This window comes from Pimephales promelas, chromosome 16 (assembly GCF_988280905.1).
Source record: "Pimephales promelas chromosome 16, fPimPro1.hap1.1, whole genome shotgun sequence".
In the NCBI taxonomy this organism is placed as follows: domain Eukaryota; kingdom Metazoa; phylum Chordata; class Actinopteri; order Cypriniformes; family Leuciscidae; genus Pimephales; species Pimephales promelas.
The window spans coordinates 29,078,909-29,337,143 of record NC_142784.1 but is presented as its reverse complement, the minus strand read 5'-3'; the positions used below and the strand labels follow the sequence as shown (position 1 = coordinate 29,337,143).

Here is a 258,235-nt window from a genome sequence, read left to right as displayed (position 1 = left end):
CCAATGCAAAGAAACATAAATACACAAAATATCACATCATTACAGAGCATCAGATTCCCATCATGCATGCAGACACTGCACGCTTTTAGCTAACATAGTAGACGTGCATTTACACTATACTGGCTATACAAGAGCATCCTTATCCTCCTAAACATTATACACACTTAGAGGGTCAATCTCAGGAAAAAATTTGATCATTTGACAAGATACTGAATTTATTCACATTATTTGTTAGGTTTAGTCTAATTCAAACATGTTTATAATTAATCAATTCTATAGTGAAGTGATTTTAATTCAGACAATTTGAACGTTCCCATTCAACACCATTAGTTTTTATAGAAAAAAACAAAACAAATTTAAGCTATTTTAAAACGCTTTCACTATATGTACTGTAGTTTTGCTAAATTATTTGCATTTTCTGAGAATAATTTCTGATTTGTCTTTCTTCCTGTTCAACCCTGTTACGCTGCAATATATCCCTTTAAAAAACCCAAGTGATTATAGTTGAACTGTTCCTGGATGAAAATATGACTCTTGGCATAAAGCATTGCAAATAATGTGCTGTTGTACAATGATATTTGCTTGCTAAGCTAAGGCTATTATTACACATTTTAACTATGTACCAGGGCTGAAACAAAATAATAACCATGGGTTATTATATTTTTCTTCAGTGTAATGTATAATTTATTTAAAGCCACCACAAATCTGCGGTATATTGCCAGAATATGGAATAGTAATTTTTGAAATTATATTAAAAAAAAATTACACTTTTTAACAGGGTTGAAAAAGTAGCACTTTAGGGTAAGGCTAAGGGCAAGTAATTATAAATAATATAAGTTATCCCACTTAACCCTAAAACCATATTCTGGACAAATGTGGGCAAAATAGCTTTGATTTATTTAAAAAAAAAAATACTTCCATTGATCTGAGCGGTACAAGACTTGGCTACTTTTCCTAAGTTTGCCTCCTGAACACACACACATTTTTTTTTACTCAATTCTACATCTTAATCTTGTATTTGGCTCAAAAATGGGCACCCATAGAAATGAATGGGAAAAACTGTAATTTAGAGCCTTCTAAAAATAAGCCAAAATAAGACACCAGGTGACAGCAAAGTCACTTCATCTTTAGGTTTTAGCTCTAAGAACTTATTGGAATGACATTTAATGTAGTTAAAGAAAAAAAAATGTAAAAATAAGCATAATTTACATAGAAAATATGGTACTTTTTGAAGTAAATAAATTCAAAAATACCCCCAAATAAAATAAAAAACACCATAAATGGATAGACAAAACTTTATCGAAGACAGTGATATAACATTTATAATAAATAAAAATTAGGATCACACCTGAGTCCTCTGTGCTCACATTTGTCCACAATTACAGGATTAAGGGCTATAAAGTGAATATGGTTTGAGGGCTACATTGGCCCCCAATATCTATTAGGGTTACTACCTGAAGGCCTTGAGGTGGTAGAGTTCTGCAGTAACCTCAAATATTTCCTGACAGTGACCCTGTAAAGCATATAATGAAACTTCTGTCTAGCCCAATATCAAGTCTTTAACTGCAGATTACTTCAAACACAGTCTATAAATGCTTCTTTACAATGACCAATATGTATGGTATTAAGTATTATAAATGTATTTTTAAGACAGACATCCATGTTTTTGAATGAAACATTTAAGGTGATATCAGTAGCTTCGAGAAAGCAGACATGCATTGTGTAATTGTTTGAACTTTCCACATACATGTATATGTTCAAATGTATTTGCACTACACAGGAAGCCTTTCCTCTAACACCTTGTACTATCTAGACGATGTGCTAAAGCGAAGAGATCAAATCTCTTCCACGTAAAGTTGGTTTTACCCAACCCTGATCGATTGGTTTCAGTTTTGGCAGCCGTACACGGTGCATTCTCGCCTGGTCAGGACGCAGCTCAAATGGCTTTCATTTTTTTATTATTTACATTAAAGGAGTAGTTCACTTTTAAAAAGACTTTTGCTGATAATTTACTGACCCCCATGTCATCCAAGATGTCCATGTCTTTCTTTCTTCAGTTGAAAAGAAATTAAGGTTTTTGATGAAAACATTCCAGGATTTTTCTCCATATAATGCACTTTACTGGGACCCAAACGGTTCAAGGTCCAAAAGACAGTTTCAGTGCATCTTCAAAGGGCTTTAAACGACACCAGACGATGAATAAGGGTCTTATCAAGCGAAACGATGGCTCATTAAAAAAAAAAAAAAAAACAAAGTTTAAGTTTTATAAGCTCAAATGGTCACCTTGCTCTGTTCTGTGATGCGCGTTTGTGACTCTCCTGTTCAAACTCGTTCATCAAAACGAACGAATCTTTTTCCGAGTTAATTTGTTCATTTCATTCGTTGAATCAACCAAATGACACAAAAAAGATTTGTTCATTTTGATGAACGAGTTCGAATAAGAGAGTCACGAACGCGCATCACAGAACAGAGTAAGGCGAGCATTTGAGCTTATAAAACGTAAACTTTGTTATTATTATTTTTTTTTTAAATGAGCGATCGTTTCGCTTGATAAGACCCTTATTCATTGTCTTGAATCGTTTAAAGCCCTTTGAACAGTTTGCATTTTGCACTGAAACTGTCTTTTGGACCTTGAACCGTTTGGTTCCCATTGAAGTCCATTATATAGAGAAAAATCCTGGAATGTTTTCATCAAAAACCTTCATTTCTTTTCGACTGAAGAAAGAAAGACATGGACATCTTGGATGACATGGGGGTGAGTAAATTATCAGCAAAAGTTTTTTTTAAAAAGTGAACTACTAGGCTACTTTAAGTTATTATTACAGTTAAATTAAACTATCTATTCTCATGTACCACCATGAAAGTGAAATGTAATTTTTAATTTTTTCACAAAAATGCACATTTCTACAACACATCAATCACTAAAAATCTAGGTATTATAACTTTAACTATGAGTTCGTACCAAATGGTCTTCTCAAAACCAAAATTGTTAACCTGTTATGTGACCCTTCCTGGTTAGGGTTCTGACATTTTTGAAAGTGTACATTTCTAAACCATCGGCGAATGAGCTCATCTGAATAAAAATAAATTAATAATAAAGAATAAAGTGTTTAATAACTTCTGTGGAAATAGTTTTACGACTTTAGTTAATGGGTTTGCTTTAACTGATCACCTCAGATTCTGAATTCAAGCGAAGGAAACTGTACAAACATGTAACTGTACAAAGCGCATTCATATTTAATGAGACAAACTCTTGTTAGTTTATGACTGGTTATCTGCTGCTAAACAACTTCCTGTAACATTCTAGTCACACTGTACATCTTTAACACTGCAGTTTCCGTGTGTCGATTTCAAAAGGTTAAAATGTTCCATGGTTGGTGATAATTGGTAAACGAAAGCATAAGTGAACTGTCTGTTTTCTACATGAGTTTTGTGGTAAGTGCCAGTTCCCCAAATGAACACTGGTTATTTGTGCCTTCTCATTCTGTTCATTTGTCAACATCTCTGTCACCCAAATTCTGTGGTCCACCACATGAACGGAAGAGCCTGTTTAGCGATGGCCATTAGTCCACATATTAACAAAATTCTTCCTTCCATCATAAAACTTCATCCATATTGACAGGTCCTCTGATGTCAAAGCTTATACATATGGTTCTAGTACCGGTCAGACTTTCCAGGCTTCCAAGTCTCATGGTCATGATATATCTCAGTGCACAGTCATATACACAGTGTCGTTCATCAAGACCTCACTGAGGGAGAGTGCAGTAGATCTGGCTCTTGATGCTGGAGCTTTTTTTGACGTTTCCAGCCTCCAGGGGGAAGGACAGAGAGCTTTGAGCTGTGGTCTTCACCACATCCCTGGGGAAGCAGCAGTGCAAGAATTCCCGGATGTGGTTAAAGACCGCCTTACGGAAGATGATGAAGATCCAGGGATCCAAGATGGGGTTAAATGCAGAGAAACGGAAAGCCATTAGATTCTGTTGATCGTTCCCAACCGGACTAATAGCGTTCACAAAGCCACAGATCTGAGTAGGGGTGAGAGAGAGAGATGGAGGGAGGGAGATTAGAACAGTAGGGGATAAACAAAACACTCGCAAGACCTCCTTTCTAGGGTTGCCAACAGTCACATATTATACAAGAACATAATTGCATCCAGTATTACATCCAATCGTGCCTTGCACCCAAACAGCTGAGAACACTTTAGCATTTAATTGAAACCCCAATGTCAAAGATTAAAATGACAGATCAGAATGGAAAACAAATTGTGATTGCTGGATTTATAAAATGAGTGCCAAGTCTAATTTTTAGATATAATGAACGCTCTAAAAAATGCTGGGTTGTTTTAATCCAATTTTGGGTCAAATATGGACAAACCCAATTGTTGGATAAAAAAAAAATGCAATTTATAAATTTAACCCAACAGCTGGGTTTGTCCATATTTGACCAAAAATTGGGTTAAAATAACCCAGCATTTTTTTAGAGTGAAGTGTCAAATCTGTTAGGAATCAAATCGCTTTTAAATGTGCCATAGAAATAAGTCATGTCACAGGACAATTCATTACAATATACGTATTGACTTGATTCTTAATACGTTTAAAAAAGACTTCTCTCCATTATGTTGTTTTTGTAATCTTGGCTCTGAAACTCTATTACATTTATTTTGTAATTGTAAATATTCTGAAGACTTCTGGAAGCAAGTTTCTATGATGTTTTTTGATACATTCTACAAAATAATCAGAATAGATGAGGCAATGATCATCTTCTTAGATTGTAATACTGGCTCAGACATAATTGATGACACTTTAAAGTTAATAATTCTTCTTGGGAAATTTCAAATTCATAAAGCCAAAGTAATGTCTATAAAACCCTCTTTTAATTTATTTTGCAAAGATGTTAAAATATTCCATGACTCTTTGAATTCAACTACTAGAAATAAGAAGTGCATAAAAACATCTCAAATTTTGGAAAAAATAGTTTGTAAAATGTAATGTTTTACTCTGTACAATGTAATATCTGTTATGTGTTTTACCCATTATGTGTTTGTCTTATTTTTGTTGTAAAATGTCATTATAAGCTTTTGTAAAACTTGAAAAAACAAAAAAAACAAAAAACGTATTGACTTGATTTACAGTCACAATTCTCTAGTATTATATAATTTGCCTATTAATGAAAGCCAAATTGATGTGTGCATACACTATAAAAATGCTGGGTTATTTCAACCCAAAGTTGGGTCAAATATGGACAAACACAAATGTTGGGTTAAATATGTAATAAAAAAATGTTCAGTTGAAAGTAAAAGTTGAAGTTGGGTTAAAATTGTAAATTACATTTTTAACCCAACATTTGGGTTTGTCCATATTTTACCCAATTTTGGGTTAAAACAACCCAGCATTGTTTAGAGTGTAATGGTGTTTGACAAAATTCACCAAATGAAGTTGTGCCAATTCGGTAACACTTTACTTGAAGGGGTGTGCATAAGACTGACATGACCCCTTCATAACCATGAAATGACATAAGTCTTGAATATGAAGTGGGTTTATCCATACTCTAAACAATGCTGGGTTGTTTGAAACCAAATTTGGGTAAAATATGGACAAACCAAAATGTTGGGTTAAAAATGCAATTGAAAAATTTACAGTTGAAAGTTGAAGTTAAAAATTTGAAATTACATTTTTAACCCAACATTTGGGTTTGACCATATTTGACCCAAATTTGGGTTCAAACAACCCAGCATTGTTTAGAGTGCATGTTTATGACAACTGTCATTAAGTGTCTTTCACTCAATAATGACATTTTGAATGCAAATATGACATTGTTTAAGATGTCTTTGTTATGACTTTTAACAAATTTTAATATTATTTTATTAAATATTTTATTTTATTTGTTAAATTCTCATGTGGTTGGTTTTGACATTGGCTGTCATGAGGCCATTATAACTGTGTCATGAATATTTTTCGTGACCTGACAGTTTAATGTAATCTTAACCAATAAAGCTAGGTGGTTTCTTAAGTTTGATAACTTGATAATTAAATTGATAACTATGTCATGTTTATGACAGGTTGTGTTGTCTTAGTAATGTCAAGTTGTCATGATAAAGACACTGACATGTTATGATGTATTGGTTTATGTCAAGGTGTCATAACAAAGACATCTCAAACAATGTCATGTTTGCATTAAAAATGTCATAATTGAGGGAAAGACACTTACTGTAAACATGCATAAAACCTCCTTCAGATTGATAACATATGTCATGTCATGATTATGAAGGTGTCATGTTAGTCTTATGCACACCCCTTCAAGTAAAGTGTTACCCATCTTTATTTTTGTGTGGTCAATCGTCACCTGTCGCCAGTCATTTCTTTCCATTTCAAATGGTTTATGTGATATGGGGAAATGGAGTGTCCCTTATTTTCCCCAGCTTAAGTTGGCAAAAGTCTCAGACTATTGGTAGTCTACAAATTATTTTGTATTAAAAAAACACACACACAATAACAGCACTCTGTATAATAATAACCATATGATTTCAGGGAGATGTTGAAAACAAGACAAAGGAAAGTTTTTTTCTAGCGTAGTTTCTGCAGTCTGGAACTGTCAAAAGGACATGATTTCAAGACAAAACAAGTTTTCATTGAAGCCGCAACATCCCTGCATAATGTCCTTCTCTGAATGACTGTGTTATTCTCAGTTCCATATTTCCCGCAATAAATATTTAACAATTTTTCTGGAAATACACGACTGCCGGCATGTTTGTTTCTGTGTTGCAAGCGTTTGGAATAAGTAAATCTCAATCTGACACTATGGCTGTAGATGAGAGGAAAACACAGCAGATGGAGAGCGTCCCATCCCACTGTTCTCAAGAGAGCTCCGATTCCCACAATCTTACCAGATATTCATTTAATTGCCGCGTAGGATGTAAAAAAAAAAAGAAAAACGTCAGTCAGATGCTAAATGGTAGTCGTTTACCTTTTTGGCACAGAACTTGTTTTTTTTTACATCCAAAGCTTGTGAAAGTGATCCATTTCCTGTTTTTCATTAAAAAAAGGAAGATCACAGCACGTTTCGGATTCTGACATCTTGTTCTTTAATCAAATTTGTTCTTTTACAAATCTCAAATTTACATATAAAAGTCCAACTCTTCTAATAAAGACAACATCTCTGCAAGCACAACATTCATGATGCTGGAAATAGAAAAGAAAGTTACTGTTAATTCAGATTACCCCAGACTACCATTCATTATGAAAATATCAAGATTTAAATTCATATGGCTAAATAAACTTATCTCCTGAAACTAATACTGAAAGAATATTAATTACACTGTTAACTGCAATATATGGGTAACACTTTACAATAAGGTTTCATGCTTTAGTTAACAAGAGTGAACAATATTTTGTATTTCTCAGCCAATGCACTGTGAATTAACATGAACAAAATTACTGTATTTTTATTAACAAAGGTTAATCAATACTGTGACAAATGTATTGCTCATTGTAAGTTCATATCAGTTAATACTTTAATGTTAACAAATGAGACCTTATTGTAACTCAATTAGCCTACTTCAATATTAAATTAAAGATCTATTGATTTATGGAAAATAAAAGTGCTAATTAGTCTAGTATTGCTTTATTCACTTTCTGTGTATAATTTATTTCGAATTTTTCAACTCTGCCTTAGGAGTTTATTAACATTTGTCCAGTGAATGTTGTTCATTAGAACTAGACCTATAGACATTTTCATCAGCTTAAAGGTTGTGAACATTAGTGGGCGCTATGTGGGTGGTCGTTTTTATTTTTTTCTGTCATTTGGCCAAAATCTCACATTAAAATGAACCGCTACACACAGGCTATTTTTGTTGTTACGACGCAAGATCTGTAAAAAATAACCGTGATTTTAACGGTAAAAATGGTACAGTGCAAAACTGTTAACTGGTTAAAAGAAAGTTTACGCACTATATACGGTAAATAACTGTGATAGATCTCATTTGTACGTTTGTAATTTTACTGTAAAATACCGTTAAATTTACAGTTTTTGAAAGTGAAAAAAAAAAACTTTTTACAGTGAAAAAACGTAAATTGACATTCCCACAATTCCCTGTGTGACACTTAACATTTTATGTATTTTTGTTGAAATAACTTGGTTCCTCATAGTTTTCTTGTTTTTTTTTTCAATCAGTTATGTACATTAGGGTTTTATGTGACATTTTATTAATTTTTTTTATTTCATGTGTATTACCATGATGGTGTTTAATGTTTGTGTGAATGACACCGTGTAGCTTCTATAAGAGTACTTGTGAATCATGTGACTTTCATTTCTGCTGTGATGATTGTTGGTTGTCAGTGTATTACTATAGTACAAAACGGATATCAATTCTTCAGTCCGTTGGTAAATTAACAATATATCAAATTAAAATACAGTTTATTACTGTAAATTTTAAGTTAAGTCTGTAAAAACAATAACGTTGCTACCGTATTTTTGACAGTAAAGTTCTGGCAACCACAGCTGACGTTTTTTTACCGTAAAAATGAAAGTTTTATTTTTTACAGGATAGCCTAAATAATAATAATAATAATACATTTTATTTCAGGGCGCCTTTCAAGACACCCAAGGACGCCTTACAGAGAAAAGTTAAAACAGAACATTAAAACTAGCCAAAAATAATATCAATATAAAATCAAGTTGGTACAATCAAAAAATAAAATAAAGTCTCAATGAAAATCTAAGTAGAATAAGCTAGTCTGAACAGATGAGTTTTAAGTTGAGATTTGAATTGAGGAAGAGAGTCTATTTGACGGATGTGAAATGGGAGAGAATTCCACAGACGTGGTGCAGAACGGCTAAAGGCTCTAGCCCCCATGGTGCTCATTCTGAATGTTGGAACAGATAAAATACCAGCAGTGGAGGAGCGAAGTGTTCGAGGAGGATTGTATGGAAGAAGCAGATCAGAGAGGTATGAAGGGGCCAGATCATGGAGAGCTTTGAAGGTTAACAGAAGAACTTTGTAATTGATCCTATAAAGTGTGGCGGGTTTGACGGACATTTTGAGGAGGCAATGGAGTTACAAAACTTAATCACAAGCACTTTCTAATACTTCTCATTGGTTAAAGGGTTAGTTCACCCCAAAATTACTCACCCTCATGTTGTTCCAACCCCGCAAGACTTTCATTCATCTTCCGAACACAAATTAACTTAGGCACTTCACCACACAGGCCCTAACCATCAATAGCCGCGTTTCCACTGCCGGGCTAGGGCTGGGCCAGAGCTAACAGCGAGCCGGGCCGAGCTAGTGGCCTCGGGCCTCAAGCACCGGGCTTGCGTTTCCACTGCCGGGCCAGTAGCCCCACAGCGCTGCCCCAGACCCCACCCCTAACACGCCTTTCTGGATCAAACGTCATAAAACCCAACCCATTTCAGCGGGTATTATGAATTAATTTATTTTTTAAATTAGGAAGATAGCATGTATATTAACTCAACTGCCGTAGTGGCTGCAATAGTGTCCCGAGACCAGTACAGGCGATTCTCCATTTCAAGCAGCGATTTTTTGCGCGATATAACAAGTAGGGCTGCGGGCACGTTTTCAAGTTATTCATTAATCGTTAACCGAGGCCCATCGGTTAATACTCGGTGCATAGTGTGCGCGCCGCAACCTCGAGATACAGAGTAAATTTTTAACACCTTTAATAACTGATTGGACCCCATTTGAAACGAAATTAATTTATAGAAATAAAACGCAGCAAGTACGGAGCAGTTAAAGCCCCATTTCCATCACCCTTCAAACTGAAATTGCCAATTGAAAATAAGCAAAACGTCCATTTCACAAAAACTCCGTGTCTGCAAATAATAATAATAATAATAACCATCATCATCATAATTGTAACATTTTATTAGGCTGCATATGTAGAAGACGCCTTTATCCAAAAAAGGAACAGAGCACAAATAAACACAATATTTTTGACAAATATCAGCGCATATCCAGTGTGTGTGGAGCACGCACTGATGGCTGCGAGACGCCCATGTGAACAGTTTCATTGCATTTCTTTCAGTGGAAACAACTTAAAATACTCTTTAATTTCTGGTCATACAGAAAATAATAATACATTATTCGCAAATAAATTTATTTATAACAAGAAAACGTTGTGCTTTAACAATTAATCAAGGCGCGCTTCATGATCTCCGTGAACTGAAGCGCGAGACCTGAAACAGCCACCGCATTCGAATTTGTTCGTTTTAAATTGGACATTTAAAGCTTTAGTCTACAGGGTTTATATCCTTTGTAGATTAAAGCTTTAAATGTCCAATTTAAAACGAACAAATTCGAATCGAAAGCCAATATCTTCTATGTTTATGTAGCTTAATTTCTCTCTAAATGTGCATCCGGAGATGGAGATATGTTTTTAGCCGAAAATCATTTAGAAAACAATATGTTATTAATAAACAATTAATGCCTCGTTATTTTATATTATTTTATTATCAGACACATTTATTATAGCCTATAAATCACCCATAAATCCCCTTATAGGCTGTGGTTACGGTTCTTCTCATTCAGCACTGCGGGGAAAATATCATTTCCAGGTTCTAATTTGGCCTCAGAAAACCAGTAAAATATATATTTTTTTCATATTAATTTGTCAAATATTTTAAATGTTTAAGGGGCAAAAAATCAAACAAATATCTGAAAATTCGTCGATATGTAGCTATATATAGCCTAACAATGCGCAGCATTTGGCATAGGCCTACAGTTCAAATTAAAATGTTATGCAATTTTAAACGGTTAATCGGTTAAACATGGACACCCCTATGTGCATCTTGCTTCAGATCATAACGTTCCATAACGCCTCTAGCCCGAGCTGGCCCCCTCTGGCCCAAGGTATTCGACGGGCCAGAAATCCTGGCCGTTGGCCCTGAGGAAGCCCCGATCAAGCCCCGGAAGTGACAGTGGAAACGCGACTGGCCCTGGCACGCACTAGCACGGCCCGGCCCTGGCCCGGCAGTGGAAACGCGGCTAGTGTCAGAAAAATCATGTTTAGACGACGATCTAAATGATAGAGGCCTTCTGAACACGTGCAAACGTTGACCTTTTCTTTTCTTGCCAAAGAAGAAAAGATTGTTTTTAAGATAAAATCTTGGCAATTAATTTAATTTCCCCATATGTGGCTTTGGTGCTGATGAAAAAAACAAGATTAGAGACACTAAAGTATAAGTCCTTCCTCTTAGCGCGACAACATCTTGCTTCAGGGTTTCATTATATTCAGCCAGATCTCCTAAAGGTGCCAGCAGTCTGTGTAAATTACTACTGGATGCATTTTGTCAGGACAAATTTGCACTTATTGGATAAGCGCTTCAGGCAACACCTGTGACTACTCATACATGCTTAACCCTGAGTTACGACCTTTAATTACCCTGAGTTAAGGCCCCTTTTAACTCAAGGCTATATGCAAAGCTTCACACTTATAAACTTTAAAAGCGGATGACATTTAACTAGAACTGCACTAATATATACACACACAATATACTGTATATACTACAATATAAATCGTTTCTAACAATAACGTTTTATTAATTTAACACATCCTTGATAAATAAAAGTATTCATTTCTTTCAAAAACTAAAGTAAAAAATGACTGACCCTAAACTTTTGAATGGTAGTGTACTGTATTGTTGCAAAATAATTATATTTTAAATAAATGGCTGTTCTTTCATCAAAAAAATCCTGAAAACATTATCATGTTATGAAAATATATTAAGCAGAAAAAAGGTTTCCGACATTGATAATAAATCAGCATATTATGATTTCTGAAGGATCATGTGTCACTGTAGACTGGAGAAATTATGCTGAAAATTCAGCTTTGCATCATAAAAATATATTATATTTTAATGTATATTAATGTATATTCAAATAGGAAAACATGATTTTAAATTGTAATATTTCACAATATTATTGTTCTTTTTTCCCTTTATTTTTGATTAAATAAATGCAGGCTTCTTTCAAAAACGTTGAAAATAGAAATGTTTCCAAACTTTTGACCAGTACTCTCTCTATATATATATATATTATATATATTAAAGATTAAGACTTATTTTAAAGATTTAAAGATCTTAAAAGGGAGTATTCACAATTATATATTTATGATTTATAATTATAATGTGTACATATTGTGTGTGTATATATATATATATATATATATATATATATATAAAACCAATATATACACAATATAATTATAAATCATAAATACATAATTGTGAATACTCCCTTTTAAGATCTTTAAATCTTTAAAATAAGTCTTAATCTTTAACCATTGTTATTGATGTTAATAATAAATTAACACTGCAATGTAATCTAATAATGTTTATAATTTTAAATGACTGATTATTTAAAAAAAATCATTATTATAATTATATTTATTATTATATTTTTAATATTTATTTAATATTTTTCCCCCCAGCCATAACATAATCAAAAATAAAATAATCATCGTCTTGAATCCGTATCTGCCATAATTTTACTATCAGTGCATCCCTACTTTTAAATAAATGACACTATACAATTTTGAGTGTGAAAAGCTCTAAACTCTTTACAAACGTCACATCTGATCCCAGTGCACAAAACCAGTAGATCTGAGAACAAGACCCTGCATAGTTTCTATTACTGGCAAGAACTGCTACTGTTCAGTGTTTACGGGAAATCTTCGTCACGTTCCAGTCCACAGCTGCAGCGCTGCGATGATGTCATCGCTTATATTCCATCATCACAGACAGGTTGAGACTCAACAACACTGACACCTGATACGCTGAAGAACAAAGTGTCCTGGATGCTGAAGGAGCCAAAAATCAACTGCAAAAAGCGATTTGTGCGTGATAGATCAGCACATTGGCGGCAGACTGTGGCCTTTCATCCGCCGATTATGGTATAAACCATTAGTAAGCCATGAATGATACTAATGACCCTGTCACTGATGTGTCAAACAATTCACGGTAGGTTTTCACATCTTCGAGCACATAAATTGCCGCCCAGTACCGCCAGCTCTGGATGTCATCACTCGTCAGCGATCACTCGTTGTCAAAACACCTCTGCAAACACACCCCATCACATTCCCATACATGTCCGTCCCTAAGACCTCATATGGTCCTCCAGCATTGTAGGCCACAAATCACACAGACTGATGTCTGAGAGAAGAAGCCAGTTGGACTGTGATGTTGAAGTGGCTTTTGGATTAACCACCCAAACGTTTCAAACACAAAACGACATTTGTGTTTGTGCGAATGTGAGCTGCTCTCCAAAGACAGTTCATTACAGTAGTGGTTAATTTTGTCCACAAGAAGAAAAATGAAACTAAACAAACTACTATAATGTTGTTTTACTTACAGTGGAGTCCCTTCGGCTGCAGTATTGCCAAATGACGAAAGAAATGTTATCAGTAAAACATTTTTTTTTTGTCTCTTACAACCCACTGCTACTAAAAACCAATGATGGAAATAAGCACAATTGGAAAAGAAAAATATGTATTTTAAATAGAAATGTTTTGTATTGTAACATGATATAATCTGCTATATAACTTGTGCTCAATCGAAGAAAGAAAATCATACATAACATTGGAGTGAGTAAATGATGACAGAATTTCCATATTTAGTCGAACTATTAATATAAAAACCTGAGCACAAAGATCACTTACATGAGAGGATCAAATGAGAAGAAATAAAGCCCTCTCTCAAGACCCATGAGGTTAACAGCTGCAACACTTTTATCCTCTACAGCATTTTGTTACCATATTTATTTATTTATTTATTTATTCGCTACTTGAGTTTCAGGTATTTGGTGTGTAAATTTCGAAAGGGCAGAATGGGGCGACATGAGATCTCTTCATCAGTGTGTAATACAATGGTGAAGTGCACAGACTGTTAAGGAAATCACATAAGCAGTGTGCTGAAAGGAGTTGTAAAACTGTTTTTGAGAGTACCACATTCATATATTTAAATATATATAAATGAATCATCTTGTTTATTGGGTTATTGGGTTTGTGGGTTTGAATCAACCCACAAAAAAATGTTATTTATGTTTAAAGTAACCTACTTTAAACATCTTCACCAGAGGAAATGAGCTGCTCTGAAAGTGTAGGCATTGTTAGACATAATTGATTAATTAACTATGAAAGAAAGAGAGACTGGATATGAACATGCATCTTTCATGAAAAAAACACACAATGATTGATCTCCAAAAACAGATTACCTGGAGCCAAAAAACAAACCTCAACCATGAACGTGGTCGTCATTAGCATGTACCTGAACACACATTTCCAGTTGATTTCTTTGTTCTTGAGTCTTGAGAGGACTTTAAATGAAGACTATGTCATGTACACTGTCAGAAAAAAAGGTACGAAAGCTGTCACTGGGGCGGTACCTTTTCAAAAAGGTACACTTTTGTACCAAAAGGGTGCATATACCAATATGCACCCTTTAGGTACAAAAGTGTACCATGAAGGTACCAATGTGCACCCTTTAGGTACAAAAGTGTACCTTTTGAAAAGCTACCGCCCCAGTGACAGCTTTCGTACCTTTTTTTCTGACAGCTGCAAGAGTTCAGAGATCTTTAGAAACATCAGTGGTTTTGACAAGACAACAACTACAAAGATAATAAGAAACTAGAAAAAAAAGCAGGTCATTATGGGAGCTCATTTTACCACAGAGTAAAAAATAAATAAAAAAAGGTGAAGTTTACAATACAGTCACACTGTGAGATATACATCTGTGAGATATAAACTCACAATTCTGAAAACAATTTATTCATAACTACCGGAAATAAAGCCGAAATTACAAGAAATAAGTCCAAGACATTGTCACACAGCAAAATTTAAAGAAACACTAAGACACATAGGCCCGGTTTCACATACAGGGTTTAGATTAAGTCCTTAGTTCAATTAGGATATTTAAAAATACTAATAGCACTGATATATTTTAATATGTTAGTGGAAGTTGCTTTCAGTTAAAACAGCTCAAACATGCATTTTAGTCTAGAACTAAAAACTGGAAATTTCAATGTTCGCATGCTTATTTGACATTACCCCAAAATGCCTGGTAAAAGTCAATACTTCTTAAACCACATGTTTCTGTCTAAGTCTCAAAACCTTTACTGCCTGGAAGTGGATCATGTACACACACACGCATAACTTCTCATAGCTCACTAGACTTTAAGGGTTCGATACAAGATGACACCTAACCCACTGTGTGCATTTCACAGTTCCCTAAATAGCAGCAGGTCAGTAACACATCAAGCTTTTCTGTCGGATAATTAGATTGTGTTTCACTAAAAGGAATTAAATGAGTCGAAAGAGCTGAGTGAGGATGCAGATATATACCATCACAGATGAAGGTGGATGAATGGTCACGTACAAACCAAACTCAATAACTGCCATCAGCACAACAGGAACTCGTATCCTCCCGGGCCTGTTTGACCACTTAAAACTAAAGAAAGAAATGACCAATCATTTTACAATCCTCCCTGTCTGTGACTCTTTGCACAATTTTTCTTCCTTCTCCTTTGTTTCTTCTCTATTTAGCCTTTCCTGGCACCATTAAAAAAGTGGAACATATTTATATTTTTGTGTAGATTCACTTCAGCCAATCAGAGTTCTCTCTCTCACCGACAGTCTGAATAAGCCCAAAAAAATCTGACGGCGTATGACTGGTGCCAATGTGCGGAACACACCGGAAAAACTACGTCGACCTAAGCTCAAAAATGGCCAGACATTGCCCAATGGCCGATCGTCAGTTTGGTGCATGTCTGGCTTTACACAAATAGACAAAGTGACAGTCGACAAATATTTAAAAATTGGAGAATTGAAATCAGGAAGCAAAAGCAGCACTTCTGAAATACTGCTGCAAGCAGATCAAACTGTATGTGCTCATTTGTAAATCTCTTTTTCTTCATGAGTCAGTCTTCATGAGATCGTTGTGAAATATGAGAAACATGCATCTTTCACAAGAAAACCACACAGTGAATGACCTCCAAAAAGCAGATTAGCTGGAGCCGAAAAACAAACCTTAACCATGAAAGTGGTCGTCATTAGCATGTACCTGAACACATTTCCAGTTTGTTTCTTTGTTATTGAGTCTTGAGAGGACTTTAAATGAAGACTATGTCATGCAATGTAACTGCAAGAGTTCACAGATCTTTAGAAGACATCAGTGGTTTTGACAGGACAACAACTACAAAGATAAGAAGAAACTAGAAAAAAAACAGGTCATTATGGGAGCTCATTTTTACCACAGAGTAAAAAGTAAATAAAAAAAGTGAAGTTTAAAATACAGTCACACTGTGAGATATAAATGTAGCTGTGAGATATAAACTCTTTAATATAAACAATTCTGATTTTTTTTATAACTACAGGAAATAAAGTTTCAATTACAAGAAATAAGTCCTATTTCAAGATATTATCGTCACACTGCAATATTTAAAGAAACACTAAGACACATAGGCCTGGTTTCACAGATAGGTTTTAGATTAAGCCAGAATTAGGCCTTCAATTAGGATATTTAAGTAGCGTTTTTAAAAACGCCCTTAGAAAAAAAAAAAACATTACCGGTGTGCATCTTGAGGCAAAATAATAGCACTGATAAATTTTAATATGTTAGTGGAAGAGTTAAAACAGCTCAAACACGCATTTTAGTCTGGAGTCTTGTCTGTGAAACCGGGGGATAAAGTAGCAATTGATAATAAATAAATTTGTATTTCAAAATCTAGTCTGGGGTGTGTGCTTTTAATTATTTTAACTCGTTATTTATCCATAACTAATTAATTCAAATAAAGTGTTAATTCGACGGCCCTATTTACAATGTGGCTTTATATCTTGCAATCCAACTTTATTTCTTGTAATAGTAATTTGTATTTCAAAATCAAGTCACATTTTAAATAAAATTATAATTACAAGAAATAAAGTTGAATTGCAAGATATAATTGCAATTTTTACCGCTATCGTCCCATTTAAATATTTTCCCATATTTTTTAGCTTTCTATATTTAAAAAAAAAACAAAAATAACAATAAAATCCCACTGGGCGCAACCAGTTAGTCCCGCCCTTCAGCTAATTTCATTGGTTACGGTTACGGTTCAGGGATCAGTGTTTGGTGTAGTAGACAATCAGTACTGTGATTCACACGACCAATAAAATCTTTGGAATCGTCTGCCAGGCGGGATTTCCACTGAAGTAGTTTGTTTGATCGTGCGAAGAAAAACAGAAGCATCCCGAGGATGGATGGAGAGATGGCATTGGAGACTATGTATGTAAATGTAGGCTATTACGTAATACAGAGATTATGTATTTATTTTTATTTAGCCTGCCTCTGCCTCTCGAGATTATGAGAAATAAAATCAAAATGACAATAAATTGTCATATTGCTAGATACTGTGATAAATAAAATCACATTGTGAGATATAAAGCCATATTGTAAGAAATGAAAGTAACAAATTAACACTTAATTGTTGCAATTACCTTTTTTTTCTCTGTGGCGGAAACGGGCTTCTGTAGTTTGTGACCTTCTGACATGTTTTAAGTGATGTAAAAATAGAACAACTTCTTATCTTGATGCAAATAAATTGTACAGTATGCTGTATGACTGTTATTATCACTGTAATATCTGACATATGTAGGCAAGTGTAGACGTTGATTTTCTGACACGGTACACAAAGTTCAGGCAGGAAATGACTAAAGCAGTTTTACCCACACAATCCTTTTTCAGCAAAAGAAAGAAGGCAAGCGGTGAGGTTTAATGTAACCTAAATTCTCAACCGACACACTTGAGTGAGAAGCTTTCTCACCAAACAGGCTCAAACCTTACCCTGCGCGATAGCATCAAAACATATCCGCATATCAAGATGACTCGCCAGCTGCAAAAGTAACAAACTTGAGAAAAACAACACGACAATTATGGTGAACATTTTCGAAATTGAAGATTCAACAAAAACATTCAAAAAAAAGTTCAACAATGAACTGACTTGCATCAAAACGCGTCATTTTCCTGTTATCACTGCACTGTTATCCTGTAATCATCTGCATATATAAAGCCATATATAAATAAAGGTGACTTGACTCACATGTATCTTTTCTAGACATTCAGAAGAAATCTCAACAGATTTGCCAAAATATCTAGAATCAAAAGTGTCAAAAATCTCAATATGAACTCCAACATTTCTTATTTAGGAGTAACTTTTATTTTGACAGTACTAAAGCGTAAAAATACCATAATACATTTGCCGATGTTTACCAAACATGCTAAGTTTTCTGAAATATACTTATTTCTCCGAAAAAAAACAACAATGCAATAGAGCCAGTTATACTTTGAAATGTGCATTCTGTGTCTGAATGTATATTTTTGTTTTGGTTTGTGTCATCCAGCCCACTCCACTGCCACTACACCCAATAGTATTTCGACACCCGGGTTGCCATTTGGCGGGAAACACCGTGTATTGTAGCCACAGAAGCCAACAAACGAACTGGGTAATGAGAGATGGCAGATTCTACCAGACCTAAAAAACCTCAGCATCCATTTAAAATGCGTGTAATGTCAATTGTGCTCGTTCCAGTTGCGTGTCCTCGTACTGGCAACCAACATGAGCATCAAGTTTGAAGAGGGGAGTCAATTCTCTCCAATATATGAATTTGAACAACAGTAGGCCTACCTATTTCAACCACTATCTGTAAATTTTACAAAGTGCACCTTTAAACAAAGTTGATGCTTAAATGAGACATATATCAATGATTCCTTTTTCAAGTCAAAAAGTTGAATTCACTACAAACCCTGAAAGCATGGGAATATTCACGCAGCCGACTGACCTTTCTGGAGCACTTCACATGGTATTCTGTTGTCTCAACAAAAACATATTTTAAAAACCCCCTACAACTGAAAGAAAGTCCCAAAGGTTGTAGGTGAAATAGTGTATTTTGGAAAACTCTGAATTCCCAAGAATCTTTCGTCACTTCCAAGGAAACAAAGGCAGTACTTTCTTATAATATGCTTTGAGGATGAACTTTTCCTCTCAGATGTACAGTAAATACAAGTTTTTCAAACTTCCACAGAAAGAATACCACAGGCCCCAAATGTCTAGGGATGCACTGACGCGCACTGTGCTCTTTATACAGTTGAAACAATTCAACAGATCAGTAAAGTCGTTTTACATACTGACCACATGCCAAATAAATCAAAAAACATTCTTTTCATATTATTTTACATACCCCCAATATTTCAAAAAAGAAAAGGTTCCCATAAGAAATTAAAATAACAGCATCTCTCAACTGTTTCTCCTTGATAGCAATGCACTTGTGTCTAGAGTTATAGAAGATATCTCAATAGATCTTGGAATAATTGCATAAAACATTTGCAAATAAAGCACTGTTTCCAGAATGACCCAGGCAACATTTGAGATGCTGTGCAATGCAGTCGTTTCACTGGTTAGTCTAGTTATCCAATCACATCCTCTGCTGAGGCAAAAAAGGGATTTATTCAATAAACGTGTTTCCATCGTTGAATATGCGCACGTCTTTTTATTCACCTCAATTGAGCGCATACTTTTTTTAATGCGCATTTTCAGAATGTATGTGCATCTTGGTGTTTGCATTCGGCTTTATTTATGCGATCACCCAAAATTTGCATAGAAAATAGCGGATGGAAACATAGCTAATGTCTCAAACTTGTCAAGACGTCAAACAAGAAGATTTCAATCTAAACATGCGCTTCCACTCAAAAAAGTGAACTAAGAAGGTTGTGCACTTTACATAATATATTTATATTCGGCTTACTTATAATAATTGTGTTTTTTGACTTGAAATGTTTTTTTCTATTAAGGTCTATGTAATTGTCTCAACTTAACATTACAAAATCCTTATGCGTTGTCTAAACACAAACCATTATGTTAAGTAAAACATTTCATACATCCAGAGGGTGGCAGTATAGTGCGAGCCAACTGACATTTTGCCCGAACTTAATTTGATTGTGTTCAATCTGCTTAAATATATGTACAATTTAAGTGTACTTAATCCGTTTGTGTTTGCTTACATGATTGATTTGTGTTGCATTAACTGAAACTGGGCGGTGCTTGTTAGTTCCCAGCATGCTCTACATATGGTTGAATTAAGAGAGAATGAATGTTAAAATTAAGTGTTATTTTATCTTTTTTTTGAGAAATTTAGAAAAGGCGAAGACTTGATAGTGCGTAATTGTGTTTAATGTAAAATTACACTGGAATTATTAGAACCATCTAAATTACAGTGGGTTACCATTGTGGAGAAGAGTGGAGCATTTTGTTTGGTTGTCGGAGCATGTAAAACTTTCGTTTGGTTGAAGGAGCATGTAAAACTCAGTTTAATTATGTATAACTAAAATTAATGAAATATTATTGGATTCATGAATATAAAAAAAATACCTGAATCATGTCAGTAAGCCTTTAAAAAAAATCACGTTGAGACTACTTAAATTGGGTCGGTTAAAATTACTTAATTTCATGATGTTGAAGTTACATGAACAAATTATGTTTGTTTAACGTAATCCAGTTATGTGGAACCTATTGACGAAATAAAATTAATTAAAGCCAACATATAATTTTTTTTGAGTGTACCAAATAAACTAATATATACTGCATCACACATACAAACCTTTAATGCTTTTCTAAACATTCAGACAAGCCAACATTCAAAGTTTGTTTAAATGATGATCTTTCCTTTTAATTTATTGTTATCATTGTCCCTGAAGTATGAAGGTCTTAAATGGTGAACACTAAAGGTGGTTTTATCAAAGCAAGTACGCAGCCAAAGTTACAGGATTTATGTGTGTTTGTAGCTGTTGACCTGAAACTAGCTCTCAATTCCATGCGTTCTCGTCTTCTAAAATGTGTCAGAATGTGATTTATAATGCAAAGCAAGAATGCTTTGAGTTCCCAGTGTTGCCACAGGGGGGGCTATAGTGGACATTGGCATTTTAATTGATGGTCAATTTCTAAGGTCACATTCTCTGTCAGGCAGTTATAATAATGGTCAAAACAGATGGAAGCTCTGCCAACAGAAACTGTTTTTTTTTTTTTTTTTGAAAGAGAGACTGCAATGCAAAGTGAAACCACGTGTGAGGGAGTTAAATGTTAAAAATATAAAACTATAAGTTTTATACGAAAAATCGACTTTCATTTTAAAGTAAAAAAAAATAAGTTTAACGAACATTTGCACACAAGTGCACGTATAAACATTTAAAGGAATCTATTGTAGGACTTATCTTGGTATAACAGAAAAACTTCAAATCTTGTAACTAAAGGGAATTCCCCAAATGTTTTCACCCAAGTCAGGTGATGCAACATGAAAATCAAATGTTATCTATACAATGTGGAAACAGACGTTATCACTATAGGGTTATCACGTGAAAAGGAAATATTCAGGTGTTCAAAAAAGTTCACAGCCTCTTTCAATATTATTTCCCATGTCTATTTTTGTGAGAATGTCATTCTGAGAAAATAAAATAACGTCCTGATAAAGATCAGGGAGTATTGAGTATTTTGAGCTTTGGGTAATATTTCAGTCAGAGATCAATGTGGGGCTGAACATCACAAACCTTTAAAATATAGCATTAATGTTTATGTTTTAAATCATAAAACATCATTCGTGAAAACAGGAAAAGCAAAACAAATGTTTGAAACTCCCAGGAGGAGGCAAAAACCAATTTGTTAACTGTATAAACAGTCAATTGCCTTGTAGTTTCATGAGATATTTTCAAGGGTCAAGCATAGTACCACACAAAGAGTAGCCCAAACAAAAAAATGTTCACATTGATTTTAAAAATAAATGAATTAATACCCCTTACAGAATCCAACACAAATATCAAACGTGAGATTCATCAAGCACACATTAGACAGCAAGCACACATTATTCTCTTTTATTTGTTGTGGTTTGTAACCACAGCTGGTGTAGTTCAACGAAAGACCAAACATTTGTGAAAAGTTTGTTGTTTAGATGTACAAGGCTGCTTGCTATTCACTCTGGTTTTTAATTCAGTAAGTCAGCTCTCGATCTTTGTCCAAGACAAGGCCCACAGACCCGCTTTTCCCTGTGTACTGGGAAACTTGTGCACAGAAATGCATGTTGAACTCGGATAACTTCAGAGAATCTACCCCTGCGTCAGTTACGTCACTTCACTACCATTCATAAATCCTCTCCTGTGGCCTCAAGGAAAAGTAAAGTGTCCTTCATATGCACACTTCAGTTCAGAGTAGGTCATCCGGGTACTTTTTGCCAACTCTCTGTTATGAGTACTGTGAATTCGGACATAATTCTTTTGTCATATACTGTTTTATGCCTACCGTATACTAGGGAAGTGTGCGATTTAGGATGCAGTCATTGACTTTACATTTTCACACCCCTAAACATGATGCACACAGCCACGTCCAAGTGATCTGAAGGCGCGCTTTCTCACACAAACCGCTCATTTCGTGTCTTAGGCCATCAATGTGTACTTACATTTACGAGTCATAAAATCATGTTTAATTTGGACTTCTCTCATGCTCTTTAAGGTGGACCCCATATACCTCCATATGACTGAGACAAGAACGGTTTGACCTAAAAATATCAAAATTGAAAGGACTGCAGAAACAAAGACACGAGGTAAGCTAAACATACCAAAAATTAATTTCAAAAATGAACTATCCCTTTAAGCAGACAGTCTACTAATACTCTAATGATTGACATGTAGTTTTATTGTTACTTATAGTCAGGAAAATGTCTGTTGGGGAGCATTAAAATAAAGTTTTGGCAAGATATTAATCAGACAGTCTTATAATACTATGACAGTAAAAAAATAGAATGGAAAATGTAATTTGTTTATGTTGCTAACTTCATACTCGCAGGTTTCTGGCGTTTTGAAGAAGTTCAGCTCAACAAACACAATGTACCTCATAAAAATATGTAGACTCAAGTGCAATGTAGTTGGTCATTAGTTTGGTTGGCTCAGGGTTTGGCAATAATTTTATGAATCCTTTGAGATTCATTAACATTAATAAAATGTAATTTTTTTATGTTGCTAACTTCATACTCGCAGGTTTCTGGCGTTTTGAAGAAGTTCAGCTCAACAAACACAATGTACCTCATAAAAATATATGTAGACTCAAGTGCAATGTAGTTGGTCATTAGTTTGGTTGGCTCTGGGTTTGGCAATAATTTTATGAATCCTTTGAGATTCATTAACATTAATAAAATGTAATTTTTTTATGTTGCTAACTTCATACCCGCAGGTTTCTGCCGTTTTGAAGAAGTTCAGCTCCACAAACACAATGTACCTCATAAAAATATTTGTAGACTCAAGTGCAATGTAGTTGGTCATTAGTTTGGTTGGCTCAGGGTTTGGCAATAATTTTATGAATCCTTTGAGATTCATTAACAAATGCCACAACACCACAAGCCACTATTTGAAAATGCCATTCAATCAGAATACAATACAATAATGTTCACTTTGTGATTCTTTCAGCTTGGTAGGACAGGTCACAGGAAACATCTGTATACAGACAATATGACCATTAACCACAGTGCTTCGGCATGAGATGGTGTTTAAAAAAAACTTCTGTCATACTATGAGGATTCTTTTCATTAAATAAATGCACAAAAAAGACAAATATTTGATTCTCTTTTTTTTTATTTCCTTACAGGATGTTCAAAGTCAAACCACTCACAAAGTTCAGGAACACAGCAGGTGAGCTGCTTTTGTTTGAGTTCAAACAAGCCAACATTGAAAAATAGTTTTCTAATAGGTTTAGTTTACTTCCCCTCTCCCAGCATGCAATGGGGAATGAATGAATTAGTTGCAGAGTTAGGATATTTGACAGTTTCCTCTCAGACATGTACATTATATTTCTTTTAGGACACAGGGGATAAACACACCTCAGTTTTTATATTGTGATCTGAATATCCTCTTGTTTTTTGACTATGCAAGACTGTAATTACAGTTTATCGCTAGAAAAAAAGACCACACTCTAAAAAATACTAGGTTGTTTTAAAACAATTTTGGGTCAAATATGGACAAACCCAAACATTGGATTAAAAATGCAATTTAAAAATGTAACCCAACGGCTGGGTTTGTCCATATTTGACCCAAAATTGGGTTCAACCAGAAGGAGCCAGATGAGCTCATGGTAACTAATACCAGTGGCATTTTAATGATTGATTATTAAGAAAATGGCTGGTTTCCAGGCCTGAAGAGATAGATAGCCCAGACCAATTCAGCCATGTAGCATCATTAATTTCCCAATGGCTATCTGCATATTATGGCTTGTGTGCAACCACTGAAAAGCAGTGACGCATGAGTCCTTGGTAACAGCATCTTTGGCCTGAGCAGGACGGCTGTTCATCAAAATCTCTCCATTAGTTAGCTTCCTGTGGAAAATGGGCACTCCTAAATAACACTTTATGTTGAAGGGGGCTGCTTACAAAGTAATCCAAGTTGGTTTGGCTATTAAATCTAGACATTTTCCCAAAGGAGATCTGAGCATTTTCTTTGGGTCACTTTTCCCACAAAGGCTTCGATCAATTTCGGTTCGGTGTGTGTAATACAGTATATCGATGGGAACCGTGTTCAATGGTTCCATCTCAGACCTGGTTGAATATCTAGGTTTCATTTAATGCTGTTTGGTGTGCTTGAGCATGCTGATATTATTTGATTTCGATTTCTCAATTAGTTTGAAAGGTCACTGCAGCAAGTCTCAGGTATCATCGTGTTCTTTACCGAGTCCAGGCCAGCATCTCTGGGGACTCGGTAATGTCTAGCTAGCTTACCTCACTATTGATCACACTATTGATCAGTGCTTTCATGGTGGCCGTTGCTTTCCTTTAGCTCAGATAATTAAAAAAACAAAAAGACATCAAAGATGGAAAGTTCAGTAATTAGCAAAAGTGGGACATCCAGTGATTAATTCAATCACTTGAAAGGCTTCAACAACATGTGCAAGAACAACAAACAGCCCAGTATTGCAAACCACAGCAAAATTAATTTTCCAGGGTCCATACAAGTTATACTCAATCGTCAGCATTTGTGGCATAATGTTGATTACCACTAATAAATATATATATACACACACACACGGTATATATTTTGGCTCAGTCATTCCTCATTTCCCCTTTTCTTATAGCAAAACTTCTTTTACAATGGAAGTGAATAGGGCCAATTTTAAGAGGCAGAATTGTAAAGCATATTATTTTAATAAATATATTTAATATTCAGTGGTATATGTTCTCATCATTTTTACACTCACCATAGGGTTTTATGCAACAGCACCTAAACCCTTTAAAAATATTGGGAATACACAAGTCATATTTTGTTAAGGTCAACATGACAGTTTGATGTTATGTTGACCTTAAAGGAGTATTCCTGGTTCAATAAGTTCAGCTTTATCGACAGCACTTGAGGCATAATGTTGATGACTAATCTCTCTCTCTCACACACACACACACACAAATTCCACTTGTCCCTAATTTCTTTGAAACCGGCCTACAATAGCTGTTTCCATCCACATATTTTTATGCAATTTTTTTTGGGTATCGCATAAAAAAAAACTGGATAAAAACACCAAAATGTGCATAAAAAGAAAGTGCTTAATTGAGGCACAATGGAGACACATTTACTGATAAATTCTTTGATGTGCAACAAAACAACTCACATGTATCTACAGAGGATAACTACCAGTAGTGCTCGGACATTTATCCAAAAATCTGTATCACATTTTTTTTTTTTTTTTTTTTTTTTTTCTAGGTTTCAAGGTAAATCACGTTTTTTTTCTCTGGACATTTATCATGGCTTTATTTTACTGTCAGGAGTACAGGGATATATATATATATATATATATATATATATATATATAAACATTGTAGGACAAATACAAATTAATAAAAAAAAAATCAAATTAGTTAAATCAGCTAACAATTTAGTTTAAAATGTAATCCAATTTCATTTTAATTTAATTATCACTTTAATAATCAGAAACCATTTTAGCATTTAGTAATTTTGAAGGAGTCATTAGAAAAATATTATCTTTAATAATTTAATAATAAAATGTATTACATATTTAATACTTTAATTTAATTTAATACTTTAATTTAATAATAAAATAAAATTAATTTAAAAGAAAGTTTTAATGTTTAAACCTTTCACCCGTTTCACATACACTCTTGGACAGACATTGTTAGTGGATCAATTAAACTGAGGGTGTGAAGAGTGTGTTTTCAGGGAGTTGCACAGGGCTGAAAGATCCTATAAAGGAAACACCCCAGGGTGCCTGTAATATAAGAGCTTTAAGAATAACCTAGTCATGGCACTGCATTTGCCAAAGTCACCACAGAGCAGGAAATGACACGCTGCCCTTGATCACTCTGTCATCTGAATTTAATTTATTGCACGACTGCTGTCAGACATAAGTGTTTGCTCAATAAAGAAACAGTAGAGACATTAACCTTGAATTGCATTTGCTGGCCATATTTCAACACTATAATTCAGTGTAACTGTAATCTGTCACCTGTTTACATGTTTTTTCCTATTGCAGACAGTCATCAGTCTTATTGCGTTTCTCAGTCTTATTGTGTGTAGAAATGTCACACAGTTAAACAGTCTGAGCTTGTTTGTATTCTGTGTTTGACCTTCATCCAATAAGTTTTAACCCCCCCGGCAGAGGCCTGAAACTGGCTGAAATAAAATGTACTGGGACATTTTACTGAGTTATTTTAATTTTCCCTTCCTTTTATGATAAAATAATAAACTTTGATTTTTATTAAATAAGGCCATGTGCTTAATATGTCTTTCTTACACTGTGTACAGACCAAGAATGTGTCTGCAAAAGCATATGGTTAGGACTGTTTTTGGGTATGACAAAAGTTGGCTTGTCAATAAACGTACGTGTTTCATATAAAGCAATGCCAAAAAAAGTTCATGTTTTTTTTTCCTTCTTTGAACCAGCAAGACTAGAAAATAGTGTTAAAGGGATCGTTCACCCCAAAATAAAAATGTACTCACCCTCAAGTTGAACACAAAAGAAGATTTTAAGAAAGCAAATCAAGCTTGATGTCATGACATGTTGACCTTAAAGGAATATTCCTGGTTCAATGCCATCTAAGCTCTCAATCGACAGCACTTGAGGCATAATGTTGATCACCACAAAAATTCATTTCCACAGATCCCTCTTCTGGGTTATAGTTAGTGACACACTTCAATGATGCGCGGCTTGATCCGAAATGAGCGGGTGCCTGCGGTCACCCGCGGTTACTCGCAGTTACGGGGCATCCAAAAATGTTTTTAATGATATTCGGGTCGCGGGCGGTCGGGTCGTTTGAAAAAAGATGCCAATTAAACATTTGTATTAGTACTAGACACAATTTTTGATGAAATATACAGCCCTAGACATTATTGGCTGAATAACTGGTACGAAGATAACACACAAGCTCAGTCTAAACAGTTCTCGGTTCTATTCGAGAATCGCTGTCCCTGTGCGTTCGGTAGTACGCAGTATCTATGCGCAGTATCAGCTGCTCGTGCTCATCACTTCTCTCAACAGTGGCACCAACATGTCTCGGTTCAGGGAACTGTTGGAGTTACTGGAGTAAAATAGAATTCAGGATATTGATTTATTTCGATTCGGAGGCGACTGTCAGGCATGTCTGAAAGTAAGTAACTAACTTGTGGATCAGCACTGACACAAGACGCGAACTGTTTCGAACGATTCAGTTCGATTTAGTGTAGGTTCGACCGGTTCACTAAAAAGAACCGGTTCAAAAGAACGATTCGTTCACGAACCGGCCATGTCTATGATCACTACAGTCTGCAGAGATGGAGGCGGCAAGAGAAAAGGTGAAGACTGGGGAGTGGAAGCTCCGCAAATACACAAATAGAAAGAGTAAAAGTGTGGGAGACATTTGCTGAAATAATGAAATATGATGACCAAAGCCATCGCTTTGCCTTTGTTATGTGTAGGCCAGGCCTACGTCTTCTTGCGATGCTGTGTTGTTACACGTCTATGGCCCAATAACGCTCCGATGAGCATTTACTACTTTTAAAAAATGCGGTCAGGAAGCGGGTCGGGTACAATATTTTTTTACTTTTTTTGCGGTCCGAGTTGCGGGCGGGTAGTTGAAAACGTCGGTCGGTTGCGGTTTGTTTATACATTGACCCGCGCATCACTGACACACTTATAATGACCATATTCACTTCCATTGTAAGTGTCTCACTAGCTATGTTTCTTTCACAAAAACAACCACCACAACCACAAAAAAAAAAAAAAACAGATTAAAACAGAGTCTCCAAAGTTGCTCGATCGAAAAGCAGAAAAGTCACCGTGGCTCTTTTTTTCCCGACAATGCATTTCACAAACACTGTCATGTTATCTTGCGATGTAAGCTTGGCGTTTGGGAACGCAATTATGTGACGCCCTTCTGGGAGGTCATTATACCAAATCATTTTTAATGACATACTTTGGCTCAGGGATTTCAGCCATAAAGGTGTGTAGCTGAAAAAACAGCTGCTGTATCTATATTCAATGACCATGAAGAGCGCTTTGTAGTGTCTATTGAGAGCGACCCTCTCTGCATATACCCTTCTTATACTAATGCTAATAACTTTATACCACAATATATACTCACAAAACTAAATTTCTTTAATACTGCAAATAAGTTAACTTGTACGGCCATTTGATTTCGGCAATGCAGAAAACACGGATGGAATCGCCACAGAATTTGGCCATATGAATAAATCAAAAGTAGGTCCAAAAGTAGGTCTGTACAATGAATCAGATCATGATACAGACTACACTCTAAACAATGCTGGGTTGTTTGAACCGTAATTTTAAAAACGTAAATTTATGGGTTAAAAACGTAATTTCACATTTTAACCCAACTTCAACTTTCACTTTCAACTGTACATTTTTTAATTGCATTTTTAAGCCAACATTTGGGCTCATTCATATTTTACCAAAATTTGGGTTGAAACAACCCAGCATGGTTTAGAGTGTGTGTCTGTGAATATTAAAGCTCAAATATTGAAATCTGAAGTCTGCCATGTAATAATAATAATTATTATAATAAAACAGTTTAATAAAACACACACAAACTCAAAGGTCTTCATTACAACCCGGCAAAATAGAAAGTTCGTTCTACCTTGAATTTATTACATTACCATACTTTTAGAATTTTGAAATCTATATTTGAAATATTTTTACATTTCTAAAAAAAAAAACCTATGAAATCTTTACATAAAAAAAGATAAAGGCATGTTAAAAATAATCAAGAGTGAAAAAAGTTTACATACAATCAACCCCTGAAATCTGCAGCTGAGAAGCACCTACATATGCAGTTTTACACATTCTGATATATAATAATCCTAAAAATATGATCATATAAAAATAGGCCCTCAAAACATGAACCATCTTTTCCAATATTGTGACATAGTTCCTTCCTCCTTTACTTCCTTCTGCATACAGCCTCTCTAAAAGTCCATCTGTACCCTGTGCCTGTTCTGAATGGAGGCGTGCCTTACCGTTTAATATTACAAAGGTAAAATATGACATTTGGGTGGGGGCAAAATGCACATTATTCTGAGTCTGTGTATGGAAAGAATATCACAATGGTTTGGTTATGCAAACTATTTGCTTTGGATAAAGTATCTTGTGTTTATTTCCAGGCGACAAACAGAGCATCTCATGAGACAAAGGGAATACCATTAGTGTCATCTTTCAATATATTGCAGAGACAGCATGCTGAAGTGTACAAAACGGCTGAGAGGTCAGGGTAAAAAAAACGGGAGGAGAAAAAGAGAGCAAGGGCGAGAGACAAGAGAGAAGAGCTTGATGCATTAGTGTGATTAATTATCAAAACACAATAAAAACACATTTAATCATATATAGCCTACCCTAACCCAAAATCTTTCATTGATTGATCGCCTTAGTTATAACTTTTGGTACCTTTTTCAAAACTTTAACCAAAGTTTGAGCAATTATAATATGTTCAAAAACAGAAAGAAAGAACTGATTTTCAAACTGAACTGATCTACTAAGAAACCAAACTATTTTAAAATGGTAGAGGAAACACAGGGCTCACCTAATCCAGTCTTCCAGGGTTGTCAAGTTTGTAACCTGCTTCTAAATTAAAAGCTAACACAGACAATGTGATAAAATAACACATCAACTGGCATTTGGGATTACAAAGCAAAAATAATAGCCTTTGTTATATAATACATGTCACAGCTCCCCCGCAGCACATACACGCCCAGTGAACTCAAAGAACTACAACTAAACCTCACCTACAGCTCACTGAATGGGTTGAAGAAGGTAAATATGAGCTGCTTTTCACCGAGGCTGGCAGACTTATAAAATACAGACTTGATGTTAAGTCAATCACGTAAATAATCCCCTAAGTATGTTAGCAGGAGGCAATTTAAAGGCAAAAGGTTTTGTTTTGAACTGATCTTAGACTAAACAACTGTGAATAATTTGCCACCAAATTGTAAAGACCTCCATGCCCTTTAAAAGCAGAATCATTTGTTTTAAGAGCAATTACAGTTCATGCAGGGCTATTTCCAGTATATCGGATCTGTTTAAAAGGACGACAGGATTGGGAAAGAGCCCTTGCTGAAATATACAACATTAACCAACAGGAATTACATGTTGGTCTAGGCTGGGTTTTGCTGTTTTTCTGGATTTTTCAAAGACACCAGACGTATTTTTTAACGAGTGTCTGATTTTCAGCGTGACATAGACTGTGGGTGATGCAACAAAGTCAATCAAAGCTCAATTTTATGTACATTTTATGCAAATTAGTAGCAACATACACTGACTGACAACCAATGCGATCCCCCGTCTGGTCAAGTTAAACACAGCGGCAGGATAGCAACGCCAACAGCAAAATGACTCACTGAAAGGTCACTGAAAATGTTTTTTGAAAATAAAACAAAAACGATTGTATTTGAAAATGCATTACATTTTCCGTGGTATGTATTAGAATAGGGTTACATCATGAACAAGGTCTGTGCATGGTAACAGTTGTTTATAGATATCGGGGGTATGCATTGGATTTTTACAGACAGAAATGTTTTTTCTACATCAAATGGGTTCAACTATTCCTTGCAATCTGTCAACATAAATGAGTATGCACCTCTGTTTTGTAGTGAAGTGCGCTCATGCTTCATGAAGCTTTGAGACATTTACAAATCTTGTTTTTAATCAGTGATTTGGAGTTTGTTTCAAAATCACCAAGTCACATGATTTCAGCTTTGGACTGGTTCAAAAATTGATTTTTGAGGGCCACATCCTGGAGAATTTAGGCTATGTTTGCACGGCAACGATCTGAAGAGAAAACACAAAAGTGGCGTTGTGTTATCACTTTTTATTCTGCGTTTAGACGAACGTTATGGGTAGGAAATCCACGTGCATGAAAAAGTGCGCAAAAGTGTGTGAAATTCGATGTAGTGTGCACTCCAGGTGGCTAGGTGGCGATGTGGAACATAGCAGACTTTTGCGTTTTTACCCTTTAGGCGGGAACGCGACGGTGCAGCGTTTTATCCACTCTGGAGGGTGGTTTCACTTTTTTGCGTTTTTAAGCTCCCAAAACGCCATCACCGTGTAAACGAAAGGCACAGCTGATAAAATATTTTTACGTTTTCACCCGTGAGCGTTTTTGTGTAAACGGGGCCTTAGTTCTACCCCTAATCAAACACACCTGCCTGTAATTTTCAAGCAATCCTGAAGACTTTAGGTTAGAAATTTCAGGTGTGTTTGATTAGGGATGGAGCTCCCTGTGGACCCCCAGGAGCGAAGTTGATATCCCTGATTCAAAGTTTTTAAACGCTCAGTTTCTCTCATGTTTTGTATCACCATCGTTGTTTGACATCAGGACAAAATGAACTTCAAAAAGCAAAAATGCCCAAAATGTTCTTCTGCAGTTTTTGACAAAAAAAGCTTTATGGCACAATACCACCAACTACTGTTCTGGCATACCTATATGAGAGCAGTAAAGCCTCACAGGACACAGAGGTTTCCTAAAACACTGACCGCTCACAAACTCTTGTCTGGATAGTTATACAAAAGATCAAGGCTCTTGGAACCACTTGGTACTCAACCACGGGACCAGAACTAACTGTTGTAAAATCTCATCAACAACCTCATCTTAAGGCGAGACATTGCAGGTGAATAGGATAAAAATTTTAACTTACAGATGTCACCATGAAACTTTACCAGTTGATTACTCGCATAAATAGGAGTTAAAAATGTATTGCAAGTTTTCTGTAATTATCTGTTTAAATATGCTAATCAGACTATATCTAATTAAATATGCCCTAATTTGCATATATTTTAAAGTGACGAATCTGACCATTGAAAAAAACAAGGTTCAAAATTATGTTTGCATTCTGTTGATATGTGCAATGAAAAGACATTTTCAGAGGGGATTATGAATATCTCCTTTTGTTACCCTGTAAATCAGAAAATAATGCCAATAGCCTTAAAAAAATTGATTTCCGCCCTATTTTTAGGCATAAAATGTCATATAAATCAGGCCAAGAATGATATATCAACAATTCCTTGAGAACAAACCTTCACAATATAGTTAGGAATACGGCTGTAAAGTTTGGTGTATGTTGGTGCTACAGAAGTGGAAGATCGTCACTAGAAGTGTGAGAAAAAACTCATTTTGAGAAAACTGCCGTTAAAGATTTAAATGGCCCATTTTACTTTTAATGATTGGTTGCTGATAAACAGGAAATGACCATATTTGGATCCGACAGCATTGAAGAGGGGAGAGAGCTTTCTAGCGGTGTGTGCGATGACGGTGCGGATCATGATCACGGAGCAGCGGGATGAATGCCAACTTTTGAGGAATTTAGGCAAAATATACACACACAAACCGACAAAGTGTAGTAAAACAAAAGACCTAAATCTGTATTTTGGACTTTTTTTCAGCACAAGTCTGAAAGACGACATGCTATTGAATACAAATATCCCCAAATCTCAAAATTTAACGTTTTTGCCTCGCCTTCAGTAAACAAGAACACTTCGGAGTGACATGAAACAATAGAAAATGTACGCTACTCACAGTTAGTGGCAAGGAGCAAATGACGAAGATGAAGGTCATGCAGGCCAGCAGCAGTAAATGGTCCATTTCCTCCTCTCCCTGTCCAAACCAGGTGCTCAGCCTCTTCTTGCGCCCAGCCGACACCACCGAACCCCGACGTGTCAGCTGGCTCCGGTGCATGCGGCAGAGGCTGACGATGACCGAACCGTTGCACAAGAACACTATGGCGATGAGCAGCGCCATGAGCACGGCGTAGGACAGCGAGAAGGCCAGCGTTCTCCTCTTCTCATCCTCACTCTCTCCTTCTGCCTCCATCTTGATGAAACACCACGTGCCCGGGCAATACTGCTTGTGCCGCCCGTATCCAAAGAAAGGCAGCAAGCAGAAAATGAAGGTAAAGAGATAGATGAGGAAGAGGACGATCTTAGCGAAGCTGCGGCGTACGTGTTTGGAGTAGAAATACGGGTGACTGATGGCGAGACACCGCTCCACTGCCATAGCACAGAGTATGAGCATAGAGGCCAGGCCGAAGAACGTCATGGCGAAGGCGAAGAGTCCGCACAGCCACCGATCTCCAGTCAGACCCACCAGAGATCTGCTCTGGGAATAGCAAACGAAAACCGGTGGACTGAGTAAACAGGTTCCCAGCAGATCTGTCAGAGCCAGGCCTGTCACGAGAATGCAGAAAACCGAGGACTTGGTTCGACGCTCTTTCTGGTGGAAACCCAGGATAGCTAGAGCCATGAGGTTGCCAACCACCCCGGCGATAAACATCACAGTGCTCATCACCGGGTTCCCATTCACATCGATTCTGGTGATGTTCTCGCATGACTTGTTTGAAATCATGTTCAGACGGACCTGCCCTTTAACCCAGAGCCCAGACACAGGGATCGGGCAATGGCAATTTCGTCTATCGTGAAAGACTTGCAGTTCCTTCTCTTGGAGGATCTGTTAAAAATAGAAAAATAGAAAGTAGTGCTTCAGAATCAATACGTCAATATGTTAGACCCCACCCATAGTTCTTAACAGCCCCATGAAATAGGCTGATGAGCACTGTTTTTCAACTTCTTGTTGGAACAGGACATTGTGGCAGGATACTGTATGGTTTGTTGCTTTTAAATAGCCAGTAGGCTTTTATATCACACAACCATGAATCATAGTTAACAGTTTGCAATTGTTAGTGGTAAGTGGATTTACACAGAGTGGTTTTCACATTTTAGAGAGCGCTATTAGACACAAATTTGCATATTCAAATATTTCATATGACTGAATAAACCTCATTATTTTAACAAACATCTCAGGTATAACTAGATCCTCACGGTAGCAACTGCACAATTTTAGAAGGCCTATTGTATGCAGTGATTATTATGTAAATTATGGAGAGATAAACATCACAGTGCAGATCCTTCACTTAGAGGATTTGTTAAAAAATAGAAAGTAGTTCTTCAGAATATATACGTCTTATGTTAATACGTCACCCATAGGTCTTAAAAACCCAATGAAATAGGCTGAGATACAAATTGAGATGCAAATAAAATTGATTTTAAAGATTTTTTTTTTAACCTGGAGGTTAACAAATGATATTGATTTGTACTATTTCTATGTTATTAATAAAAATGAGTACCGTTAAATCTGTGATATTCTCAAAGACGGCATTTGTTTCAACTGTAGCATTAGATGCTGTTTGGATCATTCTCATTCAGATCATGCTGGAGAACATGACAATCAGGTTTTGTGCAAACATGTCAAGTTGAAGAAAGAGGGACAAAACAGATTCTGAAATCATGTAAATTTTTCAATGCAACTTGTCACTCCAGGTCCAACCGCTCTGCTTTTTCACAAGTGATTTCAGACTTTTGAAGCCCAATGCACAAGCGTATGTCTTACAGACTCAAATGAGTGCATTTGTATGATTTTAATTTGATTTTAAAAAGCGTTTGTCATGTTTTAAGTAACACGGTTCCTTTGCTGAACAACTGTTTCTCACCCCAATAATTTCACAACAACGAAGTAATCATGGCAAAAAAAAGCATTTTAAATCATCAGTCAGTACGCACCTGTCCGCGGAGTGTCCATCACTGCTGCGCGCGGCCATTCCTCCCAACCACATCACTCTCTGAACAACATAAATGTATTTCTGACTCTCCAAACATAATATTTCAAAGCGACGTCGATGCGGTATATCTTCGAGCTTCCGTTTCTTCAGTCGTTTGTTCTCTTTTAATTCATAATAAACTGTAGTTTAGTTAGTCTATCCAGTTCTGGCCAACCACTGAATTTAGCGCGCAAACTAATTTCAGACTAGTTCGTTACGCCTGAAACCAAACAAAGCAGTAATAAAAGCGTTTGCCTATCTTCATTCCTCACGCTCGTTGTTGTGAAGGTGGATTAGTAGCCTAAGAGTAAGACTTCTTATAAGACTTCCCTACTGAGGTTGAAAAAGTAGCCGTGAGAAAAAAATAGGAGGAGCATCTGACAGCTTTCACTGCTTCTCACTTATTCAGCGTGTGTGGTGTGGGTGACGTAACGTACGCTGTTAACTGACTTACAGCCCAAACGCTTAGATGTGTAAGGGCATTTAGCCTACTAAAATAGTATCTATCTATCTATCTATCTATCTATCTATCTATCTATCTATCTATCTATCTATCTATCTATCTATCTATCTATCTATCTATCTCTCTCTCTCTCTCTCTCTCTCTCTCTCTCTCTCTATCTATCTATCTATCTATCTATCTATCTATCTATCTATCTCTCTCTCTCTCTCTCTCTCTCTCTCTCTCTCTCTCTCTCTCTCTATCTATCTATCTATCTATCTATCTATCTATCTATCTATCTATCTCTCTCTCTATCTATCTATCTATCTATCTATCTCTCTATCTATCTATCTATCTATCTATCTATCTATCTATCTATCTATCTATCTATCTATCTATCTATCTATCTATCTATCTATCTATCTATAGGTGATTTTGTTTGGCTGTTATCAGGCTGTGAAATCCTTATAGTTTTGAATGCAACTGTTATATTTAAGAATATAGAAGGAAAAAAATCACAGTGTTTTCCTTAACTTTACCAAGATTTGCTCTTAAAGGAGTAGTTAACTTTTAAAAAAAAACTTTTGCTGATAATTTACTCACCCCCGTGTCATCTAAGATGTCCATGTCATTCTTTCTTCATTCGAAAAGAAATTAAGGTTTTTGATGAAAACTTTCCAGGATTTTTCTCTATATAATGGACTTCAATGGGAACCAAACGGTTCAAGGACCAAAAGACAGTTTCAGTGCAAACTGCAAACTGTTCAAAGGGCTTTACGCGATTCAAGACGATGAATAAGGGTCTTATCAAGCGAAACGATCGCTAATTTAAAAAAAAAAAAAAGTTTAAGTTCTTTAAGCTCAAATGGTCGCCTTGCTCTGTTCTGTGCGCGTTAGTGACTCTCCTGTTCGAACTCGTTTGTCTAAATGAACAAATCTTTTCGCTTGATAAGACCCTTATTAATCTTCTGGAATAACTTAAAGCCCTTTGAATAGTTTGCAGTTTGCACTGAAACTGTCTTTTGGACCTTGAACCGTTTGGTTCCCATTGAAGTCCATTATATGGAGAAAAATCCTGGAAAGTTTTCATCAAAAACCGTAATTTCTTTTAAGCTGATTCAATGGGCCTGGCTCTGTTCTACAAAATGAAATTCCACTGTGGCTTAGCAGTGTGTGTGTGTCTTTTCTAAATTGCTTTCAACATATTTTGATTTGGGTTTTTTTTTTATTTTGTTTTTAGTTCATAGGTTTTTTATTTGTATTGTTCATTACTTTGCTTTTCTCTTTTCTGTTTCATATCTTATTGTTTATTTCCTTAGTACTTTGGTCAACACCAGTTGTTTTTAAACGTGCACAAATAAAATTGCATTGTATTGAATTTGGTGTGTGCGTGCGTGTGTGCGTGTATACACTGTTTGCTTTGCCTGGGATGTTGATATCCATCAGCATGCATTATGAATATTTGAAAAGTATCCTGAAGCCATGAAAAAAATAACCACACAGCACTTTTGGACAGGAATGATGATAGAAATCTTTCCCTTTAGATTTAATGGCATGCGTTATCACTCCATCCCAAACACTTCCATGTGTCTCTGTTTACAGTTTCCCTGATCAAATTGGTATGGTATTCTCTTGTCCTCAAAACTGACCATGTTGATGTCGCCTTCAGATGCAAAGTAGGATATTATCTCAGACAAAAATCTGAAAAAAAAAAACCTTTGTGTGCTAAAGTGTATTCTTGTATTATCAGGAAAATTAAGTATTGTCAAAATCCCATGTGAAAAAGAAGTGTGCTTTGTATTAAAGCCAAGGTAATCACAGAAATTAATTACAGCTTTAAGTGGGGCCATGAATAAATCTGCTTAAATCTTATCTTGTTACCTATTAAAATAAAATAAATAATGAGGACTTCTCCACAGTCACAGTAACAACATCTGTTCCAACACATCTGTTATGATCAAGCATGTGTCTAACAGTCTGAATCACTTTCAGGTCCTGATTCACATTGCTTTTCCTGCATGCATCGCTATTTTGTCTGTTTAAACCCGACAGACATGCGGCTGGAATTTCGTCTCGTCATGCTCAAAAACAGTTCAGATGACTATATTGGTGCCAGACTGCTCTTAGCAAAGCATATACTTTAAAGTGGTTATGATTGATCCCTGAAGAATTTGCTTTGAGTAGGCCTACACAGTATCAGACACATTTTATTGGGAAAGCAAAGTTTTCAGGTGCAAAAAAGAACGATGATTAATTCAGACAGATTGCATCATTGTCTTCTTTTTTTAAAGGTGCATTCAGAATCCACTTAGGTCACTTTACCAGAACATGCTTCACAAGCTAAAACAGAATCCTGGGTAACATTAAATATTACAGTATATAACCCATTCATTCTTAAGAAGTCGCATACAAAAATACGATGAGTCACTGAATCATTCATTTGAAAAAAATTTGAATACAGATCCTTTTAAAAACAAAACACCAAGTGTTGCTCAGAAAACAAATATAGCGGTTTATCACGCAGTGACTTATTATTTTCATTGGTGGAGCAAAAACAGACCAGATATTTTTGTGAACATGGAAGGCATGGCTCATGGCTGGTTATTACAGACCAATTAATTGAATGAAATTAATTGCCAAGATTTTATCTTAAAAACAATCTTTTCTTTCTTTCGTTGGCAAATCAACGCTTGATGCATGACGTGACTGAAAATGAGAGTTGTGTGGAAAAGAACAGCAATCGGATGACGTTGAAACTCAGACCATTTCACAAGATGTAAACAGCACTGGCCCAGAAGCACTTCCTGTTTCAGTTTGTAACAGTTTTCTTTATTTCACATGTAAAGAAAACATCTTAAAGATGTTTGTTTTAACTTTTTGATTCAGTTTTAAATGTTCTGTTGGTTGTATTTTATCCCAGCTTTTATTGTTAAAAAACTGAAACAGGAAGCTTCTGGTCCAGTGTTGTTTACATCTTGTGAAATGGTCTATAGTTTAATTAAGAGATTGATTAATTAAACAAAAATTAAACAAAGATTAATTAAACAAAAATTTGTTTATTTGTTGAATTAATTAAGTGTGTCGGCACTTTCCGTCATGACATTTCAGGTAGCCAAGCATATTTTATTTATTTATTAAATGCAGTGTTATCACATATTTTTTGTCACCTCTTCTCTCAAGGGATTGAAGAGTCTGACTGCACTGCAGAAATGAAAGGTAAATATTTTTGAGGTGACAGTTCCTTGGCTCAATATCCCATTTCACAATAATCCAAACAATCTCTAACTAAAGATTGATTTCTTTAAACAGCATTGGAATGCTTGGAGTAAATTGTGCATAAGAGATCTCATTATTTGTACTGGAATGTTTCACTTTTAAAAAACTTACTTCCCTCAACAGCTCCTCATCCTTGAGCTTCTGCTTAAGGACAAACCAGATTCCAGTTCGCTTGGTAACCATACCAGCACAAAACAGAATATCTGGAACCTTGCAATTAACCCTAATGCACAAGCATATGACTTGATCTTATATCGGAGCGGTCCTAGGATTAGGCTGTCAGTCTCGTCATGGCCTCACTTTAATGCCTCTATGGATATGCCTTTCTGTGGACAGAATAGTAAGCTCAAAATTGATTTGGCATATGTGAAGCGGATATATGAATGAGAAAGTCTCAGTGTGGAAAATTTATTACACCCTAGTAACACACTGAAGGCAAAAAATCTCCCAGAGTGTCATAGAAACTCTTGGCTTTGTTCAGACAGGCCTCATCTGCTTCTGTGTTTCGTTTAGGTCATGAGTGTGCAGATTAATGAAAAAAATGTAAAAATGTACTTATATATATTGCCTTTGGCTCTGAGTATTACATTTGCTGAGCCAGGTGTCTTTTTTCCCCCTAAAAAAATGTATTGTCATCTGAAACAAAAAAAAAAGCGAATTAAAATTTCACTGTGAACAGTGTGATTTATTGCTCTGTTTCGGCTGAAATGAACTTTCCTGAACATGTGCATTCTCTCATTCACTAAGCTGTTAACTCTCTTCAATTCAGTAATTGAAAACAGTTTTAGTATGTGAATCATAGATCAGTCTCATTGCTTGGAAACATGTAGAGACAGCCAACAATAATCATCACGGTCAATGACAAAACAATCCAGATTGCTCATTTTCTCATTCTTTTGTATGCGTCCAACTTGAACGGAAAGATTATAACAGGCATGAAAGTGTAAGTCATTTTTCTTCCTTCCCAATAGCATGTCAAGCTGTTTGGCTCCATTTCGAAAGCTGAATGTGTTTAGATAAAAAAACTAGAAACAAAATGTTTAGATGAAAATGTTAAACTTTGTCCATAATGTCCATAGCAAATCATTATTATTATTTTTTTTAGCAAACTGGGTAGTTATGCTGTTTAAAGGGGAGTGTGTCCTTTATGGTGTTGATTTTGTTTTGGAGGCTTTAATGTTTGCATGGCTCCCTGCAATACGCAATACTGATTCTTCAATCGTGCCATCTAGTTATTCCACGACAACAACAACTACAACTGATAACAGACAGCTCAAGGGGGTACCCTGCTGTGAATCAACATTAGGTGATAAATTTGTCAAAATTTGTGTTTAATTGTTTATTAATTTGGCAAAATGCTGCATAAAAAAAGGGATAATTTCGCCCTGTAGAGGTTTCATTTTTATAACAATCAGAGATAATTGTACACTGTTTCTTAGCCTTGGAAACTGTAATCATCTGCTGATGATTGTTTCACAGTGGAATTGCTTCCAGCCACAATATTTGATTTATGAACATTTGATTTGATTATTTCTGAGCATGAACAACTTGTCAAGGGGAACAGTTTCTGAGAAACCCCGAATAAAAGCGCTGCCCTCTGTCTTTTAAATAAAAGCAGAACGTTCTGTTCCGTTCTGAAAGCTCAGATCATTCTAATCTGCATTACGGCATGTAATGTATAGAGGTAAGAGGGTCTGTTTGATCCCTGAAAGGTTATTGAACCAAGATGGTTATAATTTGCTCTCCAAAAGTCTGTTTTTGATGTAAAAGGGGAATGAGTGTTCATCTATAGTACAGCCTACTAATTGAGCCCATCCTTAACAATGCCCTAGTTAATGTTAGTGAACTGTATCTGAAGAGTTCAGATGCAAAAGCCTCTAAGTGCCATTTGAAATTTTCATTTTTATCAAGCTTGTATATTTAAGTTCAGTGATTTCACTTAAATGGCAATGATAATTACCTATTAATTGTTTTTTAAGTGAAATTACTAAACTTAAATATACAAGTTTGATAAAAATCATCATTAAAGAAGAAAATTTCAAATGGCATTTAGAGGCTTTTGCATCTGAACTCATCTGTTCTCCATAAACAATTAACCACCATTATAGTTAGATAATGCACAGTAGACGTGCATGCATTGCAGTTTCTGCCAAGAAATATGCAAGACAACTTTTTTTTTGTTATGCAACCAATTACCAATTACCAATTCCCATATTACCAATATTACCGTAAAAATGAACATAGTTGGCTGTTTGCACATAAATAATATGCGAGACCATGAAAACACGTCTAGAGTTACAAAATGTCAAGGGACGAACCAGTTGATAGAATAAGATGTTGATGTAAGAGCAACGGAGAACCAGGGGCCGAGGTTTCATTTTGATTTTAGATAACAAACTTGTGATTGCTCTCCTACAAATCAACTGTTTCTTGTTTTTCACTGACATGCCTCGTAGGTAAACATTTCACACAATAAATATTGAAGCTGATTATGGAAATTTCACTCTTTGTTTAGTTTTACAAATGTAATGATCTACTCTTACATATGAAAGTAACGATATTAAAGGAGTAGTTCACTTTTAAAAACAACTTTTGCTGATAATTTACTCACCCCCATGTTATCCAAGATGTCCAAGTCTTTCTTTCTTCAGTCGAAAAGAAATTAAGGTTTTTGATGAAAACATTCCAGAATTTTCTCCATATAATGGACTTCAATGGGAACCAAACGGTTCAAGGTCCAAAAGACACTTTCAGTGCAGCTTGAAAGGGCTTTAAACGACACCAGACGACGAATAAGGGTCTTATCTAGCGAAACAATCGGTCATTTAAAAAAAAAAAAATTTATAAGTACAAATGCTCGCCTTGCTCTGTTCTGTGATGAGTGTTCGTGACTCTCCTGTTCTTACTCGTTCATCAAAATGAACAATTTTTTTTTCGAGTCATGACCCTTATTCATTGTCTGGTGTTGTTTAAAGCCCTTTGAAGCTGCACTGAAACTCTTATTTGGACCTTGAACCGTTTGGTTCCCATTGAAGTCCATTATATGGAGAAAATCCTGGAATGTTTTCATCAAAAACCTTAATTTCTTTTCAACTGAAGAAAGAAAGACATAGACATCCTGGATGACATGGGGGTGAGTAAATTATCAGCAAAAGTTTTTTTTTAAAAGTGAACTACTCACTTTAGAAAGTAGCAAAAATTTGGCAAGACGTTTCCCATTTCATACATACTGTATAAAAATAAACAAATCTATTTTTAATAAGAATCCATCTCTAGGAGATAAAAGTGTCCATTATTTGGGGGACAAAAACAACCTAATTTAAATTTTCATTGGTTTCTCTTTATCAGATTATTTGCAACCAAACAAAGTGCACTCCAGTCCCACTGCAAATACTTATTAATAAAAAAAAACAAAAATAGTTTTAGTAAATACTTGCTTTACTTTATTTAACATTTTTAGATCTTAGTTCCAATAATAAGCTAACACAAGCTTTTAATCTTAGGAAGATTTGTCAGATTCAAACAGTTTTATGACAATGGCCTCATGTGGCTGCATTTTTATTGACCGTAGAGACACGGGGCCGAATCGGTCAAGACCTGTGCTGATAACAAACAGCCCACCTTCAGGTAGGCTGGGTGCCCAGTCTGGGTCCAGAGTGTGAGGTTCAGATCCCAAATTAAACAAGACCAGAAAGTGAACGCAGCCCCATGAGCGCAGGAAAGCTAAAGGAGGCGGGACTGTAGAATTGAGGCCAGAGGATGACATGCTGTCATTGAAGGGAAGGAAGGTGAATCCGCCAAAGTGGAGAGCCTCTTCACGGGCACGCGACTGAATCAGAGACTGGAAAAGGGCTGGCGGTTGATTCAGCTGCTCCTGTATTTTTGAACAGATTAATAGAAATGTCCCGTCACAAAAAAAACCCAAACATATTTATCATACTGTTTTCAAAGAAATTTCACACTGTGAACATCTCACCTGAATCGGACTGACCTCATCTCCATATTTGATGACGGGTGTCCCAGGTAAAGTCATGATGAGGACTAGAATGGCTCTCTGTAGCTCCCGCTGGACTCGTCCACCCACCTGTGAATGGTGCAAACACTCGTGACATTGCATACATGGCATACAGGATTCTCAGAAACTTAAATAAGACTTTCTTATTTTGATTTTCAATGTCAAAATGAGCTTTCAATAAAACATAGGCTGCCTTTGAAGTAGAAAGGCGTTTTTTTTGTTGTTTTTTTTAAACCCATAATGCACTGGGCATGTTGCTGTTCCGAGACCAGTCACACCAGTCTGCATTGGATACGCTTGACCAGAGTCAAATACTACTTTGCTTTAGTTGGAAATACTACTTATCAAACGTTAGATACAATTAAAGGTGCAACGATACCCTCATGTCATGATATTGAACTCACAATACGATATTATAGCGATACTCCAAGACATAGTTTGGTAAATATTGTGGATTTTGCCATTGATAAACTGTTAAAATCCACTCACGGTCCAGCTCGGCCAGTGTTCCTGTGGCATCTGCAGACTGGCCTCCACGGCCTCGGCCACCTCAGCAGGAGACAACGGATGGTGTGATGGGGGGATCACGGACTTAGTATCCAGCTCCACCAGTGAAGCATTAACAGTAATGTTGGACTCCTTTAGCGCTGGAAGTGTGTTTGTGTGCCTCACCATCAATATTCTACAAGAATGAGATTACAAGATCTGATTTATGTCACCAAGCTTGTTAATGGTCACTGTCCCAGCACACTGTTTTCATTGCCCTTTTCCCCCATATCACATATTTTAGTAATCATCATACATTAGGTGTAATTGTGGGCAATGTTTGAAATTTTACAGCTCTATTTTATAATCAAATCTTTTTGTAATATTGACAAAACGCATATCATTGGAAAAGGATTCAAGGTTCCGTATTTGGTTGCTGTTTTGTGATAGAAGTGATATTGTGACAGAAATGTATACATTTTTTACTGGAGAGCACATTAAAATTAATTAATGGAACCCATATACCGTATTTTTGGTATATACTGTAGCTACCTTAATTTTGTGATATCAACTTCAAATTTGTAACTCAATTTGGTTTGACATTTGGCTTTGATTTTCTAGCAGACTGAAAATTATTTTGTAAAATATATATATTCATATAAAATAAGATGTTCAGTACAGTACAAACTTGAACTTTCCAAAGTTCATTTCATTTTCAATGTGTATTTTGAAGGCGGGGGTGTGGGGAGAGTGGCAGTTAACAGGTTAATAGACATTTGTCAAGTTCAATGCACAGGCTCACATTGAAAATAGAGTTAGGCCCTGTTCCAAATGGCACACTTTATATGCACTTTTGACTTAAAATGGCTGCCGCGTACACATGTCTGTTAAGTTCATGAGACCGTCGGGTGTCCTGTTTGTGATTTGAGGTTTTAGAAGGGTGCTCATGAGCACCGCCTTTGCGGTCGAAATCACTTTTTCCCGGCAGTCAAAGTGGCATTACGTCACGAAAGTGCTGACTCAGAGGAAGACTGCGAGTGTTTAGGGTGCCATTTGGTACAGGGCCTTAAAGTCAACATGAAAGGTGTTCGCAACCCATTTTACTTCTTTTTTTTTTTTTTTTACCAAGGCTTGATAAAAAGTTTGTCCTTCAGGAATTGACTTTGAAAAACTTTTTTCATCATTTCAACTTCTTTCAAAAATACCTTTCATCATCTTGTGAACTGAACTTGTGCATCAGCACGTTCCACTCCATTAGGGTCTGTGAATTATAAATGCACATTGATTTTTATGGAGGCACTGGGCATGGCCTCCAACCACCTGCACTAAATCATCAGTTTCCAGACAGTTTTACCTTTGCTGAGAAGGCTGCGTCTGTATCACAGATCCCAAACCCTGACACACCGTACTCCAGCCAATACCTTAATGAGTACTGGAGAGGGAAATACCATAATATCACATGAGCAATGATAAACAAGAGGTAGGCAGAAATATTGACATAAAACAGTAATCCTCACCACATTAATCTTTTGTTCATCTAGTCTACAGTTAGATATGCCACAATATAATAATTTTCCACTCCGGTATGGTACGCAAGTTCAAAATATACTGGTATTAGTGCTAGCTAATTTTCGCTCCGCAATTGCTTACACATAACAATAACGTAAAAATGATAAATAATGAAAATAATTTATTTACACAGTTCAACCAAAATGAAGGACACATGAGCAGTGGTGTCAGAGTCAGACTGTGATCATCAATCTCTCGATCATTTTTCCATACTTTGGAAAGTCATGAAAACAACATCATGGATTTTTTCTTATGATATTGGAGCAAATAGGAATACAAAAATGACATTTACAATGCTGGGTGGGTAGTAACTGATTATATGTAATCAGATTCCAAATATTATAGGCCTATATACTTATAATTAGATTATATTATGTTTTATAATACTCATATCAGACCAGTTACATTTTTATTGATTACTTAATATTCACAAAATGATTCATAATTCACTGATTAGCGCAAATTCTTATATTTTTTATAGTTTAAATTGTCCTTCTTTAACAGCCTATTGCTTATGTATCGGTTATTTCATTCAACATATTTTTTCCCCTCTTTGTATTTTTATATCATTATAGTACAATATTATCCTAATCTACGTGAAAAAAAAGTTAAGGCTAAAAGTAAGGTCAAAAGTAACCTAAAAGCAGTGGCGTAGGTTTGATTTTAAAATTGGTGGGGACGGGGACATCAATCTGTAAATATATTTTAAGTTTTGATCAAAATTATTGCTAGGGATATATCATTGTCACTGGATATTGGTAAGGACACGTCCCTAGCGTCCCTACTAAATTCTACGCCCCTGCCTAAAAGTAATCAAGTGTGATCTAATAGATTACGTTACTAACTACAGTTTTTATCATGTATCTATATATATTCCATAATGGACAACAATTTCTAATTAATCTACCCAGCAGCACTGCATATTTGCTGTGGAATGATTGAGGAACTGCGCATTTGTCATTTAGCCTACCTGATTCCTTCAGAGAAACGAATCAGTATGCATGATTGCATGACGAGTAATATAGAAGAAAAAAAACTTAATTGCAAAAATATTTCTGTGGCGATATTTCTGTTATGCTTCTTCTTGAACTGTTTTGAGACACTTTTAAAGCAAAATCCTGTTCAGTTTTAACCAAAACAAATGACCATGCATCGGGCACTATTTTATTTGGGCACTAAAAGGTCAATGCTCCATCACGGTTGAAAACAACGTGCCTATCTAACCCTACCCTAAACTGAACAGATTGTTTTAACAAAGCCAAACGTCCCAGACAGCAACAGAGTGTCGGTCCAGATCCGGCCCACATCCGGGTACAGTGCTGGTGCATTTGGAGTTTCTCAAAAATGTAGGTAGAGGCACGCTTTTCCAATGATGGAGAAAAAAAAATTAAATAAAATACACGCTGTAGCTGATATCGTCCCCCACACTGAGAATAAGATCCATTACCTGAATGTTCTCTGATGCATCAGACCAAACTTTAGTGTCATTACCCGACTCCTGCTCAAACAGGTTCAGCTCACAAAGATCCAGCATCACTCTCACACCTGAAACATATGGAAAATCCTTTGGATTAGTCAAATTTTTGCACACAAAAATTTGACTTCAATTTGTTTCCACACTACCACTGTTTCACAAGTATTTGCAGTATTTGCATGACTGTCGTTGCATTAGATAACAAAATGGTAAACCAAGCTGACATTTTAAGTACAAAACGTGTCACAAAAGACATTTAATAGGTTTTAAATTATAAAACAAAATAAATAGTGTTCAACATCAAGATAAAAAAAACATGTGGACATGGAACATGTCCATAGTTTAACTGATGAATATCTTTGATATCTTTAAATGCAATGATTTTCAGACATGGCTTAAAGGGATAGTTCACTTCAAAATGAAAATTCTGTCATCATTTACTCACCCACAAGTTGTTTCAAACCTGTATGAATTTATACATTTTACACAAAAGAAGATATTTTGAAGAATGTCAGTAACCAGACAGTTGATGTACCCCATTGACTTCCATAGTAGGAAAAATGAATACAGTGGAAGTCAATGGGGTTAGTTAACTCTTTGGTTACTGGCATTCTTCAAAATATCTTCCTTTGCGTTCAGCATAAGAAATACATTCATACAGGTTTGAAACAACTTGAGGGTGAGTAAATTACAACAGAACGTTCATTTTGAAGTGAAGTCTAATGCAATATGGTTAAACAGCACCATCTATTGAATACAAAAGTTAGTACAGTCCCGATTCAACCACATGCAAAGACAATATTAAATGAAAATTTGTCATTTTTACAAACACTTGTTTAATAATAAAAATCCACCTGCCTGCTTTCCGGCTTTCATTGATAAGCTGTGTGAATTGTGGAAGTGTGCCCAGACTTTGGTCAATCTCTGTCAGGTTGGCTAGGGAGCTGTCATTCCGGAAGAATCCCTCCAGGATCACTGTCCCAACCCCCAGTGACCTCAGATAAGGCAGCCGCTGGGACAGCCCTGAATGTGGGACATACACCATCATACTTTAACATTATTGAAAGAATATTTTCCCACCTCACTCTACCACTCTACTTTCCCCTTAATATAAGGATAAGCGGTCAACAAATGTCTTTTTCAATGGCTGATTATTAAACTAGCCATTCATTTGTGGTCAGAGCCTTACAAAGTACCAGTTATGTATTGTTTCTATAAGCCTAAAAATAAAAAGCACATAATATGCCACACAAATTGTACATTTACCTTGTATTTATTGTCTGATTTACTGTCTACTAGACATTGCCACAACATGTGGTAAATGTCCTGTGATGTGGTTTGTGGAGATACTTCATTAACACAACACTGACTTAGACTTTGACATGTGGGTGTAATTTTAGACTCATGGATAGATGGTGGATAAGCAGGTTTACTGTTCTGAGATGCAATCTACCATTATTGTTACTGCTGTAAAGGATGTTTTTATTAACTTACTGCCGATAGGGCTGAGCTTGTCACTGTCTGCAACCATGAAGAGTGCTGGTTGCAGATGGTAAAACACATCCTTCTGCCACCAGAATAGTGAAGGAGACACCGCCCGTGGGCTCTGAATGATTATTGCGATAGCGGTCCCAAGCATTATCAGCCAAACAATCCAGAAGCAAAGTACCAGACGAGAACGAAACTTCCTCCATTCCGGTCCCCCTGCGCACTTCTCCAGTTCCTCTTTGCTCAGGGGTTTCCAGATGTACTGCTGGGGCGGATCTTCTGGGATAAGGAGAGGTACAGTCTCTGACCCATCCATATCTGTGAATGGAGCTCTAGCAGATGTACTGCCATAGCCTGGATCACCTTCGACCTTCAGTGTCATCTGGTCTCACTGGGTAATGTTAGGAGCCATTGAAATGAAAAACAATTTGAACAAAACTAAGTTAAGCATGTGATACATCAACAGAAACAACCAGCACCACATCTTATCTTATTATGATGTATATAGAGGAGGCCAGGATTGGTATACTTTTCATTCTTTGTTGAATAGGCCTATCCCTGGTGTAAAAAATGCTAAGTGCAAACAAACAAAGAAGTTCTTATCTAGGTCTAGAACTTTTTTTTGTTGTTGTCAAAATTAACAACAGTCCTTCTTGAAAAAGATTATCTTACCCGCTGTTCAAAATGGAAATCCTGTTAAGGCGGGCGTACACGGTGCGATTTTTTGCTGTTTTACGAGCTCGCAGATGATTTTTTTCACTCGGGGGAAATCGCATGTAAATCGGTTATGCTCGCATGTCGCGGCTCGTATCGTGTGCGAGGAAGATACGAGCCGAGCCGAGCACCTCTCGACCTCCCGATAATTTTTAAGCATGTCGAAAAAGTTCGGGAGCTGTTGGATTGCATTCGTGAGGTGTATGCGGTTGAATGAGCCGATTTGTCGATCTATCTGAATTTGACCAATCGGGAGCTGAGGAAATCCACAGAAGAAATACGAAAATGGTGTGGACTACTAGAAACTGCTTCAATTAATGTTTTTATGATGACTTTGTGAAAGGTTAACTAAACAGCATCTGCCGTGTTCCTACTGGCCAGTATTTGGCATATTTCATTCTGAAACAACTGTAGGCTATGCTATTGTTTTTGATAGTGTTATACATTTCTTACAGATTCTTACACATCACGATGATCATTAGGCTATGTTTGTATCCTCCTAAAAGCAATAACAGTTTGTCTACAGCCTAAGCTTTTTTTTATTAATGCCGACAGAACAATGTTGCCAGATATTGCTACGAAAAACAAGCAAAAACTAACAAAAACAAAGAAATTATATAAAAATCCAAAATAAGTTCAAAGCTTGTGTTTTGAAAATAAGATAAATATATTACGAACCACTTTAATAACTTCCTAAAGCGTGACATTAATCCAAAAAACAAGTCCAGATACTGGCACCTTTCCATTATGTGGATCTTGCAACACGGGATCTGGCACCCGCGCCCTCACTCTCACAACGCGCTCAAGCTCACTCAAGTTCACGGCGATAGCTTCTCGGAGCAAAATGAATTGCAAACGCTCACATGAGGTGGTTTAAACGGCTAATTAATCATTCAGAGAGCTTGAAATTTATTTTTGAATGTGTAGCCTACCGTAACTATGTCCGTCCGGACGTCCGTTTCGCGGTGCTGAAAACGAGCCTATAGCAAAATAACCACGGCTTGTATCAATGTTTTATATGCAGTTATGAGAGTTTTTAGTGCGGAACTTTGTGCGATTTCTTCGGAATTCAGCAGGTCGTAAAATCGTGTCGTATATCACTGCCTCCATACGATTTTTGTATAAACGCACTCGTAAAGTGTGCCTGGGCATACGATCTTCCGACCGTCAGAATTCGTACCGTGTACGCCCGCCTTTAGAGTGGGCAGGATTGTTTTCGCGAGAAATTGCTTATACGTCACTCTCCGTGCATTTCTCGTCATATAGAAAATGTGATCCGGCTACTTTGACGCACGTGTGAGTGACAGAGGTTAGTGTTGTCACAACGATCTTAACTCACCCGTTTAGGAAAGTCTCCTGGCAAAAAGAGAGTCGACAGAGCTCAATAAGACAAGAATCAGCACTGGCCTGGCCTCAGTGGCATATGGCACTTCAGAGATGGACAGAACTTTTCGATTTGAAATATTGTAAAAACGAGGCGGAAATGGCGTCTTTATTACTCAGCAGGTAAGTAGGTATTTTACCGAACAGAATTGTCATTTAGCTCTCTGATATAAATGGTCATTTAGCTCTCTGATAGATTGTATAGTATTATGTATTTTCATAGTATATTTATAATCATATTTGCAAGTATTATCATTGTTGTTGTAGTTATGCTAAAAAAAATATTTTCAATTAAGTAGCCTACCGTGTCTATTTGTAGGTAACGTTAAAGCTTCATGTCTTTAGCTTGTCAGCTTGAGATCCTTTTCATCCCTGGTTATACCCATAGACTGTTAAAAAAGTTATACCTCAGCATAGTGAATGTTTTATGAGCAGTAGGATAGGATTCATCCGCACACTCCGAGCCGAAGCACAACCAAAACAACATTCTTCCGCAAAAATAATTTTTTTTCTGGTAGAGGTGTTCCTCATTAGTTAAATGATTACTAAATTTGTGTTTATTATATTTACACGGACAAATATAATTTTATGTAATATAGGCCTAACATAATATGAATATTAGCAGGCCTAATAGTACTGTATGAGGAATATGTATTAATAATGACTACATTCATACATTTTCATAATCGTACGAATATACTACTGATTGACTGGTTCCCATTACTATAAGTTAACTAAAACTAAAAGAAAAAAAGTTATTACTTGTATAACTGCTAAATTACCAACACAACAACAAAAAAAGCTAAACTAAAATAAAAACCTAAAACTTAATAAAAAACTATATTGAAATTTTTAAAAATGACAGAAATGCAACAAAAATGGCTAAACCTTGGCTAACTTATATCCATATGAATACAGGAAACAAGAAAAATAATAGCATTCAAATATTTTCAATAACTATTTCCAAATTATTTTAATACCATTTTTAAACTGCTATTTTTTACATTGACAGAAGCTTTGAGACAGTTAAAGTTTGCAACAGATTCATGACACATTAGCACTAATAGTTAATGCATGTTATTTTATGTTATGCATGTTATTTATCTTTGTCCACATGTCAGTAAATTTAACAAGTTTTTTCTAGTGTTAAAAAAGTTACGTATTTTTCACACAATTATTTATTAGCATATCTTGTTAATGACACTGTAAGATGAACACTGTACAATCTGTAAACTCTAGTCACACAGGCAAAATATTTGGCTGTTGAACTTACCTGTTCGGGAACGTCTGGCAGAGTGCAAATTCTCTCAGGCTCTGGTGGTTCTTTCAGTTTTCAGTTTATTGATATGGTAAACACACCGTTAGTATTGCCCATGTTGTTGCAACTTGCATTGAAAAACAGGTTAAACTTCAGTGCGCTTGAGCGTGACCTTGTTTTTAACTGTCTTTGAACATTAAATTATGACAATAACACCAAAGATGAGGTTTAAGTAATTAGTATAGAGGTGTCATGGTCCATGACACTTCAGTAACACATTCTGCTGATGGATTTTCAAAGTTCCCTTCGGACGCAAAGTACAGTATATGATGGCCTATAACCCCCCACACGTGTCACACAAACAAACAATATCTAATTTACACTTAAGTGTTCTTTCCTAGCTGTTTATGTTCACTTAAAGGTTCTAACTTTTTTTTATAAAATGAATCCTTTTTTTATTGCCTGTATTTGAAGGGGTTGTAATCACACATTGCAATGATCCACTTTTCGGGTTTTGCTATTATCTCTGAAGGCCAATATTCATATTTATATGTGAGGTCTCCGGGTCGGATTCCCTGCGAAATCCTTCGGATGTGACGTGCATGCGCGCTCCCGAGCCTCTCTATCCTACAGTCTATGCGACCCATAGACAGTAAAAGAAATGGACACAGTAACCCCATAGTTTAACTGAATAATATCTTTGATATCTTTAAATGCAATGATTTTCAGACATGGCTTAAAGGGATAGTTCACTTCAAAATGAAAATTCTGTCATCATTTACTCACCCACAAGTTGTTTCAAACCTGTATGAATTTATAAATTTTACACAAAAGAAGATATTTTGAAGAATGTCAGTAACCAGACAGTTGATGTACCCCATTGACTTCCATAGTAGGAAAAATGAATACAGTGGAAGTCAATGGGGTTAGTTAACTCTTTGGTTGCTGACTTTGTTCAAAATATCTTCCTTTGTGTTCAGCATAAGAAATACATTCATACAGTTTTGAACCAACTTGAGGGTGAGTAAATGACAACAGAACGTTCATTTTGAAGTGAAGTCTAATGCAATATGGTTAAACAGCACCATCTATTGAATACAAAAGTTAGCACAGTCCCGATTCAACTACATGCAAAGACAATATTAAATGAAAATTTTTCATTTTTACAATTGGGTGAATGCCAAAATAAAATGAAGAACACTTGTTTAATAGACCATTTCACAAGATGTAAACAACACTGGTCCAGAAGCACTTCCTGTTTCAGTTTTTTAACACTAAATAAAATCTGGGATAAAATACAACCAAAAGAACATTTAAAACTGAATCAAAAAGTTAAACAAACATCTTTAAGATGTTTTCTTTACATGTGAAATAAAGAAAACAGTTACAAACTGAAACAGGAAGTGTTTCTGGACCAGTGTTGTTTACATCTTGTGAAATGGTCTATAATAAAAATCCACCTGCCTGCTTTCCGGCTTTCACTGATAAGCTGTGTGAATTGTGGAAGTGTGCCCAGACTTTGGTCAATCTCTGTCAGGTTGGCTAGGGAGCTGTATGCCATATATGCTGTATGCCATTTCCGAGAATCGTTGTTGAACACTGTTTTTTTTTTTTAAATCAACACTACCAAATACACCCCTTCCTTCATTTCTCTGCCAAAATGCACAAACATGCTATGCAAGTGTGGACATCTCTTTATATCATAGCTGAAGCGAAGCAAAATAATGCTTTGAGAAGAATAAAGCGAAGATAAGGAAGCACAAAAAAATTAACTTACAGCACACAGGAGTACAAGAAAGAGTTGGTTGTTAGTCGTGAGCAGCTTTAGACAAACAATGATCCTCAAAACTGCCCTGTTAGTATAGATACTATTATAACAACAGCATCTTGTTTCTGTGAAACTGCAAAACCAATGTTACTCATGTATGGAGAAGAAACTCCAACCTCTGTGTCTATTTTCAGGCCTTAGCCTACCGCTTCGGCCTCTATTTTCATAAATTAACGCATGTCCTAAAGCTCTTGCCTGATCATAACTCTTCTTTTCCCACTGATTTTCCTCAGAGCTTTTCTCTTTTGTAATGTCTCTCTGCCATCTCTCTTTCTACAGTCTTTCTTCAAATCTCCCTCTCGCTCACGCCCCCTACTGCTAATTGGCTACACGTGTGTTGCGATCCACTTTCTCAGAAATCACTTATTGCACCTTTAACTATCAATGAGCAATACATTTGTTACAGTATTTACTGATCTTCGGTAACATTAATTTAAATGCAACTGTTCATTTTCATACAGCTTTTGATTTTTATAATGTAATAGTAAATATTGAGTGGATACGCCCCCTAATGCTGATTGGCTACAAAAGTGCTTTAAAGGTGCACTAAGCGATTTTTGAAAAAGTGGATCGGACCGAGAACCGATTTCAGTTCCGGCAAAATGTTATCATTTTATGATTCATTAATCTGTACAGATACACTATAATCTGGCATGTTTTGTCCTGCCCATTATGACTAATATAAATTGTGTGCTCAAAGTCCAGACTTCTCAAATCTAGACATAGCACATGGAAATCCAGACATTTTGAAGAAACATTCTCATAAAATGACAGAGGTATACTTTAATAAAAAATAAAATGAGACAATTGAATTTAAAGTTCAAGTACCTTTTATAAAGTTTTACAGATGTTAGTTTCACTGCTGTGTACAAGTTCGGTTATGCAAGTCTATGTTCTCTGCAGAGCTTAACATCAATAAACAAATACAAGAAAAATTATAATACAATTATACATTAAAGTATCTTACATATGTTTGTAAATATTATGTGAATTGTGAAGTTAATCGTGAAACAACCCACAACTGCAATGTTACATCACATTATTTATATGTAGATTTAAAAAAGTAACATTATATTTATTAAAAGGTGTTGTATTTTTAATGGTAATGATTTCTCTTATCCCAGCTACAAGTGGGATATTTATTTTTATATCTACAATTTATTTTATTTCTGTGGCATTTTTAAAGCCACATTATGGAATACTTAAGTGTTTATTATTTAATGATCTACATATTTTTCACAAGAACCTTTCCATGGTGTCAATGTTAAGTGCTTTTTCTTTATGGGCTTTTGCACTGGGTAGTTTTGACTCCCTCTGATATAAACTAGTCACCAGGGTCCCCCGATAACTAAATTTTGCCCTAGGGTAATTTTCCGGCAATAGTTCTGAAAACGTCCCTCTGGTGCGAAAGCCGCTTTTATGAAAGCATTTAATAAATACATCTCTTCTTCCTGTTTCTGTTTCAGTGTGTACAACATACAACATTGATTTACAAAAGGAACAGTTTGGCTAAACGATTTGACCTCTGTAAAGCAAGTGGCACACAAATATAGTCCTCACATGAATTATTACATCTACAGAGATTGAAGGCTTGATTCCATCTTCAGGGTAACGGCCACTAGGTGGAGTCATCAGAACCACCGATATCCTTAAATGATGAAAGAGTATTTGAGAATATCAGCATTTTTATTGATGTTTGTAAAATGAAAATTAACCCTTTATATTTAGACAACTAAAAACATATCAAATAAAATGTTGGAGAATTAAAGGGTTAGTTCAGCCAAAAATGAAAATTAAGTCAGTAATTACTCACCCTCATACTGTACCAACCCCGTAAGACCTTCGTTCATCTTCGGAGCACAAATTAAGATATTTCGTATTAAATTTGAGAGCCGAATCACTACCACATAGGCTCCTAAGGGAATGACACTTGACGGCCCAGAAAGTCAATGAAGAAAATGTTTAAATATTCCATGTGACTAGTGGCTCAACTATAAGTTTATCAAGCGACGAGAATACTTTTTGTGCGAAAAAACAAACAAAAATAACGACTTCATTCAACTATTCCTTTTCTTCCTTGTTGGCCTGAAACGAGACTTCAAGAGATTTCCACGACGCATCTCCTTCAACTACTTCAGTTCAGTTCTCGCGCATGCGTCGTGGAAATCTCTTGAAGTCTCGTTTCAGGCCAACAAGGAAGAAAAGGAATAGTCGAATAAAGTCGTTATTTTTGTTTGTTTTTTCGCACAAAAAGTATTCTCGTCGCTTGATAAACTTATAGTTGAGCCACTGTAGTCACATGGAATATTTAAACATTTTCTTCATTGACTTTCTGGGCCGTCAAGTGTCATTCCCTTAGGAGCCAATGTGGTAGTGATTCGGCTCTTAAATTTAATAAAAAATATCTTCATTTGTGCTCCGAAGATGAACGAAGGCCTTACGGGGTTGGTACAGCATGGGGGTGAGTAATTAATGACATAATTTTCATTTTTGGGTGAACTAACCCTTTAATGGTTTATTTAGTACAGCTAAAACATATATGCACACATTTCAAAAACATACCATTGGGTCAAGAGGTCTAAAGGCTGCTGCATATTTCTGATATGCGGCAATTATGCAATCTCTCCTGCAATATAGAAAAAAGGCACAAAAAACAGAGATTGAGAAACACGCACACACACACACACATATTTTCTTGCTTAGAATTTTGTACTTGTTTTCTATTAAAATATCTAAACATTCTTTAATCAACACATTTAACTAAGAAGCAAAATGACTCAAACAGCCCTATTTTAACAATCAAAGCGCATGGTCTAGAGCGCACGGCGACTCTAGAGCGCCCACGACTTTTGCTGGAAAAATTGTTTAAAAGGGTTGCCCCTGTTCTCTTAATGAGTAATGGGTGTGTTAATGTGCAATAAACCAATCAGTGTCTCATCTCCCATTTCCTTTAAAAGCTAGTTGCGCTCTCGCCATGGCGGAATTTGCAGAACGCTGCTCCAGAGAGGAAACAGATCTGCTCGTGCGCGATTCCACCATATCTTTATGTACACAATAATAATCTTTTACATTGTAATCCTTTTATTTTTAATATTTGACATGTTTGTGTGCTGCTGCATTTACATGTGTGTGTAATGAACAGAGTGTACGTGCGTTGTGGACCCACCTATTGGTGCACATTCCTAACACGCACTTTAAACAATCAGACTGATCTCATGAAATGGCATGTGTATGACACGCCAATTCGTATTTCCATTTTTGGCGTGCTATCAACACGCATAATCGCTTTTCAGCGTGTTTATGAACGTCGTTGACTTATTACTGTATATATGAATCTATGACCTACCTCAACCCCGTCCCTAAACCTACCCGTCACTGGGGTTAATACCATTTATGAGTCTTCCCCTACAATCCTAGGAAAAAAAATATCGCTCCCCAGATGTAGATCTACATTTTGCTTCGTTTCGCTCGGACATCACATTTAACGGCGTGTACACACACGCGGAATCACTCGGACATTTAACGGCTTAGACATACACGCAATACACAAGTGGCGTGCCTGTTTACGCAAAAGTCGTGATGTCATGTTGCAACAATAAAAAAAAAATTGCACCTCAAAATAGCAACGTGCCAATAAAGCACCTGAACACACTTCATTTTCAGACCAACACGCCTATGGGCGCACAAATAGGCTCAAAAGCATTTGCTATTTAAACGTAACACAGGACGTAAAAAAAAAAGATAACTGTGTCAGGCTGAAACTACAGTAGCAAAAAACACTTGCGGTGCCAGCCCCCGCCGGGTGTATGATGAGCCCAAAAGGTTAAACTTACTTAAAATGAAAATTCTGTCATTAAAAGACAACTCGGGCGCAAAACGAACCTTTGGTTTAATAACACATTGGTACCTAGTCAACCGTTCTCTGAGATTTGTTTTCATGATAATCGAATGTATAGAGTTCTGAAAATAGAGCTTGAAATAAAAGCCTTACATATCCTTAAAATGCCTCATCCTGCCTTAATCTAAACCCTGTTTGTGAAACCAGGCCATCATGTCTCGTTTTTGAAGTGTATAGTAGGCCTAATTTTATATATTGCTGTCCAGTAATACTCACTTGCATGAGATTCCTCCACCTGGTGGGAGGCCGGGAATACCTTCAGATGCCAGGAATTTCATCACATGTAGCAGGTCAGGTTCCTCATCTTTAGATCTGATCACATTAATGATCTCTAGGAAATTTGAGAGAAAATAGACTTTTTTGTTAAGATGGCTATTTCATCTAATCTAATATGTATAATTGCCTCAAATTTATATAGTGTAAAACCTTTTAAATCGAATGAATTGGTCAAATTACCTGCCACTTTTTGCTCGATGAGCTGCTCTAACTCTGCCTCGTGTTGCAGTGCCTCTGGTGTCACCTTGGGGGCGCCATCGAAGCAGATGATGATAATGCTCATGTTGTCTAAACTTCCCTGTAAGATGCGAAGACATTTAAGAATTTAAAACCCTTATAATATAATGTAAAAATGATATTAGAGTAGATCAATAATACTAAAACACACTTATACACATAAATGCACGCAATGCAATATGCATTATGTTAGTTCTAAACCAAACGACCTCTTGGCCTGATTGAGCCGCTGGTTTGCTGTAACCTGAAGGCTGAGTCACTCATAATCCTCTCTCGCTCTCTTCTTGTCTTCCTTATAATCATTCTATTTAAAGAACAGTGTCTTCATAGAACAGGTCAAGCTGAAACTGTATTACTCACATCAGCATGCGACATCTCATTATTGTATATTACATAACCCAAGTGCCAGTAATCATTTTAAATAACAAAGCTGTCCTAAACGAGTTAAACGTTTTACAAGGTGACAGTATTTCTGGCAATTTAACACTGACTTGACATTGACGTACTCGTCAGAGTTATTGACGTCATGGGTTAATGACTAGCATAAAATAAAAGCATATTGATGGAGTGGTTCTCATAATGTGAGATATATTTTGGTGCTTATTTTTATGTTCTATATCTGACCAGACATTTGACTATTGACAAAGTCCAGTTTACTTTAATGATAACCATGTATACATTATTTTCACCCAGAATCACCCACTCGAGAAACATTAAAAGCGACCAATTACAATCTGTGTTGTTTTTAGGGTACATTTAGGGGCAGATAAATCTGAAATCAGTGAACACTGATTAAAAAAAATACAGTTTTTATTTGTGAGAAAAACTGAACATTACTCTTACGAATAAAGTTTCAAAAATACGTTTTTAGAAGACCCGCTTTTGGTTTGCCAAAGAACCTTTCGGTGAACAGTTCTTAAAAATGTGAAGAACATTTAAAGGGATAGTTCACCCAAAAATCCAGTCATCATTTACTCACCCTCAAGTTGTTCCCAACCTGTTTGAATTTCTTTCTTCTGCTAGAAAGTTAAGATATTTTGAAATATCTTAGAAATATTATAGAAATATTAAGATATTTTGAAGAATATGGGTATCCCAACAGTTGACATTGACTTTGAAAACCATTGAAAAATACTATGGAAGTCAATGGTGCTCATTAACTGTTTGGTTACCAATATTCTTCAAAAAAAATCTTTTGTGTTCAGCAGAAGAAAGAAATTCATACCAACTTGGACCAAATTAATATTTGGGCGAACCATCCCTTTAAAAACTCCTAAAGAACCTTTATATTCACTTTAAAGAACCTTTTGAGTAATAGAAAGTTCTTAATGAAACAATGCCAAAAAACAACCTTTGATTTTAAAGGAATACTCCACTTTTTTTGGAAATAGGCTCATTTTACAACTTAAAGAGTTGGGTTTTACCGTTTTCGAATCCATTCAGTTGATTTTATGATATTTCAACATGACATCATGACTTTTGCGTAAACATATACTCCACTTTCGAGTCAGGTGGCGTGTTATCTCTACGCATTTTGAGCTATCCGCGTGTATCCGCGTGTATGCGTATATGTCTACGCCATTAACGTCCGCGTCATTCCGCGTGTCCGTACACGCCATCAAATCTCCAGTCATAAATGCCATTAACCCCAGTGACGGTTAAGTTTAGGAATGGGGTTGAGGTAAGTCATATATTTATATAACGTTAAGTCAACGGCGTTCATAAACACGCTGAAAGGCGATTATGCGTCTTGATAGCACGGCAAAAATGGAAATACGAATTGGCGTGTCATACACACGCTACTTCATGAGATCAGTCTGGATATTTAGAAGAATATCGGTAAGCAGGCAGTTTCAGAAAATCAACTGAATGGATTCGAAAATGGTAAAACCCAACTGTTTAACTCTGGGGGAGTTGTAAAATGAGCCTATTTCCAAAAAAAGTGGAGTATCCCTTTAAGAGTGTATTTTCAGTGCAGTCTAATTTGGTCAACAATGAAGCATACTATTATTTGAAATGTTTTTCCTATCCAATTGCAAACTTCCTCAGAACATTTGTTAGTATGCTGGTACCTTGCTAAAAATAAAAACCTGTGCACGGGCATCAGGCAACTCGAACTCGAAATTTGGCCTTTAGGTAACCCTGTCACTGCAGATACCAACCTTATAGAGGCAGAGGTCAATGACCTGAGAGCAGATCTCCCTCAGATCATCGCAGACCTGCAGGCGGTTGCGCACAAACGCACACAGCTCCTCATTACTGATGGCGTCCCAGACACCATCACATGCCACTACCAGGAACTCATCTTCTGGCATTCGCTCCAGCTCGTACACCTCTGGTTCAGGCGACACCAGCTGTTCGGTCTGAGTCCTCCATTCCACCTCCTTAAAGTCAAAGTCTCCAAGTGCGCGGGACACGGCCAGTGAACCGTTGATGCGCTGCAGGGTGACGGAGCCCCCGGCGTTCTGGATGCGCTCTTTCTCGCGCGGGTTGAAGGGTTTGTGGTCCTCCGTGTAGAAGACCACCTGGCTGTTACGGCAAAGGAAGGTCCGGGAATCGCCGCAGTTGATGAAGTAGATGTTTCGTGGAGACACCATGACAGCCGTTGCTGTAGATCCGCTGTTGTCCCAGTTCTCATTGCGGACCTGGGCGTGCATGTGGCGGTCGATGCCGAGGAAGGCATTTCTGATGCCATCTTTGACATGTTCGACATCCTCATCCACCGTCACACAACCTGATTATACAATCATAGAACAGGGTCAAGCACGGGAATAATTAAACAAGGTCTTTCTATTTGCCCAGTGCCTTTCACCCTACTTGAGCAAAGATTTTGTCAATCGGAAATTTTTTTTACTCTTCATTTCCAGTAAATAAAAAAATGTTTTATTTTTTTTCATTGTATGGACCATTTTCCAAAAATGTAATGGCTAATACATATATATATATATATATATATATATATATATATATATATATTTAATACACCAAAACTTTGTAAAACTTTGTCTAAAAACTAAGTTGACTATTTTTGTCATTCAAAATAATCTAATTATTTGTTATGTAAGCACATAATTCTTAGAAAACGGAATGAAACTGTAAAAAATAACCTCTTATTATATTTAGATACTATTTCACAATCTTTCTTTGAACTTTTCTCTCTGAGCTCTGCTTGTAAAACCTTACATTAGTTTGTGTGATCTAATATATATTGGACTGGCCTATTAATTGGCCCAAATTTTCCATGGTAATATGATATGCACTGTTTTAACACCTTTAAATCGATTTTAAAAAAAATCTTTAGAACCTTTAATGTTTAAAAAAAAAAAACGTTTTGGATTATTGTTGGAAAAACCAGCAAAACTAGCTTTAGAAGACAACTAAGCCTCTTCAAGAGGTACTATTTTGTATTTTTGTATATCTGTCAAAAAAATTATATTCACCCAGTATTGACAAACTGAAAATTTGAGTTTTCTTGTTTAAATGTTTTATTAATATCATAATAACATTTATCTGAAAATACAAAAATGGCTATTCAATTAGCTAAGCATCACTGTTAAGATTGCTCATACAAGATATTAAGGTTTGTTTTCACAAAAAGAATCTGTGTATCAGTCTTACTGCACTTTTTTCTGATTTTTCATGTTTTACGTATAATAAAAATAATATTGGTTGCTCTTTATTTAGTCTTTGTTACCATGTAAATATACAAATAAGTAATGAATATTAATCAACTTATAAATGCCCTTTACTTTAGGGTAAACCCTCAAGAGGACAATATATATGGCGAAGCAAATCAACAGCTGGAAAGTCATGAGGCAAATTTCTATATTGTGGTGGCATTTTCATCTTTAAATAAAAGCACATCAGCACAACTCTTTGGATGTTCAACTTTAATCCCTTATCTTCCAGACAGTAATACTTAAATCGGTGAGTACCTGTGTCGAGAATAAAATCCAGCAGGTTTTTGGAGCAGTACTGAGCCACCATTCTCCCCGCATGTCCATCGAACACGGCAAAATAGCTCCAGTCTGGCAAGGCCTCGGTCATCTCTGGCATGCAGGTGTGGGAGTCCTCCATCTGGGCACGCCAGCCCTGCATATTGGCCATGGCGTAGTTAATGCCCCATTTCGAACCCCCTTCTTCTATGTCTTTCCCCAAATTGGGCCTTTCTAGGTAGGGTCTACCTATGTCCTCTTCATTTTCAAAGTAGTCATCATCAGCTCCCGACTCCCGTCGCCCACCCTTGAAGAAGAAGGTTACCATCTTCTCGGTTTCCTTCACTAGCTGGCGCAGGAACGAGGGCACCTCCATGGCGCTGGCCCGCCTGGCGGTTCTCATGGTGGCCCGAATCCTCCGCTTTAGTCTCCTACTGTTCCTCAAACTACTCTTCCTGGTCTTCCGAAGCCAAGCCAGCGCCTCTCGTTGAGTTGGAGCCAAAAGAGGATGGACAATTGCTGGACAACCAGAGTGTTAGTTTGGTGCCCTAAATATGTTCTCATTTGTGTAAAAGCTCTTTACTCTCTGTTGTTCCCAATGCAAAACATCCAATCTGTTGGACTGCACTAATGGCATAAGGTCTGATGAATTCTGGGTGTGTTTATCACTTTTGCCAAGCTGTGTTCCTTCTCCAGCCCAGTTCTGATTGGCTAATCTATTTATGTTCACTCATCCTCAGACCACACAGTGTTCCCTCTTTCCCTTCATCTGCCGTCTGTATGCTGTCATGTAATCCGTACTGCGTAATGTGCCTGGATTAGTTTGCGTCCATAGATGAACTGCAGTGTTTCATAATGAGCATCCAAACAGGATGAGTTTGATTTTCACATACAATATTGGAAATTAGCATTACTGGCTCATGCTCAGTTTATTGAATGCTTTTTTAAATAGTTTGTATGTGGAATATGTTGCAAAATGCATTCATACAAAGTATGACGGTGTTGCCCTCTTACATAATGTAATCTCTTAGTCGTTCAACTTTTCGCACCTCTTTGTAAACCATGAGTTTATCCTGGTGTAAAATACTTTAGATATCATTTTGATGTGCTAATTGCTTAACTGCCAATGACAACCACATGTTGTCACAAACACTCCTAATCCACTGTAAGTAAAATCTGCTATGAATTGTTTGAAATAATAAAATGGCTGTCTGAATGATGGTTAGTAAGGTAATTCTCGGTAGGAACTGGCCTCCTTTGGAAAGCCTATTCTTAGAAGGCTTACAGATTACCTGTATTTAAGAAGCGTAGGTGTGTGACATTTGGGCTTGAGCCATTCATTCACAATGAGGGATAAAAGTGACCAAGGGCATTGCATGACCCTGACATTAAAACCTCCATAACTACAATTAGTAAACAAATTCCCCATGCAATATCACTCAAGTAAGAGTGTGATATGGCTCTATGGTTGTGATTCGGTCATAGGCACGAAAATCATTATTGTATGATGTATAGTTCTGAGTATATCGGCTAAGCAAGTGTATTACCTGCATTTGATATTCTTCAGGTCAATCTTATATTCATAGTAATAAAACAAAACACTTTAAATATCTGCAGAGGTAAGTGATATAGAGAGCCTAAGTCCCTCCCCTTCGCTTCCGGCTCTATATACAAAAATATGTATATAGATTTTTCGATACATATCGATAATGACATATCTGAAACACTTCCGATACTAATTTTCAACACGATACCAGCTGCGCTTTCACGCTCTCTTAATTTCTCCAACAGCGAGTTACACATAAACCCGCCTCCCTTCACTCACTCGTTTCATTTTCTCCTGGTGAATATTGTTGGTGTTACAGAGCTTGAATTTCAACGTGGGATTGCTCGTATTGTGCATAATTTTACTCATTCCCTCAGATTTTGTGCTCACACCCAAGTTACGGTTTTAGTGAACGTAAATAGTTGTAAAAGAAAAAGCATCTGTAACAGTATAATGGTTCTGTGCATCAGGTCTTAAAGTGACAGCAGCCTAATATACCTGCTGCCAAATTATGAGATAATATTAAAAATATCTACGGTATATGGCAGTTTTTCCCCATATCGATGTCAAAATTAAGGCCAGTGAAATGCTGAGTGAAACAACCACTAGCGAAAGAACACTATAACTTTAAGATTTAATCATCATTGCATTATACACTCACCTAAAGGATTATTAGGAACACCATGTACTGAGTTTGACCCCCTTTCGCCTTCTTAACTGCCTTAATTCTACGTGGCATTGACTCAACAAGGTGCTGAAAGCTTTCTTTAGAAAAGTTGGCCCTTATTGATAGGATAGCATCTTGCAGTTGATGGAGATTTGTGAGGTGTACATCCAGTTCCTGTTCCACCACATCCCAAAGATGCTCTATTGGGTTGAGATCTGGTGACTGTGGGGGATATTTTAGTACAGTGAGTGAACTCATTGTCATGTTCAAGAAACCAGTTTGAAATGATTTGAGCTTTGTGACATGGTGCATTATCCTGCTGGAAGTAGCCATCAGAGGATGGGTACATGGTGGCCACAAAGGCTCAGAAACAATGCTCAGGTGGGCCGTGGCATTTAAATGATGCCCAATTGGCACTAAGGGGCCGAAAGTGTGCCAAGAAAACATCCCCACACCATTACACCACCACCACCAGCCTGCACAGTGGTAACAAGGCATGATGGATCCATGTTCTCATTCTGTTTACGCCAAATCCTGACTCTTCCATCTTGAATGTCTCAACAGAAATCGAGACTCATCAGACCAGGCAACATTTTTCCAGTCTTCAACTGTCCAATTTTGGTGAGCTCTTGCAAATTGTAGCCTCTTTTTCCTATTTGTAGTGGAGATGAGTGGTACCCGGTGGGGTCTTCTGCTGTTGTAGCCCATCCGCCTCAAGGTTGTGTGTGTTGTGGCTTCACAAATGCTTTGCTGCATACCTCGGTTGTAACGAGTGGTTATTTCATTCAAAGTTGCTCTTCTATCAGCTTGAATCTTTTCTCTTCTGCACTTCTAGCATCAACAAGGCATTTTCGCCCACAGGACTGCCGATTTTGGTTGACTGAGCAGATTGTGAAATACTCAGACCGGCGCGGCTGGCACCAACAATCATGCCATGCTCAAAAATTGCTCAAATCACATTTCTTTCCCATTCTGATATTCAGTTTGGAGTTCAGGAGATTGTGAATCCACACCCCTAAATGTAGGGTTGGGTATCGAGAATCGAGTATCGATTGGAACCGAGACTAACTTTTCGTTTTTCCCGGAATCGTTCAAAAGTAAAAATTTCGATTCCTAGTTTCGATATTCACAGTCCGCCGAGCGGAAGAAGAAACCGCTGAACAACACCAACGAAGAAGCGTCTACCAGAAGTGTTGGCATAACCACGCGAGTCGAACATGAGTAGCTTACGTCGACGATCCAAAGTGTGGCTTCACTTTTCTAAAAATAACGAAATCTCGGCAAAATGCAAAATTTGTGACAAAAGGAGTATTTTTACCGAAGGAGTATTTCCTTCAGAAAGGATTATTTCCTTCAGAAAGGCCGTTGGTTAGCAAGGTTAGCTAAACTTTTTTGACCCTGCCTCTTAAAAGAATCGGAATCGAGAATCGTTAGGAACCGGAATCGAAACAAGGAATCGGAATCGGAATCGGAATCAGAATCGTTCAAATTCAAACGATACCCAACCCTACCTAAATGCCTTGAAGCAACTGCCATGTGATTGGTTGATTAGATAATTGCATTAATGAGAAATATAGGTGTTCCTAATAATCGCTTAGGTGTATTTGTAAAGTTGATTTCTGATCCATCGCACCAACCTGCAAACATTAAGGTGTGAGAAGGGTGTTTATTTTATTGATTACTAATAGTAGCTGATTTATTTTAAATTAAAATATTTAAAATAAAAATAATTCAAATGTATTATTTATTTAATATAATTTAATGAATGAATGTTATTTATTTCAAATGTATTCATTCATTAAATCTCTTAAGTAATTCATCTTAAAAGGCGCCAATTAAAAATGAAATAAAAATCATGGGGTTATTTTAAGTGTGCAACATGTTCATCCTTGTTAAATTCAAGCGGATGGAGATAAAGAGGATGTTGATCTGAGATGACAGTGATGAGCTATACACACATGGATGCACTCATACTGACAACACACACACTCATAGTGGTATTCTGAGACCGGTCTCTTCATCTACCCTCTATTGGCTGCAGCAGAGAATGAGAGAGTGAGTGAACCTGGGAGGGGCCGTGTGATGAAGGGAAGGGAGGCTGAGAGAAAGGAAACAGCAGTGCATTAAGGCAGGGAGGGGTGCATGAGGAACACCGAGCAAGAGAGGAGCGATTCAGCCGAGGAGAGAGGGGACTCCAGACTGGATGGGCCCAGCGGTGCCTTGATGGAGCATGGGTCAGGTTTTAGGGTTCTCCCACTGCAGTAAGTCCTTCTTTTATTCCCTTTGTCTGTGTATTTCTCTCCGTACGGTATAGCTGTTGCTTTGTGTCTGATGCATCATCTTGGTTGTGTGTTTGCTTTAGCACTCATTCACCTGTGTGTGTTTTGCTGGATTCTGCTGATGTTGCAGTGTGCACTAGCTCTGTGCATGTGTACGCAGCATCTGCATGACACTTGTGCTGTTTACAAATGCTTTTTGAGGGATGAACTATGGGGGGATATGGAATATTGTTGTTGTTGGTAATAATCTGGCGCAATTTGGTGTTTTGTCTAATTTGCATTCAGTTTTTGTTGTTTACACGAACATACTGTGTGATTACAGCAAATTATATTGTAGCTACACTGATTTTTTTATATATATATATCTGGATTATCATATATATTGGATATGTGAAGGGAATTGGTGAATTTTCTAAAATTTGTGAAACAAAAATACAATATTATGGTTAAATATAATCAAAGCTAAGAAGATAAATGTAAACTAATCACAAATTGAATTTTTTTTAAATATACTTTGACTCAATAAATGGCTCTGCAATATAAGCATCACAATAAAGTATGTACATATATTTAATGTGACACTAGTTTTTTTTATAGACCAGGCATCCAATGCAACTTATTTTTGTAAAGAAGAGAGCTGACAAAGGAAACCTCTCACTTTGTGATCTGAACAAAGCCAAGTTGCTTGGTTTGTTTCATTCATCCCAATATGAAATGAAAGCTCAGAGGCTTTTATCCCAGGTCTCTTTTATGGATGGCCATAATATTCAAATAGACATGAGCTGACTTAGCCTGTTTAACTTTGCAATATATTGTCTGCACAGTTAAAGGAAAGGTCTGTCTGACCAACATGAAAAGCCAACATACTTTGCTTTGGCCTTACAATAAATCTATTTAACAGCACAATTCAAGTAAGAAACAATACAGAAACTCAATAATGTAAAAAATATCTAGCAAATAATAAGCAAAATAGCTTGAGCACGGTTCAGCATGAGAAGAAAGATTACAAACCGTTCCCGGCTCGTATTAGTGACGTGGATGTTTAGTGATGTGATGATGGTTTTCTATCAATACTATGGGACAGTATTTTTTACGTTCCTTTGTTGTCTTTGAAGTACTTTGCGCTAGCTAATTAAAGCTATTTAGTCTGGGAACTTTTACCTTTATATTTGATGTAATCATCTTATATCCACCTTGTTTTTCACTGTGGAAGTAATCTATTTCCTAAATGTGCGAGACTTCCAATTAATTCGCCACAATAGGTGAATAACTAGAAGAATATGGTTATTTCCACTAACAAATATGCTAACAAATTCCAGTTAGCAATATCAAGCAGCATAACAAGCTGTTTTTGTACAGATAAAATAAATGGCACCAGAAGCCTTGCATAAGGTAAAAACGGTTACATCTGTAATTTAATTAAAATATTTTTTAAAGTTTCAGATATCAGAGAATAGCATATCACATGGTGGGATACGTCAAGGTATAAGCTATTTTAATACACTTTCATTTATATCAATACTTATATATATATATATATATATATATATATTACAGCAATTCAACATAAATAAGTAGCTTAGGCTATATGTGATAGTAGCTCTACGTGAACTTTACTATTTTAATTAATAGTATGATGTGCAATTTTTACATACTGTAGCACATTCATGGGACCATGATCAGCCATATTTTTTAAGCCCTTTTTTATTGTTTCTGTATTTAGCGGAAATGCTTACTTCAAAATGCTACAAACTTTTCCGCGTTCTTTGCTGTCCAGCAAAATTATGCATATGTATATGTTATCTTTATAAGGAAAAAAATTGACAAGTGGTTGCCTTAATGTGGAATACAGAAAACCTTATTTTTAGCGACACCAGTGGTCGTTAAGTGAACTGCAGCCAGCAACTTATCACTCGCCCAGACAGCTGGGTTTTTTTTTTCGTTCTTTGTTTAGAAGTATAAAGACTTTGACAATACCTTCCATGTCAATAACAAAAAATAAACACTCACATAAAAATGACAGCGGTGAGATAATATCAGATATTAAAGCAATTAAGTGATGTTGATATGTTTGCAACAGCTCTGCAGTTCGACTGATCACGTCGACTGATGATGAGGGTACACTGTTTTTATAGTTTGATTAGGGCTATATTTGAGACTGTATAGTCTATAGATCTGGCTATGTGAGACTATATTTCAAATGAATGCCTTTTCTTTGCATAATACATTGAAATTACAGCACAGAATAGCTCGTTTGGCATTACCCTGGACAATGTAAGCATTCATAGAACGGAAGAAATGCTTTCGAGAGCATGCGTAAACTTAACATTTTGATTTTCCAGGCAAAAACGTCACAAATACTTCACAAAAAGTTTGTCTACTGGCTTTCACAGACAACCTAGGTCTCTGACTTTAAGTTTTGTTACAAGTTGTTCACACATTGGCAATAAAAAAAAAGTGATTAATACATGAAAAATACATATAGCCCCTTTAAATTGAGCATCATACATTGCTCTCTCGTTTCAGAGGAATTCGGAACAGTGAACTCAACACCTGACTCCACTCCTTCCTGCTCAGATGGTAATATTTTCATATACAGTATATATTTAAATATATGAGTGCTTTAGTTATCTTTGCATGTGTTCCTGATATCCACATAGCCCCTGATAACCCTTGAGGCTATTGTATACTATCATAAACACACACCATTTTTGCTCAGGTGGAAATGAGGAGTCTGACTTCCCAGAACTGCAGACAGCCAGGGAATGGTCAGACGACGAAGAAGGACTCGAGGATGATGACGCATGTCTCAGCAGCTCATCCATATGGGGAACGCCGCGTCAGAACTCCTTTGAGCTCACCTTCTCCTACATTGCCTTCTCCGAGAGCGATGGCTCATCGCGGAGAGACTCGGGGCGCCGCAGGACTGGGGGGAGGGGCAGCCGTGGTTCACTGCACCGCACGGATACTCTGGAGACCCAGGTACTTCCAGACTCCCCTGCTGTGGAGTGGGACCCTCATGACTACTTGACTGAGGGAGATGTGGAGGAGGAGGGCCTGACGTGGACACTAGAGCCTCGGAGTCACAGGGTGGAGGAGTTTCAGGATAAAGACACAGGGACATGGGAACCAACGGAGGAGATCTCAGGCATCCAAACACACAATGAAACATGCAGTCATCAAAATGAGCAAATGACAGGTGCTCATAAAAATTACCATTGTGTGCAAATAACAACAAACGTGTGTCTGCATGTGAATGTAACGGATGTAGGCCAGTAAGAGCTGTGCATGTAAACCTCACTCCCCTGGCCTCAAGATGTGCTAGCGGCTGATGCTAATAGCTAATAGCTAATTTTTGTCAGCGTGCCCACCTACCATGTTGGAGACTACTGTTCGAATCCTGCTCGGAGCGGCTCGAGTAGAACCGCTTATATTTGGTGCCGTGACCCGGATGGGAGTGAGGTTTGGAAATTGAGTGTAACGTAGACCAGTATTAGCTGTGCATGTATTAACTCACTCCCCTGACCTCAAAACGGTGCGAGCGACTGACCCTGGCAGCTGCTGTCTTTAGCGTCCTTGTTTGCGTACCTGCCTGCCACGCCGGTTCGTGTCCCACTCGGAGTGGCTCGAGTAGGACCGGTGGGCTCTTTTGTCTTTGGCCAGTAAGAAAACACTCAGAAAACCCTAGTAATCATATAGCAATATGGTAAACCCCCCTCAAAATGCTTTAGAAACAGCATAGCAATGACCTAGCAACTTCTGCCAATATCCTAGAATCATGGTGGTGTTTTGCATGGTTATATGCCACTAAAATGAAACAATTAATGTAAAGTAGACTTTATGTCTGTCAGCTGATTTTTGGCACATAAGTAATTGTTATATTAATATATATTGTTATTGTTATATTAATATATATATATATATATATATTGATATAATAATAGGGGATTATCACGCTTCCGGTTTTCATGGGCGGGATTTGTCAACTTTGTGCAAGTCCACTTCTGACGCAGTGGCTGAGACGAAGGCTATATATGTCACTGCTCTGTTCCACTTTGTAAATCTAACCAACAACGCCAACCCTACGTAAGTTTTCATGGATTCCCGACTGAATTGAGTATAAGGAAGAACTGGATTAAACCTTTAAAATAAAACAAGGTAGCACGTTTGTTTTCAGCCGGCACTTTAGTGAATCAGACTAATTTACCAGGGATGCCATATAAATAAACTTAGTGTAGTCCGTCATCAGTTCGCCAGCGAGATCGGTGATTCAACGGAAGTGGCAGTGCACAAAGATCACTGAATCCGGAAGTCCTACGTATCAGCGTGATAATCCCCTATTGTTATATATATATATATATATACAGTATATATAGTCAAATAATAATAATAATAATAATAATAATAATAATAACTAAAAATATTTATATATTACAAATTATTCACAATGGTAAAAGCATAAAACAGTATATATATATATATATATATATAGTCTTTTTTTGTTTAATATTAACCTTTTGCTATGAATCAGTGTGTCACACATATAATCTCATGGTGATTCATTGTGGATTATTTCGGCAGTACCACAACTTCATGGGTCAGACCCTTCTGTTGCCACGGAAACCACAGCCGCCCTACAGATGGTGGACCCATCACATACAACGCCTCCTGCCATTGGACATAACACTCAGGAAGAACAGATCTGTAAGCAGTGGTGCTCTGCTCTCAACTTATCGGAGGGGCCAACAATACGCATCCAGATAGCAGGTTAGACATCTCTATAATCAAATATCTGCTATCCAAGACTGCTTTAACTGTCGTATTCTTTAGAGCCTGGTAGTTTTCTGACAGCACTTCATTAGTTAATATGTAAAACAGATTAGGTATATGGTTTCTCTTGTTCACAAGCACAGGCTTCCCACATATGAATACAAATGCTCATGATTTATTGGAGAATACTGTTTCCATCTCTATGGTAACACACTCCAGGGGCTGCTGCTATAATGGGCTGATGCTACTGAGTGGATTCCTGGCTAGTCCATCTTCATTATTCCACACAGAAAAAGCAGAGTCATGCTGTTTGTATGTGCTATACCGCTCAGAACCATTATGGTTGGCATGTGCTTTCCGCGTGGCGTTTATAAGGGTGGTGGCAAAATGGATTCTCGTGTGCTGTTCAGTAAATAAATATATTGACTATATAAAGAGACATTTGTGTCATTTCATGAAAATTCATGAAATTGACATCATGTACAACAGATCTTTATGTTCACAATGTCAAGTTACAGTGTAATGCGTAAGCATGCGCTGAGCTCTAAGAAGAGTAGATGCACATTAAAAACATATAAACTGCACAATAGATATATTTATCGAAACAATGAATCTCAAATTAACTACATATGTTTGACTGCAAAAAAAAAAAAAAAAAACATACTGTACAACAGAGAGAATAGTCCAGGCATGCTGAAAACGCATGGTTCTCTGAAGAGCGCATGTACAAAGAAAATATTAATACAAAATTACTGAAAAATAAATCATAAAAAGAAAATGGGAGCTTATAAAAGAGTACAGCTTATAAAACAGCACATACTTATTTACTAGGGGTATAACGGTTCACAAAATACAAAGAATCATATTACATATTATATATAGACGGGGTCTAATATCCATAATTGTCTATTTTAATGGAAAAAAAATAAAAGTGGTTATAGGATGCATTAAGTCTAGTAATGTTAGTTGTTGAGTGTATGTTATAGATTTACATTGGTACATTGTTAATTAGTAAACTTATCTCAGGTAGATGTACAGTATGTACAAAGTATTTGTGAGTATAGTGTATGTGTATCCTCCCACTATGTCAGTTTAACTGCCTCTGTCTTCTTTAATGGGGCGGGCACAATTGTGCAGGTTTATTTTTGGGCCGTTGGGCCAGTGGGGTTGCTGACAGCGCAGGCCCATCCAAAAACAGCTTGAGGGGCTTTCAGAGAAGATCAGGGACATAGACACAGGCCAGAGAGGGATCGGCCCATGAAGACTCCAAAATGACCAGTAAAGGTGAGGGACCAGGAAATATACACACAACTGGTGCTTTCAGAATATGACTGTCAACTTAGAGAATCATTTAAGCTGAGTGCACAGAGACAGGGATGAACTTTTATTCCTGTCTGAACCACATAGCGAAGAGTTAGAAGTTAATCGTGTGCTGTCATTTCAGTCGAGTTTGTTTTTAGGGTTTTTGATTATGTGACCGAGAGATAAGTGTGGTATTTCATCATGATTTTAAAAGTTTGTGAACAAGATGGAGAATGAATGAAAATGGAGTACTCTTGAAGTTTAACAGCCAAGGTTGTGTGTGGATGTGTGTTTTATGTATGCACAGTATGTATTTGATGGGCATGATGGGGTTAATCTATGATAGGTGGGTTGTTATCAGTTTTTATTTACTAACCCTATCCCTATACTTGATTCTGATTAGCTAATTGCAGCTTTCACCTGTCAAATATTTTGTACAACTGCTAAACCTTAACCGTTGAAAGCAAATGATTTTCCTACATAACTGCTGCTTTCTTCAGCTAAAATCAATATATTTATACCACATCTTATGTATTTGTTAAGTAGCTGTGTAATAAGTGGAATAAGTCAGATAGTCATTACAAAAAAAAAAAAAAAAAAAAAAAAAAACTTGTCTGAGTTGCGATTTAGCAATGACCAGCGTTTTTAAACATGCTTTTGTTGATAAAGTTAGTGAGATTTTGAAAATATATATTTAATTCAGTCTAAAAGTACACAGTGTGCTCCTTTTTAGAAAGTAGTTTAGAATGTTATTAGTTTTGCTTTGTTTACAGCCAGCCAGCCTGAGCTGACAAACTTGCTAAAGCTAACCACGTCAAATAAGTCAGTTAGGCCACCTGTCATAACAATAGACAGTTGTCTCTAAAGCTAGGGGCTTCTTACACATTATGTTGATGTTATAAATAGTCCATCCACCTGCTGCTAGGTCCACCATTCAGAGTCGTACAACAGACATGAATGGTATTAGCACTGATGTAATTCTGAATGGGTTAGCCACAGTATTAGCCTGTGAGCTGTTGCTTATAGCTTATATGAGTCTCTTAAGACCAGTATATAGAGAGTTTTCCCAGTGTATAAAACTGACTTTATACGATTGATTAAAAAGTAAAACGTTTACTTTGTGCAGTTCTTGAAGTCCTGAGACGATTTGTGTTGAGTGTTGTCAGCAGGTGCTTTAAGAGACTACTTTAAATTCTTACTTTCTCTTCCTTCCTACACTGACTAAAAATAGCCAAGGTCAGCCCAAAAGACTCCTTGCAGTTTGTCTCCCTGTCATCAATAACTAAAACCTACCCACCCACTTATTTAGCCTTGGCATTTCTATCGTTTCTTACATGAAGTTTTGATTCACATGTATCTACATTGCATCCTTACAGTGCTTTCAAAGCATAACTGTATTGATATTCATCTTTGTAACATTCTGTTTCGGCATTTGTTTAGAAAGTAGAGTTCTAAACAAAGGTTTGGGGGGAGCTACTGTAGTTAATCTAATCTAGCAAATCATTACGCAAGAATTTAGTCTATAAAAAGCTGCTTAACTCACTACTGTGTCACTCCATGTCCTGGCTTATATCTGTCCATTTATTACTAACTTTATTTATTAAGTTATTTAAAACAAAATCTGTATACTTGAAAATATAAGATTCTGTTATGCAAAGGTTTGTCTCCATCCAAAAGTTTCAAATCTCTTATAGAGTGCAACAATCCCATTCATTTTCTCCATTTTTTTTAACTTATAAAACATTAAAGACAGACCTACTATGAGCCACAATGTTAATCAGTGGTATACTATGTACTTGTGTTAAAGTAACCAACCCACATTATTTCAATACATTTTTAAATAATCATGTATAATCAACATTTTAAATTTCTGGTGAAAAACGACATTATCCATACTTTTGCAAAATTATTGAGATGGTCCTCATTGTAGAATACGAAATCCGTTCGTGTCCATTTGGAATCCGAAATCCATTCCGAATTGGTAATCCAATTCATTACATATACCTAAATCTACCTATCTCCGCCCCCTGATCCCTAAACCCACCACTAATCCTACCCATCTCCGCCCCCTGATCCCTAACCCCACCCCTAATCCTACCCATCTCCGCCCCCTGATCCCTAACCCCACCCCTAATCCTACCCATCTCCTCCCCCTGATCCCTAACCCCACCCCTAAACCTACCCATCTCCGCCCCCTGATCCCTGACCCCACCCCTAACACTACCCATCTCCGCCCCCTGATCCTTAACCCCACCCCTAATCCTACCCATCTCCGCCCCCTGATCCCTAACCCCACCCCTAATCCTACCCATCTCCTCCCCCTGATCCCTAACCCCACCCCTAACACTACCCATCTCTGCCCTCTGATCCTTAACCCCACCCCTAACACTACCCATCTCCGCCCCCTGATCCTTAACCCCACCCCTAACACTACCCATCTCCGCCCCCTGATCCCTAACCCCACCCCTAACACTACCCATCTCCGCCCCCTGATCCTTAACCCCACCCCTAATCCTACCCATCTCCACCCCCTGATCCCTAACCCCACCCCTAACACTACCCATCTCCGCCCCCTGATCTCTAACCCCACCCCCAACCCTACCCATCTCCGCCCCCTGATCCTTAACCCCACCCCTAATCCTACCCATCTCTACCCCTTAGATCTGGATCCAACTCCGCCCCCTGTATCTGTGTACTTCAATGAGGTGCTACTGAAATTATTGCCTAATCCCACCAAAACAACACTTTAACACTCCACTCCCATATGCACTCAATATGCATACGTTTTTTTAAAATTAATTGTTATAGTTATATAGTTATATATATCCCTTGGTTTTTTTATTTGGTTGTCATTCGCAATGCTTCATGGGATTGTAGTCCGTTCCCTCTGTTTATTACACAGTCATTGTCTTTTTGTCCAATTTCCACCAATTTTTTTTTTCTACAAACCAATGTTTGTAATTTTGTAATGCACATTGTAGCTGGTAGATTTGGTTCATGGATTATTACTCTTTAAGGAACACTTGAACCATGCGAAGAAGTGGATGAGCACATAAAACCGAGCACATAATTTGCCAAACTAAGACTTGCTTCTGGGACAACATCCTTTGGTCTCTATCATCCGATCAAGGCCCTTTCCCTAAACTAGCCCTAAATGACAGGTTGATAAGAGCGTTGAGCATTAAGCCTAACCTTAAATGGTGGAAATGTTTCAGGGCCAACAAGGATGTTAATCCAAAAGCATGTTCTACTTGGCTAAATCACATTAAGCTTCCCATGGATTTTATTAGAGGTGCTCACAAAACCCCAATCCTTAGTATTTATCTTTGACACGTCCCACATTGTTTGTGATCCAGACGTGAATGTTACCTCTAATCATGTGGCTTGTTGAGGAGAGGCATGCTATTATGTTTCTAAGTGACATTGAAGGCGTACATTGGAGTATTTTGGGATCACCGGAGGAGTAAAATGTCAGAGACGTACAACCACCCACGGCACCCTGGCATCCACTCAGATCTAGTTTAATCTGCTTTTGTTTGTCAACCACAGACTTCAGGAAACCATTAGACTTGTAGTTTTAAACCCTAAACCTTTTTCTACCTCCATGTAGTAATGGACCTGATCTACTGGAAGGATATGGAGCGGACAGGGATGATATTCACAGGGCTGGTGGTGGGACTGCTGGCTCTGTTCCAGCTGAGCATCATCACTGTGGTGTCCACTCTCTCCCTGGCCATCATCTGCTTCACCATCTCAGTCAGAATCTACTACAAACTGCTGCATGTGCTCCAGCTGGGAGATGGAGCACACCCCTTCCAGTGAGTCTCTTCTCTCTCCTCTTCAGTCTTCAGTTTTTAATTGACTTGATTCAAGATATTTTTGGAACCTGTGTAAATGGACCATGAACAGCGCATTTGGTTGAAGTACAGTATCATGTGGGGGGTCATCTATACCAGTGCCCAAGATGATTTTCTTTATTTAAACATTATATCAAGCAAGGACTCGTCAAGCGATGTGCATTCTCAAGCTAAAACAATATCGTGTAATATGATGGGGTTTAACGGTGCCTTTTGAAAAGTTACAAGGTTGACAGTCTAGTTTAATTTGACATTACAAGCCGTTAGTGTTGGGGGTAAACACATTACAAGTAACGCGAGTTACGTAATCGGATTACTTTTTTCAAATAACTAGTAAAGGAATGCAATACTTTTACAACAAAATATCTGAGGTTATTTTTCAAACGAATAATGCAAGCTGCTTTGTTTTCCCATGTATTGACTGACATCTCTCCTGTCCCATATTGAGGAGAGTATTAGTAAGAGTTAGAGGCGTATGAGTATTCTATAATCTATGAGTAATATATAATATACGAGTAATAATCAGGAGTAAGAGGCAGAGGCGTCCTAAACATAAAGGTTAGTGTAGTTCTAGACTAAATGTGAGCATGTTATTACTCGTCTAATCAAATTCAGTTTTCCTCAAAATTAGGGCTGCACTATTAATCGCAATTTCCATGTAATCGCGAGTAGTTCACTTGTAAAAAACTTTTGCTGATAATTTACTCACCCCCATGTCATTCAAAATGTCCACGTCTTTCATTCTTCAGTCGAAAAGAAATTAAGGTTTTTGATGAAAACATTCCAGGATTTTCTCCATATAATGGACTTCAATGGGAACCAAACGGTTCAAGGTCCAAATGAGAGTTTCGGTGCAGCTTCAAAGGGCTTTAAACGACACCAGACGATGAATAAGGGTCTTATCTAGGACCCTTCGAGTCATGACTCGAAAAAAGATTTGTTCATTTTGATGAACCAGTTTGAACAGGAGAGTCACAAACGCTCATCTCAGAACAGAGTAAGGCGAGCATTTGTGCTTATAAAACGTAAAGTTGTTTTATTTATTTTATAAGTAAGCGATCGTTTCGCTTGATAAGACCCTTATTCATCATCTGGTGTCATTTAAAGACATTTGAAGCTGCACTGAAACTTTTATTTGGACCTTGAACCATTTGGTTCCCATTGAAGTCCATTATATGGAGAAAATCCTGGAATGTTTTCATCAAAAACCTTAATTTCTTTTCAACCGAAGAAAGAAAGACGTGGACATCTTGGATGACATGGGGGTGAGTAAATTATCAGCAAAAGTTTTTTTAAAAGTGAACTACTCCTTTAAACCGATTAGGCTTATCGCGATTTTGAAATCGTAAATGCGGTGATTAAAATCAAAATCACTTAATAACGACAGTTGAGAGCATCCTTCTGAGATGATGTAGCTTCTTACACAGAATAAGGCAGTCGTGTGTTTATTAGTCATTAGTCACGCATCACAGAAGAATACTGTAATTATTTTTTGAAACTCAAAAATATGTCCACCACAGTGCAATTTCCATCACCTTTCATATACGAAGAGTTCAGACGCAAAAGCCTCTAAGTGCCATTTGAAATTTTTATCAAGCTTGTATATTTAAGTTCAGTGATTTCACTTAATTATCATTGCCATTTAAGTGAAATCACTGAACTTAAATATACAAGTTTGATAAAAATCATCATTAAAGAAGAAAATTTCAAATGGCATTTAGAGGCTTTTGCATCTGAACTCTTCATACATATTACATATTACTGATAAATTAAATGAATGAACTAATAATGAGAGTGTGAAATGATAATTTTCATTGGGACAAAATAGCAACTTTTGATTTTGAAGAAGAAACTATGGGCTCTACTTTGGACAAATGCATCATTTAATAACTACATCTGTGTGTGCTGCAGGTCATATCTAGACTTGGACATCGGTTTAAGTGGGGAAGAAGCTCAACATTACGTGCAGAGGGCCATTGTGCTGTCCTGCTCGGCCGTGGACACACTGAGGAACCTTATCTTTGTGGGAAACCTGTTCAACTCACTCAAGGTACGGCCTGGGAATTGATGGTCTTGTATAAAAGTCTTCTGTCTATATCCTGAATCTGTGTGATGCAACAATGATATTCCACATTCTTGACAAAAAGTCATCGCTCTCTTAGAAATTTTCTCTCTGTGACAGAACATCCCTCTTTCAGAAAGATTCACGTTTCTAGTTGTGTGCTCTGTAGTGCCTGTCATAAGAGATTCTTTTCATATCTTCAATTGTCCGCTTGCATTTATTTAATTTTCATTTCATCTTTTTTTGGTCTCATCTTATATTCAGTACCTGAAGGTGACTTAATTTTTTTTCATCCTCCTGAGAAAACCCTTAGAAACACATTTCAATGAGAAATGCCATTTTTTATTTTATCATATTTCATAGGAATGTGTGTGGGGTTACTTTTTACATTATTGACCTGTAGAGATGTTTTTTTCCCCAATAGGAATAAACCCCCCCCCCCCAAAAAAAAAAGAAATTTATATGAAAAGTAAAAAACTAATTATACATCAAATACTAATTATGATTACAAAATAGCATTCTTTTTCCATGAAGTTCATAAATTTAAATATGTTGTCATGACAACTGTCACAATTAAAAAGGTCGTCTACAGAGGACAGAAATGAACGTTCATTATGTCAGGCCTCTCAGCTGTGCACTGTCACTCTAAATACACTCAAGACTTACACATGAAAATCTTCTGACAGTGTTTGGGGTGTATTTCAGGCGCGTGTGGCCTTTATCTTGACATGAAGTGTCTCCTGGACATTATGGCACAGAATACATGATAATATTCTGCATTTTGAGAGAAAATTATGGATTATAAATTGCTTTGAGTTTTACGCCTGAAGACTATTTTGCTACAGCAAAGCGAAGCATTAAACATGAAATAAAGTAAATCTGTTGAGTTCTGTACAGTAACCCTGATGTGGATATCATATCTCTTATATTAAAGTGTTGGAAGAATTTGATGAGTAATGTTTGAGATCTTTGACATTTGAATGCAGACTTTAATATTTCGCCAATATGGGCGCAGTTTGAGACAATGTTGAGATCTCTTCTGATTCTAGCAGAGACACATATGAGATTATGTGGGTCTTTTGCTCAGGTGAAAACTAAAATAAAAGCTGGATGTCCACATTTAAAGGGTTACTTCACTTTGAAATTAATTTTTGATATGTTTTAGCTTACCTCAAGGGTATCCAAGATGTAGGCGTCTTTGTTTCCGCAGTATTTTGATATTTTTAGGTCAAACCGTTGTTGTCTGTCAGTCATATAATGGAGGTATATGGGGTCCACCTCAAAGAGCATGCACAGGGAAGTCCAAATTAAACATGATTTAATGACTCGTAAATGTAAGTACACATTGATGGCCTAAGACACTAAACAGTATTTTTTAAGTCTGATTTTCATGTTATTTTCTTATTTTCTATTACAATTTAATCATAAATCATTGATTTAGTTTATATTGGAGGACCAGTCCTGTAAAAGTGACCTAACTTTGTCTTATAAACACGTCTAAACTGATAAATTAGACAGCTTAGGACTGCAGAGTCTTCAGCTGAAACTCTTTAACAGTCCTCAAGTTTCGGGGTGTCACAGGATGACCTGTTCGGTATGTGACATGGGACACGTGTGGTCTTATGTAGAGTGAGACGAGAGGATGCAAGAGGGTCTTGTCCTGAGTGCGGTTTCCAGTTTCAGACTTGGTGACTAGTACTCCTGACTGAGAGATATAAGAGGAAACCTTTTCTCTAGGGGCCAGAAGCGTAGTGTTGGATAACAGTTTCACAATCATCATCACATCTTGCAGTGGATGCATGTTTTGAATGCTGAGGTGGCTTGTAGAATCAGATTTGTACACACAAACATTTAGGAATTGAGTAATAAAATGTTTGTTGTTATCCCCAGTTCTTGTTGCTGATGTATCTGGTCACGTTCCTGGGAAGCCTCTGCAATGGCCTTACCTTGCTCATCATCGGTATGATGTCCATGTTTTTAACTTGTTTCCAACTTTACTTGACAACTTTTATAGTAGTTATGCTGTGTAGCTTGCAGTCAGCAGACTCAAAAACATTTGAACACTTTTGTATTACATTACATAAAGTATGAAGTATGAACCTTCCACTAAAGTGGAAAAATGACTGTCCATGCCTTTTCATTGCTAATTTTTCCTCTGTCTTTAGTAAGTCCTGAGTAGTTTTTTAATGCCAAAAGAGGGTCTGTATATCCTTTTTTAAAACATGTACAAACATTGAAATATTAGCGCTCAAAAGGCACTGAAATTTTTTGTGGCTGACCCTTTCAGATGCAAAATGTATGGGAGGAGAGAATTTAAATGACTCATGTGAGGTGATTTACTAAGCTTTGATCTAGTCAATTGTATTTGTGCCATTAGTTCCTATCCCAGACGTTAATTTCTTGGTAGATTGTGTTGGTCATTCACTCACAGAACTTTCCACACCCATTTTTTGCCATGTTTAGCAAATCTGGACCGAAATATGTTTTGAGGTCACACTGTCTTGTAATTTGGAATATAGTTGGGCATATACAGTATTAGTGGTGCTTTATGAGAAGTTAATGGTAAATGCTTTTCTAACTAGTTCTCTTGTCATCATGTGGTGTCCAGGTGTGATTGCTGTCTTCTCTGTCCCTCTGTTTTACACAAGGCACCAGGTAACACAATCTCTGTGTTCTGTATCTCTGTATCTACAACAACAGTGGCATCTCATGCATATTCATGTGTTCTCTATATACTTCTTATTCTAATAAGCCCGTATATAATTCTGTATATCCACCTTTTACCTGAGCAAGAAACTTTTTGAAAATTATTAAAAATTCGAATGAGCGCACAAGCTCATTTGTGCACTGTTGTTGACTGCCACAACACAACAATAAACTGAAGAATTATAAGGAATGATGGTTTATGTGCAAAGATATGGAAATAAAAAAAATATATATTGACTTCTAAAGACACTTTTTGCAACGTTTATTAATATAGTGGATAGGCCTTTCACAATCATGAATTTGTGTTGAAGATTACCAGTAATTGTCATACAAGTAATTTGTGAATAATAGTTTTATTCTGGTTTGTTCATGTGACCTAAAGTTTTTTGTTTTAAATTTACTTTAATGCTGTGAATACATATATATATAAAATAATATAATATAATATGATATAATATAATAAAATTTAATAAAATATATAATTTAATAATATAATATAATATAATATAATATAATATTATATTATATTATATAATATAATATGGATTTTATGTTTTTTAAATAATTTCATTCTGGTTTGTTCATGTTACCTAAAGTTTTTTGTTTTAAATGTACTTTAATGCTGTGAAAATGTATATAAAACAATATAATAAAAGTTGATATAATATAATAAAAGTTGATATAATAAAGTTTAATATAATATAATATAATATAATAAGGATTTAATGTGTTTTTAAATTATTTCATTCTGGTTTGTTACCTAAGTTTTTTTTTTTTTTTTTTTTTTTTTTACTTGAAATTGTATATAATATAAAAATACAAAATAAGATAGGCCCACATAATTTACTTTAATCCTGGGAAAATGTATGTAATATAATGAAATGATCTTTTTATAATTGATTGACAGTCCTAGTGTTAACACATCTATTGCATCTCATGTCAATCTCTTCTTTTTCAGGACAAAGTGGACAGCTGCATTGTAGCAGTATTAGCCCGTGTTGACAACATAAAGGACTTGTGAGTATAGCGCCATCTACTGTGAACAGTAATAAACGTATTACTTTAAAATCAGTGCTTCAATGAGTCTCATGATATTTGCACTCTAAAAAATGCTGGGTCGGTTTAACCCAATTTTGGCTCAAATATGGACAAACCCAAACGTGTGGTTAAAATGTCATTTAAAAATTTAACCCAAAGGCTGGGTTTGTCCATATTTGACCCAAATTTGAGTTAAAACAACCCACCATTTTAAGAGTGTGTGTAGTTTATTGGTTTATTTCCATAAACCATTGAATAAACAAACACTGGTTCTCTAAAATCTTTGATAGAGCACAAATGAGACTATACAGTTGTATTTTTGTCTGTTGAACAGCCTTCATCGCCTGGCCCAGGGTGGCGGACCACCCCTGGATCCCACCCCTGGTGGAGCTAAACCCAAAGCCCATTGAGACATCTCACTGAGGAGGAGGAACTGCACGCCGTCACTCAAAAATGTCTTAATTAGCAATTTGTGCTCAGAGTCCCGCCTCTGCAGCAGTGGGGGAGGGGCTAATGACACCGGCCTTATACGCTTTAAGGAGGGAGGACCATGCAAAGAACAATCTTGGATGAAAATGGAATCAAAGGCTTTGGAATTTTAAGAAGTTAAAGACATGTTTTCATTTCCACATTTCAGTTTGAGTGTGAGTGTATGAATGAAAGAAACACAGATCGCTAAGATACTTGAGCCACCCATTCAATAACAGAAAGTTATCTGAACAAACATGGATGACTTCAGTGAAGTAACAGCAGTGAAAATGTCAATCAGAGATTTTCGAATGCAGATTGGCTGCAGTTCGCCTAGCGGGAACATAACGCAGGACCAGTTTCCAGATGGGGTTTTTACTTCTTACAGTCTCAAAATCGCTTTGTGTGTGTATGTGTGGGCAGCTTAACCCTGTTAAAGTACCCAAGAGCTATTAAAACCATAATGTTCTTTTCTTTTCCAATGTTTTGTTTGCTTGGTGTTATTTGAGTGTAAGTTTGATTCCATGTCAAATCACTCTTTCCACTGTCACAGGGTTTGCTGTATTAAAGATACAAAGATGGTGAAACGATATTTAAAGCTACACTGTGTAACTCTTTTAGTTTATTCTCAGCTAAAAACACTTAGTTCTTTCAAAAAATATATGTGCTCATTAATGTACATTTACTTCGTTCAAGTAATAAGTTATTCTCGTGAGTGTAAGGGGTTCTAATGTCGGTCGCCATGTTGCCCCCCATCTTGAAAGTAAATTAGCCAAAGAGGGACATACCCGTTAATTCAAGCTTCGCCTTTCGCGTTTACATTCGAGTTAACACTCATGGACAAGGTCGAACTGGAAGCCATGTTAATCTTGGACTACATTGGCCACCGTAGAAGTTAGAAACTAATATTAACTGGATGGTCATATAGACCATTTCAAAAGATGTAAACAACACTGGTCCAGAAGCACTTCCTGTTTCAGTTTTTTAACACTACAAAAAAGCTGGGATAAAATACAACCAACAGAACATTTAAAACTGAATCAAAAAGTTAAACAAACATCTTTAAGATGTTTTCTTTACATGTGAAATAAAGAAAACAGTTACAAACTGAAACAGGAAGTGTTTCTGGACCAGTGTTGTTTACATCTTTTGAAATGGTCTATACAGTACCTTTTAATCACACAGTGTAGCTTTTAATAAACCCAAAGTGCAAAATTACACAATCCACATAACGTTATCACAAGATAAAGGACTGAGGTATGACCGGTACATATTACCAGACGAAAGATGACCGATCGTGACAGCGTCAGAAATTTAGCATGATCATCTCACAGCGTGTTTAACGACCTACGTCGACTAGCCAATAAAAATGCGTCATGAAATGTCGTATTGATTGATGCGACTTGGCGCTAAAACTTGAAAACGTGAAAACCTCGAGCTTTATTTACAAAATTGGCCTCTTTTCCCTAGCAATAATATTCTCTTTCACTTCCTCTTTTTTTTTCAGATGTAACCTTAGTTCCCTGAAGAGGACGTCATCCACCAGGAAACTATAAAGCACATCCAAACCAAACACATAATCATATGTGTAGGTGCGTTCGGAGTTTTGCAAAAATGTAGGAAGAGGCACGCTTTTTCAATGATGGAAAAAAATGTAGCCTACACTCTGTTGCTGATATCGTCCCTACTGAAAATAAGATTCATTACCTGAGTGTTATCTGATGCTCCAGCCCAAACTTTAGTGTCATTACCCGAACAATAGAATGATCTAGGGAGCCAGCTTGTATAAGGGGAGCGACCGCAGACCCCCCTGATGTTAGAGACCAACGATGTGTTGTCGGATCGAACAAGCACATGATGGCCTCTCAGGTCAGGTTTCAGGGCCTTAAACACGGCCAGCATTTTTTGCACGAAAACTTTGTACGGACTAACCTCTAAAAGCTGGAAGAGTGGATCCCTTGAATTTATTATTGTTGGATAAAGTCATAATAAAAGAATAAACGGTGGAAACTGCTAATGGCCTTCTAGTACAATGGAAAATTTTACAATGATGGTCAGCAAGACTATCTACACAATGCCCTCCCTTCCCTAAATAACATCAGGAAGCCTTTAAAGGTCAGTTACATGCCTGAGTGGATGCTGATAGTAGGCCTTACTTAGTTTTTATGTGTTGTAGTTTCACTTTCCACCAATTATTTATTTATTTTGCAATATTGAGAACTTTCTTAAAGGAGTAGTTCACTTTTTTTTAAAAAAAAAAAAAACATTTGCTCATAATTTACTCACCCCCATGTCATCCAAGATCCATATCATCAAAATGACACGAAAAAAGATTTATTAATTTTGATGAACGAGTTCGAACATGGAGTCACAAATGCTCATCACAGAACAGAGGAAGGCAAGCATTTGAGCTTATAAAACTTAAACTTTGTTTTTTTATTTTTTTTTAAATGAGCGATCGTTTCGCTTGATAAGACCCTTATTCATCGTCTGGAATCGTTTAAAGCCCTTTGAACAGTTTGCATTTTGCTCTGAAACTGTCTTTTGGACTTTGAACTGTTTGGTTCCCATTGAAGTCCATTATATGGAGAAAAATCCTGGAATGTTTTCATCAAAAACCTTAATTTCTTTTCGACTGAAGAAAGAATGACATGGACATCTTGGATGACGTGGGGGTGAGTAAATTATCAGCAATATTAGCTTGTTGCAAGAACACATGGTCCTAAAATGACCTTTTGTGGTAATGTAATGTTCTTTTGTCATCAGACAGACCAGTTATAAGGTGTGATTTCAGACACATGATTCATTTAGCATTTAGCATTGATTTACAGGCAGAATCTTCTTCTGAATAAATGGTGCTCTGATTTGATAACAGTTTTTCTTCATAGCTTAACCCAAACAAGTTATAATAGAGTCAGAGTAGAACATCATAATCACTTATGGAGTTTGTTCAGATATGAAGGTTCACTGTGCTTGAAGACCCCTCCCTTTCATTTGGCCATAAAAGCCTTTTTAAAGCTTTAATAATAGGCTATATAATAGGCCATGTATACTGTAGATGCATGAAGCCTTAACTGAAAAAAAAATCTATTTCCATCTCCAAGTTTAATGATGTAATTACATTGCTATTTAGTTTTATTTTAGTAAAGCATAAATTAAATTGCATAATGTCATGAAACTGGATGTACTAAAAGACATACAGTAATAATAAAAATGACTTAATGATATTGTTTGTCAGTTATTTGGCATCAGGCTATGTATTTCTCAAAGTAAAATAGCTCATGTTGACCACTAGCTGGCAGAAAAGATCAGTTTAAACCAGAGACAAGTTTAAACCAAAAGGAGAGTAATGGGATCAGTCAAATACAGGAATATTATTATGTAACTCTGCAACTAAATTTTAATACTATTATCATTCAATTGTGGTGTAAATGTTAATTGCACATTTTACATTTATGTTTTTAGGATTTTTTTTATTGTGTTAGCCATTTATACAAAGTCATAAATAATCATAAATGGGTTTACTGACCCTCTTCATTGCACGTGCAAAAAAAATGTACTTTTCCACTGAATTTATATAACGAAGAAAATTCGCTAAACAAATATTAAATATTACATTCTACCAAAAATACAAGGCTATGAAACTAACTTTCAGTTAAATGTCTAAGGTTGCTTGCTTGTTTAAGCCGATTCAAATTGCACTGGCATTGTAGCAAAATTGAGAAAGTGAATGTCATATAGGCTAACACATACAGTAGCCTATGTCTGTTACACGTTACATGTACACTGTAAAAACTAAAGGTGCTTCAAATATCCTGTCGGATACTCAAGGAACCTAAAAACACAATTTAAGTGCCTCAAAGCTCTTTCTCATAGAGTTGGGGTTACTGGAGGAGCATTGACAATCTTAGCGGTTCTTGCTGGAACTTATGGGATCCTTGAAGCACTTTGTATTAAATTTCAGAGGTTCTGGAGGTACCTTTTCACTACCATGAGACCTCGAAGTGCTTTGGGGGAAATTAGAGGAACTTGAATGCTATAAAAGGGTTATTGTAAGATCTTTTAACATTTAAATGGTTCCTGGAAGATCTCTTATGTTAAAGTCAGCATCTGGAGGAACCTAATGGTTCTGTGAGTCCAGAATACAATTATTATCCTATTATAATACTATTATATAATACTATTATTAAAATAATTAAATAATACTATTATTATCCTATTATTGTTATACTTAAGTATTGTTATTGTTACGATGCTAGTGCTGTTGCAAGAAGGATAAGGCTGTGGATCCATGTGCAGCACACGCTTTATTTACAAACTCGACAACATTCTGGACTCAGGAGCATGAACAACCAACACCGCCGTTAACAGATCACATAAGACAAGAACTCACAAAGACAGGGTAGAAACACAGGGCTTAAATAATGAGGGACAAACAAGCTAAACCAGATAACGAGGGGGGCGTGAGAAATAATGAACACCTGGGATAATTAATAGACAGGGGACAACTGATAACAAAATAACAAGACACACAACCAACATTATCACATAGCCCCTCCCCTATGGGCGGCTCCTGACGCCCCTAAAAACAAAAAAAAGTTCAGGTGGGCGGTGAAGCGGAGGCGGTCCGGGGGAGGGACGGAGGGCCAGGCCCGTGCAGGGGAACCGGGCAAGGATAAAGCCCAGGCGGGCCTGGATCGCAGAGCGTGGTCGGAGCAGGACGAAGCGACGGCCAGGGCGGAGCAGGACCAGGCGACGGCCAGGGCGGAGCAGGATCAGGCGACGGCCAGGGCGGAGCAGGACCAGGCGACGGCCAGGGCGGAGCAAGACGAGCTGAAGTCCAAGGCGGAGCAGGACCAGGCGACGGCCAGGGCGGAGCAAGACGAGCTGAAGTCCAAGGCGGAGCAGGATCAGGCGACGGCCAGGGCGGAGCAGGACCAGGCGACGGCCAGGGCGGAGCAAGACGAGCTGAAGTCCAAGGCGGAGCAGGACGAGCTGAAGTCCAAGGCGGAGCAGGACGAGGTGAAGTCCAAGGCGGAGCAGGACGAAGCGACGGCCAGGGCGGAGCAGGACCAGGCGACGGCCAGGGCGGAGCAGGATCAGGCGACGGCCAGGGCGGAGCAGGACCAGGCGACGGCCAGGGCGGAGCAAGACGAGCTGAAGTCCAAGGCGGAGCAGGACCAGGCGACGGCCAGGGCGGAGCAAGACGAGCTGAAGTCCAAGGCGGAGCAGGACGAGCTGAAGTCCAAGGCGGAGCAGGACCAGGCGACGGCCAGGGCGGAGCAAGACGAGCTGAAGTCCAAGGCGGAGCAGGACGAGCTGAAGTCCAAGGCCACATTGCCTCCATGACCCTCACAGGATACCTACTGCCCCCTCCCAAAAAATACTTGGGAAAATCCACAGATAAAGCCTCCCGGAGCTTGAAGGCCGCAGGCAAGGCGAGGCGCAGAGACGGGACAGGCAGGGCGAGGCGCAGAGGTGGGGCCGGCAAGGCGAGGCGCAGAGGCGGGGCCGGCAAGGCGAGGCGCAGAGGCGGGGCCGGCAAGGCGAGGCTCAGAGGCGGGGCCGGCAGGGCGAGGCGCAGAGGCGGGGCCGGCAGGGCGAGGCGCAGAGGCGGGGCCGGCAGGGCGAGGAGTCCTGGTACACTCACCAGAGCCTGGCGAGCCGAACGAGTCCTCCTTCTCCTTCTGCGGCGGCGCGTCACAGGGCTAGACACACTCACTGGACTCAATGGTTCGCTCACTGGACTCAATGGTTCGCTCACTGGACTCAATGGTTCGCTCACTGGACTCAATGGTTCGCTCACTGGACTCAATGGTTCGCTCACTGGACTCAATGGTTCACTCACTGGACTCAATGGTTCGCTCACTGGACTCAATGGTTCGCTCACTGGACTCAATGGTTCACTCACTGGGCTGACGTGAATCGTGTGCTCGGCTGGGCTGACGTGAAGCGCAGACCCTTGAAGCTTGCTCTCCTCCACGCACACAGTAAACGCAGAGCCGCTCTTCAACAGCGCCAGGTCGATGTAACATTCTAAAGACCCGTGCGGATCTGGATCGGGCATCAAAGACAGGAGTGGTTCTTCTAATCCCCCACGGAAGAATATCTTCAAACATTGGGTGTTCATGTGCGCGAGATGAGCCAGTTCAATAAACTCTGCTACATACTGTTCAATAGTCCGACTCTCCTGATGAAGACGGAGAATCTGGATATCTGGACTCCGGGAAAGCATGGCTGCTGGATCACGATATGGTGAGTTCTTCTGTTACGATGCTAGTGCTGTTGCAAGAAGGATAAGGCTGTGGATCCATGTGCAGCACACGCTTTATTTACAAACTCGACAACATTCTGGACTCAGGAGCATGAACAACCAACACCGCCGTTAACAGATCACATAAGACAAGAACTCACAAAGACAGGGTAGAAACACAGGGCTTAAATAATGAGGGACAAACAAGCTAAACCAGATAACGAGGGGGGCGTGAGAAATAATGAACACCTGGGATAATTAATAGACAGGGGACAACTGATAACAAAATAACAAGACACACAACCAACATTATCACAGTTATACCTAATATATATATTAGGTATAACAATAAATACTATTTTTTGTCGTTGTTTAAGTTTTAAATGAATCAATAAAATAGGCCAATACTAATTAAATGTAAGTATACTAGCTGCATCAGAAATATCATTTTCGAAATTCGAAAGAAGAAGAAGAAGAAGCAGCAGGAAGAGAACAGTTTTATTCTGTAACGAAACTGCTGCTATTCATCTGCTGTTATCGCTTCAGTGAACCTCGCGCTGCTCGCGCGTCGCGCGCAACACAGATCAGCTGATCGTCGTCGGATTTGAAAGTAACGGCTCCTCTCATCAAAGCTTCAGCTGTTTGTTCGGCTCTCCGTTACAAGGTTTGTAAACTCGCCAAAGAAATATAAATACTGAGTCTATTCACTATATATTCAAACACATGTATATATAAACTAAAACACGCGTTCTTACAGAGTTTACCACTTGTTTATTGCACATAGGCTACCTGGTATGAAGGTTTGAGCCGCGACGCTAACTAATCTAACGTTAAAGAATTAATGAAAATCATTGACTTATTGTCTTAGATTGTTTTAGTCATTCACTTAAATGTATTCTGTAAAACTGTGTCTTCAAATTGCTGATATAACGTATTAATAGCTAATTCCTGCTGTCGACTGTCGTCATTTGCGTTATGAATAACAATAGGCGTTAGTTTGGTCTGTTTTTGTTTATTTAACGTTAGCTGCTAGCCTACTACAGGTGCCCTGATTCTTTCAAAAACCATTTTAAAGCCTTTTACTGGCCAATAATTATTATGTTGTGAATGGATATAATCAACTTTGTTCTTTTGTTTCCTCAGAAGAACCACTGCATTTCTAAAATCATCTGAACATTTAAGAGGCTACATTGAATTACAGGAGGAAGTTACCGGCACCACACTACAAGTACTTTATTACTATGAACTTTTCTGTGTGAATTTGTTTTGTTTGACTGTGTACTTGTGTTTTTTAATCAGTTATTCTATGAAAATATTCCTTCAGGCTCTTAAATCTCATTCATGTCACTCAGAAAAATTACATCACCGATTTGGCTCCAATAATTCTATATACATTTTTTCTTATACAGTTCCTTAAAGGGGAAATGAAGCAGTGAATCAAGTTTACATGATTTACAAGATGGATTTCCAATATAATCAACAATTATATAAGAAACATTACAAATGTAAACATTTAGAAGAAAAAAAGAAAAAACTTTGCATCTTTCGCCGCCAGGGCGCCGCCATTGTGCAGTTGACGTCACGGGGTTGGTTGGCTCAAGTTTAACAGGCTCTGGGCATTGAAAATCGCAACATCAAACTGTGTTTACACCAATGTTTTGACCGCGAACGACTAATGTTAGGTACAGTCATTAGACAAAAAGACGACGTCTAATGTTATATGTTGACAAACTGCACATATCTGCCGTCATATTCCCGTCTCGTCATCACCATGTAACGTTAAGTTACGTTGCTATGTAGAACAGCCGGTGGTTTGGGGCGAAGAGCGGGTTTGCAACGCTAACTTACCAGGTGTCAGTGTGGCTGTTGTAGCGTTACTTCGATGCCCTCCGTGTCAGAGTCCATCTGTTGTCAAGAGGTTGATCTTGAGCATGTATTTGCATCACCGGCGCGCACGTTTACCATGCTGTGCCGGGAGGTAGACGTGTGGAAGCGGCGATGCTTTCCCTGAAGGATGTCAGAGCGGAGACACTTTTTCCTAGTATGTAGGCTGTAGCTACTAGCACTACCACTGCAAAAATATGGACGTTACATGCTAACTTACATGTTGACGAGACGGGAATATGTGACGGCAAACATCGCAAACAATGTTTCTATGTGCAGTTTGTCAACATATAACATGAGAAGTCGTCTTTTTGTCTAATGACTGTACCTAACATTAGTCGTTCGCGGTCAAAACACTGGTGTAAACACAGTTTGATGTCGCGATTTTCAGTGCCCAGAGCCTGTTAAACTTGAGCCAACCAACCCCGTGACGTCAACTGCACAATGGCGGCGCCCTGGCGGCGAAAGATACAACGTTTTTTCCTTTTTTTTCCCTAAATGTTTACATTTGTAATGTTTCTTATATAATTGTTGATTATATTGGAAATCCATCTTGTAAATCATGTAAACTTGATTCACTGCTTCATTTCCCCTTTAATCATTTGCATTTGAATATAAAAAAATTCGAACTGTAGTCTTTTTAGACAAAAAACAAAGGCTATTTTATGGCTTCAGAAGACTTGCAACACAACTCATAACACATGAGTTGTGGACCAATTTTTCAATTTAATTTTTCATATTTTTATGATCTTTTCTGTGACATTTTTGGAGATTAACACAATATTTAACCATTTTTACATACATTGTTGCATTGAATTGAACTAAACAAGTGTACATAAGAATGGTTTCATGAATGATTTACACAGTTTTGTTCTGCTTGTCTCCTGCAGTGTAACTGAATGATGACTGGGGTTGCATTACGCCTGAGATCTGCTTTTGGGTTCCACAGACAGAAAGTCAAACAGGTTCGGAATGTCACAAGGAAATTATTTTCAGTTCACAACTATCACTTTAATAACACTGCTGACAGTAATTTTGGTTCTTTGCAGGCACCTTGGTAAGCTGAAATACAAGTTTGAACAAGAAAAATAATCCTCCTGTAGACCTGAAAATCATTGAAGTGCCTGGACCATCCACCAGTAAAGAGGAAAAACAAACGGAAAATTGTACTGTTCTAACTCGTTAACCTCACATGTCCCTTGTTAAGATTTTATTAATGATTGCATTTTATGTTTCAGCAAGTAAAGGTGCGGTCAAATTTGTGAAATTACACAGGCAAAAAAAGTCCATTGACACAACTTAACTTAATTGTTTTTTTTTATTATTAATGTGATGTGTTTCCATGCATTTTGTTGAGATGTATACCCTTTTCTTGTATACCCTATTGTATATACTGTACATTGTTGATTATTCATGTTGCTTACAGTATGTATTATACTATTTGTTTGTGTATTCTATTCAGTGATATTAATCTATTACTAGCTTCTTTTCCCGAGTGCATGGAAGTGTATGTATTAAAATGGATCTAAAATTTAATAAACAATTCTTACCTTGTATTTGGTTCAGTTTGTTTTTAATAATAGAAGTTAATGCTAACCATAGTAACAACATGAAATAATAATAATAAATAAATAAAAAATGGTTCCTGGAAGCACCTAAAGCAGTTCCATGCAGTGCCTAATATAAGAGTTCCTCAGGAAACCTGGGTGGTTCCTCAGAGAACTGTCCCTTTTTTAAAGGGTTCCTAGAGGATCTACAGACGGTTCCGCCGGCGTGGCAAAGTGAAGAACCCCAAAAGGTTCCTCCAGGCACCTTTTCTTTTTACAGTGTAGTTACTATAGTAGGCTAATTATGGTAGGCTACTATATATTATGACCCAAAGTTGGTGTAAAACAACTCAGCATTTTTAGAGTGTATCTAATAACTATAGTGACTATAGTAAAAACTATGCATAATTACATGCAACTAAACCAAACTTAACCTTATGGTATTACTCCGTTCTTAAATACTTTATCACTACAGTGTAACAAAGACACCTTAAAACAAAATAAAGTGTAACCAAAACAGGAAATGTTCTCAGAAAATTAAGAACCAATAGCCTATTTCTGTCTTTTTAACGCACAGCACACTTGCCATTGTTTCTAGTGAGAGAAGCGTCATGAATAGCCTGTGCTCAAGCAGCCATGTGAAGAGGGAGGAGCTAGTCAAACAAAATCTGACTATAAAAGCTTCTTCTCTCACTCCTTGCTCAGCTGTTGAAGTGTGAGACGTCCGTGTTTTTTCGTGGAGATACTGAGTTATTTGGACTTATGAAACTGACTGTTTATGTGCGCAGTAGCGGATCAAGCGCATTTTTACGCAGTGCTCATAGCGCCCGCTTGTTGATAAAGTGCCCTTATTGATGTGTTTTTTCTCGGGTCACTCCATCAGGAGTGTGCGATACACCTGCGGTCCGGTCGAGCAGCGCGTTTGAACGCACATGGATTACAGTCACCTGATGGCGCCTCCGGTGCCCCCACACAAACCAAGATCCCCCCGGCCCGCGCACTGCCAGGGGCGGCTGTTGAAGTGCGTGTTTCTCGGGGACGGAGCTGTGGGGAAAACCAGCCTGATTGTCAGCTACACAACCAATGGATATCCAACAAAATACGTCCCGACAGCGTTTGACGATTTCTCAGGTGAGTCTTTGAATGCGCAATTGGGCTATTGCGATTATAGTGACGTTAGGCTATGTGGATCAATGAAGTCAACTCTCCTCAAGTTCTCCTCAAATTCAAACAGGTGTTTTAGCTTAGTAATCACAAATGCATTCATCACATTTACTGTGAATGAACATGGTTCATGTGACTTGAAAATAAAAATGAATTTTTAACTTAATTTTGTATATTATTTTGCTGTCGAATCGATTAATCGCATCTAACAAAAGTTTTTCATCGATTCATCGATTTATATATATATATATATATATATATATATATATATATATATATACATGTATACATTGTATACATAACATATATAACGTTAATACAATATATACACACATATACAGTATAATCAAAAACTTTTATTTTAGACGCGATTAATCGATTTGACAGCACTACTCACAACACGCTTTTTGTAGTTTTGTGAAACGTTTTACTCGACAAGTAAATTGTATAATTAAATTATATAGTTTATTTAATATTTTGATTTTTTTTTCCCCACACCATCCCTCCATATGGGTCAACAACAGCCTGGTTAAAAAGTAAAATATTAATAAAAAACGACAAAACAATGAATGAATTGAGACTTTTTTAGGATTGTTTAAAACTGATTCTATCCACAGTCTGAAAATCAATGATAACGTAAAAATCATCTGAGCATGTGTGATGTTAAACGCTTATAATATGGAAACAAGAAATATATGACCATTTGAACATCAAATTCAAGGACGTTGCTGACTCACTTTATTATTTTTAATAAATATCTGACGGTGTTGACAAAGTAGAAGGGGGGGGGGGGGGTCTTAAATTTCAGCAAAGCTTGGAAATTAATGCAATGCTTTCAAGACTGTGTTTTATTAAAAAAAATGTCAGTCAAAGAGTAGGCTACTTTACATATGTTTCATAATTTTTCTATTGACCTGAAACAACAGCATGTCACTGTTCAGTACTCACAAGCATGCCTTTGTTATTATAAAGCCCTTGCGCAATAGTAATGACTGGAAAATCTGGCCCCTAAAATCCATGGGGTCCGGTCGACTAGTTTCAATCTCTGAGCAGATATTGTGTTGCTGCCCCAGTGGTGATGTCACCCTCAAACTCCTGAACCCAGATCAGAAATCTGTGCACTGATTTGAGAACAGTTACGCAATTCAACAGGTGGTACTCTGAGTCTGAGGGGGAACAGGCTGAATTAAAGGCAGATCATATGACGGGGATTTGGAGACAATTACACAATGGGTGCTTGAAGCAGAACACTTTGAAGTGACAAATCATCACCGGGACCCTCAGTGTTACTGTGTTTCATGAGATCACTTTACCGTGACATGATGGAATAAACATTATTATAGATTTGAAACAGCATGTCCTGTCCTACAAACAAGTAAAGTTGACAAGTGAAATGATGAGCGCTTTATGAGCTGCAGGAACCCAAATTATATCTGGGCTGTTGATCTATGCCATGTTCATGAGGGTGAATAATAATAAATAACAATAATTACAATGTATTATTAATATTATAAGAGACCTTGTAATATTACGATTTTTTACAGACTTACATTTGAAAATATCAAGATAATTTTTTTACAGACCAAATGAAAATAATAATAATTATTATTATTTTTTATAGAGCCTCTGTTATGTTAAGAATATTTTATTATGAATTTGAAAATATTAATAAGATTACATGTTTAATAACATTAAATAGACTTTGTTAAATTAGCAAATTAATTGATAATTAATTGATTCATTGCTTTATATTATAGAGTTGAATAAAGGGATTTTATAAAGAGTTTATATATATATATATATATATATATATATATATATATATATATGCACGAATGAAAATATATATAAATTTCAAAATATTTTGAATATGAATGTTTTTATTTGTGCGTGTGCACATATAATATATGTATGAGTGTATCCTAGCTCTGTAATGAAACTAAAATAACATATTAAATTGTAATTGAAGTCCATAAAGTCAATTGACGTTTTTGTTTGCAGTGTCGGATGAGTCAGGTGCGTGTGTGTCGGTGGTAAAATGACTAATTTTTTCCCCCTTTTTTCCTCCAGCGGTCGTACAGGTGGATGGTCAACCAGTGAGATTGCAGCTTTGTGACACTGCTGGACAGGTAAGACCCAGTATGTCCCAGTCTAACTGCACGACTGTCCGATGCTCATTACATCATGATGCTTTCCATTCATTTCGAAGCTAACCCAAAGACAAAAATCAACTAACTTGATCTTTTTGTTTGCGGTGGATTTCTCTCACTCTCTGAAAGCAGGATTTAGAAATTGGATGAGAAAGCAATTGCGCAACAAAATCTTAGCAATTAGAAAAGATCGGGAGGGTTGCCATACTGTGAGGAAATCATAAAGGGAGTGAAAAAAACAATCCTCAAGCTATCGGCACGTTAGTTATTGGATCTCCCTCTCTCTTTCTGAGCCACACAGGCTTGGATGGGGCACCGTGTGTGTTTTAGATGCCAAACTTTTTTTCAGTGTTGATTGTTGTGTAACTACCTTCACATATCACTAATTTGAAAAGGCCGCTGGCTCTACGTTCATTCTGATTTCCACATTGGAACATTAGATTGCTTTGTTGAAAGATTTTGAACCTCGGAAACTGACACTCCTTTGTCATGCGTAACATGGGTTAACAAATAAATGACTCTGCCCTCTTAGTACACAACATATAAATCCCTTTTCAGAACCATGCAGAGGCAAGCTGAGGCAAACACGAGAAGATCAGAATTCACTTCTCCAGTTATAGAACGGCTGGCTTTCAGATAGTTTTTAAAGAGAAAGAACAAATGCACTTTGCTCAAAGTCCAGAAACAAAGGCTAGTATCACAAAAGTCTATTGCTCAGTCTGTTTAGATGTACTTCCATTATGTTGTACAGCAGGTGTCCACGTCAACAAAAGAAAACAGTGAGGGACTGTAAGTGTAGGGCTTGGTGATATGACAGTATAAACTGTACAAAATGACATTAGAGATTCATCTGTGTATATCTCTGTACTGTACATCTTTTTTTAAATCTATAAATCCAACACCAAGAATACATTATTTTTAGGGTTATTATTATATTGTTGCCACAGTGTAAAAAAAAAAATCATGATTTGTTACAACATTTTTTCTTCTGTCAAATCAACTTATGTGGTTCAAATAACATAATATTTTGAGTTTCTGATGATTAAATCAATCTCCTTCATTGTATTAACTCAATTTTTCAATTTCAATGAACTTAAAGTTTTCAGGCAACCAGGTTACTTCATTTTTTTTTAAGGTAAATCAACAATTTTTTACAGTGCAGCTAGTAGAGAAATCTACTGCAATGGCTATTTACAGTTATTTATAGATTACTATAATTACAGTAAATTGTACAGTACCAAGCTGTACAACAGTAAATTGATTACTATAAATAGGGCATTTTTTTAATTAATTAATTCAATTGAATTTAATTGAACAATATTTTGAATATGAAAATTGTGTGTGTGTGTGTGTGTACACATATACACACGCATGCATAATATATTTTATATCACTTTCATATAAAGTTCTTTCAATGTATAAGGAAAAGTGTGTATCTTAGCTCTGTAATTAAATTAAAATCACGCCTAAAATTGTAACTTACTGTAAGTCCATAAAGTCTATTGAAGTTGTTTGTTAAATGGAAACAGGTGTGTGTGTGTGTATTTCATCTAAATCTTTCGATTTCGTAAACAAAAACTAGATGCAGCAAAGGCATTGAAAAGGTTTGGCACTCATATCTGTCAAGCTTAATTGCTGTTCTCAATGATTTTCGAGGCCCTTCTCTCCAAATGCTCTACAGATTTATACTTTCAATTTATTTGTACTGCATAAACAGGACAGGGTGTGCCAGAGTTGAAAACTTTGGCCAAGTTTTAAAGATTAAAGCGTGCACTGCGTGTTCCACATCCAATGTTCTTTGCGAGCGCCAACCTATAATTTCACTTAATTGCTTCAGGGAATTATAAAACACCCCGAGAGCTAGTTAAAGGACTTTTATTATTTGAAATAACAATTTGGAATCCCGCAAATGATTTTTGAGAAGGTTTTTCGAGGCCTTGTGTTACTAAACATCAGTAATGATACACTGTTATATAAAGTGATAGGCTTTCTGTCTGTCTGGGCAGGGCATTTACCTTTCTCTTTCTCTCCACCACAGGACGAATTCGACAAGTTGCGTCACTTCTGCTACACGCGCACTGACGTACTCCTGTTGTGCTTCAGCGTCGTCAGCCCCGCTTCCTTCCAGAACATTGATGAAAAATGGGTCCCGGAGATCCGACGGCGTTGTCCTCTCACACCTGTGCTGCTGGTGGGCACCCAGTGTGACCTGAGGCAAGATGTCAAGGTCCTCATCGATCTGGCACGGCGCCGAGAGCGACCTGTCCTGGAAGAGGACGCCCGCGCCCTGGCGGACAAAGTAGGAGCGGTGGCCTACGTCGAATGCTCCTCGCTCACTCAGAAAAACCTGAAGGACGTGTTTGACGCCGCCATCTCCGTGGGGCTGCGAAACTCCGACAGAAGAGCCAGACGAGAACGGAAGGTCCACAGCACTGCTGATAAAATGAAAATGCTCTCAAAGTCGTGGTGGAAGAAATATATCTGCATACAGTAGCAAAGGTCAAGCCAATCTTCTGAGGCATGAACAATGTGATAGACTCTGGTTTAGCTTCACGCTCCTCAAGTGGATGATGTTCAGTTGGTAACAGATCAACCAAGAACAGTGTTGCTGCTGTAAGGACGATGAACGGCGACAAAAAGTTGTTCGACAGCTAGAGCACGAAGGAAGTTCTGTATGCTGGGCCGTCAATAAGGTCGTGTGTCCACCAAAGCGTTTTTAGCCCGCTGAAAACGCTAGACGCTCTGCTGAAGACGCTGTGCTTTGGGCACTTGAGAGCGTTTTGGCAGCGCAGCGTTTTTTCCGGTGAGACGTTTCGTTGCTATGATACAGAATATATGCAGCAGTTTGAATGTTGTGACAGTTGGTCAGTGTGGTTTAGTCCTGCCCCTCCTCCACTGTGATTGGACGGCTGGGTAAAATGTGACAGTGATGAGTGCTGCGTTTTATCCAAAGTTGAACATTTTTCAACTCCCAGTGACCAGGCGCTTCAGCGTGAAAAAAACGCTCAGCGCCTCGGTACGCTCATGGCGTTTAAAAAACATGGCGCTCCCATTGAAAACAATTGAAAACATACGCCAGGCGCGTGGAAAAACGCTTTGGTGGACACACGGCCTAAACATCACGGGGGCCCAGGATAAAGACTACTCCGGGGCCATTGTGTAGGTGTAGAGGACCTTATTAGCCATGTTTCTTTCCACATACTTCTATGCAAGATTTGGGGTATCGCATTAAAAACGCTGGATGGAAAGGCCAAAAATGTATGCGCTCAATTAAGATGGATACTTTTTTTTACTCGGTAAGAAACACATTTACACCGAATGAGCAGACTGAAGCAGTGCTGAAGTTAATGAGATAATTAAGTGAATAATTGAGTGATGATTGAGCATTATTGAAGACACCTAACAAGCAGAACCACTGAAGGTGAAAACCATGAATCATTTTTAAGTCACCATTATGATGATCAGTGTTTGTTTTAGTTGGGCTTTTGACCCTTACATTACATTAACTTTTTTATTTTGATTGGCTGCTGTACATGAGTTATAACCATTGATATCTATATAAAGGCTAGATATGTCGTCCACGCTGCTGGCCAATCGAGGTCGACATCTGCACCTGGCGGCCATCTTGTCACAGGCAGCTCGCTCACTCGTAACATTTGTGTTAATGGTGCATGTACTATTTAAATGACCATAACTTGCTCAATTTTCTACCGATTTTCATACGGTTTGTTTTGTTATAAACATCAGAGATGTAGTTATGACACTGCATACTTATGAATAAAAAGTGTATAAATAAATAATCACGTTAATAACGTTTGTAAGAAACCAAACCGTTTGTAAATCCGTCAAGATTTCAACGAGATAAGAGTATTTGTGTTTGTGCTGACCACTCATCTTACATCAGCTTGTCTGTGACAAGATGGCCGCCGGTGATGACGATGGAAACTCCGCCGTAACACATCTAGCCTTTATATACATATCTATGGTTAGAACAGCCAGATGAACAAATAGAAAAGGTGAAACCATCAGGTGTCTTCAATAATACTCAATTAATTACTTAATTGTCTCAGTAACTTTAACACTGCTTCAGTGTTCAGTTAACACTCTGCTCAGAGTTTATATAATTCACACTTTCAAAGTTGTCCAATCTCATTGCACACCATCTCGAATATTGTTTTTGTCTTTCTGAAATGCCTGAGCCAAAGCTTGTCATCAAAATTATCTCTCACATGATTGCATTCCCAAACATCAGGCATTCGAACGCAAGATAACATGACAGCGATTGTAATTGCAGTTCATGTGCGCACTCTGATGTGAAAATAATTTGTTATGTAAGAAAAATGAGTCACAGGCTTCCTCGGTTGCTGACACTTTTCATCTTTTTATTACTGATACTTTGCGCCAGTTTTACAGCAAGTGATGATTTTGTTCTCTTGAACACATGGAATGGAAGCAGTGTTTTATTGGCAAATATTTAATGCGATATTCCATTTTTTGCACAAGTTTAATACACAACTTTGAATGGAAACATGGCAGCGTGGAGCTCTACTGACACAAATCTGCTTTTAATATACGTCTGAAGGCTTGAGGGCACATTGCTTAAGATAAATTAAAGCTTATGACACGCATACTGATGGTGTGTCACAGTTCTTAGTCATGCTTTGGTGACAACAACCCTCAATGTATGAACAAATGGCTCAACTGGAAAGTGAAGAACACTGTTGACCTTTTCCACAGCCAAAACTGTTTGATTATGGTTTTAAAAATCATCTACTGCTTTTGTTTTTGTAACCAATTACAGTGCCACAGTTTCTATTTATTCACCCGTCTTCTACGTGATAAATGCATATCCGAACGTTGTGTGACCACATGTTAATGATACTAGCATGCTAACACTGGTGATCAAGCTCATTTTTGTTTGTTTAACCTCCATGTCTGAGGTCACAAAGAGAGTTTTATGGCAGTCTTGTGGCCCCTCGGTCATTTACGCCCAATCTAAATGGTCCTTATATCCCATCAGTCTGTAACTGAGCCTACCTGTAAATGTAGGCCTCGTTTTCATCTTTTGATTGTCTAAAATTAAGTGTAACTCCAACTCTTCTGTCCTTGTTGACACAACTGCCATTGCAATGTGAAAGGGATGTGTATTTGTGTACTGTTAATCACAGGAATATGGACCTATCATGCATAACACATTACCTTTGTATGCCATACAATGCATTGCACTTGTGATCACCTATTGCAGTCTTTCCCATTTGACTTGATCTATGCTGTCGTGCCATGTTGTAAAAAGTCTAGTACAAAGTCCTTTGGCTATGTGTCCTCCTGATCAGCCAATGATATGTTGAATTTGCTTCTCATTATTCAGAAGCCCAGTCGTTCATTGATCCGCCACAAACGACAGAGCACAACAGTGGGGTTCAGGTCAGGAAGTTAAAATCCCCCCCGATTATCAATCATATATTGTAAAAGCAGCAAAGTTTGTAGTGTGTAGTTTATTCCATCAATTTCGTTACATTTTATTAATTTACTTTTGAAATGGTTGGTTCGTTGCTTTTATTAAACTCTAATTGAGAAAATGAGTCGGGAAAACACTTCCAGAATCAAAGCCGCCTACAAAGTGGTCGGTCTTTTTTTACAGAAAGAAAAGTGACCTCTGTTTTAATGTACTTTATTGTCAACGCAATAACATTATCAGGGTAATCGAAGATCTGTACATTTTATGATTGCATTTAAATCTCTTACTCTATGATTCAGTGTGTATCTGTGTGTTTCGGTTGCTGACTGCTATCCATGATTTTCATGGAAAATAAATGTGACATAAACTGAAACTTGAATGAGTTTTTCATGTGTGCCTGTCGTCACCTGACCTGCAACAGCAGGAGCATGTATTGAAATAAATACGGGTCATGTTGACTTTAGCATGCAATTGCCTACCTCAGTGATAGCTTTGTTAGCAAACACTATTTGGAGTAAGTGCATGTATGTCACAGAGAGACCATTAGAAATCATTTGAGATCTAGTTTTTGTCCAAACGTCTTTAAAGAGCTAGAGCTAAGTTGTTTACGTTCATTATTATTTTAAAAGTTATGTGCTTTGAGACTATGAAGTCATTTCATTTGACGCATTGTCTTGTGTTGCTTAGCCTTAGCTAAAAACGCTGCTGTGTGCGTTCATTTGGTTTGAGGAAAGTGTGCTTTTTGGAGACTGAATGGGGGGTGGGATCTTGTGCTTTTTAGCAAGAACATTTTAGTGATTAGCAAGTTAGCTCCCTGCCAACTGTCACGCATTTGGAGTGAGAATTTCAGCTGTCTCACGAATTCATGCTAACATCCTGCAGAAACATGAAAATCCTGCAGGATTCCTATAGGGTATTTTTGTAAGGTTACAGCTGTCAGTCACCTAAAACGAATGATTCAGTTTAGAACCCTCTGTCTTTATGCTAATGCTAATGATTGCAGCTAAGGCTAGTTCCATTACTACTGTTACTATTAAAATTACTAAGTTATTTTTAATTTCAAAGTTAGTATCTTTAGTTTTTGCTGTTGGTTTAAATGGTATTCAGAACAGAACTATTTGCCCTGAAGATGTAGTTTTTTTTTATAACTTTGCCAGTGCAGGTCACAGGGTCACGGGCGAATAAAATGCTAAAAGAGTAGGCTACTTGCACAGTACAGATGCATTTCTGATTATAATTATGTGTGCAACGGTCTCACTGTAACCCATCATTAAGAGGCTTCGTTTTGTCTCAAAGAAAAGCCAACTGCACAGACAGTCTCAGTGAATACAGTCTGTGTGCCTAGCTTAGCATACGTAGCATTTCACTCAAGAATAAACAACAGTTACTCTCAAACCATAATGTGCACTTTTACAATACATAACAGCCAGTTTGAAATGGTAGTGCTCAGATGGTCTTGTTGAAAGAAGATCCACAAGAGAAGAAGATGGCAGATTTTCAATAAACGTCCCTTAAGGATTGTCTTAAGAAATACACAATCAGTGTGGTCAGAAAGAAATATTTCATAATCATGACAGTGTAAAAAATGGACATGATGTGGTTAAAATCATCGACGACTTTTGCAAGACCCCTAAAATGAACAATAGCAGACCTTAAAACGTCGTGTGACCTTGGTGTGACCAATACTTAGTCAATCATCTTTGGGTAAACCCCTTCTGATCTAATTTCTGTGAACCTTTAGGTAAATGCCTGAACCTTGACATCCCGACTTTGGTAATGAGACGACTTGACGTCACAGTTGGGTTCTGTAACTGTGGTCACAAGGACAGTAATATGCTCCCAGAGATGACAGGAGTTTAACAGCACATTGGCACAAGTCCTTTGCCTGTCGATGTGATTTGTTCTTTAAGATGTGTGGAACTTTACAAAATGTGTGTGTGTGACGTAATGTTTCGGGGCCCCTTTAGCAGGAAGGCTGATAGGATTAAAACCCATGGCAGTGTGGTCTCATTTGGAGCACTAGTTACTGACACAAATCTGCTTTTAATGTACGTCTGAAGGCTTGAGGGCATGCTTAAGATAAATTAAAGCTTATTACACACATACTGATGGTTTCTAAATACCACAGTGTTGTTTTCTGAAGGTCATATTATTTCCTGCCATAATTAGTGGGTTTTGCTTAGGCAAACATCATTAGAATCAGTAATATGTTTAGAACAAAAAATATTGAAAAAAAGTCAATCTAGCATGCTTACGTAGAAAAAGCAGAGGAAAAGCATTGCAGTTGAACGCAAAGACTCGAGTCGCAGGGTATTGGAATGAAAAAAGACGAGACGTGAGCACAATGGTCAAACACTGGTCAGAACATCAACATCCAAAAAACTTTGGACCCCATTAACCTTCACTGTGTGGATGTCATATTCACTCACATTTTCTTCAGAAAAAGCAAAAATCTAGTTTTGATTTAAATCTGTCATAGTTTTTGAGAAGCTTTTTGAAAATGAGCCAGACTTGAGTGATTCTGTAGTGACTTAATGCTGATATGATTGTTTGATAAATTGCTCCATATTGGCAGGAGCTTTTGACTTCCTGCCATACGAGCCATAAAAACCCATCTTTGGCACACAGACTCACACACACGCAGGCACAATGTGTTTGTCTCTCACATGAGGCTGCTTTTCCCTGTCTTTTGTCAACACGGCCAGAGGGAGCGTCACATTCAACTTGCATATAGTCAAATGGCCAGCGCAAAAAGGCCACTGCGAGGAAACCTCAATGATGTTTCTCTGCAGGGGTAGTTAAAAACAAACTATAATGAAATAAATAACAAAAAAAAAAATATTTTTTTTCATTTGAGCATTGTTTCCCTGTATATAATAGAATATAGTAATAAAATAGAATACAATAGAACAGAAGGTTGTTATATTAGTTAATATGAAAATAAACTAACAATAAAAAAATATTTTTTCATCTTAGTTCATGTAAATTGGTTTAGTTTGTAAGGCATTTTCATGTATTTCCTTGGTAATAACACTTCATTTGATTTGATCTCATGTTCTTTCAACTAAATAATAATATAGTGAAATAAAAATGCTAATGAGCATTGACATAAAGTAAGAATTCAAAGCTGTAAAATAGATGTGGATCGCATGTGGATTGCTTTAAGGTTGATGAGAAATGATTGAGATCATATTCAGGACTCCAACTTTTGATCGCAGTCTTTATCTTAAATATTATTCATATCTATCTCTTCTAAAACCCCAGAGAAGACGCATATATTTTTCTTAGGAGAAACAGCAGAGAATTTCTTCTGATTTAATTAGTGCTTGGGAGAAACAAATGAGATATTGATATGGAGCCCCTAAAGGGACATGGTGAAGGAAGAAAATATGAGATGGGAGGAAAAATAATAAATCAATACTTTTGTGCTTTCTCACAAAAATGTTTTGCGCTCGCCCTTTGTGTTCCCTTGCAATAACTTTTGGTTCTAACCCTAACCCTAACTCAAATCATTTTCTTCTCCATCACCATGTCATATTTTTCCATCAACATGCCCCTTTAGAGGCTTAGTACTGAAGAGATTTGATTTTTGGGTTTTTTTGGGGATAACATACAGCAAACCTAGACTAATCCTTCTGATTTTCTCAATCAATATGATTCAGTTAGTATTCAGTAACCTACTAATACTTTACCTCTCCTTACCCTCTCTCTCTCAGTCAGTTGTTAGTTTTCTTTCTCCATTGTTTGACAGTGCTAGGCTGTCTTTGATGTCCCACGTGATGACTGATAGCACCTCAGCCCCTGCAAAGTTCCCGATGCCCTCGAGACATCATTCTCCTCTGTTTGTAAAGCAGATAGTCAGGCAACAGGACTGCCTTTGTTGCACAAACCAAACCATTGATCATGTGTTGGTGTATTCTGAAACACGCAAACTAAACATTGACCAGCCACAAGTCCCTTTCTTATCATGGCCCTTTCACCCGAAGTGTGCTGTCACATGCTGGTTCATTCACAAAAGATATAGGCCTGAACTGATGAAAGAGTTACTCGGGATCTTGTGGTTTCAGTGAATCAGTGGGGATCTCCCAGGTTTGAATGGGCAAATGTTGACAGCTCAACACTTGTTTGAAAAAAAGTCCTCGTAATCATTCTACACTTGTAATTACTCATAATTTCTTATTTGTGTCCTTCCTTAAGTAAAATTTCCCATGGTGTTTTGTGTTCTGTGAGACGAAGACCATCATTGTGAGTGGGTCTGGAACTCTGTGTTCTTGGCACTGAAATACTTAAACGCAGGATTAGCTGTTCTTGATCAGAACCCGATTTATGACAAGTTCAGACCGCAGTGGACTTTTTGTTACGTAAATGTGGACGTCTCCCTATGTGCGGCTCTTCATGCTGTTCTCAGTTTATGTTTTTGAGATAACGCATGTAGAACTGCTTGACTTCACTCTTCACATCACAAGATGCAGATTAAACTTATTGGCTACCGGCAACATGTAGCCTACAAACTTGTAATCTTCTGAGATCGTATAGTGAAGTCATCGTAATTCATTAAAACACATTCTCTGTTATTTGTGCATTTAAATATTCTTTTCATATAACTTTATTATAAGTTCAGTAAAAGAAAACGGTGGCATTTGTACCTAAAAAAATAACATTTTCTTTTAATTTTGTTTTTGACATGAACATTGGTTGATATTCTAATGAGAAATATATTTTAAATAAATGCATGGTTAAAATATAAGTAGGCCTATTGGTTACATAATAAGGTCAAATTTTGTTGGTCGTTCGCTCGCTCCTTTTGGTTCCACAATGAAGGAAGTAGAAGATCATTTTGCAGCAGTTTTACTTTATTATAAACAAAATACTTAATAAATCTTTACTTAATGCTATAATTTGATATGGCTCCACACACCAATCAAGCTTATCTCCTCTTGATACAGACGAGATGCTCCCCTCAACTCAAATCTGCGCTCGGCTAGGGGCAGCAGGACCAGACTTGTCAACAATCGCCGCGGTTAGCTACTTCCGGTGTTTCCGAATAAGGTAGATCGTACTTTTTTAATGGTCGTAAAGGAAATTCAAATTCAAATGTTTACCAACGCAATTTTGGACAGGCTAAACAGGGTCATGGAAGACGGGTATGTTTACACAACAACAATGAATTAAAAATGGACAAGATTTTCTTTCGCGTTTTTAATGTTTAGATGACAACATTGTCAAAGTGATCCCCATTCACACGGATCTGTCAAAACGACTAAAAACGTTGTATTCTGCTGCTAGGCCAGTAACGTCATGAAGTCACTTTGTAAAGAAACACCACGAGCCTCTGGACTGAACAATGAACGATAGCGCTTTGCATTTTCAGACCCCCAAATCTACGTGTTGAAAAGACAAGATTGTGTATTTTTTAGTTTGCATGCAGTCCCCATGCCGACCACTAGGGGCGCGGCCATTTTGTGAATGAGGAAAGCTTCTGTGTTTATTAGTCGGCTCAGAGCATCGGTGATTCATGTTCCCTCAGGTTTTTTTTTCTTTCTTCACTGTGTGCATCCTTGAGACAGGTGGGTGTATCTGTGCAGTGTCTGTAATGTTAAATTGTACAAGAGTGTTATTAGAGTATGTTTGACATTTTTTTTTACACATTCATCGTTGTTAGCAATTGAGCTAAGATGTCATGTTTTTCTATTTTATGTTTAGTTGGTTGAGAGACCATCCTATTGTGCTAGTGCAGTCACCTGTATGTTAATTCTGTTGATTAGTAGAGTAGTAGTCTCTATTTATGTGCAATAGCAGTAGTTATGCGTAGTGGTGAATTTTGGGCCTACGTGATAGCATGTGACTGCATTATTACAGTGAATATATGGGGAATTCTACCTATTATTTTCTTTTGGTTAAATTCGCATTTCCCCAGGTTATATTTACACTACTATGTCTTATTATTTGTATGTAAATGGTAATTAATATTCGCTTTTATTGTCTGTTTTGTTACAGAACCATACGTATAAGTAACTAGTCATTCTATAGAATAGATACTCTCCCATCTAAAAATAATAACCATAAAGATCCATCCAGCCTAACGTTATTCGTTTGCAATCTAACCGATGCACACGCCGCAATCACACCACTATTGAACCGCAGTAGTAAGCAAGTCTTCAAAACACTATGTGTAAATGGTTTACCTATAAGTAAACAAAAACATGTCACATATGTATTCTGATTTTATACAATATTAGCACAAGCACATGCTAAGCACTTTTATAAATAATTTATCCTGTAAAAGCAAAGATCTGATATTGTTGGTTCACAGAGCAGTTTCACCAGCTACAAATTACAAGTGTCTTGTAATTTGATCATTCAAATTTCAAATTCTATTTGAAAATTACCTCATTATAGCATCTAATATATCTCAATATGATAATCTAGTGAATGAACTCCAACTGAAAAACAAAGCCTCATCTCTTTTGATGCTAATGTGCTTGTCACTCTGTAAGGACTCTTAATTGTCTGTAGCCAGCAGCTCAGGTATGTAGTGAACTCACACTGAGGCCTTGTTTGCTCACATAGGTCAAATGGTAGGTGAACTGTGGTGGTGATTGATGAGGAACTCAATCCATGGTTGTTAAGTCCAATTGTGCTTCTGTGTGTGTGTATAATGTTTTAAATTTTCCATAGCACCCTCCGCGATGATGCTGCCCAACACATTTCTGCCGTAACACACATCACCCCTCAAATGAGGTAGATCATCGTTTCCACTTTCAGTCCTTAATAGCTCGGAAGCCATTGCTTGAGATCTGCTTGAGGCTCGGCAGTCTCACTAGGAGTCAGCAGCCTGTGACCCAGGTCTATAACTAGTGTCCTAGCCTTTTAAAACTTAAGAGAGAGGGGCGCTAACCTTTAACCTGCGTGCCTCACCTCCCACGGGCCGAGCTCCCCCCGCTCCAGGACAGGATGTGCCCTCACCGGTTGCATGGTTGGAGGCCCTTGGACGGAGACACTGTCCAGACAGAATGTCTGCTTTAAACATCAAGACTTCGTTAAGGAAAAGCAACAGTTTAGAGAGGGTGTTCATGTTTGAACAGAGGATGTGGTAGTTAAAAGAAGATTTAATAACATATTCATAATTTATGGTAGTAATGTGCCACTTGTTCATCCATAATTTTTTTCAAAAACTCATCAGAAAGGCAATTCATGTATGCATTAATTTCTGTATTAAAATTAATTCAATTTCTTTGTGATTTATGGATATATATTTAATCCATTTTAATTCTAGTTAAGTTTTTTTTGTAATTTCGCTGTGTGTGTTAAAGGGGTAGTTCACTTTTAACTTTTCACAACTTTTGCTGATAATATACTCACCCCCATGTCATCCAAGATATCCATGTCATTCTTTCTTCATTCGAAAAGAAATTAAGGTTGAATAAGGGTCGATGAACAGACGATCAATAAGGGTCTTATCAAGCGAAATTAATGCTCATTTAAAAAAAAAAAACAACAACAAAGTTTAAGTTTTATAAGCTCAAACGCTCACCTGTTCTGTGATGCACGTTCGTGACTCTCCTGTTCGAACTCGTTTATCAATATGAATGAATCTTTTCTCGTGTCATTTGGTTCATTCAGCGAACGAAATTAACGAATTGACTCGGAAAAAAATTTGTTCTTTACAACAATGTTGTTGTAATGTTGATAAGTTTACATTTTTGAGTTATTACATAATTGTCATATACTTCCATTTATGTTATTTCATAGTTCTGATGAATTTACTATCATATGTGAAATATAATCGTGAAAAAAAATCAGCATGCGTGTCCAAATGTTGGACTGGAAGTGTACTGTAACTGCTGTCCATTCTCAGATTGATGTTCTGTGGTTTGGTTTCTGGTTAGGGTGGACTGAGCAGATGAACAGAGTTTGTATTATTGTTCTGCTATCTCTCGTCCCAGTGCACACACACAATCTCTCCTCCGCTCTTGAACCCTCCCACGTTCAGTTTCGCCTTTGAATGCTGCTAGTCATTGCCAGTACGGAACATATGAACAAAATCTCTTGTTCTCTTTGTTTGTCCATTATGCAACTGGTCGATGTGAATCCATATAATTCATTTGCCTTTAACTGCTCTCTTCTCTGACTGTTGACAGAGACATTAGTACAGAGAGAGAGGGAGAGAGAGAGACCTTTTCCATTCTAAGAGTGGGTGTATGTGTTCACATCAAAGAGCTCTACACTGCATTGTGCTCAGCGCTCTAAATGTCCTCTTTATCTTTAAGTTTCTATTGCATTCTTTAAAAGGGTTTCTAGAACACTTTTCAATCATTTAAAAGTGCCCTTTTTCAATGTTTCCTACTAAAGTAGGTTTTCATGCTTAAATGTTAAAAAAAAACACATTTTTTTCACATAATTTGCAGCACCTCTCGCCCCAGTCTGTCAGTAACACTCTGTTTAGTTCCTGTCTCTATGAAGCCCCTCCTTCTGAAAAGAGTGTGCTCTGATTTGTCGGCTGAACCAGTGTGTTGTGATTGGTCAACCGTTTCGAGAAACGTCGTGAAAATATACTATATATTTTTTAATACCTATAAAAAAAATAATCGTTATTTTAATGGTAAAATCTGTAAAAATGCTACAGTGCAAAACTTCAGTTTCCATACTATATACGGTAAATAACTGATATAATTTTACTGTAAAATACCGTTTACAGTTTTTGAAAGTGAAAAAGAACAACTCATTGTATAATTTACAGAGAAAAAACATAAATTGACATTCAACTCCCTGTGTGACACTTCACATTTTATGTATTTTTGTTGAAATAATATGGTTCCTAATAGTTTTCTTGTTTTTTTTTTCTTGTCTAATCAGTTATGTACAGTACATTAGGGGTTTATATTACATTTAAAGTTAAATTAATGTTTATAGCTTTTTTTTTAATTTCATGTGTGTATCTGTGCAGCTTTTATATATAGCCTAAGTATAAACTTTCTTTTGGAAGACTGCTTGTCATGAACATTGATTTATCGTGCGATTTTCATCTTTGCTGTGATGATTGTTGGTTGTCAGTTTATTACAATAGTACAAAACAGATATCAATTCTTTAAAAGATTGGTAAATCAACAACATTTTATTAGAAAATAAGTTACGGTTTATTGCTGTAAATTTTAAGCTATGTCTGTAAAACCATTAACTTTCCTACCTTATTTTTAACGGTAATGTTCTGGCAACCCCAGCTGTCGTTTTTTTACAGTAAAAATTATTTATTTTTTACAGTTTTTTTTTTTCCAAGTTGCTCTGCAGAGCGGTAGGTGCTACACCGTCAGAAACAGCTCAATTTCTGATCGACTCTTCGTTAAAAATTTTTATCTGATATTTAAGAATATATTTTTTGGGGGGTTTATGACTGATTTTATAGGCTACTACTCAGACATCACTGATGTGTAAATGTGGGCATTTAATGGTGATTAAATAAAACTAAGAAAAAATAGGAAACTATAACATAATATATATAATGTGTCATTAGAGCAGCAAGTATAAATTGTGGAAGAGGTAAATATACACCATATAGTTTAAGTGTTCTGTTGTTTTTGTTGTTTTGCAATTTGGAGTTGAGTTTCTCTTTCTCATTACCCAAACTAATGGTTTTCGGCTGGTCTCTTTTGGTGGATTACTTTCTTTTCTCTTAATTCTTAGAGAATAACGACCAGGTTATAAGGGTCAGGCACAGGGTCAGAGGAGGATCAGCACTAAAGAGAGATGAGAGGGAGGGAGACAGGCAGAGTTTATCCAATAAAGCAGAGAAAAGCCATTAAATACAGTGGAGGAATGTTTTACTCAGTCTGAGGTGTCTTTCTAGGACTGTTTAAAGAGTTAATTCACCAAGAATTCAAATTAAGATATAATTTACTCGCACTTTTGTTGTTTTACACCAGTCTTTCTTCATTTGCAAATGTCCAGAGTGAATATTTTGGAAGGATGCATTGACCACGAGTTTATAGACACATACTTTATGCCTCATTATTGTGACTTTATATCTTGTAACTTAAGTTTAGTCTTAACTTAAGTTCATATTTGCGACTTTATAACACACAATGCAACCTCATAAGTATGTGGTTTCATATGGAAAACAGCAGCATGAACTTTCTTCAAAACGTCTTGTAAAAACGCTTGAATTATTTCCCTTGTAAAAACTTCAAATGTTAAAAGTAAATTTTTTTAAAAGTAATTACAGGTAATATTATATTAATGGAATAAATGACAACTTAATTTCATGACTATTAAGTAGGGTTTTTTTAATGCGTGCTTTTTTTAACAATGTCAAATTAAAAGTTTTACTTAAAAGTATGTTTTAAATCATTATGTTTTAATAATCCTTGACATGCTTTTAAGAAGTACATATATTTTGATATGTTGACTAACATATTAAGTACTTAAATATAATTAATAACAGTATAGTGTTATTTGATATTACATTTGAAGTTAATATATTAAGCGCATCTTCATCATTAGAAATGTGTAATCATAAATATATTTGAATACACGACATAACGTTTCAGTATAAATTACATTTAAGTATATTTAAGTTTACCATAAATGCTTGTCATTTAAAAAACAAAGTTAATATAAATGCATTTCAATTCACCAAAAATAACATGTAATTAAGCGCATGTAGTTTTACTTCTTTAAATGTACATCTTTTTCACAAAGGCTTTCCACAGAAGAAAGTTTTGTTTTTTGTGTAAACAAAAAACTGTAAGTTAATGATAGATAATGACAGATAATAATGTTTAAAGTTTTTCCAAACTAAAATTGTAGTTTTGTGCTTTCTCATCAAAATATTAACCCAGGCAGAAAATGTATGATTATACATATTCTTGAATGTTCAGATCAAAGACTGAATTTCAAAATACTTTTAGGAATGAGAAAGAAAAAAACTCTTTGCTTTAATGTTTCTAATTATTTCTTGCAGTCGACACTGAAAACATATTTAAGACAAGAACACGAATCCTGACAACATTGACGTGATCAGAGGAGGAATATTCACCCCTCGTTCAGCTTGATAATAATGCTCATTAGTGAGGAACTTCCTCATACAAGCACGTCTGGTGACCTTGGCCTCTGAAATGTAAAACAGAGCCCTTTTAAGAACAACTGGCCCCTCTGTCAGGAATCGTGCCTTAGTGTGCATCTCTACATAAGTACAAACAAGTGAGCTCATCGATACTCCATCTGATGTCAAACCAAACAATTACTAAGTGTCCACCTCACCAATCTCCTAATAGTGTGAAATCTCAGGTCACCATCGGGTCTGAGCAATTTGACATGCATCCTGTGCTTTTAATAAAGCGCTTGAAGTTCAAGTACAGTGAAGTCAAATGAAAATGGCAGCGTCCTGACAGCAACTGCAGTTAAAAAAAATTCAGGGTGGCCTGATTCCTCCTGCTGCTGAGTTCTCCAGCTGTCTGTGACTGTATGTTCGTTTTTCTTTAGATTACAGGCTAAAGACACCGTTTCAACTTTTGCCCTTCATTCTGACCTGACACTTAGTAATATTAGTTATTTTTTAGAAAACATAAGGAAACTTGACATAATTATTGTATTATATCAACAACTCAATATTTGTGGCTTCACAAATGCTTTGCTGCATACCTCGGTTGTAACGAGTGGTTATTTCAGTCAAAGTTGCTCTTCAATCTGCTTCAAGAACAGCGCCGTTATTACCCCGCTATAAGAAATGTTATGCAGCTTTTATATTGCTAAATTTTCACTGATAAAATCCTCAGAGCAGCGCCGACAACACGTTTCTGTGCGAGTGTGTGTCCGTACTGAATATGTGCGTTTGAGTGGGAGAGAGAGTAGGAGAAGTATGTACATAATGAAGCTTTCTTGAGATAATACGCATTCAACTGCCCAACAATATAAATTATATGATCGGACAGTCTATAGACATTGTTTGCAAATGTTTTGCCGCTTGATAATGTTATAAAAAAAATGTGGTAACACTTTACAATAAGGTTCATTAGTTAACATTAGTAAATGCATTAACTAACATGAACTAACGATGAGCAATGCATTAGTTACAGTGTTTATTAATCTTTGTTAATGTTAGTTAATACAAATACAGCTGTTCATTGTGCGTTCATGTTAGTTCACAGTCCATTAACTAATGTTAACTAATACAACCTTTGATTTTAATAACGTATTGGTAAATGTTGGAATTAATATTAACTAAGATTAATAAATGCTGAAGAAGTATTGTTCACATATTGTACATGTTAACTAATGAACCTTATTGTAAAGTGTTACCAAAAATATTATTATATCATATCATATTATATTATTATGCATTTAAATGTACGTAATGCACTTTTATCATACAAGTAGTTTCACAGCAATATTGTTGTCTTCTTTATGTTAAATTGCATAAGAATTTTCCCTTATTTGTAATTGGACAAAAGCAGCTGCTAAATAAATAACTGTAGATTACAATTATATATCTCTTTTTTTTTCTTTTCTTTTTTTACAAAAAGAGGGACTAGTCAAAATTATGGCTTAAGGAATCTCCACCAAAAAAATCTTCAAAAATCTAGTTGTAAATGAACATGGATTGCGAATTGCTTCATAACTTTGTGCATGTCACAGCCTGAGTCACCGCCTCACCAAATGTGTTAAATATAGTTGCATAACAGATCATGAGCCTCTACTTGCACGTAATAAAGCTATGATCCATGATACACCCAATAATATGTGTGTAAAACCTTATGGAAGACATTTGACATCTCAATCATTCTTGTGGCTTGGCTGTTCTGCAGTGATCATGGTTTTGTGTCCCGGTGTAATTTGGTGGAGATTTTGCCCAGTGACTGAGTATATACAATACTTGAGTAGATGTCAGGGACAACCTATATTTAAACTTCTTTTCTTTCTTTTTTGAAATGGCTGTTTCTATGTGCTGAAATAGCTTATCCAACAATAGAGCCACACCACTGTACATTTTACAGGGTATATTTAATAATCTGCTCCAGAAATATCTCTTCTGTTGTTTGTATGGATTCATTCAATACTAGTACTGGTACCTTCCTAATGCCATAGGAATTTCTATAGGCTACAATTAAACAGTAACAGTGATTTTTATCATGTAAAGAAGATAAAATTACTATAATGCACAGGCCCATGGTGCAAACATTGCTTGAAAAAATAACAGTGTTAAAGCACGAGAATCAACACACTTTGAATTATGCTTAAAGACGTATATTAAAATCAAATACATTAGAATTAGACACCAGTTGGAAGTGACTGACAAAATGGCTCAGAAATGTAGATATATCATCGGACACAAGTGTCTAAATATTTTTGGGACCACTATAAGTGATATGTGCAAACATTAACAGGTAAAAAATGAAAGGACCTGCAGTTGTCCCCTATAAAAGGCAAAAATGAAGCCCAGACAGAAGTATAGACTCCACACACAGATATAGACACATGTAAAAACAAACAAGGCTCTGGAGATAGAATGTCTTGCCGACAGTCACAAATATCACAAATCACTCACACCACACCCCAAATTTAGACGCTCAGACATCCGTAGTAATAACTGCACTCTTTCTTTCACTCTCTCTTTAACACACAACTCTAACCTTAACCCGAGCCAATAATATCCCTGATGTGTACAAGCACTTTAACAGTTCATTTAAGTCTTATACACAAGCTTAACAAACAAAACACTCCGGGCTGTTTAGCTACAAAGCATTCAATGGACAAACCAATGATCTAGCTGGAAAACAGTGTTTACTTAAATATTAAAGAGCTATAGCTCTACCCTAGGAAAACCATTGCTAAAGCAGATAGTAAACAAACATGTTCTAAATCTCAATTAACACAAACATTAGGAGGAATTTTCAGTAAAAGCATGTAACGATGCTCCCAAGCTCCAAAAAAGACACAAAAGCACCATAAAAGTATAAAATAAATAATCAATGTGTCTTATACACTATATATTAAAGTATTCTGAAGCCATTCATTTCTGTGATAAACAGACTGAAGTATTTTTCACTAAAAAGGCTACATTGTTTTTTTATAGTGCTACCATGTGGTTGTTTCTCTCAAAATGGGGTATTGTGTTTCATAGACCCTGTATGTATTTGTCAGATTTCATAATTATTGGCCATTCACATCGTCATCGTTGGCCGGAGTGCCTGCAGTTACTCACAGTGAGTGGCAAAAAGACTGAGCGGCAGTATTTGTTTTCATCGTGAATGCCGCGAAAAACAAACACAACACATATAAAGTGGGAAAGAGCTTTGCGATTGACTGTAAAACTAGATTTGACAAAAAAATCGTAGGTAGCCTATATTTTTACAGACTGCTTTAGAAAGAGGAGCAAATGGATCGCTGCAATTCACATAAACAACTGGACTCCAGTCAGCGAAAGGTGGATTTGCAGTTATCATTTTGTGTCAATATGCTGAATTTAGGTGTAAAACCATACCCATATATTTTGTATTGTTATATATATTAACAACTCATCAATTAAATATCTATCATTGCATATTCTGCATTATTGGATGTTTTTTTAATAAACACTGACAAAAAAAGCTATAAAGTTTTAGGGCTGGACGATATGATGATATATAACACTGATATAAATGATCGCCCGGATTTAGACCTACATATATTGTATTTATATAAAGCGTTCACAGGCTAATTTGCTTTATGTTTAGGTCTACCCCGGTGTCGAAATCAGGCAAACATAAATGTCAGGCAACACGATTCCTGGCTGCATGTCAACATCCATAGATCACTGGATCTTTAGTAAGTTGTAAGGAACACTATATTGAGTCCAACATTTAGTTTAGATTAATAAAATTGTTCGTTTTAGTCGCATTTTCGCAGTTTCCCCTGTTTAATCCAGTCACGCAGCTGATCTTTTGCCACTCAGTCACTCAGCGGGAAAGTGACGTCAATGCATTCCATCTATAGACAGTCTATTGACAATAAGGAACATTGTACCTACATATAGACTAACTCTCATTACAGTATTAGAGGAATATTCTTGGTAGACTATATACTTAATAGCTGATAACACTTTATTTTGATTAAAAAAAATGTGTCCATAGAATGCTTATGTGTGAATGCTTTATACAACTTTTTGTTGTCATGAGGGTCTCTTATTTCAAAGGGGCAGAAAAATTTAGATGAAGAATTACCTCATAAATCTCTTAAATTTTAGTCTAACATTCCTCTCTCGTCTCTGACCTGATGTCTTACTCTTCTCCGCAACTTCACAACTACTACACCTCCACTGAGACTGTTCCAGACAGGACAGCCCTGTGCAGAACGGAGCAGATGTTTCTTTATGACCCCTTGACTCATGGGCCCCATCGGCTGCCAGCTGAGCAGTGACATCATTCGGGGATCTGGGCCCTGTTGATGGAAGCCCCCTTTTTCTTGGACACTTTATCGAGCTTAAGATTTGGGGGAAGGGAAGCTTCATAACTCTTGGCCACTGAAACAGATACATGCCGTAAAGGCAATCTGTCAGGCCTCGTGATAAATATCTGTTTCTCAGAATCAGTTCACTGCACTTTGAAGCACTAGCTGTGTGAGAAATGGAAGGTGGAAGAGGGTAGTGAAAGGGCGGGAAGTGGGATTAGTTTCGACAGAAGGCTCTTCATCAGCTGATAGCCTTGACTTTGCCCCATCAAACTGCTAAACAATCAGTTGGCTTCAAAGAGCAAAAGCACCATTCTTTATGGCCTGCTGTGGAAGTGGAAGCCTTGGACTTCCATCACCTTGATTGCATGAGGCCTTTGCAGTGCAGTTTCGATTGTATTGTTTGGGTTCCGGCGATAAGAGTTTGTACATAATCCCAGCGAGTTAAGTTACAAAGAAGTTTCTATCTCCATCCGCATTTTATTGTGCTGTTTAGAGCTCTTTCATTACAACTCAAAGACTTGCAAGAGGAAATTCCACTAAAAAAATAAAACGTGAATTATAATTTGTGTCGTTTCCGGACAAACTCGATGAGCATGTCGGATTTGACTTCAGACTGCCACATGCAAGTCTCGTAAACAGAAGGAAGATGAGCGTGTGACCGAGAAGTGTGAAGGTGTGGTGGTGGGAAAAGAGGTGTGGGGTGCCACAAAACGAGTGTGAGAATAAACATTGCACTTCAACACTTGTTCTGTCGGCGGGAGACCGAGATCGGTCCTTACCTCACAGCAGAGTTGTCACTATTTTTAGTGGTGCTTGCTAAGGCTATTTCTAAACTTCTAACTCACCTCAGTGTGCACAGATTCTGCTGCGGACATAAATCAAATTGAAATCAAATTGATAAAAAGTCCAATATTTAGGAACCTGAGCCATATTTAGGAATGGGAATATCTTAGAGGTTTGGGGTTGGACTCCTTTGAGTGCAGTAAGAACCCACCTAAAAAACCCAAGGATAACCTTGCAACCACTTATACCATTGATAAATAGATAGCAAGTTTGATTCACTGATATATTTTTAGAAAAAAATAAGCCAAAAGTATATTGATCCCCAAAACAACATCTTTAAAAAGGCAACCAAGGAAGAGAACCAGCTTCTCTGATCTGAGGTCAGTGTTGTTTTTGGCAGATCACTGCAGCTCTCCGATTTCAGGAGGACATCTGCTGCAGTACACACCATTAGAGACCCGTTGACCTCTTGTACAGTAAACCCTCCTGAACACCAAGTCTCTCACCTTCTGAGATTAGCTGAAGTTGCCCTGCAACCAGTTTCACACTTTGATTTAGTTGATCACTCAGAGACATCTTGGATATGATCTCTGATAACCACAGACTTGAAAACTTGAAAGTGGCCTTTTCAAAAGAAGTAGAAAAAATTGCTGAGATTGCATCCACAAGGTAAACAGACCAGAACAGTCATGTATGTTATGGATTCCTTACTTTTTTTTTCTTTTTATGTTGTCTGCATAGATGGTGACAACAATCGACATTGATGTATAGCTCAAACAGTAGAGCGTAGTTCTAACAATGTAAGGTTCATGACTTCAATTCCCAGGGAATGCATACACTGATACAAAATGAAGTCCTTTCCCAACCCTGTCCCCCTCTCTCCTCTTACAAGCCTTCCTGTCTAACCTTGCTCTGTCCTATCAAAATACAGGCAAAACAACCGATACAATGTACACCCTGAATGCAATGTTGCTTTAGATAAAAGAGTCTGCATGTTAACTCTAGGTCGAGACAGGGAATGTCTTTACCGGTGCTTGCTAAGGATTTAAAACATAACCCTAACTTTAAGTGCTAAACTACAAAGCATAACTTATCCTACAGCTTATCCAGTAGCACACAAATATGATATCTCAAATTGTGCAGCTTATTGAGTGGATGTGCAATTATGTTTCAGACCTCACCTGGAGGATGATATTGTAAGAACAGTGGAAAAACCCTAAAGCCTTGTTTAAATAGGGACCAAGCCATTTCCGGAGGTGAGCTCTTATGATTTGGAGAACCTAGCAAAGCCAACACCTTAGCATTGTGATTGCACAGTTATAAAATACCCAAATCTATTTTTAGTATGTAAAAAATCTGAATACAAATCAGGTGTCTATCCACTAACTACTACAGAGTTGTCTATAGTCAGAAACCTAACCCCTCTCACTTCACTCCCATGTCAATTAATCAACAGCTTTCCACTGTCGGCACACACACGTACTGCCACAAAAGCACACCCACACACACTTGTTCCTGGGGTCTATGAATGGTACACATTGAACCTGCTCTCTTTCCCTCTCTCTTTGAAGTGTGTGTTGAACTGAGCAGGTAAGTGGGTCTGGGTAACCTGATCTCCCCTCCTCTCTCCCAGGGGCTTTTTTTACCGCACCCACACACGGCTTCCATTGTTCGACGGCACGGATTTTTCCAAATCCCACTGTTTCCTGGGCCCCTACACTACCTGCCGGCACATTCCTGCATCCTGCCGTCAGCTTTCCCAGGCATCTCAGCATCTGATGAGACCGCAAACATGGGACTGCCTCTATTGTTCACATGCAGACACATACCTAAACATTTTTGGGGAACTTTATTTTAGGAGGCGTTAATAACAATGATATGTTGTGAATGGGACACCAAACTCATCCAAAGCAACTTACACCACATTAGTGGTAGACATTTTAACCCGTTCTTGCACCCCCTGGGAATCAAACCTTTGACTTTGGTGTTGCTAGCACAATGCTGTACTGTTTGAATGTCTGGGGCTTCACTAAAGCTCTGCTTTTACTAATTATTTGACATGTCCAATGGATATGAACCAATCATGTAAGTATTTTGGAGTACCATATAATATCAAATAGTGCCATAGTACCATAACTGTACCAAACTGTTCTTGAATTACCTTAATGCCGCTCTTAAAGTGTTAAAGAGTGTGTAAATTTCCTTTTATAAACAGTAAAACCTACCATGGGAACTAATTTGTGCACCTGTAACCACATAGCCCTGAAGTCATGGCTTTCAGCTGAAGTGGAAGTCTCAGGTAATGGAGATTAACTGACAGAAAGCATGGGGTGAAATCCGGCAGCTTTATTAGGGCTCTTGTCGTGCTGTGAGCATTATATGGCAGGTAATAAATGGAGATTTAGAGGTGGTCAGCAGAGATTTACACATCTCAATCCATATCCTTCCTTCCAGCAAACACAAATGCTCAGCTATAGAAATGAATACGTAAAACATAAAGTTATGTTGCTACTATATTTAATACAATAAAAATAAGATTTAAAAAAGTACCTCAAAAGGATTTAAAATAAACGTTCATTTTTAATTTATGCTATGTTTTACGTTATTTGATACACATTAAGAAAAGGTACCCAGGTTTTTGGTTTGCATTTGGTTTGCTTGACTGTACTTGGCCAGAACATAATGCATTTGCTCTATTTTATTTCCACTTCTAGTAGCATTTACTTTCCACTGAATGAGTTCTAGCTGCTGGTTGTTAAAGTTTTGGTTCACCCCAGTCTGACACACTGAACCTGATCTACCCACAGCCATGTAAACGGGCCCCTCTGTAAGGGAAGTAGGGACAGATGTCAGCATTTAGAGTCTGACTGCTTCTCCAACAGCACTTCATGAAGCCAGTGAGATCAATTACTCAGTTTAAGTAAGCAGACATTGTATCAGTCAAAACCGTTGCTCACATCCACCACTCCCACCACAACACCCCCTGAAATTGGTATATTCAGCCCTGAGCACTGCACTACCGATCACGTCTCTCCCTGAGGCTGGAGGAGGGGTGCAGTTCCCCAGGGGTGCTCTCTAAAGCCAGACAGGGTGGTCCTGTTTAGCCTAACCTCTTTGGGGCTCTCAGGTCAAAGGTTCTGGCAGTGCTGTGTGGGAAACGTGCAGCAACGGTGGTTGTGGGAGGGGAGCTGGCCACTCTACTTCCCCCATGCAACTGTAGTTGGAGAATGAATGACTGCTGGAGTTTAGAAGGAACAAACTGAGACATTCATTTGTTGGTGCTATGGTTGGTGGTTTGGTGCTGGTCCAACTGGACTAGCATAGCGATCACTAGCAAAAAATTGTTTGTGAAACTGGTATACCAGCATGGCCTTTTTCAGCAGGTGGTTGACCAAGGAAGTCTTGCTGGTTAAAGGTTCTGTTTGCAATCTCCTTGGTTGAAATTCAAGGCCTTGGATGAATAGGAAAAAGTTCAAGGCTTACTCCACTTTTCCTGTATAGCTCAAACAGTAGAACTTTGCATTAGTGATGCCAAAGGTGAAGGCTTTGATTCCCAGGCACTGCACCAATGCACACCTTCAATCTAAGTTATTTTGGACAAAAGTGTCTGCCCAATGCATACATGTGAACTGGAGTTCCCAAAAACTACCTGCATTGCTAATGAAATTTTTTGTAGTTGACCCTATTCTGCTTAGTTCATTTGAAAAGTTGCAAGTATGGGCCACCTTTGATCACATATTCTTTCACAGTACAATTGGTGAGAAAAGCATGGAGGTCTTCATGAACTCTGGGCAGGTCCTCTAATGCTGGCAGGTGAGGATTTTATAAGGTATTTTTTGTAACATGTACTCACAGCTGTCAATAGGGCCCAGTTTGAAGCTTGACAATCAAAGCCCATGTCCCAAATGGTAGACTTCATGTGCACTTGTGGCTTCTGTACTGTGGACTAATTAGCATTTCCCTGTAAAGTCCACCAGACGCTGGGTTTCCCATTTCCCATTCCCATTTTGTGATTCAAAATATGTGAGAAGACACATTTGTACACTCCAGTGGATTTCTACCCATTTGTTTTTGTGGCATCATGTCACATATCATGTGTGAACTCATTAAGATGGGATTTGGGACAGGCAAAAGAACATAGAGGTCTTAGGTCATGCATTGGGAATATTCTGATGCTTCAATGTCAGTCCTGCCTTCTCGTTAATGAGTTATCATCTTACTGGTCTCAAAGGAGTGCTGAGTGTTTCCATGTGCTTACAGTATGAGGGGGTTGGTCAGAACACAATGTATCTGTGCTTTTAGTGTTTTGGCAGTCACCAATGTTGTTTTGTTTTGGGTTTGAGGAGCTAGAAGAACAGGTGAGTGGGCTCTTTGTTCTTGGGCTGATAAAACTTTCAACACATGTTGTAGTACTCCTCTTCTGCCTTAGGCAAGAAGTTTATGAACTGAAAAATGAAGGCATAGCAGATGTACCAGGACTCCACTGCTCTCGGTAGTTTGACTTGATCTGTTTATATCAAAATACTCTATTGAATTTTTCATTGACAGGACTTGAACATCCCAACCTAACCCCATATTCATTAAAATTACACTCTAACAAGGACATGTTTATATAAAGTGTAACAAAAAAAATCCTCTGGAATGCCACTGTGTGTGCATTATATTCAATTTGTTCTTTATTTTATTTGGTAATCAACAGCATGACATACAGTAGGTGCTATTGATTTGTATTGAACCTGAAAGGTCCTTAAGAGCAAGTTTCATTCCTGTTCCATATTCCAGTTAAGCCCAGCCAACATTTAATGGAGAGGCCAAGGTTTTGAACTTACATGGGCTTGTTCATTTTGGCCTTATTTTAATTAGGCCTAGTTTTTGTGATCATAATGTTCCAAATGTACCATTGTACCACCATTGTGTACATTTTATTTTATTATAAAACAACGAAACTGACTAAACTTACAACTTGTGAATGTGCACACATGGCTGAGGTACAGTTGGGGGGAGAAGAAAGAGTCTTATTTGACTCTGAAAGGATTTGCTTCACTTCCAAATATATTAAGACCTAAGACAAACAGATTACCCCAAAACACACACAGAGAAACAACAAAAGAGAGGCAATGCATGGCACAAGATGACACAGGAACATGTTTTTATTGCCTTGTTTTCAAGGAAAATGTATTGCTCCCTGTGCAAACAAACTTCCATGACCTCCCACTTTGATCTCAGTGATGGAAAAAAGCAGTTTGGCATAGGACTGAGTTTTCCAGTGCTGATGTTGATTTTGTTGCTCACCTGGTGGTGGGGGATGAAGATGGCACATGGTAAGAAAGGGAACATTGTGTGCATGTGGTCAATTTTCAATTGTTTAAATGGGTAAAGTCAAAGAAAGGATGATTGCATGGGTTTGGCTCTCATGCACATCTTCAGGGTGTGGTGAGTTTCTATGAATGGAGGAGAATGAAACGGCAAATCTCAAGTAGAGGAAACTGCAAAGAACCAAAAAAACAGAACTTCCTCAAATCGACAGCCTGCTTTTGCATCTGATAATACCTCATAACTGCTTCCCAGCTAACAAATTTAGGTTCTGGGAACGTTAGTTCTTGGTTCCCAGAACGTTCCTAGAACTTTCCCTTAGATCGTGTGTCCACCAAAGCGTTTTTAGTCAGCTGAAAACGCTAGACGCTCTGCTGAAGACGCCGTGCTTTGGGCGCTTAAGAGCGTTTTGTCAGCGCAGCGTTTTTTCTGTTGAGACGTTTCGTTGATGATACAGAATATCCGCAGCAGTTTGAATGTTGTGACAGTTGGTCGGTGTGGTATTAGTCCCGCCCCTCCTCCACTGTGATTGGACGGCTGGGTAAAAAGTGACAGTAATGAGCGCTGCGTTTTTCAGTTCAACACAAAGTTGAACATTTTTCAACTTCCAGCGACCAGTAAAAACGCCAGGCGCTTCAGCGTAAAAAAACGCTCAGCGCCTCGGTACGCTCATGGCGTTTAAAAAACGCGGCGCTCCCATTGAAAACAATTGAAAACATACGCCAGGCGCGTGGAAAAACGCTTTGGTGGACACACGGCCTTAAGGTTAGGGGAACGTTCCCAGAATAACGAATCCCGTTATAAAAATGGAACCTAAAAATAACATCGAACATTCCTATAACGTTTCCCCCAAAAAAAAAACCCTCATGGGACCATTCGGGAACGTTAGGGGAACGTTCTGTGTTTGCTAGATTAAATGAACTAATTTAATAATTGATGGTCTTTACAATTCAGCTGAACAATTACACTATTTTCTTTTAGAGATGCTATACAGCCAAAATGAACTCATAATGGAATAATTTTCCAGTTATCACCGTAAAGCTGCTTTGAAACAATATAGCACTGTATAAATAAAAGTGACTTGACTTGACTTGACTAGCTGAAAACCAGGCTCACCTCATCTAGAAATCTTATATACAAGACCTCTTTGGTGGTCCATATTTGCCATGTTCCAAACAAAAAAGCATGAAAAATATCCTAGGTGCTGTACTTTCCAAAATATCAAAGTTAGGAATCAGATTTATTACCGTTAAAAAAGCTTCTATGGCCTGAGGGATAAGCACCATCTGAGATGTATGCATTTAGACATTCCACTGGTAAGACTCAATCTGCTGTGGTCCAGACATGCTGGGGAGGCAAAACACATATAACACGATGTCAAAATGAATGAAAACTCCATTCAAATGGGCAGGAAACACATGATACACAAAACAGAACATTTTGTGCTGAAAACGACCCAATATCAAAAAAAAAACACTGCTAAAACAATCCAATTTGTTTTTTGCCCAACAGAACAGATGTTGGGCTGATTTTATCCAACATAATATTCATTTTTACTATAATACTAACTTGTTTATAACTTCATATATCACTTCATACAACAAAATATTGTTGGTTTAACTTAAAAAATTAAGTAACCTGGTTGCCTTAAAATTTTAAGTTGATTGAAATGGAAAAAGTGATGATTTAATCATCAGAAACTCAAAATAATAAGTTATCTGAACTAAATAAATTATATAAGTTTATTTGACAAAAGAAAATGTTGTGATAACAAATCTTGAAAATATTTTTTACAGTGTATGAATTAGTGTTTAGAGATATCTTAAATCCTCAAAACTTTTGTAAATACTGCACACAACCATTGGCTTGGATTATAATTTCCTTTATTTCCGATGATATTTAACAGCATATCATAATTTATACAATTTTTGATATTGCCTGCATTTAAACTCGTTAACATATTAGAGGTAAAAATTAAACATTTAGTATTGTAATCATTAAGTTTAATGGACTGGTATCAGGTTCAGCTAAAAACATGACTAATACAAATTTTACATTTTTAAATGCAACAGTCTCTTCAACCTGAAAACGTTACTATTTAATTTTATTCAGAGCTGACAAATTTGTACAATGTGATTCACACATGAGGGTCCAGTTAGGCAACAAACTCTACAAACTATCTATATTTTGGTCCCAAAACTGCAAACCCTTTTATCAAAAGCAACTTGTATTACATTTTATCAGTTCTTGCATTCCTTGGGAATCAAACCCGTGACCTTGGTGCTGGTGCTGTTGCTCCACATGCTCCACTGTTTAAGCTCGAGGGACACAGTAGGCATAGCTTTGGGACTATTTAGGCTATATATATATATATTTTTTTTTTTTTGCAAGAAGCCCGAAAGCTTAGAAAACTAATAGCACCTTTGAATAAGCCATACAATTTTAGGTCTTTGCATAGTTATGTCTTCTCTTAATATAAGCAATAGTAATTGCCTTGGGAAGCATCATTATTTACTGTTAAATATTTAGTGGATAAGATCATAAAGCCATCTGTTGACACTTTTTATGGAGGACCATATGTCAGCAAAGGAGTAATTCATTACACATTTCTTTGCATCATACTGTGGATGTGCCTCTAGGGTCTCAATGAGGGTCTATCATGCTCTGCATGGGGTTATTAGACTTATTTTGTCCAGCTATTGTGTCTGTCGTGAATGTGTTACAGACAATAGGAGATACTACATCCAACTGCGTGAAACAGTCGGTGAACAACTGTGGATGTAGAAAGAAGAATTTGAGCTAGCATGTGTGTGTGTGTGCGCCATCCCAAAGTCGGTTAATTATTTTTCCTACTCTCCCCCATCCATTAGCTTGTGCTGAGTCACTATTCATTGAAGTTGTGTAATTACAGTGCAGACTAATGGGCAACTGAGGCCATTGCTTTCATGTGAGCGGACACTAATAGAGATGTTGCAGTGGGTCGGGTTTGCAGTTTAGAGGGTGTGGACATCCACACCTAGCTTAGCCGAGGAGGGTCAGGCGGCAACTCAATCCAGCTCGTGTTCCTAATGATAGGCCTTTGCTTTCCATTGTGTCCCTGTCATCGCTGAAGCCCTCAGGGTGCGGAAACTAATCTAATCCCAGGTTTTCAAGGCCTGTAGTATTTAGCTTTATTAAATGAGGACTTGTTTTGGATTAATTTGTTCAACAATGACGGGAAACTCAAAAGCACATCACAAGGGGGGTATTTCAGCTAAAAAAGGGAGTTATGGCTAATTAAACAAGGCTTTATGCTAATTTTTGTTTGAGTCCCAAAATGAACATTTTTAAGGAAAATGTCAATATAAAGTGTTTTTAATCACTACTAAACGTTTGTAAAGCACTAACTGTATAAAAGTGAAGCTCACAGAAGACTCAGTTACTTTCAATGAAGTTTGGTGTTAGCATGTTGCTAAGCTAACTAGCCTATACACTCTGATAAATAAAAACACATTTAGACTGAAATCGTTTATTGACACTTTTCAGAAATATTTAAATATAGGCATGTCAAAATTACAAAAAATATTTATTTCTAGCACTTATTTCCATGTATAAAGGTAACTAAATGGGGTAAGTCCTAAAGCAAACAGCACAAGTTAAGTGATTACAGACTTGCTTTCAGCTCACTGTTCTCTATACAGATTATAGATATTTATTATGTATTAAATTATCTATATTATAGATCGATGTTTCCAACATTTTTCAACTTCCCAACTTGGCGCCTCTTAGAATTCAGAGTTTCCCACTTTCAGTCATTCATGTGATCCAAACTCGCAATATTTCTGATTCAATGCTCATCCGCCATCTTGGATTGTTTTTCATGATTTCATGATTGGCTTATCAGCGAGTCAGCGATGACACACAGTATGTGACTTGACTTTGCCATTGGAACAGCCTTTTTGATTCACAGTGCCTAAAAATGCTGCCTAATCAATATATTAGGGAACAAAGGTAATGTAGATCACTAAAAGAAGAGGTGGTCAGTTAAAGCACAGGTTAAAACATAGGCCTACATGAGGAACAAGCAAACAAATGCACAGAAAATAATAGGTCTAGCACAATGACACATCTGCAGTCACTATTATGTCTAATAACAGCAACACCACTGAGGCATAAACACAATCATTGCCCAGAGGAGAAAAGAAGATAAAAACGGAAGTGGGATAAGGAGGAACCGCAAAGTAGACAATGTTCATGTGTCTTTGAATGGATAAGGGGATGTATAGAATAATCTGAGTGGTTAGGGAGGAGAAGGGAAAACTACAAACGCCACTTAGATTAAGAATAGAGACGCTGTACTGCAGGTGTGCTGCACCTGGTATTATGTCATCAGTATTGTGTAGGCCTCAGGACCTGTGTGAGACCTTTGTGACATAAAGCTTTCTTTCATCAGCCAGAACCTGAAGGGACATTCAGAAAGAGGTCAAGATTGTTGCTGCATTAATGCATGATAACGATGTCTAAAGTATCCTGAAATAACTTATAAATAAAGATATTGGAGACAATTTTATTTTGTTTTTAATTTACAGTAGCCTACCGGTCAAAAGTTTGGAAACAATACTGTTTTTAATGTTTTTGAAAAAAGTGTATCATACTCATCAAACCTACTTTTAATATGCATATATAATAACAATTTAGAATATTGAGTTTCTATTTTAACTTAAAATGTAATTTATTTCTGTGATTAAAGTTGAATTTTCAGCATCATTACTCCAGTCTTCAGTGTCACATGAAATCAATCATACGTTGATTTATTATCAATGTTGGAAACAGTTGTGCTGCTTAATATTTTTTGGAACCTGTGATACTTTTTTCAAAATTCATTGATAAAAAGTCAAAAAAGAAAACAGAGAGTATTTTTTTTCTTAAACTTTAAATCATGACTTTGCTGACTTTGCATAACTCATTTTCGAAAATGTGACGGCTTAATGACTCATGACTCATTTTACCAACACAAGTCACAAATATAAAGAAAAAAATCTTTGAGGGTTAATTTTTAGGATTATGAGATAAAATATCATTACCTCACAATAAAAACAACAGAAGTCAGAGGAAAGTCCCACCATGGTAGAAACGCAAATGTGCGCGAATGTGGTGTGTACGTGTATGAAGGTGCAGGTGTGTGTGGATTAATGGACATCATTCCTCAAAGTCACTGACATCATCCTGACATCACTGAAGGCTATGCTGTTTTCATTTGTCCTGATTCATGCTGGGACAAGCTGCATTGGAGATCCGTGAATGGTGTGTTAGCCTCAGAGTTTCACCCGAAGCAGAAATGACCCAGGTGCATATTAACTAACAAACATAAACTACATCTAACCGTCATTCCAGCAAGCATTAGCATAAACAAACGGTGGTGGTCTAGAGCAGATTTTGAACTTTTCCTGCTTTTTTTCTGTCAAAAACACCCCCTCCTCGATCCACTTCCCTAGTTAACCTTTAGGGAACGTGCAGTTCGCGAGCGTCTGTACACCATGTAGCGCACGCAGCTGTCAGAGCTGTTGAGCAATGTGTTGAGAGATGTCAAACATTAGATTCTACATCGCTGTTCATATGAAGAGCTATATAATTAATGTTTGAAATGAAAGAAGTGCACTTTACAGTGAACAACACTACTCCCAGGCGTGAATGTCCTGTTTGCTGTCAGCGCTCGGTTTTGATAACTTGCAACACAATCTCTTTCTCGAATTCCGAACATTTCCCAATGACATCATTCACGGATTCCTTAACATGTTGCATCTAGTCGACTTTTCATACCGCCAAAACTTCATATTGCAGAAACGTGACAATTTTGATTGATGAGATTATTTATATAACTGATTTGTGTTGGCAATTTCCACTGTGCATTTAATATCTTGAAACCTTATTTAAGTGTTTTGAAAAATGTTGAGACTTGGAAATGAAATTGCTTTAGTATAAATCGCTTATAATTTGCAGTTGTTTAATCGTTCCTCTGGGTATTGTTGACCTGTGGAGCCGTTGACAATGCACGAGAGGACTGATAAGAGAAACGCACTGTCATCAGTCATATATCCCTTCCTTTAGTCACTCTCTTCCTCTTCTTTTGTGTTCTCAAGAGTAGTTTGTTTTTTGGCACAAAATACAATGGAAGAAAAAGCATTTCTGTCATTTCCTTACCTCGGTCCGGGGTGTTTTAAAAAATAAACATTGTGTCATCATCTACTCACACACATGTTGCTCCAAACAAAGCTATCATATGTCTTCAATATCACACATGTTATTGTTATGTGCAAATTAAAGGTACACTATGTAATGTTTGGGCGCTTTAGCATTTAAAAAAACAAAACTGCATGCATTTTGCAGAAGAACATTGTTTTGGATGTGCGTCGGTTCTGTGTGACTGTGTGGATGAATATGGTTATCGTACTACTCATAAAACATTCACTACTAGACTTAAAGGGATACTTCACCTCTGGAAAGATGAATGTGAATTTAAAATGGGTCATTTATGTAAAATAAACGTGAAATAAGTTGTAAATTTGGAGCTTTCTAGACTGAGAAAATCCAGAAAATGTATTTTTGGCTAATGTGGATGAAAGACAACAACTCCCAGAATGCACTTGCTTCGCTGCCCTACACTCTAAACAAAAATGGTGCTATATAGACCATTTCACAAGATGTAAACAACACTGGTCCAGAAACACTTCCTGTTTCAGTTTGTAACTGTTTTCTTTATTTCACATGTAAAGAAAACATCTTAAAGATGTTTGTTTAACTTTTTGATTCAGTTTTAAATGTTCTGTTGGTTTTATTTTATCCCAGCTTTTTTGTAGTGTTAAAAAACTGAAAAAGGAAGTGCTTCTGGAGCAGTGTTGTTTACATCTTTTGAAATGGTCTATAGCACTAAAAGTGGTTCATTGGCTTGTAATCATAGGGGAACCACTTTAAGTGCCATCTTTATCAAATGGTGCTATGTAGACCCAAGAGGTGCAATAGAGAACCTTAACCACCCCAGAGAACCACTGAAGAATCACTGAAGAACCGTTGAAGAACCACTGAAAAACCACTGAAGAACCGCTGAAGAACCAAACTGGGCTTAACAGGTTCTTTAAATGGTAGTGGTGCTATATAGCACCATGACCACCGCAAAGAACCCCTGAAGAACCGCTGAAGAACCTTTTTTTTTTACAGTGTAGGAGGACATGCCACTGGTTATGAACTTCAACATAGTGTTTCCCTGATTCATGTATTTGAGGTGTGTTCATGCCATGTTTTAATTAATATGTAAATAATTGTTATAGCCTAATTGTTTGTAAAAAGCAATTATATGTCCTCATAGAACTTGTAAACTGGGAATTTTCTGAGCGCTTCAACTTATACCACGTGACAAATGTCAGTCTCTTCGCCTAATTAATGTATGTATTCTTCCTCTCTTCACCCTTGACTTCTTTTTCATTTGTTTACTATATCAGGAAACCCATGTGAAATAACTCCGAGTGACTTGGCGGCGTGTTTCCAAAGCACTTGAAAAGAGGTAACAAGCAATAGCCAAAACATCTCGCAGGATGTATCTTTATATCCGCTCTTCCACTCTTGCATCCCAAGGCAGTGGAGCATGTCCCGCTGCTGACAGATAGCACAGAGGAGCATGTGTGTGTATTTGGGGCTCTTGGGGATTTACACAGCTTCCAGCCATTAGCTCAATTCTCCTCACAGAAGGTCAGATAAAGATCAGAACCTGGAAGGGGGTTGATGTGCTCTTTCCAGTGGACATGACTTGACTTGTTCCTCAGCCCTGACCGATCGTCCCTGCTCCTTCAGGGCCCAGTTCACCCTTGTTGGCTTCTCCACACATAAACAATACACAACGCAGCGTGACGTTTGATCAGCCTGTTTCAGTTTGTTGAAGCCGAGACCCCTGAAGCTTGGCCATGGGCGTTATTTGGACATCTGGAGCAACGTCATTTTCCATTTGAAGCAAATTAGCTTCTTGTCAAAGTGAATCTGTAAACAGTTAACAGATAACACCCCATTCTTAAACCTAAACAGGCACATTATTCAGGTTTTATTAACCTCCAATGGCTGGATGTCAGAGGAAACAGGAAAGACATAGCCTCCTCAAACATGCATTTAAATGTACATTCTTTTCTAAATCTCATTCTAATCTATAATTTTCTAATTCACGTTACTCATGTTTGATATCTCTTTTTATATTTCGTTTGAATTTTTCTTTCATGTGCAGTAGGCAAACTGACCTTTTGGATAGATAGGCAGGTTGATTTACAACAGAGGTTTAACTTTAAAGTGGATGGATAAAACAGAACATGTCAGTCAACGTGATGGAAATTGATTTGCATATTCTTCATCTGAACGTTCCCTCACAGAGTGCCAAAGTTGACTGTCAGTTGCTATCTCTCGCTCACATGCTCTAAATTAACATTGTATTACCACAAAGGCTAATTATGATTATGCTCTTGCATACATTCCTAACCCCATTTGTGTTGAACAACACTGGCAACATATGTAACTATGCAACAGATAGAGCCAAACATTCATTTTCACACTGTTTCAGCAGCCCATTCTCATCCCAAGACATCATCTAACTGACGCTTTTGACCATACGTCAACATCCGACGTTTTAGGGTACCCTTTAACGTCAATTAGATGATGCTATCTAACCCTAACCCTACCCCAGACCTAAACCTACCCGCGTCATCTAACTGACGCTAAAGGTAAAGCGTCAGTTAAATGACGCCCTGGGATAGCATCATCTAACTGACGTTAAAGGGTGCCCTAAAACGTCAGATGTTGACGTATGGTCAAAAGCGTCAGTTAGATGACGTCTTGGGATGAGAATGTGTTGGTTTCAGCTCTTAACTTCGCAACTAACTATATTATGAATGTTATATCATGCTTTTGTGTTTATTTATCCCCTAAGGCCTAAAAAGCCTTGGTAAGATAAATGCTTTAAAAAAAAAATCCAAATATATACTGCATTATCTATGGCCTTGTCCTTGAAATACAATGGGTCAAATGCATTTGTGCTATATTTTGCAAGAGAAAACAATTGCTCGCATCAGTCTGGACTGTTGAAATCACCCTTTAAAAAGCACGCTTGTCTCTAAGGATTGTCCAGTCTCAGAAAACTGACCACAGATGTGTTAAAAACAGACACAAGACCCCAAGGAGAGGGTTTATTAATGCTTCTGCACACCATGTCTATTTTAACCCTTCTCTTTATTCTATACTTCAGGGTGAAAGTGGGGAGAAAATACATTTAAAGAATACTTTGTGATTATTGACAGCAAAATGTGATTATTTTAGTTATTAGAATGAAAAAGCCTTATAGAAGGAACTACAGCAAAAGCACAAAAAAACGATTCTCTACTTGACCATAGCTTAATATGCAGACAACTATAAACTAACGGAAAGGTAGGCACTTTTGGAGAGTCTAGTGTAACCGATGTAGACCAGTAAGAGCTGTGCGTGTAAACCTCACTCCCCTGGCCTCAAGAGGCAAGCTAGCGACTGATGCTACACTCTCAGAAAAAAAGGTACAAAAGCTGTCACTGGGGCTGTACCTTTTCAAAAGTACCCAAAGGCTGCATATTGGTAACTTAGTGGTACATATTAGTGGGACATATTACCACCTAAAAAGGACATATTAGCTCATGAAATTGACATATTAGCACCTAAAATGTACATATTAACACTTAAAATGTACATATTAACACTTAAAATGTACATATTAGCACCCAAAATGTACATATCAACACTTAAAATGTACATATTAGTACCTAAAATGTACATATTACCACCTAAAATGGACATATTAGCTCATGAAATTGACATATTAGCTCCTGAAATGTACATGTTAGCACCTAAAATGTACATATTAACACTTAAAATGTACATATTAGCACCCAAAATGTACATATCAACACTTAAAATGTACATATTAGTACCTAAAATGTACATATTACCACCTAAAATGGAAATATTAGCTCATGAAGATGACATATTAGCTCCAGAAATGTACATATTAACACTTAAAATGTACATATTAGCACCCAAAATGTACATATCAACACTTAAAATGTACATATTAGTACCTAAAATGTACATATTACCACCTAAAATTGACATATTAGCTCATGAAATTGACATATTAGCTCCTGAAATGTACACACTAGCACCTAAAATGTACATATTAACACTTAAAATGTACATATTAACACTTAAAATGTACATATGAGCACCCAAAATGTACATATCAACGCTTAAAATGTACATATTAGTACCTAAAATGTACAAACTACCACCTAAAATGGACATATTAGCTCATGAAATTTACATATTAGCTCCTGAAATTTACATATTAGCACCTAAAATGTACATATTAACACTTAAAATGTACATATTAACACTTAAAATGTACATATTAGCACCCAAAATCTACATATTAATACCTAAAATGTACTTATTAGCTCATGAAATGGACAAAAGATTACCTTTTGAAAAGGTACAGCCCCAGTGACAGCTTTTGTACCTTTTTTTCTGAGAGTGTAGAAGCTGCGGCCTTTAGGGTCCTTGTTAGCGTGCCCGCCTCCCGCGCCGGAGACCATAGTTTAAATCCCCCTTGGAGCAGATCGAGTAGGACAGATTACATTTGGTGCCGTGACCCGAGATGGGAGTGAGGTTTATGGGGGTGAGTTTAACGGATAGACCAGTAAGAGTTGTGCTTGTAAACCTCACTCCCCTGACCTCAAGCGGTGTGCTAGCGGATGCAGTCTTCAATGTCCCCTATTTGCTATCAGGATGTGAAGAGAGTTTCAACCAGTATAACAAAAAGTGTTTATATTAAAAAAATCGCATACCCCACCTTTAAGCCATTTGAGTTTGAGATGAGGTTTGGCCAAGCAATGTTTGTGTTCACAATTAAAATAGTTATGTCTGTTTGATTACGCATATAGCAGACTCCAGCTCTAAGAAAAACTTTAATATCTCCATCCTATGGTGTTTACTAGTTGTACACTTTTATTTGCTTTTCCTTCCTGAAAAGGACATGCTAAGAGGTTAATTTTTAAAAGTCCCGAACTCTGCCCTCCAATGGCGAATAGAGGATTAAACAGCAGATGAGGTTGCTTCAGATGATTTCTGAACTCTGGACGGTCCAACCATGATGGGGAAAACTTCAGAGGATTTTGAATAGATTTGGCCACACCCACAGAATTGTGAATAGAGGGCATTAATGTCTGTCATAAATCCATAATAAAAATCCAAAAAATTTTAATCCAAAAAATCCATACTACCTTTCAGTGTGAATAAAATCGCGCTGCGGGAAGGCAGCATGGGGAAACCCAGACTAATACCATGGATTACCAACCTCTGAACTCGCCGTAGGTCTTTAGTCATTGTTGAAAATCAGTTTCCCTAAAGAGAAAAGTTTTACTTCTGGAACCGACTGTTGCACTCTATTGGGATTTGAATTGGAATGACAGAAAGAATGTACTGAAGTGCATTTCAAACAAATGTAACACAGACACACCAGTGGAATTTCATTTGAAAATAGTTGAAATACTTTTTCACATCCAACAGTTCTTCAAAAAAAAAAAAAAAGAAGAAAGAAAAACATAAATTATACAATATATATGAAGAGTTCAGATGCAAAAGCCTCTAAATGCCATTTGAAAATTTCTTCTAATGGTCATTTTTATCAAGCTAGCATTTAAGTGAAATTACTGAACTTAAATATACAAGCTTGATAAAAATGATCATTTTAGAAGAAAATTTCAAATGGCACTTAGAGGCTTTTGCATCTGAACTCTTCATATATATTACTATTGCGGTTCCTTGCACAAGTCCTCACTTCAAAACACATTTACCATATGCATGATTTGTAAACTAATACAGTTTCACATCTGTATCACATAACAGCTCCATTAGTGGCTTTGCATGGTAAACTTGCTCAGCTTGCGATGCACAGTAAAAAAGCTCAAAGACTTGCACGAAGATTGCAACATAACATCACAAGCAACACAATATCATTAAACGATTAGAAATATGCATTTCAGTACTGGAGTATAGCAACCATATAGCAGAACAAAATGTCCACCATCTTGTTTTCAGGTAACAAATACATTTTAATATGAAAATATATATTCTGCAAACATGACAGTATGGGGAAATGTCTCTGCAAAGATGTACAGCTTCTAGGCCTCATAAAGCTGCCAGCTCTGTGTCCTAAAAAATGTTGACAGATTATGTGTCTGTGTGCTATAAAGCCTTTATAATGTTCAGAGACTCAAATGTTCTGCCTCATTATTTCATCATTCAAGGAAAAGCACCTTGCTGTCACTGTTTTTTAACAACATAATTAAAACTAAGAATGTGATTTCACTTCAGAAAACCTGAACCTGACTCTTATCTCCCTGAGAAGTACATTTGGGCTCTGCTTATTGCTGCTTGCAGCTATATGCCTAATTTATGTTTGCAGGTTTCACCCTCCCGCACATGTCCTGACATGTCTCCTCATTAACGCACTCGAACGCCAGAATAGGCAGACTGACCTGGTCCTAATCTTGCACTACTAACAGGTTTGTCCAAGGTCACAAACACAGAGACCTTGCAGTCTAAACAATGAAAGTGTTATGGTGTTACGGCCTAGTACGAGTACGGCAGAGCCTTCAGACCATGAAGCATTGGGGTTCTGAAAAAAGAACCCCCTTTTTCTGCCTCTTTCATTCAAAGTTTAGACAATATTAGGAAAACATCCGTGCTCCATACGGCAGGCTCTCCCTCCTCCCTTTAATCTCTGAGCGAGAAAGGCCTTTCAGAAAACATGCAGGGGAATCTGTCATGAGAGAACAAAGGCAGGGAGGAAATCATAGATAGTGGCAGAGGGATCTGTAATTTATCACCTGTGGGCCCTGGGCGGTCTGGCACGACAAGGGCTTTGAAGACGTGTGCACCGGGCCCCTCAAAGTGTGCATGAAGGAATGTGTGGACAGAAGAGAACAGAAGTTGACAGTCGCTGCTTGTGCTTCAAAAAGAATGCAATCAGCAAAGCCAAAGACTAGCAACGTACACTTTTATGACGTTTTCATCAAAGGAAACTCTTTATCCTTGCTTGATTTATGCAATCTTATATGCATAAATTAAAGTATGTAAACCGCCCGGCCCAAAAAAGTTTCGATTTAAAAAGGCAAAATGCTTAATAGTCTATTATTGCAGTGATTGTTATGTTTCTAGCATGTTATAACATCACAACGTTTATTTCCATCAAGAGGCGCATCGATTTTTGGTCAAGCTCTTGTATTGACAATGCAAGAGTCCAGCACTCTGTAAAGTCTCCTCCACATCCCAAAGACTTTCAATGAATTTAAGGTCTGGACTCAGAGATGCCAATTCATGTATGAAAATTATTCTTTACGCTCCCTCCAACCATTCTTTCACAGTTTGAGGCTGATGAATCTTGCCGTGGAATATGTTCATGATGTGTCTTCTTACATGGTTGTTAAAGAAATGAAAAGCTACACAGACACACTCCATCAGTAAGGGTTAGAAGAAACGTATAACATGCTAGAAAACATAATGATCATGATACAATCATAGACATACATAGATACAATCATTTGCCTGTTAAAATCAAAAACAGCTACTTGTTTGGGGGGTCGGCCTCTGAGTTTTAAGCATTAATCCCCATTTTTACATTGTTCACCATTTATAGCCAAATTTTAGCTTTTGTGCAGTCCCATAAACAGTCTGGTGGAAATGAGTTTTTCCATATACATTTACAACTACATGTCAACCAAAACCTAACCTAACAGTCTGGAGAGTTAGTTTCTTACAGTTAGTAGAATATCTAAAGTGGACCATCGAAATGAAGTGAAACCCAATGTTATAGCTTTAGATAAAGTAGGCTATAGCAAGCATAGATAGCAGCCACACTACACCATGGATCATCCCTACAATGCTCAAACAACATAGCCTACTTCTGACCGGAGTTTGACTGCCACCGTGTGTTCATACTATGAACTCTATTTAGTGTATATTTTGACTTGTATAATCTATTACTTTTTCAGATACTTATATCAATAAGAACAAGTTGGCTATAAGACGAAGTATAATTTACCACCAGGTCTGTTAGGTAAGCAGACATGATTTTGCGGGACTCGTGGGAGAGCGATAACTTATTATTCTTTAATTATATTGATATATATTAGATTAAAGTATGATCATATGCTTTAACTCGCCAAAAAGCTTTCTTTATAAAATATTAATTATGACCGTTGTTCGGGGCACCTTGTCCAGACCGAGTAGCCTACACTAATTAATTACTATGACAACAATTTTACATAATAGGCTATTTCCATTATAAAATCAATAATAAATAAAACTCTTCTTAACTCCGTATTTAACAATTATTTTAACATTTCTTTATTTTGGTCATCGCGTCATGACATCACGTCAGTGTCGCGAGCACGCTGTGCACGCGCAGGTTTGTGTGTTGTTAAACAGGAAACGTTGAGAGGCGTTAGCAGCTAGCCTGTTGGCTACCACCACTACACACAGAAACTTAAACACAGCAAACCATTTATCTGAAGAAGGGAATAAATAGTACCGTCTGCCCGGTTTATTGGTTTTATCGGTGGGACCGACATGTCAGAGACGTACGGTAATGACAGTTCAATTGTGTTGTTGTTAGTGCTTAGAGCTAATGAGTGCTGGCGCGTGCATGTGTGTGTTTGTTATCAACATTCTCATAAGGGAAACGATTTCTTACTCCAAACCTTTCATTTTTTGGCCAGTATTTATTAGTATGCAGTATTATCATAGTATAACCTTAGTCTCGCAACTGTATTTCTGATGTGGTCAGGCTGTGTGTAAATGTATGTGTTTATTAGTTAATTTAACAGTTACACACTGACTGTCAGATGCCGGGCCTGTCAGATCATCAGCACGCTTGAGTTTGTTGCACTAGTGATAGTGATGTCTAAGGTTGTGTGTGTAAAAACTGATAAAAATATTGACAAAACCACATACACATCGCAGTATTTACTTAAAAGTGCTGTGAGCAATTTTGGGGGAAATCCACACAATACTACATAAATAAAATATTATCCTTACTACCTAACAGATATTCTAGAGAAAAACAACACCTGTCTTTGACAGTCTTGGTTCCTGTAAACACCAGTAAGGGTGTGGCATTTGTGATTATGACGAATTATATCAACATATTTGATCCTGGAACAACATTCCTGTCCGTAAGTTTAAACAACCATATCACAAGCCCTAACCCTACTCATAAGTTATTCCTAAAATCATAGGGAAATGTTAGGCGAATAACACTGATCTAGAAGCACCTAACCCTTGTTGTAAGCCTAAACTTGACATAAACTGTATGTAAACTTGTTCCTCAAAGCTGATTGATAATGGAAAAACATTTCATTGATCCAGGAATATGTTGCACTTGGTGAAATCAGGTTCTGCAAAAGTGAGTGGTGTGGTCTGCCATTCCCCCCCCCAAACATAAGCGTTCTCTGCAAGTTAATCATTTAAAGTGATATGTTAAAATTGTTTTGTTGCCTGGGATTTTGATTCAATCTAGTGAGACAATCATCCCAAAATAAAGTATTTTATCATTTCGCAAAAAAAGACTCCTTATTCGTTTAGTGACATTATCTGTAACACCATCAGGTGAAAGAGTGAATGGTGAGATCTTTTGTGTATCACTGAATAATCACTCAACTCATTCATTAAAAATTCTGCAGTAACCCCTCATAAACTTTCAACCCTTTTCTCTTCTTTGTTTTGAATGAGATTCACTGCCAATTTCCTCCAGGCAGTCAGAAATTCTTCATTCATATACAACATTTATTGTTTGTGTGTGTAGGTTGTTCATTAACAGCATGTTTAGTTTGTTCGGTTTGGCTCCTTCATGAACACGATGTTTTGTTTGTTCAGTTCGCTCAAAAATGAGTCATTGAATGGTGGTAGTGAACAAGAATGATTTGTTCACTGAAAAGATTGTTCAGAATCACTAATTACCCATCATTATTCAATCATTTTGAATGTTTGGGTTGCTGACATGCCTTCTTCAACACTTTATAGCTTGTATATTTTTTTATACAGACATCTTTAGGAGGTCATATTTTGAAGAGTGTGTGGTTGGTCTGATGAAAGTTAGCAAAATGGCTGAAATGTCTTACAGCAGCTTTAATAGAAACTTGACATCTGTGGTTGAAGGATAAGAATCCGTGCTGTGCTGACTTCCTTTATCATCAACAACATCATGCATCATCATTGCTCTGCATGAACTGTGTTTACTAGTTCTGTTTCATTTTTACACGCTGGTAGAACATTGCATATTCGAACAAGCACCACTTGTCCTTGTTGTGGTTAGCATTGATCCATTGAAAATGGGAATGTTTACTAAGTGCATTTTTCTTGATTTTATACAAATGTTTTGCTTAAATACCTTCTTAGACATTCATGCTCTTCTTATGGGATACTTATGGGATACTCAGCATCATGTTTTTCCAAACCTGTATGATTTTCGTGCTTCTGTAAAAAGAAGATATTTAGAAAAGTGTTAATTTTGTCCATACAGTACATATAACCAAAGTCAATGTAACCAAAATTATTTGTTACCAACATTCTTCAAAATATATTGTCCTACAGAAAAATGTAACTCATAGAGTTTTGGAACGACATGAGGGTGAGTAATTATTTCAGAATTTAAATTTTTCGAGTAAACTATCCCTTTATTGATAATAAACACATAATGGGTGTGTGATCTTCCAAAGAAAACAGTTTTTCGAAGTCACAATCAATGGGTAATCTTTTTCCATTTCTAACAACCTAAAAGCCACCCATTCTGTCACACCACCTGTCACAGCATGACCACCATTTACAAACCAGTCGATGGATAAAAGCAAGTGTCGCCGTTTTATTTCTTCCTCGGCCCGCCATTGAATAGTTTCACTTAGAAATGCATAACATAAGTAAAATGTTCCTGTTTTTTGGGTGCCCTAAAACCTAACCGTGTTCTTTCTATTATCTACACTCTCAGAAAAAAAAGGTACAAAAGCTGTCACTGGGGCTGTACCTTTTCAAAAGGTACACTTTTGTACCCAAAGGCTGCATATTGGTACCTTAGTGGTACATTAGCACCTAAAATGTACATATTAGCACCTGAAATGTGCTACATATTAACATTTTAGGTGCTAACGGACATATTAACACTTAAAATGTACATATTAGCACCTAAATGGACATAATAACACTTAAAATGTACATATTAGCACTTAAAATGTACTTATTAGCACCTAAAATGTACATATTAAGACCTAAAATGTACATTTTAGCTCATGAAATGGACATATTAGCATGTAAAATGTACATATTAGCACCAGAAATGTACAAAAGTTTACTTTTAGAAAAGGTACAGCCCCAGTGACAGCTTTTGTACCTTTTTTTCCTGTAACAGTATATAAGTGTACAGTATATATGCACATCACATGTCATTTAAGCAAATATTCTGTATGAAATGATAGCAGTATGAAATACTACATTAGCATACTACAATGAATACTTTTTATCCAGAACGCAGTGTGTTCCACTTGACCAGGAGAGTTTCAATAGCCTATCTCTTTCTCAACATGAAGATTGGACCGTACTGTGCGGGATACTATAAGAGATGCCGCAAAGCAAGTGTGGCTCCTTTAAATCACTGGTTGAAGACTTCAGAGATGTCTTTTATTTGAAAATCGACTGCTGTATTTGTGCTGTAGTAGATCATAAAATATTCATGTAATGTGGATAGTAGTTTCATGTTGCAGAAATCTCCCCTCACTCACATCTCTACTTTCTCTCCTCCAACCCCCCATCAATCGTCTGTGAAACTGAGTCTGCTTCATTGTACTTGGCCTACAAATCACCTTTCCATGCCAATAAAGAAGGAGCATCTTGCCTTGGCACTGTAATTGCTCTTCTATGGCATATTGATATCCTTAGCCAATCTCCTGGGTCACACTTAATGATAATCCATTGCTCACTCAGGAGACAATATGTAGAGATCTCTTCTAGAATACTAGTGACTTCCCTGTAGCATTTGCCGTCAGACCTAGTATGGCTCCGCTGCACTGTAACAGATCAACGCCACTAAAATGATCTCTTATATTTCATAAAATATTGACCTTTTTGCCTATAATCTTTTTTAGATTGCATCTGACACGGTGCGTGTAATGCAACAACAAAAAACATGCAAAAAAGTAGTATGCTACTCCCTGTATTTAAGAAAACATTATGTAGTAATAATTTTACTGATATTCATTTAATTTTGTCCAACCATCAAAACCATCCAACTTTTATTTATCAGAAAACCAGTAGTCCTTGAAGCTTAACTTTTTTTCTCATTTTTTTTCTCATCAAACTAGGAAACATGGTTGTGTAACACAAAGTATACCGTGAATATGAATGAAATTGCAGCCATATCATGATTTCGGTTTTATTAAGATTAATTATGCAGCCCTACATGCATTTTGGAGTATGATGTTTCATTATTTCAACAAACACTCTTACAGGAAGTGAAATGAGTCATTTGTTAACCAGATTATCTTCTTTGACGTAGTTTGCCTTGTTGCCGAGTATGGAGTTGGCAATTACTTTGAAGTACCTTTGACCTGGATTTCATACCAGTGCTGTTCTGCATCTTAACTGCCTATTCATATTTTTAGTTAGATTTGGACCTGCTAATCAGTCCTCTTTAATATTTAACATCGCTTTTCAAAACCCTTTCACTTCCCCTAAAGTTCATTAAAGGGAACTGATACAGTACATCTTGCACATGACAAGTAATTTCATCTTAAACATTCAAAAATCTGATGTTTTCTGATGCAGGTGCTACTGTATCTGTACAGACCGACTGTGAACATTTCGCCAATTGCTTTTCCATGAAGACCAGCTCAAGGTCATGTTGTCAGAGTACACACACTCGCACCAGAAATAGCACCCATTAGCTGACTGTCTGAGTCCGGGCCACTTCATTTACTATGATTAATTATGCTTAAAGAGTGATTGCAGAAGTCATTTATCCATTGAAGGTCCTTGCGTGTTTTACCTTTTTCCATTATGACTGAATATTCATGATGGATCTGTTCCAAAACCTTTTTGTCCTGTCTAAACATAATTTTAAGGCACCGGCTACGTTTACATGCAACCAAATGATCTGTTAGTAAAAAAATATATTCCGTTTTGAAGCTAGTGACATAAACGTGCACATCAACCCTATCATCACATATTTAGCATTCATGCAAACACTAGCTACATTCAGATTTATCAATCGGACTGAACTCAATTGTGCTAGTAAACATAGCCATTGTAGATGGGATCATGTTGTGAAAACTGTGCCTGAAGTTACACTGCAGGATCTTATATTAGATGGAATGCTATTTGTGTACAATACTGAAAATAATCGATTAAAATTAAAAGGGATGCACCGACATGAAAATTTTGGCCGATACCGATAACCGATAATTCTTTATATTTGAAAGCCGATAACCGATATATCGGTCGATAGATTTAAATCCGAATTTTTGTATAATTTTGAGAGCCTGATTACAAAAACAAGTCTCACGAGTCACAATTAAACCATTTCCCAAGCGTACGATTATAATGATGTTATCATTATAGTGTTATGTAGCTGATATGACAGATTTGCACTGCACACGTTGTACCGAACTGTATTTTCATATTTTGAAGAGATTTCAATCATATTTCAAGGGAATAATACATTATTTATCGGCTTTAATATAACGGCCACATTTTCTTACCAGGCCGATAACGATAACATTAAAAATGAACATATATCGGCCGATACCGTTATGGTGGCCGATATATCGTGCATCCCTAAAAATTAATCCTATCTACCATTTAAAAAGTCAATTTTATATTCATTTACTTTTTATTTTTGACTCTTTCCCTGCCTTTTGTTTTTCATGGCCCCCAGAATATTTTATAATTTGAAAATGCAAAAGAAAGAGCAGAGCAAAAAACAAACACAATGTGGGTAGATTTAATTAAAAAAGCAACATTTTTAACTAAAAACTGAGAAGTTTGTTGACTTGTTTTGATCAGGAGATTCAATGCTTTCAGAAATAATATAATAGACTAAGGGATAATATTGAAAACATGGATTGCCAAAACATTTTGTCAATGGCAGGGAAAGAGTTACATTTATTTTTTAAATAGGGGCTGTTTTGCTTCAGATTTGTGTGCTGTGTTTTTAATGTATGTGTAGTGTTTTGTTGATTGTAAAAAAAAAAAATTGTATGTCCATGACTATGGTGATGCTGCCTTTGTCGACAGTTGAGGTTGACATGCTTGTGAGAATATCATCAGTGAGAATATTCATGCTGTTTAGTTATGATTCATAGACATTTCCATACATCCTCCTCCTGTAACACTGAATCCGCTCCTGAAACCCTCCTCTGTTCCAGCTGTTATGGCTGTGCATGTCATACCCACACATGCAAATAGTTCTCTCTCTGTGTCCTCTTGCAACACAAAGGGCTTTTAGGACTGTTCTTGTCTCGCACTGATCAGCTGCTGAACCCTGCGACCGCGGTCGTGACCCACTCTGACCTCGCTGAACTTCTGCACTACGCACATTCTCCACTCATTTTAACCATTCAAAAAATCTATTGAGATTTGAGGACCTCTCTGATTGGTGGATCTTGGGGTCATAACAAACAATTCTACCATTATTTATCACTGCAACATAACCTAACACAAAAGCTTGTGCTTTTTTTTTTTTTTTTTTTTTTTTTTTGCATGATGATAAATTGTATTAAGTAATTAAATCTTTAGACTATCAGCGAGAGAGCGACTTGCAACAACACTCATGGAAAGAATACGTTTTTGTTTGGTTGGTAATTGCAGTCCATGTGCCTATTGCTATCATGTCAATTGTGTCTTCAGTAAGGATTTGCATGCATTTCTTTGCAATTTAGTTGACACTATTTTGTTGACATTGGATTGAACTTTTGAAGGAAATATTGAATTAAGGATATCCGGATGGCTTCAGTGCTCTGAACAACATCTAAATCAGCCTTTTAAACATGTTCTCAGTGCAACACAACAGTGATATTGATTATCTTTCTTTTTCTCCCCCTCTTGGTTTTTCAGATTTTCTGTTTAAGTTCCTGGTGATTGGCAGCGCTGGGACTGGAAAATCATGCCTCCTTCACCAGTTCATAGAGAACAAGTGTAAGCCCATATTAATGTCTCCCTCTCACAAAGACTTGAATTAAAAACATGACCTTTAATTTGCAAAGCATTTAAGCAGAGAGAAAGGTGGCCTTGAATGTTAATTCTTTGGAAACCAGAGTAGCTTTACATGCTTTTGAAACGTGGGCATGTTAAGCAATGAATGAAAATCATGTCAGTGGGCTTTAAAATTCCAATGCCAATCTTCATTTATAGAGTGAATGAAGAAAAGAGACTGAAAAGTATGTCTTTGACATTGAATGAATTATGAATGGCCCTGCCTTTAAATCGTTTTCCAAGACAGAAACAAGTGAATGTGTTTTAATATGAAAATTCAATATTCATTGACTTTAGGAAGAGTTTGTGTCATCAATCAAATCAAATTTGACTTGATATTTTAAAGTAAATCTCAATTTGCAATGAAAAAACACTGCGTTTCAGAGCTCATTTCCTTTTGATATTCATCAGTTTTGGTCGATTTTTGGATGTTTATTTGTGCATGTTTATTCTCTCCAATGTATTGTAATGCAACTTTACCCAATCACAAAGTGCCTGGAAAAAAATACAGCAACAAAAAACCAGGGGAACAATGAAAAGGGATCCAGCAACACTTGTGGTGATGGGAACTTTTGGATCCCTCTTTATTGTTGCTCTGTTTTTTTTTTAATTTATTTTTTTATGCACTTTGTGATTGGGTAAAGTTACATTACAATAAATTAGAGAGAATAAACATCAGAACAAATCAGATGAAATCAATATCACCCAAATCCATCTTAGTGCTGCATCTGAAGTGGCATTTGGGTATATTTACATAGATTTTTAATGTAGTTCAGAAGTGGCATGAATGCGTTTACATGGCAATTACAGTTGCATAATGTTATTAGATTGTTTGAAAAATATAAATTTGGGTGATAACAACATGACATTTTACAAATAATCATGCAGCCAATTTCTGTAAAGTGTAAGAATTGCGCTGTTTAGGTGCATTTTGGGAGTTGTAGTTTTTATTTTGATTGTATCATGAGCTTCATGGAGTCATCGATGCACGCAAGTATGCACCGATATGAACATTTTGGCCGAGACGGATGACTGATAATTCTTTATATTTGAAAGCCGATAACCGATATATTAGTCGATAAATATAAATCCACATTTTTATAGCATTGTTCATATGCACCGATATGAACATTTTGGCCGATATGGATAACCGATAATTCTTTATATTTGAAAGCCTATAACCGATATATAGGTCAATAAATTTAAATCCACATTTTTATAGCATTGTTCACATGCACCGATATGAACATTTTGGCCGATACGGATAACCGATAATTCTTTATATTTGAAAGCCTACAACCGATATATTGGTCAATAAATTTAAATCCACATTTTTATAGCATTGTTCATATGCACCGATATGAACATTTTGGCCGATATGGATAACCGATAATTCTTTATATTTGAAAGACGATAACCGATATATTGGTCAATCGATTTAAATCCGCATTTTTTGAGAGCCTGACTACAACAATTAGTCTCCCCATTAAAAACCATGTCTGTTGCATACAATTATAATGTTCTCATTGTAATTTTATGTAGCCTATATGACAGACATGTGCAGCACGTTGCACTTAACTGTATTTTTTTTTTTTTTGAAGTGAGTCCAATCAAGGAATATCAAGCAATTCAAAGCATCATGGTGAACAGTGTGAATCTCAAGTAGATTATTTATCTGCCAAATAACAATAACATTAAAAATTAACATATATATCGGCTGATACCAATATGGTGCCCATTGCCCAATATATTGTGCATCCCTACAAAAAAGTCTTTTTTTCAGTCATGAACGTCGTAAATTTCAGTTGTAAATGCCACTAAAATGGTCACACTGTAGAGCCCTGCCATTCTACCATTGCCATTTCACAAAAAAAAAAAAAAAAAATGCATAAGGGCGAATTTATATTTATGACATAATTTTAGTCTAATTATATTAGAACAGCTCATTTCAGCATGGATCTTTTTGTGAACACAATGTAAAACTGGCTTTTCAAAGAGGCTGTTATTGAAGGATGGGGGCGCTTAAACTATATTTGTTCTGACAGCGGAGCAAACCCACAGCCTGTGAGTAAGAGCATGAAAGTGCTGTATCTTATTTCACATGCAAGGAGGACATTTACTTTAAAGTCTTGAAGGCACGACAGAAAACAATGCATTGGTCACGAAATATTAAATTGGGGGAAAAAAATAAAATATCTGGCATCCAAACTGTATGAAATGAACTCTTTAAGCAGTCCATCATATCTGCTTCTTACTGAGCATCTTCTGTCACAGTCAAACAGGACTCTAACCACACCATTGGTGTTGAGTTTGGCTCCAGGGTTGTCAACGTTGGCGGAAAAACGGTGAAACTGCAGATCTGGGACACGGCTGGGCAGGAGCGCTTCAGGTACTTGCCTGTGATTGGTTTGTTAGGATGTCCTTACTGCTGTATGCTGACTCTGAATGGTGGAAGTCATTCACTGCTTGTGTCTTACAGGTCAGTGACCCGCAGTTACTACCGTGGTGCAGCAGGGGCTCTTCTCGTTTATGACATCACAAGGTAAGGCCATCTAAGCGGGATCACCCGACCGCAACAACACATTTTGTAGTGGAATGAAAGGATTTTTAACTATAATGAACTATGATGATTTCTGTGATGCAGAATCATGAAATCCAGTCATACAAATGGAATTTACTGTATAAAGGGGGTCGCACACCGGATGAGAAGCACAGCTTCTTTAATTATTTATTTATTTATTCTAAATGTTCACAAATTTGTATTAAATCATTCATCCAGAAAAAATAAAACACAACACAGAATGTCTATGAGAAAAAAAACGTATAGGGCCGTAATTTAATAAATTAAGCTTTTAATGTTTTATGAATTCAATTGACTAGACATGCTTTTTGACCAATTTAAAATCAGTTAAATCATTGAAATGAAATCCAGAAAAGTAAAATGAAAAACAAAAAAATTGGAAAAATAAAGGAATATTTGAGAGGGGAATTTTTTATTATTATTTTAGGGCCCTAATTTTATTTTTGTTGAACTTTTAAAACACTGTTGTTTTTTTGTTGTGAACCATCTGATATATTACGATTGTCAAATACTGTATGTGGAAGTGAATGTGTTTTTTTTTTCTTTATAACACCTTATATAATGATCATGTTAGTTTGCAGATCTGTCAGATTTACAGCACGTAAATTCATACACTTCTCTTGAAACACTTGAAAGTAAATGGCTGGTCAACTGGGAGAAGAATAAATTTAAAATTTATAGTTGCCTACACAGTTTCTATCTGATATTAATAAAACATGCTATCAAATTAAGATCGAAATGTATTTAACAAACTATTTTTTGCTGGTACACGTGTGTATTTTAATGTCTGAAACGTAAAATAAAATAAAAAAGTCCAAAAAAATGTGAATGGCCGGTAAAAAATAAAACGGATTTCTAAAAACAGAGGCAGATGGAGAGATTGACTATGACGTTAAATTGAATCATCTCCAGGTTGCTATGCAGATGTCATGGTAATAGAGACAAAGACAATGGAGTAATAATAAACACTGACAGCACTGTAATAAAATGTCATCTTCTGGCGAGTCCATTTGACGGCGCGTGAGTGCAGTGAGAGAGAGATGAACACAGTGATGGATTGTGTGGTTGATGAGGGTCATCCTTCAGCACTGAACTGCCATCACCGCAGCTGCAGACCGGAGACACTTCAACTGCTTTACACTCAAACACATTTAACACGCTCTCTTTCGCCCGTCGCCGTGGCCACAGGCTAATGGTTGCCCTGGAGACCAGTGACTCAAACAAAACTAGATTCCCTGAAAGCTCGTCGAAGGCACAGTAAAGAAATGTGGAGGGCATTATGAGTCATGTTTTGTCTCATCGTTTCTCAAAGCACTCAAAGGTCGTCACAGACATTGACTTCTGAGAAGTGGAGTACAGTGAAGTATGTTCAACCAATGTTCGCTGTTATTCACTCACAAAGGCAGTTTCTGTGGGACTGATTATAAATGGTGGAAAGCAGGGTAAATATTGAATTAGGAACAGACCTGGTCATCCTCTCAATGCCAACATACTTCCTGGTATCTGCACAAATTATATGTGCTGGATATAAATATTTCTGTTCATAATTGTTGTTAAAAATGAAAACCACTTTACTTTTCATTGGACTAAGCTGCACATGCTAGTGTTCATCAATAGATATTTAAGCATTGTTTTAGATTACTATTGTAGGTAATAATTCATTTCTGAAATGATGCCAAAGGTTATTAATAACTTAATGCCTGGTAATGTACTAAAGATTATAGCAAAAAAAGCAAAAAACTATACATTTGAAAGCAAAGCACCACTATTTGGATACATTTAGTGCAGCCCCACAACAATCCATTGCAAACTTAAGTGAGTTCACGCCAAGTCGTAATTACCGTAATTACAAGATTCCTACTAATTACTTTACAGTATTAGTAAACTAAAAACTATGATTTATTATTAATTAATAATTTGTTACTTCATTTGAGGTATTCATCACTGCTGTTGCAAATTAGCAGAATTTGCAACAGCAATGTTGAATGACTCGAATTAAAGGGATACTCCACTTTTTTTGGAAATAGGCTCATTTTACCTCTCCCCCAGAGTTAAACAGTTGAGTTTTACCGTTTTCGAATCCATTCAGCCGATTTTATGATATTTAGAAGAATATCAGTAACCGGACAGTTTCTGGTCTCATTGACTTCCATAGTAGGAAAAAAATATATACTATGGAAGTCAATGAGACCAGAAACTGTCTGGTTACTGATATTCTTCTAAATATCAGAAAATCGGCTGAATGGATTTGAAAACCGTACAACCCAACTGTTTAACTCTGGGGGAGTTGTAAAATGAGCCTATTTACAAAAAAAGTGGAGTATCCCTTTGAGCAACAAATTGTTCATTAATAATAAATCATCCTAATACATACTGTATATACTGTAAACTCATTAAACGGTATGTAATAGAAAATCTCAACTGCTAAATTGCTGTATTGTCAATTTTTTTAAAGTTAGATATATTTAGTACATACTACTTAACATGCATACATACAGTATACTCACTTACAGCTATATAGTGTATAGCAAATTTCGTCTGTTTATATTGTTGCAGAAATATAACTTTATTATTGCCCAGCGCTTGATATGTCCAACTTTATCTTCATACATACAGTATACTAGTGTAGGGTAATACATAATATTTAGCATATCTTAACTGCCTGATTGCTTGTATCATCGCAAAATCTAAGCTATATTATCGCTCAGCTCTAATCTGCTAAATGCGACTATAAGGCATGAAGATATTAAGACATTCTACATTAACATTGACATCATGATTTTCTGTAAAGCTGTTTTTGACCGCGTATCATAATTTTGTGTGTCTTTATCTGTCTTCTAGTCGGGAAACCTACAATGCTCTAACTAACTGGCTGACGGACGCACGGACGCTTGCCAGCCCCAACATCGTCATCATCCTGTGCGGGAATAAGAAGGATCTGGATGCGGACCGTGAGGTCACCTTCTTAGAGGCGTCTCGTTTTGCCCAGGAGAATGGTTAGAGCTGCTCTTCATGCATACCACTTTTCTAACTGGGGTCTGAAAGTATTCATATTTTGCCTGTTTGTGCCTCACAGTGTGACGCATCAATTTTCACTTGCTTCTGGCACCTGTTTGTAAGGTATCTAGAGAGATCTTGTTATATTCGTAATTGTCCAAACAGATGTGCACCGCTTCAGAAAGTGCGCTTCTCTTCCTCTCTGTTGGTGAGCGTGTTCAAACAGCAGGATTTTTATGATCGGCTCATTCACAAGCTCTTATGTATTGGTCAGCGGAGAGATGTCTAAAGACCATAAGGTGGTTCTTGCTGATGATGCTATTTACACTAAAGCACCCTTAAAGGTACAATATGTAAGAATTTAGTAATAAAATATCCCAAAACCACTTGCGCAGTATGATATATTTCCTGCAGTTGTGTACTTACAATATCCCAAAGTCTCCAAAGATTTTTTTATTTCAGAGAAATTCCAATTTTAAATAAGTGGCCGTCCCGGAAAAAAATGTCGCCTGTCAATGACGCAATATCCGCGCTATCCTCGGTTTCCGTTCATAATGCCATGCCATAGCCATGACGTAACCATAGCGACAGACATGGACAACTGCGTTGTGCGTAACGTTTAGCGGCACGCAGTTCTTGTTTCTTTCAAACATAGACCATGGCAAGTAGACTTTGGGACAAACAAGGAGAACTAAAATGAGGATCAATATCAGTGTGCCGTTTTTGAGATGCCGAGAGCTCCACGTCCGCGACTATTAGACAGGTGAGCAAATGTACATATGTTAGCTCAACATGATGAAATGTTAGAATATTAGAATATGGTCAGTTTGTTATTCTAATGTTGATCTACGGTAGAATAACATTATAACTTTCAACACACATTTAAATGCTGTTTAGTGCGATAGTGTAACTTTAGACCAAGTGAAGCAGCGCTGCATTCCCTCACAAGTTTAATTTGTCTAATAAACTGACCTGTGTGAGTCATCCAGCACTCGTGGGTAGTTCGGCAGAATTAAACGTCCTCATTCCTTTATATCCGCGGTACTCGAGTGTGATATCTGTCTCTTTAGCAATAGCGACCTGCTTCATACCACTGTAATGTTAAAACATGAATGTTTACACTCATCCATAAACATTATAAGATCCATCAGCTTGATAGCAAGTCCCATCATTCAGCTCATCAATGCGTCATCAACCTACGCCTTTGTTATTTTTGGAAACTGCGCCCTCTTGTGGTGAAAAACTACATATTGTGCCTTTTAACCCTTTAAGACCGTGTCTGTTTAACAGCCTATAGAAACTGAACCCAAATGGCTAGCTCAATTATTTTTTTTGCATACAAAACCAGAGATGTAACAAGATCAGATCAAGCCTCCAACATGCTCATATTGCGTTGTTTTCACCCTCTAATGAGTCTGTACAAATTGCGTAAAATGCGTTTCTCAAAAAAATCTGAAAAATGCATTGCACGTCTTTGCACACATGATCTGTAGGTCTGCGATTGATGGTTACGCCTTCCGATGGCGCATTGATGTATCACGTTCGGTGCACTATGATATGACAGATCAAGCCTTGCGGTTTTCACCCTCTAATGAGTCTGTAATATGCGTTTCCAAAAAACACACACAGAAATGCATTGCGTGTCTTTGCACACATGTTCTGTAGATCTGCAATTGATAGTTACGTCTTCCGATGGCTCATCATCGCCTTTATTTATTTATGTTATATTTATTTTATTATGAATTATTCTGACAGGGTCTATTTAATTTATATTCTAACCAATTCAATGTTCAGTCAGTATTCAAAAGCAAAATGTTATCTGTTTGACCACAAATGTAATTGAATATTTTACATGGCATTTTTACCCCCGTTTTTTAATGAGTGTATCTTAACTAATTGATGTAAACAGTTCAAATCAATTCTGTATAGTTTTAAACTGTTTTATGCACGTTTTTCACATTGACAAGTTTGAGGTTGACATTTATCATTTTTTGTTTATTGCACTTTTGAGATTTATCTAGGATTTATTACAAACATAGCCTTCAAGTTGGGAAAGTAAGGATTATTTTGATCTATGGCAAATGAAAATGCTCAAAAGAATGACAGCACAGCATGTAAAAATAGAAAGATACTCTGGTGGAACTGTTCTATGGCAGGTAATAAAGGGTTAATGAAACTAATGCTTAGCAAGCCTGATAACTGCTGTCCATATGGAGCTTTACAACACTAAAGCTTTTGCCGCATGATCAGAGGGTTGATTTTGATGTGTTCATCTGACTGTGTCCAGAGCTAATGTTTTTGGAGACGAGTGCTTTGACAGGGGAAAACGTAGAGGAAGCCTTTCTCAAATGTGCTCGCAACATCCTCAACAAGATTGAGTCAGGTAAGAGTTAAATGTGCTATTCATTTACTGACAGAATGCTTTTGATGAGCTTTAGTCACAGTGAAAGAAATAAAGTTTAACTCTGCAAAGCCTGACATATGAAATGATAATCAGTCAAAAAAAAAATAATATATATATATATATATATATATATATATATATATATATATTAATTGCATGTGTGTGCAGTCAGTGCACTGCAGTTGAACCTCTCTCGTTAAAGTTCATGATAATACAGTAAATGGTTCTTTGCAGCAATTTCCTTGCATGTGAGCCATTTTTATGCAAAGCGATGATGGCTACTCCTCTTTCTTTGGAGGGAACCATTGCTAACACAACTCCATAATTGGAAGCTCTTCTTCCCTCCTTTTATAGCAATCAGTCTGCACGTATAATCCAATCAGAATGATTGAGTTATTTCACCTGAATAGTACTTGTTCACTCATTCTCATGTGCTAATGAGATGATTAGTGAAATGATTGCTAGTGAAATTTGGGCTTTTGTGATAGGTATTGTTTTTTTTGTTTTTTTGACCAAGGAAGCTTTTTGCAATTATTTAAAAAGCATTTAATCACTCTGCACAATATTAATAATAATGTGAATCAGCACCACAACAACTGAAGTAGTTTTATTCAGAGACACAAACTAAGTAAATATGCATTTTGATGTTGTTTGTGATATTTATATGACCAAAAAATAAATTCTGATTGTAATTTAAATTAATAGCTTGGTTTCAAAAAGCAAAAAGTGAATCTTTTAAAGTTTGTTAGAAAAAAAAGCGAATTACGTGTGTTTCACGTTGTTCGAGCAGATTATTGTGGTATTGGTAACCAACAGTAAATAAAACGCCAACGGAAATTGCTAATTAGTCACTTGAGTTAAATTAAACTATATGGAAAATGAGTTTCAATCTCAAATTATTCACGTTAACTTTATTTTTTTTTTTTCGGCAAAAACCCCATCAAGCGAGCGTAAGAAATTTAAAAAAAAAAGGGGGTTCCAAAACAAAATTCAATACAATTAAATGATGACTGAGAGATAAAAGTTCCTCAAAGGCCTAATGTATTATATTTGATCTAGTTTAACATGATTATTAAAAAAAAAAATCAGTTTAGATAATCAACCAAGTTGCTTCAGTGCTGTTAGTGTTTATCTTGAAATATTACTAACAATATAAAAGTTATTACATTTACTTCATAAAAATAGTAAAGATTTGTGAAAAAGGGCTGAAGGTCAGCGGCTTTAAAACTTGTTTTTATGAATCAGATGACAGACTAGTTTTTTTGGTCTTGTTTATAATTGGAAAGCCTTTAATGATGTGTACAGTAGGCTTTATAGGGTTAAATGTTGCGTTTGTGCCCATACAGGCGAGTTGGACCCGGAGCGGATGGGTTCTGGGATCCAGTACGGTGACGCGTCCCTGCGGCAGCTCAGACAGCCCCGGGGCTCTGCCGCACAGACCAAGCAGCAGTGTAACTGTTAGGGGCCTGGACACCCTGACCGATACTTGTCATCAGACCATACACACACAACCTCCCCCCTCAGGTCAGTTCAGGGCTTCTGGGATTGCCCAAAAAATTATTTTTGACATGTTCTGACGATCAGTAATCATATGTACAGCAATGCACTTACAATAGAAGTCTATTGGGCAATAGATTACAACAGGATAAATGTTAAAGGGATACTCCACTTTTTTTTGGAAATAAGCTCATTTTACCTCTCCCCCAGAGTTAAACAGTTGAGTTTTACCGTTTTCGAATCCATTCAGCCGATTTTCTGATATTTAGAAGAATATCAGTAAACAGACAGTTTCTGGTCTCATTGACTTCCATAGTAGGAAAAAAATACACTATGGAAGTCAATGAGACCAGAAACTGTCTGGTTACTGTTATTCTTCTAAATATCAGAAAATCGGCTGAATGCATTCGAAAACGGTAAAACTCAACTGTTTAACTCTGGGGGAGTTGTAAAATGAGCCTATTTCCAAAAAAAAAAGTGGAGTATTCCTTTAAAACACACACTCTTATGAAATTATTGTTTCAAGATGTAAACGCATAAGTTTATTAAGGTCATCTACCTTAGACAGCTGACCTACAGTTAAAAAGGACTATAATATAACCGCCGTATTTATAGCAATACTACGAACTTTATATGTATATGATACACTACCGTTCAAATGTTTGTGTTTAGTACGATTTTTTGGGGGGGTTTTGAGCTTTAATCAAAAAAATCTAATGCTAAATCAAACGATAGTCTGGGGTAATTGACCTGTGGCTAAGGCCCACCCTCAAACGCGATGAGCCAATCACAGTGTGCAGCTAACCCAATGTACTCGGACATTCTCTGCTTCCACGTCCATTGAAATGCATTGCAGTTAGTCGGGTTTCATTAGTTTTTTCTTGTCATTTTAAGTTGGTCAAACGGTGTGCATGGGGTACATGCAACTGCGACACTAGGTTCCCGAGAGGCTGGCGACGGTGTGTATTTTTTTTTACTCATTCCCAAGCCACATCTCAACCGAGATAAGTGTCTGCTATGAGTAAAGTTATGCGGTAGACCACAACACCAACTAAACGTGGATAAATCAAACAAGGATGTCCACATCTGTTCTAAGTCAAGTCAACAACGTATTTGAACGTTATCTTTCAAATCTCTAATGTAACGTTAGCCTAACATTAGAAAAGGTTAACTTAGCTTCATTAAAAGTATCTGTAAATAACCGAGATAACAAATGTTAACAATGTTGTGCTGAATGATTCATGTAAATACTGTAGCACCAAAGGGTGATGGCAACGATATGCGGTTTATCATGTTTACACTGTGACCTGTACATTTTTACCTGGAGCTGACGCTTTTCATCGACCTTCTCAACAATAAAATTATTAATATAACCCTCCAATGCATAGTTAAAGGGTTAGTTCACCCAAAAATGAAAATTCTGTCAGTATTTACTCACCCTCATGTTGTTCCAACCCCGTAAGACCTTCGTTCATCATCGGAACACAAATTAAGATATTTAAGATATTAAGATCGCTCCAGCATACAGTCCATAGGCTTCTTGAGGGACTGGCTCTTGCTGTCCCCGAAAAGTCATTAAAGACATCGTTAAAATAGTCCAAGTGACTACAGGGGCTCAATCTTAAGTTTATCAAACGACGAGAACACTTTTGTGTGCAAAAAAACAACAAAAATAACGACTTTATTTCAACTATTCACTTCCTTCTCCATGAGCCTGTAAGTCAGTTAACGTAGTGTGATTGCGTAGAGCTACGTCACACGTAGGCTCACTATTGGCCGACGCTGGTCATGTGTGTGTGATGCGTGTGATGTACAATAACAGAAGCTTACGCTATTAAACTAGTAACCTGACTCGCGCAGAGGGAGAAATAAACGAATAGTTGAAATAAAGTCGTTATTTTTGTTGTTTTTTTTTGCACACAAAAGTGTTCTCGTCGTTTGATAAACTTAAGATTGAGCCCCTGTAGTCACTTGGACTATTTTAACGATGTCTTTAATGACTTTTCGGGGACAGCAAGAGCCAGTCCCTCAAGAAGCCTATGGACTGTATGCAGGAGCGATCTTAATATCTTAAATATCTTAATTTGTGTTCCGAAGATGAACGAAGGTCTTGCGGGGTTGGAACAACATGAGGGTGAGTAAATACTGACAGAATTTTCATTTTTGGGTGAACTAACCCTTTAAGGCCCTTTAGGTGACTTCGAGATGAAATATAATCTTTTTGTCCCCTAAAAATCACCAATTGCCTCCTGTGAAATGTCTCTTAATGTGACACCTACCATAGCGCCTGTTCCCGAATGCTGACTGTTTGTCCGAGTGAGTTGTTTAGGGGGCGTAGGTCAATTGACCATTCATCAATAGAGTTTAAGTTCTGTTCAAATGTAATAATCAGTGTGAAATGGATTGTACTGTTTTTAAACGTCGATTAACTCCTCCTTTCAGCTCCGGGTGTCTCTGGGTTTGTACGCCCCCACTCCCAAATGTGACCCTTCCACACCCAGACACATCTGGATCATTTGTTATGAAGTCCATCTGCAACCTTTGACCTCTGACCTCAGAAAGCTGTTCACCTAGGACAGATCTCCCTGACTGCCTAGCGAGGGCCACGGGCAGTAGAGGTGAATCCGACTGTGTGTGTGTGTGTGTTTGTGTAACTTTTCCTGTGATTCTTACACACACACTTCCTTCTTGTGAGGTCAAACAGCCATCATATAGACTCCACTAGACTGGGATAAACCAATCAACAACACAAGTAACATTCCTAGGTCTTAAACTAGATATCGCTGAATCATTTTTATACATTGTGACAAATCAGACCTTTGTTGGATTGGTTCATTTGAATGTCCCCTTTTTGGTTTAGTTTCCATGTTTCCAAAAAACGACCATATGATTGCTCCATGCATGTTAGTCTGTATTTTTAACTGAAAAAAAATTAATAATAATAATTTAGAGTTAAAAATTGGTCTTCTGTGAGAAAGTAAAGCTCATAAAACCCTTTATGCACTCAGATATTTACCCTGTTGCATTGGCCATGCATTTAAAGAGCTTTTGAAAGCCCAAAGACGATAATTCGCTCAACACTATCTGGCGCATATCAGATGTTTACCGCCACCCCGCTCTGGCTTGGGCCGGAGGTTATCGTCTGACTTAACCTCACCTGTCATTTGCACGGGCCGCTAATGGCTAAATCGTTTATTAAAATGTAGGACTACGACTCAATCAGGGTTTGTCCAAAAAAATGAAAAATGCGTACAAATATCAATCATTAAAATGAAAATTTTGGGCTCTGTATGGGTGAATCTCCCAAAGAACGTGCATGTCATATCAATATCAATTAGATTTTGGGTATTTTGACTTTCAATTATCAATTAAGCACATTTTGTTCCCAAAGTTTCCTTACTATAATGTGACAAAATAAATGAATAAATTCTAAAATAAATTATGCTGATTTTAAACCTGAAAAAATATTTTTTATTGCTTGATTATCGTAACGTGAATATGATTTTTAATGCTTAATTTTCTGATATAAAAGTTACAGTGCATAAAAACAAAAATCATAATAGCGACCATAATTTCTTGTGATTTTTCGACTGAAACCGCTCCCAGGCATTTCTTTGTGAGATTCATCCCTTTTGCTTTTGCGTTCGAGTCGTGTAATAAGCGAAAAAAAGCTATATTATTAGAACGGAAGAACATAATTCATCTTACACTTGAACTAGTGCACATATTTTGGGTTCGCTGTTTGCCCTGGTTACCCATGACAGGGAGATCTAGAGGTGATGACCGGCACGGTGCCCCGTTCCCTCAGTGACATCATCATTATGCGCCACAGACAGACCTGTTTTGATCTGTGTTTTATGAACCGTCTATGTGATGTGTTGTTTTTCTTTCTTTTTCCCTCTGCAAGTGCACTTTTTTTGACTGTTTATATACTGTACCTATAGAATTGTAAAATTTATAGTAATTTAATGATATTAAATGAGAGAATATTGTTTGAGGAGTGATCGTTCCTTACTAAAGAACAACTGAGACTAGTCCGACCCCATTTCAGCGGAGAGTTCAGAGTCAACAGCTGTGAGTCATCATATCTCTTAGTACAAACACAGCCTTAACTGACTAACCACATGATTGTTCTACACCACACCACATTTGATCATGGCCGTCTCGCTCTCATAATTGTCCAAGCTTTTTAAAATGCACTTAATCTGTTATGTCCATTATTTTCCCCCACTTGTACCAAATGTTTTAAACCACTTATATTCAACAAAATTGACTCAAATTGAAGGAATATTCACAGATACAAGTTAAGAGTTACAGAAATTCGATTCGGTTTGTAAAAAGTGAATGCACCGATTTTTTTGTTGTTTTTTTCAGTCTCAATAATATTCTGATAATCAACACAGAACACAGTATTTGATGCTGTCCATTGAGCTCAATTTATTTAACCCGGAATATTCATTTTAATATGGCGCCGATATTAGGGAGTACCAAACTGTTTCCTTGAAATTTGCATGCTTTGTATGGTCCCACATTGAAATGTAGTACATGGTGTTGAGTCACAATTACAATCTGATCTGGAGTTTCATGAAGGGGTGAAAAAGTTCCTCGCGCAGATTTTGCTCGTGTTCAAGCTTTCTGCATTGACTAACAGAGACCGGCTTGTTTTGAAAGCGACTTCTGCGCGAATTTTGCAACGTTTTCAAATCGATCACGTACATTTTTAACTGCAAAATTTTAGCTAATGTGACCGTATGAACCGTACCATTAAGCAGCTCTTTGTTGGTCATTGTGGCTCTTTTTTTTTTTACCAAATTGAACGATCAAAATCTGCACGGTATGGAAGCTTGTTTCCGCCACTGAATTAAAAAAAAAAAGGTAATTGTGAATTTTTCTCACATCTCATAATTCTGACTTTTTTTTTCGTCTCATATCTCGTAATTCAGATTTTTTAATCTCACAATCTCGTAATTCTTAATTTTTTTCTAACAATCTCATAACTTTTTAATCTCGCAATTCTGACTTTTTTTCTCACATCTCATAATTCTGACTTTTTTTCTCACATCTCGTAATTCTGACTTTTTAATCTCGCAATTCTGACTTTTTTTCTCACATCTCGTAATTCTGACTTTTTTCTTCTCACATCTCATAATTCGGACTTTTTAATCTCACAATCTAGTAATTCGGATTTTTTCCTCACAATCTCGTAATTCTGACTTTTTAATCTCACAATCTCGTAATTCTGACTTTTTTTTCCCTCACAATCTCGTAATTCTGACTTTTTTTCTCACATCTCGTAATTCTGACTTTTTAATCTCACAATCTCGTAATTCTGACTTTTTTTCTCACAATCTCGTAATTCGGACTTTTTTTCTCAAAATCTCGTAATTCTGACTTTTTTTCTCGCATCTCGTAATTCTGACCTTTTTTTCTTCTCACATCTCGTAATTCTGATTTTTTTTAATCTCACAATCTCGTAATTCTGACTTTTTTTCTCAAAATGTTGTGATAGAAGCTTGTAATCGCGAGTTATATAGTCAAAATTGCGAGATATAAACATGCAATTCTATCTTTATTCACAGAAATACGAGTTTATATCTCACAGTCCTGAGAAAAGAAGTAAAATTGCAAGGAAAAAAAGTCAAATTTGTCAGAATTATCTTTTAAATTGTTTGGCGGAAACAAAATTTCGTAGCGTGGCAAACCTTTTCGTTAGGTTCCAGACTGTGCAAATTCCTATTAAAATTATTGAATTTTGCCAGAGAAAATTTGTCAAGCATATGCAAATGTATTCGTTAAGGTGTGGTCGTGTTTACTAGTGTTCAGCAAATTTTTTGCAAGCAAAATCCAGGAATCCACACAATTTTTTTTTTTTTTTTTTTTTTTTAATCAGGGGGAAAGATTTCCCCATGCAGATTTGACGATGAGTTCAAGTCGATTATGTGAATTCGGCATGTTGACCAACAGAAAGCTGTTTGGCTTAAAACAAGTGTCAAGCTGTGCTTCACACATGCTACATTATTGAAAATAAATATTTTTTTGCCCACAAAATTTCACTATTGTGATGCAACTTGGATGATATTCGATGGCTTATGTATTGAAATTTGGTAGCATTTCGTAACCAAATATCATTATGGAGTGCATTTGAATAGTAGCTCTTAAAGTACTGCATATAACCAGTTGTTGCTTAGAAACTTGTGATTTGTTCATTCATAAATACTGTATATCTGGATCATGTATGCTGTAAATAAGATTGAATTTGTCTATCGGAGTGTTTGGGGGGAGGGCTGCTTGTTGGTTTTAAAGATTAAGATTATAATTAAAGTTAGCTTGTTTTTTTATGTTGTGTAAGATTTTTTTCTTCTATTGTCTCTGTTTTGTGTGGGTGTGTGTGACAATGAGTAAGTTCAAATTCAAATTCAAGTTCAAATTATCTCTATTTCTAAAGTGACCGATGCATAAAAAGTGACATTCATAGGGAAATAAAATGCTTCCAATCTGATCTTGTAGGAAAATGTAATCATATCCGGTGATTTCATTTGAATTCACAATGCGATTCGCACCACCACTAACCTAACAGTCAGTAACTGGTAAGATTGTACAAATACATACGAATTTACCATCAATCCAAATAGTTACAAATTGCCATAAGAGTGCACTCTTAGAAGAAAAGGTTATATAGACACTAGGTTTATTTCAGGTGCTTCATGCACTATATAAAACCTTTTAGGGATTCCCATCATGGGAGCATTTTATTCATTTTTGTTTCATTTTAATAAAAATGTTATGAATTAAGCAGCTTGTAATAGTACTTTATCACTAAAATAAAATCTGAAATAACAAATTCAGCTTTATGCAATCATTTGAAACATTTTTCATCTAGTTTTAATCAAGTTTAAGAGTAAGCTGAAAAAAACCCCCAATATTTGATGTAATAAATTAGTATGTTTATTAGTGAATAATTTCTATCATATTTAAATGAGATTTTTTTTGTTGTACATTACAAATCAGTAGATAAAATAATCAATTGTTTCACAAATATTCTTTTATTATATTCTTGATTTATCTTGTTTTTTTTTAAATGTTACCATTATTATTTCGACAATTACATATTAATATATTACAGTCCTCCCATTCCTAGGTGCCTTCATTTTCTCTTTTAAGTAATGGAAATGATTAAATAATGTGATGATCTTGTGTACAAATAATCCATTACAGAAATCACACAGAACTAAATTAAACACTAAACTGTATTAATTGTTGAAACATTTAAAGTCAACACATTATTGGCATTTTATAATTTATCAATCTCACAAACCACTTGTATTTTATGGAGACATTAAAAAAAAAAGATAAATTAAGGAATAAGCAAATAATTTAATAATTCAAAATACATTATTTTAACAAATTATTTAATATAAATTAATCATTATTACTGGTTTTATAATTATAGTATATATTATATTTATAAATTATATAAATGTATCTACATAATTAGGGTTCCATCTCATTAAAACTAAATTTGGTTGCACAAAATGCTTCCAATTGACAACATGAGTTAACAACATTCCTTAGCACAATACTTCTAAAGCATTTATTAATCGTAAAATCTAAATTTGCATCTGTTACAAATGCCGATCATTTCCAGTAGCACCTCATTGCAGTGCACGAGATCCAGGGGGCGGAGTTGTATCTGGATCCATCTCCTCCCCCTGGATTTCGTGTTCTGCAGTGAGGACCTTCTCATTATTTAATGGACCTGCAATAAACAGCTGTAAAGTTACTTTTATTAGCTAACGTTAAGAAATAGATAATGGTTATTGTTAGTTAATGCATTAACTAACGAGGCCTTATTGTAAAGTGTTACCATTGAATCCCGCCCTTTTGCTGTCTGCCCTTCATCTCAAGCAGAAGGATTGAACACGTCAAGCTCACTTTTTTACCAACATACGGAGATGTGAGACGAGTACGCGGTAATCAGCCCTCGATTATAGTGACCAATGCTCATAACTGTGTTAACTTTACCATTTATTGTATTATATTACCTGCACATATTAATGCAAGAACTGAACGCCAGTTCGCTTGAGGCAGAAATGCACCATTTTTGTTATCTGTGATGAGCGATGACCTCTTCAAAAATTTGCATAATCGTCAGTACCCGACAGATGGCAGTATAGTACATGCAAAAAAGCTCTGATCGGCGCTCGACTCACTACATGTAAGTAATACACACATTTGAAGTCATTTAAGTTGCTTTATTTCACCTTCATGGATATTTACACTGACAGAAACACACACGTGAGAGTAACACCAACTATCAGCAATCTCACAGGGACAAATCGGCAGATCTAGAATACTTTGGACTAAAGCAGGAGGGACAATCAAAGAAACACAATACAAAACACAGGTACAAAATAAAGACGATTCTCCAACTGTAATGGGACGTTTCAAGGCTGAGCAGTTGCCATAGAGCTCTTGGCGAGAGGGAACCAGCGCCACAAAAGGGGAAATTTAAAAGTAGACCATCTTTTGTCATTTCCCCCAGAGTTCCATTCTTCCACTCAACCTCGTTCGCTAATCGCTGGCTCGGGTTCCCACAGAACCAAAAGACTTCAATGCAATTACAAAGACTTAAGATGCCTGGAATGATGGGTAAGTTCATACAATTACACTTAAAATAGATGCATATATAATGTATATGTACACAATACAAACAACCTTCACAGATTTTGACTTAATACACAGGACATTTCATTAATGTTTGGAGAGGGTTTGTTTGATAAAATCTAGTTTTACCATTGCTAGTAGTGCAGCCCGTGGATCTTGCAATTATAGAAGCGACGCAGTTTTTGGCCAACGTGATTATTTGTGTTAGTGTTAATGAACGGGCTTGGAGAGGTTGCCAGTCGGACACACTGAGGTCCACTGTGCTGTAAAATTGCTGAAGTATTCAATTCTGACTATGCCAAAGAATAATTAGGTCAATAACCCGGGAGGTTTTACAAATGCATAGCTGCTTTAAAAGTTAGAAGTGTAGAACAGAATGGCCACATCCTTCATCGGGGATGTGAGACTTGAAGAAAAGACTGAGTGAGACAGATAACATGGCTTGGCGATGAGTGATGTCTTTATTCCAGAGACTGCAGCATGAGCAGCTGCTTCAGCACCTTCGTCTGGCTGGTCTCTCGTATCTCTCCTGCAAGAAACATCTCGTCCACCACCGTATAGACCTGAAACACAACAGCAATATTTAGTCAATAATAATAATAATAATAAAAAAAGTAACCCTAATTAGGGTTGGGTATCGTTTGAATTTGAACGATTCTGATTCCGATTCCTTGTTTCGATTCCGGTTCCTAGCGATTCTCGATTCCGATTCTTTTAAGAGGAAGGGTCAAAAAAGTTTAGCTAACCTTGCTAACCAACGGCCTTTCTGAAGGAAATACTCCTTCTGTAAAAATACTCCTTTTGTCACAAATTTTGCATTTTGCCGAGATTTCGTTATTTTTAGAAAAGTGAAGCCACACTTTGGACCGCCGACGTAAGCTACTCATGTTCGACTCGCGCGGTTATGCCAACACTTCCGGTAGACGCTTCTTCGTTGGTGTTGTTCAGCGGTTTCTTCTTCCGCTCGCCGGACTGTGAATATCGAAACTAGGAATCGAAATTTTAACTTTTGAACGAGTCCGGGAAAAACGAAAAGTTAGTCTCGGTTCCAATCGATTCTCGATACCCAACCCTAACCCTTCTCATGCCCATGTCCCAGACTCAAGATGGCCAATCGTGGCGATTTCTGTTGTACAGTGAATGACTGTTGTCAGTGTTGCGACCAAAGACAGTGTCAGAAATTTAGCATGATCATCTCACAGTGTGTTTGCTCCTACGTCTACTGACTAACCATGTTTTCCTATATTATTCTATATGAACCATAAAATTGAGTCATATTGCTCCATTCCTGATATTTCTAACTATTATTTCATATGTCAGGCTTTAAAAAAAATCTCATGAGCGTTCCTTTGGTGTGGGTCAAACCGTTCACGCAGTAGGTGGAATTAAAAATACATCAGATAATTAGCTCAGCAGAAATCAAATGCAATTATCCAAGCAACTTTTTTTTATATAATTACTTCTACTGGTGCTGAATGGATGTGGATGTTCTTAATTGTATGACACTTGTAATTATGCATTAAATAACTGTTGCCATGGAGCTGCATTGCTGCTGAAATGGAGAGCTAATTACATATTTTTCTCACACTGGGTTTTTTTTTTTTACTGTTTGGGCTGTTTTTCTGCCAGTGAAGCTTCTCTAAATGGTCCTCTTAAAGAAACACTCCGTGGATAGATGTAACCAAGCGTTTACCTTAACAATAAGGCCTCTGATTTGTTAAGGCAAGTCTTGCTGTATCATGTCAGTCAAATGTTTTTGAAATAAATTCATACTTTTCATCAAGGATGCATTCAATTTGATCAAAAATGAAGACATTTATAATGTTACTATAGATTCTTACCTTGTAGAAATTAAAGACCAGGTCTAATTCACACACATTGTGGAAATACTCATTCAAAACCTGTGGAGGAAGAGAAATGCAGATCAGTTCACAGATCCAATCCATTCATGGCAAAATCTACTCAGGATACAGGAAGCGATTTCTGAGAAACGCTGGAAACTGGATAGGACCGAGCAGCACAACACACTTGTAGCCAATCAGCAGTAGGGGGCGTGTCCACTCATGATGGGGGAGGATAGAGAGAGAGGGGGAGATTTGAAGAAAGACTGTAGAAAGAGAGATGGCTGAGAGACATTACAAAAGAGAAATATCACTGGGAAAAGAAGAGTTATGATCAGGCAAGAGCTTTAGGACACGCGTTAATATTAGAAACACTTTACAGCGCTGGAGAGACTGAAGCGGGAAAAACGGACGCACAGGTCGAGTCGTTTCTTCTCCATACGTGAGTAACATTGGTTTTGCGGTTACACAGATTAAAGATATACTGTTGTAATGTTAGCTGTACTAGCAGAACAGTTTTGAGGGTCATTGTTTGTCTGGAGCTGCTGACGACTAATAACCAACTCGTACTTGTATAGACCCCTTTTCAGCGTTGCGCTCGTTGTCTTTTGACTTCCGGTCTGTATTTTGACAGCGATCTTGCATAGGTATGAATGAACTGCTTGTAAAAAATTTCCTGGTCGACATTTGTTAAGACATCTGCTTTACAATGCTTATGATAAACATTACAATGCTCAGGATAACGTTTGTTAACTCTACAATAAGTAAATCGACTTCACCAGCTAATTACTCCTCGACAGCGATGCCATAGAAATATACAGAGCGACCGCGAAACCGGAAGTTCAAAGACAATATTCTGAAGATGACGGTGCCCACGTTTCTCTGGTGCATAAGGTCTATACAACTCATGTTTATTTCTTTTTCCTCCTAGTCGTCCATTCGCCATCTTTGCGTTATTTTGCTTCACTTCAATGAAGGGAGGGGTATTTGATTGATTTCAGATAATGGCTTAACCACAGCAGTCTCTCGTTCACCTCGATAAGTAGCAGCAAAACCAAGGCTGAGTAGCTGTTGACTTTTTTCTGTTGGTGACCCAGGCGTTTGTTTGTTCTTAATCCAGTGTTATTCAGCAAATTGGGCTGGTTTGGGCAGAAGTGATGTGGGGATGTGTTGGGGGAGTTGTTTACAGTGAGGGTCGGAGGAAGTCCTAGAAATTCCATGTCACAATGTTCTTGAACCCCTGGCCGCTGGTTTCCCTCACGGACACATTCCATTTGTCTCGCACACATGGAAAATTACACCCACAGAAGTGCTGCTCCAGTGCTCCTTCATTTACCTGGTGAGAGGTCTCGCTAAAGCTCGTTTGTGTTTAGTCTAATTAAATACGTGCTACATTAAATTGTTTTTAGATTGGAAATGTTTACGGTAGAGGTTAACAGATAGATGTACAGTATATTGTGCTTTTTAAAGTTTCAGGACCACACAGACGAAAACAAGAACAGACATTCCGACACAGAATGCAAATTTCAGAGTAGAATAACTGGCTGTATAGCATGTTTTTCAGAGAAACAAGTATGTGAACTTAGCATGTTTCCTAAATGCAAACCGTTCAGTTTCATGCCCATTTATTTGTCACCAACTACTTGCAATTATATGAATGGTGAGATTATTTTCTGATATATCGGTAAATTTCGACTGCAAAAAATACCAAACTCAAACCATCACTAGCATTTTAAATGCTTTGAAATCTTTGTAAAATAATACCACTTCTGTGTTTATGATGTATTTGGGAACATAGCTAGATAAAATGATTGTACCTGGTTTCCAATTAGTAAAAAAAAAAAAAACTGTGAGGAAATCATGCCTGATTAGTTTTAACGCAAATTTTAATTAATTTTTCTGCTTGTATTAACTGTGGCTGTTTGGTCAAAACTTCTGATTTAGGGATAGTTTACCCATAAATCCATTTCAAAGCATATACATAAACAGAAATATTTTTTTTTTTAGCTGTCCTGAATATTTCTTAAGGGTCATGAATTATGAATTCTGTTTAGCATAATCATTTTAATGCTCAGAAAATGTGCTGATTATATAATTTAGATGCTCAATTGAACAATTATTTATTTAAAATTTTATATTTTATTTAGTGGGATACAAAATGTCTTTAATGACCCTACAAGTGTGATTAAACCATCAAAATATGAGGAAAATATTTTATATTTTATTAAACATTTTAAATACTAGGCAAAAACAAAATACTAAACTTTTGTGACAAAATTGTTTGGCAAAAAAGGCAAACTACAGCTACAGGTTTTATTTTTACAATGCATCGAAAACCAAAAAGCTCAACGGAAAAAGCATACATTGACTACAACATAATCAGTTATTAATATTTCGTCGGTTCTCTCTTATTGTTCATAATGTCTTTGCATGACAGCCAGGCCAAAAATGATATCCGCACAATTTGGCGTGTTTCATTGTGTTATCACAAATAAAACAGTTGACTTTGCTATATCTATACCTATGCTATATCTATACCTATGCTATATGCTTATAAACGCTTTAACACCTTTTTTATAATGTTTTAATAAAAAGTGAAGATGCCAATTTTTCTATGCATCACGTTTAGCCACCAATACAATATACAAGTTTAATAGAAATTAGCATCAGTAAGATTTACCTCAACAAAGTTGTGAATAGCTTCCAGGTAAGCCAGGTTATTGTCTGTCACATCCACACAGATGCAGAAGTACAGGCCGGCGTACCGCCTGTAAATGATCTTGAAGTTTCTGAACTGTGGAGGAAAACGATGTATAACAACTAAGACCAAAATATATAAACAGTTTTTGAGTAATGATTTCAACATTGATGCCCCTAAAAATTATGATGGAGCTAAAGGCAACTATATAGAAATGTAACCTAGTAACCATGATATCATAAAGACATTTTCTAAATCAAATAATTGGCCTTTATATTGTAATGTGACCCAAATCCAAAATTAAAGAAATTCTTTCTACCTGAAGAGAAACATTTTACTTTACAGATCTTTTCACAGTAAATATTGTCTCAAAGTCATTCTGAAAACCCTTGGATCATCAGATCACAGTTCTTTCTGCAACATTACACTAATTATGTAAATGTAATGGCCAGTAACTCATCTCTGAACCACAGCTAGTGTAAAAACGTTAAAAGTAAGAGTTGTACCTCTACAAAGTTGGTGTGTTTGGCATCACGGACTGTCACTACGGCGTGAACCTCTTCAATCAGCTTCTGCTTCTCATCATCATCGAACTGCATGTACCACTTGGCCAGCCTGGTCTTCCCTGCTCGATTCTGGATGAGGATGAAGCGGATCTACAGAAGAAGAACAGGACAAACGTTTAGACCTAATCTCACAAATCATCCAGTATCATTCAATAAAACTGAATGAGTCAGGAATCTGACATCTAATGCTTGTTCGTATGTTTGTATGCATAATGACCAGGTATTTAAGAATTTTAATAGCTTAAGATGCATGAGCTACCATTGTAAACGTATTATGCATTATTTTCTTTAAGGGTAAGTTATATGAGATGATTTTCAAGTTAATTATACAGAGTTTGAATCAAATAAATAGGCATGAGCATCTAGCTTCATTCATTCGGCGTTATTTCTATTCTGACTCGGATTAAAGTAATGAAAGGCTGGTTATTTTTGTCTCTTGGATATTATAGTCCATATATTATGTCTAAATAATATGATTTATGACCTTGGTCGTGTTGTTATAATCGGAATATATAACGTTAGTAGCATGTTAGCCGAAAAGAACAGACACTCAAACTACTCAAAATAATGATTTAAACAAGCAAAAATAGGCATCGGCACTTACCATTGTGCTCTGTATTTATCGTTCACGGTGACCTAAGTAATTTTAATCAAGGTAATGAGATAAAGCAGCTTCAGTCTGGGTTATGTTCTGTAGCCGCCCGCTATCTTCACCGGACAGGATGCGAGCAGAGGGCCGTTGGTGCTATGAATGATGGGCAATGTAGTTCTATCTGTTGGCTGTAAACATACATGGATGTGAAGAGGATGTGCATGTTAAACTACAATAACAATCGTACACCAGGGTTGAACTCCCGAGGATGGCACATGACTACAATTTAAGATGTTTGGTAGGACTTTTGCGTTGGGATTAGTTACTAAACAGAGCCTTGGACACATGTGAATAAATAATTGCGTGACATAATGTTAATGACAGTTTTTATGAACATTAATCGAGGGTGGTTCAAACTTTACAGAACCAGGGGAACCCTATATTAATAGCTAGACATTTTCTTGTAAAAAAGTGTGTAGGCCTATTATTATTGTGGACTACACACATTTTGATATTTGACATATTTCAAACATTTCTTTTTTTTTTTTAATTATTATTATTTTTAATGCTAGGCTATATGTCTTTATACATCCAGGCTGGACCCCCACAGGACTTTCCCATTTTCTTGATATATTCTGGAATAAGTATGGTACTCATTAAATACCAGTTTTTGATAGAGATAAGATGAACATTCAAGAAGATATCGTTCATCTAGATCAGACCACATAGATATATTTGGTAAACATAGATTGACTGACAGATGGAGTGCAGTAAAAAAATATATATATATATATATAAAAAAAAACATATTTTTCATGTTTGTTTTTTTTTTTTTTTTTGCATTTCTGTTTTCAAAAGCAATTACTTTTAAAGAAATATTTGGCTTTTAACATTTACTTTGTGTGTGTGTGTGTTACATGAAAAACAATAGCATCTGGACAATGGACCCATGCAGTGTGAGTTCAGTCTGAACTGAACTCACTTCTCATTACTGGTTTCTTGCCATGTTTTCTGGATACATCTTTAAAAATGGAGGCTCATTTCTGTGTTACATCACCACACTTGTTTTCTGTGTTTCAGCTTGTTAAGGCTATAAGTTTGTCTACTGTAGAACATTGTGGACAGGGTCTCTGCACATATTCAGAGGGGGGTTGGGGCTCTGATTGTTCAGAGATTGCACAACTGTGAGAGCGAGGAATGCAGCGGCCCTTGGGACTTAGAAATATTTCAGCTGCAGTCTAGAGGTGGGAGCAGAGACCTTTCGCAGTTTCTTCACTTCACCAGAAACAGTTTGTTGTGAAAGGCTGCTGTTTTTTCTAAACTAATGAACTGTGTCATGATAAATATGAATAACGAGTAATAAAACAAATGGATTTAGCTTCTGTTTTTCATTTTAGAACCACATTTAGTTTTGTATTTAAAAACAACAGAAAGCATAAAAGCTCTTTTTATTTAACTTTTTAAGTGACCCTCTCTGATTGGACTCTCATAATCAATAATATGAATTTATTGATAATAATAACTGATAATGATAATAATAATAATAATGACTGTTTAATAATAATGACTATTTGATAATAATAATGACTATTTAGAGAGTAAAAACACATGTGACAAACAATGTTATTTCAGCATTATTTATGTAGGCTACAGTTTTTACAAAATATGTTTATTAGATTTTGTTGTCTTTTAAAAAAATTATTTCTTTTCAGTTTAATTATTTTCAGGTTTTAAGGTTTAGTTCAGTTTCAGTTTTTATTTAACTTATTTTTATTCTTAATTTCAATTGCAGTGTTTTAACTTTTTTTAAACTATGTTGTTCATCTAGTATTTCTAGTATTTATTTATGCATTATTTCAATTAAGAAAAGTTTTAAAAGTTTTATTTGATGTTTAAATCGAGAATAATAACCTCGACTTTTATAAAAAAAAATACACTTATCCTGGCAACATAGTCTTATTGTATAGGCTACAACAGTGGAATTTAAGTCAAGTTTTAATCTTTTATTTAATTATCTTTTATTTAATTTTTTATAAACCAACATATAACCAAACAAACCACATTTAGACATTTGATTAAAAGTTGTAGGTATATTTGCTTAGATTGAGCCCCTTTTGACAACTCTCAACTGACGTAGGCTACTCTTTTATATAGCGAGAGAATTTGTCACTGACTAGAATATTATTTGTATAAAAAGAAAAAAGCAATAATTACACCATTCATAATTGCACTGGACAAATACCCAGGTTACGTGTGTTGCGCGTTATCATAGTGTGTGCGAGCGCGCGCGCGCGCGCGTTCGGTAATTGTGTCCATGCGCGAGACTACAGAGGAGGGAGGAGAGACCGAGAACGGGAGAAGGGCCGCCATTATTGGGAAGCTGAAAAAACACATTAACACACACATTCACACACGCACCATCACTGAATTTCGCCTTTATGCTGCGAGAAGTCCTTTTTTCCGCTGGAGACCTGCGCTGTTCTCCACAAACCGCGCGTTGACGGCTGAAAGGTGTGATAAACATGGACAACTCGAGATGTTTTGGACACAACAAAGGAAATTATAAGTGCTCAAAAACAACGTGGTGAACCCAAGGGAAGACACAACGATACAAAGCTGTTTTTCCCCTCTCTCAAACTCCCTCTCTCTCTTTCAACGCCCCCAACCTTTCCAACAAGAAACGGTGATCTGATGGTTTTCCCCGATGCCTTTTCTTGTCTTTTGTGCTGCATTTGGGAAGAGAAACGCAAATCAGATTGTTGAAAACTTTCAGAATACGATCAGTCATTGAACGAAGAGATTGTGCCGCCATCGGACGGCTGAAGAAGGGAAACGCCGATGTTTATGGGACTACTGCTGGACTATTTTTATTGTTATTCCTCATCTTGATGAATTTCTGAGCCGGTTACTGCTGCTGCAGATAAAGGAGTGAAAGAGAAGAGAGAGGGAGGCATGCTGTGGTATGTATGCGCCAGTCCTTTTCTTTTCCTTCATCTAGATTTCCTAATTCCAAGGGATCCTGTAAGCCAACTGATTTGCGGCTATAAAAACTATTTTAATGTGTATAGAGGAAACTAGAGGGCTAGATATAGATGTTTCTGAACTAAAACAGTGATATTGTGTGAGTTTATTACATCTTTTCATTTGAACATGTTCACATATCAGTGCTCAGATACAGCTGTCAAGACAGTATGTGGCGTATGTCTTTATGTTTTACATCTTTTATTACGACGGATCCGGGTTATGATAACGCTAATAACATCATAATCTTTGCTGGGTTTTATGTAAATCCAGATGGAAATGGGTGAAAGGCTATCAATGATGTTTGGTTTTGGTTTTTCTAATAACAGAGTTTGGTCATATAGATTATGTAAAATAAAATCATATAAACATTAGCATGAATAAATGGATTAAGCCAAAATTTAGGCTAGTTTGGAATATCCAACATACGTTAATAAATTATTTAATTCCTCACATGCACACAAAAATATAATTCCATAAATTCAGTCTGGTTTTATTGTTAAGGAAGTAGAATTAATGAGTAAAATACAACTACTTGAATATGAAATGGAATATATTTGTATTAAATAATGCACATGATTGCATTATACGAACCCATTTTATAAAAATGCTTAATTAAAATATGCACTTTTTTGACATCATAATGAAGTATAGGTTCTCTCATTTTCATTCAAGTGCTGGTCCTAAATGTCATTTTGTGAAATATACAGTTTGTTTAGGAATATTTGAGTTCGGTTGAATAAGCTTCTAGTTGGTGATGTTCCAAAAACAGCTGGTATTGACCAGGCCGGGGAACTGGTAGAGGTCCGACCCTGACCTATTGCACGGTAGTTCAGTAAATACATGTACTGAAGTTTACATAACAGTGTGAATCTGTTAAATTCATTTATCTTATATATCTGCTGAAGTTACAGCAAACTGAGTGAGATATAACCCTGTCAGACCCCTAGAGTTTAAGACCACAGATGTTTGTGTTTTGTCATAGGAACTCGCAAATTGTTAGGCATTAATGGTTCAAAATCTACTGCTATAGCAGACCAGTCAAATTTAATATTTAAAGTATTTATTTGAGTGATTTTGAGTTGGTATTGTCTGAAATAATGCTGCTATCATTCAATTCAATTGTATAACATACACTTCTTTTAATCAGTTATGTTGTAACCGATTTCATACAGTTTTTTTTTTAATAAATTGGCCTGGCTGATCTACCGACGAACTGTCAGTACTCATGATTAACTTATTTTAAGATTGCTCTTTATCTAACTTGAGTAAATTCCTCCCGCCTAGACTTTATCTGGCACAGTCCACATTATTTGAAATATTCCAGATTGATGTTTGTGTGTGTGATGATGGTTTATATTTGTTTTACTGCTCAACTGTCACATGTGTAATAGATTAATCTGTGGCTCCTAGCTGGAAACCCTTTAGTGATGTGTGTTGCCTTCTTGCATTCAGGGGCATCATTTTTAAGCCCCCTTGACAATGTAATACCAGTTGAATCGGATTGTTATTTCTTCAGGGAAGACATGATGTAGCACGGACGATGCACAAGTATATCAGCGAGTGCGCAAGTCAGACGGTGAGGAATTTGTTGACGATGCTTGATTGAGTAAAAATGTGTCGGTGTTCCTCAGATAAAGTCATGCAGATGAAAGTTCATCAAATCAGGAATGAACGATAAGGGTTGGAATGTCTGTTCAGTCAAACCCTGGGGCCGTTTCCCATTGGAGTATTAGCAGAAAGGCTTATTTCACTTATTATTCGACACTTTAAGATGTTTTAAAGGGACAGTTCACATAAAATTAAAAATCTGTCATCATTTACTCGCGCTCGTGTCCTCTCAGACCTGTATGACTTACTTTCTTCTTTGGAACACAAATGAATATATTTTAGTACGCTAATGGCAGGTCTATTTTGTCAAATTAGTGGATAATTTGTGTGATCTGTTTGTGCCTCGCTAACAGGTTCAAGGGTGGACACTGGACAGTCATTTTTTTTCTAAAAACCATGCTTTTCCCAACATGGCCTTAATGACTTTTGCGTAAACATACACGGCACTTTCAAGTCAAGTAGGCATGTTATCTATACGCATTTTGAGCTATCCGCGTGTATGTCTAAGTTAAATGTCTGAGTGATTCCGCGTGTATGTACACGCCATTAAATGTCAGAGCGAAACGAAGCAAAATGTAGATGGGGAGCGATATTTTTTTTTCTAGGATGGTAGGGAAAGACTCATAAATGGTATTAACCTCAGTGACGGGTAGGTTTAGGGGCGGGATTGGGGTACGTCATAGATTTATATATACAGTAATGTAACGTTAAGTCAACGGCGTTCATAATTTCGCTCAAAATCGGTTATGCGTGTTGATGGCACGCCAAAAATGGAAATACGAATTGGCGTGTCATACATACGCCATTTCATGAGATCAGTCTGCGTTTCTGAATTAAAATGGTATACCTCATAAAATAGTTTGGATAAAAAAAATGTTTTGGAACCCAGCGCTCTATAAAATAGCAACTTTTTGTGTTTTGCTGAAGAAAGTCAGTCATAACAGGTTTAGAATGACTTAAAAGTGAGTAAATGACGGAATAGGCCTATCTATCTTTGGGTGAAATATCCCTTTAAGAACCAGATTTATTTAACGGGGCAAATAAGCGTGAGAGCGCAATTCCAAAAAAGTGGCAGTGGAAAGTTCTACACATTTCCGTAATGACCATCACAATCTACCCAGAGCAGCGCAAATTAGCATCTGGTTTAAGGCGTGCTTTTTGGCACAGATACCAGTAAATTGACTAGCGCAAACCTTAGGCTATGTTTACACGGAAATGATTCTGAAGAAAAGTGGCGTTGCGTTATCACTTTTTATTCTCCGTTTAGACGAGCGTTTTGGGTGGGAAATCCGCATGCATATGGTGACGCAAAAGTGTGTGATTCAATGTAGTGTGCACTCCAGGTGGCTAGGTGGCAATGTGGAGCACTACCACACAATAACACCAAGTCCGCGTGCCTGCGTACAACCTTCACTGTCAAGTAGACTTTTGCTTTTTTTACCCTTTAGACGGGAACGCGGCGGTGGAGCGTTTTTAAAATTTCCACTCTGGAGGGTGGTTTCACTTTTTCGCATTTTTAAGCCCCAAAAACACCATCGCCGTCTAAACGAAAGGTACATCCGATAAAATATTTTTACGTTTTCACCCGCGAGAGTTCTCGTGTCAACACGACCTTAGTAAATCACCTTGTGTGATTCATTTAAAAACTCTCTTCACATTAATTTTGCATCTGAAATGCATCTACTACAAATGCATATGCATATGATCATCCGCTAAAATAACTGTCCACGACTTTTCAGCGCTAATTTTTTAACTTTGTGTGTCTTTAGTAAATCCTGAGTAGTTTTTTTTTTAACACTAATAGAGGGTTTGCACTGGAGCAAGCTGTGAGTACTAAATCTGTCCCTAAGTGCCAAATGATTTGTTCAAATAGTAAGTGAATGAGACATTCTGATAATTTGCCTAATCATAATTTGCCTTATCCCAGCAACAGTGGTACTGTAAATGGTTAAAGTTACATAATACATACCTGTTTTACTGCCTTCCTGTTACAAATTTTGAACTATAGAGACTCTAAATTGTTCAAGTGAGTGAATCATGCATTCCTTCCTGTGTACTTTAATTTCTGAACGCAGACCCTGTGTCCCCTCCGAGCCCCTCAGCTGAAATATAGGAGGGTTCAATGTAATCTAACTCTTTTGGCTTCAAGCACAACTGCCATGTTTCTCCACTAGCATGTGCTCTGAGTGAAGGTTAATACTTGAGGTTGTGGATGGTTCCACAAGTGAGTGTTTTTAAAGGAGTGTTACCCAAAAATGACTCATCTGTCATCATTTTCTCACCCTCATGCCTCTTTGCCAAACTTGTATGACTACATGCTTTTATTTATGGGAAAGAGCTTGAACATTCTGCTAGATAGCTGCTTTTCAGCACCACACAGAAATATTTGAAACAACATGAGGCTGTGTAAATGAGTTTTCAATGTGACTGCTTAGGAATTCACTCAGTGCAGAAAAACATGACAATTTGCTGTCATGTCTTGTCTCCGTAATGTTGAACAGGTAGACAGAACTCGGAGAGATGCTGTGATTGCAATCTGTTGTGGGAGCGGCTTTGCTTTCCCCGAAATTCACAAACATTTTGAGCCGACCGATGGAAACGCTAGATAAACGTAGTGGGCTTATGAGAGTTTAATCTCTCATTCCTCAGCCCTGTTCACGTTATCTCAAAAATATATTTCAGTTGATGTGATCCAGTCACCATGTATGCAGACCAGTTCTGAGACCATACACTTAATGTGCTATTTTGGCCTGATATTTAGACATTTGTATTTGACATTAGTATTAGTTGGGACATTTGCTGGACAAGCACCTCTAAACACTTTCCACCTTTGCTAATATAAGTGTGATTTGCACAAACAGAGTTGCCTGTGATCCATCTAAGCCCTTTCGCTGTGCCTTCAGCGCAGTTGCATCAGTTGCATCATTAGTTTTGAAAGGATGCAGGTTTTTATTAGAACCCCTATTTTAATAATTAAGATAGCTTTGACAAACTAATTTTTAGCTTAAAAAATTAGCTTAGCTAATTTTCTAGTCCAACGCTGCCCAAAATATCCCAATAACAGCATAGCAATACGCTAACCAGGGTTCCCACGGATCCTTGAAATCATTAAAAGTTTGTGAATCTGAAAAACAAAATTCAATGCCCTGGAAAGTTTTTGAAAACAGATGCAGGTCCTTGAAAGTGCTTGAATACTTTTCTGGAAAAAAATCCCTCCGGTCCACTAATGTGTTATTTCGCCAATACTTCGGGACACTTGAATATTAGCTTGCTTGATTTACGTCAGTTACTCACATTTACGCGTTACGTTAAGTGTTTCCCGCGTGAGGTACTTTGTTATATGTTGCCATGACGTTCACGCATGCACAAAACGACTACGATGGTATTGGTATCTAGACGTTTCACAGACACACCATTGCAAATATGGGCTGAAAGTGAACCAATGAAACGTGATGCCTGGAAAATGAAAGTTTCAAGATATTTGGAATATTTTATAATGTATTTGATCTACAGTATGTTGATCAAATTGAAAGGTCCTTCAAAGGTCCTTGAATTTGAAGTTAACAATGATTCTGAAGGCCTTTGTAATCAAATAGCAACACCTTGGTGATAGTGATGCACCAAAATAACGTATTTTTCTGAAAACCAAGAATAACACTTCGGTAATTAAATTTAAATCCTTGGGTAATTGAATACAGTATGATGTTCAGGTTGTTGAAGTGATAAACCAGTCGTAGTAAATTTCTTAAACAACAGCAAAATGTTCTGTATAGGTACAATTATTTTTGGTTACGTTGAAGTGCGTCCACACAGCTGACATTTATACTGGTTGTACCTTCTCAATTTAGTTTTTTGTAGACACTGACACGGTCAATTCGGTCAATGATTTAGGCCCTCAAACTATTTAGGTCGTCAAAACAGAAAATTACATTTTGTTTGCTTTTTTGGCTGAATATTCTTGGTTACGTTTACCAGCCTATACTGCAACACCCTAGCTTGGTGGTGGTAAGTTTTGCATGGTCAAGTGGCGCTTTGTAATGTAAAAATGTAGTCATAATACCGTTGATGTCCTTGTGTTTCTTTACATTCTTAAATTGTTTATCGTAACCGGTATTTGGTTCAGTCATCTGCTGTCTTACAGAGGAATCTGTGCTTTATTTAGTCTGCAGCAGAGTCTTTGTGTTTGTATGGAAAAACAAGCGGATGGCTTAAATGTGGTCGCTACAAGCATTGACTAACTGTGGCACTGTGACACAGTCTTAGCTTCCACAGTATTATGTTTCCTAGAATGACTTAAGTCATTTTAACGTCGTAGACCGTCGTTGTTTTGAGGCGATTTGCTGGGCTCTGCAATAATGAAATGTTTTTGAGTAGTTCTTTGTTTGATGTGGGGGGAAAGTGAGCATGAATTGAGTTGAGAATTGGGTTGTGTTTGATAAAGTAAAGAGCTAATTATAGCTGGTTTAGCATGCATTCTCTAGATTACAACACTTCTGCTCTGAATTGCTGCCTTGTTTGAGGCTGGATTACAAGGAAAGGAAACTGGCATTTTCTAATGAGTATCTGAATTTTCATGAGAATCTTCTCCGAACACTCCCCCCCTTTGTTATTTTTCACAACATGATGCATTTGATAGTGGGCAAAAACTAGGGAGTTTTGTTGTTTTTTTTACCCAGAAAACCCCAGTTGTGTCTAGATGTGCTGGAAGTGATAAGAAACTGACTCACATTGGAAGCTCCATTTGCAAAATGAACACATTCTCGTGGGTTTTGAGGGGGTGGGGACCCTCACTTCTACAATGGGCAACTATCTATTGTCAGAGAGTTTTGAATCGCCCGCTATAAGACTTTGCAACAATGGCCTGTCGCTCTGTTTTAAAGAATAGTGTCCATGGCGATGGAGTTCCTGAATGTTTTTGGCATGACCTTTGCAGGGCTGAACATTAAGGATTTTCAAATGGTTCAAATATTTACTTGCCAGGCCAAACTTTTAACTGGCCCCGCCAATAAAAAGTAATAAATAAATCGATTAAAATAGGTTTTGTTGTTTTTCACCCATGCAACTTTGTATTATAATAAATAAGATTATGAAGTAGCAATTTGAAATCAGGTTATGAAATTTCACAGTTCATAGTATCACACCAAAAACTACTAGCTTAAGCTTAATATAAAGTTTAAAACATTATTAAAACAAGTGAAATTACAAGCAAGCGCTGATCAATTGAGCTGAATGGTTACAGCTCAAATAAAACAAATAAATAAATAAATCAATAGAATAAATACACAAATAAAATTTACAGGGCTTTGTTTTTCAAGTCTAACAATAGTATTCAGGTACAGAAATGTAATTAAATATAAAATAACACTGCACAGCCATATAGATTAATCATAATGAAAACCATTAATCATTAATGAGTCAGTGGCAGGTTTATTAGGCTGCTGTCACTTTAAGAGCAAATGCACAGATCCAATACACTGTCACTGACACTCAACTGTTTACATAACCGACTGTTCATGAGGGAATATAATTAACATGATTTTGTCTGTATTTGTCCATTTGAGTGCAAGAAGATGTGAAAGAGAACTAAATTTTTGAGATATGGGTTTCTGTGTGTGCAAAGCGAAAACTGTGTCAGACAGTGCGCGAGTACCAAATTAAGTTATCTTTTGCATCTTCATGCACTTGAATGGTTTAAAATTACTTGAATTTGTAAATTTGCAAGATTTAAAAACAAGTGCAAATGTAAATTTTCATAACGATGCAGCAATTGCCCAATCGTGAGCGTTACAATTCCGTAAACTGTCCCGAGCGTCTTTCGCGCTGACCCCGGGTCATCGAACTATTATTACAAAATCGTTATTGTTTGAGCTTTGCCTTGCTATCCGCAGTTCTGCTTTAATTCCCTCACGTAGGCATCAAGAGTGTGCTGCAAATGTACAGAAGCTCTCAGGAAATTGTCTAGTAGCATTATACATTCATAAAGGAGCCTCCCAACCCTTTCCCCAGTGCCTGTTCCCAGAAACTGCATTGGCTCGTGCAGATCAGCATTGTACATTCTGTCAATAATCGGTCTCTCTGCGGTCTCCAGCCACTCCTGTGGCCTTGAGTGCAGCTCTCAGTGACTCAGCTTTTTACCTGCAGATGAGAGCATCTGGGAAACGAGAGAGATGGACAGAAACCGACCAAAGAAGGCCCACAGGAAGAACTTTCTGTATCATTCAGGAATTTCACCTCCCACAGACATGGCAGACTCCCGCCAAACTGAAGCTATTTCTCCTTGCGTCTGTATTTCTAGGCTTCGGGTATGTGAGCGTTTGGTAGTTTTCCTTCACACCGAGGCAGAGAAATACGAGTGGATCGCCGCCACAGCCTCCTCCCACTCGCTTCATATTTTGCTTTATGGCATGTTTTAGTGTCTCTAGTGTTTGCTGTTGGTATGAAGAAAACAGCTCGGCATATGATTTCCAAAAGAAGACCTCTCCTCCATTGTTTGATCATTTTTCAGCCTCCGTTTCCTCTGGAGTTGCCCTAGCAGTTTTTGTCGCTACAGTGCGATTGTTGGGATTCCCCGCTTTCCTTCAGCGGCGCTCTGTTTCCTGCAGGATGTCCACCAGAGATGCCCATGGTAGGGGGTAATTGAAAAAAACAAGGAGAGGGTTAGAAGAAAGCCGTATGAAAGGGCTTAGCTGGATGTCAGGCCTCTCTGTGGGGGATGAACATTATTACATACCAGGATTCCGTCGGCTACAATTTGCTACCGGTCAACGGATCATCAAAATTAAAAACGTGTGCTTCATTTGGCTTTAATATATTCATACAATGACTTATTATGTGGGACTTAAATAGACCTATGATGACCATGTAATTATTAATAGCCTTTATTATATTTCATAGAATCGAAGTCATTGTAATACAACTGATTACGATATTCTTAAGATTTAACGGGGTCAACAAAAGAATATAATCTTGAAGAACGCCTTTACCAAAGTACCAAACGTAGTTTGCAGTAATTTACATTATTGTAATCTTACAATTTTACAGTATTTACTGAATTTTTGATCAAATAAATGCAGTAAAAGATATCCTTCATAAACAACAAAAAAAGTACTATAGGCCTGTTCACACCGGGACGAATTTCGTATTTCGCAATGTTCGCCAACGTTTAACGCCTCATGACTAAACAAAGGTTGCCATTGTGCGTGTGCACACTGACACGGAAAACGCCATGTGTAAAAGCGTCATTAAAAAAAACACCTCGGTTCGTTTTTTTTTAGTTTGACGCACCGCGTCAAAACCTATCTGACCAATGAGATTGGCGATTTGCTGACGTGTTTGGAGCTTCTGAAGTTACAGTAAAACACAACTTGGGGGCGCTCAAACACGGTCTTGCCGAGCACACATACGTAACGAAGAAGATCTACGCCAAGTAGCGTCGCCGTCTACACAGCCAGGAAGAAATAAGACGAGGAAGATGCAAGGCAAGATGAATGTAGAGCTGCTGGTCTCGCTGGTGTTCAAACATAAACAACTATGTGACAAACGTTAGTGCGACTACAAACATCTTAATAAAAGAGAACTGTTATGGAGTGGTATTGCAGAGCAAATGGGCGCCATCTAATGTCAGGGAATGAATTAGCATGTTCACTCGGCTCATCGTCAGCATAAATCGCTTGGGTGTGAACACAAAAAAACGGGTTGAAAACGTTGGCGAATAACGTGCACTGATATTCGTTGCGTTGTGTGCGGCCTTTAACCCTAAACTTTTGAATAAAACTGTTCTTACTGTAAAACACAAACACACACACACATATTTAGTAGAGTACATTTACAATTGTATTTCAGGTGTAAGGAAAATGTTATTGGATTCTCTCTAAAACAACCAATATTAAAGGGTTAGTTCACCCAAAAATGAAAATTAAGTCATTAATTACTCACCCCCATGCTGTACCAACCCCGTAAGACCTTCGTTTGTCTTCGGAACACAAATGAAGATATTTTTGATTAAATTTGAGAGCTGTATAACTACCACATTGGCTCCTAAAGGACTGCCTCTTGACGGCCCAGAAAGTCAATGAAGAAAATGTTTAAATATCCCAAGTGACTACCGTGGCTCAACTATATGTTTATTAAGCGACGCGAATACTTTTTGTGCGAAAAAACAAACAAAAATAACAAGTTTATTCGACTATTTCTTTTCTTCCTTGTAGGCCAGAACGAGACTTCCTTAGATTTCCACGACGCATGCGCGAGAATTGCGATCTGAAGTAGTGTAAGCGGGTGTGAGCTGATCGCAAATCTCGCGCATGCGTCGTGGAAATCTAAGGAAGTCTCGTTCTGGCCTACAAGGAAGAAAAGAAATAGTCGAATAAACTCGTTATTTTTGTTTGTTTTTTCGCACAAAAAGTATTCGCGTCGCTTGATAACCATATAGTTGAGCCACGGTAGTCACTTGGGATATTTAAACATTTTCTTCATTGACTTTCTGGGCCGTCAAGAGGCAGTCCTTTAGGAGCCAATGTGGTAGTTATACAGCTCTCAAATTTAATCAAAAATATCTTAATTTGTGTTCCGAAGACCAACGAAGGTCTTACAGGGTTGGTACAGCATGGGGGTGAGTAATTAATGACTTAATTTTCATTTTTTGGTGAACTAACCCTTTAATACTAAGAACTTCTAAGAAAACTAGATTTTCAAACCGTTTTTTCGTCTAGTACTTCATCGATCCTCATGAATAGTGCTCCAAAAAGCACAGCAGGTGCTCGCAAGTGAACCTTGCTTGATTATGACTTCATCAGATAAAAAGAAATTACATTACATTTACCTTTTGGAAACTCTTTTATATCTTCAATTATGTCTTGCGTTTCCACCTGCCAGGCAGAAATGGAGGGAGAGAGCCGTTGCAGTGTAATGTGTAATTAGATATAGCAGGTTTAATCCCTGGAAGATGAGCAGTCATGAGAGAAGGGGCTTTAAAAATGCCAAAATGTGTGAACGAGTGAAGGCATGATGCTATCATGAGTTCTTGGTCTGGCCCTCTAATCTCACTCCCCTCTTCCCACCTCTTTACGTCAGTGCTTAAACATCGGCGGGCGCCCAGGGTGCCGGAAGGCCAGCACCTTGTCAGAAGCTGTTAGATGAGGCTGTCTGCTTGCTGAAACTTCGTTACCACTGCAGTGGCCTTTAACACTGCCCAGCACTTACTGAGCGAATTCAGTCACCTCAAGGGTGGAGTGAAGCAATTGGGCGTCTTGAAATGACCTAGCAGGCTGACGGTGTTTGAATGGAATAAGGGCTGGAAAGAGAAACGGCAGACACAACTGTTGCAAACGCAAGTTACCAATAACATTATATTAGTCAGCCCTTCATTAACTAACATATTTAATTATGAAAATATCTATCTTTTACTGTGTAGAACTAACTATTATATTCCTCACAAATCAATAAAGACTTTTAAGAAATTTAAGTTAATTGGTTAATTTGTTACAATACTGGCTTCAGATATGGTGCAATCAGGGCTCCAGACTAATTTTCCAGTGGTTGAACTGGTGCTACCAACTTTCTCAGTTGGTCGCACCAGCATTTGATTTGGTCGCACCATCCTTTTTTTCTTTTGCTACATGCCATGGGATTAATCAAGGCATGCTGATGATGAATAGTGGTTTTAATGGACCAAAGCTAACAAAGGCTTTCTGGGTTGCAGCATAAATACCTGTATATATGAATTATCATTGCCAATTTTCAGGACTTTCATTGATTTTGGACAGTAATTTTAATCTGTAATTTTAAGCATTTTTCATTTGAATTATATACAATCTATTTATTTACATTTGAATCATAATCTACTGCTTTCTTTCTATCTATCTATCTATCTATCTATCTATCTATCTATCTATCTATCTATCTATCTATCTATCTATCTATCTATCTATCTATCTATCTATCTATCTATCTATCTATCTATCTATCTATCTATCTATCTATCTATCTATCTATCTATCTATATCATCTTTCTATCTTTTAAAAATCATTAAACATTCAAATGCATGCATTACATTTTTAAAAGATTAGAGTATTATAATTCTTTAGAGTGTTATATTATAACCATCTGCATTTTATAATAATTTTCTTTTCCTCAGTCGAGCGATTACTCTCATATGCGACCAATTTGGTCACGGTCTGGAACCCTGAGCAATAAAGGAATAGTTCACCCAAAAACAACATTTCTCTCTCATTATGTACTTGCTTTCATGCCATTCCAAATCTGAAATGCAATTTTTTTAAGTGCTTAAAGTGCCTATATATATATATATATATATATATATATATATATATATATATATATCAACACTAGTCAAATTGCATGACGATATAGTATGGCAAAGAGTTTTGGTCTCTATCATTGGACATTCCTATTTGAGGCGTGTCTTGCTGCGTTATGACAAACACATCTCCTTGCATCATGCGATAAGAGAACCATCTGGGACCTTATTTTACTGGCCAGCTCTTCTCTTATCTGGCAACTGTGCCGGCCGCTCGCTCATGAGTAAGTGCTGCGATGCTTAAAGGTGCTGCGCCTGGTGTTATTGAGCGCCCCTGCAACGGCTTGTCATCTTGGTCACACTTAGCTAATGATGCCCGTGCTCTCGCCGGCAAGCGGGAAAGGAGCTATATAACAAGCATGGCAAGCATACCATGGCTGGGAAGATGGGTGAGATTCATATGAGTCAAGTGCTTCTCAGGCTGGCGGAAAAGGGCCTTCACTTTATTTCAGCACTTCCATATGGCTTCTCAAAAGAGGAAATAGATTTGTGTTTATTTAGTTCTACTTGCATATGTAATCTGTGCAATCTGGCTAGAAATGGAGCCCTCCAGAGCTGTCGTATCATCACACAGCATAGTTTTCTGATATGTTAGATGCTTTTGCACAGCAAAAGGTTGATTTGTTGCCTCTTTAGGGATCCGTCCCTGATACTTTTATCTCTTGCTCCACCTATAGCATTTAAAAACGATCGTAGTCGGCCTCTGTGTCAAGCAGATGGCTTGTCAGGATCCAAGGCGACGCACAGGAACGTCACGACCTTTGCTTCAGGGACTACTAGAGCTCGAAGAACAATTACTTCAAATGTCAGGAGCACTCTCAACATCACTCCCACTGTAATAATAGTTATTAACTTTAAGACATGTGACGAGAGAGTTATTGCACCTTTTGTAAATCTATACGTATCTTGAATCAATTTTTAGGGCCTTGTTTTATGTTGGCTTGTAGGGATTGATCTTTATCTTGAGAATCAACTGAAGTGCGAGCAAAATTAAAAACGGTTCAGGGGGGAAATGGGTGTCTATAAACCAAATAATTGCCCTTTGGCAAGATCCTGTTTTAGCGAAATCCAATATGAAGGTTAATGATTTGACATCCTGATCTTATGTTTAATCGAAATATACATTGATTTGAATACACATTTTCTATGATTACTTTTTGTAATTTAACATTTATTTTTGGAGGGGCATGAGCTAAAAAAATGTCAGAATGATACAACTGTCCTCATATAATGGAAAAAAACAACAACTTAAACCTAAATAGGAACAAAGGTATAGAAATTAGGAAAATACCATAAAAAAAACATGTAAGGTGTATGGCAATAAGTCTCTTAAAATATTTTAAACAGTATTTTTATGGCAAGGCAAGGCAAAATGTCATGTGGTGCAACTCCTTAGAAGCTTAATGATATTTATGAATAAATATATTTAATTATTGTATATTTGCAAAATATATATAAAAAATAATAATTTGAAAATAATGATACACTTGTTTTCAAAGGGTAAAGACAATGTTATTACTTTATTTGGTGGTTACTAAGCTTTTATTTAGCTTTAATTTATATTTATTTCAGTTCTAGAAAAGTAATTTAACTTATTTTATTTGTTAGTTGCCAAGCCGTTATTTTATTTCATGATCTATTTTTATTCCAGTTTTATTTCACAAATAATGAAAACGATATTTAATGGTTTTAGCTGTATTATTTTTAACTGGCGGTTACACCACATGCCGTTAATAGTCATCTAATTTAAACTTTTTTTAACCGATATGAATCATATGAATGAGTGTTAAGTTAGATTTCTAATCATTGATACTCTAATCTTTGACGCTCATTAAGCCAAGAACTCAAAATACGGCTAGTTTGGTTATATGCTGTTGTCAAGAAGCGCTATCTAAAAACGAAGAATGATTGTTTGTGGTTTTGATGGAACACCATGCTGAATTTCAGAGAAATGCAGGTACCATGTCAGGTTAAAGTGCATTAGCGGAGGAATGCTGTTGGTCCGGTACTGCCCTGCTCTTGTTGTTTTTCTACGCCGCATGTTTGATATGAGAACTGAAATACGAGGGCACTGCAGAAGAGGGACGCCTGCTTTTTCTGTTGACATAACCAATCCAGATTGGATGAGTCACGATATGAACACTCTGAGACATGTTGTCAACATGCATTTCTCCTCATTACGTTTGTAACCAGCCTGCATTTAAGCCAAATAAACGAGGAAGTTTCAGAGAGAGAGCAAAAACACACTGTAATCTCGCATTTCCTGCAGTGTCCCATGGAGCAGGCTTCGTGCAAATCTACCCTAGCTAGTCCAAGACCCCTCTCTGTCTCTCTCCATAGGGTCAGGGGTGAGAGGAACCCTGATCTGGCCCTCAGTGAGTGAGGGGTCCTTGGGAGAATTGACACGTGCAGTTTATATTATTATAAAATGCAGAAGGTACTAAGGAGTGTGAGATTTCTGATTTTGTTACAACTATAAACTATGATATAAACGAAAAATCTGTATTAGCTTATTACAAATCTCTAATCTTTTAAAATGTAATGCATGCATTTGAAGGTTTAATGCTTTTTAAAAAATAGAAAGATGATGCAGATAGATAGATAGATAGATAGATAGATAGATAAATCATATATAATTCAAATGTAAAATGCTTAAAATTACAGATTTTTTTTTCTTACAAATTACTGTCCAAAATCCATGAAAAGCCTTCGCTAGCTTTGGTCCATTAAAACCTCTATTCGTCAGCATGCATTGATTAATCCCATGGCATGTAGCAAAAAAAAAAAAAAAAGGTGCGACCAAATCAAATGCTGGTGCGACCAACTGAGAAAGGTGGTAGCACCAGTTCAACCAGTGGATTAGTGTAGTGAATTGGCACATCGCGCACTGTATAGGGGATAGGGGATGATTTAGAGAGTGTAAATATGCTTTTCATTGGGGCGAATGAAGTCTGGTTTCACGTTAGTTTCACGCAAATCGCTGTAGCGAGACACGATATCACAGAGCAGATCATAGGCGTGAGTCAGCCTAGACCACAAATCGTATCGGACCCATCTGAAGTCTGCACAGAATGCTGTAATTTAAAGCAATATTGTGGAGATTGGGAGGAGAAACATCTCTCTAAGGCATTAGAAACAGCACTAAGTAGTTGAGGAAATAACATCAATGCCATGCATCAACATAAATTAAAATGAATAAATTAAAAATCTCTACAAAATATATCATAGAATCTGAATACGTTGTGATTGAACTGTTTGATTCAGACGGAATCACTAACGTATTGAGAGTCTGATTAATCTCTTAATCTCTGCCTCTTTCTTATTTATCTCTACTTATTTAGATTTTCCTCCATCCAATCAACAGCCAGTGAATAGAACCCCCTTTTCTTCAATAATCTGTTTACTCAGATGTACATTAAAACTAGAGGTAGACCGATTAATCGGTCGGCCGATTAATCGGTCGGCCGATTAATCGGGCGATTTTTGGCATTTTTTTAACATAATCGGCATCAGCCAATATCCAAGTATATCAAGCCGATTATTAGGCAGGCGCATCTGTGGGCAGCCTAGTGTTGTCGTGGAGCACGTGTTTGACGCACGCTGCCGCTAGAGTCATTTTCCAGCCGAGTGAGCAGCAGAAATACGTTATAGTTAGAAGTTAAATTAAATAAAATATAATAAATCTTATATATAAAAAATTAAATCATTTTCTCCTTTTTTGCGATAATTAGGTTATGTCCATTTGTCTTTGTCCGTCAACAACCAAAACAAACCAAAAATACATGTTTTAGGACATTTTTTGAGAGGATAAAAATGTTTTTGTTGAGAAAGTTTGCTTATGTTAAGTAATTATCATTTCTTTTACATTTTATCTTTCAAATAGAGGTTAAAAACCAAGCAAATATTGGCCAAAATAAATCGGCAGCATTAAACGGCCATCGGCCGACCCGGATTTCAAAAGATCGGTATCGGCATCGGCGTGAAAAAAACCATATCGGTCGACCTCTAATTAAAATATGGATCTGTTGGTACTTGTTACATTGCGACTTTAATCATTAAAAACCTGTAAAATTACATATTTTAAATGTATTTAGCGATCACATAACACATGCACACTGAGCTGCGTGTGCAAGCGCCACTCACATTTACTTCAAAAAGTGTCAAAATCTAGTGTCACTTATTGGGGAATATATCCAAAGGCCTGGTTTCTGGTCTTTTTTTTGTTTTGTTAGAAACGACATGTCCAGATCTGTTTGTCAATGAGCGACTCTCTGCCTCAGGAACAATTTGACATTGACTGGGGGGAAAAAAGAGAGGTAATCTCATGTATGCAGCGAGACAGAAATCCTGCGCGCAGAGAGGTTTGTGGAGACGGTTTTGACGGGCATTATGGGTACTTGACTACCTGCAGGGTGGAACAAGGAAACCAAACAAAGCAACGAATGTAAACGGGATCAAAAGAGGAAGAGGTGCGAGCGCAAGCGATTACAAACAGCAGATCTTCAGATCACACACTCAACAGTCTGGTGCTTTCCTGGAGGGAAACGCGAGAATAATGGTGTTCGGTTTAATCTCATTGTTTTGTTTTTTTCGAGTTTGAATATAAGAGGTAGCCTAAAGTCAGCGGAGAGAGAGACGGCCCGTCGATTGGCCGTGTGAAAGCCTGGCACTGTCTAATCTCGCACAGATCTGGACTGATGGGCTTCTGGAGAATCGGTTTGGTAAATTACTGTTGCAGGGTAGGATAAATCCCCTCTTATCTGATGTTCTCTCTCTCCTTCTGTTTGGTTCTCGTGTCGTCAGTGCTGTGTTTTTTGAACAGGTTGACTAAAGGCCTGGCGGACTGTGCGAGTCTGGCGGTCTTGCTTGGCGTTTTCGTTGGCATAGGGCAAGGTTGATGAAATGTGCTCAGCGTCCATCCAGTGATCTGACAAATTGGCATAAGCCCTGATGCATGAATACTTGCAAATTATTACAGATCCTGTTTGCTTTCTCTTCTCCCCTCCCTTCCTCAATCTATTCCTACTCGTCCATCATCTCAAACACTTGTTTGCTCAGTATCTGGTGTCTTGGGATTTTGTTGAGGGAGTCAATGAAATGAAGCTACTTTTTTTTAGCTAATTTATTCAAAAAATACATAACAATGCGTTCAGTAGAGTTGTTCACAAACCTCTCCAAATGATTCACTCTGTGAGTGAGCTGTTTGAATGATTCAGACAAATGACTCAGAGGTAACCTGTTTGAATGAATGAACGAACATGTCAATGAGTGAACATGTCAGGGTGGTGTTCGTTTCATCCTCAGGTGTGCTCTAGGACGTCTGATACACACAAAATGGGAAACACTTCTAAGTTGTGATCTTATTATTTGAATTACAGGATTTCCGGGAGACATGTCGCGTTCTTAAACGGTCCACTTGGAAACAAAGTCTTTGATCAGACAAACCCCCTATTTGAAGAAGAAAGCCATCGTGCTTTAAACTGTGACAATGTGTGCTTATCAGTATCAACTAAACATTGGATGTGAAGTATGCAAAGTTCGCGGCGCCATTGCTGCAGTAAACATGCGCAACGTTCTTAATTGATTAGCTGCACGCCAGTCTGTTATCGTAGGGACAATTTACATTTTCAGGCCCCTAAACATGGGATGGTTGTTTTACACGTCAGGCAGACTAGAGACCGACCGATAAAGGATTTTGAAGGCCGATACCGATACAAATATTTGTTGGTTTTAAAATCCGATATTCCGATTTTTTTTTTTCAGAAACGTGCAACAAAACTAACAGATTTCCCTAACATTAGTTATTTATGACTTTTAACTAAAATTATTTTATTGTCACACAATAGAACGGACTGATGATAGTGGCATTAGCTAGCTTTGTGGTTAGCTAGTCTATGATGAGCCATTATTTAGCAATGGATAACGTCATACTGCAAATTGTAAAACATACATTTTCAATATAACAGGCCAAGGAGAGATGATACGTCTCATTGCTATAACTGTCACGCGTTATTAAAGAAATACTTCAGTCACATTGTCAAAAGTTAAAAGGACAGTCAGTCAACTACACTGTAACAACGTAATGTAATTATTACTAGCTATTTGCGCTTCACTCTCGGCTTATTTAACTGCAGGAAAACTGGACATGATAGTCACAAATTTTGTCATTGAGTTAAGAGAACTGATGGAGATGTTCTTTTAATTGTTATTCAAGCAATGTATGTCTCGTGACACACTTCACTGATGATCTCACTTGTGGATAACTGGTTCTCTCTGCCCGACTCTGGCTGGATCATTTTTATTTTATTTTTGAAATTCATTTATCGGCCATTATAACTGCCGATACCGATAGTTTGGAAAATGCCTAACATCGGCCGATAATATCGGCCTGCCTCTAAGGCAGACATCCTCTTGGGTGTTTTTTGACCACTGAAAGCTGCAACGTTAATAATAATTATTAATATTTGAGAAATATTTGTCTTCTGAAGTCATGTGGTGTGGTCAATATGGAATATGGTGCAGTCATACACACAAAAACAAAACATGATGGCACACGACACTAAAATAATGCAATAAACATGAGCTAAATAACAGAAAATGTACGAAAAAAACCTAATATACATTACTGATTACAAAAAAAATGAGAAGAAACCCAATTTTTCACACAGTGACTAATAATTACACAATAAACTACATTTTTTTTTACAGTTTTTCTGTAAAAATTACAAACATGTTTTTTTGTGTATTTTGTATATAGCCTAAATGTTTTCACCACATGACATTTTATGAGCCATTTACATTTTGTAAAAATGTGAAATTGTCTTTAAAAACCCTATTTAAACCCAAAATACAGTATATAACATTTTTAAAAACTAACCATTTTAACGTTTTTCCTTTTCTTTATTGTGGGGACTCTTATGGCTTTGACTTGACAACATTTTTAGCTCACACACTTTGGCTCCCCATCAGATTAAATATGGAAAAACAGAGATAATACTGAGTATAGGAAGTCTTTCAAATTTTTTGTGGATGAACCGGACAGACCGGTTTACAGGAAGCAGCTACTCCTGGTTTCAGCAGGGCTGGGTGATGTCAACAGTTATCGTCCAACTGTGAAACACTATGGGTTTTGCATTTGGGGGGGTCTCTGCATGCCTCGCCTCGCCTTGCCCCGCCTCAGAGCGAGGAATCTCGCCTGGCGCTGCAAACTGACTCCAAACCGATGACGAAGCACTGTCAGTGAACATCAGCCGAGGCACAAAAACGCCATGATTATGAGTCTGGGTTAAACCACGACAACTGGTGCAAGAGACGCCCCGTGATTTCCCGCCTCTGCTGTCGCAAGGTGCACCTTTTACTGCCTCCCATTTAATTGCTCTAATTACAGACCTACTCTGCCTTGGGTCTTTTGAATTCACCTGTTGTTGTGTGTAAATACCACCTCAGTCTAGCGTTGCCATTAGTGCTCCGTGACGTCTTTGATACGTTAACTTCATTCAGTACTGAAATGGCTGTGCGGCTCACGTACTCCAGGGCGATTTCCGCAATGCAGAAAACACAGACGTATTTGTGGAATCCAGTCATACAAATGGTATTGCTGTGAAATGCTGAGTCACTTCACCAGCATTTCATTATTAAATTTGATAAAACTATCATCATATCAATGCTTTTTGAGAGTTTAAGAGCTCAAACCTATATTCAGTGAACAAATAGAACAAAATAGAGTAAAAAGTCTTTGCATTGACTTCAAAGTTGAGTTTTTAAAGTGGTAGTTGCGTCAATGGAGAGACAGAAATCTCTAACATTTCAAAAAAAGGTTTTAATTGGTGTTTTGAAGACGAACAAAAGACTTGCGGGTTTGGAATGACACGAGGCCGAGTACATTTTTGGGTGAACAACAACTTGAAATCTATTAATATCATAGAATATGCTTTTCAAAGTAATAATAATACAGCTTTTTTAAAAACATATTTTTTTTTTTTCCAGAGGAAATTGGTGAAGCATAAAATGGAATTTGGTGGATAAATGTGTCTTCTTTGTTAAATTTAATAGCTTTATTAGATTAGATTAAATGATAAAATGGAATCCAGACCAATTCAAATGGGAAACATGAGAAAAAAAACCCCGATTTCTTTGGTCCCTACTAGTCTCTCAGCCAAGCGGCTTGATTCCTTGTTCTCTTTCTTCCTTAACACAGCATATCATAGCATACAAGAGAACCTCCGGCACACAATACGGCTCACATCTCCGCCTCGGAGGCACGAGCGTTCAGCCAAGTTGCGGCGTCCATTCCAGCTGGTTGTGTTGCGTGTGTCAAGCTAATCTTTGTGCAACAAAGGATGCGGAGAGGAGGAATTTGTGTCATGCGCGTTAAGGGAAGAAAAGATTACGGGAGTGAAATCTTTTTAGCGTGTTGACAGATAAGGCTCATCCTTTCTGTGTAGTGGTGTTTAAGCCACTGTAAGCTGATTAATTAGTCATAATCTACGGGCCCCAGACTGAGGCGTAATGAAGTTAAGCGCCCAAATCACATCCCACTATTTCCCTGCGTGGAATTGGATGATGATGGAAGCGATAGACGGACAGTCTTTGAGAGTGTCTGGCCGACGGAGAGGATGTGCTACTGAGTGAACGGTGCATGATGTGGGTGAAGTGCAGGAAATTAGGAGGTTTTTGAGCTTTGTTTCAGAGTTGAGTGTAGGAGGTCTGTGATTTCTCCTCGTTTTGGAAGGCATTAGTGGTGCGCTAGCTTTCACAGTGCGGGACTGTTTGGCAATGGCAGGGTAGAGGGCCATGTTTTCCCAGACACTTCACCAGGGCTTTGCATGCATATTAACAATTTGTGTGTGAGAAGACACATTTTTAACCCTTAAAATGCACTTCATTGCTAGTTACTGGCATTTGGAAAATCATCCGAGAGTGTTGCGTTGGACCTGCAGAAGGACTGAAAAAACGTCCATTTAACCTTCAAATGGTCTTCGTTTCCTGTTTACACTTCTGGGCTTCGGGTCTATACGACTCCAACAATTGATTGAGGAATTGACAAAACAAAAAATATACATTTTTAATCATACAAAAAATATATCATTTTTTTAGTTTACGTCTCATCTATTCATTAATGCTGTGTTTTTGGAGACTTTTATATCCATATACCACACAATTCCTCAACTAAACCATTAGCTTGCATATGAAATGTTATTTTTTTTATGATACATTGCATTTATGCTCTAGTACTAGGCCTTTATTTCTGCGTTAAAAATTTCAGATTTATGCCGGATTTTTTGACATATGAAGAAAATATATTTTGTTTTTTTCACATTTCCCATATTGACCCCGAAGACCAGAAGTGTAAACTTTTTTTTTTTTTTTTTTTACATACCTTCAGAACAACTGAACACTGGATGTGAAGTATGCGCCATTGCTGCAGTAAACATGGGCAACGTTCTTAATTGATTAGCTGCACGCCGGTCTGTTATCGTTGGGACAATTTACATTTTCAGGCCCCTAAACATGGGATGGTTGTTTTACACATCAGGCAGACTAGAGACCGACCGTTAAAGGATTTTGAAGGCCGATACCGATACAAATATTTGTTGGTTTTAAAATCCGATATTCCGATATATCGGACGATATTTTTTTTTTTCAGAAACGTGCAACAAAACATTAACAGATTTCCCTAACATTAGTTATTTGTAGTTATTTATGACTTTTAACTAAAATTATTTTATTGTCACAACAGAACCGACTGATGATAGTGGCATTAGCTAGCTTTGTGGTTAGCTAGTCTATGATGAGCCATAATTTAGCAATGGATAATGTCATACTGCAAGCCCAGTTTTTGTGTGTGTGTGTGTATAGATAGATAATGTATGAAAAGTCACAAAATCTATTTTATTTTAATTTCATAATTACTTAAAAGCATCATCTTATTTAAAATGATGTTCTTTCTTCTGTTACAAGCTCAGTTTTTTTGGGTCACTGAACTTGAAAGCAGTTTTCAGGGTTTTTTAGGACTGAAATGTCATTAAAATGATTAATAATAAATTATATACATAAACATGCATTGATTAATAAGTATAGTCTATTAAAAAGACAATCTTACTGACCCCAATCTTGTCAGAAAGCAACAACAGAAAAGTTCTTCGCTTGTTCATTGGAAACATAATCATCAGTATCGGCATTGGTCCTTAATAAAGCAATATCAATCCCTGCAATGAAGTTTTTCCCTGCAGCAAGTGCTTCAAGAGCTTCGTCTTTTACTGAATAAACTGCTAATAAACATTTCCTGAATTACTAATAAACAAGTAGCCTGAACATTTCACACCACCTTTAAGTTTCCGATCACAGCGAATAGTTGTTTTTCTCAAGGACCCCTGCATGAACTGCAGCCAGTTTCTGTTTCACCAGATTCCCTTCTTATTGTGCATTTTATTCCTACTTCGCCTGTTCGTATCTCTCCCTCTCTATTTTCCTCTTTCGCTGACACACTATTGCTCCAGTTAGCTGCAGTTGACCCATCCCCCCTGAATTTTACCCACATTCCTCAGTTCCTGCAGCCTGGAGCCATCCCCAGTGCCCTTGTATGTGCATAACCCTAGACTATGTGCTCGCTCACTGAGCAGTGGGGTGTGTGTGTATGTGTAGATGTTCCACCCCTGAGACCCCAGGGTGATTTTTGTGCTTCTGGAATGCTCAGTCTCATGTAATGACAAATACCAGGCCTATCAAATACTCTCCAGAACACTTAGAAAGTGTTATAGTGTGAATCCAGATTCTTTATTGGCTCGCGCCTTTTGCAAACACCCGTATTTAGATCACTACTGCTCATGACCATTTTTTTTTTACATTTCCTAATTAAAATTCAATTTGCAATTTTATTTTTGGTGGTATAAAATAAAAAAGCGTGAGGGTAAAACAACTTTTCAGATTTTATAATGATGTTCTTTTAAAATTCTTATTATTAATATTTAGAATACTTTCTCCGCTAAATCAAGGTCATGTGGTGCAACCGAAGGGAAAAAACATAAAAAGGAAATTACATCATTATAGACTGAGCTCATGATGACTCAGTAAAATATCAGATAATTTGGACTTTTTTTTAGTAATTACTATAGTAACTACATGAAACATGTAACAAGGACACTAAAATAAAGTGTTAACCAAAATTCGTATAGTTTTAGAATGACACAAGGGTGAGTGAGTGATGACAAAATTTGTATTTTTGGGCTCAATATGCTTCTAAATGAAGATGTGTACTGTACACTAACATGTAAATTCAACTTTTTTTCTTTCTTGGTTACACCACTTGACATTTTTATTAACATTTCTTGAAAATAGTTTATCATTTAAAAGTTATAAATTGCCACTTTTACTAAATTGAGATACTTATTTTTATTCTTTATCGTAAACACTTTTTTTTTTTACCATGACCCACAAAACTTTTGTCTGATTGGATGATAAAACAGGCATAGTCATAAAAATATTCATGATGCGTCATTACACACTGCTTTGCTTTTCGAAGTAATGGATAATTACATGCACCACAATTACTTTGTGCAATGTTAATCCCTGCACTGCGTTGTTTAATTATCTTACAACTCCTCTGTTATCAAGTTCATCTCCCTCAAGTTTCACAGGCTAATTTAGTAGAAGCAACAGACAAAGAAATGGTCGACGCAATCAGTGATGCTCAAAGTTCTTGTGTTATTGCAACCCGGGGTGCTTCAGAAAGGCAGGCATTGTCGTGCCGTTTAATCGATAGGCCGCTGTAGGTTAGATGATGCCTTAATTCAGAACGTAAGTGGCCTTGGTTAATTGCAGCCATCCGTTTGGATGTTACATCAGGGTCGTGCTCGGGCAAAGTGTTTGCTAAAGGTAAAATGAGCTCTTAATGTTAATGGCTCCTCTCTCCCCCGCTACTGCCTTCCTGAAACCTCAAATCACCAGCTTCGCTCTCTTTAATGGTCTGTCTGCTTTTTGTTGTGCTCTCTCACCTGAAGCTTTTGTTTGCAAGCCTGTCTGTCTCTTCAACCGTTTTCTTCTCTTTCCTACCCAAAGTTTCTTTGTGCCTGTTTTACTGCCGGGAGTTTGGAAGTGTGATGGCTGGGTGGAAGTTGTTGATTAGACTCCAGAGTGCTCAGGGCTGTTTTTTTTGGCCGCGAATGGACTGTGACCTCTTGTCTTGTCTCACAGAGCTTGAGGAATGAGCTGAATTTCCAAACGCCAAAACCGTATCGTCCAGAAACAGAGCGCCACGGTTCAAAATAAAAATAAAATTGTGTAGCAAGTATGTTTCTAAAAAGATGGTGTTTTTTTTCTCATAAAGAATTCCTCAAACGTTACAGTCTGATTATGCCGGAGGAGTCATACCGTGTGTGTGTGTTTTACAGTGCAGTTTTTGAAATATTAATATCAAAAAATGTTCTGTTGCGATTAGAGCCCAGTCGTCTCTCAGCGGTGTTCATGACCCTGAATGCCCTGTTTAATCAGAATTACAACATGTTTACTTGCCGCTCTGACCGCCGGCTCAGGTTAATATGTATTAGCTGGATCTACCCGCATGTGTGTGTGTGTGTGTGGGTTAGCCTTGACCAATTCGATCAAATTTCCTCAAAGCAAACTTTGTGCAACACTGCAGCTCACATGCTAGCTAGTGCACTTTCATCTCAGCTGGGTTTTTAGAACGTGTCATGCTTGAGACAAAAACATGACTATGGTCAAACATGACTATATAGGGCAGGGGTGTCCAATTTTGTTCCTGGAGACATATCTATGTGCAGTTCAAATCCAATCCTGAGCCAACATACCTGTCTTTAAAGGGCAACTTGGCAACTATTTAAAGGATTAGTTCACTTTTGAAAAAACTTTTGCTGATAATTTACTCACCCCCATGTCATCCAAGATGTCCATGTCTTTCTTTCCTCAGTCGAAAAGAAATTTAGGTTTTTGATGAAAACATTCCAGGATTTTTCTCCATATAATGGACTTCAATGGGAACCGGATGGTTCAAGGTCCAAAAGACAGTTAATAACTGTTTCAGATGCAGCTTCAAATGTCTTTAAACGATATCAGACGATGAATAAGGGTCTTATCATGCGAAACGATCGGTTATTTCAAAGCTTATTCCAAAAATGTAACTTTTCTAAGGACAAATGCTAGCCTTGCTCTATGAGGCGCGTTTGCAACGTCACGTATTACGTAATTACGTTCAAAAGGTCACGGGCGACGTAGCCGAAAGTACAGAGTCAGTGTTTACAAGTTGAACGCATAGGTTGAACGTGCAAACTAGCTCAAACACCGTTTACAAAAAAAGGAATTAAAAGGAAAAACACGTCGCCCGTGACCTTTTGAACGTAGTTACGTATTACGCGACGTTACAAACGCGCCTCAGAGAATATAGCAAGGCTAGCATTTGTCCTTAGAAAAGTTACATTTTTGGAATAAGTTTTGAAATAACCGATCGTTTCGCATGATAAGACCCTTATTCATCGTCTGGTGTCGTTTAAAGACATTTGAAGCTGCATCTGAAACAGTTATTAACACTATCTTTTGGACCTTGAACCATCCGGTTTCCATTGAAGTCCATTATATGGAGAAAAATCCGGGAATGTTTTCATCAAAAACCTAAATTTCTTTTCGACTGAGGAAAGAAAGACATGGACATCTTGGATGACACAGGGGTGAGTAAATTATCAGCAAATGTTTTTTCAAAAGTGAACTAATCCTTTAAACATAATAAAACCGTTCAGAAGTCATTTGGATGGTTAAGTAACCTATTCTGGTGAGAATGGTGACTTTCCCCAGCATTCCCTGGTGGAAACCAACCTTGCAACATGGGGACTGACATCTTGGTAAGTTGGAAATAGGAAGTCTCGTGAGAAGCGAGAACGAGCAAGAAACACAAACTTCTGTATGGCAACTCGACATAATTCTATGAACTGTGTATGATATATTACTGTACGTTCTCACCGCCGCCGACTTGAGCTTCCAAAGCTGCTGGAAGTCATTCATTTTCAATGGAAGCTGGCTTTTCTCAGTTGCAAGGAGCGTCAAATCCATCGGCGTCGCGTTTTGGGCGTTTTTTGGGCGCCAAAAATGCTGTGTCACTCCTGAGACGCTACAGAAGAAACGAGACGAGCACAATGGTCAACATGTCACTCGTCCATTTAGAGCATGCTTGCATTGAAATTTATGGAAATGCAGTGCAGTGGAATGCAACAGCATGAGATGCAGGGCAGAGGAATGGAAAAAGCGCAAGGAAGAGACGCTGCATTTTAAAAATGCTGTGTCACTCCTGAGATGCTACAAAAGATGCGAGCAGAATGTGTAGAGACGTAATGCAAGAAGTTCTGGACATCATTTCCCTGTGTGTTCATTTAATTGGGCTTCAAGGTACCTATGAGAGTGTATCATGCTCCATAATTGTACCTCCAAATCAGCATTTCTGGACCTGGACAATGAACGTTGGATGACCAGCATTCAGACACTGTATCAGAATGGGACAGATCTACCAAAGTTTTGTAGGCCTAAAAGTGTGCAAATTAAATTACTCATTTTTGAGTTTCCCTTGGCCCAGAGGCACTGCTAGCTCCTCTACCTCTTCTTCAATTCTCCCTTAACGTATCCCATCATCCCCTGGATTACTGTCCCTCGCCCAGACTCACTTAAAGACCTCTACAAATCCCGCTAGCTCTGCTAAGCTGTACTTACCGTGTCTAGATTGTTTTTGCCCCACAGAACCTTCCCTGAACCGTGCCAAGATCAGAGCGGCGTCTCAGTCTGTACTCCTCCTCTATCCTCCCTAGATCTGCAGCTCTGTCCCAGAAATCAAATGGCGCTGCCGTTCATCGCTGCCGAGAACGATACGATGAATTGCCGTTTTGTCCCTACTACTCTCAATAGCTGTTGGCTCTAGCAGCAGACTTGGCAGGAGAAATCATACCCGATTTTGAATATGGATGACAGTAAAAGACAAGCATAATGCATTAGCGCAGTTCCTTAAGGATCCATTGAGCTCTCTTTTGCAGTTTCCTGTGCAGTTCATTTCCTGTTGAAATTAGAAGCGGGATAGTTTTTTGTTTTAAATTGCTAATAGGCTTTAGTTATGTGCACAACATTATATTACTAAAGCTAAAACGGTCAAACTAAACATTTGCCTTGTATTAAGCGGACTAGCATAATGTTTAGTTCTAGAAAAGCTCTTTTTATTAAGTAGAACAAGAGTTTTTTTTTCAATGACAAAAAATATTTTAAAAGCTTAAATGGTCAAATTAAACATTTGCTTTTTATTAAGTGGACTAGCATAGCGTTAACTGGTTTAGAAAAGTTATTTTTATTAAGTAGAACAAGATTTTTTTTTAAATGACAAAAAATATTTTAAAGCTAAAATGGTCAAATTAAACATTTGCTTTGTATTAAGTGGACTAGCATAGCATTAACTGGTTTAGAAAAGTTATTTTTATTAAGTAGAACAAGATTTTTTTTAAATGACAAAAAAATATATTTTAAAGCTAAAATGGTCAAATTAAACATTTGCTTTGTATTAAGTGGACTAGCATAGCGTTAACTGGTTTAGAAAAGTTATTTTTATTAAGTAGAACAAGATTTTTTTTTAAAAGACAAATATATTTTAAAGTTAAAATGGTCAAATTAAACATTTGCTTTGTATTAAGTGGACTAGCATAGCGTTAACTGGTTTTGAAAAGTTATTTTTATTAAGTAGAACAAGATTTTTTTTAAATGACAAAAGATATTTCATAACCAAATGCTAAAATGGTTCCATATATACCCCACCCTCTAGTCTACTAGCTTATCATAGCATTAACTGCTTCAGGAAAGCTCATTTGACTATCTAGAACACATCACATTATATTAACAAAGCCAAATGGTTTTATTATACTTTTCCCTTTTTGTTTTCAGTTGGCCTTTGATTAGCAGGCTAACAGCTTAGCATTACATAGTGTTAACAGTTTCTAAAAAGCTCTTTTGATTAGCTAGAAAATTAATTATCACATCATATTACCAAAGCCTAACGGTCAATTTAAATATTTGCCTTTTGTATTTGTTGTATTGGCCATTGAGCTTAGCGTACTGGTTTAGCAGAAAGGTATTTGGTTAAGCAAAGCTCTTTTGATTAGCTAGAACAAGTTTTTTAAATTACATATTGCATTATAATATTAAAATGTTCAAATTAAACATTTCTTAGTGTTGTCAATTAGCCTTCAGCTAACAAGCTAACAGCTCTGCCTAGTGGAAACAGGTTAAGAAAAGCTCTTGATTTGCTAGGGAAAGATATCACAATAGTGTACTCTGTTTTTTTGTTGTTTATCAGACATTGAGGAAGTATCTTGCCATAATGCATCACAGCCTTTATAATTTGTTACATGCTAGTCAGGAATTACCAGATGGGACTTTTTCAATCTAGAGCATTTGACTGGACAAATATTTGTGCAGTGCAGAATGAGTCTTTCAATTTAGTTTACTGAAGCGTTTGATTGCTAAATGCTAATTTGGTAAACTTTTAGGTGTCTGACTAGCATATATGGACGCTTTCGAACTATCAGACGAGGACTGAATGTCACAGAGCTACAATTTCGATTTCTTTTAGCGCAATTTGTGAACGGACGCGTCGAGAGCTTGCGTTCTTCAAGAAAATGTATGTCTTGCATTCGCTTGGGTCACTTAGCCGCAGAGCACAGCTTTGATATTTATGCTGCTTAGCTTTTGTTCGCGTCAGTCGCAGAACTGCTTTGTGCATCCTAGCTCCAGACGCACGCACACACACACGTCCAATGATTGCCTACAGCGACGCGTCCTTTGCTATGCCTGAAACGCATCTCTCTTCTCTCATTCTGTCTCTTTTTCTGTCACTCACATACACATAGTTAAAAGAAAGAAGCCCTTATCTTCCTCACCAGAGACACTTCGTTCATGTGCCTGCATGCAAATGAATATATATTCAGTGTCCGCTCCGCTCACTTCCTCTCTCTCTCTCTCTCGCGCGCACACACACACACACACACACTCAGTCGGATAGAAAAGCATTAATGTCTGTGTGTGAGGAGGGAGGTGCTGTCAGGCAGACATGCCATGGCTGATAAATGCCGCGGCTGTGTTGTCACTGCAGTCAGGGTTTGAGTTCTTTTGTGCTCGGCGTGTAGCGCCCGTACTTCACACAAAGCAGACGCCCAGAAACGCCATGTGTGTGTGTGTGTGTGTGTTTGTGTTTTCGTCCACACGTATTTGTGTATTTATGCCTGGGCAAGACCGTTTAGACAGAGCAATCATTCCGTCCCCCACCTCGAGCCACATTTCGTTCGATCAGATAAGACGTAAGGTTCATTTGCCTGTGAAAGTTTTTCCTTCCTCCACTTCCCTCGCTTTTCTTACTTCACACAACATTGAGATGTGAGGGCTCAGTTGTGTTCATAAAGCATGAAACACATTGTCTGCCTGTATTGTTCGGCGCGCTGTTTCACTTGGTGATTTTTGTGATTATCTTTGGATGAGGTTATGAATGTGTAATTATTTTGAGTCTTGTCTTGCTATATGTGAGTTTTGTATGTTAACGCAAGTACTTGCTGAATGCTTATTTTATTGAGAAGAAAGTGGGTCAATGAATAATTTTGCTGTTGGAAGATTTTGCAGAAGTATAGAAGGCTTTTTAATGTAAAGATTAAGTGTTTTGCTGTGACAACAACAGAGCTGCAGATGGATCTGTTTAGTGTTATGAGCGTTGCTATAGAAACAAATCATTTCTGAGGACGTGAGGACGTGATCAGCTCAGTCGAATCTCCATTCTGTCATTTTATGATTATGGCAATTCTCACACAACATGAACTGTAGTGAGCCTTTGAATTGTTTCACTCTCTCGTTAGTTTTAATCGAAAATAATGTGGTGTGTGTGTATAAATAAATATACAGTGCAAAAGTTCAGAGTTCAAAAGTTTGAACAAAAAACTTTTATTCAGTAAGGCCGTGTGTCCACCAAAGCGTTTTTAGTCAGCTGAAAATGCCAGACGCTCTGCTGAAGACGCCGAGCTTTGGGCGCTTGACAGCATTTTGTCAGCGCAGCGTTTTTTCCGTTGAGACTTTTCGTTGCTATGATACAGAATATCCGCAGCATAGTTAACTTGTAACTGATTTCGCAGATAATTTGTTTTATACTAAAAATGTATTTTTTATCCATTTTGTTGGGTTAGCTCTGTTGGTTGGGTGTCGTTGTACAGAAAGAATGTTGTGACAGTTGGTCGGTGTGGTTTAGTCCCGCCCCTCCTCCACTGTGATTGGACGGCTGGGTCAAAAGTGACAGTGATGAGCGCTGCGTTTTATCCAAAGTTGAACATTTTTCAACTCTCTGCGACCAGTAAAAACGCTGGGCGCTCGGCTAATACCACACCTACCAACTGTCACAACATTCAAACTGCAGCGGATATTCTGTATCATAGCAACGAAACGTCTCAACGGAAAAAACGCTGCGCTGCCAAAACGCTCTCAAGCGCCCAAAGCTCGGCGTCTTCAGCAGAGCGTCTAGGGCAGGGGTCGGGAACCTTTTTACCAAGAAGAGCCAAACAAACAAAACAAAATGGAGAATTTTTTCAAAAGAGCCAGAGCAAAGTTTAAACTCGTATATTAGACAAATTTGCAACAGTAATATACAACAACAGTAGTAATACGACTTGCACTTGTAGCAGTTGTGGTAGTTAACGTTACAACAACACTTTTTTTCCACACAAAAAAAAAAAAAAAAAAAAAAAAAGTTTTTTGTGTGGGGTGGGGTTGACTAGCTTTCGCGAGGCACATAACCCTATTCCGGGAGATTTTAACTAATTTTCGCTTCGGAACTGGACATGTGTAAATGCATCTGGTTGTTGAAACCATATGTAAATTTTACTCCTCCCAAAAATGCTAAAAAAAAAAACGTGTGAGAGCGTATTATAGGCTATATGTCATGTTATTTTAGTCAGATATGACGACGCTACTGCGACACGCACCTCAGATGAGCAGCTGAACGTCAAGCCAACGCGCCGCAATCTATCGCAAATCAAAGTGAAAGTAAGACGCAGACGATTACTACCATAAAAGTAGTCTAAAGAAAAGAAATGATCTTACCAGGACTGTTGCCGCTCTCTTTATTGCTGTCTTTGCTTGTTTTGAAATTAGCCAAAGATCAAATTCGGCTCATATCTGTTGCTTTCGGTGACGTGCACTTCATTAAATCTGCATATAGCGCGTGAATTGAAGATCGGATTTATATCCGTTTTGCAAAAACACATTTATGTGACCAGCGTGTAAATGGAATCGTTTTGATAAATCAGATAGCTATCCGATCTGAGAACGCATGAAGTGACCGTAAACAGCCCCCTAGGTGTGTATACACCGGTGACCGGCGGCACATTCAGGGTCTGTCCGCGGCGCCCAGCAACGGCTCAGCAGGACCTTGTTCAAAATCCTGCCTCGCCACAGAGCGCCATTTACATAGTTTTATATAAAATTTACTTTTATTTGTCTCAAACCGTCGTTAATGTAGGCTACTGAGTTCACCGTGTGCTGCAATTTATATTTACTTTTACATTCATTTTCAGAAATCAGCGAAATGAGAATTGCTGAGGTAAAGTGTTCTGCAGACTTAGCAACGATTGTATTTAATTGTACAGTACAATTATAACATACAGACATTATCTTAATTCCACAATGTCTTTAGTTTAAACAAAACAATATTTCCGGCCATAAAGAGAAAGTGCGCGTCCGGTGCATAGACTACCTCTTTCCTAGACGCGGCGCGCGCTTCTCGTCCGGTGTGCGATACTTCTGTCCTAGACGCGGCGCGCGCTTCTCGTCCGGTGTTATGACACCACACAAATTGAGAAACGGGCATCATAAACAAGTGATTAACAAGTGGTGCATCTCAAATTGTCTCTTAATATTTTACTTTTTGAGAGACTTTTACTGTCAGCATTTGAAAATTGGTAGAGCCATATAAAATCCTGAAAAGAGCCATATATGGCTCGCGAGCCATAGGTTCCCGACCCCTGGTCTAGGGTTTTCAGCTGGCTAAAACGCTTTGGTGGACACATGGCCTAAGTGTTTATTAAATTGATAAGAAAAGTAATTTTAACTGTATAATGTTTCATTTCCATTTACAATAAATGCCCCTGTTTCCACAAAAATATTAAGCAGCACAACTGTTTTCAACATTGATAATAATAAGAAATGTTTCATGAGTAATCTACATTTTACAATGATTTCTAAAAGATCACATGACACTGTCGGCTGGAGTAATGATACTGAAAATCCAGCTTTAAAATCACTTGAGGAAATAAAAAATATTTTTAAAAAAGCATTTCAAATTGTAATGGTATTTCACAATCTCACTTGTTGTATTTTTGATCAAATAAATGCCGCCTTGGTGAGAATAAGAGATTTTAAAAACTTTTGAACAGTGTTTATTTTCTTAGGTTTTGCCTTTTAGAGAGAGAGAGAGAGAGAGAGAGAGAGAGAGAGAGAGTGACGGGATCAGGAACTAAAAGGTTATCGAGGTTACTACAAGGCTATCAGCGCCAACATATGTTTATTTTATTTAATGGTTTTTCCAATTTCTTTATTTTATTATTTTATTTTATTGTTTGTCTGACAGACAGACAAAAGTCTGATCACTTAAAAGCAAAGCTTTTTTCAAAGTCCGAAACTTGTCCGTCATAAAAAAAATAATCAGATTTGATTTTCTGCCTTTTACACATTTTTTGACAAGGGGCCTTTAGTTTCACTGCCTGGCTAAAAAAAAAGTATGATCATCAACAGCATTTTAACAGTAACGCCTTCCTTGGCAAATAGCATATGTTGTTATTTGTACAAAAAATGTTTTTGGAAGTTTATATCTTAAAAATATAGATTATTTCGGTGTAATTCACCCTGAAGAGGTAGCCTAATATTTAACTCAGGATTTCAGAAGACGCTGTGTTATCACGATAATATTGTAATTGATATAGCTCTCAAAAAATCCATATTGGTCGGACCCGTTTACACGTGTAGCTTAAGATTGATATGTGCCAACAACCAGCCGCCATGATGGCGAAATAGGAGCAGGTATGTACACGCACATTTGAGTTGAGCGGTCGAACAGGATCAGCTGTATGAAAATGGAGAAGCCCCTGAGGGATTCCTTACATCTCTCAGGAACACAGCGACGCTTGTGCTTTAGCCTTACACACAGAGAGACTCTTCACTGAATCCTCTAGTTCAGCTTCACTAAACCACAAACACTGCAGAACACTGATGATGATAAACGATTGGCGGGCGTTAAGAGGACTATTTCGGCGGATGCTGTTGTCTGTCTCACACAATTAGCTGAGTAATAGGGTGTGTTCTTGGGGCACGATAGGGTCACCTGAGTCAGATTAAGCTTGCACAGCAGCAGCAGAATCTGTAATGTGGATTTACTGATTCATAAGGAAAAATAACAGGTCTTCTTTTTGCAGTCACGAACATATGCAGTCACGTTTTTTTTATTGTGATGTATAAATTCCGGACCATGGCACCTTCTAGTTAGCCGTCTCGCTGCATACCGCCTACTAAAGTTTCAGTACCCTTTTTCAAAACTGTCTAGTCCGTGAGTTGTATGAACGACTAGTTGACTAATCGGCCTTAAGGGCGTCCTGTACAATCAGACTGTTTTTAGGTTGACCTTATCGTGATCAGACATGTTTTTAGGGTGTGTTCACATACACTACCGTTGTAGGAATGGTCTCATGTTCATTAAGGCTTCATTTAGTTGATCAAATATACAGTAAAAACAGTAATATCGTGTATTTTAAAATCAAATTTATTCCTGTGATGGTAAACCTGAATTTTCAGCATTAGTTCAGTGTCACATGATCCTTCAGAAATCGTTCTAAATATGCTGATTTGCTGCTCAAGAAACATTTTTTATTATTATCAATGTTAAACTGTTGTGCTGCTTCATATTTTTGTGGGAAATCATGCCACTTTATTAATAAAAAATTAAAAAGAGCATGTATTTGAAATCGAAACTTTTATAACAATGTAAGTCTTTACTGTTTACTTTTGATTAATTTAATGCATCCCGGCTAAATTATATATTAATTTGTCAAAAAAAAAAGAATTTAAGAAAAAAAAGAAAAAAAGTAAGTCTTTACTGTTTACTTTTGATTAATTTAATGCATCCCGGCTAAATTATATATTAATTTGTCAAAAAAAAAAAAGAATTTAAGAAAAAGAAGAAAAAAAGTAAGTCTTTACTGTTTACTTTTGATTAATTTAATGCATCCCGGCTAAATTATATATTAATTTGTCAAAAAAAAAAAAAAAAGAATTTAAGAAAAAAAAGAAAAAAAAATAGTTGGTTTAACTTAAAAAATTAACTAACCTGGTTGCCTTAAAATTTTAAGTTCATTGAAATGGAAAAAATTGAGTTAATACAATGAAGGAGATTGATTTAATAATCGGAAACTCAAAATATTAAGTTTTATGAACTACATAAATGATTTAAGTTGATTTGACAAAAGAAAAAATGTTGTGATAACAAATCATAAAAATGTTTTTTTACAGTGTAAACTTGATGTGTTCTTGTCTTCAAAAAAAGCGTGCTGCAATGAAATTAAAATGGAAAATATAAAAACTAGAACTACTTTATGTTAAAACTGCATAGAGAAAGTTAAACAATGCAAATAAGCTCAGAACGCTAATTAAAATAGAGATGGTAAAAATATATATTTTTTAAAATAATGAATCGGACACAAATATTTTAGTAGAAAAGGCAGCTTATTTTACATGAGTTATGCATATAATCTGTCTTTCACGCCTTCCATCTTTTTTTTCTTTTTCATTTCAGCTCATTGTAATGCATTATTGGGATATGTACTGTACAGTAATGCTATTGCATATTATTTTTGGCCAAACAATTTATCCTAAAAGGCAAGCATAAGATTGTCTTTTCGGTCTTTCCTTTAATTTAACCTTTGACTGTATTCCTCTGTAGAAAGTGTCTTACGTACCAAGCAGAGCTATAAATGCTAGGTGAGGCATTCATGATTTAATTTCATTTGTAAAACCGGTGTAAAAATCTGCTCGGCTTGTGCCCTGAAATGGTATATAGGCCAGGGTGATGGAAAACCCTTCTTCCGCTTTACTGTAGTTTTATGGCATGAGTCAGTGTGCAGTCTTTTCAGACCACCAGAGTTTTTTTTTTGTTTTTTATTAAGTAAAGTGATGTTGAATAGAGTAATTACAGTTAACTCGAGAAGCAAAAAGAAGCTTATTAGAGTATGTGGAGGAGTAGAATTGTTAATCGAGATTGAGTCTGCTGCTATATTCATAGAGCGTTTGAGTGGATAAATTGGACAAGCTCATCGGGGATAGATGGGCATTTAGTTCAAAGAGATGTCTAAACATCAAGTGCTGCCGCGTATTTAGTAGTGCTTTCATAAATGCAAACATCATTCATTTCCTCAAAGCCCTTAATCTTAAGTATTAATTGTAGCGTAACTCGTCCCACACAGTCATCAGGGCAACCAATTTGTTGAAAGAAGTGTGCTGTTACTTGTGGCCAGGCGATAAAACAATCCAGAATATTGAATAACTGTATTAACCCACGGTAAAGACCTTAGCGACTGCTTAGCCCACTCAAAACACTTTGCGTATTTTGGGTAGCCAAGCACTACTAATGTTTTCTTTTGGTAAGTTAAAGTTTTCTGTTTGTCTGATTAATGTGTGTAAAATACACTGGAAAAAAACGTATGTATGATTTACTTAAAGGGATAGTTGACTTTGAAATTAATTTTTGATATGTTTTAGTTTACCTCAAGGGCATCCAAGATGTAACGTAGGTGTCTTTGTTTCCACAGTATTTTAAATTTTTATATTTTTAGGTCAAACCGTTCTTGTCTGTCAGTCATATAATGGAGGTCTATGGTCACCACCTCAAAGAGCATGCACAGAGAAGTCCAAATTAAACATGATTTAATGACTCGTAAATGTAAGTACACATTGATGGCCTGAGACACGAAACGAGCGGTTTGTGTGAGAAAGGGAACAGTATTTATATTGTTTTTACCTCTTGTAACCACAGCCACGTCCAAGTGATCTGCGGCCGCGGGCGCATCGGTCTGCGCAAGCACTGGAAAGCGCCGGAAATGATCTCTCTCGCGGTTGCGGAAAAAATCAACGTTGTCTGTTGATATATTGAAATCATCTTCCATTGCGATTTCTTGTGTATCTAAATATGTTTAGATCTTCACAGTGAAGGGCAACACTTCCGAAATCTCTGTGTAAAAAAAAAAGTGCACGCTCGAGAGATCACTTCTGGGGCTTTCCTGCACTTGCGCCCTCAGATCACTTGGACGTGACTGTGGTTACATGAGGTAAAAACATTTACGAATCATTAAATCATGTTTAATTTGGACTTCTCTGTGCATGCTCTTTGAGGTGGACCCCATAGACCTCCATTATATGACTGACAGACAAGAATAATTTGACCTAAAAATATCAAAAGACACAACAAAGAAACAAAGACACCTACATCTTGGATGCCCTTGAGGTAAGCTAAAACATATGAAAAATTAATTTCAAAGTGAACTATCCTTTTAAATTTCCTTTTAAATTTGAAATTTCACTCAGAAATTGCTAGTAAATTTCCCCAAATTTCAGGAAATAAGTACAAATAACTGAAATTTGCGAAGTAGAGAGACAAAATTAGTATTTTCCGGTAACATGCACTATTTTCAACTTTGAAAAAAAAATTTTTTTACAGTGTGCCATGTCTATGAGAGAAATATTGTCAGTTATAAATCACTCATTAAACATGATTATAATTAGGGTTTTTCTTCATACACACTTCACGGGTCATTCATTCACTACTACTTGTAGTCTTTTTTTGTTTTTGTTTTTATTCTTCCGGTGTAGCTTATTGATCTGATGCTCTTTTAAAACCTACCTCAAGCTAGTGGTTTTTCTGAATTTTAAACTCATGGATTGAACCACCGAGAACAATTTCTGACTCAACATATATTGAACTGTAGATTTGGAGATCTGGTTCTGAGAAATTCCTCTGTGTGCAAGCCTATATTTTGCCCATTTCCTTTAACCTTCACATTATTGTGCCGTTTCTCTAAAGTTTCTCATTTGTGCAGCTGGATGCAGTAATGGATGAAAGTGCACTTAGGGCTCTGCTGCTCTTGTTCTCTACCCATTTCTGACATATTGTTTGCTCACAAAGTGCAGTCAGAGCGGTGGGTTATCTGGCCTAATTCGTTTATTCCTTTCTCTCCAGCCCTTACTTTTTTCTCCCTTGTCTGAGAGTAGATTTTTATCCAAGTCCACTCCATTCCTCTCTGGTGTACTGGGCATTATGAATTAACCCAGTTGAAGGTCGTTTTTGTCAGCTTGCCTTCCTGAGTCTCAAGAGCTTGAGTGTAATTTACGTTATCTCGCAGGAAAATCTAAGCCCCGTCAAGTCGCCCTTTTGCTTCTTGTCAAAGCTTGTGTTAAATGCTTATATAGCACTCAAATATATCTCCATGATGAAAAAACTCCACTAAATCAGTCATCACATCACATGTGGGAATCGATGGATGTTAGGCAGGCTGAGGGAGAGGAAGATGGGGTATTGTTGTTAACAAATGAAACCAGATTAATAGATTCATATCTAACATATCCAACAACAGTGTCAGGCTGTCTTGACACTGAAATTTTAATTGTTGGTCCCCCATGCTGAAGACATTTTTCTCAATTTTCTAAATCTGTTTCGATGCCACAGCTGAAACTAGTATACTATTGAACATAGTTAAACAAATTAAAACATTTTATTAGTTTAAATAGAAACAAGGTAGCTTTCAGTCAGTAATACAGAACAAACATATAAAATACAAACAATAGATCAAATAAACAAATAGAAAAAGTAATTTAGAAACTTAAATATTATACATATTAAAAAAGTAAAAAAAAAAAATCATACAACAAAGCTGTGTAATTAAAACAATGGCTTTTACCCTTCAGTCAGTAATAAAGAACAAATAAATCTAGTTGAAAAGTAGAAGAAGTTATTAAAAAGTTAAATATTATAAATGTAAATACGGTAACACTTTACAATAAGGTTCATTAGTTAACATTAGTTAATGTATTTACTAACATTTACTAACATTCATCTTTGTTAATGTTAGGTTATGAAAATCCAGCTGTTCATTGTTTGTTCATGTTAGTTCATGGTGCATTAACTAATGTTAACAAGATTTTAATCAAGTATTAGTAAATGTTGAAAATAACATTAACAAAGATTAACAAATGCTGTATATGTGCTGTTCATTATTAGTTCATATTAACTAATGTAGTTAACTAATGTTAACTAACGAACCTTATTGTAAAGTGTTACCGTAAATACTTTATGTATGCTAATACTTTTATTATACAACAAATTAAATTAAATCGCTTGCTTGAAGCCTTCAGTATGTAAAAAAAAATTAGAAAAGTAACAAATTAAAAGTAATGGATCAAAAAGGTTTATAAACCACACAACAAAGTTAAATTAAAGTAAAGCTTTCAGGTGATTATCCAAGACAAGTAAACAGTCTGTGATAAAATACAGTAAGATACAAATAAAGTAATCAAGTTTTTGCAGGTATCTAATAGCAGGATTGGATGAAAAAGGTGTCTGTTTTTCAATGAAATCGCTATTTTTTGTAATAAACAAAACGCTAATATTTTCATTGTGGCTTGCTTGACCTAAGTGACCACATTCTGCAATCTGCATAAATGACAGCTCTAACAGAAATGACAGCTCTATCAGTTGTGCCAGTAAACAAAATTTAGGCGTACCGGCAAAAAAGGGGTGCAAGTGTGACCATGTGGTCGTGGCCTGGAGCTCTGGTGTAGCGAGTGATCATCTGAGGGTGGGAAAGATGTCTCATTGTCTCAATTGCTCGTTGAATGAAGATTGGTTGTAAAGTGGCGGGAGGTGTGGTCAAGCTCGAGCCTGGGAAAAAAAGTGTTGGCAGTGAGAGGCCGTGCCAGTCATGAGGTTGCGAAAATGCACATTGTGTGGGGGAGGACATCAGGAGCATGTTGAAGCAGAGCGAAGAGATTCAAACGGGAGGGCATCAGACTAACACAAGCTAAAGGTTTTAATTCACCTTTTCCGAACAGTCATATGCATGTGTGTTTGACTACTCTGGCAGACGCCTCCGAGGTCCCTCCACAATCTGGCCAGCGGAGCCCGCGCTAACACTTTCAGCCGCCGTAGCCCTTCAAGCTGCTGTTTATTCTTCTGCTTGGCCGCACTGTTGGCAGAGGGTACCACTGTGCTGTGAATGTGTGAGGTTTTCTTGCGGACAGATAGTTTATTCTTCTGCTTTCACGCTGTTTGGGACTGGAACAGAACATTAGAGACATGTGGCCGTGTCCCCACCGCCTGCAGTGAATCGGATGGTGATAGCCCACTACCTTCCGTGGGTTGATGAGGGACCGTGGGGTGCTTTAGTTTCTTGCATAGCGTCTTAAATTGAACTCTAGTGCATTTTTACACCTTATGGTTGTGCAAACACCTCAACACTTGACACTCATTTAGCCTACTGAAAATCTCCACATCCACCCTAGATCTTGTTTGTAAAACAATTTGCGATGAACTATTCACTTTTTTTTTTGAGTCAAATCTTTTAAAATTAATTCTACTGACTTATGATTAAAGGTATTGGCTAGTTCACCAAAACACGAAAATGCTGTCATCATTTACTCACCCACATGTCGATACAAACCCATAAGTATATTTAGGCCGAGGCCTGAAACAGCCAATGAGGTTTTCTTTTTGCATGCCACATTTGATCTTCAATTAAAACCAATGAGGATTATTCTTGTGTGTCAAGCAGCTAACACTTTTAACGCTCACTATATCAGACGATTAGTTTAAAGGGGGTAAAGTTTAGTATTTTTTGGTTGGTTTATGGTTTTACTTTTCCTTTTGAAACTTAAAATCTTCCATTTGCATTTTTAATTTTTTGGGAAACTGTTCCCTAAATCTGTAGCCTGACTTTATCATACTCATATTCTAGTCAGAATATGAGTTTGAAACTCCTCCGTAGGGCTTTGATTATGAGGCGTGTCTTAACCGAACCAGGAAAAAACAACAACTCTGCGCTCAATTGGATAGTCGGTAAACCTACAACCAGTGTTGTAGTAATCGAGACTCGGACTCGTCTCGGACTCGGTCTCGAGACCATATTTTAATGGTCTTGGTCTTGTCATGGACTCGTGTGTATTTGGACTCGGAATTGACTCGTACTCGAACATTTTTTTTTTAGGACTCGGACTTATTCCCGAGTCCACTCGTGTTTAATTCAAAATATTTTTCATGATTATTAATGTATGTTAATAAAATATTTCTTTAAATTGATTGACACGCCCAGTGATTGGTGATTTTCTAGTGCGCAACTGAGCATTACAAATTGTAATAAAATTGCTTTTAACACCACCTACTATGTGGCCTTTTTACCCTAAACTGATCATATTTTTTAAACTCTAAGTAAATTCAGTAAAAAAAAAAAAAAAGGATTTCTCTAAGTAAATAAAAGTAAATTAGGTAATCAACCCTCACTGGTCTCGGTCTCGACTTGGACTCGACCGTCTCTGGTCTCGGATTCGACTCTCTATGGACTCGGTCTTGACTCGGACTTGACTCTCTCTGGTCTCGGTCTAGACTCGGACTCGAGTGAGGTGGTCTCGACTACAACACTGCCTACAACCAATCAGAGCAACGCAGTAAGTCAGCTACTTTGCATAGAGTTGTCAACTACAGAACCTAGCCTAACTTTACTTATTTTAGAAGTTAAATAATGAGTGTTGCTTACGTCCTTGCAGATCATCTGTCCATCATCGTATAAAGCCCGCCCTGGCAATTTGATTGGCCCGAACGTTTCTTGTCTGATCATAATTACTCCTCAATGGATCGAGTCCAGACCGAACTTCCCGACCAAAAAATGTTGTGGGCGGGGTTCGGGCTAGCATCCAGGCTACTAAATCTGCATAATGTCTTCAGAACCAAACCGAAAAACATATCAGTGCTAAATTATATTTTCAGTTTGTGATTGGCTGTAAATATTTTAGTAGTTTTGTGATACTTAATGCGCAAATGCTGGATTTCAGAGGAACTACTCTTAAGATCCCTGGGAATGCTAACAGATAGCCACGTGTTGTTTGGTGTTGCTAGTGGCACTCTAAATTTAAATGTGTTGGTGTAAATAGGCGTTTGGTTCTTCAGGTATAGCCCTTCACATTAAGTGCAAGGTTGGACATCTGCTGTTTCGAAGGAGTCTGAGGTTACTGCCACCCATGGCTGAGTCAGTGCAGGCAGGATGGGGCTAATGGCATTCCCCCTCTGAATGCCCATTTAAAATGGACTAGCAAGCACAAAACCCTCCAACCTCTGGCTGCCTCAGGGCTGTTTTTGCAACTGCCAAAGCTGAGGCGAGTCTGACCAAGGAAGAAAAACACACACATATTCCCTCTCTTGTTTGTGCGAACTTACACTCTCTCTCTCTCTCTCACTCTCTTTTGGCAATTAACTGTTTCCTTGGGTATCTGGAAAAGTGATAAAACAGAAAGTGATGTACTACAGAAATTATTTTTGAAATCTACTGAAGTCATACATTAGGTTTTTGATGAACAGACTGAAACTTAAAGGGTTAGTTCACCCAAAAATGAAAATTCTTTCATTAATTATTCACCCTCATGTCGTTCCAAACCCGTAAGACCTTCGTTCCTCTTTGGGACACAAATTAAGATACTTTTGATGAAAGCTTCCTGACCCCTCCATAGACTGAATAGTTATTACCACTTTCAAGGCCCAGAAAGGAAGTAAAGACATTGTTAAAATAGTCCATGTGACTACAGTGGTTCAACCTGAATGTTGTGCACAAAAATAACAAATTTATTCAATAATTTAAACAATTTATTCTCTTCCTCTGATGCTGTTCATATGGTAAACACAGGGCATTGCTTCCAGGTTTTACATCAGAACGCCGCCTCATTATTGTACCACGTGAATATTGTACCTCTCTCAGAGACGTTAATGACAGATCTTTCATTTTTGGGTGGACTAACCCATTAAAGGGTAACTTCACCCATTTGCATTAAGCTTTCCATTGTTAGAAACCCAGTTGTACTATTAAATGGTTGTGCAACACTCTCTCATTTTCTCTGAGACGAGAGAAATCTGCTATTTACCTTTTTCACTTCCTCCTACAATGACGCACAAATCGTCATTTTACGTCAGTGTAAGAGGGGGATTTCTGAATAGGATTACACATAGTGTCAGCCATCTTTTTTTGGAAGCTAAGCTAGCTGGCTCTTGTTCTGTGGAGAAAGCGGAGTAACTTTAGGAGTTACCATCCTCTTTTTTTCTTTCAGCTTTTGCTTTCTGCAGTCGCCGTTCATTGTTTACATGCACAGCTTTTGTTTATCTAACTGAATTGATTCTGATTGGTGAATCTGAATGTAGTGTTTACATGAGCGCTAAACAAGTGATTGCTTGATGTGCGTTTTAACATTGCTAAGAAAATTCCTACTCCTCCGTGAGAGATACGAGACCGGTGCGTCTCACAGGTGTCGTCCTCGGTAATCACGCCAACGGCCTCGCGCCGTTCTCCCGCGGCCCTCACTCGTCCTGCTCGCCACAGTAAACATGATGAATGGCGACAGTAGAACGCAAAAGCCGAATCCCGGACATTTTGGACGATCTCGAAACACATTTTTGGGCAGACTCATCACGGAAACTCACTAGTAGCCTAGACTTGTTGTTTAACTACTACGCTCTATTACCGGTAGGCGTGGCCTCCTAGGGCAGCGAAGCAAGTGCATTCTGGGAGTTGTTTCCTCCACATAAGCCAATTAGTAACCAAACTCCATCGTACACCTGCAGGTGATAGGTGCGTCGGATAATAAGACCAGACTAGCTAGTCGTTTTAGCAGATAAGGAACTCCCGCACACTATCGTTACTTCCTATTTAAAATGAAGTTTATTCACACACGTTTCGGTCACACGACCGTCATCGTACTCCTGATGAAGGTCGTGTGACCGAAACGTTGTGTGTGAATAAACTTCATTTTAAATAGCAAGTAACGATAGTGTGCGGGAGTTCCTTATCTCCACATAAGCCAAAAATAAATTTTGTCTTTTCTCAGTCTAGAAAGCTCCAAATTTAAAAATAATTTCACATTTCTTCTACATGAATTACCCATTTTAAATACACATTCATCTTACCAGACGTGGAGTTAAGTCATTATTTTGACCGTGTAATTTGTAAACCCAATCTTTCAATGAAACAACAGACTTCTTTCTGGTGACATATGCCGTACTTCAAGCTCACATTCAGATCTACCTGTATCCGTTCAACAACTGATGCAGAGAACCAAGTCCCCACCCTACTTTTTATTTCTATTATCCGCTACACTTGGATGTACATCGCAATACTGATGATAAATATCTCGTTACCTGGTACTTTTCAATCTGTACCTCACACAATGCTGTCAGCATTGTGAGCTTCAGAAGAATTAGCTTTTGTAGCTTAAAATCCTCACAGCCTGTACTTGATATAAATGAATGACCTGTACATTCTTCAGTATTTTTCCTTTTTTGTTCCACAAAGGAAAGTCAGTCATATCGAATTTGAAACAAAAGGTGAATGAAACAGAATTGAATTTTCATTTTAGAGTGAACTAATCCTTTAAAGAGGCTGAAAGTATTTGATTGTTTTGGTTTTTTGAGTTGCCCTTTCTGAATAAAACAAGCAGAAAAAAATGTTCACATCCATCCGCCACTGCTGCAAGCGCTAGTTACTGTGGCAACAAGTAAAAAGTCATTATCTCTAATTGACACCATGGCAGGTTCAGGTGTTTTCATAGTTTGCTTTCACTCTCTAGAGACTGAGTCAGATGGCTTGTGTTCATTCACTTAGCATTTGGTTTCCTTCTCGCTCCCTTCTGCTTTCTCTTATCCTCTGCCTTGAGTTGTTTTGTTAGTTTTTGATGATTTTTTTTTCTTCTGTCCTCTCATTCTCATGGGGAACATCCGCCCTGTGTTTTCCACAGTGTAATTAACCAGAAGGGGAAAGTGCACTATCATCTCCTGCTTTAGCAGCATGTCTGGGCTTATATGAGAATTTTACAATGCTCTTTAAGTGAACATGCCCCATGAGTTAACCACTGTTACTACCAAGCCCAGTTAATTCCCTGTCAGATCATTGTATTGTTCTTCTGTATATTCCTTTCTCTCTTTCTTTGTCTTGTTGGTTCATGTTGGTTGTATCAGGATTGGAATTTATAGGTGTATTGCAATGCCATTAAAATGTAGATTACAATATTTAAGGCTCCTCTCTCTCTCTGCTTATCAGTAGAACTGCCAACTGGCAGGAAGTACAAACTAAAACTGTTGCTTGAAAATGTCTGATAGTGTGCTTTAACAGGGCCTTGTCAGTCCAGGAAATAACAAGACATTTTTTTTTATCAGGAATAATTTTAAAGAAATATTTCACATACACAAAATGGCAATAGTTGTATGTCATCCAATGGTTGTAGATCCAGTTGCTGTAGTCAACCAAAGCTGCTCAGTTTTGTCTATGCGTGACCCAAATGCTGATGTTTTATATGTGTGTGTGTGTGTATATATATATATATATATATATATATATATATATAACCTGTGGGTTAGTTATTAGACTATCCAGTCGCCATGTTTATTAACTTTAATCAGTCATCAGGTTTACAGGTATTATTCATGGCTATCGTGAGAATAGAAGAGATGCTTCACATTGGTTATTCATTCATACTGATTATATTCTGTTCCTATAAAATGTTATATGAGTCACATCTGTTATTAAATACAGTCGTGAATCCCAAACACTAGCTGCATTTACATGGACCCTAATAATCTGATTGTTATGGGACAAAAACTGTCAGAATAAAAATGTCAATGTAACCACATCAATTGGAATAAATTGGCTTAATTCGATTAAATGTCATTTGGATTGTAAGGGTTGACTTTTTTTTTTTAAAACCTTTTCTAATCCGATCAAGAGGACATGTAAACACTTGATCGGATTGAAAAGCGAAACTTGAAAGTACTGTGCATGTGTAATGATGTAGAAATGTTATGTAATGGTGTGTAAATTACATATGACTTGTGGAACAAGCTTGTAGTCTTTGAATGAAGTGTGATAAATGACTGTCGTGTCATTTTAAAATTCTTCTTCTACTCATTGGCTGTGAAGTGGAGCATGCAGGACATGCTCTCATCCACAGACACCTTGTTTTGGGTGCAGAAAAGGGCGTTTTACTGTTTTATTACTATACGCAGCATGGCGTAAAGATTCATGTGCTCATCATTTCCTAATTAGGACCTGAAAGCAATGTAGGAGAATGGTCAGTATCCGCAAAAAGCGGGAAACTGTATACTTTTGCATTAGTGCGCATGCCAAAAAGTGAAAACTTGTGACGTAAGCGCGCACATCATCCCGATCACTTTTAGCGTTCATGGAAGCACAATGATTCATCAATCAGAATGAATTGATTCCGTTTGAAACAAAAGCTGACCATGTAAATGCATCTACTGGGTGTGAATGTAGCCATAGAAATGTAGGATTTCACACTTGAAGCTCTCACACAGCGGTCTTGTCATTTGTTTTAATTGGTGTCATAATCCAGCAGTGCAAGAACATATTTCTTGGCTAAATCAAAGGAGAAAGTGTTTTAATGTTCCAGATTCATTTAAAGAGACCACACTGGTTTATGAGTGAGTGCATATGTGTGTGTGTGTGTATAAGAGACTTTGACGCTCACTATCATTGCAAGAGCAGATGGTACATTATAAGTGTAGCGTATGTGTGTGTAAGAACCATCTGTTTGAAATGGAGTAACCCTTCTGTGCTGGTGTCCCATAGGTTATGGTGTTTACATATAGCACATGGTTGCATAACACATATACAATATATCATTACACATGAACCTTCCATAGTTATGGAAAAAACCCGGGACTTTCAAAGACTGGAAAGTCATGGAATTCATTTCTTAGAGTATTTGAAGTCATGGAAACTCCTTAGACATTTCATAGTCAAACCGGTTAACAAATCAGACCAGATTCAGCTAATCACTCTCAATTGGAATGATTCGTAATCCTTATCCAGTAATCACGAACAACTAGAAAGGTCATGGAGATGTCGTGGAAATTCATTAAAGTGTGAACCACTGGGTGCTACAGCATGGATTCAGGTTTGACAGAGATTGTATCTAGTCTCTGGTTATGCAACATTAGATTTTGAACAAGACTAGTTTCAGTCAAGCAAAGTATCTGTATTTGGTTCATGATTTGAGAGTGATAAGGCTTGGCTGCCTCTTTTTGTATCACCAGCCCGCAACACCTGTGCCTTAACACAATTAACTAGCCAATTAGCCTGTAAATCTCTGCTGTTAGTGGGATAGATTGGCAGCTGGGAAGGGAGTGTTCAGCCCTGAAGGAAGGAGGTATTGTGTAATTACAATTGCCTCTTTCTGTAGTAGCGTTGTGTACATTTGCACCTGCCTTTTTATGCGAGGGCTGAGGGTGTGTCTGTGCACATTTTAGTGTTTGAATGCATACAGTATAGTGTATATATTTTATTAGTCTTGGGGTATTAAATCATGCTCCTTGAGGGTCACCTTTCTGTACACTTTAGATTTCTTTACACTTCAGCTGCAACCTGCTTTAACACACCTGGAGGTTTTTTAGTAATCCTGAAGACCTTGATTAGCTGGTTTAGGTAGGTTGGAGATTCTTGAGATTGATTACTCCTGGTCTTAAGGCAGGTCTTAAGGAAGATCGTATGTCCAGGCACACTTTACGAGTGAGTTTATCCAAAAATCGTACGAAGGCAGTGATGTACGACACGATTTTACGACCTGCTGAATTCCGAAGAAATCGCACGAAGTTCCGCGCTAAAAACTCTCACAACTGCTTATAATATATTGATACAAGCCGTGATTATTTTGCTATAGGCTCGTTTTCAGCACCGGGAAACGGACGTCCGGTCACCCGTGTGTGAATGAGTTAAAAAAAAAAAACGTAGTTATGGTAGGCTACACATTCAAAAATAAAATTTCAAGCTCTCTGAATGATTAATTAGCTGTTTAAACCACCTCATGTGAGTGTTTGCAATTCATTTTGCTGCGAGAAGCTATAGCGCCGTGAACGGGGCTTGAGTGCGCTTGAGCGCGTTGTGAGTGAGGGCGCGGGTGCCAGATCCCGTATTGCCAGATTCACGTAATGGAAAGGTGACAGTATCTGGACTTGTTTTTTGGATTAATGTCACACTTTAGAAAGTTATTAAAGTGGTTCATAATATATTAATCTTATTTCCAAAACACAAGCTTTCAACTTATTTGAGATTTTTATATAATTTCTTTGTTTTTGTTAGTTTTTGCTTGTTTTTCGTAGCAATATCTGGCAACATTGTTCTGTCGGCATTAATAAAAAAAAAGCTTAGGCTATGGACAAACTGTAATTGCTTTTAGGAAGATACAAACGTAATGATCATTGTGACGTGGAAGAATCTGTGAGAAATGTATAACACTATCAAAAACAATAGCATAATAGCTTACAGATGTTTCAGAATGAAATATGCCAAATACTGGCCAGTAAGAAGGAACACGGCAGATGCTGTTTAGTTAACCTTTCACAAAGTCATCATAAATTAATTGAAGCAGTGTTTCTAGTAGTCCACACCATTTTCGTCTTTCTTCTGTGGATTTCCTCAGCTCCTGATTGGTCAAGTTCAGATAGATCGAAAAATCGGCTCATTCAACCGCACACACCTCACGAATGCAAGCCGACAGCTCCCGAACTTTTTCGACATGCTTAAAAATTATCGGGAGGTCGAGAGGTGCTCTCTTCCTTGCACACGATACGAGCCACAACATGTGAGCATAACCGATTTACACGCGATTTTCCCCGAGTGAAAAAAAATAATCTGCGAGCTCGTAAAACAGCAAAAAATCGCACCGTGTACGCCCGCCTTTAAGGGGGCAGTCAAATTGCCAGCAGTTATACAAGTGACTGGAAGTGATTCATTTTCATTTGAGAGCTGGTGACATCAGATTGAGGCTGTGTTTACGCAGAAACGATTCTGAAGGGGAAACGCAAAAGTGGCGTTGCGTTATCACTTTCTATTCTGCGTTTAGACAAGCGCTTTGGGTGGAAAATCCGTGTGCATATGGTGACGCAAAAGTGTCTGAAATTCAATGTAGTGTGCACTCCAGGCAGCTAGGTGGCAATGTGGAGCACTACCACACAACAACACCAAGTTCGCGTGCCTGCGTACAACCTTCCCTGTCTTGCAGACTTTTGCGTTTTTACCCTTTACACGGGAACACGGCGGTGGAGCGTTTTTAAGATTTCCACTCTGGAGGGTGGTTTCACTTTTTTGCGTTTTTAAGTCCCCAAAGCCGATAACATCTTTTTACGTTTTCACCCGTGAGCGTTCTCTTGTAAACGGGGCCTCAGATAAAGGTTTCGTGTTCCCTCTCAAGTGAGGGAAACCACACAAATATACCCAAAAGAACCAGTCCCCAACCAACACTGTCCACCAACATCCTCAAGTTCAGATTGGGTCTTGCCAGGTTTTTTTGGCCTGTTGGCAACTGTCCCAAAATGTAGGAAGAGAAGGCAAGAGTAAAATCATATTTAGAAGAGTGACTCCATGAGGGACTTTCAAATGAAGGTCGTCTGTTTTTGCAAAGGCTGCACAGTAGGTGTTGTGGACTGTGGAGGTTGGCGTGGACTGCAGTGTATGTGTGTGGCTGAAAAGAGGGAGCCCCTATCGCTGTCAAACCTGCCACCATGCCTGCTGGTGTGAGGAATTAATAGCTGTCATCACGCGTCGCTCCCTGATGAGAAATATTTAGTCTTTATCGTGAGTGAGTGAAGTGTTTGAAAAGAGTTACAGCAGCTAACCTTAAAATATTTCTCATTGCTCTACACTTTTTCCAATTTTTTCTTTCTTTTGTTGTTTTCCTTTCTCTTCAACACTTCCTTTCTGACACTCAGACACATTTTTCTTTATTTCTTTCTTCTTCCTAGTTTAGGGAAGCTGTCATTGGACATTATCAAATCACCTGCTCACCTTGCCATTACAAGATTCTAGCACAAGCAAAACTCTGCTGCCAAAAGGTCTTTTTTTTTAAAGTTGAGCAGAGGAGGATATTTGATGTGGTTAAACATGTCAATAACGAATTTTGACAGCGAAATTAGGCATTGATAGGATCTAGGTCAGGGGTTTTATGGTTTCAATGGTTACTTTTTGTGTGTGTATATGTGGATGTGGTTAACTGCATTATATCATGCCTGAAAAGCTAGCAATCCTGGATGTGATGTAAAGATGCAAAGAGAGCTCTGTTAATCCAGAGTAATCCAGTGTGCTTTGCATCCAAACCCTTGCCAGCCACGGTGAGATTATAATCTCGGGTTGTGGCTTGACTATTTATGCTGTACGTGCTTTGAGTCATGGGCTTATCTGTCTTTGTTACTACAGTAGTGGTCAACTGACAAGCACCGACACAAAGGTGAACCGCCACTTTTGTTAATCAACAAAGTTGGTATAGTTCAGACAAGAGGTTTTCAAACCATCCCTTGAGCGTCCTCCGCACTGCACGTTTTGGATGTCCGTCTTATTTAACCAGCTGAATTAGCTCATCTGCTGATTAATAGAGTATCCATGACCTGAGCTGCACATGTGTCCAAAAAAAATGAATGCCGTTAGGTTTGAAATCCCTGGACCAGGGGTAGCTAACCCTGCTCCTGGAGGGCAACCTTCCTGCAGACTTCAGTTCCAACTATGCTCCAACACACCTGGCCGTGGTTTTCAAATAATCCCGAAGACATTGATTATCTAGTTCTGACGTGCTTGACTAATACCTGGTTCAGATTACACGATTTTAGCCCGATTTTGGCATGATCCGTTTGGCGTAGGGTGTCGTGGGGATTCGTAAACGACCAAGGGCGTCGGGACACGAGATTCGATCGTATCACCTCGTATAATGTGTCATAGTGGGCGTCAACCTACGTCACGTCTGCGATGCTTCACGACAAAAAGACTAGCATGTTTAATTTTTTTAATGGTCGTCCACGACGGGTTCCGTCACATATGAGGTTGACCAATAGGAGCACAAGCTTTTCCGTACACAACTCTCAAAAATGGCGAAACGAAAGAGAGACGATGGTGCTTAAAGTAAAAATATATAAGAAAACAATATTTTACCTCAAGTTCTCTTTGGAGGATTGACAGCCCATACTGTCCTCTTCGAGCAATCCAGGAACGTGTCCATTGTCGGGTTTTCTTTGTTTTTTTTAACTTTTTTTCTGAACACAGGACAGCCAATACAACACTCACGCTTCATCCATTATTTGTTTACGTTCTTTTTCCGGAAGTCACACGCTACTAGTTTCGCCTTCTCGATGACATCACACGCCTCGTTAAAAGACGGCACGCGATGACTGGTCAGGAAGCTACGTGTAGTCTGACATGTTTCTTGTCCAGATTTTAGGAGTCAAAATCGCGTAATCTGACACACCGACTATCGTAACAGACAAAAAAAAAATCGTGCAATCTGAACCAGGCATAAGGTTGGGAAATGATCCAATATTAAATTGCCTGATATTGGTGTAACTAATGCACTGTGTATGTGATTGAAGCTGGTACATTTACATTTAATGGGATGTCTTTTGCTTTTTGACATCCTGGTTGGTGTGCATTATGCCTATTGGATCACCTGTTTTATAGCAGCAGAGCAACATTTATTTTAGCCTCTCTGTTCTGAATATGGAGAATACAGTCTCTCCCTGGCCATTCTAGCTTAATATTTTACACCCCTTCATTCCCCTTTGTTCATCCTCCACCCTTGTATGAATCTCTCTCTTGCTCTCTCCACTGCAGCATTAGACTCTCTTCCCAAGCTGGAAGTGTTGTCCGTGCAAAGGCTCTGTTCCTCAGCGCCCCAGGCAGTGCTCTAATGGAGTCCAGGTCTCGAGAGGGATCAGGATGGGGGGGAAATGGATGAGTAGACTATCTGCTCTTACGACCATATTAGTGCCGATTCGGTTGGAGGAATGAGTTTGCAGGGTGCATCAGTCTGTGTTTACTCTGCTCTTACCTTGATTTGTCACTTTTGAAAGCTCTGTCGGCTATAATTCTTTTATAAAATGTGTCCATTGACGAGGACCTGCCGGAAATGGAAAGGGCCTGGGCACGAGCCCTGTGGGATACCGTATGAATGACCTCTCATTTTCTATGCTGCGTGGCTAAAGTAAAGATAACACGATAGAGAAGTGGAATGCTGCTTCATATAAATCTAATCCTGGACCAATATTTCTCCTCATAAATTTGAGCGCTGTGGTACGTCATTAGGAATAATACAAACACCAGCACATTATTTTTGCATGGTAATACTCGCTCAACAATAACCATGTCTTCAATAATACCCAAACAATAGCCTACATATCTCTGATTTACTGATGTTCAGCAACGTTTTCAATCTTCGCTTCTTTTGAAGGGAATATAAAAGTCCAATTGATCTGTGAGATTGTGTGTAAGTGGATGTTTACAGCTTGTCGGTTTGATTATGTGTGTGACTGTCTGTTTAGACAGGCTTCCTTAAAGTAGTTTGACAGGAAACAAATTGTAGTTTTCATTTCTGTTGGTATTAATTATAGTCTTTGAAATGGCTTTTGTCTGCTGCATTTTACTGTCCTAAGACACATTCAGAAGGGCTGTATTGTTCTCGAGTTTGATTGTTGACTGGAGTTTTTCATTATTGGTGGCTGATGGGACTTAAACAATCAGTTAACAATGGGCTTTTTTTCCCAGAAATGGTTGTTCTTGCTTTATCCAACATTCTAGTCTGTATTTTCATTGTCTTTTTAGTCTTGTTTACATATCAAAAGTCAGGGGCTGAAAGTCAAAAAGTCTCTGTAGCACTCTATAAATCAATAAGGTGTACTAAAAACTTTCCAGTCACTTCTCTTAAAACAGTGCGTTCTGTTGCATGATCTGATGCAACCATAACCTTAAGATTAGAAAGAAACGGTCATGCAAAGCTTGACAGTACATCTATTAGACCTTATCATATGGATTCCTCCCTGTGATCAGTTTGGCTCCAGCCATTTTAACAGGATTCTTAGCTTATGTGCTGGTCAAGTCCAAGGCCAGATGTATGCGATTTATTTTTAACAGTAGCCTAAAGCTCAGAAAACTTGTGGTGTTTAAACCTTAACTATCTCTTAAAAGACTAAACCACTCTTTAAAAAAGCTTGGGAATGCCCTGATCCCTTGTCATTTAGTTAGCGGCAACCCACCGTGCGAACTTCGCACCCTACATGCTGTTTTTGGTTTTGTTAACGACCATCTCTCAGATGATCTTTCTTACGCCTGCCAGCCGTTCTCCCTTTTTCACACTTCTACTCTTTTATAGGCCATGTTTGAGGACAAGTCCAGGCATATCCTCATCTATTAGTGACACTGTCCCAACATGAAAGATAGGGTGAAGTCCTCAAGCCTGCAGGCTACATGCTAGCCAAGCTCTGGCTTGATGGACCATATCATGTCTTATCCAAACATGGCAATGGATATGATTGTATCTAACCTCTGAGTGGTGGATTCTGGATTATAGTACATTTTTATTAGACATTTACCAGTAAGATATGTTTGTAGAATAGCTTGCACAATGATATGAGTTGAAACCATGATATTAGGCCTCTGTGATTCACACTTGGTCTCATTGTGCTTGCCCCTTTCTAATGATAAAATGTTTCTTTATAAAAATAGACCAACATGGTGGCACACCACCTATTAAAAAGAAGCCAAAAAAGATAAGGAATTAATTAACCAGACAAAGGAGGATGAGTTAATAAAAATGAAAGATAAGCCAATGCATGTTTAAGAAATGCTTGAGATTGAGACTTTTGAACTTGAGGGTAGATGTTCTGCATGCGTCTTTGTTGTCTCCACCAATAAAGTCTAAGCTTTGGCACCTGGAACTCCGTGACTCGAGTGACTTTCTTGTAAAGAAGAGAAGACCTTTTCCATGCATTATCAAATTTGTATTGATATGGAAGCCAAATCCAACGTGCATGTGGACATTTTCACTTTGGTTTCCTTTCTGTTATAAATTGTAGGCTAATTATCACCAAATTTGAAGAGCAGAGCAATTGTTCGACAACTGTGCAATGGCAGGAACCGTTATTTAGTGCTTGAATGTCTGCTTGAAGTGCTTGGATGTTTAGTTGATTTTGTATCAACTATATGTGCCATCTGTTTTCCTGTTTGTGATGTCTATGATTTGTTTGTTGCTGCATTATTAGCCCATCACTGGAAAAACACAGATTGATTTGGCTCTCATCTTTAGTTGTTGTAATCTATCTCGTTCATATCACTAATAGCATGCTGAACATGGAAAGACAAAGCAATGCACAGAATTACACAGCTGGGACAGATCAGATGTGGCTCTTGTGTTGGCGGCGAAGTGAGTGTTTCAGAGAGCCAGGTCCCGAAAAGCTGAGGAATAATGAGCACTTCCTTAATTAGACTAATGACTTTTACAATTGGTCTTGAACCAGCAAGCAGGGCATCACTTGTCATGTTGGTGGTGACCCAACAGAATAGATGCACTGATTTTTGTTCTTTTGGTCCCAGAAGCCTGGAGTCACCACCTGGTTGTGCATGTATATGTGTGTATGTCAATGACACATGGGTCATTGCTGATCTGTATCCAGGCAGCTGTCATTGTTTTGTACTTGAGAGCTCTCAAGTGTTCCTCTGGTAAAATGAATTTTCAAGCCACAAAAGGCGTTCTCGTATCTTCCTCGATGTTACATCTTGGATATTTAATATGGAAAGCATTACCATGTGTCCCACTTATGGCAACCTGTTCTTGAACATGATTACATGATTACCTGCCCTCTATCAGCATGGATGATATAATTATATGATATAATTACTCCCTCATCATAGCCTACTAACTGATAACTACATGGTCTCAGCGATGTCCACATGATTGTGATTGGCTACAGAAAACTACAAAAAATAGAACAATTGAAGTCTTATTGCTTTGGATGAATATAATAACAAATCAAGACTATACAGTATATATACATTGTCAATGGCAATTTTTTTTTATTTATCTTTTCTACATTAAAATAGTGTAGTAATGTAAGTAACCATCATTTTATGGCAGTACAAGGTAGTTTTCAGGAAATTGAATCTTTTTAATAATTAAACACTGTTGTAAAAGTTGATATTGTGGCTTTATATATTGTCAGACACTTGTATGCGTCATTAATATATTTACATTTTACCAAAATCAAGCTTAAATGGAGTTTTTGACCAGTCGACGTCGGACATATTTTGTCTGTCATTTAAAACTGTTGTATTTGAGGTAGTAAGTGCATCGCATAAAATTTTCATCATCTTACAGGTTATAAAGTTTATTGTAGCTATGTGGGTGCTCAGTTTTTTTTCTGTCATTTGGTGAAGTGTGCAGTCTGTGCACTGGCTATTAATGACAGTACTGGCTGTGACTTGACAACATGTTAGTCACAAACTCCATTTTATATTTGTTAAATATAATAAATATTGCAAACCCCATACAGTAGACAGATGGAAAGGGTGACAAGAAGTAATGCTTTATAAAATAAAATATGAAATATGAGATACAAGGTTTCTGCCAGGATAAACAGCAAGGATAATGCTATGTAATTTATAAAATAAATATTTTTTTTGTAAAATATTTTCTATTAAAATCTATCTATCTTGAATGATCTACTAGGGTCCTTTGAGATTCTTGGCGTTTCTTCTGTGAGATACCTGGGTCCTGAGCAGTGCAAGTGTAATATTTAACATATAAATCGAGATGATGTTTCCGAGCTGTTGTGTTAGGGGGGCTGGACGATATTTAAACAAATGTTACACTGCCACACCCACAGCACTACATTGCTCAGTGGATCTCCACCTTGTTTTTGGTGGAGTACAATGACAAATCCATCCTTGACATTTCAAACCCCTTTCTCTGGGTAAGCCAGCGTACCTCACTTTTGTATTTGCTCTGTTGTAAGTGTCTATTGATTGCTGGCTAATCGTAGTGAAGCAAAAGCTGAATTTGTTGCACGACGTGCTAAGGCTCAAACTTTGATACCTTTTTCCACCCTATGAAATGTCATAAATTCAAATGCAGTGTTATAGCTTTTACATGTTTTGTGATTTCAAGATTGCTGGGCCAGTATGCAGAAGCTATTTCGCCAGAGCAAATTCACCACAGCAGGATCATTACATTTGGCCCAGACTGTGACAGTGACATCTGCAACTGCAATCATGTGTCACTTGTGATCGCTAGATGTAGTGCTTGAAGAGCTGCCGTCAGCACATTTACCTAGTCTTGCCTCCCAGGTGGGAGATGGAGGTCTGTGGCACCTCTTCTGTACTGCCTGTCCATGGCGTTGACCCAAACAATTCTTTCTGTTTAGATGACTCCCACTATGACAATCCGGTTATGTCCCAACTGAAGTGCATTGATCTAAAAAGACAAATGTATATAAATATGTATAAATAATAATTGTATTTTTTTAAACAAAAAGAAAAATAACTATTAACAGGTTGAGGATACTTTTTACATTTAACTCCATTTTGTGGAGTTTTATTTCCATTTGCCTTGACGACATAATGCTGAAGTACTTCATTATAGCCACGTCTTTTTTGGTTTGTCTCTGCATTTGGCAGGTTATTGGGGCTCTGAATTTAAAGAACTGTGTAAATGCTCCTGTGAGCTCTTGTCATCAATTGTCCAGAGGGTTCTGTTCTCTTTCGTAGACTTCTACAGGCCTTAATTTGTTTTGGTATCCACAAGGCATCACCCTGTTAATGGAGTTGTTAATGAAGTCTTTTTAAAAAATATTTTTGAGACTTTATGAGATGATTTTTGTAAAGCAGCCAATATCCATTGCTTCCTATTAAGGGCGGTTTCCCTGGTTGCCTAATTAAAACTGTATCTCTGAAGCACTTTCAACAGCTTTCATCTATGTGTGTGTAAGTGTATATGTTCAGGGATTAGAATTTGATGCCTTATAGGGTTGAATCAATAGAAAAAGTTTGACTTTGATATGTTATCAGCCTCTCTTATTCCTTTGCATTGATACCTTTATCATAACACAAACAACCCTGGGCAAGTTATGAAATGAAATGGGGATAGGTTTTGCCATATTAATCAAATACTTGATAACTTTTGCTTTCACACAACCCTTACTGTACTGTAAAAATTCCAACAGCCAATACTAAGTCTTTCATTTTGATGCAAAAAAATGTATCGATTTTATAGTCGTTTTTGATCAAACTTTTGATCGAACAATATTCTTAGATGTTTCATAGATGAAAATGTAGTGGATTCATTGTTTCTTTATGTAAAGTATTTCTCTTGTAGTTATTTATTTGTTTATTTTTTTCAAAATCTAATTGTAATGTCTGTTTTATTTTTTGCAGGGTCAGATCCAGGCTGGGCAAACCTGAAACCTACAATATTTCTGTGTCAAAGTGCCCCTGAAGAGAGGAGATGGGCTGGAATATTACCACCTGCAGCACACCCGCCTAAGGGACTCCTCTCCCCCACCCTCAAACCCCAAGCCTCTGCCAAAATCATGAATGGCCAGATGACTGTGGATTTATAGTTTGATCAAGGGGATTGGACATACTAACCCTACATGGAAAAAGAAACCCTAAAGCAACTTTAAGGATCGTTAGAAATAAATTATTTTCCAGGCCTGAAATCATTTGAATGGAACCTCAGCCCAGCAGCTTTCAAACTAGAGCTTCTGGGAATGGCAAGATGAGCGCTGTCATTCGATAATGATGGCAAAAAAACAAGATGCCCGGGCACCAACCTACAACCTTGTTGTGGTAGGTTTGTCCGGAACTGAAAAGGAGAAGGGGCAATGTGGGGTAGGCAAGTCCTGCCTTTGTAATCGCTTTGTTCGCCCCAGTGCTGATGACTTTTATTTGGACCACACATCTGTTTTAAGCACAAGTGACTTTGGTGGTAGAGTGGTAAACAATGACCACTTCCTGTTTTGGGGCGAGGCGGTACGAATGTTGGAGGAGGGCGCTGAGTGTCGAATGCATGTGGTGGAACAGACAGAGTTTATTGATGACCAGACGTTCCAGCCACATCGAAGTACTGCCTTACAGCCCTATATCAAGCGGGCAGCTTCCAACAAACTGGCCTCTGCTGAGAAGCTTATGTATTTCTGCACAGATCAGCTTGGACTAGAGCAAGATTTTGAGCAAAAGCAAATGCCTGAAGGCAAGCTTTTAGTGGATGGATTCTTACTCTGTGTAGATGTGAGCAGGGGTATGAACCGGAACTTTGATGACCAGATGAAGTTCGTCTCCAATCTATATAACCAGCTAGCTAAGACCAAGAAGCCAGTTGTACTTGTGTTGACCAAGTGTGATGAAGGGGTTGAGCGGTACATCAAAGACTCTCACACCTTTGCCTTGACCAAGAAGAATTTGCAGGTTGTCGAGACTTCAGCACGCTCCAACGTCAATGTTGACCTTGCTTTCCTTACCATGGTGCAGTTGATAGATAAGAGTAGAGGGAAACCCAAGATCATCCCTTACTTTGAAGCCCTCAAGCAGCAGAGTCAGCAAATAGCATCCGCTAAGGACCGCTATGAGTGGCTGGTTAGTCGCATTGTGAAGAACCATAATGAAACATGGCCCAACACCAATCGTAGAATGCAGACATCACCTGAATACAAAGAGTATGTTTTCCTTGAGGGTACTTCCAAGGCCAAGAAACTATTCCAGCAACATGTACACAGACTCAAGCAAGAGCACATAGAAAAGCGGCGTAAAATATATCTTAGCACACTTCCACAGGCTCTCAACTCATTGGTTCCATGCCTGGAGGAGATTGACCACCTAAGCTGGTCAGGAGTACAGAAAGTTCTCGAGAATAAGCGGGAATTCTCTCACTGGTTTGTCATATTGGATGACACACCATGGGAAATAACACCACACATTGACAACATGGAGGATGAACGCATTCCCCAGGACCTTTTGGAAACCCCTGCAGCAGAGGCAATCTATGTGAGTCACTTAGAACACCTGCGCAATGAGCGAAAGAGAGCCGAAATGCGTTGGGAGTTCAAAGAGAAACTTGCATCCTCACTATTTGTTACACCCGGCAAACCCTGGGAGGAAGCTCGTAGCTTTATCATGAACGAGGAGTTTTATCAGTGGCTGGAGGAGCCAGAGTACCTTGATATCTATAACAAATACCAGAAGATTATTATTGACCAAGCCAAAGAGGACTTCCAAGAACTTTTACTGGAGTACTCTGAATTGTTCTATGAGCTTGAAGTTGATGCTAAGCCCAGTAAAGAGAAAATGGGTGCCATCCAAGAGGTTCTTGGAGAGGAGCAGAGGTTCAAGGCCCTCCAAAAGCTTCAGGCTGAGAGAGATGCCCTAGTGCTCAAGCATATCCATTTTGTATACCACCCAACTAAGGAAACCTGTCCTTGTAGTCCACATTGTGTGGATGGCAAAATTGAGCAACACTTAGCCCTTCGTTTTCCCACTCGATATTCCTTCGATGGGAGCTCAAAATCACAGTTTGGTGAGGGAAAGGTAGATAGAATCAATCTTGTAATTCTTGGCAAAGATGGTCTTGCAAGAGAGTTAGCTAATGAGATCAGAGCACTGTGCACCAACGATGAACGGTACGTTCTAGATGGAAGGACATATGAACTGGCTCTTAGACCTATAGAAGGAAATGTACGCCTTCCAGTAAACTCCTTCCATACACCCACTTTCACCCCACATGGTTGCATCTGCCTCTACAACTCAAAGGAATCCTTATCCTACGTTGTCGACAGTATTGAGAAATTACGAGAATCAACCATAGGCAGAAGGGACACTAATCTAGGTCAGCTTCCCTTGTCTCTCCTGTTGGTCACCAAAAGAGGTGTTGGTTCAATTTCTGACATTGGGGGGGAAACAGCACAAAGCCTTATCCAACATGGTCAACAAGTGGCTAGCAAATTTCAGTGCAGTTATTTAGAGCCTGCTTCCCCAGGTGTGGGCTATAGTCGCAATATAAATGAAAAACATTTAAACCAGATCCTCAAAGGTCTGTTAGACACACGAAGACCGTCAGTTAGCCTTGGCAGTAGCTCCCCACCCTTGTTGCCTGCACTTGCAGGTTTCAGAGACTCTCAGCAGAGCACAGAGGCTGACTTACGAATTGTAATGTGTCTAATGTGTGGAGATCCTTATGATGTTGACCAGCTTCTTTCCCCATTCTTTCTGCCCCAGCACTGTCGTCCCTCTTCCAATTTATCCAGTGGAACATCAGTTTTGTTGGATTTATCTGTTGGTGGCCAAAGGCAAAGCATTGATCTCGCTGTTCTTTCTTACCACTCATCCTTTTCCTTACGTAAAAGCAAATTGGTGCATGGTTATATAGCAGTGTACTCAGCCAAACGGAAGGCTTCCATGGAAACCCTTTGTGCCTTCCTTTGTGAGGTCCAAGACATAATTCCAGTGCAGTTGCTTGCTGTTGCAGAGACTCAATCAGAACTCGCAGACTCTGATGTCAGAGAGCAGCTTGCTCAAGGGGAGGAACTGGCCCATGAAATTGATGCACGTTTCAGCTCTGTGATCTGTGGACCTGGTGGTGTGGTGGGAGGCTTGCATCGGATAGACCACTTCCAGCCATTCTTTAAGGAGGTATTGGAGAAAAAAACCATTGTAGAGGCAACACATATGTATGACAATGTTGCAGAGAATGTCACCAGTGAAAATGTTTCTTCACCTCGATGTGGCTCTCCAAGCACCACGTTGCTGGATTCAGAGGATGACATTGAGCCCTCCCCACCTTATCCCTCATTACGGGATGACGGCACCTTGACCCATGGTGGAGGTTTCAAGCTCCCTGATTTGGAGGGTGATCCCTTCTCGCTCATCTCTGACATCAACACTTTTGAAAACAAGCTTAACAACAAAGTCCCACCTCAGGTGCGACCAAAGCCCAATGTCACCTTTGACATTCCCAAATCCCAAAACAGTTCATACATGGACCTGGGCCTGGGCCTACATGGACCTAACAGGCGCTCATTAGTCACCTGGCCACCAGGAACTGAAGGTGGTTATGATCCATCTGACTATGCTGAGCCCATGGATGCAGTATCAAAGCCTCGTCCCACAGAGGAGGAGAATATTTATTCTGTACCACATGACAGCACACAGGGCAAGATCATCACTATTCGCAATGCAAACAAGAGTCATTCCAATGGTGCAGGAAATGGATCAGACAGCGAGGCTGATAGCAGTTCATTAGAGCGTAGACGAAAGCTGTCTGCTCTTGGAGTTAAACCTAGGCTGTATCGTGATCGCTCCAAACGACTTGGGAAGTTTAGCAGCTTCCGCACAAGCTTTATTGGCAGTGATGATGAGCTTGGAGGTCTCCCCAAGACTAAAGAGGATGAGCTTGGTGCACAGAAAGGGGACAGTTCCTTAAATGAAGAAGGCGAGGACCCAAAGAGGAGGAATATCTTGAGAAGTCTTGGTAGAAGGACTACAAAGGTAAATTTTATGGTATTTTAAAACACATATTTTGGAATTATGCTTTATGGTCTCACATTGTAAAGATCACATTTACAGGCAAACTTTATACTTTAAGATGATCTCAATTGAGTGAATTGATTCAAAATATTTGTTTATTAAATAAATCATATTTTTAAAAGTCAGTTTGGGCCCAACTACCCTTTACACTGGATGTGAACTCTGGTTGTTTTTCCACTTCTTTAGTAGAAACTGTGTGTTTTTAGATGAGATGAGCAAGATTTCCTGAGACACTACAATAGGCTACAAATAATGAATTAATAAGGGCTGTTTTCTTGTACAAAATTAAATATTTGACATTACATGTACAGTGTAAGACAAGAGGCTGGTTTTTCCCGGACATGTCCGGCTGTCGATTCAGCAGTCGCCATTCATTGCTTACATGCACAGCTTTTGTTTCAGTCTAACTGAATTCATTCTGATTGGTGAATTTGAATGTAGTGTTTACATGAACCCTCGCGTCGTTCTCCTCACGTTCCCCTTGGCCTCGTCCTGCTCGCCTCAGTAAACATGATGAATGGCGACTGTAGAACGCAAAAGCCGAATCCCGGACATTTTGGGCGATCTCGAAACACATTTTTGGGCAGACTCATCACGGAAACTTACTAGTAGCCTAGACTTGTTGTTTACCTACTGCGCTGTTACCGGTAGCCGTGGCCTCCTAGGGCAGCGAAGCAAGTGCATTCTGGGAGTTGTTGTCTTTCATCCACATGGCTTTTCTCAGTCTAGAAAGCTCCAAATTCAAAAATAATTTCACATTTCTTCTACATAAAGTACCCATTTTAAATGCACATTCATATTTCCAGAGGTGGAGTGACCCTTTAAGTTTATCTGGATGCCTGTGTGCCAAGCTTTGGTCAAGGTTGATTTTTGGTTGTGCTGTGGTGCATGTCCATAGTGGTTTCTTTTAAAGAGTTTAAGTAAGACAAAGCAGAGAGATAAGTCAAGTCTAACTCTTTTTTTTAATGGCGGTTGAGTGTTGTTCACTTGATAGTTTCTTCTACAGCATGGCCTTACCAATGCCTTGTAGGTTGCTTTCAATGTTAGAATTTTTGATGGGAGTACGACTATATCTGTCACTCCCATAAAACACTGTATTCATAGAAGCAGATATTTTAGTGACTGCCGTTCTCTTTGAGCATGTGACAGCCTAAGGGCATATGAAAACATTAAGCCACCAGTTCTTCTCATTGAACAGCAGTGTCTTTATTATTTCGGTAGGGTTAGAATGAGGCCATTGGGTTAAATCACCTTGCTTGCATTAATTGCCTTATGGGACTGATCCATAAAGGAACCCACAAAAAAGCAGAAGCCTAGTAGCCCCAGGGATCTGTACTGGTTTAAGCTCTGTCCAACAAAGACTGTCCCTTTTTTGATGTTAAAGGAGTTAGAATAAGCCTTTGCTGTTTTTGTCTACTATGCCATCCGCACTTTCTCTCTCTTTCTTAGTATGTTGGACTGCAAGGCCGGAAATAGTAACTCAGCCTTTTAAAATAAATTTCCTCATCCAACAAGTGGAATGTTTTAAATTCCAGAGACACCTAGTTCCATTTCTAATGCCCCTGTGACTTTGCACCAGCATCTGCAAAGCGAATGGTTACATGATAGAGATACCAGGGGACTGGTTGCAATGAGAGGTTTCCCAGACCTGAATACTTTGTGCTCAGGTTAGTGAGGCATAAAACATAGCTAAACATTGTATTCAAATTGTAACAGTAAAGTATCCTGTCATGTCTGAAGTTGCATATGGGTGGAGTAGCAGTTATTAACATGATGTAACTGGTTTGCTTTGTGAGCCTTAGTCTGGGTTGCTGTGTGACCTGCATTGCAGGGTGAACGCATTACTTTTGCATAACATTGCCATCCCAGTAATACTCTCTGTGAACTGTAATTGGAGCACAGATTCTTTACAGAGAGCTTGGAGAGGGGAGGGTGGTAATTATGTAAACGTCTATTGAGAGGAGCCAGTAGGGATTTAGGTGAAATCTGAAAATGAGGAGAGGAGATGTAGAAAAAAAATAAAAAGAGAGGGAGGCAAATGTGGCATGGTTCCTGAATTTGTGAAAAGCAGAGCTTTGACCTGCGGATGTACCAGGAAGCAGGGATGCCTTTTAGCTATGGAGCAGGAAGACTTGGGCCTAAAAATTGTCATGGTTTTTTCTCTTGTCTGACAGTACCGCAGACACTGGCCAACCAGACATGATGCCCTTCTGCAGAGCATAATGGAGAGGGAGAAATGAGCAGTGTGTTCTCCTGCAGAACTCTAAACTCAAATGTCAAACTCAATGTCACACTGCTGGAATAACATGAATGATTTGACCATGTCTAGGGTGGTCCCCAGTAAATATTTGGACACTTGTATGGCACTTAAAAACAAAATAATTTCATTGCATGAGATACAAAATGGCAACAAATAATGGTAGCCATTTTCTCAAACCTAGTCATTTCAATTTTATTGAACTGGCATCAAGGTGATTTTAGTGGATATATGAAGTCAAGTTCAGAGTATCTACGTGTAGTTCTATGAACTATGAACGTGTTCCACTAACAACCATGCTAAGATGTTAAAATACATTTTGTCTTTTAATTTGAACAATATAAGGCCCCGTCCACACTACTGCGTTTTCGTTTAAAAACGGAGACCTCTTGCTACATTTGCACCTCCCGTCCAGACTAAAACAGAAAAACGACCTAAAAAGACCTAAAAAACGGAGAAGTTTAGAAACGCTGCAGCTCCGTTTTGCGTTTTGAATCTCCGGAGGGCGTTTTAGTGTAGAGGGGACAAAACGGAGGACTTTAGAAACGATGGCGCAGAGGCTCACGCTCGGCTCTATGATTGGGTGTCATCAGTCATGACGTATCCTTCCCTGATTTGTCAGCCACTGTTTACACCGGCACGCGCATGCCCTGTATTGGTGAATGGTCACATGATCCGCATTTTCAGTCGTTTTAATGTGGACTGAGATCAATGCTAATAGTCAGATAAAACGCTGGTGTGGGCGGAGATCTTATTCGTTATAATTCTCCGTTTTTAAATGAAAACGCAGTAGTGAGGATGGGGCCTAAGTATTGTTTTTCAAAGCCTGTTGATATCGTTTGGATGCAATTATGCGTAGCTCAAGTTGCGTGCATTGCACCTAGCTTAGCTCTCGTCATTTTACCACAAAACAAAATGTGTTCCTGTCCTGTTTTGCAGAAAACGCGGCCAAAGGGTCGTCAGTCATCATTGTCCAAACCTCCGGAGAGTAACTACTTTGGAGTTCCCTTGGCCAACGTTGTCTCGGCTGAGCGGCCCATTCCACTCTTCATCGAAAAGTGTATCCGTTACATTGAGATTACAGGTAAGTGGCACATGGGCAACATTTTGATGTTTTATCTTTACATCGGAGTGAGGTATCGGAATTAGCTAAATGCTAACTCTTGCATACAATCATATATGACCAATGACCATACAATGACCAATATTTATGAAATGGTAGTTGTGAACTGACAGCTTGTGAACTGTCTTCAACTTAAAGGGATACTTCACTTTTTTTGGAAAAAGGCTCATTTTACAACTCCCCCAGAGTTAAACAGTTGGGTTTTACCGTTTTCGAATCCATTCAGCTGATTTTCTGATATTTAGGAGAATATCAGTAACCAGACAGTTTCTGGTCTCATTGACTTCCATAGTATATTTTTTTTCCTACTATGGAAGTCAATGAGACCAGAAACTGTCTGGTTACTGATATTCTTCTAAATATCAGAAAATCAGCTGAATGGATTCGAAAACAGTAAAACCTAACTGTTTAACTCTGGGGGAGTTGTAAAATGAGCCTATTTCCAAAAAAAGTGGAGTATCCCTTTAAAATAATGTGCACCGATAGATAAACCTGCTGAAGAGTGATGGTAACAACAAAGTACATTTCTGAAGCTAGTGGCTGTGGTCTTTAGCCTGCTTGTTAGTGTGCCTGTTGACGCTGGTTCAAATCCCACTCGGCTTCCGGGTCAAGGCACCACTGCGAGTGATCCTAATGGCACAGTTGTAATGGTGCCATGACCTGAATGGGAGTGAGGTTTACTGAGTTGAGTGTAATGAAGGCAAGCTAGTATGTGAGTAAACCTCACTCCCCTGTTCTCAAGAGGTGTGCTAGCAACTGATGCTCAAGGCTGAAGTTAAATCCAACTCTGAGCAGTGTAAGTAGAAATCTTAGCTGATTTAATTTGATCTAGCTGGTCTCCCAGCTTGACTAGAGACCCCTTGAAAACCAGCAAACCAAACCAGTCTGGCCAGACTGAGAAACCTATTAAAACCAACTTTTTGCTGGTTTGATGTTTTTGTCAACGGGGTATATATACCTAACCTGTATGTTTAAATGAATTAATTTTAAAATATTAAATGATCCCACAGAGCTTAGTAGGCAAATAAGAGCCTTTTATATCTAGCATCTTATGGTAATGTAATGCATGTATGGAGGTATGTGCGCTTGTTAAGCGCGTAACCACGCAGCTGTGATTTGGGTCGGTAGCATTAGCGCCATTAGCTTCCAGGGATTAAGCTCATCAACTGCTCCGGCCGGTGTTTTCTGTAATGCTGAGTGTCGGAGAACACATCAGTATTCCCTCTAGGATGCTTTAGTCCATCTGTAGTTTGGATAAACTCAACACTGCACAACCTAGAAAATGTGACACAAATGTGTTTCCTATCATTCTGTGGCAGCCCTAAAGAAAAAAAAATCCACTACATGGTCTTATGTATTATTACACAGGGAACTACACTGCGACCAAAATGGTCGCATATCCGACCTTTTGAAATCCCATTGCGACCCTAATTTTTAATGGGTCGCAAATGTATCACTGACTATTTTGAGGGGTCTGTTTTTTTTTTAGTTTCTTTCGGGTTGTATTTAATCTTCTAAAACCTGTCGTATCGTCCGCTTTTTGTCCCGCCAAAGCCTTTTTTGATCGCGGTGAGTGTTGTAGAGTAGAATGACTGATGCGTTTGACAGGGCGCAAACGAGCTGAGAGAGAGAGAGAGCGCGCCCTGGCCGCGAGCGCACTATCACGTCTTCACACAACACAAGTGCTGTCTTGCTCTCTCTCTCTATCGCGCGCATATTATTCAAATGACATGATAGTAAAAGGTTTGTGTCTTTATAATAGGCATGCTAATCATAATCATCTGAGCCTGCATGGCGGCAGGAAAAAGACGCAGAGATGTAAGACACCGTGTCTCTTCCTTACACCAAAGGTAGATTTGCGGTCTGGTGTTCGGCTGATAAACTCTGCCATGAGCTAACTAATTATATTGCTAGCGCTGATATTCACATCGACTAACGTTATATGATCACTAGCAGTTTTTTGACTAACCTTAGTTTTTTCATAATCATAATCGCGTGATTCGCGTCAAGACACCTGATTGGCTAATACTACACACTGAAGATAAATTAAATGTTTTATTAAATAATTACTGAAAATATCCCTCTCTTCATCCCACACCCCAAACATGACGTACAAAATGTTGTGGAACAGAAACAACCAGAGATATATTTATAAGCTATCTTTTTATTGTCATCACAGCTTTTCAACAGTCCTGCGTATGATTCTACATTGATTAAAAAAGAAAATCAAATGTGTTTTAATGGTAATTATTTTATACGGAAATCATGTATTTATAATTCAGATGAGAATAAAGTTAGGGTTAGTTAAAATTAAGGTAAACAAATATATTGATCTGAAATTTTGCAAATTAATTTTACATTCATTCAAGTACAATTACCAAACATATATCAAGGTCATTTTGCTTTTTATTAATTTAATTAATAAACTAATTATATAAAACTATTGTCAGTGCAATACAAGTAAACTGGTTCTATGCCTTTATTATTAAAACTTAAACAACTTAAAAAATACGAGGCTTAAGACATTTATAAAAATGCCTTCTGCATTTTTGTTTTGCTTTTCACTCCATTGTACCAAATCGTACCGAACCGTCTGAATGTCTGAACCAAGGTATGAACCCGACCGTGACTTCTGTACCGTTCCACCCCTAATGCAGTTTCATTATTATTCATTACTATCCAGAGTGCGGCTTACTATAAATAATTTGTGCGACCAAATCATGTTTTGCGCCAGTAACTGAAAAAGTTAGTAGCGCAAGTGCCACCAGTGGAAAAGGTTAGTGTAGTTCCCTGTTACATGCATACTATGCATTTCAGAGCCCTGACCCTTGAAGAGAGCACTCGACCCCACCCTTTGGATCATGTGTGTGAACCACTAGGGGCAGAGTGGAGTCAATGGACCTGTCGTTAATATTTTTCTCAAGTCAGCCCCTGATCTTTGTTCCACATTTCCTTTTCACCCCGCCCCTTTCCCACCTTTTTCATGTTCTGTTGTGTATGTGTGTAAGTTGCCAAGCCCTTGCGGTAATTTTCTGCCTGATAACTCCCTCATTGAGATCGATATCACATAGCAGAAATTGTGAATAATCTTTCAGACTCAGCTCTTTTTTTTGTGCTCTGTGGGTGGAACTGCCTTCTACAACACCCTACAGCGTGATTTGCTGATAGTACTCACAGTGTGAACACTAGAGAATATGCACTCGCTCGCTCAAAACACCTTACCCATCAAAACAATACAACCTCACAACCTTATCAGAATCACACCGAATTGCTTTTACAAAGATTTTTGTTGAAAAATGCCAGTTTGACATGTCAAGCAAGTCCCTGCTAACAGATGTGCTTAGTCATGCCGGCTCAGTCTTGTACATATAGCAACACTGTGTCTTTCACTGCCTTTTAAAATCTAAAATTACATTTAGCTGTATAAATTAGGGATAGGTCACAGTGGTCATGTAAAAAACAATTAGTTGGTTTATAAGGTCAGCTATTTAGATTTACTTTAGTATATATGGTATTAGTTTAAAGTGTCAAGCATTATCAAATAAATACAAATATTAATTAAATCACAAGTGGAAGGCTATGTGAAGATGAGTTAATGTGAGTGTTGTATGAATTCTGAGGATGTCTACGAGTTCAGATTGTTTGGGAGCCTGGAACAACATGCCTAATTATATAGGTTTACTTAAGGGGATAGTTCACCCAAAATTAAAATTTTGTCATCATTAATTTGAAATGGAAATCTTTTATAATATTATCAACGTTTTTACTGTCACTTTTAATCAGTTCAATGCATAAGAAATAATGTCTTTGGAAAAACTAGCGCATGCCTAGTCTAAAACACTTCATTTTTTTAAAGCATTGTTCATCCAAAAACCATACACTAATTAATTCTGCATCATTTATTCACCCTCATATCGTTTCAAACCTGTTTTTCATTCTTTGTAACAAAGAGTTTTTGAAGAATATCCGCCCCACGCTTTTCAGTAAAATAGTGAACGGCTGGGTTGTCAAGTTCTAAAATGACCAAGTTTATTTATTTATTTATTTATTTATGGATGACGATTCACATCATTTTCTCCCATTTCTTCTTGTGTTTGATGGGGCAGAAATGAATGCACAGTCACAGCCTGTTACGTAACCTCACTTTTATATAGTTTCTATAGGGATCCAATTTCTGTCCTTTCCGTTCTGCCCTCTGGACCAAAATACTTGCATTCCTCTATTGTTCCTCTCATTTCCTGTTCATTCTTGTCTCTCACTTACATCTCAACATTTAACTTCTCTTTCCTCTTTATCCGTCAGTCCTTTTCTCACTGCTGCAATGGGTTGGTTGGTTAAGGAACATGAGGTTTACCACAAAAACCTGAGCGTTGACAGCACCCGTTCCAAAATAGAGTACGGCAACAGGAAATACAGTATATAGTCTCAGCCCACAGGTAACTTAGGAGACCCTATTTTTAATATAATTCTCATTATGAAATGTACAGTAGAAATAGTTGTAGTTCTTCTAGAGAGGGAATGTGACAGCCGTTGGAGGAGGAGAAATGCTGAATTGGCTGAAACTGGCCCCCGGAGGATGTGCTGAAGATGATGGCAGGAAGCGGCAGGAGTTTGTTTGGACATGTTGCGGGGTTAGCTGTGCATTAGTAGGGCTTTAAGCAAAAAGGTCATGGTGAGTCTCAGTTAGAGAAGCCCATGAGGCTCAAAGTGCTCTCCGTTTCTTGAAATGTCTTAACATGAGGCTCTCTTGATGTTACTAATGGACTGCACGAAGGCCAAAAGATTGAGAGGGATGGACATTTAAAGGCATGAGAAAAATGATATAATAAACTGGAAATATGGTGACTTCCTTGTATTGTCCTTGACTGTCCTTCACAGGATGTTTCGTTTCTCCCTCAAATATTCCTGTGGCTTCTGTTATGTATGGATACTTCTTTATCAATTGGAAAGCTCATCGTAATGTTGTTTGTTCATTTTGATAAAATGAGCATCGAAACATGTGAGTTTCTATACTTGCATGTTGTGAAACACATAGATACATTAGTCTACTGATAATAAAAAGCACATTCAGGGCTTTTCAATAAGGTTGATTTCTAGTAGCCTGGGGACAGAGTGAGGATTTCAGACCAGCTGATGAAACTGTCACTTGCCATTAATGGACCACTTTTATGTTGTCACTAAATTTAAGATTTGTTGATCTTGTATGTGTGCTTCATGCCTTGTGAATGGTTTTCTCTCATGTTAAACTGTTGTTTTAGTTGTATATCATTTTTTTTCTTAAATAGGCTTTGAAGCTGATTGGTAGACCAGCAGTGGTTTTATAAATTAGTGCATTTATAAGTTCTTTCTTAAATTGTAACGTAGAGTCCACACCCTAGAGGCTTAGTAACTTCTATCTAGATTGTAAATGACTGTACTTTATTCGATTGCAGTATTTGTTCTTAATGCACAGCTAGTATGTCGTAAACTCTTCTTAAAGTAATGTGTAGTTGCATATGATGTTTACCCTTAGCGATCCAATAGCAGCCTTTAAAGGGATAGTCCACTTTGAAATGAATTTTAGATATGTTTTAGCTTACCTCAAGGGCATCCAAGATGTAGGTGTCTTTGTTTCCACAGTATTTTCAATTTTGATATTTTTAGGTCAAACTGTTCTTGTCTGTCAGTCATATAATGGAAGTCTATGGGGTGCACCTCAAAGAGCATACACAGAGAAGTCCAAATTTAACATGATTTAAGGACTCGTGAATATAAGTGCACATTGATGGCCTTAGACACGAAACGAGCGGTTTGTGTGAGAAAACGAACAGTATTTATATGTTTTACCTCTTCGCATAATCGTCTGCGCATGCACCGGAAAGCCCTGGAAGTGATCTCTCGTGCATGTACAAGAGGTTACAAGAGGAGGATTTATATCGTTACATAAACGATATAAATACTGTTCGTTTTCTCACACAAGCCGCTCGTTTCGTGTCTTAGGCCATCAATGTGTACTTACATTTATGAGTCATTAAATCATGTTTAATTTTGACTTCTCTGTGCATGCTCTTTGAGGTGGTGACCATAGACCTCCATTATATGACTGACAGACTAGAACAATTTGACCTAAAAATATCAAAATTGAAAATACTGTGGAAACAAGGGTAAGCTAAAACATATCAAAAATTAATTTCAAAGTGTACTATCCCTTGAAGTTGTGTTGAAATGCCGTGAATTTCAGTTTATACTTCATTCTAATTACTTTTGCCTCACATAAGTAAAAATAAGTTTCCATATAATGCTACCTAATCAGGATTTTCATATTTTAGATTTTTGTATATAAATAACATACAGAAACTGTATTTGAAATGAATAAGGATCATTTTAAATCCTGATACAAAACATAAGAATTTACATTTATTTATGATTTTATTTGACAAGCGCAACGTGGACGAACGTTTAGACGGGTTCGTGTTGAAGAGCCACTAACAAAGTAATATATTCACATGATATTCTCCCTCTTAAAATGTAAGCGAGTGTAAATGTCTGCAGCATTATTATCATACATGTCTAAATTATTGAAGTCTGTCAGGTAAAACAAGAGCTTATTGATGCAGTTCAGTCAGTCTGCGATTTATTCGAAATATTTGTAAATATTTAGTTTTTCTTCAACTAAGTTCAATGGTGAAAAAAAACGGTGCGTATTTATTAGTGTGCAAGTGCCCATCTTCGTCAAAACTAGGCTACTTGCGTTGCGCACAGCTGGTGCAACCGGTCCCAGGTGCATTGTGGCATTCTTAGATGTCAAAAGTAGAAATCTATAACATACATAGTATGAAAGTTGATCTTTCATGAGTTTTACGGCCCTTTCCTCACCATTTTTCGTTTCCCTCATGTTCTCATATTCCTCCCTAAACACACCCTTCCCTCTTTACACACATTTCCCTTCTTGCAGCTCTACAGAAAAAGCTTTTATGGATAATTGATCGGGAGAGGTGAGGCAATCAATGCGGTCTGCCTCGGCAACGCGCCGACTCATTTCCGAGAGTGTCTCTCTGCGTCTCGCGCTGTCTTACTCTTTATCGATGTACTTGTTTTCTCTCTGCTTGTGTGAGATGGACCAAGCTGAGCCGTCCTCTGGCATCTGCGGGGCACAAGACACAAGCTCCTCTCTGCTCGTGGCAGCGCTCATTCTTTATGTATGACTGATAAGTCAAAGAGTGAAGATCTGACAGTCGGAGTGTGGTTGCACAATTAGCAACCTCAGATATAAATTAAATATGTGAAATTCATTGTACATTCTGAGCTGGAGATAACGCCATTGTGGCTCTTATCAAACTCTGAGACTGTAAATTGAATGGAGTGCAAAACTCATTTATTAATGTCAACTCTCTCTCCCACAGGGTTGAGCACAGAGGGAATCTACAGGGTGAGTGGAAATAAGGCGGAGATGGAAAGCATGCAGCGGCAGTTTGACCAGGGTGAGTCACATGACTTCGTCTCTTTAACTTTCTTTTTCTTTCAATCTCTCTTTTTTCAGTTTCTGTTTAGTGTGTGCTTTGTTGGCATGACACATATTTATAAATAGCACAAAACTTAAAGGAGTAGTTCACTTTTTTTTTAAAAAAAACTTGCTGATAATTTACTCACCCCCATGTCATGTCATCCAAGATGTCCATGTCTTTCTTTCTTCAGTCGAAAAGAAATTAAGGTTTTTGATGAAAACATTCCAGGATTTTTCTCCATATAATGCACTTTACTGGGTACCAAATGGTTCAAGGTCTAAAAGACGATCTTTAAACGATTCCAGATGATGAATAAGGGTCTTATCTAGCGAAACGATCGCTCATTTACAAAATAAATTAAAAAGTTTAAGTTTTATAAGCACGTTCGTGACTCTCCTGTTCGAACTCGTTCATCAAAATGGATGAATCTTTTTTTTCGAGTCATTTCGTTAGTTGAATGAACCAAATGACTCGAAAAAGATTTGTTCATTTTGTTCGAAAGGAGAGTCACGAACGCACATCACAGAACAGAGCAAAGCGAGCATTTGTGCTTTTAAAACTTACATTTTTTATTTATTTTTTAAATGAGCGATCGTTTCTCTTGATTTGACCCTTATTCATAATCTGGTGTCGTTTAAAGCCCTTTGAACAGTTTGCAGTTTGCACTGAAGCTGTCTTTTGGACCTTGAACCGTTTGGTTCCCATTAAAGTCCATTATATGGAGAAAAATCCTGGAATGTTTTCATCAAAAACCTTGCTTTCTTTTCGACTGAAGAAAGAAAGACATGGACATCTTGGATGACATGGGGGTGAGTAAATTATCAGCAAATGTTTTTTTTTTTTTTTTAAAGTGAACTACTCCTTTAAATCTAGTGAAGCTAAGAACATTACCAAACTATAATCAATGACACCCTCCACCTTCCTTCACTCTCTCCCTCTCTTTTTCTGCTTGTCTGGCCCCCATTAACTTCCACACACTCACATTACCCTGCTGTTGTAGCAGCATAATCTGAAGACATCTCATGGATATCATAGTACATGCAGAACTCTGTTACTCATATTTGCCTTGGGGAAAAGTTTGAGTGGGACCAGTCATTGTAGACCCGACTGACCTCGCTGCTTTCAAAGAAATGGCTGCTATTCCTCGGTGCATGGATCACATTTCCGTCAATGAGCGCATTGTAGAGCAGATAAGCTCAATTAACCAGGACTGATCCACAGCTATTGATCCTGCAGTGCCCACCGAGGGCCATTACGAAAGCATGTCAGAGCGCATAGAGTATGCTTGTATTATGTGCATACTTGAGAAGAGGCAGCACAGCGTCTGTTTTTGCTTGTTAAGTCATGCCTTGTATGTGTATAATATACTATAATAGAACATAATGTAATAATATTTGGTCACGCTTTAGTTTAGGGTCCTATTCTCACTATTAACTATGACTTTTGCCTCAATAAACTTCTATTTAAGTGTAGGATTAAGGGATGTGGAATATTCATGCAGAATAAGGCATTAATATGTGCTTTGCTTTATATGCACTAATAAACAGCAATATGCAACTAGTTATAGTGAGAATTGAACCATAAACTAAAGTGTTATCTAATGGGGCACATTGCATTGATCAAAAGGGACAGTAAAGACATTTATAATATTACAAACGATTTCTATTTCAAATAAATGCTGTTTTGAACTTTTTATCCATTAAAGAATCCTGAAAAATGTTAATTTTCGACATTTATTTGATATTTAATTATCATGAATGTTTTTTGGACCACAAGTCAGCATATCACAATGATTTCTGAAAGATCACGTGACACTGAAGACTGGAGTAATGATGCTGAAAATTCAGCTTTGCTTCACAAAGCAGTAAATTGCATTTTAAAATATTGTAATAGATGTTTAAATAATATTTAAAATATAGATTTTACAATAGAAAACAGTAATATAATATATCATTTTAAATAAATATTTTATAAATACTAAGGTTTAGAGCTAATAGACATGGACAAATCTCTCATTTTGATTGTGGATGCATGTCTGTGTGTGTGTGTCACTATAGGACATTGTGTGTGTGTGTGTGTGTGTGTGTGAGTGTTTGCGCCGGAAGAGAAGGTCAGTTAATTACCAGCAGATTGGTTTGGGTAATGAACCGCGAGCGCACACGCTCCACTGATCTGGTCGGGCCCGGTTCGGATCGGCATGAGCTAATAGAAGGCGAAGGCTCGTGTCTGATCGATCAGAACCCCGCGCAGCCAGGTGACAATACAATTACGGTGGAAATTACTGTGCAGGTATGTGCTCAACGGCATCTCCGACAACTCCGGTGAGCAGGTGGAGAAATGTCAGAGCCTTCACAATCAGGGGCTACACAGCCGTTATCGATCTCTGATGAAATACAATCAGGATGTATGGAGCAACTGATCTGGGGTCAACTGGATTTAACACGCTATAATGAAAGATTACAATAGTAATGCGCATGTAAAGTGAAACGGGGAATGTTTTATAGCTTTATCTCTTAATCATATTGGCAGAACCTGAGATCTAATTTGTTTTGTTGGTTTAATCACCACTTGTTTTGTTTGAATCTCATAACCTCTCACCCTCTCCCATGCGCCAATTTCGCACCTGCACGCTAAGCACATATTCTCCAATTAGATACGCATTTCCCTGGATCAGCCGAGAGATTAAAAGATACTTCCAGACAGCAAGAGACGCGCTGTGTGAATGAAGGAGCTGCGTTTTGGAAGAAGCTGACTCTGATTTCGATTTTAAGAAACAGAGTGTTTATGTTTAATTCAGATCAAGTACTTTTATAATACCTAGAGAAATGTGTCCGTTTGCCTTTACATTCATTTCAATGGCAGTTACGTGGCTGGAACGCATGTGCTTGGAAAGATTTGGAAACGGTGGGACTGATTTTCAGGACTTTCAGTCCATAGTGTATCTCGGAGTCAGAGTGACACAAAATAATCTATAAATATATGAGTGTTTCTTCAAATATTGGCACTTTTGGCCCTGAGAACTTTCCCAAGAATGGTTTTCCCATCCCCATCTAAGTTTAATTAGTAATTCGTTTTTTTTTGATAATACTAAAATCCAAATCAATTGACCCTTCGCGTGGAGCTTGATTGACAGGTAATCTGACCAATCATACTTCACCATCCGCCATTTTGTCTGACAAAGCAGTCAGGAGAGATAGAAGATTAGCATGAGAGGATTTGAGCTTGAAAAACGGAGTGTACTGACGCCTTTCCGTGAAAAATTACATTGTTCATTCATGTTTATTTGATGCTATAAATGAACTAGAAGGAAGAGATGATTGGATCACGACTCACGAGCAGCTTTAACTGATGCTCTACAGTCGTCTGTCACGACACATTAAAGTGCCACAAAATGGTATTTATTTACCTTTTTTTTACGGTATTTATTTATTTGTTTAAATTTCTTAAATTTATTTGAGACTTTGTTTAATATGTTTAATATCAAAAGTAACTGAAAAAAAACCTTGTCTGTCAGCATGTTGTCATGTTGTCTCCTCTCTGCTCCGCGATGTATTTTTCACTGCGTGAGAACATGGTGTGCATGTGAGAGTGGCGCGTAGGTAGTCGGACATAGCGACAGTAACTAAGGGGGCGGGTCTTTGCGAAGGGTCAATTGTTGAAAAGAATTCTGTGATTGAAATGCCATTATAATTTTTTGGAATAAAATGACTAATTTAATATCTAGCATTTAATTATAAATAAACACAATTAAAAACATTCACATCTTTTGCATAACTTGGGAAATAAACAGCTTAATTTGAAATGATGCACCAATGATATTCATCTTGATTGCTAATATTCAGCTCAAGCTGTTCGCTGATGCTGTTTTTCCTCCCTGATGAGCAAATAAACCAAGTTTACAAACTGTTTTACCTAATAAACTATACCAATTTATACATATTATACACATGCAGTTTCTTTTACTTATATATTATATTAATCGAAAGTGGTGATGAAATTTGTCACAAAAGATTCTAAATTAAAAATAAATACTGTTCTTTTCATCAAAGAATCCTGTTCAAAATCATCAAAATATCACTGTTCAACATTGATACGTTTCTTGAGCAGCAAATCAGCAGATGTATATGATTTCTGAAGGATCATGTGACACTGAAGACTGGAGTAATTATGCTGAAAATCCAGCTTTGAACACATTTTGAAATATAGAAAACAACTATATTAAATTGCAATAATATTTCACGTTATTATTGTTTTACTGTATGTTTGATCAAATAAATGCAGTCTTGTAGAGTATATGAGACTACTTTCAAATTACTTTTAATAATATAGATCATTGGTAGCTTTTGAATAGTAGTGTAAATCACACAGTGAATCACACAGTTTTCTTTAAATTATCAGTTTATCTGATAATTTATGTCTGTTTAAATAATTTGCACGGTGTTTGACAATGTTTGGGGCACGGATAAAACAATACAATCTGTGTGAAGTGTGAAAATTAGCTTTTATGCATAAGTATCGAAGATGTGATCATATAACACACTGAAAGAAAAACCGCTGAAATCTGTTAGTTTTAATAAAAATCAACCTCTGGCACATAAAGAAACGCCCATATGAGAGATAATGTTCACTTCAGCTGGTCACACCCTGAGAATGATCAGGGTGGACTTTTTTTTTTTTTAGCTTGACTGTAATTTAACTACTTTAAATTGCAAGTAACTTGAGAAGCTGCAGTGATTCACAAAAGTGCCATTTGAAAGTCTAACCAAAGTCTCTCTTTGTTTCCCTACATTACAGACCCTAACATTGACCTGATCGAGAAGGACTTGTCTGTGAACACAGTGGCTGGAGCAATGAAGAGCTTCTTCTCTGAGCTGCCCGATCCTTTGGTACCCTACAGTATGCAGGTGGAGCTGGTGGAGGCCTTCAGTGAGTATATAAACACGAGAGAGGGCAGATATTGTAAAAGTGAAAGTGACATGACCCATGCTAGGAATTTGTCCTCTGCATTTAACCGTGCATTTAACCGTTTGAACAGTGAGTAACAAACACACGCACAGAAATGTGGGCTGACATTTTTAGGTGCCTTGGTCAAGGTCACCTCAGTAATTAAAATCGAAACCTGCAACCTTCGGCTAATCTAACTAGAGATTAACTAACTAGTCTCTTGCTCTCTAACCATTAGGCCACGACTTCCCCCGTCACAGGTCTGTATATTTAGACCTGAAGACTCTCACAATCAATACAAACACTGATACAGGGAAGATTTTCCATGGCCAGATGTTTACTGTCAGAAAGCAACATGCTTGGTTGTAGTCCTCGGAGGTTAGTGTGCTCCGGAGATCTCCTCTGGTGAACCCGCTGTGATAGAGGGAGAAAAAGAAAACAAGGGATAAACCAGTGAGTAGAATAGGATCTACTCTAAGAAACATGCTGGCAGAAATGGACCGAGTGCGTTTTCCTGTTGCGGCATTTTACACAAACACACTCACTCTCTCAGTGTGAAGTTCATACATTGTCTACTCCGGGCATTGCTCCAACCCAAAGTGATGAGACTTAAGCATAAGACTGCCGTTAGTCCTACACTCCAGACTGTTTCTCAATAAACAAGCCCTCTCAAGTACTACCATGCTTCAAATAGTTTCACAAACGGCTGGCCTGATTCAGCAGAAAACTAATCGCACCACCCAAACCTGCACTGGTGTAGAGTAACACAAAAGATACATTTAGTATCCAATCTTGATGTCGGGTCACTCGATGTGCAGGTGATATTTTGGTATGTAATTTAAAAAATTGGTTTAGAAATTTGGTATACATTGCATTTTTGTGTGTGTGCATTGAATCTATTAAATGGCAACATAATTAGAGACCAAAATTCGAGCCGAATTATAGAAATTTTTTGATTTGTATGTTTTCTGATGAAAATGTGAGAGGATAACTATGGAGTGTTGGGGATGATTGCCTACACGTTGCTAATGTGTTTTTTGATGTGCTGGACATGTTAAATGCCAAAGATTAAAGGGATAGTTCACTCCACAATTAAAAATGTCAGGGTTTGTCTTGTCCATACAATTGAAGACAATGGTAACCAAAACTTTTTCTTCAAAATATTGTATTTTATGTTCTGCAGAAGAACCTTCATTTTAGGTGAGGTTCTAAACACAATAAATACTAGCAATATTCAGTAATAGTGATGCTTTCCTTTGCAAAACAACTTATAAATAGTTTAAAGGGATAGTTCACTTTGAAATGAATTTTTGGTATGTTTTAGCTTACCTCAAGGGCATCCAAGATGTAGGTGTCTTTGTTTCCACAGTATTTTCAATTTTGACATTTTTAGGTCAAACCGTTCTTGTCTGTCAGTCATATAATGGAGGTAAATGGGGTCCACTTCAAAGAGCATGCAAAAAAAAAATCAACGTTGTCTATTGATGTATCGAAATCGCCTTCCATTGCGATTTCCTGTATATCTAAATATGTTCAGATCTTCGTAAACAATGAGTGACGTACACGCGCGAGAGATCACTTCCTGTGCTTTCCGGCGCGGACCGAAAAAGTCCGAAAGCGTCCGCGCTCTCAGATCACTTGGACGAGTGAATAACGATATAAATACTATTCATTTTCTCTCACAAACCGCTCATTTCGTGTCTTAGGCCATCAATGTGTACTTACATTTACGAGTCATTAAATCATGTTTAATTTGGACTTCTCTGTGCATGCTCTTTGAGGTGGTGACCATAGACCTCCATTATATGACTGACAGACAAGAACAGTTTGACCAAAAAATATAAAAATTAAAAATACTTTGGAAGCAAAGACACCTTTTGAGGTAAGCTAAAACATATCAAAAATTAATTTCAAAGTCAACTATCGCTTTAAGCCCAAATTAAAAGACTGGTTTAATGCAGAATTATTAAGAAGCCTGGGGTAAGAATGAGGAGAGAATGGAGAACAGACGGCAGGTCACCTGACTGCCGTGTCACTCTCCACAGGTGGTGGGCGGGGCTTTGCTCTTGTCCGTCTGTCACTGGACGCCGTGGCAACAGCCCAACAGGCTTGTTCTCTTTTAGTCTCTTAAACCTGCACTTCTTTAAGGCCTTTGCTTTGTTGATCTGCCATCTGTTTTACGTCTCGACGGGATATTTCGATTAATGCTTTTTTTGATTGCCAGTGGCTTCGGATATTTATTCTGATTGATTAGATGATATTTGCGTATTCAGTCTCAAATCAACAACGTCTAGGTAGGTTTTAATACTGATGTTTCGACATCACTTTACTACTGCTAGTACTTCAGGTCAAGGTTTTATTCAAATACCTAATGCTGAGTATTTAGCCCAAAGTTTACTTCAGTTTTGATGGGACCACTTAGCACATGCGTACAGCTTAAAGCATAGCCTTATAAAGTAGGAATGCACTGATGTATCGGCCAATAATCTGTATTATTTTCACCATTGATTGTTTAAAAACAGCCATTGATCGTGGCAGATTATATAAAACTGCAACTGTAAGTGCTGTCAAAGTTAAAGCAAAATTAACACTTTAACAGTAAAAAAATACTGACTCCATTTAATCCTATTTGCAGAACGCCTTCCATAAACCAATCGCAAAGAGCGTTGTGGTTAACTTCTGATAAGAAACACTCTTAGCTTTCAAATTACGTCTATTTTTATGACTAAATTCAAACAATAAATGACGTTTTGACACTCTTGAATGTGACTTGACAGATTGCTGTAGGGCCTCAGTTCAAGTGGCAGCGTGGAGCGAGTTTTTTCTTCCACTTTACTACGTTATAGAAAAAACATGCATGAACATTAAAAGTTATTAATGTATGTTGAAAGATACTGTGCAACTTGCTGAAAAGGATCATGTCAGATGTAATCGCTCAATCTGTTTCAACTCTGGAAAGACGCCAATAACAATGTCGCTTAATGTTGCATTTGAGTTTTCCAGTGTTCACAGTTTGTTAGTTACCTATAAATAGAGAGGCTTAGTGTTAATTATAAATGTATCTTTGTATACGTTTGTCATGAAGACACGCGTTTATGAAAACGTGTTTGTTGAAAGTTGTTTATTAGCATTTGAGTTTTTAATTTAATTGTAATTATTATATCTGAAAAATAAATAGCAGTCGAATTGAATAGTTTGGGCTCTGTTGTTAATTTTAACCTCTAATATTATCATAATGCACCATATGAGATGGTTCTCTGTATAGTTTACACAATTAGAAAACTAACTAGCGGCATCGACAGATATCGTTCTGAATAATAAGTCTTCATTGTTGACCAACTAATTAATGCATAATAATTCGAGCTTACAGATTTATAATGCATTTATAAAAATTTCACTAATGTTAAATGACCAAAGACGCATTATGTCCGTCGGTTTTACTGCTTTTTAATGGTGCCCTCTTTGAATCGGCCTATATATATATAAAAGAGTATTCCTATGTAAATCTTATTAATCAATATTAGTAATCGCAATTATAATATCAAGGGAAATAATCAACAATTATGATTGTCATAATCGTGCTGCCCTAATTTGCATTCACAGAAAAAGTCTTGAGAGTGAATATAATTTTTAAGCTTGTTTTCATAATTTTTAGAATATTTTTTTCTGTTTGGAATCTATTTTAGAATTAAAAATTATTTTATTAATTAGTCATCAAGTGAATTATTATACTTTTTTTCTCAATATTATAGCAACACTCTTGCATCATGGTGGTTTTGCACATTTTCCTTGTAGTTACTGCAGTAATTCTGCATCTGGGGCCACAATGCATAATGCTGATGTGTGAGAGTGTGTAATGCTGACATCAGAGTGTGTGTGTGACCAGGGAGGAACACATCTGCCGTAGTGGTCACATGTTCTAACACAGGGCTCACAGCGTTAAGGGCTGATGTAAGCCGTTCTGACTCACCGCAACCATCAAGCTTGCTGCACCCAGGGTGTGTGTGTGTGTGACTACACACTACACAATTATTTCTGTACATGTACTGTTTGTGTGTATGACACACTGTGCTTCATTTAACAATCCCTCAGTCACCCCAGATGAGACTGATGGGAAGTCTAGTACACACACACACACACACACACACACACCTTTTTACTGTTACTCCTCCCTAGAGTTGTTGTTTATTGATTTAGGTGGAGCATGCTGCTTCCTTTGTGCATATTAGGACTCATTATTCCTGAATTACTTCCTCAAGCATTGCTTCTAAGCAATCTGAGGTCCCAAAGCCAAATGTAGATGTGTTTTAGGAAACACACACACTCACTTCATCTGGAGCAACTGGCGTGATTAAATGTCTGCACACACACACACACATTCAATCAAAGTCTCAATTAGTATATCCAGCATTTGACAAGTCGGGGGAAAATAATGGGGGACTAGGAGTCTACTTACTGTTTTATTTTTGTTATTTAACTACTGTTTTATTGAATTAAACTGTTTTAAATTTGAAAAATAACATTTTATTTAACTTAAAATACAATCATTTATTGCTTTCTTTTATATAACTACATTTTAAAACATTCAATTAAATTAACATTTTTATTATCTATTAATTTGTCCGTTTAAAAATGATTTTTTTTTTTATTACCATTTTTATGTTTGAACTCATAATTCCTTTGTAAGTGTCACTCCTAGTCCTGCATACGCATTGGGGCATATAATTATTTTAAAATAGTCTATTCATTTATTTATTTATTGCAACAAAGCTGTTTAATCTTCAAAATATCTTTCTTCACCTCGGGAGGTAAAACAAAAATTAATATTTGCTGTTTTAACTTACATTTATTTTAGTGAGGCTTTTAAACCTTTAAAAACCTCACTAAATGTAAATTAAAAAAGCAAATATAAAATTCAACTGTTAAAAAACAGTTTAAAACTCGATCATGCCATAAAAGGGTCTTAATTGTTGATTCCAAAATACATAAAATGTAATAAAACTAAAAGCTTCATTAGTGGAAATATTACAAAAACTGGGATGAAATCGTTAGTGTGTGACATGGCTAGATATGTTTATGGTCAATTTTTAATAATTCAAAGCATATCTACTCGTTCTTTCTCTAAAAAGCATGGGATATGTGCCTTTATTGCCTTAAAGAAACTAATAGGAGATGATGTTAGTGATTGTGTCCAGAAAGAACATTAAACAGACTGTTCTGGTGTTGATGGTCTTTAAACATTAAAGCCATTGCCAAGACTAACTCGTGTGTGTGTGTGTGTGTGTGTGTGTCTCGTCGCCCTCAAACTATTTGTGTTGGTGGGACACGTGAACACCTGTAAAGCATGAAGAAAATAAATGTGTTTGTGTCTCATTCTGTGTTCCCTCTCGGCCCCCTGCAGAAATCAATGATCGAGAGCATCGTCTCCACACCATGAAGGACGTGCTTCGCAGATTCCCTCGAGAGAACTACGACCTCTTCAAATACGTCATCACTCACCTGAACAAGTGAGAATGGGAGCCATCCCTAGGGCAACACACGATCAAACTCGCTCGCGCTGATGTTTTCCGTTCTCACCGTTTCTCTCTGTCTTTCAGGGTGAGTCAAAACCACCGCCTGAACCTGATGACCAGCGAGAATCTGTCCATCTGCTTCTGGCCGACGCTAATGCGGCCCGATTTCACCACCATGGACGCGCTGACGGCCACACGCACCTACCAGACAATCATCGAGACCTTTATCCACCAGTGTGCTTTTTTCTTCTACAATCAACCCTTGGCCGACACCCCCAGCGGCCTCCCCGGACAGCCCGCCTCCCCTAGCACCACCTTGTCTTCAGCCTCCTCCATACCAAGCTCTGCCTACTCCGCCTGTTACGCCCCACTACACCCCATAGCTCCACCCTTCAGCCACGGCCAACAGTCCCCGCCGCATTCCCCACCACACACCCCTCAATCCCCAATCCAGAGCCTGCTCCCTCCACTCCACCCGCATCACACCCCTACGGAACAACACACGCTGTGAACCTGCAGACGAGGAGGAGCACTGAATGAGATTAATTGAACGGAAGAAATTTGAGGAGATGTGCCTCACTTCAAGGGGTCAAGAGTCCATGAGATGCGTCGCCCTCTTTCTGCATCATGCTTCTCCATATTATGCTCCTCACACACACACGTATAACTGCACATGAAGTGTGGTACCCCCAAACTCAGATTTCTTATGGGTCCGTAGTTGTTTTTTGGCAGCCAATGGGTTGCATGAACAAACTGGCTGAACCCCACCTCATAATCGGGTGACCACTGTACGCAACCTACTATGATTATAAGCGGGCTAACTGGATGGCCTATATATTCATTCAGCTTTCGACCATTGTTACGATCAGATTACGAAATAGAAATGCTTTTTTTATGATGCAGCAACACAACCAACTTATTTATCTTGTTTCGCTTGCCTTTTACAGAGGGACACAAATCAAGACAAAACTAGAACTTGACTAACTGGATCCAGTTTTGCTGGATGGATGTGTGTGGAATGCTTTTGAACAGCATTCTGGGATTTGAAGTCTTTTCCTCACCTGTATCTCTCGTCACATGAGCGTCCAGAACATGCTGGAAGACTAATGCTTCTTTTATTGCAGAATGTCCTCACAACCCTCGATTTCCTGTTCCACGGGGGTCTTCGACTTCGTTCAGTGTCTGTTCATTTGGGAGCTGTGTTATTTTTCTTAATACACGTTTGCAGGAAGTCCCTTAGATTTGTGGACTGCTTTTTGTGCAAATGAATTGAGCGGTGACTTGTAAGGTTGGGGTCCCACCTGTATTTGGAGGGGAGGTGTGCACTAAATCAATGTGAGTTATGGAAGGTAAAGGAAAGTTTGCACTAGTGGAGACGCTGCCTATCTGTACCTATTCAGATGGCAGTGAATCGGTGAACTGGAAGCCTAGAGGAGGACGATAGTGGTATAGCTGGGTGGAATTAATGGCTTTCAGGAAAGATAAAGTCTGTAGTGTTTGATATCAGACAGGGCGATTTTATGCTGAATATGAGCTTGCAGTTAGTGGCTTTTTCAAGACTAACTAAATATCTGTACTTCAGAGTTGACCTCAGAAGGATGACATTGTTTATAAAACCCAAAAGTTTTAAAAAGAAAGATTAGCGGAAGAAGTTGACGTGACTAGACTTTTCTCTTTGTCGGCTCTTGGAGCGCAACACTACCACCCAGTGGTCAAAGCAGGTATTGCATGGTAAATCTCAGCTCGTTTTCGTTCTAATGCTACATTCTTGTTTGTTTTACTAGAAAATGCTGGATGCATTTAAAGTCACAGATTCACTATGTAGCAAAAGAAAGACTAAAACAAAACAGAAATCAGTTGACATTCAAGGAATGGTTTATAACAATATTCTTCTGCACTTATACCTTGTCTACTCCATCCAAATTAGATCATTATCTATGATTTTTGTGTTGATTTGAACATGGTTTTCAAGTGGAACAGACATTGTGAGACTGTGAATTAGTCACGTTTATGGAGATAAACGAATGTATCCCACTACAGATTTCACTTCATTGTGTGCATATCTTTCCCTGTAATACATGTTAACTCTCACTAAGCAGTAAGTGAATCACAACTGCCCCCTTTTAACTTGTCAGTTGACATCTATTGGCTGTGATGAGCAACTCTGCTTAAACACTACATCTTTTGCCCTCAGAGAGCAGAAGTAACGGTATATTTTGGGAAATCGGGAGCTGTGTGGCCTATACGCCCCTGGTACTTTGTGTATGAATGCTGCATTCTCTGTGTATTTTCAATGTATATTCTTTCAGAGGCAACTGTCCTTCGCAGCCAAAGACTGCAAAAAAAGATGAATTAAAAAAGGGCAGGGGAGACCTGAAAAGCGACATGACAAATGTGTATTAAAGATGTGATATTTGGTTCAGCAATCAGATTTGGCTGCATCACTTTATTTTTTGTTTCATTTTATTTTTTCAACAATGGTGACAGATTGTCTGTTAAGTTAAAGGAGAAAGGAGCAAAACTATATTCAGAATGGTTTATTTGTACGTTAGGGGGTCTGACACTTTGCCCTGTAGCCAATGGTGATAGATTCTTTTTATGTTTTCTTTTAATGATTAAAAAATGAGACAATACATTTTTTAACTTTTTTTTTTTTTTGTGAATGGTGTAAAGGCCACAATGATGTAGTGCATGATTCAAGACCAGGTCAGGGAGAGGACTCTACCACTCTTCAGTATTATAAAAGGAAGAAAAAAAATGAACAAAGAAAAAAAAACAGAATGGAAAAAATAATGAAATAAATGAAGTTACATCAACAACAAAAAAAAAACGTCATTATTTTGCCAAGGAGTTGGTAATTGGTCTCAATGGGAATGGTGTATAAACAGTAAAGGCCTTCTGTGACCTGTATTATAGTTAATAAATCAATCTTGTTAAATCTGTCTCATGTCTTTATTTAATATTTGCTGAATGTGCATAAATTCCATTACATCTATGCTTTTTTTGATCGCAAAACTTATTCGTACTATAATGATCTATACACGAGAAGTTGGTGTACACAATGTCACTCGTTTTCACTATAATGTCTACAGAGAAACTTTATTCTGCAAAGATGGATTAAAGGAGTAGTTCACTTAAAAAAACAAACGATTCCAGATGATGAATAAGGGTCTTATCAAGCAAAACGATGGCTATTTTTTTTTTTTAAATGACAAAGTTTAAGTTTTATAAGTTCAAATGGTCGCCTTGCTCTGTGATGTCCTTTCGTGACTCTCCTGTTCGAACTCGTTCATCAAAATGAACGAATCTTTTTTCGTGTCATTTGGTTCATTCAATTAATTTCTTTTCGACTGAAGAAAGAATGACATGGACATCTTGGATGACATGAGGGTGAGTAAATTAATAGTAAAAGTTTTTTTTTAAAAAAAAACGTGAACTACTCCTTTAAATTGATCAAATACGTTAATATGTATAAATGTTATAGGAATACCAGCATTAACTCATGCAATTAAATAAAAATCCTTAATGTGTAATTTAACACAATGAAGCATGCGTATATATATATATATATATATATATATAGAGAGAGAGAGAGAGAGAGAGAGAGATGTACACTTTCATTAATTGAACGTTAACGAAAGGGGCGGGGGCTTAAGATGCCTAAATATCTCCTCTAAGTTTAGTCTTTTCTTCTTCCCAATACAAATGATTCATATTTAATTGTTTAATAGAACCTGAACTATCATTAAAAGCAAATATATAGGCTAATATTGATGCAGTCTGAATAGATGTCCAGGTTTTATATATTGTACTCCAAGTTACTGCTGTTTTTGTGAAAGGAAGAATATTAAAATATGCATAATGACATGTTTTTAAATAGTTTTAGGTTAAATCTTGTTTAGCTGGACATTGATATTTCTGCCTGTCATAAATCACCCAGATATAGCCCCATTAACTAGGCTACTTTCTTTTCAGAGTATGCTGATAAACGTCTCATTTCAGAACAAAATGGTCGTCCATACAGGGTTAATTCTACAATGCTCATTGGTAATCTGAGTTCCCCAAGAAGAGTATGTATTATTTCAGGGTAACTTTTAATTTTTTGTAATTTTGATGTGTGTTATATGTGTTTTGTTAGTAGTAAGTTGTATAGGGGTGACGCTCTTCCATTTGCACACCAGGGGGCGTAGGAAGGGAATCACAGTAATTACGGAAGTCAGGATCTGGGGATTTTGCTTGATGGATTTTGTCAAGTCCTGCAGTTAGCATGGTGTTGACTGTTTTTGCAGATGTACGAGCTCAACTTCAATCAGAAATGGAAGCAGCAGTGTTTTTCAAGTAATTTTATGCATAAAATAAAGTGTTAACTGCATCCCATGGCAGACCTGATTTTTTGCACTACAACGAGTTGGAGATGACTTCATATTCCCTCGAGTCAAGTGGCAAGTCAATTCCCTCGAGTTATTTTGTGGTAAGATCGCCACTATAACCTTTAAAGAGTGTATTTATGTTATGTGACAGTTGAAATATTTATCTTTGAGGCTATTCCAACTCTTTTGAGTCTGTATCATGTTAGCCTCTTAAAAGTGAAGTAGGCCTACCTTTTCTTCTTTTACAATATTAACTAGTCAGTTAAGTAAAATCTTTCAAAGTTTCCAAAATGAATGAATGCCTATATTAGGCTATTATATATAGCCTATATTAGTTTAAAAGGATAGTCAAAATCACGACGTTAAAAGGATGTAAAAAAATAAATAAAAATAACAAACCTGGTGTAGAGCTACTTTTCATCCCATGGGTAATTTTTATGTTAGATAATAGTGTATTTAATAAATAAGATCTCTCACAATAAAATTAGGCTATGACATTTACATTTGACATTTTTATTATTTACATCATCATTTTAAACAGTAGTTGCGTATGGAGTTTAAGATACAATAACAATAACTGACCACTAGGTGTCTCGCTTGTTGAACTTTCAACACTGGGCTTTTGACAATGACATTCTGTCCATTTGAATCATTCGGACCTCTGACTCACACCAACAACACCTGTAAACGCTGATGAGTTATTTTCATTAGAGATACTCATCCTTTCATGTTTAAGCTCGTTTTTGAGTTTTAAAAGAAATGCTATGAACACACATGCTGTGTAGAAATAATAGACTAATTGTTATTATTAAACACTTAATTTAAACGTCCTTATGTGATATGTGCTCATTTTTAGGATGTAGAAAGATTCATTGTTTGATTATTATTTTGTATCGGTAGATCAGAATTCTCGCCTACAACTTTCCGGAAAGTTTCAAAGTCTGATGGTAAATATGTCCGGTTCGTCTTATGATCAGTCGAGGCACGTATCGCTGCTCATCCGTGTCTTTCCGAGTGTTGAATTCAGATGCGTCCGAATCCAAACGCTTCACACACCGCCACAGGTGGAGCATCCCAAACACACCTCTAACCAGCATTTTAATTCCTACTTTATCCTTACTAGTATTACTGCAAACAATAACGTTTGATTAGTTAGAAGAAAAAAAATACACAAATAAATGCGTATCTGGATTTATCTAACGGTTTTAAACATCTTTGTTCAGTCTTACTGTGATTTTCATTTTCCAAATTTCTAATAAATTCAAAAATCATCTTTCTAATGGCCAAGGGAGATTTTAAATCGGAAAGTTCAAACTGTGGTGGGACAAAAATATTGTTCATAAATATAAAATGTCCATAAAAATAAAAATAAGTTGTTTAAATATTGCAGTTTTATAAATGTTTTTGCTGTTTATATATATATATATATATATATATAGGCTATATATTCATAATTTAATTAACAATTCAGAACCAATAAATATGAAAACTTTGTTTTGGCCAACAGTGATGAATAGTAAAATGTGTGACTATAACAAACCAACCCCTGGCTATCTCTCTTATTTCCAGAACAGCCAGGATAAGTCTGATTCCTCAGGTTCATGTTTGTCCTTAGACTACACATCGATTGTCCGGGTCAC

General features: G+C 37.5%; 8 protein-coding genes and 1 long non-coding RNA gene across 14 annotated transcripts; 5 read left to right on the top strand and 4 right to left on the bottom strand.

Annotated features, from left to right (window-relative positions):
- Positions 1-3,602: 3,602 nt before the first annotated feature.
- Positions 3,603-35,461, bottom strand: ptgir (prostaglandin I2 receptor). The gene is made up of 3 exons (XM_039670628.2): positions 35,108-35,461; positions 33,072-33,998; positions 3,603-4,025 (listed from the first exon to the last, which is right to left on the bottom strand). The coding sequence occupies exons 2-3, from the start codon at positions 33,894-33,896 to the stop codon at positions 3,747-3,749; spliced, it is 1,104 nt and encodes a 367-aa protein (XP_039526562.2). The 5' UTR covers positions 33,897-33,998; positions 35,108-35,461; the 3' UTR covers positions 3,603-3,746.
- Positions 35,462-42,283: 6,822 nt separating this feature from the next.
- LOC120478639 (amino acid transporter heavy chain SLC3A2) lies at positions 42,284-51,343 on the bottom strand. Of its 5 annotated transcripts, none has more exons than XM_039670619.2 (9): positions 51,266-51,343; positions 47,902-48,286; positions 47,266-47,430; positions 46,381-46,478; positions 44,719-44,796; positions 44,570-44,625; positions 43,368-43,560; positions 42,840-42,947; positions 42,284-42,737 (listed from the first exon to the last, which is right to left on the bottom strand). In XM_039670619.2, exons 2-9 carry the CDS (start codon positions 48,275-48,277, stop codon positions 42,363-42,365), a joined length of 1,449 nt encoding a protein of 482 aa, XP_039526553.2. In that variant the 5' UTR covers positions 48,278-48,286; positions 51,266-51,343; the 3' UTR covers positions 42,284-42,362. The 5 variants fall into 5 exon arrangements, with proteins under 5 accessions (XP_039526553.2, XP_088977543.1, XP_039526554.2 ...); XM_089121417.1 differs by lacking the exon at positions 51,266-51,343 and adding an exon at positions 50,297-50,455 and having other exon boundaries at positions 42,855-42,947; XM_039670620.2 differs by lacking the exon at positions 51,266-51,343 and adding an exon at positions 50,297-50,454.
- Positions 51,344-53,841: 2,498 nt separating this feature from the next.
- Positions 53,842-62,138, bottom strand: ppm1na (protein phosphatase, Mg2+/Mn2+ dependent, 1Na (putative)). The gene is made up of 6 exons (XM_039670627.2): positions 61,425-62,138; positions 59,652-60,223; positions 57,433-57,550; positions 57,193-57,307; positions 55,641-55,704; positions 53,842-54,726 (listed from the first exon to the last, which is right to left on the bottom strand). The coding sequence occupies exons 1-6, from the start codon at positions 61,825-61,827 to the stop codon at positions 54,697-54,699; spliced, it is 1,302 nt and encodes a 433-aa protein (XP_039526561.2). The 5' UTR covers positions 61,828-62,138; the 3' UTR covers positions 53,842-54,696.
- A 3,560-nt stretch (positions 62,139-65,698) lies between these two features.
- rtn2a (reticulon 2a) lies at positions 65,699-82,711 on the top strand. Of its 2 annotated transcripts, XM_039670625.2 has the most exons (10): positions 65,699-65,898; positions 68,443-68,496; positions 68,636-69,115; positions 70,498-70,683; positions 75,599-75,806; positions 77,757-77,895; positions 79,798-79,867; positions 80,516-80,562; positions 81,572-81,630; positions 81,986-82,711. In XM_039670625.2, exons 1-10 carry the CDS (start codon positions 65,868-65,870, stop codon positions 82,059-82,061), a joined length of 1,350 nt encoding a protein of 449 aa, XP_039526559.2. In that variant the 5' UTR covers positions 65,699-65,867; the 3' UTR covers positions 82,062-82,711. The 2 variants fall into 2 exon arrangements, with proteins under 2 accessions (XP_039526559.2, XP_039526560.1); XM_039670626.2 differs by lacking the exons at positions 65,699-65,898; positions 68,443-68,496; positions 68,636-69,115; positions 70,498-70,683 and adding an exon at positions 71,829-71,970 and having other exon boundaries at positions 81,986-82,601.
- An 8,220-nt stretch (positions 82,712-90,931) lies between these two features.
- Positions 90,932-91,810, top strand: LOC120493680 (uncharacterized). The gene is made up of 2 exons (XR_005625755.2): positions 90,932-91,221; positions 91,306-91,810. It is a non-coding gene; the product is annotated as an uncharacterized LOC120493680 (long non-coding RNA).
- Positions 91,811-92,517: 707 nt separating this feature from the next.
- Positions 92,518-97,702, top strand: rhoub (ras homolog family member Ub). The gene is made up of 3 exons (XM_039670397.2): positions 92,518-92,934; positions 95,038-95,096; positions 97,156-97,702. Exons 1-3 carry the CDS (start codon positions 92,736-92,738, stop codon positions 97,609-97,611), a joined length of 714 nt encoding a protein of 237 aa, XP_039526331.2. The 5' UTR covers positions 92,518-92,735; the 3' UTR covers positions 97,612-97,702.
- Positions 97,703-136,609: 38,907 nt separating this feature from the next.
- Positions 136,610-155,482, top strand: rab4b (RAB4B, member RAS oncogene family). The gene is made up of 8 exons (XM_039670939.2): positions 136,610-136,774; positions 143,287-143,367; positions 145,699-145,813; positions 145,904-145,966; positions 148,847-149,001; positions 151,290-151,385; positions 152,753-152,930; positions 155,346-155,482. Exons 1-7 carry the CDS (start codon positions 136,759-136,761, stop codon positions 152,866-152,868), a joined length of 642 nt encoding a protein of 213 aa, XP_039526873.1. The 5' UTR covers positions 136,610-136,758; the 3' UTR covers positions 152,869-152,930; positions 155,346-155,482.
- Positions 155,483-161,641: 6,159 nt separating this feature from the next.
- Positions 161,642-167,417, bottom strand: ap2s1 (adaptor related protein complex 2 subunit sigma 1). Its single transcript, XM_039671084.2, has 5 exons — positions 167,277-167,417; positions 166,613-166,762; positions 166,089-166,202; positions 163,409-163,468; positions 161,642-162,130 (listed from the first exon to the last, which is right to left on the bottom strand). Exons 1-5 carry the CDS (start codon positions 167,277-167,279, stop codon positions 162,029-162,031), a joined length of 429 nt encoding a protein of 142 aa, XP_039527018.1. The 5' UTR covers positions 167,280-167,417; the 3' UTR covers positions 161,642-162,028.
- A 2,168-nt stretch (positions 167,418-169,585) lies between these two features.
- Positions 169,586-255,163, top strand: arhgap35a (Rho GTPase activating protein 35a). The gene is made up of 7 exons (XM_039670843.2): positions 169,586-170,224; positions 226,762-230,865; positions 234,101-234,245; positions 241,667-241,744; positions 246,563-246,694; positions 252,114-252,219; positions 252,310-255,163. The coding sequence occupies exons 2-7, from the start codon at positions 227,125-227,127 to the stop codon at positions 252,734-252,736; spliced, it is 4,629 nt and encodes a 1,542-aa protein (XP_039526777.2). The 5' UTR covers positions 169,586-170,224; positions 226,762-227,124; the 3' UTR covers positions 252,737-255,163.
- The last annotated feature ends 3,072 nt before the right edge of the window (positions 255,164-258,235 follow it).

Excerpts from the sequence above, each read along its gene's own strand:
- ap2s1 (XM_039671084.2), bottom strand. Across the intron at positions 163,469-166,088 it reads CTATTCACAACTTTGTTGAG|GTTTTGAATGAGTATTTCCA; the intron begins GTAAATCTTACT and ends CTTCCTCCACAG. Across the intron at positions 162,131-163,408 it reads TGGTCTTTAATTTCTACAAG|GTCTATACGGTGGTGGACGA; the intron begins GTAAGAATCTAT and ends GTTGTGTTTCAG.
- ptgir (XM_039670628.2), bottom strand. The coding sequence starts at position 33,896 with ATGATTTCAAACAAGTCATGCGAGAACATCACCAGAATCGATGTGAAT. Across the intron at positions 4,026-33,071 it reads TTTGCTCCTTGCCACTAACT|ATCTGTGGCTTTGTGAACGC; the intron begins GTGAGTAGCGTA and ends ACCCCTACTCAG.
- rhoub (XM_039670397.2), top strand. The coding sequence starts at position 92,736 with ATGGATTACAGTCACCTGATGGCGCCTCCGGTGCCCCCACACAAACCA. Across the intron at positions 92,935-95,037 it reads AGCGTTTGACGATTTCTCAG|CGGTCGTACAGGTGGATGGT; the intron begins GTGAGTCTTTGA and ends TTTTTCCTCCAG. Across the intron at positions 95,097-97,155 it reads TTTGTGACACTGCTGGACAG|GACGAATTCGACAAGTTGCG; the intron begins GTAAGACCCAGT and ends TCTCCACCACAG.
- ppm1na (XM_039670627.2), bottom strand. The coding sequence starts at position 61,827 with ATGAGAACCGCCAGGCGGGCCAGCGCCATGGAGGTGCCCTCGTTCCTG. Across the intron at positions 57,551-59,651 it reads TTGACCTCTGCCTCTATAAG|GGAAGTTTAGACAACATGAG; the intron begins GTTGGTATCTGC and ends CGCATCTTACAG. Across the intron at positions 55,705-57,192 it reads GGTGGAGGAATCTCATGCAA|GAGAGATTGCATAATTGCCG; the intron begins GTGAGTATTACT and ends TCTATATTGCAG.
- rab4b (XM_039670939.2), top strand. Across the intron at positions 145,967-148,846 it reads CTCGTTTATGACATCACAAG|TCGGGAAACCTACAATGCTC; the intron begins GTAAGGCCATCT and ends TCTGTCTTCTAG. Across the intron at positions 149,002-151,289 it reads TCGTTTTGCCCAGGAGAATG|AGCTAATGTTTTTGGAGACG; the intron begins GTTAGAGCTGCT and ends GACTGTGTCCAG.
- rtn2a (XM_039670625.2), top strand. The coding sequence starts at position 65,868 with ATGGGTCAGGTTTTAGGGTTCTCCCACTGCA. Across the intron at positions 70,684-75,598 it reads AATACGCATCCAGATAGCAG|TAATGGACCTGATCTACTGG; the intron begins GTTAGACATCTC and ends ACCTCCATGTAG. Across the intron at positions 77,896-79,797 it reads ACCTGTTCAACTCACTCAAG|TTCTTGTTGCTGATGTATCT; the intron begins GTACGGCCTGGG and ends TGTTATCCCCAG.
- arhgap35a (XM_039670843.2), top strand. The coding sequence starts at position 227,125 with ATGATGGCAAAAAAACAAGATGCCCGGGCACCAACCTACAACCTTGTT. Across the intron at positions 246,695-252,113 it reads GGAGCTGGTGGAGGCCTTCA|AAATCAATGATCGAGAGCAT; the intron begins GTGAGTATATAA and ends GGCCCCCTGCAG. Across the intron at positions 252,220-252,309 it reads GTCATCACTCACCTGAACAA|GGTGAGTCAAAACCACCGCC; the intron begins GTGAGAATGGGA and ends TCTGTCTTTCAG.
- LOC120478639 (XM_039670619.2), bottom strand. The coding sequence starts at position 48,277 with ATGACACTGAAGGTCGAAGGTGATCCAGGCTATGGCAGTACATCTGCT. Across the intron at positions 46,479-47,265 it reads CAATGAAAGCCGGAAAGCAG|GTGTGAGAGTGATGCTGGAT; the intron begins GCAGGTGGATTT and ends CATATGTTTCAG. Across the intron at positions 42,948-43,367 it reads AACACTGGCCGAGCTGGACC|GTGGGTGGACGAGTCCAGCG; the intron begins GTGAGTGGATTT and ends CACCATTCACAG.